General features: G+C 44.5%; 4 protein-coding genes across 7 annotated transcripts; 3 read left to right on the top strand and 1 right to left on the bottom strand.

Annotated features, from left to right (window-relative positions):
• Positions 1-7,539: 7,539 nt before the first annotated feature.
• ROMO1 (reactive oxygen species modulator 1) lies at positions 7,540-28,365 on the bottom strand. Its single transcript, XM_040434806.1, has 3 exons — positions 28,275-28,365; positions 26,340-26,473; positions 7,540-7,857 (listed from the first exon to the last, which is right to left on the bottom strand). The coding sequence occupies exons 2-3, from the start codon at positions 26,471-26,473 to the stop codon at positions 7,749-7,751; spliced, it is 243 nt and encodes an 80-aa protein (XP_040290740.1). The 5' UTR covers positions 28,275-28,365; the 3' UTR covers positions 7,540-7,748.
• On the top strand, positions 28,313-61,851 carry NFS1 (NFS1 cysteine desulfurase). Its single transcript, XM_040434803.1, has 13 exons — positions 28,313-28,527; positions 31,989-32,065; positions 34,723-34,839; positions 37,823-37,906; positions 39,651-39,803; positions 39,897-39,990; positions 45,890-46,024; positions 48,898-49,055; positions 49,243-49,348; positions 49,517-49,598; positions 52,202-52,285; positions 53,492-53,581; positions 59,103-61,851. Exons 1-13 carry the CDS (start codon positions 28,314-28,316, stop codon positions 59,164-59,166), a joined length of 1,458 nt encoding a protein of 485 aa, XP_040290737.1. The 5' UTR covers position 28,313; the 3' UTR covers positions 59,167-61,851.
• A 32,307-nt stretch (positions 61,852-94,158) lies between these two features.
• On the top strand, positions 94,159-232,371 carry CPNE1 (copine 1). 4 transcript variants are annotated; one of them, XM_040434799.1, is made up of 17 exons: positions 94,225-94,285; positions 109,292-109,363; positions 191,688-191,816; positions 195,937-196,116; positions 196,566-196,640; positions 198,576-198,647; positions 211,324-211,407; positions 211,953-212,042; positions 213,935-214,033; positions 215,017-215,103; positions 215,321-215,380; positions 222,654-222,787; positions 224,082-224,136; positions 227,862-227,913; positions 228,010-228,143; positions 228,439-228,675; positions 230,147-232,371. In XM_040434799.1, the coding sequence occupies exons 3-17, from the start codon at positions 191,688-191,690 to the stop codon at positions 230,261-230,263; spliced, it is 1,605 nt and encodes a 534-aa protein (XP_040290733.1). In that variant the 5' UTR covers positions 94,225-94,285; positions 109,292-109,363; the 3' UTR covers positions 230,264-232,371. The 4 variants fall into 4 exon arrangements, with proteins under 4 accessions (XP_040290734.1, XP_040290733.1, XP_040290735.1 ...); XM_040434800.1 differs by lacking the exon at positions 109,292-109,363 and having other exon boundaries at positions 94,159-94,285; XM_040434801.1 differs by lacking the exons at positions 94,225-94,285; positions 109,292-109,363; positions 213,935-214,033 and adding exons at positions 167,867-167,973; positions 213,794-213,889.
• On the top strand, positions 94,215-114,622 carry RBM12 (RNA binding motif protein 12). The gene is given in 4 exon segments (XM_040434797.1): positions 94,215-94,285; positions 109,292-109,363; positions 110,949-113,166; positions 113,168-114,622. Coding segments are annotated over 2 exon segments (2,634 nt in total). The 5' UTR covers positions 94,215-94,285; positions 109,292-109,363; positions 110,949-110,970; the 3' UTR covers positions 113,606-114,622.
• Positions 232,372-288,358: the final 55,987 nt, after the last annotated feature.

The following is a 288,358-nucleotide window of genomic DNA, read 5'->3' on the forward strand; positions in this document are numbered from 1 at the left end:
AGGAGGGATTGGCAATGAAGGGGATGTTTATTCTACTGATGACTTCTACTCTGGAGACTGCTATGACTGCACAGAATTGATTAAACGAGAGACTGAGCTTCTTCCAATAACTGAAACAATTTTGGGCAACCTTAATCTCACTCTGTTCAAAATATACACAGACTCTAATGGAACTCCTATAAAAAATGCTGAAGCTATGCAAACATTGATGGAAGCCTTCCACTCCCCATATCCGAGTCATGTCTCAAGGCTTATTTAAAGGGTTAAACATTGACTTATAGGATAGCTGCCTTACATCTGGTGGCATCAGAAGAGGAGCTTAATAGGAGCTCACACATTGCTGCTTGTGTATTTGGAAAATGGCGAAGGGCAAGGAGAAAGCGGAGAACAAGGCAAAATCCAGTCTCTAATTTTCCAACTAGTCAGTAAGGACATGACACAAAAATATGATTGTTGAAGCATTGATAGGTATGAAAACAAGGTTTTGGCAAATATTCCTGGTGTACCACTCAATAATTCTTCTGCTGAGTATTTTGTAGATGGCTCAAGATCATGGGACAAGGACCAAGGAATATTCATCACCGGGTGTGCCGTAGTCCAAAATGGTGAGTCAGTGATACAGAAACCACTCCCTTCTAGTTGTTTGACACAAGATGTGGAGCTGAAGGAAATCACTGCAATGTCTAATCTGCATGAGGGAAAAGAGGTGAACATCCATATAGACCCGAGGTACGCGTTTGGTATAGCACATAACTTTGGAGCCATTTGGTGGAGCTGCAGTTTCATGAGCTCTGTAGGTAAGCCTATATAGAATGCTGAGGCAGTAAGACAGATACAAAACTAGTTTGCCCCAGGGTTTCAGAATGTAGCTGAGAAAAAGTTGCACAGGGATGCCTTACATGTGCAAGGCATAACCCTGGTAAGCTACCCGAGTACCCAGGAAGAGCACCACGAGAACACATTACCCGTTTCAGAGATTGCAGGTGGACTACATACAGCTACCTAAGGTGGGTAATTACGTGTATGTCTTGGTCTGAGTAGACATGTTCTTTTGATGGCCTACCCCGTGAAGAATCAGACTGCAAGGACAACGGTGAAGAAATTGTTAAATGAAATTGTCTGTAGATTTGGGGTACCTGAAATTATAGAAAGTGATCAAGGACCTGTTTGTATAGCAGACATGGCCCAGGAAATATGGGCTGCACTAGGGACTCATCTTGCCTTCCATACCACATATAGATCGCAAAGCAGCGGAAAAGTGAAAAAAAATGAATGCCACACTGAAACAAAATTTTTTTGAAAATGGCACAAGAGACAGGAAGGCCATGGCCAGAGGCTTTTCCTATTGCTCTATTCAGTGTCAGACATACCCCTAGAGGGAAGGAGAAGCTCTGTGTGAACATCTAACTGACCTACATTTTCAAGTATTTTCTTCACTTCCAGGTCCCAGACAGATTTCTGGAAGTCATACCCTTCAACCAGGAGACTGGGTCCTAGTGAAGAGACACATCAGAAAAACTCTCGAACCCAGATTTGATGGCCCGTTCCAGGTCTTGCTGATAACACCCACTTCAGTGAAACTTGAGGGCAAGAAGACCTGGATACACGCTTCACATTGCAAAAAGATCCCGGCTCCCCTTGCAGAAACCTGCTAAGAAAATATCTTTTCTATTCCTTCTCATCATGGGAGGGAGTGTGGACCTTGTTAAAGCAAGCCCATATCCACACCCCTACTCTGCTTCTGGTATGCCAAATGCTCGGACTGGAGTCCAAACCCCAACAGGGGTGCACTAGTATTCTGGGTGAATGTTTCAGAACCCATACAAGTGTTTGTAATTGGCTTCTGTGATGTCGCTGATTGCAGATATGAAGCTGAGGACAAAGTTGGAAATTGTGTGGCATGGATAATGTGCTTTGGCCTTGGTGTTGATGCCGTTCCACATATTTAACACTCTTGACTGGAAAAAGACTATAGAAATTTTGAGAAACCCTGAATTAGAATATTCTAATCCCTCTCTGTCCCAGATGAGTTCAAAGCTAGAGATCAAGTGGCAGCAGGTTTTGAATCCCTCATCCCTATAATTACGGAAAAGAAAAAATGTGGATTGGATCAACTACATTTATTATAATCAACAGAGATTTGTAAACTATACCAGAGATGCCTTAAAAGGAATAGTAAAACAGCTAGGGCCCACTAGTGTTATGGCATTCCAGAATAGAATGGCCCTTGATATGCTACTTGCTGAGAAAGGAGGTGTATGTAAAATGACTGGGGTAACTTGTTGTACCATAATTCCTGACAATTTAGGACCAAATGGCCAAGTCCTGAATGCCCTTAAGGGACTTACCTCCCATTCAGAAGAGCTAAAAAGAAATTCTAGAATAGATAAATCTATGGGGAAAGTGGTTTGACAGCTGGTTTAAAAACTGGAAACAGACCCTATTACAAATTGGTATAATAATAATAATTATTGCATTGCTAATGTTTGCATTAATTGTCTGTTGTATCATCCCCTGCATTAGAAAACTTCTAGCTAAAGCTGTAGCTGATGCTACCCCGGAGATGCTTTTGGGAGAATTTTATGATGAAATTGAAGATTAAAACCAAGGTCCACCACACTCTGTCGGTCTCCCCCTTTATAACACCGTTTGGAAGGACAATCAAAGATAGGGACAGATCATCTGACTTCCCCATGCTCAAATCCAGTGTCATGGGAGTCTATTCATAAGGAATAGGTTGTCATGGAATCTGGTGAAGAGGAGTCGGAGCATTGGGACAGATGTTTAAGATTAGGGAAAGAATGATATCCAAGGGGGGACTGATAGAGATGTGCATATATGTACAGTTGCAAGAAAAAGTATGTGAACCCTTTGGAATGATATGGATTTCTGCACAAATTAGTCATAGATGAAGATCAGATCACATTTTAAGTCACAACAATAGACAATCACAGTCTGCTTAAACTAATAACACACAAAGAATTAAATGTTACCATGTTTTTATTGAACACACCATGTAAACATTCACAGTGCAGGTAGAAAAAGTATGTAAACCCTTGGATTTAATAACCGGTTGAACCTCCTTTGGCAGCACAAACGTTTCCTGTAGTTGCAGATAAGACGTGCACAATGGTCAGGAGTAATTCTTGACCATTCCGATTTACAGAACTGTTTCAGTTCAGCAATATTCTTGGGATGTCTGGTGTAAATAGCTTTCTTGAGGTCATGCCACAGCATCTCAATCGGGTTGAGGTCAGGACTCTGACTGGGCCACTCCAGAAGGTGTATTTTCTTCTGTTTAAGTCATTCTGTTGTTGATTTACTTCTATGCTTTGGGTCATTGTCCTGTTGCAACACCCATCTTCTGTTGAGCTTCAGCTGGTGGACAGATGGCCTTAAGTTCTCCTGCAAAATGTCTTGATAAACTTGGGAATTCATTTTTCTTTCGATGATAGCAATCCGTCCAGGCCCTGACGCAGCAAAGCAGCCCCAAACCATGATGCCCCCACCACCATACTTCACAGTTGGGATGAGGTTTTGATGTTGGTGTGCTGTGCCTCTTTTTCTCCACACAAGTGTTTTTTCCAAACAACTCAACTTTGGTTTTATCTGTACACTGAATATTTTGGTAGTACTGCTGTGGAACATCCAGGTGCTCTTGTGCAAACTGTAAACGTGCAGCAATGTTTTTTTTGGACAGCAGTGGCTTCCTCTGTGGTATACTCCCATGAAATCCATTCTTGTTTAGTGTTTTACACATCGTAGATTTGCTAACAGTGATGTTAGCATATGCCAGAGACTTTTGTAAGTCTTTAGCTGACACTCTAGGATTCTTCACCTCATTGAGCAGTCTGCGCTGTGCTCTTGCAGTCATCTTACAGGACGGCCACTCCTAGGGAGAGTAGCAGCAGTGCTGAACTTTCTCCATTTATAGACAATTTGTCTTACCGTGTACTGATGAACAGCATGGCTTTTGGAGATACTTTTATAACCCTTTCCAGCTTTATGCAAGTCAACAATTCTTAATCGTAGGTCTTCTGAAAGTTCTTTTGTGCGAGGCATCATTCACATCAGGCAATTCTTCTTGTGAAAAGCAAACCCAGAACTGGTGTGGGTTTTTTATAGGGCAGGGCAGCTGTAACAACACCTCCAATCTCATCTCATTGATTGGACTCCAGTTGGCTGACACCTCACTCCAATTAGCTCTTGGAGATGTCATTAGTCTAGGGGTTCACATACTTTTTCCACCTGCACGGTTGTGTTCAATAAAAACATGGTAACATTTAATTCTGTGTGTGTTATTAGTTTAAGCAGACTGTGATTGTCTATTGTTGTTACTTAGATGAAGATCAGATCACATTTTATGACCAATTTGTGCAGAAATCCATATCATTCCAAAGGGTTCACATACTTTTTCTTGCAACTGTATATCATTCTTGAGAAATCAAGATGGCTCCCGGATCCTGTTGCTTCAAACAAAGAACAGCACGAGAGTCTCAGCCCATCCTGGAAGACCCCCCCTTCTGGAGGGGTCATTTGTGATATATGTTGTACCACTACTGACCAATGAGGACATTACACAATGTACTCCTCCCCCCCCCCCTCACTATTTATAGGAATGTGCTGTGTGATAAAGCTGAGAACTGAATCAACCCTGCTGGCATCAAGTCTCTTCTTCGGTGCACATAAAATCCTAGAATTAAACTACTAATTTGGAGCAGCAGAAGCAAACATTTTAGCTCTGATTAAGAGCATCTTTAACAACGCTCTGCGCTGCGATTGGACAGCCGCTACAGCCAGGGGAAAAGGAGACGCCAACAGAGAAAGACCGTCTCCTCCCCATTGCTCCGATGCTCTGCATTAGCATACTGAGCGCAAAATTTGCAGGGAACCATAACGAGGCGCAGGAGCGCTATTTAAAAAAAAAAAAGAGGCAGGGTGGCAGCATCAGCGAGGGGTACCCTGCAGGTACAGATATTTATATCACTACAAACCAATGAAAAGGTCCTCTTTAAGCTAGTAGGAATTTTCCCTACCCCTTTATGTGTTTTAAACGAGTATCAATAAGATGGTTGTTTTTTCAGTATGTTTGACCAAGCTAAAAGGTCATCCAAGAGGAAACACAAGTCACATAGGAGAATGCCTTCCCCAAATGAGTAATCATCTTCAGACTCAGATTAATCTGAAACTAGTTCTTCCTCAGAGCATACTGGGCTAGGAGTTCTTGATGGCTATTATCTGTTCCACAAAGACAACACATCTAAGCTGATAAAAGCAGCGAAGGAGTATATAATGGAGTATATCATGATGCTCAAGCAATGGTTACCGATGGATTGGAAAACTATTTAAAAAAAAAGTGAACTTAGATTTATATATTGAACCTGTTTACAAGCTAGATGAGGATCTTATGTGTCTATAGGACCAACCCCCAAAAGTGGATTGGCTAAAAAAAAAAAATTAAATAAAAATTATCCTTATGCCTTATTCACGCATCAGTGTTTTGGTCAGTGATTTCTATCAGAGATTTTGAGCCAAAACCAGGATTGGAGCCTACACAAATAGAACTGTAAGGTAAAAGGGAAAGATCTGCACCTGTTCTGTGTTTAGAGCCACACCTCTGCCGCATCATAGTTTGTATGCAAAGCTCCTCTGGACATTCCTAGACTGCCTTCCAAAAGTCTCTTATTGTAGAATTCAGAAAGGAGGGCTCTATGGATTAAGCAATGGTATGGTAATGAGCCTTCCAGTAATAATTCTTATTGCTTGCTCAACAGTAGAAACCTCATTTGTCGCCAGACTCAGCATAGATCAAAGCTGGTCACTACACAAAGACCATCTCACCAGAGGGAGGTCTCCGATTAATCGTTAGGTGACCCTCACCACAGATGCCTCATGCTCAAGCTGGGGTGCCCATGTTCAGAGCTTGTTAATGCAGATAATTCAGTTGCCAGAAGAGAGGTTGGTCAACCAACCGAAAGGTAGGTTACCACTGAATGTTCGAAAGGAATCAGAAATAAATGAAGGCCTTATACTTCTTTCTGCAGGATCCACGTCTGGCTTTAGTTGAAAAATCTACAGGAATATTTGCCTTAAAATCTTCTAGTTAAGAGCAGTCAAGCCTACCCTTCATCACTTTCTGCATTCAAGGGAGGTTTTAGTGCAGTCAACCTGTAGTTGTCCTTTACTTGGACAAACAACGTGACCAAAGTTTGCCAACTGCAGAATGCAAAGAACTGGGTAAAGCTCAACCTTTAGCAGTACACATCAGGAGTCCTTAAATGTCAAGGCAGACTGTTAAAACTACAATCCCATCCTACTGGGCGATCTGTCACTTCTGGCAAGCCCTAATAAGTACAGTAGAGCGACTGATGACCCTGGATTTGTATGTCTATATGCATCCCCCATTGGCAAGACTCATGTGCACATAATGTAGAGGACGCCTCTCAAGAGAAGTCCTCTCTCTGCATTAGTCTGTGGTTTTTGGGCACAAGCAGGGCAATTCGGGTGAGTAACGACATACAAATGACTGACCTGGAATCAGAGGCAGGTTTTTTATACCTGAAATTATTGTTTTTAATAGGGCTTGCTGGAGAGGACAGACTTAAATCCTTTAAATTTTCTTGCAGATTCAGGAGAAGATGGGGTATCCTCAGATCTACGCATTTGCGATCTCAGAATGCCCAATTTTGTAGTTTGTTCCCTTAATCATCAGAATCATTTGGAAACCCCAGTCGGCCTATCAATTCCATGTATTAAAAAACAAAACAAAAAAAACACTATCTATGCGTTTTCTGTGATTCTTCTAATCCCAAGAGCCTTGGAGAAGTTAAGGGAAGAAAATGCGATTGCCATATTAATCTTTCACTTCTGAGGATTAGGCAAACTGAGCAATTTGTTTATTGCTCACTAATTGTCTCTTCTGTTTCTATCTTGGGGGATAGAAACTTTAAGGGAATCTGTCACCAGCAACCTCCATCCAACAGTTTGCACAGACACATAGCTGTGGTTCACATAATGAAAACAATGTCTTTCTTGATAATCCAAGGCTCCGTTCCAGAGTTATACTTTTTCTTAAAGGGGTTGCTTCCTTTGCTGGCTGGATTCCTTTTTTCATCACAATGTATGCGGCTTGTTTCCAGGGGTTACGACCACCCTACAATCCAGCCGCAGTGGCCGGGCTTGCACACTGTCAGCAATCAGCAATGTTTCCAGCAGCAGCTAAGTGGATGAGAACTTTCCACAGAGAAACTGGACCGGTCGTGTGAATTAGTAAATCAAGGTAAAATTCACAACAAAACTCAATTGCCCAGGTCATTGGTGTCGAGAGAGGCTAGTGGGGGAACCAAAGAATCGTTGCGACAGGGGCACCAGGAAGGGGATTTTTCTTTTCACAATCAGTTGTTTTCCAGATTCTTGTAGATTTGCTGAGGAACTTCTCCACATCAATTCTGCTATGTGAACATACCCTTAGCTTTCTCATGTATGTTAGTAGTTTAGAAAACTAGACAGTGTCCAGACACAAAGAACAAAAAATAATTATCAAATTAATCATTTATTAGTCTCAATAATTACAAGTCAAAAATAAAATAAAAAATAGTTTATTGAAAGCACCCAAACTAGTGAGCGAGACACATAGCTGATCTGGGTACTAAATTGACTTTTATAATATAATACAATAGACTTGGCGCAATAGTGACGTTCACAAAGACTCTGTGTAAACTCAAGTAGATTTATTAACTTGTGCCAGGTTAACATCGAATTCCCATCCCAATAGCCATAAATGTTCCAAATGTGCCACCGCTTTGCATCATGGTCTTTCCAATGCCACCCACAAGTTCACGTCCTCTCATTCCGAATCTGCATAAGACACGGATAAAAAAATTGAATTACTTTTTAAACTGACAACATCTGTCACCGTCTCACTTATCGAATGGCATAGCACAATATTCTTTCTAGTTTAGAAAAAATAAATTGGAACAAAGTGTATATACGTAGTTATAATAATAGATTCAAGAGTATTCTGCACATATATACACTGACCAACCACAACATTAAACCCCCCCCCTGCCTTAGGGCTCATGCACAAATCAGTATGTATTTTGCGGTCCGCAAAACACAGATGACGTCCCTGTGAGATCCGTATTGCATACTTTTTTTTGCGGATCCATTGTAACAATGCCTATCCTTGTCTACAAAACAGAGCATGTCCTATTCTTGTCTATCTTCTTTTGCTGAACGCCATGTTGAATACAGAAACGGAATGTACACAAATTATTTTTTTTTGCGCGGACCTATTGAAGTTAATGGTTCTGCATACGGGCCAGAAATTAAGGATTATTTACTGGTAATAGTTTTTTCCATGAGCCCATGACAGCACCCTTGAGAGACTGCCTCCATCCAGGACAGAAACTTTTGTGGAGAGCTCTTAAGAAAGACCAGCCCCTGAAATAACAGATACCGCCTGTCTGGAAGGATCCATGCATCTGACATGGACAGCTTCCGCTGCCAAGTAAACCAGGTTCTTCTCGGCCAGAAAGGCGCAATTAGAATGCGCCTCTTCTGTTCCTGCCTCAGCTTCTGCAACACCCTTGGAAGAAGCCTTAGAGGAGAAAAGGCATACAGAAGCTGATCTGGCCCTAACGGAGTGTCTTTTGGATTTAGGGAAAAGAAGAGAGACTGCATTTTTTGTTTGGTTGCAAAAAAGGTCTACCTGAGGACAACCCAAAAAGTTTAACTATCTGATTTTTGTTCCTTTTAAAATGTACTGCCTTGATAATAGTATAAATATTTACTAGAATGTCTACTACTTCTAGAAGACAAGAGGTTAGAAGATCTACAGATTCTGCCACTGCCAGAAGATCATCCAGGTAAGGAATAACCAAGAATGTATTTTTCTCCTATGTGGGCTATAACCTCTGCCATTAACTTTGTAAAGCCTCGGGGCCTGGGATATTCCAATCTGTATTGTAAATGATGAACCTGTCCTTCCACAGGCACAGCCACAGCCACTCTGAGGTATTTTTGGAAGTCGACATGAATTGGGATGGGATAATAGGCATTCTTTATATCTATGGTAGCCATGACAGTCTTTGAAAAGATGTTTTATTGCAGACTGTACAGACTCCGTTCTGAACTTCTTGTATTTAAGGTATTGATTTAAGTCTCTGGTATATAATCATTATGAAAGATCCGTCTGGCTTGGGTACGAGAAACAGGGATGAATAAAACCCCCTCCCTTTTTCCGAGTCTGGAACGCGAACTAGGACCTTTTTCTTTAAAAGAGAAAACTTCTTTTAGTGCTAAGTCTTTTACCGAATTTTGAGATAGATTTGTAATTTTTAGCCTTTCAGGTGGGGGAAGAGAAACTCTAGAAGAAAACAGTCTTTTATGATACCATTTATCCAGGGGCTCGAGATTTTTTTCCCCCAAGCCCGAGAAAAAAAAAAAATAATAAATATAATGAGAGACAGTCTTCCCCCCACAGGACAGTAACAGTCATTGCTGACCAGACTTGGGGCCTGAAGCAGACTGAGTATTAGAGGAACCCCTTATCCCTTTTACCCGTTTTCTCTCCAATTATTTAGCTTTTTGTCTGTTTTGTTGAGGACTCTCCTGTTTCTGCGAAAAAACTGCTGCCTCCTAGGTGGTTTGGAAACGGGAAACACTTTCATTGATTATTGTCAGAGGCCTTCTCTAAAAAGGTCATCCAAAACTGACCCAAAAGGAAGTCTCCCTGGCACGGGATAGAGTAAAGCTTATTTTTTGAACCTCCCATACTTTAAAAAGGTACAGCTCTGCCAGTCTAGCCATCGGGTCCTTTAAAGTGCAGAGGTCTTCAAAAGGCAAAGAGGATCTCTTTGAAATTTTTGCAATAGGGGCATTCAACTTAGGAGGCCTCTCCCAACATGATGACCCTCCCTCCAAGGGATATTTTCTTTTAACGTTTCTAGGGATAAAAAAAAAAAAAAAAAGTCATGTTTTTTCCACTCTGAATTAAAATACTTTATATTTTCGTTTAACGGAAAAACTCTAGATTTTTTGTGACCCAAATCGCCAAACATATCTTGAATGGATTTTTGTTCCCTGGATTCATCCACCTTCATAGTGGCTCTAATAGCCTTGAGTAGGGAATCCGTATCCTCAAGAGAAGAAAAAACAAAACAAAAAAAAAACCCTGTCGATTCTTCATCTGAGGAAGAGCTTGACTTATCGAGGATTTCTCCTTGCTTATTCTCATCGGAAGATTCGGTATCTGAAATGCCATTAGAGTGACCCTGCTTGCCCGCAGCTGAGGAAGGGAGGCATTTAAGCATTTTGATTGAATCGGAAAATGATGATTACTCACCGGTAATTGGATTTTCCAGAGCCCACGACAGAAACACGAGAGAGGGGATCCGCCCCCATAGACCGGAAACCTGCAGAATAAAAAGGGCGAACACTCTCCTCCCAATTAAGTGTGATATCAAAGCACCGGAGGAAGTCCGCCCACAATGTTTAGATAACCGACAATTTTCAACTTAATAAATATTAGATTTTTTATATATATGCTACACCCACGTGAGAATAGAACCAGAAAAAAAAACAGAAGGGAGGGAAAAAAAAGGGTGCTGTCGTGGGCTCTGGAAAATCCAATTACCGGTGAGTAATCATCATTTTTCCCTTCACCCACGACAGCACCACGAGTGATTTACCAGAGGAAATTTTAGGGTGAGAGCCAAAAGAAGCACCTTTTCCTCAAGGGAAAAGACAGAAGATGAGCTCAAATCAAACAGTGCTTAAAAAAAGGTTGAAGGAGAAAACCAGGTAGCCGCCCTGCAAATATCCTCTATGGGGACCGAGTATCTTCCTGCCCAGGAGGGTAGCAACTACCCTGGTATACTGTGATTTAAGACCCACTGGAGAAGATAAACCAGATGAAGAGTAGACCAAAGCAGTGGCAGAAACAATCCATCTAGCAATTGAACCTTTGGTGTCCGCCTTTCTCAGATTTACTCCTTGGAAGAGGACAAAGAGTGAATAAGATTTTTGCCAACTTTCAGTGCGAGACAGATAAATAATCAAAGCTCTTCTTACAGCCAACCTGGGGTTCTAAAAAAAAAAAAAAAAAAAAAAAAAAAAAAAAAAATTAACCCTACGAGCTGAAGTTAATGCTATTAGAAGACAATTTCAAGGCAAGACATTTAATGGAGTTGGTATTCAATGGCTCAAATGGTGGCCGAGTCCAGGCCTTTAAAACTACGTTTAGGTCCCATGGAGAGGGTCCATGGGAGGTTATCGGGGTGGCTACTGCTCTAAAGAATCTTGAGACCCACAGGCATTCTGCAATATCTTGATCAAACAAGGCAGAAAGAGCCGAGACCTGAACTTTAAAAAAAAAAAAGGAGGTACTACCTGCCAGACCTAGTTCTAATCCCTTTTAAAGAAATTATATACCTAGATGAATGGGAGCAGAAGAGGGAATTTCTGTAAACTGGATACCTGAAAATTCCAAAAATTCCTGCCAAATACTAGCATAAATGGCCACAGTCACCTCTTTCTGACTCTTAAGAAGAGTAGAGAACAAGGCATCAGAAAATCCCTTCCTACCTAGTAAGTACCTTTCAAGTTCCAGGCAGTCAGATGTAGATTTTTTATATCGGGGTGGAAAACTGGACCCTGGTTCAATAGGTTCCAGATCTCTGGAAGTACCCAAGGATCTGAGACTGACATGATCCAAAGCCACGTGAACCACGATCTCCTTGGCCAAAACGGGGCTATTAGGATAACCCTTGCGCCATCTTCCCTGATTTTTCTTAGGACTCTTGGAATCAATGGTAGAGGAGGAAAGGCGTAGGCTAGCAGAAAACTCCAATTCTGGAGAAAGGCATCTATACTACAAGGGGTTCCCGCTGGGTCTAGGGAAAATAAATTTTGAATCTTCCCGTTTTGGAAAGTAGCAAAAAGGTCTATTACTGGATGACTCCAGAGAACCGGTATTTTATCGAAAATTGACTGGTTCAGACTTCATTCGCGCCGAGATAGTCGATGGCGACTCAGAAAGTCTGCCTGTCCATTTTCCACCCCCTGATATGTACCGCTGAGATTGAGGCACACTTTCTGCTAATAAGAGAATTTTCTGGGCTTCCTGCATCAGAATTTTGCATCTTGTACCCCCTTGTCTGTTCAGATAAGAGACCACAGTTTTGTTGTCAGTCATAATCCTGAGATTTCTCCCTCTAATTCTTGGAAGGGCTGAACTCATTGCTAGACTACTGCCGTCAGTTCTTTTAGGTTGGAGGATCCCCTTTTTGAATGTCCCCCCCAAAGACCCTGAAGGGAGATTTCTTGAATATGAGCCCACCACCCGCAGGGGCTTGCATCCGTGGTTATACATACCAGGTCTTCTAACCTCCATGGAACTCCCTGAATCAAAAAATGTTCTCTTTAAAATCACCATGCTAAGCTCAGGAGAGTTTGGTCTGAGATTCTCATCTTTGAATCTAGAGAGTTGTTCTTTTCCCAGAAAGGAAGGATTTACCACTGGAGAACCCTTGAGTGAAGTTGTGCCCAGCTTAACACCGGGATACATGACGTGAGGGACCCCAAGAGAGACATTCCCTTCATCAGAAACTACTGGGTTTCTGGTTAGATCAGATTCTCTCCTGAATATGACTGACCTTTTCTTCTGGCAACATACATTTCTGGGAAGATGAGTCTAGGATCAATCCCCAAAAAGTCTGAATTCTAGTAAGAAGAGGCTATGACTTTTCTAGGTTTAAGACCCAGCCTAGCCGGTCCAGAATTTGTGATACCGCTGAGACTGCTCTTCCACAGGCTTCCTCTATTTTTCCTACTATTAAAAAAATCTTCCAGGTGTGGTAGAAAAATAATATCTTTTTCTCTTATATGAGCCGACATCTCGGCTATTATTTTTGTGAAGACCCTTGGAAAGGCCAAACGGGAGAGCCTGGAACTGAAGATGTTTTAGCTGCCCTCCTATTTTTACTGCGACTCCTAATTTTTGATGTCCGAGGAAGATTGGAACGTGATAGTATGCATCCCTGAGATCGAGCACTGCCATAAAACAGTGAGGAGGAAGGTTTAATCACTGATCTTAGTTTCCATTTTGAATTTTTTATCTGTAGGAACCGGTTTAACTTCTTTATTATTGTTCTGAAAGAACCATCCGTTTATTTAATTTTTTACTACAAATAGGGGAGAGTAAAATCTCTCGTCTTCTTCTCCCTTTGGTACAGGAACTAAAACAGATTTTTTGACCAATTTTAGTACTTCTTCCATAGCAAAAATTCCTTGAGCCGAAGTCTGAATTTTTGTTATTGAGAATCTTACTGGAGGGACCATACGAAATTCTAGTTTTGGTCCGGTGAGAATAATGTCCAGAATCCACGAGTTGCAAGAAATCTGGGACCTTGGGGGGGGTGGGGAACCAAAAAAAAACAAAAAACCTTAATCTGCCCCCTACCTGACTTCTGGCATTGCTGATCCTGTTTTTTTGTCTCCAAAAGGGCTGGTTGAAAAAATAAATTTCTTCCCTTTCTTTGGTTTCTAAATCTATACTCCCTTGATTTTTTTTATTTTTATCTCCTTCTCGGCTATTCCTAAAGGGACGAAAAGGACGGCTACATTTATTCCTCGAGGAAAAGGAACCCCGAAACCCTGGAAATCTTTTCTTTTTATCCGCAGCTTTGTCTAATAGATCATCCAGCGCCGGCCCAAAAAGGTATTCCCCTTCACATGGACCACCACATAGCTTGTTTTTTGATGGGAAGTCATCAACCCGGTTTTTTAGCCAGAGCACTCTACGGGCAGATTTCGATAAAGCCAAACCTACTTGGTCCTGGGCTCTGTTCTGTAGGTGTTATTGCTTCAGAGGATTCCGCTCCACAGCTTCCACTCAGCCCTGGAGACAGCATGAGTTCGGCTGCTTTTGTGTTACACTGCTCTAGGGCGGAGCGCAACACTCTCAGGTGACCTCGCTGACCAACTCTGGCTCTCTTGCATATATTTAAGTGTCCCCTTCCAAGATGCCTCAGTGTCAAGGTCCTTATGTTGTTGGTTCCCGATACTCTCGTGTGCTCCTGATCTATACTTAGTTCATGGACTCTGCTTATCGTCTGATCCCTGCCTGCTTGCTTTGACTCTCCTGTTGCCGAACCGGATTGCCATACCTGTGCTGCCTGCCCTGACCTATTTCCTGTCTGACCTAGTCTCTGCCTCATCCTTCGGTTCTGCACCGTTGCCCCTGGTAATGTCTCTGCCCGCCTGACTATGCTTGTACTTCTGGTACCTACTCAGGTATCTCCTGGTCTGCCCGCACCAGCTGCCACTGACTCGGGGATTAGTCCCTGGCAACTACTCTAACGACTCAAGTCTATGCTCACCATCAGGGGCTCTAGTGAAAACCAGGTAGTTGCTTAGACACACCCCTCCAGAGTATAGCCAGTCAGTGGCACAGTGGGTTCACACCCGCTAACCCCTGACAGATCTTTCACCGGTTGCTTTCTTAGACAAGAGAGAGGAATTAACTTCTGATCTGACCGACGCATGAAGGCACTTAGAACAGTGGCTGAGGAATCACCGTCATTTTATATCAATACAACTCTAACACATCCTCTTCTCCCACTCAGGCGGTAAAACAGATTTACAAAGACCACACTCTTTATTCTTTTTTGAAACGACCTTCCTAGGCTTTGCTAGACTCTTCAGTGTATTTCTCCTCCTCCATGATTTCCACCAGACCGCCAAGCCAGAAACTCTTATTAGGACGCCGTCCTCCTGCTTACAGATCGCTCTTCTCATAGGTGCTCTGTGATGACGTCACTGCGCTGCACGCCGATCCGCATGCTTTACCCGGCCTATCTCCTTGCCAGAAGCTCCTCCTCCCTATGTGGCTAGGTAGTCCGTGCCTCTAGCCCATCAGCGATGCCACCAGGCACACAACGCTCCAGCACCCAAGATGCTCCCTCTGGAGACTTGCTGTGCCTCTGCCCGTCCCCACCAGCGCACCAACCGATGTCGCTTCTTATCTCTGGGGACTGCAGGTATGCCCCAGGCTCTATTCCAGCCTAAAAAGTGGGGTCAGCATAGGAGCACCACCAGGGAGAAGGATCTGAAAGAAAACTGCAGGCTTCCCCAGAGACAGGAAACCACACTGAATTGGGAGGAGTTGTCCGCCCTTTTATTCTGCAGGTTTCCAGTCTATGGGGGCGGATCCTCTCTCTCTCTCATGGTGCTGTCTTGGGAGAAGGGAAAACTTCAGATTTGACAATGTCTTTGATATTCTGAAGTAGTGATGGGGATTCCTCCTCTACTACTTTGTTAACGCAATGCTGACATAACAGACCAGGAAGGAGTGAGTTTTTTCTTGCACACAGCACACTCTTCCTTTAATTTTATCCGTGGCTTTCCTAGGGCCCTCTTTGGTATGCTAAAATAAAATAAGACAATAAGACCCATTAAATACTGAAGGGATTGTGTCAAGAAGCTGTATCAATGAAAAATCGTATGCAATATGTATGGACAGGTATACCATTATGCAACAAAAATGGGAAGCATGGCTAAAGTACTTCCCTAAGTAAGGAGGGAGTCGGATGTGTGAAAGGAGCCGGTCAACCGAAAAGTCAACATAAGAGAAAACATAAATATAATAAAGATTGTAATACATAAAACCAATTTAGTATTGCCAGAAAAGATTAGTGATACATGTAATTAAAGATATGTTCTCAATGTATATGTAATAAAGATTCATTTTTCTTTATTCATTTAATGTTAAAGTTAACAAAGATTTAGGAAGGCACTTGTGTACATGTTTATTTTACTGCAATTTATTCTGATACATGCATAATCAATTATATTTGAAACGTAGATTATGTGTTCCCACCTCATGTGATATGAAGTAATATTACATGTGAAAAATTAAATTTTCTGTATGTTATATTGAAATTTCATTGAAAATTCTAATAAAAAATTATTTTGTTCTAAATACTGAAGGGAGGAATAAAAGATGGGGATTGACCCCCTTACCTCACCAGGAATACCGGTCTGCCATCATGACCCTCCTGGACATCAGGCGCTGACTTCTCTCTTCCTCCATACTTCCAGATAAGGATAGAGCGTTATCCATAGGCACATCCACGGATGCCTGCAGGCTGACTGGGATCCTTCTGACCGCACACTGATAAGGGTTAAATACCCTAGGTCGGGTCCCTTCCGGCATCCCCATGCAGCCCTTTATGGAAGAGGTGGCTCCTATCCTCATTTCTGGTACACTGGCCAATTGGAACCACATGCGTTCCAAATACCAGAAGTTGCGTCCTGCAACATTTAGAAAATGCTCAGCCCTCCCCCGCCTCTGTAAGCTTGCTGGAGGCCAGAGGGAAGAAGACACCAGGCCCCGAACCTCCTAAAACGCCAGGATGGTCCAGCGTGCCGGCAGTACCACCGGGACCGCCCAGGAACGCTGGCTCGACACAATCCGAGACCCAGAAGGATGGCCCCAGACTTGGCAGGCAGAACCTAGTGCAGTCTTACGCGGCACCAGGTAATGTCACGGTCCCGCCTGTGACAGGGACTAGAAGATCAAGGAGACTGGCTGCACGCAATTGACAGCCTCTTTGGTTTCACCTTTCTGTGTTGTTGATGTTGATGGGAATGACCACACCTTGTCTCAGGTGTAGCTTAAGTGGTCATTCCTTCTCTATTTAGTCCAGCCTCACCCATCAGGCTATGCGGTTGATAGCTCCTTGTTTGTGGAAGTCCTGGTGTTGGTTCTCTCCGAGTTCCTGCTCGTTCGCATACTTCTGGAAGTTAAGTTTATCTTCTTTGTTGTTTTCCCCTACCTGCTGATATTAGGCCTGAGGGGGTCTCTTATTCCTTCATCTGGGAAGGAATAGGCCATCCGTGTCCTGACACTATCTGCAGGGCCCAGTTAGAGTTAGATTGGGCTTAGGTTCCTGCATATGAACATTCCTACCATTAAGGTCTGTTCATACTGATAGCAGTCAGGGCTCGGCCTAGGAACTCACTAGGTGTGACCATTTCCGTTTCCCTAGGTTCCAGGCCTAATACCTTTTCCCTTCCCTTCTGTGTTCATTGTGCAGTGTATTTACCACACTGAGCCATGACAGGTAACCCCAATCTCTAAACCACACGCGGGGCTCCTGCAGCCTAATCCTTTAGCTCTCCACAGTAGGTCCTATCCCTAGGACAGGAAACAAACTGCTGCTATAGGCACAGAGCCCCTCCTTAAGAGCTCTCGACGAAAGTTCCCGTTTCCTGTCCTGGATGGAGGCGGTCTCTCAAGGGTGCAGTCATCGACGTAGGGGAAAAAAACTAAAATATGGAACGGATAAAGAAAGAAAATACGTTTGTGTGCATGAGCCCTTATATTGTGTACTATGTGACTATAATGTAGTAGTAACTGAAAAAACAAAAAGGCAGTGCTCACCTGCATCAAGCAGAGATGAAGCACGGACACAGCCTGGACTCTGCTGTAACAAATCGCAAAAAGGAGGATGTAGTCCAGCTTCTAAGATGAAACTTTATTCCGAGCTGTAAAATTTCCATACACAAGACACGGTACACAATCTACGCATTTTGGACCCGATAATTGCGGTCCTTAGTCATGACAAATGCACCATAAAATCCTTACCCATATATATCACTGTTCTACCTATCCACAAGGGTAAAGCTTACATGTGATCTATGTGGGAGGAAACTACATCAGACTACAGACCATATGTGCCACAAAAAAAAAAAAAAAAAAAAAGAATATACATATACAGAAGTGTACTCACTTAAAACCGGACATGATAAACATACCAATATAGTAGCAAGTCCATCCGAAATATTGCAAAATTAGATCATATTTCTTATTGAGACCCGTTGGGAAACATATTCCCAATTCAAACATCCAGAAAGCTTCTCGACTAAGAAGCTTTTTTTTCTATGGTCTCCACCACTCACAGGTGATGTAACCCTTTCTATTCCTTGAACTATTAGACTGGACGTATTACCCTGATGGACTCTGGCAAAAAGAAGACTCAGTGCAGAAACCTTGCGTGTTTTGTAGTGTGGAGTGTCAGATATGTTTGCGCACTCTGTTTTGATAGAATTGGTTGCACAGCCCACATACTTAAGATTACAAGAAGTGCACGTGATCAGGTAAATCGCAAAATCCATATTACAGTTTAAATATGTTTTTATGTTGTACTTGTTAGCGGTAGAGTTAAAGGTGCCACCAATCAACATGTGGTCACAACGAATACACTTACCGTGACCACATTTGTAACAATTACGCCTTGCTCTAATGAGCTCTCCCTTGGGTATATTACGTATGACGTGTGGAGGGTGACAAGAAGTGGCCAATACAATTGTATTGCCTGATGTTTCTTTCCTATACGTCGAAGTGTGCACCCTAGAGTTCAAAGTGTCCCCGACCAATTTTAGATCCAGGAAAGAAATAAAATCGGTATCATGATGTAAACTAAATGAAAGAACTCCGACAGCTGTTCAAATATAAATGGAAGTCCGGTATGTGGGTAGAATCACCTGACCAGACGAACGAGTCGTCTATATATCTCCCGTACCATTTGAGGTCATGTAAATGTGGGTTAAAATCAGCAAACCAGTAGTGCTTCTCCCACCAGGCCATAAAATGTTTGGCGATTGACATCCAAAATACAAAACACGCATTGTTTCTGCAATGAGTCTACATTTTGCTACAGTCCATCAGGGTAATACGTCTAGTCTAATAGTTCAAGGAATAGAAAGGGTTACCTCACCTGTGAGGGGTAGAGACAATAGAAAAAAAGCTTTGTCTACTTTCACACTGGTGTTTTGGCTTTCCATTGGTCAGATCCGTTCAGGGCTCTCACAAGCGGTCCAAAAACGGATCAGATTGCATTCTAATGCATTCTGAATGGAAAAGGATCCGCTCAGAATGCATCAGTATGCCTCCGTTCAGTCTCCATTCCGTTCGAGGCTGCTTGCAGTGTTTTGGTCTGATGAAACTGAGCCAAACAGATCCGTCCTGGCACACAATGTAAGTCAATGGGGACGGATCTGTTTTCACTGACACAATAGAAAACGGATCCGTCTCCTATTGACTTTCTATGGTGTTCAAGGCTATGTTAAAGATAATACAAACGGATCCTTTCAAAACAGATGCAGACGGCTGTATTATCTGAACGGATCAGTCCATGACGGATCCGCACAAAACGCGAGTGTGAAAGTAGCCTTAGTCGAGAAGCTTTCTGGATGTTTGAATTGGGAACAATGTTTCCCAACGGGTCTCAATAAGAAATATGATCAAATTTTGCAATATTTCTGATGGACTTGCTACTATATTGCTAGGTTTATTTTTTTTTGAAGAATTTTATTGTTTCAAGTACAAACACAATACATACTGTCCAAAAACACAGTATAAAGTACATCAACATACATAGGAAACTAGCTATCCTGCCAATAAAGCAGTAATGCAGCCTACCACGAGTCAGTACATAAGTGTCTGGGACACCTATATACCCGCCATAACTGTTAATACGGGGAGCATCCATGCTTACAAGTGACCACCTTTTTTATATGATGGAGGCTCCAGGTATAAGTCAGGTCACCCTCTATCTAATCTACCAAGCGTACCCTTTCATCTTCCTGTTAGATACCATTTGGTGAGCTTGAAAGGGGTCAAGTTATCAATTTCTGAAGCCGAAAAGTTCCGTAACACAAAGCCCCTCCACTTTTTAAAAAAAATCTACCCACTGAATTTTCTTTACGTTTCCTTTTTTTCTAGAGTCAGTAAGCCCTTCATAGCATGCAGAATCATTTCTCTAGATGGGACCATGGTATCTAGCCAATTTCGCAATATCAGTCTCTTTGTAACCCTGCTTAACCACCTCAGCCCCCAGTGCTTAAACACCCTGAAAGACCAGGCCACTTTTTACACTTCTGACCTACACTACTTTCACGGTTTATTGCTCGGTCATGCAACTTACCACCCAAATGAATTTTACCTCCTTTTCTTCTCACTAATAGAGCTTTCATTTGGTGGTATTTCATTGCTGCTGACATTTTTACATTTTTTGTTATTAATCGAAATTTAACAATTTTTTTGCAAAAAAATGACATTTTTCACTTTCAGTTGTAAAATTTTGCAAAAAAAACGACATCCATATATAAATTTTGCTCTAAATGTATTGTTCTACATGTCTTTGATAAAAAAAAAAATGTTTGGGTAAAAAAAAAATTGGTTTGGGTAAAAGTTATAGCGTTTACAAACTATGGTACAAAAATGTGAATTTCCGCTATTTGAAGCAGCTCTGACTTTCTGAGCACCTGTCATGTTTCCTGAGGTTCTACAATGCCCAGACAGTACAAACACCCCACAAATGACCCAATTTCGGAAAGTAGACACCCTAAGGTATTCGCTGATGGGCATAGTGAGTTCATAGAACTTTTTATTTTTTGTCACAAGTTAGCGGAAAATAATGATTATTTATTTTTTGTTTTTTCTTACAAAGTCTCATATTCCACTAACTTGTGACAAAAAATAAAAAGTTCTATGAACTCACTATGCCCATCACGAAATACCTTGGGGTCTCTTCTTTCCAAAATGGGGTCACTTGTGGGGTAGTTATACTGCCCTGGCATTCTAGGTGCCCAAATGTGTGGTAAGGAGTTTGAAATCAAATTCTGTAAAAAATGACCAGTGAAATCCGAAAGGTGCTCTTTGGAATATGGGCCCCTTTGCCCACCTAGGCTGCAAAAAAGTGTCACACATGTGGTATCTCTGTATTCAGGAGAAGTTGAGGAATGTCTTTTTACATATACCCATGCTAGGTGAGATAAATATCTTGGTCAAATGCCAACTTTGTATAAAAAAATGGGAAAAGTTGTCTTTTGCCAAGATATTTCTCTCACCCAGCATGGGTATATGTAAAATGACACCCCAAAACACATTCCCCAACTTCTCCTGAATACGGAGATACCAGATGTGTGACACTTTTTTGCAGCCTAGGTGGGCAAAGGGGCCCACATTCCAAAGAGCACCTTTCGGATTTCACTGGTCATTTTTTACAGAATTTGATTTCAAACTCCTTACCACACATTTGGGCCCCTAGAATGCCAGGGCAGTATAACTACCCCACAAGTGACCCCATTTTGGAAAGAAGACACCCCAAGGTATTCGCTGATGGGCATAGTGAGTTCATGGAAGTTTTTATTTTTTGTCACAAGTTAGTGTAATATGAGACTTTGTAAGGAAAAAAAAAAAAAAATCATCATTTTCCACTAACTTGTGACAAAAAATAAAAAATTCTAGGAACTCGCGATGCCCCTCACGGAATACCTTGGGGTGTCTTCTTTCCAAAATGGGGTCACTTGTGGGGTAGTTATACTGCCCTGGCATTTTCCAGGGGCCCTAATGTGTGGTAAGTAGGTAAATGACCTGTGAAATCCGAAAGGTGCTCTTTGGAATGTGGGCCCCTTTGCCCACCTAGGCTGCAAAAAAGTGCCACACATGTGGTATCGCCGTACTCGGGAGAAGTTGGGGAATGTGTTTTGGGGTGTCATTTTACATATACCCATGCTGGGTGAGATAAATATCTTGGTCAAATGCCAACTTTGTATAAAAAAAAAAATGGGAAAAGTTGTCTTTTGCCAAGATTTCTCTCACCCAGCATGGGTATATGTAAAATGACACCCCAAAACACATTCCCCAACTTCTCCTGAGTACGGCGATACCACATGTGACACTTTTTTGCAGCCTAAATGCGCAAAGGGGCCCACATTCCTTTTATGAGGGCATTTTTAGACATTTGGATCCCAGACTTCTTCTCACGCTTTAGGGCCCCTAGAATGCCAGGGCAGTATAAATACCCCACATGTGACCCCATTTTGGAAAGAAGACACCCCAAGGTATTCAATGAGGGGCATGGCGAGTTCATCGAAATTTTTTTTTTTTTGCCACAAGTTAGCGGAAATTGATTTTATTTATTTTTTTCTCACAAAGTCTCCCTTTCCGCTAACTTGGGACAAAAATTTCAATCTTTCATGGACTCAATATGCCCCTCACGGAATACCTGGGGGTGTCTTCTTTCCAAAATGGGGTCACATGTGGGGTATTTATACTGCCCTGGCATTCTAGGGGCCCTAAAGCGTGAGAAGAAGTCTGGAATATAAATGTCTAAAAAATTTTACGCATTTGGATTCCGTGAGGGGTATGGTGAGTTCATGTGAGATTTTATTTTTTGACACAAGTTAGTGGAATATGAGACTTTGTAAGAAAAAAAAAAAAATTTCCGCTAACTTGGGCCAAAAAAATGTCTGAATGGAGCCTTACAGAGGGGTGATCAATGACAGGGGGGTGATCAATGACAGGGGGGTGATCAGGGAGTCTATATGGGGTGATCACCACAGTCATTGATCATGCCCCTGTAAGGCTCCATTCAGACGTCCGTGTGCGTTTTGCGGATCCGATCCATCTATCAGTGGATCCGTAAAAATCATGCGGACGTCTGAATGGAGCTTTACAGGGGGTTGATCAATGACAGGGGGGTAATCAATGACAGGGGGGTAATCAATGACAGGGGGGTAATCAATGACAGGGGGGTAATCAGGGAGTCTATATGGGGTGATCAGGGGTTAATAAGTGACGGGGGGGGGGGTGTAACATATTACTGAGCTACCTGTGTCCTCTGGTGGTCGATCCAAACAAAGGGGACCACCAGAGGACCAGGTAGCAGGTATATTAGACGCTGTTATCAAAACAGCGTCTAATATACCTGTTAGGGGTTAAAAATAATCACATCTCCAGCCTGCCAGCGAACGATCGCCGCTGGCAGGCTGGAGATCCACTTTCTTACCTTCCGTTCCTGTGAGCGCGCGCGCCTGTGTGCGCGCGTTCACAGGAAATCTCGCGTCTCGCGAGAGGACGCGCCGGCGCGTCCAGGAGGAATGAATCAACCACCTCCAGGACGCGTCTGTGCGTACAGCGGTCCGGAGGTGGTTAAGACATGAAAAATAATTGGTAGTCTCTTCTCTGTTGAACCTGCTGTTCCCATCTCCTCCCAATAATGGAATAAATACGTGAGGGTTTTCAGGGGAATATCAAGATTACATATATCCCCAGCTATGTTTGCTACATGGCCCCATAGAGAAACGACCTGCGGGCAAGACCACAGACCATGAAACAAATCCGTTTGCGGCATCTGACATTTTGGACAGCTGGTCATTCTATTGGGCCTACTGGGGGGGTAAAATAAAAGCATATATGGCATTGTGCATTATATGAAAATGGGTATCCCTCCACGACTCATTCAACACTGATTTTCTCATCGCCCACCATCCATGCAATATCTTATCGCCCACCTCCTGGTCCTCCAATATGCACCCCCATGGTCTAAAAGCCAGAGAGTGCAAACCATCTCCCTGGAAATACAGGGATGAGATGGATTTGGGGGAGGCCTGTTCCTCTATTTAAGATCTTGTCTAAATCATTCTGTTTAGCTTCGCTTGAAGGGTCCGACAACCTGTCATTAAGGAATTTGTGTATCTGAGCAAACTGTATGTTTTGGAGCGGACGTAGACCATATTTCTCTTTGATTTCCTGACAAGTCATCCATCTATTGTTTGTCTCTTTAATCAAGTGTTGAGCCGTAAGAATCCCCTTCCTTTTTCATTCCCTAAAGAAGCTGTTGCATCTGCCTTAGGCCGAATGCACATGGCCGTGTTCTGCGGTACGCCGGGCTGGATTCCTGTTCAGAGCAGGAGCGCACGGCGTCATTGGTTGCTATGACGCCGTGCGATTCATGTCGCCGCTGCACTACACTATATGAGTGTATTACTGTCATAGCAACCAATGACGCGGTGCGCTCCTGCTCTGAACAGGAATACAGCCCGGCATACCACGGACCGCTCTCGGCCGCGGAACACGGCCGTGTGCTTTCGCCCTTGCTCAAATTCTGGGCGGTTCCATAACTAAGTACTTAGATACTCTACACTACAGCATAATCTAAACTGCTTTCTTATAGCCTTACAGGCTGCCCAGGTGTGCCTAAAGAAAGCAGAATTACATAAGTTCATGAGGACATCACCGAGTCTCACATGCAGCAGGGTGCCCGGATCCCATGGGGAACAAAAGTTTCCCTCCAGTACATAATCTGAGTGGAAACTTGTGCCCCTAATCCAGTCAATGATATGTCTCAAAAGACATGACAAGTCATACACCCTGATATCTGGGAGATTCATTCTACCCTTCCACTTCAGAGCCATGAGCTTTTAAAGCCCTATTTTAGGACGCTTGCCTTCCCACAAGAAGAGTGACATTTCGCTGTATAACCTGGTAATGTCCGGGTGCTTAATCAGAAGGGGCAGAGTTTGGAGGGGGTAAAGGAGTCTCGAAAAACTCATCAACTTAATTAGATGTACTCTTCCTAGCAGAGACACAGGCAAAGTGTGCCATCTGCGTAGCTCTAATATTATTTTGGACAACAAAGGTGTGTAGTTCAACCTGTATAGGGAATCCGCTTTGTGACCCATCTTAATGCCCAGATAGGTGATATGCGTACTAGCTATTGGTATGCCACAGCATGTGGGATCTTAAAGAGCCCCCCCCCAGCATCTCTCCGCAATTTTAAGAGCGAGCATTTAGAGATATTAAGTTTAAAACCTGATAGTTTACCAAAATCCTTAATGGCATTTAACACTACTGGTAGATCCCTATGGGGCTTGTCGAAAAATAAAATGATATAGTCTGCGAAGAACGCAACTTTCAATTCCGTCTTACCTATACGAATACCCTCATATTTCACCCTAGAGCTTAAATGGCGAACCAAAGGTTCCACTGCCAGGTTGAACAATAGCGGAGACAAGGGCTCTGAAAGGAAAGCCTTTGATGGTATACACTGGGGGTGGCTGGGGCGGGTGTGAGGTTCTTTCAGGGTGTACTTGGAGAAACTATACTCAGGCCCGCAAGAGTGGGTATCCAGGGCTTCTCGGCATCTAGGGTGACCAGGGCAGGCGCCGACAAGTCACTCCCTCCCTCCACCGCGTCTAAGGCCGCTATTATTCTACGAACATTCGTGACCGCAGACCTCCCCTTTACAAAACCAACCTGTTCCTGACTAATTAGGTCTGGGAGTATCTGTCCCAACCTATTTGCCATCAGTTTGGAGAAGATTTTTAGGTCTTGGTTTATTAGGGAGATCGGGCGGTAAGAGGCCAGATCCTCCAGAGATTTACCCTCTTTTGGGATCATTCGAATATGTGCCATAATTCCTTTGGATTGTGGGATTCTCTCCTTTTAAGATCTCGTTACCGACACAGGACAGCAAACGGTGAGATCTGTACCTTCAACATTTTATAAAAGTCCCCTGAATATCCGTCGGGTCCCGGAGCTTTGTCGCTCGGTAAAAACTGGTGATTGTGGACTGTATTTCTTCTGCAGTGAAGGGTTTGTTTATCATGTCTGGTTTTAAATGAGTACACTTCTGTATATGTACGTTTCTTCTTTTTTTTCTTGTGGCACATATGGTCTTAAGTCTGATGTTGTTTCCTCCCACATATATCACAGGTAACCTTTCCCCTTGTGGATAGGTAGAACAGTGATATATATGGGTAAGGATTTTAGGGTGCATTTGCCATGAGTAAGGACTGCAATTATCAGGTCCGAAATGCGTAGATCGTGTACCGTGTCTTGTGTATGGAAATTTTACAGCTTGGAATAAAGTGTTTTATCTTAGAAGCTGGACTACATCCTCCTTTTTGCGATATGCGACTATAATACACCACGTCTTAATATTCTATTACAATCAGCATTAAAGGGGTTGCGCGGTGGAGTAATATTGATAGTCTATCCTCAGGATAGCTCATCAATATCAGATCAGTTGGGGTCCGACTCCTGCAACCCCGCAATCAGCTGTTTGAAGCCAGAAAATTTCCGTAAATGAAGATAACTTTGTCGGGGCAGCCGGCCACACATCCTTTCTGCCCTTCCAACGCCCCCTAAGGAAAGTAGCGAGGGGGGTTGTAAATGCCTAGAGATGCAACAATTTTTTACAAAGTCATAGTTTGCGAATTTTTAAAACCATTTTTCAGGCACAAAGGAGATGATAAATTTTCACTTGCTACCCAATATATCCCACCCCTTGATAAATGCCGCTATGACCTGGGTAATCAAGGTTATTAATTTCCCCTGGTTTTACCGTTATGGCTGATCAGTATAAAATATTGATTTATCGTTCAGAGGTCTCCACCATTTGTACTCAGGTGACTCCGGCTGATATTTATTTTACTGTGTACTTTGATCAGGAGAGATAACAGCTGAACATTACTTGCTCGCTTACCTTAAACACGAGAACGTGCCAAACAATGCCCCGGCTGCCACTCCTACCGAAAAGCCCATCATGAAGCCCATCTTCACCTTGTCAAAACAACCGGGCTGTGATTGCCCATAGGGCCCACCAACGGCAACTGGCATCTATAACAGAAAGCACATAGCATTTTTTAGCATCACTTCATAGCCCATGGTCCTGTCTGATGTTCCAGCTCAACTTTTTGTTCCTCTAATCAACTGCCCCCATCTGTGGACAGTGGTCCGAACGTAAAGTGGGGCCTGGGCAAAGGCTTGTATTAGACCAGCAGATATAGAAGATTTTGCAACTGGTTAGAAACCAAAAATGGTTGCATGTCTAAAGACTAGTTTTTGTCTGGAAAAACTGCTTTGTCATTCCCATTGGCTATTATTGTAGTTCGAATGCAAGTATATGACAGCACAAACCGATACAAAGTTACAATTTTTATCTGAGTTTCTTTACTCCACCCCTCCCCGCTAGAAACTGTCTATATGGAGAACAGTCAGAGCCCCTAGTTGTCTGCAAATAGGGATCAGTGCTTAGTAGAGAGTCTGCATAAGTGACCAGAAGAAGACGCCGATACTCTGCCACAGACGCTGGATCACCAGCCCTTTGACCAGGGTACCAGCTGTCAGAGAGAGGGACAGCTAGCTCAGGCCTTTCCTCAGCACCAAACCTTTCTTCTGCCAGGAAGGAGAGTGGAGAAGCCAGTTGCTCCTCTCTTGATTGTGAAGGACCTGCGCTCAAGCGTGGTGACGTCACCACGTGATTATGTGGGGTGTGCGTGGTGATATCATAACGCAGGGTCTTCGGCAGGTCCTTTACATTCGAGAGGAGTGATTGTCTCTGTGCGTACAAGTGGGTGTTTTTTTTCCTGCAAAAAAAAACTAAAAAACACCCTGTTACAGCTGAGGACCACCATGGGAGACATGATCACTGCTGGAGTCCACTAAGGGAGACATTATGTATACTGAAAGGCACTGCAGGGGTTGGGATTAGGGATGAGTGAATTGACTTCAGATAAAACATCCAAAGTAGATTGGCATAAAACTTTGTTCTAATACTGTACAGAGCGAGCGCGCCATACAGTATTAGAATGTGTTGGCTCCTATGAGCCGAAGTTATTATTTTACCAAGTCTCGTGAGACTTTGCATAATAACTTCATGAATCTATTTCTAATGTAACAAAACATTTCCCGAACTCTGGTTCGGTCCCAAGGTACCACTTGGAACCAAACCCTAGTTCAGAAAATTGTTTTTACTGTATTAATTTATGAAGTTATTATGTCTTTCGAGACTTTGCGAAGTAATGACTTCGGCTCATCGGAGCCAATACATTCTAAGGCCTCATGCACACGAACGTTGTTTTGGTCCGCATCAGAGACGCTTGGATGCGGACCCATTCACTTCAACAAGGCCGCAAAATATGCGGACAGGTAATACTGTATGGAGCAGTCACTCCGTACTGTATATTAGAACAAAGTTTTACGCAAATTGACTTCACATGTTTAATCCAGAGTCAATTCGCTTGTCCCTTGTTGAGATTTTATTTAAAAAAAAACAAAAAAGCCAATGAAATTAATCCGTTTTTAACAGCCACGAAAAAGGATGAAAACGGGCAGACGGCCAAAAATGGCCACGAAAAACTGACAGTCTTTGGGGGACCCAGTATGGCGATGGGGCCACCTGAAACCCAGCCACATGTCCCCGATACAAACAGGGCAGCAGAGGGTGACCCTGTACAGTACAGAGTACGCCCCACTTACCTGCCACTGACCCCAACCAACAGTAAAGCCCTGAACTGGCAGACATGTGATTCTAGAGGTCTTAGGGTCCAGGTTTGCCCCATGTCACACAGGGGGTGAGATCAGTAACAGGCAGCAGATAGAATAACGGACGGCACCCCCAGGCCCCGGCAGCGCTCACCTCTGTGGTGTCGGCAGTGCTCCAGGCCGCAGCTCACTGATGACGCCGGAGACTCTCCGCCTCCCCGGAAGCCGCCAGTGCCGCCGCCCTCCTCCTCCTCTAGTACCCGGTGACGCCGCCCCCAGACTCCGTTACACAACACTCCAGCCTGGACCCGTCAACATGCTGTGCAGAGCCGCGCTGAGGAGCCTGCTGTCTGCCGGCCACTGCAGGAAAGTCCCCGGGATCAGGGCCAGTCATGTGGAGCAGACAGGTACCAGCAGTAGGCCCCGACACCAGACTGATGGAGGCCGTGACATGGCATCAGGATAATGGGTGGGTGGGTGGGGGGGGTACAGGGCATGGTGTATGTGACACTGGTATAATAATGAGGGATGATACAAGGTATAATATATGTGATACAGGTGTAATAATAAGGGATGGTACAAGGCATGGTATATGTGATACTGGTGTAATAATGAGGGGTGATACAAGGTATGGTATATGTGATCTGGTAAGGAATGTAAGGAGGCCTCTCCCTCTGACTGGTGTTGCCCCCTGTTCACCAAGTAAAGTAGATAGAGGAGAAGTGAATGGGCACTCTTCTAGATGGAATCACATGGACTGGATATAGGATATTAAAATCAATGTGGTTTTTAATCAATAAAATACTTTACAGTAATATATATATATATATATATGAAAAATATGTAAAAAACGGAGCCGTAAATGCTCAATAAATTGCTCCAAAAAGATAGAGTTGATATACTTGATTGATGCAATGATATTCAAATGTCAAGTCAGCTGATAAATTGTAGAAAAACCTGTAATGAGGTAAGTATTGTATAACACCTCTAATGGTGTATAGGGAGATCAGCGCAGCAGATTGCTGTGATATTACAAACGGCTTTCCTGGAGTCCTTGGTGGGTGAACTGAATGATACACAAGTCAGGGGGGTCTTCTTAAACGGTGATAGATGGAATTGGTATATTCCCAAACAGGTGCAAAAAAGGTAAATGGTAGAAAAAGAGAAATATTGGGGGAGATGGGAGATATATACTTGTGTATCATTCAGTTCACCCACCAAGGACTCCAGGAAAGCTGGTTGTAATATCACAGCAATCTGCTGCGCTGATCTCCCTATACACCGTTAGAGGTGTTATACAATACTTACCTCATTACAGGTTTTTCTACAATTTATCAGCTGACATTTGAATATCATTGCATCGATCAAGTGTATCAACTCTATCTTTTTGGAGCAATTTATTGAGCATTTACGGCTCAGTTTTTTACATATTTTTCATATATATCTTTTTTTATATCTATTTTTCTATATTACTGTAAAGTATTTTATTGATTAAAAACCACATTGATTTTAATATCCTATATCCAGTCCATGTGATTCCATCTAGAAGAGTGCCCATTCACTTCTCCTCTATAGTATATGTGATACTGGTGTAATAATGAGGGGTGGTACAAGGCATGGTACATACTGTAATATAATGGTCTGAGACATGGCGGTTGCTGCCATGCCAAGGCCAATTACATTTTGTTTTCATACAGAATCTTGGCCTACTGAAAAGTCTGTACAGTGTATGCCCTCAATACTTGGTCGGGATCCTTTTGCATGAATGACTGCATCAATGTGGCGTGGCATGGAGGCCATCAGACCAGGTTACTTTGATAGCGGCCTTCAATATCAGGAGGCTTAAAAACCCCTTTCATTAATGACGGGGAATGCACCTAGTCATAAATGAGGTTCATCATCCGGCTGTGCAGTGGATGTCAACACTGGCATAGCAAAGCCTGGTCTTGATATATCGACTCCTCACCCCCCCCCCCCCCCCCCCTATGTGTTATAAGTAGATGTTAGAAATCACTAAGATTTTATGTATCTAATGGGCAGCATTAGAATAATATTTCCTGTCACTTCAATTAAATTAATGTTAAAGAATCATTGGTGACAAAACAAGGAGCGCAGTGAACTTTTTCCATGTGGGAGCAACTTCTCCCTCCAGGAGTGAGCACCATATGCACCTAATGAATGAACTCTCTGGCCAAACCAGGGTGCCATGTGGCTCCACCACTTTCACACTTTTACAAACAGTCCAACTATTCTACCTTGCACTTAATGGTCTGTGTATAGCAAGATATTTTAGTGGTTCCTTCCCCTTTAATTCCTTGTAATGTAGTTAGTGGTGCCTGATACCTGGCCGTGTTTCTGAAGTATTTATTTTCCGCATTTATTTATTGCTGACCTATTCCGCAGCGCTTTACAGAGATTATCACAGTTTGCTGTCCCCAGTGGGGCTCACAATCTAAGATCTTATCAATGTGTCTTTGGAGTGTGGGAGGAAACCGTAGTACCCGGAGGAAACCCGTGGAGAGCATACAATCTCCATGCAGATGTTGTCCTTGGTCGAAATAACTGTACATGCACACTGAAGACTTTAGGTGGGGCTAGCAGAAAACGTCTAGCTAAGGGCTTGTTCACATGACCGTGCCGTGATTTGCGGTCCGCAAATTGTGGATCCGCAAAACACGGATGCCGCCTGTGTGCATTCCGCAATTTACGAAACAGACGGCCCTTTATAGAAATGCCTATTCTTGTCCGTTTTGTGACTTATAATTTTTGCGGGGCCATGGAACGGAGCAACGGATGCGGACAGCACACGGAGTGCTATCCGCATCTTTTGCGGCCCCATTGAAGTGAATGGGTCCGCACCTGAGTTGCAAAAAATGTGGCTCGGATACGGAACCAAACCATGGTCGTGTGAATGAGCCCTAAGATGTCTTGCTACCATCACCTCTTTGTATCATAAGGGTGTCAGCCGAGTGCCATGTTGGGCTCTGGTCGATGGGGAGCTCGCTCATTTGTTTACACCTTTGGTGACTGGTACTTACTTTGTGTGATATCTTTTGTGTATATATATATATATATATATATATATATATAATCATTTATCATAGTCTGGTAAACCTTTATAAATGACCTAAGTCATGTTAAGTAAATTTTTTCCCCGAGTCCCCAAATTCACGATATTACAGAGAACATTATTTCCTGACGCAAAGCCTCACAGCGTCCACCACGCCGCCCTCGCCATGCAGGATGCATATGAGGAAGGGGGGCTGTACGTGGTGGATCATGTGAGGGTAGGCTTCAGCAAATGAGGGAGATTTATCACAATTGGTGCAAAGCAAAACTGGCTCAGTTGTCCATATCAACCTTTCATTTTTCAGAGCTCTTTTGGAAAATTAAAGGATTAATCTGATGGGTTGATAGGAGTAGCTAAGCCAGTTTTGATAAATCTTCCCCCATTGTTCTCAGACTGGAGGTGCAAGTTAGAGTTGTTGGACACTACTGGCCGGTCAGTCCTATCTGTCTGTCTCTTAGGCTCCATTCACATGTCCGCAATTTCGTTCCGCATTTTGCGGAACGGAATTGCGGACCCATTCATTCTTATGGGACAGCATGATGTGCTGCCCGGACACAGAATTGCGGATCTGCACTTCCGGGTCCACAATTCCGTTCCGAAAAAAATAGAACATGTCCTATTCTTGTCCGCAATTTCGGACAAGAACAGGCTTATTCTATTAGTGCTTATTCTATTATCCCATTCCACGTTGCGGACGTGTGAATAGAGCCAGAGACCAGACACAGCAGTCTGCTGTAAGAAAGTCATATACAATCTCATTTATTGTATTTAATCGGCATAATATGTATTTCCTTACAGACTGGAATGATGCAAAGCGGTCAGAGAAGCCGGAGCTTAGACCATTGTATATGGATGTCCAAGCCACCAGTCCACTGGTGAGTTGCATTATACTGCCAGCAGATAGTACATGGCTGGTGTTATGGGAGTGTTACACTACTCCTCTAATATCGGTAAATAAAGGTGGATTTCCACTGCTAGAATATCGGGCAGATTATTGGGAACAAACGATCCTGCTACCGCTCGTTCCCAACAATCTGCCCCCGTAAATGTGCCGCCAATGAACGAGCAAAACGCTCGTTCATCGGGTGATCCTGTAGTTCGTGCAGGCACGTCAATCATCGTTTCTGCTGTCCAGAAGCAATGAATCCTGTATGGGGACGAGCGATCACAATAGCGACCCCTCGTCCTCATACAGTAAAGGAGATTGCGGCACGTAAATGTAGTGGTCTCATCACTGAACAAGCAGCTGACAGGAACGCTTCCTTCCTGACAATCCGCTGTATATTGCACCGTGTAAACCCGCCTTAACTGTACGCAACATAATATAAAAGTTCTGCAGCATGATTTCTAAGAACTGTGTTGTTCCATTCCCCTGTTATTCCTACTAGAAATTTATGAATCAATTCCCAGTTGAGGGTTATTAGGTGGGAGTGTTTCACTGCCAGTGTTCCCTTTAAGCTACATGGCAGCGTAGTGTGCAACTTGGGAACTCTCCTCGCCCAGTTAGGATGCAGTCCTAGACTGGGCGATGAGTGAGGGAGTGCTGTGCAGACCCAGGCATTAGCATTAGGACGGATACTGGACTGGTCTATACAAGTGCTGATGGCAATGTCCGTCTAGCTGCATGAGGTCCTTCCCCCAGCTACCCGTTGTTGTTTTGCGGTCCTTTTTTAACAGATCCGTTGTTCTGTATCTGAGTTTTTTTTTTTTCTCCTCTGCTTTAAGTCCTCTTCTGTTCCGTTATTCCACAAAACATATCCATATGGTTTCCGTATGCGATCCGTTTTTTGTGGATCGGAAATGGAAACAGTAACTTATTAATCACCAAACACATGAGCAATATGGGCTGGGCATAGCATTTCTACAGTATGGATCCGCAGAGTACGATGACATACGGATGTGTTCCGTATGCGTTGCGTATTTTTTGCGGACCCATTGACTTGAATGGGGCCTCTAACCGTGATTTGCGGACAATAATAGGACATGCACTACTTTTTTGCGGAAAGGAAATGGAAGGTACTCCGTGTGCATTCCGTTGTTTTTGCGGACACATTGAAGTGAATGGTTCCGCATACAGTCCTCAAAAAACCCAGAACGGAAGCAGAAAGAAAATAGGTTTGTGTGCATGAGCCCTAATAGAGATTCCTGCTCTCCTCCTGTCCTCGCCGCTCTTATCACCACCACATTTTACCTACTATTAAAGAGGGTGAACGGCAATGATAATGTGTGGTATGCAAATACATACACATATAAAAAAAGTAAATGACAGGTCCATCTTTAACCCTTTCAGGACAAGGCCTATTTTTATTTTTTCATTTTAGTTTTTTCCTTCCCCGCCTTCCAAGAGCCATAATTTTTTTAGTTTTGCGTTCACATAGCCGGATGAGGGCTTGTTTTTTGTGGGACAAGTTGTATTTGTTACCATTGCTTGTATTGGAAAATGGGAAAACATTCTTTGTGGGGTGAAATCTGAAAATAAATGTCAATTCCGCCATGTTTTTTTTTGGATTTTGTTTTTAATTCGTTCACTTTGCTCTAAAAACCACATGATAACCTTATTCTATGGGTCAGCCTTTGGCGATACCAAATTTATATAGTTTTTATTATGACTTACTACTACTTTTTCTTTGCATCGCCATATTATGACTGCCGTAAGTTCTTGCATTTCTGTGCGAGGGCTTTATTTTTATTTTTTTTGCAGGGTAAGGTGTAGTTTTTATGTTTTTGGGGTAAGTATGACTTTTTGATCACTTATTATAAAAACATTTTTTGGGGGGGAAGCGCGAGATGATCAAAAAAACCGCAAATCGGCCATTTTTTTCCATTACTGCATTCACCACGCAGGAAAATATCTTATTTTTTAATAGTTCATAATAGTTTTTTTTTTTATTGCTTACTTTTATATGTAAAATTGGGAAGAGGGGTAATTTTAAGTTTAAAATTTATTTTTTTTCCAGCTTTTTTTAAATTTTTTTTACTTATTGCAATTTTTCGTCCCTTTAGGGACTTGCATGTGATCTAACAGGTCACCTGCTGAGCTGTGTCTTGGGTACGGCTCTGCAGGCAGCTCATTATGACAGCCTTGGGGGCCAAGGCCCAAGGCTGTCATGGCAACAATTGGAGCCCCGCGACAGGGGGAGCCCATATCCTCTGTCTAACCCCTCAGATGCTGCAGTCGCTATTTATCGTGACATCTGAGGGAGTTTAATGACCGGGATCGGTGTTGCCTCCAATCCTAGTCATTCTGTATTACACTACTGGCACCTGGAGTGAGCTCTGCGTGCGAATTAGATAAACACGACTGCTTTATTCCAGAAACAGTGTCACACTTGTCTATAGGTTGTGTATGGTATTGCAGCTTGGCTCCATTAAAGTGGATAGGGATAGGCTACAATATCGTACACCATGTGTATGTTTTAGGAAGAAAGAAGCCATGTTTTTCTCGTTGAGTTGCTGTCATTATACTGTGTATTACACCATGAATTTAGTGGGAAGATGCAACAGCCCTGTATGATTTATAATTCTCTTCTAGGATCCCAGAGTATTAGACTGTATGTTGCCTTACCTGGTGAATCATTATGGAAACCCTCATTCAAGAACTCATGCCTATGGCTGGGAGAGCGAGAAGGGGATGGAAAAAGCAAGAGAGGTAATTGCTACTGCCAGTATGTAATCTCTCTGTAAGAAGTAGTCATGTCTGCAGAGGAACAGTAGGATGTGTAGAAATTAAAGGGGTTTGCAGAGCTACAGATATTGAGGATCTATCCTCCAGATAGGTTATCGGTATAAGATCGCTGGGGGTCTGACCCCCAGCGATCTTCCGTTTCAGGCTGCTGCTATGCCGGTAACAGTGTGTGGTGTGGAAGCAGAAGGCTCTGTACGTTGTGTAGTTGCTGTGCTGGGGTATTGCAGCTCATCTCCCATTTCAGTGAATGGGAGCTGGGTTCCAGTGCACAGCTGATCAGTAAGGGTCTCACAACCTGCACCGATCTGATATTGATGAACTATCCTTAGGATAGGTCATAACTGTGTTCCTGAGATCCCCTTTAATGGCCAAGCTGATGTTACTTACCAGTCAAACCAGCTTGCCATCTTGACCTTTAATTCCACACTTGGTCTCAAAAAATTCCATGCAGTCAGATTTGAGTTTGGGGCAATTGGTGATGAATGCTGGACCAGTGGGAATTCTGGACCATAGGGTTACCTCATCAAATAAATCTTGCTGTATCTGACATGCTTTTTTAGTGCTCTATTTATAAAAAACAAGAAAAATATAAGATAAGCCCAGAACCCAGTCACTGTACAGGTAGTATCGGTAACCTCAACCTTACATCACATCCTAACATAGCCACGAGTATGATGGCTGGATCTTCCAGACAAGAAGACCAGATCTTATCATCCAGCTTGCATTCTTAGGATCTCTTCACATGACAGTTTTTTTTTTTATGTTTAGGCCTCCATCTGGCCAGTACATGTCAGTATACCTCTCAAAAAGGTATGGAATAGTGTAGCGTAGTGTAGTATACTGCACTGTTCCATCCTGCCAAGTCCATTAAAATGTGGGACCTAGTGGATGATGGATGGCACTGTGCAGCATCCATCACAGGCATCTGGTAAATGTACATGCCTTGAGCTTTCCATGACAGATCTGTTAAATCGGATGCCATCATAGCTTATGGATGTGTTAATCAGATGCCTAGCAGAGCATAGGTTAGAACTACATGCATTTAATTGGTGAATCATGAGAACCTATTGAAAGTTCATGATGTATCCCTTATCCCGATGCCATCACAGGCTATGTGGGGTCACCGCCTCCTCTTAATATATACTTTGTGAGGATTTCTCTATGTGAACAGGGCCTTCCGCTGACCATACACATTAAATGTCATGTGATGCCACCAATTTTGGCAAGACCGGTTGACTATCTAATGTTTATGGGAGCTTTTGAAACCCCCCCCCCCATCACCAATGTAGATGTCAGGGAAGATAAGTATTGGCCAGTGTGATGTCATCTGTCCAATCCTTTAGATCTTGATGAAATAAGTTTTTGCTGGAGGAGTCTGGCAGCTGCTTCCTCTCCATTCAAAACACATGCCAGCACGCCGAGCATGTATATGGGCTGGTCGGAAGAGCTTGTCAGCCAAAAGAGCGACAGCTGTATAATGTTCGCTTAAGGGATTATTCACGCGACCGTATGAATGAGTCTGCGTCCATTCCGCAATTTTGCGGAACGGGTGCGGAACAGTGTTGAGCGAGCACCAAAGTGCTCAGGTGCTCGAGTAGAACACACAATGCAAGTCAATGGGAAAACCCCAGGCACTCCCTGCTCTGAAGAGGGGAGGGTGTCGGGACTCTAGTTTGGCTTAGGAGTCCCTGCTCTGACTCCATATATAGCTATGTCCATATATCGAGTCAGTGCTTGGGGACACCCAGTGTATTTAAATCTAATTTAGCCTATATTTCAGAAAAGATTCGAACTCACGACCTTGTGTATTAGGGGCAAGGCACTTAACCACTCAGCTATAATAGCTGCATCGTCAGTTACTTAAAAAAATAAAAAATAAAAATAAATGAGACTTCTACTGTACTATACTTCTACTGAGACCTATACAGTAGAAGTCTCATATATTTTTTATTTTATTTTTAGTGACTGGCTATGCAGCTATATAGTGTAGTGGTTAAATTTCTGGGCAGTGATGCAAAAGCTGTGAGTTCAAATCCTGTCCTATTCTTGTCTGCTATTGCGGATATTCTATGAGAGTGGCGGCCAAGTGCCGTCTGCAAATAGCAGAACGCACATGGGCTGGTATCCGCAATTTGCGGACCGCAAAAGGCATACAGCCGTCTGAATGAGCCCTAAGGCTGATTTCACACTGCCGGCACAGCTTTCCAGTAGGCTGTTCTGGCATAGAATGCCAATAATCGGCCAGACACAGACTGTTGCACGCAGCAGTATTTGTTCGGCCGATTTTTTTCATATTTGCCGGGTTTCGGTCGGATCTCCGCTGGACCCCCCTATAGTTAAGTGGGGTTGTGTCACTTTGGCATTTATCATGTAGAGAAATACAAGGCACTTACTAATGTATTGTGATTGTCCATTTTGCTGCCTTTGCTGGCTGGATTCATTATTCAATCACATTATACCCTGCTCCTTTCCAATGGTTACCACCCTGCAATCCATGAGTGGTGGTCGTGCTTGCACACTATACAAAAATTTTAAGGCCTCTCTGGTGGCCGGGACTGTGGGACCGCACAGACTAGTGCTTTTTCCTATAATGTGCATGCACAGCCATGGCTGATGAATTGCAGGGTGGTCGTAACCATGGAAACGAGCAGTTTATAATATGATGGAAAAATGAATCCAGCTAGCAAAGGAAGCAATATGGACAATCACAATACATTAGTAAGTGCCTTGTGTTAACTTTCTCTGCATAATAACTGCTATTTGCTGAAGTGACACATTCCTGCAGTGACTGATCCGGTTGGAAACAGCTTGCCGGAACAGCCTGCCGGATCTGTAAACGCTAGTATGAAACTAGCTGTAGCTTAACAAGAGATTTTATTTCAATTTTATCTACATGTTTTAATCATTAGTAGTATATGGCGGAAACAAATTATTCTTTCTTTTGCAGCAAGTGGCCTCCTTGATCGGAGCAGATCCCAAAGAGATTATTTTCACAAGTGGCGCAACTGAATCTAACAATATTGCTCTCAAGGTAATTCTTATTTTTCTTTTATTTTAATTTTTTTACTGTATTTATTAAACATTTTTTGCATATAAAGTTACAAATTAAAACCAAAAGTGTCTGAGTGTAACACTAAGTAAAGCTGGATCTACACAGGCCGACTGAGTGGCGATTGTTGGGAAGCGTTCCTTCCATACAGTCGGCTGCTCATTCAGTGAAGAATTGCTATTGCGACCCCTCATCTTCATACAGAATCATGGTTCCTGAGCAGCAGATGTCTGTTTAGATAGCACGATCTGCTGCCCAGAAGCCATGATCGGTGGTGCCTGCATGTAAGACAGGACCACCCAATAAACAAGCTTTTCACAGAAACGGTCGTTCCTGATAATTTGCCCGATTATCTTCCTGTGTAAATGCACCTCAAGGCCCCAGCTCTGACCGGGTCGCATAGCATTATATTGATTTATGATGCTATGTAAGGGCTCATGCACACAACCGTATGTATTTTGCGGTCTGCAAAAAAAATCTGGCCCCTAATATAACAGTACTATCCTTGTCCGTAATGCAGACAATAATAGGAAATGTTCTATTGTTTTGCGGCAGAACGTACAGAAATGGAATGCACACAGAGTAACTTTATTTATTTTTTTCCGGACACATTGAAATGGTTCGCACGGTCCACAAAAAACTAAAAACTAAACGGACATTGAAAGAAAGTACGTTTGTGTGCATGAGCCCTAACTCTTACAGCTCTGGAATGTATTGGATAACACTGATAGCATTATGTCAGTGTTATCCAATACATTCCAGAACTGTAAAGGTTACATAGCATCATAAATCAATATAATGCTATGCGACCCAGTCAGTGCTAGCAGTTCAGGACGGGTGCTGAGCTGCGAGTGCGCAGCTTCACATTCTCTTGTCTGAAAGTGGCCTAAGACAGGAATAGTGTCATCAAATTAATTTAGCCGGTAAGAAACATAATTTATGGCTACCCCTCCCGAACCAGCGATAGTCCCTGGTTCTTGAGTGCCCTTACACTAAAACCGTGGAGGGGGATTTTAAATTGCCATTTCTCCAGTACAATTCTGCTTCTTTTGGGATTATAGAGGAGTGTGTTCTTCATAAAGGAGGGCAGCAGGTGAAGCATGCTATATAGTAGCATGCTTATGGGCAGATTAGGGGGTAAACCATGTTGCAGAAGGCTGTGATGTCAACAAGTGACAGGTACAAAAATTAGGACAATTTCAACATAATAAAGGTGGTAGATTTGAGTGAGGGGCTGTAAAACACCAGGAGGAAAAATTGCAGGTCAGATGCACATGTGGGACTAGCATTTTGTTAGCAGATTAAATCGAAGTGAGACACCTATTGAAAAGAAACAGTTTGGGAGGGGAAATAGATGAAAGGTGGGTAAGGATATAGTTGGTTGCTGTCTGCATGTCTCAGATCTTAGGTACACAAATAGGTCAAAGAATAGGTTGGTCACCGCGGAGTTCCCGCTCTAAGTACCATGTGGATAGTGGATACATCTTGAAACTGTGTTCCTTGCAAATCAAGTAATTTTAATTTGGAAAGATCAGCTCCATCTGCAATCTGAAAACTATTCGTATTTGATTTTATGCTTGTAGTCACAAGGGGAGGGGACCGTGCATTTAAAAATAGATCCTGCATGAATAATCTGTTATATAAGAGAACGTCAGATTGGATCTTGTGATTTAAGACTTTTTTTTTTTTTTTTTTTTACTTTATTCTTTCCGTCCACGGCCTGAAGGGTGTTGCCAGATTCTACAAGTCTCGCAAAAAACACATAATCACCACTCAGACTGAACATAAGTGTGTCTTGGATTCGTGCCGCTCATTAGAAGCCGAAGGATTCCAAGTCTCTTACCTTCCTGTCCAGAAGAATGGACTGTTGGATTTAAAGGTGATTTACACATGACTACTTTTTTTTCTTGCATTTTACACATTATAACTACAACTGTATTATCCCTGTAGTAAACTTCATCATTTCTATTAGGTTCTGGAAGAAGCCATACGGCCGGATACAGGCCTGGTGTCTGTCATGACTGTGAACAATGAAATAGGAGTGAAGCAACCTGTTGCTGACATAGGTATATTTCATCCTCCTTCTTTATTGATGAACCAATAAGTTGTAGCAATGAATAATGTATTTATTTTCTTACCTATCACTATGAGCCCCTTGTCAGCATTAAGGCCAGGCACCACAGTGTTTTTTGCGTAAGTACAGCAGATTTGTACCTATGATACTGGCTGACCTGTTACATGTGCACTTGGCAGCTGAAGGCATCTGTGTTGGTCGCATGTTCATAAGTGTTCTGTGAGGAATATGGATTATTGTTCAATGTCAGCCATGTTCCCACACCATCCATCTGCTGTCAGATAGCAAAGGTAGTGAACTCCACAGGGGGCCCTGCTTCAAAGCCCAGCCAAATGGCAGAGAACATTATCAGACATCTTGGAATCGGCGATTCATAAGGAATTCGGAATCGCCCGGCCATCACAAGCATAAACCGAATACCTATTTGTGTCCCTGTGGCTACAATGAACAGGCCCGTGGTCATAGTTTGGTGGTGGGATGCCCAAGAGGGGAGATTATACATATCTCACCACAGAAACCAAATGACGGTACCATCCTTGGACTCTACGGGCAGCCTGAACCCAGGCGGACCCATTGGTCCCAGAACCACTTTCTTGCGACATTCTGGTCTGAAGCCATGAGCCCTAATTGGTTTTGTGGCTCATTTGCTGCCAGCCCCAGCAGAGGGGGTGTGGACCCCTCCCAGAGTCGGGAGGGGCTGGCTACAGGTTAAAAGGCTTGTGCCAGCAAGCTGGGGGGTCTTTTCTCTGAAGGGAGGTCACATCATGCTATGTGTTTTTAATGGGACCTGCAACTGGCTGACAACACTGCTTCCCATGTGAATACAGCTAAGAACTCATCACAACCCAGAGGACTCATATACCTGGTAAACTGACCTTTTTGATCTGCTTAGCCCTGTTTGTACCACGCCAACTGTATTTACCACTCAGACCATTGTATATATTTTCTGTGTATATTGTGTTATGTCCAGTGAGCCCTTAAGGCAATTAAATATATAATTTAATCTTGTGCTGTTCTGGTATCTCGATCGCGAATCCCCACGTCCGTGTTTCGGCCTAGTTATACGCTACTGCGGCTTGGTTTCTCACCCTATATAATCCCGTTAGCGGGCTTATATCAAACGAGAAGTTGGTGGCAGTATACCCTGGCTCTGGCTGAGAAAGCGCTGTTTTACTGGGGCAGTGAAAAGGCTCTCTCAGCTTGTTGCCTCTCTGTGCCCGCGTGGACAGGTGTCTGTGTAGACTGTATCAAGCTGACCTTACCTGCTCCTCCAGGAGGGCGTAACGTCACGCCTTGGCAACCAGTGACCATACCGTATCTCGCTGGCTCTACGATTTGACATCAGTCGGGGTACGGTATTCGTCACATATAGGTGGTAGCAAGGTGGGATTGAGATACTAGTCTGTGTGAGTGTGGGACCCATACTCCCAGACACTAAAGATTACCAGCAGTAACTCTTGCCGCTGGAGTCTTAAGATCAGCTCAACACTAGACAGTCTGAGAGCAAATACAATAAGGTGTGTGTGCATCAGGTTGCAGTCTGTGTCAGTGATCATCCGTGGCAATGATGGCCAGAATCACAAGAAGCAAGGCTAAGGAGATGGCTGATGCTACGGAACGGTGGACGCAGTCCAGATAGGGGGCCAAGAGGAGGTGGAAGGCGACTTTCTTCAAGGCGAGGGGGAGCACAGCCAAAGCTCCCCAGTTGCCATCGGTGAGGCCCGCGGTGGGCCGCACTCCACCTGCCCATCCCCCCCAGGCAGGCTCGGCTGCTCTCCTAAAGGCTGCCCTAGACCGTCTCCAGGCCAGAGACCAGGCTTCCTACGAGATCCTCATGGCAGCCGTAGAGCGTCGCGAGCAAGCCGAAGATGCAGAACGTCGCGAGCAGGCCGAGCGTGAGCATCAGCTGCGAGTTCTCCAGCAGCCCTCCCCAGCCCGATGTGAGTCTTCAGAGATCTGTATTCCAAAACTAAGGGCGGAAGACTTCCCCCTACTGGACAAAGATGGGGACTTGGACACTTGTTGGCCTTTGAGACGGCCTGCCATCAGTACCAGCTGCCGGAGGACCAGTGGGTCCGATTCCTAACGCCACGTCTCGGGGGTGGGGGGGGGAGCCCTTGAGATATTCGGGTACCTGCCCAGCGAGACCATCCTGAGCTATGAGGACATCAAGCAGGCTCTGGTCCGGCAGTACAACTTGACCCCAGAGGATGGATCATCAGTTTAAACAAAGTGCAGAACCCCTTTAAAGACACCGGTGCTGAGATGACTCTGGTACGGCCTGAACTGGTGGCACCCCACGATTTATTGCCCGGGAGATCCCTTACTATCTCCGGAATTAGAGGAGTAGAACCGGCGCTGCCCATCGCCAAGGTCTATTTGGACTAGGGTGCCAGTCGAGGAGTAAGGGAGGTGGGGGTATCCTCAAATATCCCTGCCAGTGTTTTGCTGGGGACGGACCTGGGGCGGCTAGTGTTTAAGTACGTGGCCGCTGACCCCCCGAGGTCCGATCCCCCAGAATGTGATGCCATGTCCACCCCTGTTGATAATGTTAATGTTCATAGCATGTCTGTTGATATGGTGGAGGATGTAATGTGTGCCTTTCCCCCTCAGTGGGAAGGGGGTCATTTTACGCCAGCTGTGCTGAGGCCCCTGGGTGTGGCCAGCAAGCATGCTGGAACCTGTTCTCCTCAGGTGTGGTGACTGAGGGGACAAGCAGGGGGCAGACAGCTGCGGAGGAGGAGGATGCAAATGAGGTCAGGGTTGTCCCAGGAGAAGTAGGGCTCCCAGGTAAAGCCTCAGTGCAGGGTTCCTCCACAACTGGGATGTCAGAGGGCTAGGTTAGTCCGTCTGGACTGGTGACTTGGTTGGAAGCCAAGAGCAACCAGGCACTACAAGCGTGAACGCTCTCAAGGAGCAGGCGTCACAGCCTCCCACGGACTCGGACCTTGAGCAGGTTGTCTGGGACCAAGGATGGCTGTACCGGGTCGCGGTCCAGCAGGGCTCACCGGAGGAGTGGCCTAGGGACAGGCAGGTAGTAGAACTGACAGGAGACATGGCAGTCTCGTCTATTCTGGCCACGTCCCACCAGTGGTTTCAGGTGGCATTGGGGGCTAGCGCCAGCTTGAAAGCTCTCTCGCAGCAGGTGGCACGGCCTCCCTTGGACTCGGCCCTTCAGAGGGCGGTCTGGGACCAAGGACAAGTTGTGCCGGGGAGCGGTCCAGCAGGGCTCACCGGAGGCGTGGCCTAGGGACCGACAATTCGTGGTACCTTTATCCGTTCAGGACGGAGTCCACCGAGATGCCGTTGGGCATGGAGTATGCCCCTGCTACTTCTAAGCGGATGGTCAAGCTGCTTAAGGGACTCAAATACTGTACCTCGACTAACGTCGGACGTCAAATACATAGAGCCAGCGAGATACGGTATGGTCACTGGTTACCAAGGCGTGACGTTACGCCTTCCTAGAGGAGCAGGTAAGGTCAGCTTGATATAGTCTACACAGACGCCTCCTGTCCACGCAGGCACAGAGGTATATTGCCATCAGCTTCTCGTTTGATATAAGCCCGGTCCGATAACTGGATTATATAGGGTGAAAAACCAACCCGCAGTAGCGTATAACTAGGCCGAAACACGGACGTGGGGATTTATGATCGAGATACCAGAAATAATATATTTAATTGCCTTAAAGACTCACTGGACATAACACAATATACACAGAAAATATATACAGTGGTCTGAGTGGTAAATACAGTTGGCGTGGTACAAACAGGGCTAAGCAGATCAAAAAGGTCAGTTTACCAGGTATAGGAGTCCTCTGGGTTGTGATGAGTTCTTAGCTGTATTCACATGGGAAGCTGTGATGTCCACCAGTTGCAGGTCCTATTAAAAACACATGGCACAATGTGACCTCCCTTCAGAGAAAAGACCCGCCCGCTTGCTGGCACAAGTCTTTTAACCTGTAGCCGGTCCCTCCCCTCCTGGCCTCTGGGAGGGGTCCACACCCCCTCTCCTGGGGCTGGCAGCAAATAAGCCACAAAACCGATTAGGGCTCATGGCTCCAGACCAGAATGTCGCAGGGAGGTGGTTCTGGGACCAATGGGTCCGCCTGGGTTTCGGCTACCTGTTGAGTCCAAGGATGGTACCGTTATTTGGTTTCTGTGTATGATATGTGATATGTATATCTCCCCTCCCGGTTCCATGATGTTTGATAATGTTCATTGAACTGGGGAATGGCCTAGACCTGTTCCATTAGCTGGGTTCCTGGCTGGCTGAATGGAGGTGAGAAATTGTAAACAAAGGTGGCCTGCAAGAAGTTCTCTGCCATTTGGCTGGGCTTTGAAGCATGCCCCCCCCCCCTGTGGAGTTCACTACCTCTGCTATCTGACAGCAGATGGCTGGTCTGGGTACATGGCTGACATTGAACAATAATCCATATTCCTCACATGTTCATATAGTTTTAATATACAGTACAGACCAAAAGTTTGGACACACCTTCTCATTCAAAGAGTTTTCTTTATTTTCTTGACTATGAAGGCATCAAAACTATGAATTAACACATGTGGAATTATATACATAACAAACAAGTGTGAAACAACTGAAAATATGTCATATTCTAGGTTCTTCAAAGTAGCCACCTTTTGCTTTGATTACTGCTTTGCACACTCTTGGCATTCTCTTGATGAGCTTCAAGAGGTAGTCCCCTGAAATGGTCTTCCAACAGTCTTGAAGGAGTTCCCAGGGATGCTTAGCACTTGTTGGCCCTTTTGCCTTCACTCTGCGGTCCAGCTCACCCCAAACCATCTCAATTGGGTTCAGGTCCGGTGCCTGGAGGCCAGGTCATCTGGCGCAGCACCCCATCACTCTTCTTCATGGTCAAATAGCCCTTACTTTCAAAGTTTTCTGGTCTATGATGTCGTCATTCTTGGATTGTTCCAAGTGGTAGTAGCAGTCCCATGCTGTAAATTAAATAAGACTACTTTCACACTGGCGTTTCTGGGTCAACTTGTGAGATCCGTTTCAGGGCTCTCACAAGCGGCCCAAAACGGATCAGTTGAGTCCCAATGCATTCTGAATGGATCCGTTCAGAATGCATCAATTTGGCTGCGTTTGGTCTCCGTTACGTTTGTTAGACGGTCACTAAAACGCAGCTTGCAGCGTTTTGGTGACCGTCTGACGATAGGAGCCTAACGGATCCGTCTAGACTTACAATGTAAGTCAATTGGGACGGATCCGTTTTTCACTGACACAATATGGTGCAATTGAAAACTGATCCGTCCCCCATTGACTTTCATTGTAAGTGAAGACTGAACCGTTTTGACTTAGACTTTTTTTTTTTTTATGAATAATGCAAACTGATCCATTATTAACAGATCAGTCTGTGCACAAAACGCGAATGTGAAAGTAGCCTAAAAGTTGAGGGGAGGGGGAACACGTGTAAGGGCCTCTGATAAATGACCCCCAATGTTGTCAGTGGGTGGCAGGCAGACAAGCAATGCCCAGCTTGATGTGAGTTGTAAGTAGGCTATAGATGGTGGTTTTCTATCGCCTAATCAAATTAAGGGCCCACTCAGACGACCATATCCATATTTGCTGTCTGTACATTGCGGATCCGCAAAACAGATACCGTCTGTGTGCATTCCATATTTTGTGGATCAGAACGGCCAGCCCAATGACAGGGCAGGAATAGGACATTTTCTATCTTTTTTGCAGGACCAGAGAATGGAAGAACAGATCCGGACAGCACACAGTGCTGTCCGCATCTTTTGAAATGAATGGGTTAGGACCCATTCCGCAAAATTGCGGATTGGATGTGGACACAAACATACGGTCGTCTGAATGAATGCTAACTGATTTGAAACTACAATCACAGTCTTGTCCATTTCTCTCTTCAGGTTATATTTGTAGCTCCAGAAAAGTATTTTTTCACACAGACGCTGCACAGGCAGTAGGCAAGATACCAATGAATGTGAATCAAATGAAGATTGACCTAATGAGCATAAGTGGACATAAGATCTATGGTCCTAAAGGTATGACGCATCTCTAGTACTTGTGCTATGAAAATCACACTGATGACGTCGTTCATGACAAGTGACTAACTTTCCCGCTTCTGCAACCCACAACACCCATTATGTGCAGCTGTCTTATGTGATTACAGTCTACAGTTTGTTCTCCTGTGTAGACAGGAGGTCACTCTCCTCTGTGTAACTGATATCCTGTGAACTACAGGATTGAATCGGCATCAATAAATGTCCTCCTTCTTCCGCATACTTTGTTCCACTTTGTGCCCCTCCATGCGTAGAGTACTGCTGAATATATATTTCTGCCTTGTCTAACTGGACATGAATGTGAAGATACAGTAAGTCCTTACAATGAAGCTGCAAAGTTATAAAAGTCTCCTGAATCACACTATCTGTACTATGTTTGTGTGCTGTGTGCAGAATCTTCAGTGTATTCTATGAGATGCAGCTTTAAACTAGTCTCCCCTGCCTCTTCCTTGTAAGAGCTGACAGTGGGAAAGCTATTAAAAGCAGGAGGCAGGGGAGACCGGCTGAATCTGTATCACATAGGATGCACTTAGACACTGTAATGGTGAGTTAGTGGACAGTCGTTCTGTGTTGCTCATGAATCTCTTGCTGTCCTTAGCTAGGACTAGAACAAGATGGGGCAAAGGAAGTGCATTATGAGGAAACTCTGCCCCTCTGTGTGTGCAAAGCCAGAGGCATAATGGGAATTGTAGGGGAATAAAGGGAACTACAATGAGGAACAGAAGTATTTGAACACCCTGCGATTTTGCAAGTTCTCCACTTAGAAAACATTGGAGTGGTCTGAAATTCACATTGTAGGTACATTCCCACTTTTTTGAAAAAAAATCTGGAAATCACATTGTATGATTTTAAAAGAATGTGTTTGTCTTGCACTGCTGAACATAAGTATTTGAACACCTGAGAAACAGCAATTATTATGGCTCTCAAAGACCTGTTACTGTGCCTTTTTAAAAAGTCCACCTCTACTCCACTCATTAATCTAACTTAGTAGCACCTGTCTGAGCTCTTTGAAGACACCTGTCCACCCCACAGTCAGTCAGATGCCAACTACTACCATGGGCAAGACCAAAGAGCTGTCAAAAGACACCAGAGAAAAAATTGTGGACCTCCACAAGGCTGGAAAGGGCTACGGGGCAATTGCCAAGCACCTTGGTGAAATTAGATCAACTGTTGGAGCAATTGTTAGAAAATGGAAGAGGCTAAAGACGACTGTCAGTCTCCCTCGGACTGAGGCTCCATGCAAGATCTCACCTCGTGGGGTATCACTGATGATAAGAAAGGTGAGGAATCAGCCCAGAACTACAAGGGAGGAGCTGGTCAATGACATGAAGAGAGCTGGGACCACAGTTTCAAAGGTCACTGTCGGTAGAACACTACGCCGTCATGGTTTCAAATCATGCATTGCACGGAAGGTTCCCCTGCTCAAGTCATCACATGTCCAGGCCCGTCTGAAGTTTGCCAATGACCATCTGGATGATCCAGAGGAGGCATAGGAGAAAGTCACTTGGTCGGATGAGACCAAAGTAGAACTTTTTGGTCTAAACTTCACTCGTCGTGTTTGGAGGAAAAAGAAGGTTGAGTTGCATCCCAAAAACACCATCCCTACTGTGAAGCATGGGGGTGGTAACATCATGCTTTGGGGGTGCCTTTCTGCAAAGGGGACAGGGCGACTGCACTGTATTAAGGAGAGGATGAATGGGGCCATTTATTGTGAGATTTTGAGCATTGAAAATGGGTCGCGGCTGGGTCTTCCAACATGGCAATGACCCGAAGCACACAGCCAGGATAACCAAGGAGTGGCTCTGTAAGAAGCATATCAAGGTTCTGGAGTGGCCTAGCCAGTCTCCAGACCTAAATCCAATAGAACATCTTTGGAGGGAGCTGAAACTCCTTGTTGCTCAGTGACAGCCCCGAAACCTGACAGATCTAGAGGAGATCTGTGTGGAGAAGTGGGCCAAAATCCCTGTTGCAGTGTGCAAACCTGGTCAAGAACTACAGGAAACGTTTGACTTCTGCAATTAAACAAAGGCTTCTGTACCAAATATTAACACTGATTTTCTCAGGTGTTCAAATACTTATGTTCAGCAGTGCAAGGCAAATAAATTCTTTAAAAATCATTTCCTGAATTTTTTTAAAATTATTATTATTTTTTTTTATTTTGTCTCTCAGTGGGAATGCACTTACAATGTGAATTTCAGACCCCTCCATGATTTCTAAGTGGGAGAACTTGCAAAATTGCAGTGTGTTGAAATACTTCTGTTCCTCACTGTATATCCGAAGAGGGCAAAGAGCCAAGATGGCAGACAACCAAAAAATCCCACATCAACTAAAACAGGTTTATATACATAAGACTATACATAAGAGCCTCTACATAATTCTTTCATCATAACCTATGCTGCGCTAGGTAGGGAAAAATGCTGGATTGCTTCTTTGAAGGGAACCTGTCACCATGAAATTGCAGTGCAATCTGCAGACAGCATGTTAAAGAGCAGGAGGAGCTGAAAAGATTGAGATATAGCTTTTTGGGAAAAGATACAGTATAACTTGTAATTTATACACTTAAGCCTCTGCTCTTTTTATGCACAGGAGTCATGTGGGCGGAGCTACTCAGTGACTGACAGCTAACTCTGCATACAGGGAAGGCTGTCAATCACCGGTTAGGACCACTCGCATGACTCCGATGCATGAAAAAGAGCAGAGATTTAATTTAATAAACAGCAGGTTTTACTGAAACTTTATGAAAGTATATATCAGTCTGCTCAGTTCCTCCAGACTGCAATGTACTTTGTGGTGACAGGTTCCTTGTGCTCTTTGTTTAGTTTATTTAAGAATAATCTATTTTACTTACACTTCAGGAGTTGGAGCCATTTATGTCCGCCGGAGACCAAGAGTAAGACTGGAGCCCCTGATCAGTGGTGGAGGGCAGGAGAGGGGTCTGAGATCTGGGACAGTGCCAGCACCTCTCACTGTTGGGTTTGGTGCAGCCTGTGAAGTAGCTGAGCAGGAACTGGAGGTAAGATTTCATAACCAGAAAAAACAAGGATGTAATATACAAGAATGAACAACAGATGTGCAAGGATGCAACACCTTATACTATTCGGTGACCTATGGAGAATAAGTATGTTGCATATCTTTGCAGTTTGTTGCTGGCATTTTTGCCATGGTAGTTTTGTCATTGTAATATGTGTATATTCCCACAGTACGACCACGAGAGAATCAGCTATTTGGCTCAGAAGCTGATTACAAACATAATGAACAATATCCCAGAGGTTGTGTTGAATGGAGATCCTGAGCAACGGTACCCAGGTATGTGGTGCCACGTAAATCTGTGTACTGTGTGTGAGCATGTTCCCTGATCTAATAGTTCTTGTTGGAACATCTTTCCGTGTCCCAGCAGATTAGTTTTCATATATGACTATAATTGGTGGTCATGTTTGCACAAGTCTTGAGCTCATACAGATCTTTTTTCTTCAGGTTGTGTAAACCTATCTTTTGCCTATGTGGAGGGTGAGAGTTTGCTGATGGCTTTGAAAGATGTTGCTCTTTCATCCGGAAGGTACAACAAAACTTTTTTCTTTTTTTTTCTTTTTCTTAAATTTTGCTATATGATTATACAGTATGTTTCCATGCTAAGTTCATTTTAAAGTGTTTGCCCCAACTGGACTAATGGGCCGATTGTGGAAATGCCTGGAAACCAGGGAAAGCTGCTGGTGTCACACATTTTCCCTGCAGTGGCTGTGAAATGTTGTATTATGCAGCACGGTGGCTCAAGGACAACATCTGCATAGAGTTTGTATGTTCTCCCCCTGTTAGTGTGGGTTTCCTCCGGGTGCTCCAGAGAACTTATTGTGAGCTCCACTGGGGACAGTGGAAGTGTCACCTACTATTAGGTCGGCGCAAAAAATGCAGGATTTCATGGATTACAGATAATGAAGTGGAAAAATTTTAAAATAACATCAAAAATCTTTAAAAAATATGTTTAATCCCTTCGCTATGGCGCTGGAGTGGTGGGAAAACATGGCGCTCGCACGTGCAGCAGGCGTTATGGCCGTCAGGTCTCCGCTGTTTCAAACAGGAGAGACCCGCGGCTAATTACTGCGACCGACAGTCATGCCAATCGTGGTAATTAAAGCCTTTAGATGCCGCGCTTCCGAGCTTCTTACCAGTATCCTCTGCGGCCAATGAGGATGCCGGTAATTGATTGAAATGTGCTAGGTCTCGCTGATCAGACCTAGGGCATTTAAGCTGCAATTCTTATTTTGGCTAGCAGGTGGCAGGCCAACATCAGAAGTGAGATATATAAAAAAAAAACATGAGTGTTCAGTAAAACAAAAAATTGGATTTTGAAAGGTTCAAATATGAGCTTCAAAATCATAACAAAAAAGTGAAAAAAAACGTTTACATTTTTTTATAGATTTTTAAACTTTAAATCGCCCCCCCCTTCCGTATAATAAAAAATTAAATACATAAATAACAAAAAATATAAACATCATGGGTATCACGGCGACCAATAACGCCTGTAATATTCAAATATTTTTCTAATACAGAGAATGGTGTTAGGGAAAAAAGGGTCAAAATGACCAATTTGCCATTTTTTTTTATTGCTTCTCTTACCCCAAAAAATTTAATAAAATGTGATCAAAAAGTCACACACACTTTAAAATGCTATTAAGCGCTCATGCAGCACACGACCGTATGTATATTGCGGTCCGCCAAAAATACGGATGACATCCGTGTGCGTTCCGTATTTTGCGGAACGGAACAGCTGGCCCTTCATGGTGATGGATCATGTGACGGACCATGTGATGAACGTAGTGACGTCATCAAAGGTCCTATTCTTCACAAAAGAAGACAGAAGAGATGCCGGCTGCGCGAACAAGTGGATTAAGGTGAGTTAAATAATTTTTTATTTATTTTTTTTTAAACCCTCCAGCCCTATTGTACTATGCATTCTGTATTAAGAATGCTAATATTTTCCCCGTATAACCATGTTATAAGGGAAAATAATAATGATCGGGTCCCCATCCCGATCGTCACCTAGCAACCGTGCGTGAAAATCGCACTGCATCCGCACTTGCTTTCACTCAACCCCATTCATTTCTATGGGGCCTGCGTTACGTGAAAAACGCACAAAGAGGAACATGCATGCTGCATGCTTTCACGCAACACACAAGTGATGCGTGAAAATCACTGCTCATGTGCACAGCCCCATAGAAATGAATGGGTCCGGATTCAGTGCGGATGCAATGCATTCACCTCACGCATTGCACCCGCGTGGAAATCTCGCCCGTGTGAAGGGGGCCTAAGGGTTAAAGTGTAACTGTCATTCTTTTTTATTTTTGTAATGTGTAGGGGCAGTGATACTGAACATTTTTGTAATATTCTTTAATCACTGAAATTGCACATTTCTATTAGCAATGTCCCGTCTTCTGTTTATATAACTGTGGAGACCTGCTCAACACTGACTGTGTTATGTAGACAGTAGACAGAGGAGCGTTGCTAAGGCTCAAAATTGGCCACTTTACAGCTATTTTTGTAATAGAAATGTATGATTTCAGTAATTAAAGTATATTACAAAAATGGTCAGTATCACTGCCCCTACACATTAGGGGTTATCCAAACCCTATAATACCCCCTCTAATGCCCTGGCTCCTCACACAGATTGTACTTACCTTGCTCCTGGGCACCGGCTTCTGATGCCTGCACGGCCGCCGCTGCATCTCTCCTTTGTGCGGATCAAAACATACGGGGGGCAGGCCACGACTGGGACGAGTCACCAGCGATGCTTGGGAGGATTGATGTTTTAATCCGCGCGACAGGGAGATTCAGAGTAGGATGTGCGGGCATCAGAAGCGATGCGGGTGCCCGGGAGAAAAGCAAGTACAACCTGTATGAAGGGCCCGTCGGACATTATAGGGTTTGGATAAACCCTTTAATCAGATTTCTGTGGTCTCACAAGGTTTGTACATACTTTAGTTCTGGCTGTGACCATGTGGTGACGTTTGGTTAAATTTGACCTTCAGGTATGTTGATGCTCATGCTAAGGACCACTGCAGCATAATGTATTAAACCACTTTTTAGAATGTCATGTATAGATTTAGGAGCTATACCAATCCTGCACATGATGCATTGTATGTAACCTCTTGTATTGATCGCCAGTGCTTGTACATCGGCATCGCTGGAACCTTCATATGTACTGAGAGCCATCGGAGCAGATGAAGATTTGGCTCACTCTTCTATCAGGTTGGTTGTCATATTTTTGGGGCTCTTGCAGTTTGTTTGCGCTATAATCTTGGGTTTTATTGCCATGTACAGTACAACAAATAGAGAAATCTATCTTCATAGATGTCCTCTACATTAGTCCAGTCCTGTTTAAAGCATCAGGTAGCCTAATCATACCTATTTTTACAGGTAGGTTCAGATCCAGGCTTTTGTGGCAGCTTTTCTGGCAGTATTTTTGAGCAAAAGCAAGAAGTAGGTCAGAAATTAATGAAAACTATGAAGGAAAGACGTAAACTTCTCCATCCTGCTAGATCCACTTCTGGCTTTGGCATTAAAAAACTGCCACAAAAACCTGTGTGTGAACCCACCTTAAAGGAGCTTTCCAAGGAGAATAAAAAAAAAAGTTCAGAACATGTTAGAAAAAAAAAAAAAAAGTTTTAACTCTACCGGTCCCCAGTTGCTGCCGTTCAGACACTGCTCCAGTCTCCTCTGCCCTGCACTTCTTGTCTCGGCTCGACGCACCTGAAAAACCAGCACATTCAGCCAATCACTGGCTGAGGCAGATTTTTTTTTTTTTAAACTCTCCTTGGAAAACCCCTTTAGTGACCATAAATATTTAGAGTAACTAAACTTTTAATCAAGTTTTTATTTATTTTTTTAAATGACCCAAATGCCCTAAAAATAATTTTTCTAATATACTTTATTTATTAATTTTGACTTTTTACTAAAGATATCAAACCCCCCCCCTAAAGCCCTGATTTCCAGCGCGCTTTAAATTCTCTATTCTCCACATCACTCGCTTGTCAGCAGGGGGCGCACAGGCAGGAGCAGCAATGTGCGCTCCTGCCAGTACACCATTCTCTGTGGCCCCATTGATACAGTCCAGAATCCATTCTCCGCATACAATTTGGAGAATAGTAAATTTAAAGCGCTCTGGAAATCGGGACTTTAGGGGGAATATCTTTTGTAAAAATTCTAAATCAATAAATTTAAGTTTATTCTAAAAATTAGTTTTTATGGCATTTGGGACATTTAAAAATAAAAAATAACTTGATTAAAAGTTTATTTACTCTTAGGAGTATGAAACAGGATTGCTCATTGGTAACAGATTTTTATTAACAATTTCATTTCAATATTGTTTGTCCTCTCACAAGTCAATACATTTTAGTAATAAGCATAACAGATTAATTTGCCATTCTGATTACTATCTGATTGCTTTTTTAAAAGATTTGGTATTGGCCGCTTTACAACAGAAGAAGAGATTGATTATACTGTGAAGAAATGCATCCAAGAGGTGAAAAGGCTCAGAGAAATGAGGTACAAGCGTGGTGATCAGCTTTTATTTTCTCCATGCTTTCTCTTTCTGCCATACTGGTGTTCACAGGGAAAGTTTACTTCTTCTTGCTGAAAAGATATCTTTGCCCGAATCTGAAAGTCTACTTACGTCACCGTAATAAATGCAGTTAAGGGCATGTTCACTGTGGATTTTCCATATGAATCCTGTGTAGAATTGGCTTCAAATCCACCTCTCATTGCTTTCCACATCATAGGACAAATAAAATACTGGTGGTTAAGGCTACTTTCACACTAGCGTTCAGAGCGGATCCGTCTGATGTTTCATCAGACGGATCCGCTCCTATAATGCAGACGTTCGCATCTGTTCAGAACGGATCCGTCTGCATTATAACTTAGAAAATTTTCTAAGTCTGAAAGTAGCCTGAACGGATCCGTTCAGACTTTACATTGAAAGTCAATGGGGGACGGATCCGCTTGAAGATTGAGCCATATGGTGTCATCTTCAAGCGGATCCGTCCCCATTGACTTACATTGTAAGTCTGGACGGATCCGCTCGCCTCCGCACGGCCAGGCGGACACCCGAACGCTGCAAGCAGCGTTCAGGTGTCCGCTCACTGAGCGGAGGCTGAGCGCTGGCAGGCGGATGCATTCTCAGTGGATCCGCCTCCATTGAGAATGCATTAGGGCTGGACGGCTGCGTTCAGGACCGCTCGTGAGCCCCTTCAAACGGAGCTCACGAGCGGACACCTGAACGCAGGTGTGAAAGTAGCCTCACATGTAGATTTGTCTCACTGGATGGGGCTAAATCCACTGTGGATCGTCAGCAGGGGCGTAGCTATAGGGGGTGCAGAGGTAGCAGTCGCTACCGGGCCCAGGAGCCTGAGGGGGCCCAAAGACCCTTGTGCCGCATGTGAATACAATGGCATTATAGAAAGTGCATGCTATTCAATTTACACCTCTGGCTAGAGGTAAGGGGTTAGGTCAAGAATTTGCCATGGGGAGGAATGTTGTTTTAATTTTTGCCTCAGGCAGCACAAAGGCTATGTGCTTCCCTGCCCCTGGCCACAAAGCACGGAGAGAAGGGGGGCCCAAGCTGAACTCTTGCACCAGGGCCCATGAGACTTTAGCTACGCCCCTGATTGTCAGCTGTACAACTGCATATCTGTGGCAGGAATCAGATGGAAAAGTCTGCTGTATGAACTCTGGATAGGTCATTAGCATCTGATCGTGGGGGTCCAACACCCAGGAACCCCACCCATCAGCTGTTTGAGAAGGCACCAGGGCTCCTTTGAGTGCTGCTGCTTTCTCGCAGCTTATCAAGAACAGCGCTGTACATTGTATAGTTGCGGTGCTTGGTATCACAGCTCAGCCCATTTACTTCTATTTGGCTGAGCTGCTTCTAGGCCACGTGACCAATGAACATGACGTCATTGGCCTAGGAAAAGCAGAGAGAAGGCCCACAGCTGACCGGCGGGGGTCCCAGGTGTCAGACACCCACTGATCAGATACTGATGATCTATCAAGACACATTGGAAGCTTCTGATTTTATGGCAGATTAAAAGTTGAACTTTGATTATTTGGATCATTGTAGATATTACAATTCATTTCATTTCAAGAGGCTTCAATGATTGTGTTATGTTTGTCAGGGATCAGGGGGCATTGTAAAAAAATGTACTCCCCTTTTAACCACCTCCGGACCGCCGAACGCAGCGACGCGTCCTGGAGGTGGTTGATTCATTCCTCCTGGACGCGCCGGCGCGTCCTCTCGCGAGACGCGAGATTTCCTGTGAACGCGCGCACACAGGCGCGCGCGTTCACAGGATCGGAAGGTAAGCGAGTGGATCTCCAGCCTGCCAGCGGCGATCGTTCGCTGGCAGGCTGGAGATGTGATTTTTTTTAACCCCTAACAGGTATATTAGACGCTGTTATGATAACTGCATCTAATATACCTGCTACCTGGTCCTCTGGTGGTCCCTTTTGTTTGGATCGACCACAAGAGGACACAGGTAGCTCTGTAAAGTAGCACCAAACACCACTACACTACACTACACCCCCCCCTGTCACTTATTAACCCCTTATGAACCACTGATCTCCCCATATAGACCCCCTGATCACCCCCTTGTCATTGATCACCCCCCTGTCATTGATCACCCCCCTGTAAGGCTCCATTCAGAGGTCCGTATGAATTTTACGGATCCACTGATGGATGGATCGGATCCGCAAAACACATACGGACGTCTGAATGGAGCCTTACAGGGGAGTGATCAATAACGGAGGTGATCACCCCATATAGACTCCCTGATCACCCCCCTGTCATTGATCACCCCCCTGTAAGGCTGCATTCAGATGTCCATATGATTTTTACGGATCCACTGATACATGGATCGGATCCGCAATAAACACATACGGACATCTGAATGGAGCCTTATAGGGGGGTGATCAATGACAGGGGGGTGATCACCCCATATAGACTCCCTGATCACCCCCCTGTCATTGATCACCCCCCTGTAAGGCTCCATTCAGACATTTTTTTGGCCCAAGTTAGCGAAAATTTTTATTTATTTTTTCTTACAAAGTCTCATATTCCACTAACTTGTGTCAAAAAATAAAATCTCACATGAAGTCACCATACCCCTCACGGAATCCAAATGCGTAAAAAATTTTAGACATTTATATTCCAGACTTCTTCTCACGCTTTAGGGCCCCTAGAATGCCAGGGCAGTATAAATACCCACATGTGATCCCATTTCGGAAAGAAGACACCCCAAGGTATTCCGTGAGGGGCATATTGAGTCCATGAAAGATTGAAATTTTTGTCCCAAGTTAGCGGAAAGGGAGACTTTGTGAGAAAAAAAAAAATATATCAATTTCCGCTAACTTGTGCCAAAAAAAAAAAAAAATTCTATGAACTCGCCATGCCCCTCATTGAATACCTTGGGGTGTCTTCTTTCCAAAATGGGGTCACATGTGGGGTATTTATACTGCCCTGGCATTCTAGGGGCCCTAAAGCGTGAGAAGAAGTCTGGGATCCAAATGTCTAAAAATGCCCTCATAAAATGAATGTGGGCCCCTTTGCGCATCTAGGCTGCAAAAAAGTGTCACACATGTGGTATCGCCGTACTCAGGAGAAGTTGGGCAATGTGTTTTGGGGTGTCATTTTACATATACCCATGCTGGGTGAGATAAATATCTTGGTCAAATGCCAACTTTGTATAAAAAATGGGAAAAGTTGTCTTTTGCCGAGATATTTCTCTCACCCAGCATGGGTATATGTAAAATGACACCCCAAAACACATTGCCCAACTTCTCCTGAATACGGTGATACCACATGTGTGACACTTTTTTGCAGCCTAGGTGGGCAAAGGGGCGCACATTCCAAAGAGCACCTTTAGGATTTCACAGGTCATTTACCTACTTACTACACATTAGGGCCCCTGGAAAATGCCAGGGCAGTATAACTACCCCACAAGTGACCCCATTTTGGAAAGAAGACACCCCAAGGTATTCCGTGAGGGGCATGGCGAGTTCCTAGAATTTTATATTTTTTGTCACAAGTTAGCGGAAAATGATTTTTTTTATTTTTTTTTCCTTACAAAGTCTCATATTCCACTAACTTGTGACAAAAAATAAAAACTTCCATGAACTCACTATGCCCATCACGAAATACCTTGGGGTGTCTTCTTTCCAAAATGGGGTCACTTGTGGGGTAGTTATACTGCCCTGGCATTTTAGGGGCCGAATGCGTGAGAAGTGGTTTGAAATCAAAATCTGTAAAAAATGGCCGGTGAAATCCGAAAGGTGCTCTTTGGAATGTGGGCCCCTTTGCCCACCTAGGCTGCAAAAAAGTGTCACACATGTGGTATCGCCGTACTCAGGAGAAGTTGGGCAATGTGTTTTGGGGTGTCATTTTACATATACCCATGCTGGGTGAGAGAAATATCTTGGCAAAAGACAACTTTTCCCATTTTTTTTTTCTACAAAGTTGGCATTTGACCAAGATATTTCTCTCACCCAGCATGGGTATATGTAAAATGACACCCCAAAACACATTCCCCAACTTCTCCTGAGTACAGCGATACCACATGTGTGACACTTTTTTGCAGCCTAGGTGGGCAAAGGGGCCCACATTCCAAAGAGCACCTTTCGGATTTCACCGGCCATTTTTTACAGATTTTGAATTCAAACTCCTTCCCACACATTTGGGCCCCTAGAATGCCAGGGCAGTATAACTACCCCACAAGTGACCCCATTTTGGAAAGAAGACTCCCCAAGGTATTCGCTGATGGGCATAGTGAGTTGATAGAACTTTTTATTTTTTGTCACAAGTTAGTGGAATATGAGACTTTGTAAGAAAAAAAAAAATTAAAATCATCATTTTACGCTAACTTGTGACAAAAAATAAAAAGTTCTATGAACTCACTATGCCCATCAGCGAATACCTAGGGTGTCTACTTTCCGAAATGGGGTCATTTGTGGGGTGTTTGTACTGTCTGGCCATTGTAGAACCTCAGGGAACATGACAGGTGCTCAGAAAGTCAGAGCTGCTTCAAAAAAGCGGAAATTCACATTTTTGTACCATAGTTTGTAAACGCTATAACTTTTACCCAAACCATTTTTTTTTTTTTTTACCCAAACATTTTTTTTTTATCAAAGACATGTAGAACAATAAATTTAGAGAAAAATTTCTATATGGATGTCGTTTTTTTTTTGCAAAATTTTACAACTGAAAGTGAAAAATGTCATTTTTTTGCAAAAAAATCGTTAAATTTCGATTAATAACAAAAAAAGTAAAATGTCAGCAGCAATGAATACCACCAAATGAAAGCTCTATTAGTGAGAAGAAAAGGAGGTAAAATTCATTTGGGTGGTAAGTTGCATGACCGAGCAATAAACGGTGAAAGTAGTGTAGGTCAGAAGTGTAAAAAGTGGCCTGGTCATTAAGGGTGTTTAAGCTAAGGGGGCTGAGGTGGTTAAAGTGTCCCACCAGTCCCACGTCGGCACTCTAGTCCTTGCTGGGCCTGCAGTGCTAACGTGCTGTTCACTGTCCCTATGACCGTGGCAGCCAATCACTGGCCTCAGCGGGGATGTGCCATTCATACAACTGCTGTGGCCCGTAGCTGTAGTGGCCATGGGACAAATGAACTTGATGTCACCACTACAGAACCGATGGGGATTAGAGCCGTGGGAACCAGAGTGGCACAAAGGTAAGGATTTTTTTTTTATGCTGTCGACTGTCAAATATTCCAAAATCTTGGGTATACCCATTTAATGATTTAATACGTTTGGCGGTTGTGGAAATTATTTGTACACTGGTTAGCCATATATAAGATGTAGCTGGTTGTGGGTGTTTTTAAGCATGGGTTTTGTATCCTGAAATCCATGCCTGAAAACTCCTCTGTTCTACCTCCCAGTGATTTTAGTGGGATTCTATGCCATAGTTCAGAAGATATTTATTTTTTTAATGATCGTACCATTTTCTACATGATTGCATCCTATCCGCTGCTGAATCACCTTGGTGAAGAAATATTTTTGTATTTTACAGCCCACTGTGGGAAATGGTGCAAGATGGGATCGATCTGAAGAACATACAGTGGACACAGCACTGATTACCAAGGACTCCTGACAAAGAACATGTTGGATGGCTTCTGTTACAATGGGATACTCCTACGGCTGCCAGCACTTCCGCGTCTGTCAGTCTGACGCCTGTGTGATCTCATCCCCATGTCTTGTTTTATGTTCGATATTTAACAGTTACAGGGAAATCCTCTTGAGTTTCGTCTGCCACAGAATGAATACAGGCTCCATTCACTTTCAGCAGATTTAGAAGAGCAACCAATATTTGTGAGCTTTAATAAAGACTGTAATGTTCTTTGGTGCGGTGTGGGCCCTGTTGGTACACTTCCAGATTTCTCTATATATATTTCTATGGTCCCTTGGGCATAATTTAGCAAATATACTGGATCGGAGAATCAGAAGGTTTAGACGTTTTCACTGTTTTCCTAGACACCAAATGTTGCTGTGGACCACCATACCATTGTAGCCTGATCGCATAAACCCATTCATATACATTAGGCCTCATAAACACTACTATATTTTGAATCTGTGTCCAATCAGGTCTGTGCGCACTTTTTGCGGATTGCACACAGACCTATTCATTTCCAGGGGTCGGCAAAAAAAAAAAAATGGACTGCACACAGATGTCACCCGTGTGTCTGTTCTTAAAAACGATAGAAAATGTCCTATTCTTGGCCACAAAATGCAGACCACGGACCCAGTGAAGTCAATTTGTCAATAATAGAATCAAAAACTGACATCCATGTTTTGTGGAGCGCAAAAACAGATGGTCGTATTCATGAGGCCTTAGATTGATATTGTCTGTTGCCAGGATTGGTGGCTGGTTTTCCTAATAACCTGTAGGGCAACAGCCAAACCATCTGAAGTATGGAGTCCTGGCAGAGAGTGAAGTTAAAGGAGTTGTACAGAATTATAAAACCATGGCCGTTTTCTTCCAGGAGCAATGCCATACCTATCCACAGGTGGTGTGCGGTATTGTTCAGCACCGTTTAATTCAGTGAGACTGAGCTGCAGTACCAGCCACAACCCGTGGATAAGTGTGGCGCTGTTTCATGAATAAAGCTGGTTTTGTATTCCTGGACAACTCCTTTAATGAACCCTGTTAGATTTAACCAGCAGCTTTTGATGCATTTGAGCAAAACATATTGGAGTCTGATTATAAGCAAGGCATTTCTGGTTGATGACGCTTACAATGTATTCTGGGATCTAGCGTCTAGTTGCTTGTGCTAGCTGCAGCTTGGTATCTTCTCTGTATTTGCCCTTGCCAAGATTTTCAAGTATTTTCTAAGTGTTTTTGCATTTCTCAACTAGAGAGCAGCTGTCTGACTAGAACAAACTATAATAATAATATAATAGTAAATCTAAGTATTTTCATTCTATACCATGCTGTTATTAAAGGAGTTTTCGCAGAATCGACACTTACCCCCTAAACTCAGGATAAGGGGATAAGTGCCTTATTGCTGGGACCCCTGCGATCACAAAAAGGGAGTCCCATGTCCCCCCATTTGAATGGAGTGGTTAAGTACATGAGACCTCCATTCATTCTTGTGGAAGGTGGGCCCCCCAGCCATCGGACACTTATCCTGTGGATAGGGAAAAAGTGTTGATCCTGGATAACCACTTTAAAGGCTATGGACAACCCTTGGGGCAATTTTTAAATGATTGCATGTTACTCATTTTTGGCTAAAAATCTTTTAATTTTTTTCATTTAGACTTTATTAAAAGTTTTCAACAGTTTTTGTTCCACGTGGTTAGGTTTTAGTCTAGCTGCAGAGTATCTTACTTTCAGTCTTGGACAGAATGGTCAGGTTGCTGCTATGACTGCTGATTTATAGCCCTTTTCTCTGAATTCCTAACAGCTCATAAAACGCTAGTTATAGCTAAATTCTTATCAATCTGATAACATGACTTAAGAGTATTTATAAGCTGTCAGGAATTCAGAGATAAGGCTATACATAAAGCCTTCAGAGCAGCAACCGTTCAGTGCCAAAGCAAGATACTCTGCAGACAGACTGAGACTTTACCATGAAGAACAAAAGCTGTTAAAAATTTATAGTACAGGCCAATTGAAAAAAAGATTTTTGTTCCAAAATGAGTAAAATTCAATCATAAAAACTGTCCCTAAAGCCTTTGTTTAGCTCCCTTTTTAAGATTATCTCGTTATTATTCTACACTTATATATTTTTTTAGATTATTATTACTACGTTTATTCTTCTGTTTGTGAAATGGGGCTCACACAGTGCAATTGCTTTTGCCAGAAAATAGAGAAGTGTAAAGCATTCCCTTATACTTCTCTTTTTGGGACCTTCTCCCATGCAGTGGCCATGTTGGTGAATGCGGCCTTGTAGCTGTTTTCTGCAGCAGACGGAACGTAAGGTTGGTGTCCACACACAGAATATTACATTCACTTGAACGCACAAGGACACACAACAGTGTGCTCCAATCTTATTGTGTAATGTAGTAACGTGTGTGTGGGCATGAGGTCTTCTAGGTTATAGGCCCTTTCTTCCTGTCATGTTCTAAGCTTGTAAATTCTGTCAGGTTATTTCTAGAAAACCTGCAATCTCTGCAAGAGAACTCACTATTACACAATATTTATCCGCCATATTTTTGCCTTATTTTTGCTCAGGTTTGTATAAATGTAAGGCTAATGTACAGTGTCATTTAATATTTTGCATCTGGAAGATTGCAAATCAATAAAAAGTTCTGAGATTGTGTTTGTGTTATGCTCGCGTGTAGATTGATGAAGGTATAAGCTAATAAAGTATGTACGTTTTTACTGGGACTGATCATGTGGTGCCATCTGTTTAAAGGGGTTTTCTGGACAAAACTGCCTACTACTGCTATAGTAAATCATATAAGGCTATGTCCCGAATAGATCTAGCTTTAGCTAGCATAGATTTTTTATTTTTTTTTAGACCTGATCAAAAAGATGACCTATGAAGCCCACGGGATTTCTGATCATTCACCAGTATTGCTTTCAATCGAAACGCCTGGTCTTAGGAAAATTCCTAGAGTGTTTAGACTCAATCCTCATTGGATTTAAGTAATAGGTGATCAGGAGAGTCTATAGGGAGAAAAATCTCAGACTTTTGGGAGCAGAATATTGGCTCAGCCCATATTCACTTTGTCTGGGATGCTTTTAAAGCATTTTTGCGAGGGCTATACTGGGCAAAAATTAAGGAAAAGAAAGCGTCCTTTTGCAAAACTGAGAAATCTCTGGAGGGAAACCTAAAGAGATTAGAGGCAGAAATTCATAAAAATAATAGCGTGGATAGGCAACAACGGCTAACTGAAGCCTGGGAAAAATTTACAACACTATCTATTTCAGAAAGCCCAACATAAAATCTTCTCTGGGCAAAAAGTATTTTGTGAAACAGGGAAGCCTGGTAGATTACTTTCTCGCCCATATTCCTTGGGGGACACAGGAAACCATGGGTATAGCTCTGCTCCCTAGGAGGCGTGACACTAAGTGAAAGCTGTAAGCCCCTCCTCCATCAGCTATACCCTTCAGCCTGGAGAGAGAGACTGCCAGTCTTTTGCTTAGTGTCCAAGGAGGCAAGACACTCCCTGCTTAGGCAGGGTCGCTTTCCTATATTTTTTATTTTTTTTGCGTTATTTGTTGTTTTTAATTCGTTTTTTTTTTTTCTACTTGCAGGGACAACAGAGGCGCACTAGACCCCTCTGTTTCTCCCGGGGTTGAGTTGCGCCAGTGCCGGTAATGCCGCACTGCCGCCTCCCCCACAGAAGACAAGGTGGACCAGGGCAGCCTCGCTCCCCTGCGTCCCGCCAGCTCAAGGGTCGCCCGCACGCCAAGTCCCTCCCCCGGCTTCCTGCCACTGCGGTGCCAGTAGCTGAAGGGGCGACCCTGCTGGATGGATTGAGGGTGAAGACAGCGGATGGTGAGTGGCTGCTCCAGCCCCCCCCCCCTTTCCCTCCCTCCCACCGCTGCTACGTCTACGCTTGAAGACTCAAGCGTTTTCCATCATCGACACCCCCCCCCCCCCCCACATGGGCATAACTGGGCCGGCAACTTTTACCGGGCATCATTTGGGGGGACTCCGGTCTTCTCCAGCGGCAGGGCATCAGGGGGACGGCTGTGGGCAGGAGGCCGTCTGCCACATCCAGGCGCGGCGGGGGCCGCTTACTTGGCGCGAACGGCGCCATATTAGCTTGGCCGGCACTTCATCTTTCTCGGGGGTTAAATCATTTTGCCGCGCGCGCGGCTCTGCCTTCTCCTTCAGCGCGGCGGGGGGGGGGGGGGGCGGAGCTTCCCTACATGCGCTCCGCTGCTTTCTGTTTCGTCGGGCAGCACATCTCTAGTGCTGCGTGGAACCCTCTCTGCCGTCCGATCCTGAAGCTCTTCATCTCCGTGCCTGCTGCCACTCCTCCACAGCCTCCTTCAGCCTGCTGCCCTTACTACTGCCGCTTGCGCTGTCCGCGGGTCTGGTAGGACTGTTAACTCCTCCGTGCCACCAGTGCTGCTGCCTGGGTGTAATCCCCGTTCCGTTTTTTCTCTGGGGTCTCCCCCTTTAAGTGCAACATTTTTTTTTCCACCATGTCAGACCCTTCTGCAGCCGCCAAGCCTTGGAACCATGCCTGTACCGCTTGTAGGGAACCCTTTCCCCGGGGGCAGTCTGATCCGCACTGTCCCTGCATGCCGGGCCTCCACCGCAGCCTCAGTCGCCCGCTGTGTCGCTCCCCTGCTTCCTCTGACCCGCCTGACTGGGCTAGATCCCTGTCCCAGGCCGTGGAAAGCCTCACCCATGTCGTGGGCCGCCTAATAGACAGGCCGCCTACCCCGCAGGATGCCACTCTTACTGTCGCACCCTCCGGGTCCACCGCTTCTGCCGCTGCGGCGGGTTCACCCTCTCTTAGTGACCCTTCCCGAGCTAGGCACTCTCAGAAGCGTTTTAGAGTAGAGCGAGCCTCCTCCTCGGATGCCTCTCTCTCCGCCACGCGTGCGCACTCAGACGGGCCTCTCCTCTCCAAAGGATTCGCCCTCTGAAGGTGAATTGGCGGCTTCGGATTTGGAAATGGACTCGGCCCTGCCGTCCAAGCTAGCCTCAGCGATGGGTCAACTCATCTCTGATATTCGTGACACCTTTAAGGTGCAGGATGACCCCCCTAGCTCTGACGCAGCTAGCGTCTCCTTTATCAGACCCAAGCAGGCCTCCAAAGTCTTTCCAATCCACTCTGATTTCTCCTCCGTGGTGTCTAAGGCTTGGGCTCGCCCGGACGCCCGTTTTGTCAGTCCCAAGAAGCTGGATATTTGCTATCCTTTTCCAGCCGATGTTGTGGCCACCTGGTCGTCCCCACCCAAGGTGGACCCCCCTGTGGCCCGTCTGTAAAAGAACACGGCCATTCCGGTTCCCGACGGGTCCTCTCTTCAGTCAGCGGAGGACCGTCGCATGGAGACCCTTTCCAAGGGCATTTTTGCTGCCTCCGGTTCTGCCCTCAGACCGGTTTTTGCCTCTGCCTGGGCAGGTAAAGCAATCTCTGCTTGGGGTGTGCAGCTGGAGCAGGAGTTGGACTCGGACGTCCCCATCCAGGACCTACGTTCCTTGGCCCAGCTTATTGTTCGGGCTGAGAATTTTGTTTGTGAGGCCTCCCTTGATGCGGGAGCCCTTATAGCACGCTCCTCCGCCCTGGCCGTTTCCGTCAGGAGGGAACTCTGGCTGAAGGTTTGGAAAGCGGACGCTGCCTCCAAACGTTCCTTGGCGGGGCTACCTTTTGCGGGTTCCCGCCTTTTCGGGGTCCGCCTAGACGAGCTTATTTCGGAGGCCACGGGTGGTAAAAGCACCCATCTTCCTCAACCCCAGGCCAGGGGTGCCCCCCGCGGACGCCCTGGTGCGTCTCGTTTTCGGTCCTCCCGCAGGACCTCTGGGGCTCCCCCCGCAGCTGCCGCTTCGGCCCCCTCCCCAGGATAAGCGTAGGAAGCCGTTTTTTCGGGCGCAGCCCTCCTGGCGCAGGCTGCCCGCACACCCGCCAGCAAAGCAGTCCTCTGCCTGAAGGTGCGCCCCCACCCACCCGGGTGGGGGGCCGGCTCCTCCTTTTCAGGGACGTATGGATGGCTCACGTCTCCGACGCCTGGGCTCTCGAAATGTGTCTTCCGGATACAAAATCGAATTCGCGTCCTTCCCTCCAGATCGGTTCTTTCGCTCCCCGCCCGCCGCGGGACCCGAAAAGCGCGGGCCGCGTTCTCCGCGGCTGTTCAAGCCTTACTGGACAGGGGGGTGATTACCCCCGTTCCTCTAGAGGAAAGGTTCCAAGGGTTCTATTCGAACCTCTTGTAGTTCCCAAGAAGGGAGGTTCGGTGCGGCCCATTTTGGACCTCAAAAGGCTCAACCGTTTTCTCCTCCTTCGACGGTTTTGGATGGAGTCCCTCCGTTCCGCGTGGCTTCCCTGGAGCGGGGAGATTTCATGTCTTCCATCGATATACAGGATGCCTACCTCCATGTTCCAGTAGCCCGGTGTCACCATCGCTTCCTCCGATTCGCCGTGGGGGACCTTCACTTCCAATTTGTCGCCCTTCCCTTTGGGCTGGCAACAGCCCCCCGGGTGTTCACCAAGGTCCTGGCCCCGTTTTGGCCTTACTCCGCTCCAGGGGTGTTTTTCTGCTACCGTACTTGGACGATATCCTCATCAAGGCTCCGTCCCTTTCTCAAGCGGTTGCCAGCGTGGATCTCACTCTAGAGACCCTGGCGAGGTTCGGTTGGGTCATCAACTTCCCCAAGTCCTCCCCCCCTCCAGACAACTGGTCTTCCTGGAATGCTTTTAGACACGGGAGCGGCGGAGGTACGTCTTCCCTCGGAAAAAAACGACTGACCCTCCGTTGGGCGATTCGGGTCTCCTTCTCCACCGTCGACCGTTCCTTCTCCGCTTCTGCAATGCGGGTCTTGGGGCAGATGGTTGCTGCTTCGAGGCTATCCCATTTGCGCAGTTTTCACTCCCGCCCTCTCCAACGGGCGATCCTCTCCTCCTGGGACAAATCGCCGGAGTCTCTGGACCATCCCTTCTGTCTATCGCCTCCGGTGCGGTCATCTCTCCGCTGTGGTTACAGGCCCCTCTTCTGGGCAGGTCCTTTCTGCCGCTCAACTGGTTGGTGGTTACAACCGATGCCAGTCTCTTGGGCTGGGGAGGCGTGTTTCTCCCCGATCCGTCCAGGGCATTTGGTCTCCATCGGAGTCCAAACTCTCGATCAATGTCCCGGAGCTGAGAGCGGCCCTTCTGTCCTCTGCGACACTGGACTCATCTGCTGAGGGTCATCCAGTTCGTGTGCAATCGGACAACGCCACGGCCGTGGCGTACATAAACCACCAGGGGGGCACTCGCAGCGATGCGGGAGGTCACCAGCATTCTCCGTTGGGCGGAAGCCCACGTCCCGGCTCTATCTGCAATTTTTATTCCAGGGGTGGACAATTTGGGCGGCGGACTTTCTCAGTCGCACCACCGTCGACCCCGGCGAGTGGTCTCTTCACCCGGAGGTGTTCGAGGCCATTTGCCTTCGTTGGGGCATGCCGGACGTGGACCTCATGGCCTCCAAGTTCAATCACAAGGTCCCCGCCTATCTGTCCAGGGCCAGGGATCCGGGAGCTTGCGGAGCCGACGCCCTCGTTCTTCCTTGGCGAGGCTTCGCACATCCATACATATTCCCTCCCATCCCACTCCTGCCCAAGGTCCTTCGGAAGATCGCGGCGGAAGGCGTCTCGGTGATTCTGGTCGCTCCGGACTGGCCCCGCCAGTCTTGGTACGCCGACCTCATGCTGCTCCTGGCAGACGCGCCCTGGCCGCTGCCCGCCAGGGAAGATCTTCTCTCTCAGGGACCGATTTTCCACCCGCGTTTAAGGTCCCTACGTTTGACGGCGTGGTTGTTGAGACCACCGTCCTGACACGTAGGGGTTTTTTCTGCGGACGTCGTCCGCACCATGATCCGCGCCCGTAAGCCGTCCTCTTCTAGGATCTATTATAGGACCTGGAGGACCTATTTGGGGTTCTGTGCCGATCTGGGGATTCCTCCGCTCCGCTTTTCTCTCCCCACCGTTTTGTCTTTCCTTCAGAGTGGCCTTGCCCAAGGTCTGGGTCTTAGTTCTTTGAAGGGTCAGGTGTCTGCGCTGTCCATTTTGTTTCAGTGCCCACTGGCCCCCCTTGGTCCTGTCAAGACTTTCCTTCAGGGCGTGGCTCACGCGGTTCCTACGTACCGCCCTCCGGTAACCGCCCTGGAGACCTGAACCTGGTTCTCTCAGCGCTCCAGGCTTCTCCTTTCGAGCCCTGCGGACTGTTTCCTTGCGGCTTCTGTCCTGCAAGGTTATTTTCCTTGTAGCCGTCACCTCTCTCGGAGGGTGTCCGAATTGGCTGCCACTCTCCTGTCTGGAACCTTTCCTAGTGTTCCACCAGGACAAGGTGGTTCTTCGTCCGGTCCCTTCCTTCCTTCCTAAGGTGGTCTCCGCCTTTCATCTGAACGAGGACATCGTTCTCCCCTCCTTGTGTCCTTCCCCTTCCCACCCCCGGGAGAGGAAGCTTCATCGCCTGACGTTGTCAGGGCGCTCAAGGTTTACCTGGATGGTAACCAGCTCTTTCAGGGCGTACTGACTCGCTCTTAGTGGTTCGGTGGGGTCGCGCAGAGGGATGGCGGCGTCCAAAAGTTGCTATCGCCCGTTTTGTCAAGATGGCTGTTACTGAGGCTTATCTCGCCAAGGGCAAGGTTCCGCCCCTTGGTGTTACCGCTCACTCCACTAGAGCGGTCGGGGCTTCCTGGGCTCAGAGGAATCGGGCTTCTACGGAGCAGATTTGCAAGGCAGCCACTTGGTCCTCCTTGCACACCTTCACCAAGTTCTACAGGGTGCATACTCATGCGTCGGCTGACTCTGCTTTAGGCCGTCTGGTGTTGCAGGCGGCAGTTGATTGATGCCTCTGGGTGTTGGTCTAGTTGTTCTGGTCCCTCCCTTCTGGGACTGCTCTGGAACGTCCCATGGTTTCCTGTGTCCCCCAAGGAATATGGGCGAGAAAAGGAGACTTTTGTATAACTTACCAGTAAAGTCTCTTTCTCGCTCTTCCTTGGGGGACACAGCACCCGCCCTTCATTTGGGTTTACAGTTGTGGTTCCGGCTTGGTTGCCCCCGTTGGGGCTTGACAGTTCCTTTTTTTCCGGTTGGTGGTTATCTTTCACTACTTGGACACGCAACTGGCAGTCTCTCTCTCCAGGCTGAAGGGTATAGCTGATGGAGGAGGGGCTTACAGCTTTCACTTAGTGTCACGCCTCCTAGGGAGCAGAGCTATACCCATGGTTTCCTGTGTCCCCCAAGGAAGAGCGAGAAAGAGACTTTACTGGTAAGTTATACAAAAGTCTCCTTATCCATCTATGATGCCAAACCAAAGAGGGCACAATAAAATCAGATGCCTTAGATTAAGAAATGGGAATATAACCTATAATCAAGATATCATTAATCTTGAATTCTCCAAACATTTCTCAGCTTTGTACCAGTCAGAATTGGATGAGAAGGAGTATAGAATAGGACCCTATTTGGAAGATATTGTGTGCCCCGAGCTTTCCGAACGGGATAGGACTGTAAAGTCCTGATCAAAAGTTTAAGACCACTTGAAAAATGGTAAAACATCATATTTAGTATGGCTGGATCTTAACAAGGTTCCAAGTAGAGCTTCAACATGCAACAAAAAGAAATGGGAGTGAGACAAAATTTACAGATGATTCGGGGATAAGATTTTACCAGTCTTTCTATGGGTACTAAATGCCTCTTGGAATTCAGGTAGCCTCCCCTCGTCGTTTATTTAAAAAAAAGATGAGGACGGTATGGAGGTTGGCTGCTACTGCTGTCACTGCCTTTGCTGTGTGTGCTGTGACACTGGTGCCATGCTTGCTGCTGCCGGTGGCAACGTGTTGCTGTTATGGCATGTGGTGGCAGTGTCTCGGCTTTGGCTGTGTGTGCCGTGACATGGTTGCCACGCATGCTGTTGCCGGGGGCAGCGTTGTGGCTGGTGTGTGCACTTCCCCTTTAAGTTGTAGCCTTCCCCTGTCTGGTGCAGTAAGGGTTAACTACCTTGCTCGGTGTGGTCACTAGGTGCTTCTTATACCTGTGGCTTAAGGTCAGGAATGTGTTGTACTCCAGCCTTGGTGTGTGCTGGAGTTATGCTCCTTGTCTGGTTTTTCCATCTTCCAGTGTGAGAGCCACCTAGTGGGACATCGATGTCTCCAGCGATGTCTTCCCATTCTATCCTCCATGTTCCCCTACCTTACTTGTGTGGGTTTATGTTCAGGGTTTGGTGTCTCGTCTTGTTGTTGTTACATGTCTGGTAAGTTGGCGTTTTATGTCCAGCATGTATGCAAGTCGTACCCTGTTAGTTGTGTCTCCGGAAGGGGGCTCCATGGTTTCCCGGTGGGGTGAACCAGAAGCCAAGTCTGGGTGCTGTTGCTGGAATGCTGGTTCCTGTGTGTCAGTACGTACTGCATCTGCTTGGTGTTTGGATTGCAGTACGTTTGTATGGGTTCCAGTTTACCTTGGTCTGGTGTTTATCTGTCATTCCACTTGGCTTCCTTTCCCTGCTGCTAGGCCATTTGAGACTCCTGTTCATCCGTGTCTGGGAAGAACAGATCGCCTCTCCCCTACTCCTATGTGAGGGATTATCAGGGCGACTCGGGGCCAAAGGTATCCTGGGTATGAGCCATCCTACCATCCAGGTCCGCTCATACGGTGAGGAGTTAGGGTGAGGATTAGGGACGCTGTAGGAGGTGACCTGCTCCCTGATCCTGGCATAGCTGCTTCCCTATTATACCTTACATCGTACGGTGGGGGGTTTTCCCCACTCCCCACCGTGACAACCACCCAATTTCATTATTAAAGGGAGTCTGTCACCAACCTGACCGGATTTAAACCGATCACATAGTTCAGTGGGACACAAAGACCTGACACAGATGTTACCTTTGTTTCGTTTTTCAGATCATCCAAATCGCCCAAAAAGTTGTTTATGATATGCTAATGAGCCGTCGCAAGTGCCCAGGGGCGAAGAGTTTGCTGAAAGTGCCCAAGTTCCACTGCCTCATTCGCTCCTAACTCCGCCCCTCAGTAAACTCCAGCCAGCCCTGTGGCTCTGTGACATCATATCCCTATAGCCTGTTTGCGCATCGCTGCCGGGCCCGGGCATGCGCAGTGTTCTGCCCACAGTGGGAAGAGGCACAGAGATATGCAGTGCGCATGCGCCAGTTACTGGCGTAAAATCGGCGCATGTGCACTGCATATCTCTGTGCCTCTGCGATGCACGAACGGCCTATAGGGAAATATAATGTAACAGAGCCACAGGGCTGGCCTGAGCTTACTGAGAGGCGGAGTTAGGCGCGAGTGAGGCGGGGGAACTTGGGCACTTTCAGAAAACTCTTCGCCCCTGGGCACTTGCGACGGCTCATTAGCATATTATAAACAACTTTTTGGGCGATTTGGATGATCTGAAAAATGAAACAAAGGTACCATCTGTGTCATGTCTTTGTGTCCCACTGAACTATGTGATTGTCACTAACCTGACCGGTTTTAAACCAGACTCCTTTTAACAGAATTAAAGACAGGATAAGGACATGGCAGAAATTGCTGCTATCACAGGCAGACAGAAAAATGTTTTTGTTCCCTATAGCGCTCTATGTTTTGACTAACTGCCCAGTATGGATCGAAGAGTCTTTTTTTCAAACTATTGGAGAAATTATTAAACGATCTAATATAGGGCAGGAAACGCGTAAGAATAAAGCAACAATACTTGTGGTTGGCAGAGGGTTATGGTGGTCTCTCACTACCCTACTTACAGGGATATTATATTGCAGCTCAAATCCAGTGGTGCATGAGCAGGGGGCAGACTAACCTCTCCAGCTGCTTACGCGAGGATATAAAGGCACTCCAAGAGACATCTTTAGCATATTGGGGTCTGGGTGTAATGGGGAAATATTGCCCCATTAGTAATATGCTACAAAAATGTTGGTATAAAATAATATTGGGAATAACTCACGGTCTACACTTCACTCCAATTTGGCACAATACACACCTAGGTGAATTTGCAGCAATACCTGGGCAAAACTATTGGATATTGAAAGGAGTTTTCACATTATCACACTTGGTTACACAAGGAAAGCTAAACCCTATAGAGAAGCTACTTCTGGGAATAGAACCTTCACTATTGGATAAGTTTAGATATATTCAAATCCAACACGCATTCGCTTGCACTAAGGAAAAAAACAATATTTTTTTTGTCCAAGAACAGAACTTTCGGGAGTTCTGCTTCAAAAATAACGGGACCTCCTTCACTATTGCACAAATATATCACAGGATACAGGTAGAACTGGTTACAGTGACAACATTTAATAGTGTGTTTAGATGGGAAAATGATTTGGGTAACATTGCACTTAATTGGGGAATAATATATAAAATAATCCTCAGTTTCTAGTAAATACCGTTTAACACAATTCAAGATCATACATCGACTGTACTACACCCCTTTATCCTTATCCAAGATGTTTAGAGATAAAAATGATAGATGTCTGAAATGCCATGGAGAAGCAGCAAGCTATTGCCATCTACTCTGGAACTGTCCATATATTCAGAATTTCTGGCAACAGACATATGCTGAATTAGGAAGCAATACGCCGCAAAGATTGACACCATGCATAGAACAATCAATTTGGCTTACTCCCCAACAGTATTAAATCTAAACAAGATAAATGTAGATGGCTAGTGGGGCTCCAATTAGCAAGAGTCCTGGTAGTAAACAAGTGGGGCTCTAAAAGAAACCCCGAAATTATGGAATGGAGAACTCTGATGAATAGGTTAATGATATATGAACGCATAGCCCATCCGGACTAGCTATCTGGGCGAGGAGTTCCACCGACGATGACCCAGGGGTTGTTTTGGGAGGGATATATAAATGAAAATTTTTGATAAATATCATAGATATCAATTATTCTACATATTAATATTCTCAATTAGAATTGTTAAAGGAAACCTGTCACCAGGATTTAGTGCATAGAGCTGGGGACATGGGCTGCTAGATGGCCACTACCACATCTGCAATACCCAGTCCCCACAGCTCTCTGCGCTTTTATTGTGTTAAAAAACCGTTTTGATCCATATGCAAATGACCTGATATGAGTCCTGTGTCCGGAGATGAGTCAAGCGGAAAGGAGCCCAGCACCGCCCCGCGTCCTCCCAATCTCCTCCTTGCTGGCTGACGTCACAGAGCTGGAGCGCCGAAATCTTGCGATGCGCGAGCTAGCGCATGCGCAGTGTTGGCACCATGTTCATTCCCTGTACTGGCATCAGCACAGGGAACGAACTATGCATGCGCTAGCTCGCGCATCGCGAGATTTCGGCACTCCAGCTAGCCGCAATCTAGCAGCCCATGTCCACAGCTCTATGCACTAAATCTTGGTGACAGATGTCCTTTAAGGTATGTATTTTTTATATCTGATTTAATATAAAAAAGGGGTTTTCTGGGCTCATTAGGATAGGTCCTCAATATCAGATCGGTGGGGGTCCTAAAGCCGGGACCCCCGCCGATCAGCTGGAATATACTAGAGACTTATCACTGACTCTTTGGGATAGAGTTAAATGTTTTCCATGGGATATCCCCTTTATAACCTCACCAAAGGATAGGTGGAAAATTTTTATGATCACTTGAAATCCCATGGATTACCGGTACTAGAATGGGGATCCTGGATCCCCCTAGACCCCTGGTTTGGAGGAGTTTGAGTGAAGTGATGGTCACGCATATGTACTAGGACTGGCATATAAGGCGAAAACTGTACTTGGCTATCTCCAGTCAGTCCTATAGACTCTGATTGGAGTGACAGGGCACACGTGTGACCACCGCCCCATTTAAACTCCCCCAAAATGGGTCAGGCCCCCATGATCATACGTTTATCCCCTATACTATAGATAGGTGATAAATGATTTCTGTAAGCCTTTTAAAAGAAAGATCCCATTACATGGGCCGACACAGAAGGTCATTATTTGGACCCAACTGTTCTCTCCAGATAGTTGCATAGTCAGAAGAGGTGAGAGCTGTGTTTATACACTGTAATCATCTCTGTATGGGGATTATTGATTGCTTGTCCCCATACACATTCATTATTTCTGGGCAGCAAATCACTGTTAAAGAGGACCTTTCACCTGTATAAACTATGTGAACCGAGTATGCTGCCATATAGAGCGGCGCCCGGGGATCTCACTGCACTTACTATTATCCCCGGGCGCCGCTCCGTTCTCCTGCTATGCCCTCCGGTACCTTTGCTTTTTAAGTTATAGTAGGCGGGTCTTCCCTTGTCCTGTGGGCGTCTCCTTCTCCTAGGCTGCAGCGCTGGCCAATCGCAGCGCACAGCTCACAGCCTGGGAGAAAAAAACCTCCCAGGCTGTGAGCTGTGCGCTGCGATTGGCCAGCGCTGCAGCCTAGGAGAAGGAGACGCCCACAGGACAAGGGAAGACCCGCCTACTATAACTTACGGATCAAAGGTACCGGAGCCTATAACGGGAGAACGGAGCGGCGCCCGGGGATAATAGTAAGTGCAGTGAGATCCCCGGGCGCCGCTCTATATGGCAGCATACTCGGTTCACATAGTTTATACAGGTGAAAGGTCCTCTTTAAGACCGCTTGATCTGCTGCCCAAAAACAATGACTGAGGTGTCTGCACCAGCAATGCCTTCACCCAATGAATGGGTGATCACTGGCACCTTTACACAATAATCTAATTATTATCCTACCTTTTATAGTGCGGCCCCCACTGATGTCTTGGCACTTTTTTTTTTTCTAAAGAACCCCCCGTTCGTCCGCTGTGGTCCCCGTATCTTTTGGCGCCTCATATGCTAATGGGGCAAATCGGTTATACTAGGCGTGGACTTGTATTTCTCATGGGCGCGGTTATCTTCTTCCTGGCTGCGAGCGCATCCAATCAGAGCGTCCTGCTCTTAGCCAGGGAGAAGGAGCTCAAGTTCTCGCGAGAATAGCAGCTCCTTCTCCCGCGAGAACTTGAGCTCCTTCTTCTCTAAGAGCGGGGCGCTCTGATTGGATGCGCTCGAAGCCAGGGAGAAGATAACCGCGCCCCTGAGAAATACAAGTCCACGCCTAGTATAACCGAGTCGCCTTATTAGCATATGAGGTGCCAAAAGATACGGGGACCACAGCGGACGAACGGGGGGTTCTTTAGAAGAAAAAAAAAAAAAAGTGCCAAGACATCAGTGGGGGCCGCACTATAAGGTAGGATAATTAGATTAAGGATATCCAGGTGAAAGGTCCTCTTTAAAGGAGCCTTACTAGGAATGTTTATTTGTCTGTGTACAGGGCACATTACATATTCACAGTCAGTACTATTTTATGATTGGCTGCCATGTAAAAAAATATATATATAAAATGATGAGCCAGATTTCAACTAGTTCCAATTGCGGAGACTTTTGTTGGGAATTGCTAAGGATGTATTTTCCACACAGGAAAACCCTTTAAAGACGTCACATGGCCTGAAGTGAATGGGGCAGAGATGCGATACCAAGCACGGCCGCTATTCAATGAACAGCGCTGTGCTTGGTAAGCAGAGAGAAGGCTGCAGTGCTACTGCGAGCTCCGTGCCTTCTCAAACAGCTGATCGGCAGGGATTGCGGGTGTCAGACCGCCACCAATCAGATCCTGAGGACCTATACAGAGGATAGGTCACCAGTTATAAAATCCCAGGAAACACCTTTAACTAATTCAAGTTTTCATTCACAAAATCAAATACATACTTTTGCATAAGACATAGTTTTACATATAAAATTGGAGGCATGTGTTTTAGCTCGAGAGATCGTGGCCCTCTGTCAGCCCGATCACCGATTCTTAAAGACCAACAGTGTGTATGAGCCCCAAACCTACATGAGCAGGGGATGTACACCACATGGATGTTCCATGACGGACATCAGACTGGACTATTTTCATCTTGCAGAAGGAATACTTTGGGGGCAAAAAATGCTCCTTTTACAGTTCATATTTTGTGACTTATCGCAGCATTGACTGACAGACAGGGGCCTCAGCGGCCATCAGTAGTACGGCACGTGACTGCTGAGGCCAGTGATTGGCTGTGTTGGATTAACTGGGGATTGGAGAGGTAAAGTAGTTGTACTTTTTATGTTATAATATTTGGGTCTATTTTGTTATATACCCTCTTTAGATCCCTATGATGCTGTGAGTTTGGGTCTGTAAACCTGTGGTTGGGCTGGGACATCTGAAATATGCTTGTATGGAACTGGCTTTAAAGGGCATCTGTCAGCAGATTTGTACCTATGAAACTGGCTGACCAGTTGTATGTCCGCTTGGCAGCTAAAGGCATCTGTGTTGGTCCCATGTTCATATGTGTCCTCATTGCAGAGAAAAATGAAGTTTTAACCACCTCCGGACCGCTGTACGCACAGACGCGTCCTGGAGGTGGTTGATTCATTCCTCCTGGACGCGCCGGCGCGTCCTCTCGCGAGACGCGAGATTTCCTGTGAACGCGCGCACACAGGCGCGCGTGCTCACAGGAACGGAAGGTAAGAGAGTTGATCTCCAGCCTGCCAGCGGCGATCGTTCGCTGGCAGGCTGGAGATGTGTTTTTTTTAACCCCTAACAGGTATATTAGACGCTGTTTTGATAACAGCGTCTAATATACCTGCTACCTGGTCCTCTGGTGGTCCCCTTTGTTTGGATCGACCACCAGAGGACACAGGTAGCTCAGTAAAGTAGCACCAAGCACCACTACACTACACTACACCCCCCCCCCCCCCGTCACTTATTAACCCCTTATTAGCCCCTGATCACCCCTGATCACCCCATATAGACTCCCTGATCACCCCCCTGTCATTGATTACCCCCCTGTCATTGATCAACCCCCTGTAAAGCTCCATTCAGACGTCCGCATGATTTTTACGGATCCACTGATAGATGGATCGGATCCGCAAAACGCATCCGGACGTCTGAATGAAGCCTTACAGGGGCGTGATCAATGACTGTGGTGATCACCCCATATAGACTCCCTGATCACCCCCCTGTCATTGATTACCCCCCTGTCATTGATTACCCCCCTGTAAAGCTCCATTCAGACGTCCGCATGATTTTTACGGATCCACTGATAGATGGATCGGATCCGCAAAACGCATCCGGACGTCTGAATGAAGCCTTACAGGGGCATGATCAATGACTGTGGTGATCACCCCATATAGACTCCCTGATCACCCCCCTGTAAAGCTCCATTCAGATGTCCGCATGATTTTTACGGATCCACTGATAGATGGATCGGATCCGCAAAACGCATCCGGACGTCTGAATGAAGCCTTACAGGGGCATGATCAATGACTGTGGTGATCACCCCATATAGACTCCCTGATCACCCCCCTGTAAAGCTCCATTCAGATGTCCGCATGATTTTTACGGATGCACTGATAGATGGATCGGATCCGCAAAACGCATACGGACGTCTGAATGAAGCCTTACACGGGCGTGATCAATGACTGTGGTTATCACCCCATATAGACTCCCTGATCACCCCCCTGTCATTGATCACCCCCCTGTCATTGATCACCCCCCTGTCATTGATCACCCCTCTGTAAGGCTCCATTCAGACATCTTTTTGGCCCAAGTTAGCGGAATTATTTTATTTTTTTCTTACAAAGTCTCATATTCCACTAACTTGTGTCAAAAAATAAAATCTCACATGAACTCACCATACCCCTCACGGAATCCAAATGCGTAAAATTTTTTAGACATTTATATTCCAGACTTCTTCTCACGCTTTAGGGCCCCTAGAATGCCAGGGCAGTATAAATACCCCACATGTGACCCCATTTTGGAAAGAAGACACCCCCAGGTATTCCGTGAGGGGCATATTGAGTCCATGAAAGATTGAAATTTTTGTCCCAAGTTAGCGGAACGGGAGACTTTGTGAGAAAAAAATTAAAAATATCAATTTCCGCTAACTTGTGCCAAAAAAAAAAAAATTCTATGAACTCGCCATGCCCCTCATTGAATACCTTGGGGTGTCTTCTTTCCAAAATGGGGTCACATGTGGGGTATTTATACTGCCCTGGCATTCTAGGGGCCCCAAAGCGTGAGAAGAAGTCTGGTATCCAAATGTCTAAAAATGCCCTCCTAAAAGGAATTTGGGCACCTTTGCGCATCTAGGCTGCAAAAAAGTGTCACACATCTGGTATCGCCGTACTCAGGAGAAGTTGGGGAATGTGTTTTGGGGTGTCATTTTACATATACCCATGCTGGGTGAGAGAAATATCTTGGTCAAATGCCAACTTTGTATAAAAAAAATGGGAAAAGTTGTCTTTTGTCAAGATATTTCTCTCACCCAGCAAGGGTATATGTAAAATGACACCCCAAAACACATTCCCCAACTTCTCCTGAATACGGCGATACCACATGTGTGACACTTTTTTGCAGCCTAGGTGGGCAAAGGGGCCCATATTCCAAAGGTGCTCGGAAATTCACATTTTTGTACCATAGTTTGTAAACGCTATAACTTTTACCCAAACATTTTTTTTTTATCAAAGACATGTAGAACAATAAATTTAGAGCAAAATTTATATATGGATGTCGTTTTTTTTGCAAAATTTTACAACTGAAAGTGAAAAATGTCATTTTTTTGCAAAAAAATCGTTAAATTTCGATTAATAACAAAAAAAGTAAAAATGTCAGCAGCAATGAAATACCACCAAATGAAAGCTCTATTAGTGAGAAGAAAAGGAGGTAAAATTCATTTGGGTGGTAAGTTGCATGACCGAGCAATAAACGGTGAAAGTAGTGTAGGTCAGAAGTGTAAAAAGTGGCCTGGTCTTTCAGGGTGTTTAAGCACTGGGGGCTGAGGTGGTTAATATATGCAAATGAGTCTCTAGAGCAATGGGGGAGTATCCATTACAACTAGAGGCTCTGTTTTACTGCCTGGCCCCTGTCAATCAAAGAGCGTAGGGCACGGCATTTGTAGAGCGAGCAGAGCTTCTAGGTTGAATAGCAACGCCCCCGTTGCTCTTACAGGCTCATTTGCATATACAGTGAGGAACAGAAGTATTTGAAGACACATTGTAGGTGCATTCCCACTCTGAGACAGAATTTATTTATTTTTTAAATTCAGGAAATCACATTGTATGATTTTTAAAGAATTTGTCTTGCACTGCTGAACATAAGTATTTGAACACCTGAGGCTACTTTCACACTAGCGTTTAGGTGCGAATCCGTCTGGTATCTGCACAGACGGATCTGCACTTATAATGCAAACGCTTGTATCCGTTCAGAACGGATCAGTTTGCATTACCATGAACAAAAAAATTTTTTTTTTATTATTTTTGTTCATGATAATGCAAACTGATCCGCTTTGACTTACATTGAAAGTCAATGGGAGGCGGATCCGTTTTCAATTGCATCATATTGTGTAAGTAAAAACGGATCCGTCCCCATTGACTTACATTGTAAATCAGGACGGATCCGTTTGGCTCAGTTTCGTCAGACTGACATCAAAACGCTGCAAGCAGCGTTTTAGTGTCCGCCTCCAGAGCGGAATGGTGACTGAACGGAGGCAAACTGATGCATTAAGAACGGATCCTTATCCATTCAGAATGCATTGGGGCTTAACTGATCCATTTTGGGCCGCTTGTGAGAGCCTTGAAACGGATCTCACAAGCGGACCCAGAAACTGCAGTAGAAACAGCAAGAATTCTGGCTCTCAAAGACCTGTTATTGTGCCTTTAAAAAGTCCACCTCTACTTCACTCATTAATTTAACTTAGTAGCACCTGTCTGAGCTCTTTAAAGACACCTGTCCACCCCACAGTCAGTCAGATGCCAACTACTACCAAAGAGATGTCAAAAGACACCAGAGAAAAAATTGTGGACATGAGAGCTGTCACTGTCGGTAGAACACTACGCCGTCATGGTTTCAAATCATGCATTGCATGGAAGGTTCCTCTGCTCAAGTCATCACATGTCCAGGCCCGACTGAAGTTTGCCAATAACCATCTGGATGATCCAGAGGAGGCATTGGAGAAAGTCATGTGGTCAGATGAGACCAAAGTAGAACTTTTTGGTCTAAACTTCACTCATCGTGTTTGTAGGAAAAAGAAGGATGAGTTGCATCCCAAGAACTCCATCCCTACTGTGAAGCATGGGGGTGGCAACATCATGCTTTGGGGGTGCTTTTCTGTGAAGGTGACAGGACGACTGCACTGTATTAAGGAGTGGATGAATGGGGCCATTTATTGTGAGATTTTGAGCAACAACCTTCTTCCCTCAGTCAGAGCATTGAAGATGGGTCGTGGCTGGGTCTTCCAACATGACAACGACCCGAAGCACACAGCCAGGATAACCAAGGAGTGGCTCAATAAGAAGCATATCAAGGTTCTGGAGTGGCCTAGCCAGTGTCCAGACCTAAATCCAATAGAACATCTTTGGAGGGAGCTGAAACTCTGTGTTGCTCAGCGACAGCCCCGAAACCTGACAGATCTAGAGGAGATCTGTGTGGAGGAGTGGGCCAACATCCTTGTTGCAGTGTGTGCAAACCTGGTCAAGAACTACAGAAAACGTTTGACCTCTGTAATTGCAAACAAAGGTTTCTGTACCAAATATTAACCCTGATTTTCTCAGGTGTTCAAATACTTATGTTCAGCAGTGCAAGGCAAATACATTCTTTAAAAATCATACAATGTGATTTCCTGATTTTATTAGATTTTTTTTATTCTGTCTCTCAGAGTGGGATTACACCTGCAATGTGAATTTCAGACCCCTCCATGATTTCTAAGTGGGAGAACTTGCAAAATCGCAGGGTGTTCAAACACTTCTGTTCCTCACTGTATCCCTCTGTTAGCACTTTTGACTGCGGCATGAAAAGTGTTAAACCGCTCAGATCCGCACTCCTGACGGTCCAGGCTGTTAGAGCAGGGCTGCTGCTCTCATGTGAGAGCTGGGCCCTCACTGCACAGGGGACCCATACAGCGCTTAGACTGGGCCACAGTAAAAAAAAGATCCTTTAGTGACCGACGTAAAAACATGTATGGGTGGTCACTAAGGGCTTAAATTAGGCTTGAGCGAATCGAGCTTTGGATCATAGATTTGTTCAAACACTTCGTTTTAGAATCATGTACGGAGACCTATCTCCGTACAGCATTAAAATGTATTGCCCCCTGACTTGAGCATGAACTGCTCCGATGCTCAAGTCAGGGGGGCTGCTGGGGTGAAAATGAAGGTATGTCCGGGTTCAGCTCTGAACCCGGATAACCCCTTTAACTATCTCTTCATGATAAATGCCACGTACTGAAGTGAGAAAACCCCTTTAAGGTCTAAATTGTATCATATAATGAAAAAAATAAGTTAAGGCCTAATATACAGGTAGGAACCAGACAGATAGTTTAGGCTACTTTCACATCTGTGCTTTCCCTTTCCGCTATTGAGATCCATCATAGGATTCATTGTCAATGGGGACTAAACTGAACGAAACAGAATGCTCCAAAATGCATTCTGTTCCGTTTGGTTGCGTCCCCATCTTGGACACAATAACACTGAAAGCAGCGTTTTTCTGTCCGCGATGTGGTGCGGAGCAAGACAGAACCATCATGACACACAATGTAAGTCAATGGTGGCAGATCCGTTTTCTCAGACACAAAAGAAAACTGATCCGTCCCTCATTGACTTACAATGGTTTTAAAGACGGATCCGTCTTGGCTATTTTAGAGATAATACAACCGGATCTGTTCAGAACGTATGCAGGCAGTTGTATTATTATGACGGAAGCGTTTTTGCTGATGCATGACGGATCCAGCAAAAACGCTGGTGTGAAAGTAGCCATACTAAGGAGTAACTTAGTAAGTTTATTAATGGACATTTATTTCCCAGATCAAAAAGAGGGACTTTGGTCTGAAAGAGGGACACTTGGGGGGCATGCCATAGAGGTGAGTGGAGAGGTGGCAGTGCATGCGCTGTGCCCTCTCCTCGGGTTTGAGGGGCCAGTTGGGGAGCAGCTTCTGTCTGACATTGGTGTCTTATCGGAAGGATATGCCATCAATGTATGGGATGAGTATAAAATTCACATTTTATTGTTACACAAATGTGCAAATCACATAGATTTTATAACTGTGTGTACATAAAAGAGCTTAACAAAAAATCAGAAGAAAGAGATCAGTGCATAAAGAGCCTCATGATGGCTTTCCACACAGCTGTCAGGTAGTGATGGGTCGTTCGTGACTGATCCGGTACAAAGAGCCGGAAGCACAGACAGGGCAGAGGGCAGGCACAGTGGCAGTCTGCAGAGAATAAATGAGCAGGAAAGGCAGGGTTTCTGCGAGACATCAGTGGCCCAGCCCTGCTACTCTCCTGATGATTAAGCAACAAGCATTAGATCACATTATACAAGAACTGGAGCATACCTCCCAATTTTTGAAAAACAGATATGTGCGCTACATCTAGCTTGCCACAGCAGTTTTTATCATACTAGATCACACCTCTGACTCAACCCAAAACATAACTATACACACCGTCCCCTTAATGCCCCCACATTAGGGTGGCCAGACGTCCGGTTTTAGGCCGGACAGTCCGGTTTTCAGGCTCCCTGTCCTCTGTCTGTCGCAGTGCCTGGACAGACACAGGGATGTCCTCCTTTTCAGTAGCTCATGCTCAGACAGCAGCATTGTGCTGTCTGAGTGTGAGCTGCAGCAACTGACTGAGGCTTCTCTCACCCCCCAGTCAGTCACTAAAGCCGCAGATATGGCTCCCTGTGGCTGACTGAGGGGGAGAGAAGCCCCCCGGCTGCCCCCGCTCACCTTCCATTCACAAAGTTCTTCCGTCTCCTCCCCCGTGTTATTCCCCCTTTGTACCAGCACACAGTAGTATTGCCCACATTGTGCCCCTCACAGTAGTAATGACCGCACTGTGTCCCTCACAGTCATTATGTACACATTGTGCCCTTTGCAGTAGTTATGGCCAGATATGTGCCCCTCACAGTAGTTATGGCCAGATATGTGCCCCCTCACAGTAGTTATGGCCAGACATGTGCCCCCTAACAGTAGCTATGGCCAGATACGTGCCCCCTCACAGTAGTTATGGCCCCCTTCAGAGGAAGTAAAAAAATAAAATAAAAACAGTAAATACTCACCTGGTTCCTCCGATGATCACAGCTCAGATGCAGGCACTCCCCAGCAGCAGGGAGGATGCATATCGCGCTTGATGTGTAGGAGGAGCAGAGGCTGATTCCCAGCCGGCACTCTCCTCCTACACAGTGCATATTGTGCTGCTGCTCCAGTGTGCCAACAGCTGAATGGTGGAGCGGGAAGCGGATGGCTACCTGCTTCACCATTACAATCAGCTGCCTCTGCGCCCCATGGATGCAGAGACAGCTGGAAGTGGGACAAGCCTCAGCCATTCCGGCGCGGTTGGGAGGTATGCACTATGATGTCATTATCGAGCCCTTCTCCTCCTCCTCTGTCCTTCAGAGAGAATCTTCAGCAAAACAGGGCAAATAATTACAGACAGAAGAACCAGATCAGCCCCTGTAAACTGAGGCATTTATGGGGTCATTTACTAAGACAGGCATTTTAGACACTGGTCTTAAAGGGGTTGCCTCATTTCAGTAAGTGGCATTTATCATGTAGAGAAAGTTAATACAAGTCACTTACTAATGTATTGTGATTGCCCATATTGCTTAATGGATACATTTTTCCATTACATTATACACTGCTCGTTTCCATGGTTACAGACCACCCTGCAATCCATCAGTGGTGGTCGTGCTTGCACAATATAGGAAAAAGCACCAGCCTAATGTGCGCTCCCATGGTCCCGGCCATCAGAGAGGCTGACGCTGTTTCCTATAGTGTGCAAGCACGACCACCACTGATGGATTGCAGGGTGGTCTGTAACCATGGAAATTAGAAATGTATAATGTGATGGAAAAATGAATCCAGCCAGCAAAGGAGGCCATATGGACAATCACAATACATTAGTAAGTGACTTGTATTAACTCTCTCTACATGATAAATGTAATTTGCTGAATTGAGACAACCCTTTTAATCTCCCTGCGCTTGAGGCGCCTAAAAGTCATTACTTAGGTGCATTCCCCACTGCCATACAACGGCTTCCCTGCCCACGCCGCAACCCATTTTTAGAACTGGAATACATGGCGTGGAAGGGGAAGAATCGTTAATTTCTAACGATAATTTGTTTTCCCTTAGTCCTAACAGCAGCACAGATGGGGTTAACCACCCCCCATGGACTGGTAGGATCAGCGGAATTTTTAATGAGCCCAAGTAATAAAACAATCAAATACTTAAGTCTCCCCTATAAGGGAGGGAATCACCCCCAGCCCACTGTGTTATAGCAAGAAGAAAACTAGCCTTACTAGGGTGGGATATTTGTGTGCTGCTGTTAGGACTAAGGAAAAACAAATTATTTTTAGAAATTAACGATTCCCCTACGTCCTACCAACAGCACAGATGGGGAGATAGCAAGAAGAAACCCTAGGGAGGGCCATCATGATTGGCAGAACCAAGTATGGTCTGCCCAAAGGCCAAGTATTCTAATCTGGCATACAATCTATAATGGGAGATGAATGTTGATTCAGAGCTCCAGGAGGCAGACTTGCAAATCATGTCGAGAGGAAGAAGACTCCTTTCGGCAAAAGAAGTAGCTATGGCCCTGGTAGAATGGGCCTTCACAAACCCCGGAGGGTCCAGAGATTGGGAAACAAAGGATTCCCTAATAGCCTCCTTAATCCATCAACTGATGGAAGGTTTAGATGCCTTTTAAACTTACCGGCAAACAGGATTAGAAGATTTTCATCTTTCCTGAACTCTTTTGATCTATCCAAATCGATCCGGAGGCATCTCCAGACGTCCAGAGGATGTCTAACATGTTCCACGGAGGAGGTAGAAGGTGTAGGAAGAACCGGGAGGGATATCACCTGGTTGATATTCTGGAATGAAGGAACTTTAGGCCTAAAGTACAGGAGAAATCTTAGAAGGACTCGGTCTTGCAAAAAGATGGTATAGGGCTCGTGTGCTGAGAGAGCTTGAAGCTTAGAGACCCTCTTGGCCGAAGTCACTGCAAGAAGAAAAACAAGTTTCCATGTGACGAACTTGAAATCCACCTCCTCCAAAGGCTCAAAGGGGAAAGATGCTAACCCCTTGAGAACTACTGATAAATCCCATTGAGGAATGGGTCTCAGTACTGTAGGCTTTAACCAGATCTGAGCAGAGGTGAGTGTCCCACGACACCAGGGTCTGCTGAGGGGGAAGACTCCAATACTGCCCTCGGCTCATCTAGGTGAGCTGGGTAAACCAGGATCTCTTCGGCCAAAACAGTATGATGGCTATCACCGAAGCCTGATCCTGACGGATTTTCATCAATACCCTCGGAATCCTGGAAAACGGAGGGAAGATGTAAGCCAGCCTGAACCTCCAGGATATTGACAGAGTATCTATCACCAGGGGGTTGTCTTTCCTGTAAAGGGAGCAAAACCTCTCTACCTTGGCGTTGAACCTTGTTGCCATAAGATCCACCTCTGGCACCCCACACTTGAGGACTATCTGCTTGAATATCTCCGGATGTAAAGACCACTCCACTGTTGGAAGACCGCTATCATATTGAGGGAGCCTCGAATGTGGATAGCAGATAAGTGGGAAAGGTTTGACTCTGCCCAATCCAGAATCACCCCGATCTCTGATAAGAGGGGAAGTGATCTTGTGCCTCCCTGCTTGTTGATGTAAAGCACCGCAGTCATACTGTCTGACTGGACTTTCACCGCTTTGCCCCGGATCTGAGGGGCGAAGTGAAGGAGGGCTAGCCTGATAGCTCGAATCTCACGGAGATTGGATGAGAGAAACTGCTCCTGAGGAGACCAGGTTCCGCGGACTGGAGAGTCGTTTAGGTGAGTGCCCCAGCCTACTTGGGACGCATCCGTTGTCAATATGATCCAGGTTGGCTGAGTCATAGACTTCCCGTCTGAAAGATGGGACCACCACCTGAGGGAATACCGAGTTCGCCAAGATAGGGGGCACAGGGAGTTTAGCCTGGCGGGGCTGCTATTCCATTTGAAGAGGACCTCCGACTGTAGAGGGCGTAGGTGCCAAAGAGCCCAAGGGACTGCTTCCGCAGACGCTGACATGAGTCCCAACATCTACATGAGGGTCCGAATTGGGACTCGTCGAGGAATGGATAGGAACTCTGCCGTGTTCTGTATTCGGGATCTTCTTTCTGGAGTCAACTGGAGAGACATCCCGATGGAGTCGATTATGAAACCTAGATACCTTACTGAAGTCGACGGGCTCATGTTCGACTTCTGCCAGTTGATGATCCAACCTAGGTGGAACAGAAAGGAGATTGCTACATGAAGATGGTGGGTTAGGACCGCTAGAGAAGATGCTTTTAAAAGCCAATCGTCCAGATAAGGAATGATGGTCAGTCCTTAAAGTCTTAAAGCCACCAGCACAGAAACCACCACCTTGGTGAAAGTGTGAGGGGCAGAAGAAATGCCAAGAAGGAAGGGCAACAAACTGAAGGTGTCTGATTACCCCCGAAACCTGGACCGCGATTCTGAGATATCTCCTGGAAGCAGGATTGAGAACGTGAACCACTGACCTGATGGTTTCCATACCAAACTTCACCTTCCTTATGTATCAATTGAAAAATCTCAGATCGATAATCATCCGGAGATCCCCTGACGTATTGTAAAAACTGGTGAGTAGATCCCCAAGCCCTGTTCCCCTGCCGGAACCTCCTCCAGAGCCCCCTTGTGGGTGTAATCCTGAATGTAAGCCTCCAGAACTGACTGCTTGGCAGCCTGTAAAAGCTTGGTCTTGATGAACCTGTCCGGCGGAAGAGAGATAAGATTGATGAAATACCCCTCGGAGATGACGTTCAGGACCCAGGGATCCGAAATCTCTCGGATCCAAATGTCCTTGAAGTGGGAGAGGCGACCCTCGACGGGAAGATGAGGCAGAGGAGTGGGGAAATTTTCTGGCTTGAAAGCAGCCAGAATGTCGTCACGAGACACCTTTTAATCCACGTCTGTCTGAATTTGGTTCATGCGAGTCCAGAGGAACGTAGAGACCTCAGTAGCAGCAATGGCTGTAGAAGCGGAAGCTGCGGCTGCCGTATAACCTCTCCTCAGAGTGCACTCTGCTCTCCTGTCAAGAGGATCCTGCAGACTAGACCCATCGTCTGCTGGGACCAGAGTGCGTTTGGACAACTTGGAAATAGCCACCTTAGGAATGGAACCCCACAATTCCACCAAGGATTTAGCCATCGGGAACATGGTTCTAAATTTCTAAGAAACTAAAGAGACCACAGAAGGTCTCTCCACAGGAGCAGAGTACTCCATAGGGGTCTGAGCAGGAAGCCTTTCATCAAGCAGGCTTACGACTCCCTTGATAGATGCATCCACATAGGTCTTCACCCATTGATTCATATCCTGCATCGTGGGTTCACTAGAAGGTTGGACCCTCGGACTGCAGCTGTCACACCTGGAGTAGGGACAGCTTTCCTCCAAAAGAGCGCTACAATCGTAGCAGGATAAATGTTTCCTCTTGGAAATCGCCTTTCTGCCTTCCGAATTCCGCGGAAAAGACATCACTGCGGGAAAAAAAGACAAATAAAAGATTTGTAAACTACCCTTAAAATGTTAAGAAAAAAAAGGTAAAAGGCAGACCGGCGGAAGCTGAAACTGAGGACCAGAAGAATAAAGCACCAATAAGTGGAGAAACACCAATTTATAGGGACTCTGGGAGCTAGCTTGAGAAGCATGTGCAGCCAGAGACCGAACTGGTGCACAATGCTTCCTTAAATAGGGGAGGGCCCAGAAACAAAGCCTCGCCCCTAGAGGGAAACCCAGATTTTATGACAAGACACGGAGGCTCCTATTGCATCAACTCTCTTTACTGATCTACCATAGCAGCAAAGAAAAAAACTGGTATTACATACAGAAAAACCATGGTAACCAACTCCTCCCCTCTATCCCAGTATATATAGGCACAGCCCTCTGGGATCCTCCTCTTTCTTTGCTGCTACCATGGCAGATAAGTACCTTGTCCTTTGTCATGTTTTGATTGTACCTTTGTGCATTGTCACATTTTGTTTCCTCCCCCATCTTTGGAGAGATTGCTTTTACTGTGTCTGGGATTGCTCCTAGTGTCAGTTTAGGGCTGCTATTCCACCCCTTTGCTGTCCTTCTCATTCTCGTTCCGTTTTCTGTACCCTTATTTTTTCCTGGCTTGGAGGTATTCTGCTCTCCCCCCTTTAGCCTGGTTTCGCCCCTACCTTTTTCTAGAGGCTCTCCTGTCTTTGGAATCCTCACGCCATCCTTTTTTGTATTCCGCCCGAGATCTCGCGATAGGCGGGATTTCAGGCGCCATCTTAGTTTTTCCTCACCATTAGTTCGGGATTCTCGCCGCCATTTTATTCAGTCACGTCCGTTTACACTGACTGTCACCACACTCGGCTGCATTCTGGTTGCCGCTTGCCTATTCGCCTCATTTCTTCTTGCCGGTGAGTAATTTTTCCCATCTACATTGCCCTTCTGACGCATTTTGCCAGGGCTCCCTCTCCTTACCTTGTGTTTCTGTTTTTTCCTTCCTCAGACGTCAGCACTCTGCATTTTGGTGGTGTGGGGTGAAATACTCCTGCCATCCTCATCTCATCATGTCTGTCAGTAGCACTCCTGCGGTCCCTACTCAGGACAATCCTACACCAATCGTTAGTCTCCCTTCCCTTGACAGAGTAGAGGATATTCCACCTCCAGAGGCTCATGCCACTCTGCTGAGGCGGATCCACTGAGAATGCATCCGCCTGCCAGCGTTCAGCCTCCGCTCCGCTCAGTGAGCGGACACCTGAACGCTGCTTGCAGTGTTCGGGTGTCCGCCTGGCCGTGCGGAGGCGAGCGGATCCGTCCACACTTACAATGTAAGTCAAGGGGACGGATCCGCTTGAAGATGACACTATATGGCTCAATCTTTAAGCGGATCCGTTCCCCATTGACTTTCAATGTAAAGTCTGAACGGATCCGCTCAGACAACTTTCACACTTAGAAAATTTTCTAAGTTTTAATGCAGACGCATCCGTTCTGAACGGATGCGAACGTCTGCATTATCGGAGCGGATCCGTCTGATGAAACATCAGATGGATCCGCTCCGAACGCAAGTGTGAAAGTAGCCTTAGTCGTTAGACCCACGCCCACTCCTTCAGAGAGACAGCCAGATGACCTGTTGGTAGATATGTTGGGGGAGCCGCTCTTTAACCCGGACGAACTCCACCACCCTCGTTCCGCGGAATGGCTTCCCGCCACACTCGTGGCCCAATACTTAGAAGTAGGGGTGCACCGAAATTTCGGCAGCCGAAAATATCGGCCGAAAATGTACCTAATCCATTTCGGCCGATATTGTTACATATCGGCCGAAAATATGGGGTGTGGGATTTGTCACCCACCATCTGCGGGCGGGCGGTTTACTGCATCTTTATTTCACCTTGACGCTCCAGTAAGAACTCTGCAGGCAGAGCGGAGGGCGGCGTAACGTCACTTACTCACGTGACACGCCTGCTCCGCCTCCTTCATTCATAAAGTGGGCGGAGCAGGTGCGTCACGTGAGTAAGTGACGTTACGCCACCCTCCGCTCTGCCTGCAGAGTTCTTACTGGAGCGTGACGATTGTAAGGTAAAATAAAGATGCAGTGAGTGATGCTGTGAGCAGCAGGGCCGGGGCTGTTATGGGTAGGGGGATCGGTCTATGGCACTGCTATGGGGAGGGGGGATCTGTGCACTGTTATGGGGAAAGGGATCTGTGCACTGTTATGGGGAAAGGGATCTGTGCACTGTTATGCCCATAACAGTGCACATATCCCCCCCCTCCATAACAGCGCCACCCACAGATCCCCCTCTCCATAACAGCGCCACCCACAGATCCCTCTCCATAACAGCGCCACCCACAGATCCCCCTCTCCATAACAGCGCCACCCACAGATCCCCCTCTCCATAACAGCGCCACCCACAGATCCCCCTCTACATAACAGCGCCACCCACAGATCCCCCTCTCCATAACAGCGCCACCCACAGATCCCCCTCTCCATAACAGCGCCACCCACAGATCCCCCTCTCCATAACAGCGCCACCCACAGATCCCCCTCTCCATAACAGCGCCACCCACAGATCCCCCTCTCCATAACAGAGCCACCCACAGATCCCCCTCTCCATAACAGCGCCAATCATTAAAAAAAAAGTATTTTAAAAGTATTTGGGCAAAAAGGCAGTTTCGGTTTCGGTTTTCGGTCAAGGGCATCCTGAATTTTCGGTTTCGGTTTCGGACCAGAATTTTCATTTCGGTGCACCCCTACTTAGAAGCCAAAATACGCGCTCCCCTCTCCAAAGAGTCGCGCAACAAATTATGCGCTGAATGTCCACGCCCCATTATACCCCATAAGATTTGTGATAAGCCCTCAGTCGATCCAAAAATGGTTCAATTTCTAGCCAAAACAGGTTTCAATCCTAAGAAAGGACTAGATTCGGCTCTTAAGGCGGTACAAGACAAACTGTTGGACATCACTGGCCCATTGGCAAAAATATTCGATTTGGCAGAGGCCGCCAAAGCAGAGGGCAAGCAGGTTGACCCTGTAGAACTGGGTGGATGGATCCAAAGAGCCATCTGCATTACGGGAAATGTTAACACCTCCCTAGCCATAGAAAGGCGCAAGGCGATTCTAATGAAGGTGGAGCCAAAATTGTCCAACCTGGCACTGTCTGAGGCGGGCAAAGAGGCCCAGGGCCTGCTGTTCGGTGAACCTTTCATCAAGGAGCTAGGCAGATATGTGGGCGCCTTTACAGCGCTAGACAAAGCGCAGTTATCAATGAAGAGGGTTTTCAATAACCGTTTCTCTAATAGGGCCGGCAGTTCCAGGGGCCGACTGTCCGGCCATTCCTACTCCCATTCCCGGGGTCCGGGAAGAGGCTCCTACACATACAGATCGTCCCTGCAGGATCAAAGACACCAGCCCTCCTCCTTTCCTTCACGAGGCGCTCCCGGACGATCCAGAGGCTTTAGGGGTGCTCCCAGCTCCAGACGACCATTCGGTAAGTCCAGCACGGTTTTTTCCTCCTCCTTTTTCGGTAGAGTGTGTCGGGGGCAGACTCCAGTATTTTTCCCATGTCTGGTCAGGGATCTCCTCCGACCCATGGATTCTAAATACCGTCAAGGGTTTTGTAATAGATTTAGTCGCCCACCCGGGGCTACTCCCTACCCCACCTCCTCCACATCCAACCTCTTCCCAACATCAGCTTCACTCAGAACTACTGGAGCTGTTCCAGAAAGGTGCTATAGAACGCGTTCCGGCGCATTCCGAAGGCGTCATCAGCACTATGTTTTTGGTACAAAAGAAGGGTGGCCAGATGCGCCCAGTTATCAACTTGAGACGCCCTCCATTCCCTAGTACCAACTATCGTCATTTCACAGATGGAGGGCCATCCACCTTCTGAATGATATGCTCATCCCTGAGGACTGGATGGTCAAGCTAGATCTCAGGACGCTTACCTGACAGTCCCCGTAGCCTTAGCTTCCAGAGACCTTCCTCCGCTTCCATTGGAACCTGCCAGATTTGCGTTTCACCTGCCTTCCATTTCGGTCTCTCCTCCGCCCCCTTGGTGCTTCACCAAGTAAATGAAGCCAGTGGTTGCATGGCTACGCAGCAGGGGGGTCCGCATGATAATATACTTGGACGATATTCTCATTATGGCACAAACCCCCCCATCTCCTGTTACATCACCTACGTATGTCCATCAACCTTATCTCAGCCTGGGTTTCATTATCAACCAGGAAAAGTCTGCCTCAGCCCCTCCACTTCGATAGAATTTCCAGGATTCAGAGTGGACTCTCGTCTCCCAGACCCTCTACCTTCCCTTGGCCAAGATTCATGCTATCCGCAAAGAACTGCGGCATGCCTTAGTATGTCCTCACCTCTCCCTTCGCCATCTGGCCCGGATTATCGGACTCCTAGCTGCGTCCATTCAAGCAATCTTCCCGGCCCCTCTCCACTATCGGGCTTTACAACGCCTGAAGATTGCCCACCTCCCGGGCGGGGGCCTCCTATGCCGACACCATTGTTCTAGACAAAGAGACACGAGACGAACTACTATGGTGGATCCAGAACCTCACGGTATGGAATGGCAAGGCGATCTTTTGTCCACAGCCAGACCTTATCATCGAGTCAGACGCCAGTTTACATGGCTGGGGTGCACACTGCAACGGGGGTCCCCGGGGGACCTTGGTCCCCGGAAACACGCCTCCCTATCAATGGCCCTAGAATTGCTGGCAGGGTCATTTGCGATTCGCAGTTTCGCCAATGGCACTATCAAGTCTTGTATCAGATTGCGGATGGACAACGTGACCGCGGTCCGATACATCAACGGCATGGGGGGAACACGCTCTTTCGGACCTACTTACCTAGCGAAGGATTTTGGGGAGTTTTGCCTAGCCTGAGGCATTATGGTAGTGGCGGAACATCTACCTGGCCTGCACAATACCATGGCGGACTGGAACTCACGTTATATTTCAGATTCCAGCGACTGGAGGCTAGACGAGCAGGTTTTCCTTGCATTATCATCTCACTGGGGTTCCCCTCCATAGATTTGTTTGCGACCCGCCTGAACACCCAGCTGCCCAGGTTCTTCAGCTGGCGGCCAGACCCTTTGGCGGAAAGCGGTAGACGCATTTCTCCAGGATTGGGGGATGCTCTGATGTACGCTTTCCCGCCTTTCTCCCTCATCCCACGGGTCCTTTTGCAGATTCAGTGTCAGATGTGGATTTGATCCTGATAATTCCCTTATGGAAGTCCCAGCCCTGGTTCCCGCAGTTACTGGATCTGCTGGTCGATTATCCCTTCCTTCTTCTGGATCACCTGTCACTCCTCCAGGGAGTCTCACCCCCTTCTTCAGACAGGTTCGTTACGTCTCCTCGCTTGCAGGATCTCGGAAGTTCCTGGAACGTCTCAGGAGTTTCGGACACACTACGTTCTTACTGGAGAGCGCATGGGCTCCAGGTACAAGACGGGCTTATAGATCCGCCTGGACTCTTGGTCTGGCTGGTGCGGCTCAAGCGGTTTGGATCCCTTTCAGGCGCCTGTGAGTTCGATATTATCCTTTTGTCTTCCTTGTATGACGAAGGTAAGGCTTATTGCACCATAAATGTGTATAGGTCAGCGATCTCGTCCAGACATAAGGGTTTCGAAGGCTGTCCTGCGGGACAACATCCCTTGTCCGGCACTTGCTTAGGGGGTCTCGTCTTTCCCGACCTCCCAGACCACGTTTTTCGTCCACTTGGGACATTTCTGTGGTTTTGAGACTCTTCTCGGACTGGCCGTTGAACTCACTGCTATGCCTAACGCCAATTGTCTGCTAAGCTAGTCACTCTGTTTTGTTTGATTTCCTGTAAGAGGGTCTCAGACGTGCGCGCCCTGGATTACGATGCCAGGTCGTTTACTCCGGAGGAGTCCAGTTTAATATCTCCAGACGGGACCATGACCAATATCCGTTCCGTGGTGTATCCTTCTTTCCCTTGTTCCCCACAGCTTTGCCCTGTGCCTGCCTTCAAGAATACGAATCCAGCACCTCCGCCTTTCGTTCTGTGGAGTCCCCTCATCTGTTTATCTCCTTTCGCAGACCGTTCGCTCCAGTCACCAGTGTGACTCTCTCGCGCTGGGTGAAGTGGATCCTTTCCCTGGCAGGCATTGATACGGGTATCTTCACAGCACACTCAGTCCGCAGTGCGGCAGCTACCTCTATGACCGTCTCTGGCGCTCGCCTGGAGGATGTCATGAAATTAGCTGACTGGTCTAGGGTGTCTACCTTTCGTGAGTACTATTTTAGGCCACCGTCTCATGCTTTTGCGTCTGTGGTCTCTCAGCTTTAAACTTGCAATAGGAGCCTCCGTGTCTTGTCATAAAATTTCATGATTTTCCTATTTTATGACGTAAAGTCATGATTTTATTAAAGACACGGACCCTTTATTAAAGACCCTTTTTTTTTTTTCCCCCCTGTATTCCCTCCCACTGCATCACCGAAATCACCGAAATAGAAGACGTCATCGGCGCAGGCGCCACTGAGGGAGTGCTGAGGAGACGAGCCTCCTCATCTCAGAGCGCCTGCGCCGAATGAAAACAGGCACACGATTTTTGAAATGCCGACAGGGCTGGCCGGAGGAGGAGAATCCCGGCTGGCCCTGTCAATCAACACGACGATGGGGCGGTTTTCTGCAGCTGCTACCAGCAAGTAGCCGCCCTACTTGCTGGTAGAGAACCTAATTACATATTATAAAACTTCGTTTTTGGAAGAAACTGCTGAATCAAAGTAAGTAAGACCATTATATTTTCATATATCGCAATATAACTAATTAACTAGCCCAAAAAAAAAAAATCACTTTAGTGGGGTGACAGAGCCCTTTAAGTGTTTGATTGTTTATTACTTGGTAGGACATAAGGGAAGTCACAGATTTTGCCGCAAATCATCTTTGCGAGAAAATCAGAGCCAAATAAATGCCAAAAAGTGGTGTACATTTGGTCTTAAATGACCCCCCCCCCCCAAGTATTTCTTAATGCCAATATGCCCTAAATATACGTTTCACTGTTGAAATGGTTTTATGCTTCTGTTTCCACATTATTCTTTCTTTTGTGTTTGTTATATGGCAGAATATACAGCATGCCAATAATAAAAAATACTGCTAAATAATAAAAACCGTAAGTTTTACTAAAAGATGAGCCAGTTCTTTTTGGTGAGCTGAGCCCAATGATCAGGCCCACAAACAAGAATGGAAATGCCCATCACTACTGTCAGGTTCTGAGGAGAACGCGTGTACTGCAGACTGAGGTAAACAGCATGACAAGACGCCATTACTCCCTCCCACCACCTCGAGCGGGCGGGATCTACTGGCTCCGCCCCCGGGAGCTGAAATGGAAGCTGCGCATCCTGTGACGTCACACATCTATGCAGCCGCCATTTTGTGCGGCTGCTACTACTGAAGAAAGAAAGCGCGATAATAAAATATACTGAACGACACGAGCGGAGGAGGCCGCCGGGGGAGAGGGCGCGACTTCTCGCCTTCCCTTATGCGTTTTCGCTCTTTTTTTTTCTTTCCTAAAAAAAAAAGATTGCAGCGGTAAGAGACGTCAGGACGCACTGAGGGGGAGTGTGTGAGGGAAGGATGGCCGGGGAAGAGGCCTCGTCAGGGTTCGCGGTGCTTTTGAATGTATTGTCCATAAATGTGTAGTCCTCCGTGTGCAGCACTAGCGTTCCCTCGCTCACACGTGTGTACGGTCACCTACGCGGTGGCACGGTTTTCCTAGCGCCATTGCTTGTTGTGGTAGAACAAAGGGGGTTTCCCTCCTAGCCTATAGAGACTGCTGTGCTGTGAGGGAAAGGGGGCATCATCACATACTGCAACATGGCTGCTTTCTCCTCACATATGGTGTGCTCTTATCATTGCTTTAGTAAATAGCGGTTTATCAAATGATTCCCTTTTTTTCCCCTTTTCACCTGAGGTGACTATTGTGCAGGTGTTACTTGTGGTTTTCCATAGAGTCAAATACAGGAATATCTTTTTTTTTTAAATGATTTGATAGATGTTATTGGTATTTATGTGAGTATTTGGAGTCCCTGCTGGTGAATCTCCCCTGGATGTTTGATTGACGGGGCCTGACATTGTCGTGCCGTGTCCATGTGCCGCTACCTGATTTTTGTGGTAGCATCGCCACCAAATTCATGCGACCATTGGTGAATAATGTGGGAGGGCGTCCATCTGCATGTGGGTACAGAAATGGGTGGAGGCATTTTTGTTTTTATTATTACATTTTACTTTATTTTGTGCATAAAATCAAATTTCCAATTTGGTCTTTAAAAATATTTTCTGTACATCTTTCACATTTTTAAAAAAAAATACAAGGCTCACCCACTTCGGCAAATGGCATTGATCATGTAGGGAAAGTTAATACAAGTCACTTACTAATGTATTGTGATTGCCCATATTGCATCCTTTGCAGGCTCGATTCATTTTTCCATCACATTATACACTGCTCGTTTCCATGGTTACGACCACCCTACTACAACACGTAGTATGGCTACTCTCCTCAAACCTCCTTGAGACATGTTGTTGTTGTTGTTGTTATTATTATTAATTTTTTACTAAGTGTAGGAATTTAGTAATAAAAGCCAAGTGTATAACCTCCCACCTTACCCGACGCTCATTCTGAACTCCATATTTCTCAATGCATTTACACAAGATGTTAAGCATAAATACAGTGATAACTCTCCCCATACAGCGCTGCCTGCTGCTTCCCTCACACACTGCATACATTATTAAACTGACTGCCTACAGGCACCACAAGGGGGAGCTCTGTGTATAGAAAAGTTACCTTTTTAATGCAATGGGAGCTGTGAGATTCCCCTAGTGGCAGCTGTATGGAAATGCAGTGCTTTCATGTTGGGAACAAGTCACACTTGGCCACCTTTCTGTACACGGCAACCAAGATATGCCATAAAAGTCCAAGACGGGAATATCCCTTTAACTTACTAGGTACTTAGCCCAGTATATTCTTCTGCAGTGCTTTACAATTCAGTGGAAACGCGCAGATGTGGTTACAGAGGACCCAGTCTTAGGCTAGGTCTACACGACGACATTTGTTGTGCGACAGACGGGGCACAACCGCACTGCGCCTTTTTTGTCGCACTAATGTTGCGTGACAATTTTTATAATGGTAGTCTATGGTGTTGCGAGGCGACAGTCGCAGAAAATCCATCTTGAATGGATTTTTTTGCGACACCATAGACTACCGTCATAAATAGTCGCGCGACAAATGTCGTCGTGTAGGCCTAGCCTTACAAGCTAGGAGTGTATGTGGGCCTGTGCAGTATGACAGCTCCTTGTGGGAGACCTGGTGAGGGCTTATATACAACTGGGTAGTGAAAATAATGCCAAGAAGAGCTGTGGTTAACTGGAGTCATCAGACTTGTGACTGTTGCATTTGTTTTTGTGCATTTTATATTCTAAGGAGGGAATTTACTATTTGCGGTGGTTTTGGTGTCGGTGTTAAGTCTCTCTGCTTTTGGGAGCTTGCACTAAAGTTATGAAATGGCACACAGTCAAATATATTTGGCGCAAGTGCAAAGTGGTGTACGCCTGTGTCTGTAAATGTTCTCCTGGGGGTTGTCTGGTGCGGAGATGCCACTTTTCTTTACGACTTTTTAAAACGTCGCACATCATAAATGGGACTTGGCTCTTTCACACGAGCGGATGCCGTGCAGGTAATCTGCGTGAAAGAGTGCCAAGGCGCCCTCCGGACAGCAGAGACTCCGTGATTGATGATGATGATGATGATGATGTGCCGATCTGTGATCTTTTTACTACAAAGTCAGTGAGATAAAGTTGTGTCACCGTGATTTTATAGTAAAAAGGTCACAGAGAGGTACGGAGCATTATCAATCATGTTAATGTTCCGTGTCTCTGCTGTCCGGTGCGGTGCTTGGCTCTCTTTTACGCAGCAGATTACCCGCACGGCATCAGCTCGTGTGAAAGAGCCCTTAAAGGTGTTCTAATCAAAAATCCTGAGCTACTTTTTCACTTCTAGAAGGGGCTAGTGTCGCCAAATTCCACAAAATATTCATGGTATGACTGACAACATTTTTACGTCACAAAACTGACGTAAGACTTGATAAATGCCCCCTAAGTGTCTAAACAGGACGGAGATCATGGATAGTTTCTTGGTTTTATTACTAAAAGTAGGGCCACGATTTGGCAGTTTGTGGCCCCCCTCCTTTACACTGCTGCAGTAAGTAAAAGAATTGCTGAACACATTCAGATCATGATTATTTCTATGTCTGATTCATCCATGATTACTGTAACCTCTAATATTCGTTAGGCCTGAACTCTGTAAACTAAAATTTGGAAGTGTTTGGTGGCACAGGTTGTCATCGTGAACCGTGTCCTTTTTGTACTGATGTGCTTGGAAACTGGTCACAATTATGGTTGTGTTTTATTCCTTACTAAGAGTTTGCGGTTTGTTGAGAATAGTTGTAAAATCTACTATGAGCAGTTATGTGCTTTGTACTTAGGATTCTCCTTTTACATAAATTCTTTTAGCTGGATGTAACACTTGTACAATTACCCTCCTGATCCTTTGTAAACTGCTGCCTGATGGCTAGTTCAGGAGGCTACCTTTTCAAATATGGACTCTTTATTGGTTTGTCATCAGTTTCTCTTATATTGCGCTTCCTGAAAGCGTATCGGAGGGAGAGGTCTTATTGCGCCTCCAATTGTTATATCAGTTTTCATGCATTTTAAGATATGCTTTTACAGGTAGGTGCCATGTTAATTGGTTTTATGCTTTTCTTTCATGGTTGCCTAACATGAAGTCTATAATGTCAAAATGTCCTTTCTTGTCGTTATCTCAATTTTGTGTAGAGACTACAACTTCCCTGCCCTTGCCAAAAATGTTTAGTGTTTGTGACAGTGACTTTAAAAAAACAAAAACAAAAAAACCCTTCAGATCTCCAGCATGGTTTATATGTTGGATCATGTTTGTCTCTTTTTTAAGTGTGGATCGCTGCTTATAAATTATACTTTGAAATATTTTTGGAAGCTGGTGTCTTATTTGAAGACTTCTTGTTATATCCTGTACAATGTGTTTTTGTTGCTGATGATTACTACTACTACATTGTATTATTTGGGCAAACATATTCTAAAATTATGTTGGCGTCCTCCACTCTTTGCATAGAGCATTGGTTTTTGGAACAGATAGTGGGTTGTATTTTTATGTGGATGCTGAGGTTGCTCTTGATCTGATTACTTTTACACACCTATTCTGTTGTAGGCAACCATATATGTATTTTACTATACCTTTTAAGTTTGTCCTGATACTGTTGTGCGCTCTTAGGGCTCTTTCACACAAGCAGATGCCCTGCGTGTCATCCGCAGCGTGAAAGACAGCCAAGCCCCGTTCTGGACAGCATAGACACGGAGCATTAACATGATTTGATAATTCTCTGTGCTTCTCTGATCTTTTTACTACAAAATCACGGTGACAACTTTATCTCACTGACTTTGTAGTAAAAAGGTCACAGAGAGGCACGGGGCATTATCAATCATGTTAATGCTCCGTGTCTCTGCTGTCTGGAACAGGGCTTGGCTGTCTTTTAGGCCCCATTCACACGTCTGCAATTTCATTCCGCATTTTGTGGAATGGAATTGCGGACACATTCATTTCTATGGGGCTGCACGATGTGCGGCCCGGCTCCGGAAATGCGGACCTGCACGTCCGGGTCCGCATTTCTGTTCCCGGGAAAAATAGAACATGTCCTATTCTTGTCCGCAATTGCGGACAAGAACGGGCATATTCTATTAGTGCCGGCGATGTGCGGTCCGCAAAATGCCGAACGCACATTGCCGTGTCCGTGTTTCGTGGATCCGCAAAACATGTTACGGATGTGTGAATGGAGCCTTACGCTGCGGATGACACGCACGGGATCCGCTCGTGATAAAGAGCCCTTATTTCTTTATAATGGATACCGCTGTTTGTAATAATTAGGGATTAGCAAATCGACTTCGGATGAAACATCCAAAGTCAATTCGCATAAAACTTCGTTTGAATACTGTACGGAGATAGCGCTCCGTACAGTATTAGAATGTATTGGCTCCGATGAGCTTAAGTGTAAAAGTTAGTCAGACGGGTCCGTCCAGACTTTGCATTGAAAGTCAATGGGGGACGAATCCGTTTTGAAATGGCACCATATTGTGTCAACTTCAAATGGATCCGTCCCCATTGACTTAGATTGTAAGTCTGGACGGATCCGTTTGGCTCCGCACGGCCAGGCGGACACCCGAACGCTGCAAGCTGCGTTCGGGTGTCCGCCTGCTGAGCGGAACGGAGGCCAAACGATGCCAGACTAAGGCATTCTGAGCCGATCCGCATCCACTCAGAATGCATTGGGGCTGTACAGATCCGTTCGGGGCCGCTTGTGAGAGCCTTCAAACGGAACTCACAAGCGGAATCCCGAACGCAAGTGTGAAAGTAGCCTTAGGCCTCTTTAACACAACCGTATGGCTTTTTCAGTGTTTTGTGGTCCGTTTTTCATGGATCCGTTCTGTTTTTTGTTTCTGTTCCGTTTTTCCGTATGGTATATACAGCATACAGTAATTGCATAGAAAAAATTGGGCTGTACATAAAATTTTCAATAGATGGTTCCGCAAAAACAGATTAGATACGGAAGACATACGGATGCAATTCCGTATGTGTTACGTGTTTTTTTTATTTTTTGCGGAACCATTGAAATGAATGGTTCCATATACAGAACGTAAAGGGGGGAAAAAAAACTTAGTGTGAAAGAGGCCTTACGGAAATGGTTTTTTACAGTATAAATCGATTTCTGAAGTTAATTTGCAGAGTCTCGCGAGACTTCACGAAGTAATAACTTTGGCTCATTGGAGCCAATACATTCTAATACTGTATGGAGCTCCGTACAGTATTGAAACAAAGTTTTATGCAAATCGTCTTCAGATGTTTCATCTGAAGTCGATTCGCTCATCCCTAGTAATACTCTACTTGTGGAACACCAGTGTATATAGAATGTGAGGGTGAGAGATTTTTCTACTTGGGCCTTCATTTTTCTTGTTTATTGTAATAGGCCATCAAAATCTGATTGGTGGAGGTTGGACATGGCAGCAGTGAGCAGTATAATTACAGCTGCTCCCTTCACTTCAGTGGGAAGGAGCAGACGGAGTGTCGCTGCTTCTACCCATTGAAGTGGATGGGTGAGCTGTAATTACCCTGCTCCACCAGTGGGATGATGGCTGGCAGATAAACAGAGTGCAGTGCTCACATGAGCGTGGCATTCACTTGATCATTGGGGTTGCCGGGAGTCAGACCCAGGTCATCAGTATCAGATCGTCCGATCCTGGGGCTAGGTTAAAAAGATAGGAAACCAGCCAAACCCTTTAAATTCAGTAGCAGTGTCTTACTGTAGTGGTTTATGGCAGCTATAGTTGGCTGTTAGGCTCAAGGTTGTCATAATATGGTTACACAGGCGGTGTACAGCCATATGGGTTTTTAAAGCCCGCTGGTAGTGTACATCACAGGTACTGGAGAGGCATTTTTTTTTTCCTTATAGAGGAGCTTTCTTGCGTACTGTTGGGGGTACCTAACTTATCTTGCATAGCAATATGTTTATCAGCCTATGTTTATTAGTGTAATGCTGTAATTAAAGGGATTGTCCTGACTATTTGGAATCTTTGCCCAATAAAAAAAAAAAAACCTCACCTGTCTGCAGTAACCTAGCCCAGTTCCAGTCATGGCTATGACCCAGCGACATCCAGTCAGGCAGGGAAGGGATGCGGCCAGAAACAGGGCATCAGTGCGCGACTGATTGGATCATTTTGGGAATGCCATTTTATTTTTTGGGGAGGTTACTAGAGTTGTTGCGATACCAAATTTTTTGATTCGGTTTCGATACAATAAAAAAGGTATTGCGATACTCGATACTACGCAAAAAAATAAACCAAAAAAGCCACGTGCATTCCGCATTTAAAAAAATGGCGAATCGGGCAGTTTTTATTTATTTTTTCTGTTTCAGCGTTCACCACAGATTTTTTAAAATATTTTAATAGTTTGAACTTTTCTGACGTGGCAATATGTAATATGTTTATTGTTTATACATTTTATTTGGGAATGGGGGTGATTCATACTTGATATTTATTTTTTTCTTCCCCCTTCCCCCCCCCCCCTCATTGGTGGTGCAGTGGCAGCTTCTGATCTGAGCCCCAGTAGTGTAATCCTGGGGCTCCGATCGGTTACCATGGCAGACAGGACGCTACTGAAGCCCTGGCTGCCATTTAATAACTATTTCCCCACTTAGGGGCCAGAACCTGGGATTTTTTTTCATCACTTGTCCTATTCACCCTGATAGAGCTCTGTCAGGGTGAATAGGACCTCACACTCTCCCTGCTGCTCTGTGCACACAGCATCAGGGATGTTACCATGGCAGCCAGGGCTTCAGTAGCGTCCTGGCTGCCATGGTAAACCGATCGGAGCCCAGGATTACACTACTGGGGCTCCGATCAGAAGCTGCCACTGCACCACCATGAGGGGGGGGGGGGGGAGGACCCTGTGGGCCACTGCCACCAATGATTTTAATACTGGGGGGGTTGAGGGGGGGAGCACTGCGCCACCAATGATTACCCCTAATACAGGAGGCGGGTACTGGCAGCAGATCAGCGGCAGTTAACCCCTCAGGTGCCGCATCTGAGGGGTTATCTGCCGCTGATCGCAGCTCCTTGTCAGGGGCCCTAGTGCCGGCAATGCGATTCTGCTGCCGACACCTGCCTCCTGTATTATGTGTTAAAGACGTGGGTCCAGACTTTAAAGGGAACCTGTCACCTCTACTATGCTACCCTCACTGAGCGTTTCTAAATGTTCCTTGTGTTACCCTTAACATATAAATTACACTTTTAATTTCATTTGCAGACTAATTCAATAAATATTATGCATTTTTGTACTTCCTGCCTTTTATGCAAATTAACATAAGAGTCATATCTTACTTGTGTGACCAGAGAAGAGTCATATTTTCAAGCTCTGACTCATCTCAGGTTAATTTGCATATGTAACAAATCGTTTTGTTTTTTTTTACACAATAAAAAGCACACAGAGCTATGGGGACTGGGTATTGCAGATGTGCTAGCGGCCATCTAGCAACCCATGTCCTCAGCTCTATACCCAAATCCAGGTGACAGGTTCCCTTTAAGATTAGGCTACACAGAGCAGCGCCCAGAGATGTCCCAGCACTTACTATATTCCTGGGCGCCGCTCCGTTCGCACCGCTGTGCCCCATTAATGTCTCCTCTCCTACTCCATTGCTAATTACTATCGGAGCAATGAGGAGGAGACATCAGCTTCTCTAGTGGGCGTTTCTTCTCCCCGGAGCCTCTGGTAGCGCGTCCAATCGCAGCGCAGGGAGAAGGAACGCCCACTAAAGAGCGGATGTCTCCTCCCCATTGCTCCGATAGTAATTAGCATATGGAGCAGCAGAGGAGCGGTAAGGGGTCACTGCGGGCGAACGGAGCGGCGCCCAGGAATAATAGAAGTGCTGGGACCTCTGGGCTTGCTCTGTGTAGAAAAAGTCCTATCATTGGTGGCGCAGTGCGCCCGCCCCTCTCTCCTCATTGGTGGCAGCGGCACAGGGGGAGGGAGAGACTGCTTCCTTGTTCCTTCTCCCCTGTGCTGCTGAGGGAACATGAGCGCGCCGACAGCAGCGCGCTCATGTTCAGAGATAGGACTGCGCAGCCCAGTATCGACAAAAATGGAAATCCCAGTATCGTATTGATACCGGGACAAAAGTATCGATTGGGTATCAAAATTTCGATACCCGCAACAACCCTAGATGTTACAAGGTTTAGAAGCAAATCTTGAAATTTTCCAAAACCCACTTTTTAAGGACCAGTTCAGGTCTGAAGTCACTTTGTGAGGCTTGCATAACAGAAACCACCCAAAAATTACCCCATTTTGGAAACTACACCCCTCAAGGTATACAGAAACGTTCCATATGTGGTCGTAAACTACTGTACGGGCACACGGCAGGGCGCAGAAGGAAGGAACACCATATGGTTTTTGGAAGGCAGATTTTGCTGGGACTGTTTTTTTTTTTTTACACCATGTCCCATTTGAAGCCCCTTGGTGGCACCCCTAGAGTAGAAACTCCAGAAAAGTTACCTAGAGGTGCATCAGGGGGGGCTTCAAATGGGACATGGTGTCAAAAAAAACAGTCCAGCAAAAACTGCCCTCCAAAAACCATATGGCGTTCCTTTCCTTCTGCTCCCTGCCGTGTGGCCGATACAGTAGTTACGACCCATATGGGGTGTTTCTGTAAACTACAGAATCAGGGCCATAAATATTGAATTTTGTTTGGCTGTTAACCCTTGCTTTGTTACGGGAAAAAAATGGAGTTAAAATGGAAAAATTTGACAAAAATAGCTGTTTTGGCACAGTTTTTATTTTTTATTATTTACAATGTTTGTCTGACAGGTTAGATCATGTGCAATTTTAACTAGCAGGTTCTTACGGCGAGGCTATACTAATATGTATGCTTTTTTATTTATTTAGGTTTTACACAATAATATTGTATTTTTTTTTTATTTTACGGTGTCACCTCAGGGTTTAGGTCATGTGGTATTTTTATAGAGTAGGTTCTTACGGACACGGCGATACTAATATCTCTACTTTTTATTTATTTTTTGGGCCATTGTAGGGGCTCGTTTTTTTGCGGAATGAGGTGACTGGTACTATTTTAGCGTACATACAACTTTTTTGATCACTTTTATTACCTTTTTTGGGAAGTAAGGTGGGCAAAATTTCAAATTCATCAGTTTTTATTTTAATGTTTTTATGGCATTCACGTGCCGAGAAAGTAACATGACCGTTTTATAGATCAGGTCATTAAGGACGCAGTACTATCAAACGTGTAGGAATTTTTTTTCTTTTTTAATCCGGTGAAAAATGTTTTTTTTTTTCCTTCACTTTTTTTTTCATTATTTTTTTGACCAGAACCACTTGGTTCTTCGAAGATCCAGTGGGTCTGATGTCTGTATAATACAATACAGTACACTATATAGTGTACTGTATTTTCACTTTACTTAGACCTTCTGCCCTTTAGCCGTTAACCCCTACGGACCGCGCAGGGAAGGGGTTAAACGGCTGACATCTGTGTGATGATGTCAGCCGTTCAAGCAGTGTCAGCATTGTGCTGACACTGCTTGCTAACTGCTTGGCTATCCTGAAAATGAGAGGGAGGTGGGCGGATGATCACGCTGCCGCCCGCACCCGCCCCCTCCCCCCTGCTTCGCCCGCCGGCACATCACAAAGAGGGCATTAAAAAAAAGCATTTGAAGTTTCTGATCCCCCGTGGTTCACGAAATCGCAGGATTAGAAACTTCTGAAAACCGCAGGTCGAATGACCTGCGGTTTGCAGCGATCAATTCAGGTACGCCCTGTGTCTGTAACAGGTAATCTTGGACGTGTAGTAGTATTAGGCCAGTAAATTAGAATTTACAATGACATTAAATTAATGCGTTTGAAATGTAAGCTCCCTTCCTAGTGGCCAGGTAGTCGGTTGCACCTAATTAATTGCTCTCTATTAGCCCTCAGGCACACGACCGTTGTTTTATTCCGTGTCGTTCCGTTTTTCGTGATTTTCTGCGGACCCATTGACTTTCAATGGGTCCGTTGAAAACTCGGCTAATGCACCGTTTGTCATCCGCGTCCGTGGTTCAGTCTGTCAAAAAAATAAACCTTCCTATTTTTTTTTCACGGAAAATGGGACAGTCAATGGGACCGTGAAAAACGCGGAGGCACACAAGATTGTCACCCGCGTCCGTTTTTTTCCTATCATTTGCATGGCAAACCTGTCTTAGAATTTTTTTTTTTTTTACTTTTAAATCTGGTGATCTCCAAAAAATAAAGTAAGACACACGGAAACAAAAACGGAAATGGATCACGGGAACAACAGAACCCCATTTTGCGGAACGGAACACAACAACGGTCGTGTGCATGAGGCCTTAGGCTTCATTCACACATCCGTGGAACATGGTCCGCGAGATACCGGACTGGCATTCTGCTTAGTGCTGAAGCACATGGCGTCATTGGTTGCTGTGACTCCGTGCGCTTCGTGCCGTGGCTGCTGTATTACTGTACTGCGGCGAAGGCACAAAGCACACGGCATCATAGCAACCAATGATGCAGGATGCTAGTCCGGTATCTCACGGATGTGTGAATTCAGCCTAAGGCCTCATGCACACGACCCTTGTTTTGGTCCGCATCCAAGCCGCAGTTTTTGCGTCTTGGATGCGGACCCATTCACTTCAAAGGGGCCGCAAAAGATGCGGACAGCACACCGTGTGCTGTCCACATCAGTTGCTCCGTTTCGGGGTCTACAAAAAAATATAACCTGTCCTATTCTTGTCTGTTTTGTGGACAAGAATTGTCAGTTTATATCATGGCTGTCCGTGCCGTTCCGCAAATTGTGGAAAACACACGGACTCAATCCGTGTTTTTCGGATCCGCAATTTGCAGACCGCAAAACACACTGGTCATGTGCATGAGGCCTAAAGGTCAGTTTATATTGCTGATTACCTCTACAAAAAATGGTTCCTGCAGTGGTGCAGCTGGCCCTTAGGTTGTCAGTATTAAGTGCAGAGCAAATAGTCCTGGAACTCTTTATTATACACAGACCTAATGTCTACATCCGCAGCTATACATGGATGAGCCCGTCTGTGTGCACTGTGGATCTACTTGCCGTATCTCGGTGGTTACTCCACTCTGTTTAACCTCTTAAGGACAAGGGCGTACCTGTACGCCCTTGTGCCCTGGTACTTAAGGACACAGGGCGTACATGTACGCCCTGTGTATTTTCGATCACTGCCGTGCGGCTGGCAGTGATCGGAACCCGGTGCCTGCTCAAATCATTGAGCAGGCACCTAGGCTAAATGCGCGGGGGGGTCCCGTGACCCCCCCATGTCGGCGATCGCGGCAAACCGCAGGTCAATTCAGACCTGCGGTTTGCTGCGATTTCTGAAGTTTCTGGTCCCCGCAGTCCCTGACCGCAGGGATCAGAAACTTTATATGCCAAAAAAAAAAGTTTTATTTACCCCCCCCTGCACCCCCGAATGATTTTTATGGTGGCGGGAGGTGCAGGGGGAGGGTTGCGGGCGGTGTGGGCGGTGCGGGGGCGGGCGGTGCGGCAGGCGGGATCGCGATCCCCCGCCCGCCTCCCCTTGTATAATCGTTGGTGTCTAGTGGGGATACCAGGGTGCCAGCACATTGCTGGCACCCTGGTATAAACGGCTGACATCTGCGATGCGATGTCAGCCGTTTAACCCTTTCCATACAGCGGTCCGTACGGACCGCTGTATGGAAAAGGTTAACAGCGCAGGGAGCTCCCTCCCTCTCCCATCGGGGGGCTGCTGTGCCTTTGCAGCCCCCCGATGGGGAGGGAGAGAGCCCCGAGAGATCCCCTCCTTACCCTTCCCCGTCTGCGAAGTTCTGAACAGTACTGAGCAGACGGGGAAGGTTCCCATGGCAACAGGACGCCTCTCAGGCGTCCTGCTGTCCATGGTGCTGAACAGATCTGTGCTGAAAGCATAGATCTGTTCAGTGTAAGTAAAATACAGTACAGAACAATATATATTGTACTGTACTGTATTATTCAGACATCAGACCCACTGGATCTTCAAGAACCAAGTGGGTCTGGGTCAAAAAAAAAGTGAATAAAAGTGAAAAAAAAGTAAAAATCAAAAAACACATTTATCACTGATAAAAAATGAAAAAAATAAAATTCCCTACACATGTTTTGGTATCGCCGCGTCCGTAACGACCTGATCTATAAAACGGTCATGTTACTTTACCCGAACGGTGAACACCATAAAAATAAAAAATAAAAAACTATGATGAAATTGAAATTTTGCCCACCTTACTTCCCAAAAAAGGTAATAAAAGTGATCAAAAAAGTCGCATGTACGCCAAAATTGTAACAATCAAACCGTCATCTCATCCCGCAAAAATCATACCCTACCCAAGATAATCGCCCAAAAAACTGAAAAAACTATGGCTCTTAGACTATGGAAACACTAAAACATGATTTTTTTTGTTTCAAAAATGAAATCATTGTGTAAAACTTACATAAATAAAAAAAAAGTATACATATTAGGTATCGCCGCGTCCGTATCGCCCGGCTCTATAAAAATATCACATGATCTAACCCCTCAGATGACCACCGTAAAAAAATAAAAATATAAACGGTGTAAAAAAAGCCATTTTTTGTCATCTTACGTCACAAAAAGTGTAATAGCAAGCAATCAAAAAGTCATATGCACCCCAAAATAGATGCCAATCAAACCGTCATCTCATCCCGCAAAAAATGAGACCCTACTTAAGATAATCGCCCAAAAACTGAAAAAACTATGGCTCTTAGACTATGGAGACACTAAAACATTTTTTTGGTTTTAAAAATGAAATCATTGTGTAAAACTTACATAAATAAAAAAAATTGTATACATATTAGGTATCTCCGCGTCCGTGACAACCTGCTCTATAAAATTACCACATGATCTAACCTGTCAGATGAATGTTGTAAATAACAAAAAAAAAAAACGGTGCCAAAAAAGCTATTTCTTGTTACCTTGCCGCACAAAAAGTGTAATATAGAGCAACCAAAAATCATATGTACCCTAAACTAGTACCAACAAAACTGCCACCCTATCCCGTAGTTTCTAAAATGGGGTCACTTTTTTGGAGTTTCTACTCTAGGGTACATAAGGGGGGCTTCAAATGGGACATGTGTCAAAAAAAAAACCAGTCCAGCAAAATATGCCTTCCAAAAAAACCATATGGTGTTCCTTTCCTTCTGCGCCCTGCCATGTGCCCGTACAGCTGTTTACGACCACATATGGGGTGTTTCTGTAAACTACAGAATTAGGGCCATAAATAATGAGTTTTGTTTGGCTGTTAACCCTTGCTTTGTAACTGGAAAAAAAATATTAAAATGGAAAATCTGCCAAAAAGTGAAAATTTTGAAATTGTATCTCTATTTTCCATTAAATCTTGTGCAACACCTAAAGGGTTAACAAAGTTTGTAAAATCAGTTTTGCAATACCTTGAGGGGTGTAGTTTCTTAGATGGGGTCACTTTTATGGAGTTTATAATCTAGGGGTGCATCAGGGGGGCTTCAAATGGGACATGGTGCCAAAAAAAACAGTCCAGCAAAATCAGCCCTCCAAAAACCAACGGCGCACCTTTCACTCTACGCCTTGCTGTGTGCCCGTACAGTAGTTTACGGCCACATATGGGGTGTTTCTGTAAACAGCAGAGTCAGGGCAATAAAGATACAGTCTTGTTTGGCTGTTAACCCTTGCTTTGTTAGTGGAAAAAATGGGTTAAAATGGAAAATTAGGCAAAAAAATGAAATTCTCAAATTTCATCGCCATTTGCCAATAACTCTTGTGCAACACCTAAAGGGTTAACGACGTATGTAAAATCAGTTTTGAATACCTTGAGGGGTGTAGTTTCTTAGATGGGGTCACTTTTAGGGAGTTTCTCCTCTAGGGGTGCATCAGGGGCTTCAAATGGGACATGGTGTAAATAAACCAGTCCATAAAAATCAGCCTTCAAAAACCAAACGGCGCACCTTTCACTCTACGCCCCGCTGTGTGGCCGTACAGTAGTTTACGGCCACATATTGGGTGTTTCTGTAAATGGCAGAGTCAGGGCAATAAAGATACAGTCTTGTTTGGCTGTTAACCCTTGGTTTGTTAGTGGAAAAAATGGGTTAAAATGAAAAATTAGACAAAAAAATGAAATTCTCAAATTTCCTCCCTATTTGCCAATAACTCTTGTGCAACACTAAAGGGTTAACAACGTATGCCAAAATCAGTTTTGAATACCTTGAGGGTTGTAGTTTCTTAGATGGGGGTCATTTTTGGGTGGTTTCTATAATGTAAGCCTCGCAAGTGACTTGAGACCTGAACTGGTCCCTAGAAATTGAGTTTTTGTAAATTTCGGAAAATTTCAAGATTTGCTTCTAAACTTCTAAGCCTTATAACATCCCCAAAAAATAAAATATCATTCCCAAAACAATTCAAACATGAAGTAGACATATGGGGAATGTAAAGTCATCACAATTTTTGGGGGTATTACTATGTATTACAGAAGTAGAGAAACTGAAACTTTGAAATTTGCTAATTTTTTTCAAATTTTTGTTAAATTAGGTATTTTTTGGTGCAAAAAAAATTTTTTTTTTTACTCCATTTTACCAGTGCCATGAAGTACAATATGTGACGAAAAAACAATCTCAGAACGGCCTGGATAAGTCAAACCGTTTTAAAGTTATCAGCACTTAAAGGGACTCTGGTCAGATTTTCAAAAAATGGCCTGGTCCTAAGGTGTAAAAAGGCTGTGTCCTTAAGGGGTTAAAAATGAAAAAGGTTATCATCCTCCATCCTTTACCTGTAAGCACCTCTTCCTTGTGCATGTTGCCAGAAAGACAAAATATGTACGGGTTTACCTAATGAGTTTTCTGCCAGATGGTGTTTTATTGTGTGATTTTCATGTATGCCTTAATTTCATTTTTTTTTCAGTCATTTTATTGATTGCCTACAGGATTCACTGGATTCTCCCTAATAAAGAGGGAAAAATCAAATTCTCTGCAGGTAAGCTATTAGTTGTACAGTACTTTGCTTTTTCAGTACTGCATCTTCTGTGGTTGTTTTTATCTTTTTAACCACTTTTGTCCCATTTATAAGAACTACTGTTCTCAGACCTAAATCAGTTTCTAATATGAACTGGCCCTAAAGAATGTTAAGACATGATTGGATTATAGGTATTGTATGTCTTGTTGAGATTAGGATACTGAATATCCATTAGATTTGTACATTGAAACAGAAATGGCAAGTGGAAAGTAGCTGTCTACATGTTACAGCAGAGTTCAGCAGTCCATGGTATTCCTATTAGTCCTGTAAGCTGTTTTTCTAAATGAAGTCTGCATTTCTATGTGTCTCTTGTTCTGTATTGCTGGTGGTGGACTTTCAACAAGCACCAGAAACATAACAATGGAGGGAGTAGTAAGCCTGAATGCTTGTTTTAACCGTGTAGTCTGTGCCAGTGTGAATGGGAGCTGAGCTTCAGTATACCGGCACAGCCTTCTGTGTCTGGCTCCGCCCCCTGTTATGTTTCTGGAATTGGTCGCTTGGACCCCCTACCAATCTGATATTGATGACCAGTCTGCAGGATCAATTCGTCCAATCCTTCTCACCTCCCCGAACTGATCAGAAATTGTGAATTTGGCCAAGATACTGTGTAGTGGGGCATTTAAACCTCCTCCAGTGTCTGAGAGATCAATACTAATGGGAAAGGAAATGCTGATAATTTGCCCATAGCAATTAGACTTTAGTTGTCTTTGCAAACGATCTGTGGAAAGTGATTGCAGCGACAGATTTTGTTTCACCATTCACAGCTTCAAGCCCTGAGAGGTTTTATATAAGTTTTGGACTGCAAAATGTAGGGGGAAATGATGGAAACCCCATATTTAAAACAGATCTGAAGCTGACAATCAGATGAATTAGAGCTTGTCTGATGGGAGAGGATGGTTACTAGGCTGAAGGATTCTTTTCATATTTGATATTTTGCTCTCCTTGTAGATGAGCACCACTAGAGATTTGATACAGCTCTTATCCCACTCTCCCTATTGCAATAAACTTGGGTGCTTGACCAATCCACTTGTGTGGAAAATAGGCGTCTGGTGTGTGATCTGCTTGGATGGCACCCATACACGGTGTGGCGCAGCCGTAGCATCCACATTTGGATTACCGCTACTTGCTGGGCTGCACCTGTACTTTTATTTCTAGTAGCTGTAATCCACATGTAGTTCCCACAGCCCCGCCAGGCCGTGTATGGTCAAGTAAAGTATTAGTGGAGGAGAAAAAAATCTTTCACATAGATACTTTGTGATTTAATAATTAATCCCACCAGAAGGTAAAGTTTACTGGAGAAGAATCTTAATTTTCCCTGGTTATTAAATGTACATGTAAGGCATTACTGCATTTATGTATTCCTTTTAATAGCCTTTACTAATTAACATGTTCTTGCTGTGGTATTATATGGTATTGCTTTGTGCTCTGTCGCCAATTGTACATCTTTGTACAGTTGGAAAAACAATGCTACAAGGAAATAAAACCTAACTGATGGAAGCCTGTTAAATCTTGAGTCTGATGTAGACGTTGCTTTTTTCATCTGCAGGTGTTTGTTGTATCAGAGCAGCATGGCTGTGGTCATCCGCTTGCAAGGTCTGCCTATAGTGGCTGGGACCATGGATATTCGGCACTTCTTCTCTGGATTAACCATTCCTGACGGTGGCGTACATATTGTAGGGGGTGAGCAGGGTGAAGCTTTCATCGTTTTTGCCACCGATGAAGATGCTCGACTTGGTATGATGCGCACAGGTGGTACAATCAAAGGGTCAAAAGTGTCACTGTTGTTGAGCAGTAAGACTGAAATGCAGAACATGATTGAACTTAGCCGCAGGCGCTTTGAGACTGCCAGTGTTGATATCCCACCTGCAAATTCTAGCCGCCCTGGGCCTCCACCAAATCCAACAATGAGCACTACTCCTGTAATGAGCAGAGTTAGTATGCCAACAACTGTGCCCAACTATAGCAGTCCTCCCGCTAGCACAGTCTCTACAGTTACCTCTGCTGTTGATAGCAGTAAGAGTGTCGCCACTTTCTCTACAGCCAATGTTGGAAATGCTCCACAGAGTCTTGGTGGAGCTTTCTGCAATCCAACTTTTACTTCTCCGATGCCCAGTGTTGCTCCTCAGTTGCCATCTGTACCACCACCTCCAATGCCTCCAATGCCATCAGTACCAACCCTACCACCAATGCCATCCATGCCTCCTATGCCTGTTCCTCCTCCTGTGTCTTCCTTGCCTCCAGTCCCTCCTATTCCCCCAATACCGCCAGTTCCACCAGTACCACCTATGTCTTCTCTTCCTCCATTGACTGGAATACCACAATTAAATCCACCACCTGTTGGTCCCTTGCCTGCAGGGATGAATGGCTCTGGGTCCCAGATGAATAGTAACATTAACCCGTTGTTTCTTGGTCCTGTAAATCCAATTCCATTAAGTCCTCAAAATTCAATGAAACCACCTCCACCTCCTCTTAACCATGATGACCCATATGTAGCGCTTCATGGTTTGCCTATTCCTGTGTTAGAGAATGATATAAAAGAGTTTCTTCGTGGTTTGCGTATAGACGGGCTGGTCCTTTTAAAGGATCATATGGGTCGCCCCACAGGCGGGGCATTGGTGAAGCTTCTTACTCCACATGACACATATGAAGCTTTAAAACGGAATAGAATGCTAATGGGACACCATTTTATCGAAGTTAACCCAGCAAGTGAGAGACAGTGGGTAATGTCTGGTGGACACATGGGGAAACACAGTGCAGGACACCATGGACCACTGCATATGATGCAACCACCAATGGGCAGGTCCAAATCGCCTAACCGTCGGCGTCGTTCCAGGTCTAGGTCTCCACATGAGCATGGTTTCTGCATTTATTTGAAAGGCCTTCCCTATGAGGCGGAAAACAAACATGTGGTTGATTTCTTTAAGAAACTGGACATTATTGAGGACAGCATATATATAGCTTATGGACCCGGTGGTAAGGCTACTGGAGAAGGTTTTCTGGAATTTAGAAATGAAAATGATTTTAAAACTGCACTAAATCGGCATAAACAATATATGGGCAATCGATTTATCCAAGTTCACCCTGTTACAAAAAGTCAAATGATAGAAAAGATAGACAGTATCAGGAAAAAAATGCAGAGTTTCAATTATGTTGATCATAAAGATTTGTCACTTGAAATGGAGCATCGCCCTAGACTGTGGGGACACCTTTCAAATTTGCCATATAACATATCTAGGAAAGATGTATTTCATTTCTTTAATTTAGAAGGAGTTGCTGTGGAAGAGAACAGTGTGCATGTCTTGATAGATAACAATGGCCAAGGCTTAGGACAGGCGCTTGTTAAGTTTAGGAGTGAAGACGATGCTCGTAAATCTGAGCGCCTAAATCGTAAGAAGTTAAATGGTAGAGACGCTTTTTTGCGTGTGGTGAGTAACGAAGAACGGAAAGACATTGAAGTCAATCCTCCCATAATAGGTAGGAAGGGATTTAAAATGCAAAACTATAGTAACCCACCTGAGGCACTGCGGTCCAGTGGAGATGAATTTTCCTTTATTAACAGTAACATAAATGACAACGATGGTCAGAACTTTCTTATGCCCAGTAAATTCAGTGGACCAAGTAGTACCTTTGCTCCTCCTCTTCCCCCACCTGCAATGGGAATTGGATTTGTAGATCCAAGACCACCACCACCTGGAGCATCAAATGTGAAAAACTCTCCCATTGATCCCCCAGAATTTGTGGGCGGGCCAAGTCATTTTAATGCCCCCCCCCACTGGATTTGCAGCTGGTCCTCCACCGTTTGGTAGCGGACCTGCCAATGCAAGTGCCCCACCAAACTTCAACACAGCACCTCCAAATATACCAGGTAGTCCTGGCGGTATGAATCCCCCTCCTGGTTTTGGTCCAGGAGGAAATCTGCCAGTTAGTGGACCGCCAGGCTTTGGAAATGGGTCTGCGCAACCAGGGCCAACAGTAATCCGGATCCAAAACATGCCCTTCACAGTTACTGTAGATGAAATACTAGATTTCTTTTATGGTTACCAGTTGATACCTGGTTCTGTGTGCTTAAAGTACAGTGAGAAGGGTATGCCTACAGGAGAAGCCATGGTTGCTTTTGAATCCCGCGACGAGGCAATGGCAGCTGTGGTTGATTTAAATGACCGGCCAATGGGCTCAAGAAAAGTGAAACTGGTTTTAGGTTAATACATTCCTACATTTCTATATGACTACACTATGTTTTCTACTGTGACTGACAGACATTTACAGGGCAAGGCATCTACATTTTGTTGATTTAGGTGAATTGTGTAATGCGTTTGCAGAACAAATCACTGTTTAGGGCATGCTTTGGTTACTTCAGAACTTGGTAAGGCAACTGATTTAGTTGTTTCTTTTCCTTGTCTTTTTGGCAGTGTTAATTCTGATTAAGTATATATTTTTACATTGAAATGTATTGTTTGATGAACACTTTGTGAAAGTGAAACAAGTCAATTTTTGTAAATGTGCAAATTGTACAACATAGCACCTTCAGATCAACAACATTCAATAATGCTCTTTACCAAAATTCTGCCTGAAAAATTTGCAAACCAGGTCTTTGTACAGTGGAAATAACTTATATATTTTTTTTCTTGTATGGTATATGGAATACAAATTTTGCCACAAGCTACTAAGAATACACAGGCGTTGTAATTTCTGCATTTTTTCTATGTGTTAACTATCAAGGTGTTCTGATCCTGTATCTCATGAGTTATTGCAGCGCTGTGAAAAAAAAATCTATTTTGCTGACAGTCTTGCCTTTTTAGGTGGTGTAGAGGCAATTAATTTTAAAAGGGTCAGCTGACTCTTCCTCCCCCCCCCCCCCCCCCCCTTTTCCCCACGGGCTCAAATTGGTTTAAAACAGGGATGCTCAACCTGCGGCCTTTCAGCTGTTGCAAAACTACAACTCCCAACATGTCCTAATAGCTGTATGCTGTCCAGGCATATTGGGAGTTGTAGTTTTGCAACAGCTAGAGGGCTGCAGGTTTCGCATCCCTGGTTTAAAAAAAAAAAATTTGATTCCCCCTGCTACCTCCATTTCAACACTTCCTGAGGCCTTCCTGGTCTCTCTTTTGTGTTACCGCTAGCTGTGGCCAGTGATTGGCTGAGCAAGAAGGACCAGGAAGTGTGGGAACACGTGAGACAAGAATCGTACTGTAAAGAAAAATATTTTTCACCAGTCGAACATGTTAAATCAACGTGCGTGACCTGCAAAAACAACTTAGGGCTCTTTCACACTTGCGTTATTGTCTTCCGGCATAGAGTTCCGTCGTCGGGGCTCTATGCCGGAAGAATCCTGATCAGGATTATCCTAATGCATTCTGAATGGAGAGAAATCCGTTCAGGATGCATCAGGATGTCTTCAGTTCCGGAACGGAACGTTTGTTGGCCGGAGAAAATACCGCAGCATGCTGCGCTTTTTGCTCCGGCCAAAAATCCGGAACACTTGCCGCAAGGCCGGATCCGGAATTAATGCCCATTGGAAGGCATTGATCCGGATCCGGCCTTACGCTAAACGTCATTTCGGCGCATTGCCGGAGCCGACATTTAGCTTTTTCGGAATGGTTACCATGGCTGCCGGGACGCTAAAGTCCTGACAGCCATGGTAAAGGGGAGCGGGGGAGCAGCATACTTACCGTCCGTGCGGCTCCCCGGGCGCTCCAGAGTGACGTCAGGGCGCCCCAAGCGCATGGATCACGTGTTCGCATGGATCACGTCATCCATGCGCATGGGGCGCTCTGACGTCATTCTGGAGCGCCCCGGGAGCCGCACGGACTGTAAGTATACCGCTCCCCCGCTCCTACTATGGCAACCAGGACTTTAAAAGCGTCCTGAGTGCCATAGTAACACTGAAAGCATTTGGAAGACGGTTCCGTCTTCAAATGCTTTCAGTACACTTGCGTTTTTCCGGATCCGGCGGGCACCTCCGGCAACAGAAGTGCATGCCGGATCCCAACAACGCAAGTGTGAAAGAGGCCTTAGTTACCACATCACAAAATAAAGCCTCAAGCACACAAACGTATTTAGTTTCTGTGTCCGTTCCGTGTTGTATACGGATGCCAAACGGACGTCATCCTCATCTTTTGCGGATCTGTGTTTTGCGGACCACAGAACACATACGGTCGTATGAATGTAGCCTAATGCAGCAGTTGCTTTAAAAGAAAATGCAGGTAAATTTTTTTGTTGCGTTTTTTTTTTTTTACTGCAATAACCCGTACACTATCCTGAGCAATTATTATTTTTATTTTTTATATCTGTTTATATTATCCAGACAACACCTTTTTTTTATCTTGCCTTTTTATTTGGTATTTTTTTGTGTTCTGCATAAAGTGAGCTAGTGGCAAAGGTTTTTATTCCAACGGTTTGCAGATTCAGCTGCTTAAGATTTGTTTCCTTTGAGGAAGGTGAGAGTACAAGGTGGACCCTGCTTTTATTTTCTCTTGAGAAGATTGTACAGATTGAAGGAAGAGAGGCTTATTCATTTTCCTTTATGCACCTTGTGTGATGCTTTTCAATGTATCAAGTGGATTTGCCACCCAAGGGTTGACATTAGAGATGAGCGATTTTCCGCTTTTGAAATTCGTTCACACTTCGTTTGGTGGTAAAAGGTGAATTGCGTTATGGATTCCGTTACCACGGACCATAACGCAATTCTATGAAGGAATTTATAACAGAATGCCTTTAGAGGCATTCCGTCATATTAGAAGTCTATGCACTGCATAACTGATCTGTCTTGCAGCCCATAGACTTCTTTTATGACGGAATGCCTCTAAAAGCATTCCATTATGCATTCTGTCATAGAATTGCGTTATGGTCCGTGGTAACGGAATCCATAACGCAATTCGCCTTTTGCCACCAAACGAAGCGTGAACGAATTTCAACATATCATCTCTAGTTTACGTCTGTCTGAGAACAATACACTATATGTACAAAACTGTTTTCAGTTTATTAAATTGTATATCCATGTGAAAATGTGCAGCTTGGTTCTTCAGGCTGTGATCTGTGGACCGCTTCTGTACTGTGCAATTTGATCAGGTTGTAACATTTTGAATGAGTTGCAACGTGAATTGTGGTAGATGCTAAAAATGCTTCAGACCATAATCTCCATGATTCCAGTTACTTCATTGCTTGAAAGTGACATTTTATGGCTTGCAGAAGTGGTTAGAAAATGTGCTAGTTTCCAAACGTCTGCTGGTCATTTTAAAGATAAAAATGCATAACCTTTCAATTTTCTTGCTGTTCCCCAGCTCATTGTGTAATATATCTGTATCTAAAGAGTAGCACGTGTGGAATTTCACTACTAGAAATGTTACATGTGCTTTGAAGATTAACAATTTATGCATCACGTTTAGTTTATCCTACACTTCTATTTAGAAAATATCTGCTTTATCCTTTATCACTGGTTTAATCTTGGATCTCAAGGAAATATTGTGGATGCTGTAAATATGAAATGTGAAATAAAGTGATATTTCTTTGGCTCCAGAGGAGAGAGCATGGTTCAGCGTGATATGCAGATGGATATAAATGGTTGATTTGTTCGGTGTTAATCATCTGCTTGAAACGTTATAATAAAGTAACGTGTTTTTACCCCTTTTTTGTGACTACATAAAAAGAAAAAAAACTTGCAAAAATATGCTTTTCAACTGTTCTTATTTCTTGTTGGATGAATTCCAAATGGCATGGTTTTGAATTTTTTTTGCTTCATATGTACAAAAATGAGACTCGCAAACCTGAAATGTACAACCTCCGGAGGATGGCCATAAGAGAAGATGGATTTAGTTGTGTTATGTTTTGTTTCTCTTCCCTGATTGCCCAGATGACTATTGTAGTGTTTGTTTGTTTTTTTTTCTCTTCTCTAAATGGATTTCATCAGATGAAATGTTCTAGTCTTCATCCGCTCTGAATATTTACTGTAATGTACTAGGAGAAAGCTGTTAGTGGTTGCTGTAAACTTTTAGATTGCAAATTAACATTGCCACTGCACTCCTGGCTTATGGAGATAGAAGTGCTGTTGTGTGTGTGTGTGTGTGTGTGTGTGTTTTTTTTTTTTTTGGCTGCTTCCTCTTTCCCCATTCAATTTATTATCCAAACTCCTTAAAGGGGTGCACAACCCTGTAAGCACCCCCCTAAATGCCTGGGTCCCTCATACAGAACATACTTGGGCTACTTTCACACTTGCGTTTTTTTTTTTGTTTTTTTTTTAGATCCGTTCAGGGCTCTCAAAAGCAGTCCAAAACAGATCAGTTTTGCCCTAATGCATTCTGAATGGACAAGGATCTGCTCACAATGCATCAGTTTGTCTCAGTTCGGACACCAAAACTCTTCCTGTAGCGTTTTGCTGTCCGCCTGACGAAGCGGAGCCAAATGCATCCGTCCTGGCACACAATGTAAGTCAATGGGGACGGTTCTGTTTTCTTAGACACAATCTGGCACAATAAAATAACGGATCTGTCCCCCATTGACTTTTAATGGTGTTCAAGACGGATCCGTCATGGCTATAGAAGACATAATACAACCGGATCTGTTCATGACGGATCGGATGCATGCAGTTGTATTATTGTAACGGAAGCGTTTTTGCAGATCAGTCAACGCTAGTATGAAAGTAGCCTTACCTGTCCCCAACACTTGCGGATCCCTGCATGGCGGCTGATGCATCTCCCCATCGTGCAGATGACAACATCCGGGGGCTGGGGGGCGGGGGCTGTGCGCAGCCTGTAGCAGATCGTGACAGTGACCTGTACCCTTGCATCACTTGTGACTTAACCCATGATGCGCAGGGCGTGGCCTACTATTGGTTTCACCCTGTTGCTGGATGTTGTGATCTGCATGACGGGAAGATGCAGGGATCCAGAAGGATGCAGACGTCGGAAACCAGGTAAGTATGTTCTGTATGAGGGACCTGGACATTTTGGCGGTGTTTACAGGATCAGATAACCCTTTAAAGCTAGTTTCACACTGGCGGCAAGGAACTCCAGCAGGCTGTTCTTTTTATTACGGCCGCCTCTCTGCATGTTTACTGTGCTAACTCCGGTGTGTACTAGCGGCAGCAAGTAGCCGACAGGCTGTTCACCCGCCGGAACAGCCTGCTGGAGTTCCTTGCTGCTAGTGTGAAACTAGCCTAAGCTTGGCATCTTTAAATATGAGATCTCTAGATGTATTCTAGAAATGGTAAATGCATGCAAATTGCACAAAAACATACAAAGAGTGCTGTGAAATACATTTGGCTTACACACTAGAAGAGTAAAGAAACTAAATGCTACCACCACCAAGGTGTTGAACAACAAGTAATATTGATGACCTATCCTTAAGATAGTTCTTTCATATGTGATTAGTGGAGGTCTAACTTTTAGCACCCCCTTAGATCAGTTGTTTGATGAGGAGGTGGTGCTCGTGCAAGCTCTTCAAGATTCCACTGCGCGTCATCTTGCTTAGGCTAGTTTCACACTAGTGTTAGACATCTCCGCCACCTCCTCTTCAAACAACTGATCGGTGGTGGTGCCAAGATTTGGACCCCCACCAATTACTTATTGATGACAACCATTCATAGGTCCTCAATATTACTGTCTGCACAACTCCTTTAAGACCTTGTGTCTCTGTATATGAGACTTAAAGGGAACCTGTTGTCTGAGACTCACTGAGGGCTGCATAGTGTAGTGTCAGATCTGTCTTTAGAACTAGGCATTCCCCATCCGGCCTAGCGAGGTAGAAGCTTTCCACAGCATCCAGGTTGGCGTGTATGTGCTCTATTCACTTCTATCACGGATCTGCTGTTCGTCACTCCAGTTGAGAAAGCTACACACATTTGCGGCTGTTTTAATCACTCGTTGCCATCCATGTCTAAGATGGTAAAACCACTTTGAGCATTGGCATCTTTTTTGGAGGCCCATTGATTTGGGAGCATTGTAGATAGACATAAACCTTCAGACATAAAATACCAGAGACTCGTGTTTAAAAGGGGCCACCCAATGTCTATATTAATCAACAGAACAGGGTTAGGCCCCATTCAAACAACCGTATTTTTGGTCCTCATTCAATCCACATTCTTTGTGGATTGGATGTGGACCCATTCATTTCAATGGGTCCGCAAAAAAAATTGTACAGCATACTGTGTGCTATCTACATCCATATGAATGTTTCTCATTCCGGACCACAAAATACATATGGTCATGTGAAGTGGGAATTTCAGTTACTGGTACAAAATGTAAGGCTGTGCTCACATCACTTTTTTTTATCCAACATTTAACATGGACACATGATGTATACGCTAAACCAGGCATGCTCAATCTGCGGCCCTCCAGCTGTTGTAAAACTACAACTCTCACAATGCTCTGCTGTAGGCTGATAGCAGTAGGTTGTTCGGGCATGCTGGGAGTTGTAGTTTTGCAACAGCTGGAGGGCCGCAGGTTGAGCATGCCTGCTCTAAACTGGTGCCTCCGAGAGGGTTCCATTGTAAGGGATTTTGTCCTATCAAACTGTCTGCATAGACACGTAGCTGTTTTTCAACTGATTAAAATGTTTTTCCAGGACGTCCCTCAATGACAGCACCACTGGAGGATGTCCTATTGATCTCTGTAGGGACAGGAAGCGAGAGATTAAAAGGCCCCTCCCCGCCCCCACTCTCAAGTGTTCTTCCTGTCCCTAAAGGGATAGGGAAGCAAAGGAGGAGACCCTGCTGAGGGATGAAGAGAAGTACCTTATTTAGAAAAAGCTGTGTTGGGGGGGTTTATGCCTCTCCTCAGTCTCCGGTAGCCTAAGCTAGCATCCTTGTGGGACGGGGTCCCATTGCTCTTAACTGATACCAGTAGGGAGCTTGATGAAGGGTCCGATCCAAAACTCCTGCATCATCTCTATGGAGGAAGCCGCGGTATTGGGGAAGCTGATGTCGCTTCCCCTGAGGGAGCTCTGGGCTCGGCTGCGTCTCTGCGCGCTATTGCCGATCAGGTCACGTGGCCGGAAGTGCTGGTGCGTGTGGCGGAAGATGGCAGCGCCCATCGTTGCATGCTGGAGGCCTTGATTTAAAGAGGACCTTTCATTACGATAAAAAAATCTAAACTAAGTATGCTGACATGGAGAGCGGCGCCCAGGGTTCTCCCTGCACTTCAGATTTTGGGCTCAACTGGTAGGAGCCTGCTCTTGTTCTCCTGGGCATCTCCTTCTCCCAGGCTGTAGCTCTCAGCTCATAGCCTGAGTTTTTTTTCTCTCTCCCAGGCTATGAGCTGAGCGCTGTGATTGGCCAGCACTCCAGCCTGGGAGAAGGAGACGCCCAGGAGAACAAGAGCAGGCTCCTCCCAGTTGAGCCAAAAATCTGAAGATGCCGGGAGAATGGAGCGACGCGGCGCCCAGGGATAATAAGTGCAGGGAGATCCCTGGGTGCCGCTCTCCATGTCAGCATACTTGGTTTAGATTTTTTATTGTAATGAAAGGTCCTCTTTAATGAGGCCTTGCATGGGGGTCAACTCCTCCTCTCTGACTCATTCCATAGAAGAGGAGCAGGGTTATGTAAGTTACTTTCCCTGTCCTGTTTGTCCAGCATAATGTGTATTTTCACTCTCTCTCTCTCTCTCTCTGTCTGTCTGTCTGTCTGTCTCTCTGTCTGTCCCTTGTAGAAAGTGTGCCACCTGCTCTAAAAGACTTCTGGAGCCTTAGAAGAAACAATTATGCCCTAACTGCCTTACAAAAATTCTTAGAGGAGCAGCCTTTTTTTTTTTTTTTTTTTTGTCAGACTTGAGAGTTATAATAGGAGAGGAAGTTCAGGCATCTGTGTCTATCCTGGTTCCATCCCCAGTCCCCTCTTCGCCACTGTCTAAGAGACCCAGGGTTCAAAAGGGTTCCGACTCTAAAGATGACTGCTTATATTAAGAGGGAGAATTGGAGGAAGATGATCAGCGTTTCCCTTATTTTTGGGAGGATTGAGGAGGTACCTCATTTCCTGCGAGGATCTAGATCCTCTTCTAACCGCAGTAAGACAAACTATGATGGTCGAAGATGAGGAACATGCCCGAACTATTCAGGATGAGATGTTCGGGGACCTGAGAGTGAAAAAGAAGCAACTCTTTCCAGTAAACTCAAATTTGAAAGAATAAAGGAGGAGTGGGAAGATGTAGAAAATTAACTATTTACTGCGTGAATTTAAATGTGGACTTCTATTCAATCCGGAAGAGACAAAATTATGGGAGGAAATCCCTAAAGCCGACATTCAAGTGGCAAAGAAAACTACAATTCCCTTTTGAAGACTCATCTCAGATGAAGGATCCGATGGATCGTAAGATAGATGGATTATTAAAGCGTGGGAATCTTCGGCTGTCTATCAACACAAATATTGCTGCCATGTCAATAGCCAGAGCAATGAATCTTTGACTAGATCAGCTTGAAAACCATCTCAAATTTAAAACCTCTAGAGAGGAGATATTGGAGTCTACCACTGTTGAAGATTGCTACAGGTTTCATGGCAGATGCTTCAGCTGAGTTTATCCGTTTTTCGGCTCGGAATGAGACATAAACAAATAAGTCTTGGTCAGGGGACATAGCTTCCCAGGGGTCCCTGGAATATGTCTTCAGCGGCGGTAATCGCCATGGACTCAAGTCAGAAAGGTTGAGGCGCCCATTGGAAAGACTTCTTTCAGGGAAAATGGTCCATCCAGGACAGTCAAAGATCATCAAATTTCAGAACTGAAACAGTTCTGGAAACTTTGAAGGCGGCAGGGCATTTATTTCAGGACCAACACCTCAAGATACTCTCTGACAACATAACTGTATCTCAAACGTCAGGAAGGAACAAGAAGCCCTCTTCAAGGTCTAGCAGACCAGATATTTAGTTTCTATGTCAGGATGGGCAAATTCGGCCCTCCAGCTGTTGTAAAACTACAAATCCCATCATTCCCAGTCTGCCTACAGCAGGGCATGATGGGATTTGTAGTTTTAAAACAGCTGGCGGGCCGAGTTTTCCCATCCCTGGGATGAGACCTACTTTCAGACAGACTGTTCCAGCGCGGGATTTAAATGTAGTCCTAAATGCCCTTTGTAATACACAGTTTGAACCAGTAGAACATATATCTGATAAGCTTTTGTCCGTCAAAGCCTCGTTCCTGGTAGCCATAACTACGGCTCGTAGAATAGGAGAGATTCAGGCATTGTTAATTGCTGAGCCATACTTGAAGATCTTAGACTACCGTATAATACTAAGGCTGGATCCGTCTTACCAAAGGTGGTCTCTTCTTTTCATAGAGAACATGAAATAATTCCCCCAAAAAGGTGCAGGATGAATGTTTTTATTGTCTAGACGTCATGAGAATAATCCTGGCATATCTTCAGAGAACAGAATCCTGCAGAAAATCGGCTAATCTTTTCATTCAGTTCGGTGACTGGAACAGAGGCAGCAAGGCCTCAAAAAAGACCTTGGCTAGATGGATAAAAGAGACAATCATGGAATCCTACAGACTTCAGGTTGTATCCTCCCCTTTGACTGTGAGAGCCCATTTGACCAGGGCCATGGCCGCCTTGTGGGCAGGGAAAGTTGAAGCCTCTGACCAAATTTGCAAGGCAGCTACTTGGTCTAGTTTTATTACATTCGCTATACATTATAGGCTAAACGTACTAGACAACTAAGGCCTGGCATTTGGACGGAAAGTTCTCCAGGCAGTAATATCGGGTGCTGTTATGTCTGACTCCTGGAAAACCATTTACCTTGAAGACTAAAAAAAAATCTTAGTTTCCAGGACGTGGATATTCGCTAATGAGCGTTCACATGAACATTTATTAGCGATCATCTTGCAGTGTAATACTGCTGTAGTTTTGCCTGATAAATGAGCAAATGCTCAATCAGGCAATTCACATCTTTTGACCATGTTAAAAAAAAATTGTCTGCGGACAATCTGTTTAACAATCTGCCACCGGCAAGCCACTATACAGCATGGGGGACAAGCGATGGCATAGCTATTGTTCCTTCACATGCTGCGGAGGAGATCACTGCATGTAATAGCATCAGTCTCCTCCACCAATGAGCAGGCAATTGCCACAGCCAAAAATGAACGCTTCCCTCCCAAAAATTGTCTGCTACATTGGGGTATATTATACAGCCTAAAAGCTTATATTACACTGTAAGTTTGTCTGCCAGATCATCGCTAATGAGTGTTCGTAGTAATGCTCATTATCGATGATCTGGCAGTGTAATACTGCCACCGATTTACATGCTTAAAAATCACTGTTTGCCGGAGATAGATCGTGCTGTGTAAATAACGATCTGCTGTCAGCAAACAACTAGTCGGTATGGAGATGAGTGATGGCATTAGCGATTGCACTTCCCCAAGCTGTGTAGGAGATTGCTGCATGTAATAGCAGTGGTCTCCTTGCTGACGAGCAGGCGATTGTCAAGAAGGAACACTTCCCTCCCAACAACCGTCTGCTGTATCTGCTAGTTTAATAGTACCTTAAAGGGACTCTGTCACCACTTTCTAACCCCCCCTTTTAAAAGTATTGTTCTCTCCATGGCGCCCTTGTGATTACAAAGGTGTTGTTATAACATAAATTCGCCGTCTCGTTTTGATAAAAATACCTTTTATCTAACCTGTCAATCTTGTGGATAAGGTGCCCAGGGCGTTTCTGAAGGTCTGAAGCTGCCGCCCGCCGTTGGTGCCCAGCTCCTCCCCTGATCCTTTCAGCGCCGCCTGAATGTAAAGAAATCCGCCTCCGGCTCTCGCTCAGTGCCCCCTCCTCCTTTTCAAAGATCCCGCGCGTGCGCACAGGCCTGTGCCTGATGCGCCCGTGCGGACATTTAGAATCAGCCTCATTGAGCGAAGTGCGCATGCGCGCACTTCGCTCAACCTCCTCATAAGACGAGCACTGCAGCCAGCCACTCAGAGCCTGCCAAGCGCTGTATGGAGCCGCAGGCTCTGAGTGGCTGGCTGCAGTGCTCGTCTTATGAGGAGGTTGAGCGAAGTGCGCGCATGCGCACTTCGCTCAATGAGGCTGATTCTAAATGTCCGCACGGGCGCATCAGGCACAGGCCTGTGCGCACGCGCGGGATCTTTGAAAAGATGGAGGGGGCACTGAGCGAGAGCCGGAGGCGGATTTCTTTACATTCAGGCGGCGCTGAAAGGATCAGGGGAGGAGCTGGGCACCAACGGCGGCGGGCGGCAGCTTCAGACCTTCAGAAACGCCCTGGGCACCTTATCCACAAGATTGACAGGTTAGATAAAAGGTATTTTTATCAAAACGAGACGGCGAATTTATGTTATAACAACACCTTTGTAATCACAAGGGCGCCATGGAGAGAACAATACTTTTAAAAGGGGGGGGTTAGAAAGTGGTGACAGTCCCTTTTAAGGGTTACACAGCATTATAAATCGGCATCATTCTGTGCGATCCTGTCAGAGGAGAAGGTCAGAACAGGACCCCACACGGACACGCTGCGATACTGCATTCAACACTCTCGTGTGTGTGTGTGTCTGTCCTTAGGGTAGTTATACACCTCTGTTTAATGCGGCTGGCTGTTCCAACACAGAACAACCTGCTGGAGTTTACCAGATCCGGCCTAGCCAGATACTGCAGTTCACCACCGAACCTCATTGACCTTATTAAGATCTGTCCTCTTTCCAGCATGAGTAGTGGTGCATGCAGCGGTTTCAGGGCCGGTGCAAGGATTTTTGGCAACACAAGCGAAGCTACATTTTGGCGCCCCCCCCCCCCCCCCCCTCGCAGCTTACCTGGCCCTGGTCCCGTCTGCAGCAGCTGGCTTCTCCTCTGTGTGGTCCTGGTATCTTCTCTATGCTTTAGACCAGGCATCCTCAAACTGCGGCCCTCCAGCTGTTGCAAAACTACAACTCCCAGCATGCCCGAACAGCCTACAGGTATCAGCCTACAGCAGGGCTTTGTGGGAGTTGTAGTTTTACAACAGCTGGAGGGCCGGAGTTTGAGGATGCCTGCTTTAGACAATTGCTGGTTTGAGGACCGTATTCTTTGCCCTCTAAGACGCATGTAGGTTTTAGAGGAGGATAATAAGAAAAAAATATTTTCCATTACACCTCGGGTCAGACCAGCATTCAGACCCCCATGTCAGCCATTAGCCCCCCTCCTTTTTACATATTTAGGCCGTGCACTCTGGCGCTAGTGCGCTCATCAGTGATCACCTACCCACCTTTCCTGCTGCTACGGCAATCTGGTTGTGTGTGAGTCAGACTCGGACACAGTCAGCTCCAGTCCCTGCTACCAACACTGCGCCAGTCACACACCCCTGGCCTGACCCCATGACTGTGTTGCCGTGCTTCCGGGCCCGTGCTGCTCTGTGGGTGAGGGCTGTCGGCGCAGGCAAGCTGGGGCCGGCGGCGCTGCGTCGCAACTCACAAGTAAGTGTTTAAAAAAAAAAAAATTTCATTTTTCTGCCCTCCCCCAGGGTGCGGCTGCCTTTTCTGCCCTCCCCCAGGGTGCGCCCTAAGGCAGCCGCTTGGTCTGCCTTATGCTAGCACCGGCCCTGAGCGGTTTTTGTCCAGCTGAAACCTAGCAATCATATCAGAAAGAGGCCTGATCCCACTATAGTCAATGGGATCCAGTGATGAATGGTGGTATCCGGCCAGGCTGGTAAACTCCAGCAAGCTGTTCTCTGCCGGATCATTGAAATGGAGGTGTGAACCTACCATTAAACGACAACCAGCAGAAATTTTCAGTGCAGCTTTTAAAGGTGCCTCCTTTGATAACTGTCAGCTGAATAGAATAGCTGTTGTCCCCACACCCTCGTACACATGCATGTTCTGTACAGCCGTACATGAATGTATTTACGGTGGGAAGAAATTTGATGCCAAACACCCCTGAGACTACTTATCTCCTGCCAGAACCAAAAGATCAAGCACTGAATTTCAACTTGTCCAGTCCTTCTTTCCTCTGACTTTTGCCACTGAGATCTCTCCGAAATCATGGACAAAAGACCTTACCCCACAGTAATCTAAGTATTTGTTCCATCCGGCAGTATTTCAGCACCTGATGTATGTTTCCCATACATAGTAAATCCATAGAGATGGTTTCAGGTAAGTTCCTGTGTATTAGGTATTTCTTGGACTGAAATCAACATTTTATTTTAAAAATAAGGTTTGAAGAGGACCTGTCATGATCTCCAATACCGGTGGCTGCCTTTACCTGGCCGTAGCTGCTGCACCACAGATTGCAATACGTTGGTTTTTTTTTTTGTTGGTTTGGTATTTTTTTCTCCTCCCTAGGCAAACCCCTCCCGTTTCCAAGCAGTCCTTGCCCTTCAGTTTTTAATGCGCTATTGAGGCACCCTCAAAAGGTGGCATAATTCACAATTTAGAGTTCAGATGCATTCCAGTACCATGGTTACATAGTTTCACATGAGCGTTACGGATTCTCTCTAAATGCGTTCAGTGAAACGCACACAATTTTGCAAGCAAGTTCAGTTAGTTTTTTTTTGTGTGACTGAGTTCAGTGTTTCTGTTTTTTTCAGCAGGGGCACAATCCGTTTTGATGCATTTTTCACGCCCGTGGGAAAAAAAGCTGAAAATTTACTAACATGTCCTAGGAACGATCAGTGAAAAACGTATTGCTTCCAGAAGCAATGAGTTTTTCACTGAAGCCCCATTCACTTCTATGGGGCCAGGGCTGCTTGAAAAACGCTGAATATAGAACAGGCTGAGATTCTCACACAATGCAGAAATGATGCGTGGAAAACAACGCTCATGTACACAGACCCATTGAAATGAATGGGTCAGGATTCAGTGTGGGTGCAATGCGCTCTGCAGTCTGATCTCAAACACACATATCCGTGCCGGTTTCATAGAAAGCCTAATAGTGTGTTTATTAGGAGGAAATATTGTGCGAACACATGGAGAACATACAAACTCTTTGCAGAAGTCTTTGGTTGGATTCCAACACAGGAACCCAGTGGTGACTTCTGAGCCACCATTAATTTATTGACCACTGCAGACCACTGGGAACATTAACAAGCGTACCATAATTAACCATTGACCCCTTTTTAAGTACATGTAATCAATGCTGGTAGAAGACATTTTGCCATCTCCACCAAGGGCTGCACTGATTTGGAATTGCTGGCGTTTTGTTCATGCCATTTGTGAATTGCTATTTTATGTGAGTCTATATATTAATCTAATCATCTTAAGAAATGTCTCTCTGCTTTGTATGTGCCAATCCGTGTTATGCTCGTGTCTTTTTACCCATTTTTCTTAGACAATTTCCCCAGCATATATTGTGTAAATGTTTTAAACACCTTTCAGGTGAATTTTTTTTTTTTTTTTTTTTTTTTAGGACTACATTTTACTAATTTTGGGCTAAAATAATGTTTTTCAATAGGTCTTTATTAAAAAAAATGATCAGGTTTGTAGTATAGGGTTAAAAAAGTTTCAGTGTACCTGCAGACCGTCAGTTTCGGATTACCGTGAGTCTGTCATCTAGAAGATCTGATGGGTCAGTCTGTAGCCATTATCTCTTGAAGAGCCTCTGTCAGCATGATCAATCCTATTAAATGAGCATGTTGGAGCACCAGGGGGTGGGCTCCTTTAGAGCTCTGCTTTTGTAACACCCCAGTGCGCTACACACTCGAATGAAAACGCAGATATCTCTGAAGCTGTTTAACATACAGACAAAATAAAGTTATCCTTTTAATCAGCATGATCAACCCTACCAGGCAGTATGCCTGGTTTAATAGGGTCGATCATGCTGACAGAGTATCTTTTAAAGGCGTTTTGCCATCACAGATAATGGGAGCATATCACTAGGATATGCCCCCATTGAGGACCACACCCACATGGAGAAAGTAGTGGGGGCCGTGCATGTGCGGTGCTCTCCCATTCACTTGTATGGGAGCAGCGGATGGGTGTGGCCACCTGGGGTCCTCCAGCCACAACTCCTCCCGCTCCGTTCTCGTTGTAGGTGTGGGACCCGCACCTATGTCCCCATTGTCTGTGATGGGAATACCCCTTTAACTCCTGACAGCTTATAAACACTTGTAGCTAAATTCTTATAAAACTGACTATAGCCTATATTAGATGGGGCGAATATCGTATTGAAAGTCATAAATGCAAATTAAATTGAATGAGAGATGTAATAAGTATAAGTGATTTAAACGACGAGCGAGAAATCTTGCCAGTCGTGAGCTTTCATCCTGCTAAAAAATTACTGTTCTTCACTCACAGGTCTGTTCATATAATATGGAGTCTTCTTACAGATCACATAGGGACGTGTTAACATGTGGTGACTCTGTAGCAAGCTATTAATGAGCAAAAGTACAAACAAACATCTTTATGTAATGAGAACATTTTTAGTCGCTAACGAGTCGCAAAATCTATAATCGTTATCTGCAAGATATCTGCTGATCTATACAAGCCTATGGCTTAAAGGGAACCTGTCACCTAGAAAATGCATATTAAACCGCCAGCAGTACCTTATTGCAGCCTGTAACATGATGATAAAAGGTGTCTGTCTTTTCTGTACAATGCGCTAAAAGTCTGTTGAATAAAAGTCTTTTTTCAGACTTTTGGCGCATTGTACAGAAAAGACAGATACCTTTATAATCATCATGCATCTGTCTTTTCTGTACAATGCGCCAAAAGTCTGAAAAAAGACTTTTATTCAACTGGCCACGCTATGTAAATGATGGTCTTGAAGTCAAGGGGGCAGCGGCTTTCTCGCCTAAAGTCAAGCATGCCCCGCCCCCTAGTATTTGATAGTGCACTTGTCTTGTGCAGACTCATGTGGGAGTGCCTGATCATTGAGCCTATCTCACAGAGGAGTGGAACAGTGCGCAGGCGCCGGCACTGCAGGGACACAGCGCACGCGCAAGACTACGTTTGAGCGTCGTTTGGAATTCCTATCAATCAAACGCTAAGGGGCCGGGGGCATGCTTGACTTTAGGCGAGAAAGCCGCTGCCCCCTTGACTTCAAGACGATCGTTTACATAGCGCACCCAGTTGAATAAAAGTCTTTTTTCAGACTTTTAGCGCATTGTACAGAAAAGACAGACACCTTTTATCATCATGTTACAGGCTGCAATAAGGTACTGCTGGCGGTTTAATATGCATTTTCTAGGTGACAGGTTCCCTTTAAGTGTTTATAAGCAGTTAGGAATTCAGCCAGATCTGCTAGATGACAGACTCGGGATAATGCCTCATGCACACGACCCTATGTATTTTGCGGTCCGCAAAAAAATATGCATGACGTCCGTGTGCATTTCCGTATTTTGCAGAACAGAACAGCTGGCCCCTAATGGAACAGTCCTATCCTTGTCCGTAATGCGGATAATAATAGAACATGTTCTATTTTTTGCAAAACGGAAATACTGAAACGGAATGCACACAGAGTAACTTCCGTTTTTTGGGGCTTTTTTTTTTTTTTGCGGATCATTCAAATGAATAGCTCCGCATACAGTCTGCAAAAAACCTGGAATGGACACGGAAAGAAAATAAGTTCGTGTGCATGAGCTCTAAGTCTACTTTAACACTTGCATTGTTAATTCTGGTTTTGAGATCCTGCAGAGGATCTCAAAACCGGAATTGAACAGATCCGTTTTGATTTTGCACATCAGGATGCATCCGTTCCATTAGGATGCGATTGTGTGAAATCCAAATAGGAAAAAAACTGATCTGTCACTAAATACATTGAAAAGTCAATGGGTGACAGATCAGTTTTTTGAATCCTAAAAACCGGATCTGTCACCATTGACTTAGGCCTCATGCACACGACCGGGCTGTGTTTTGCAGTCCGCAAATTGCAGATCTGCTAAACACTGATGCCGCTCGTGATCGTTCCGCAATTTACAGAACAGGCGCCCATAATAGAAATGCCTATTGTCCGCAAAACGGACTAAACTGAAGAATTTTTCCAGTTTTGACATCCTCTGCCGGATCTCAATACCGGAAAACCAATAACTCAAGTGTGAAACGGGCCTAACCAGAAACTGATGGTCTGCAGACACACTGAAACTTAACCCTGTCCCACAAGCCTGCCAACCTCTTTTAATAGAGACTGTTAAAATGATTTTTAGCCCAAAATGAGTAAAATGCAGTCCTAAAAGAATGGCCCCTGAAGATGTTTATGATGTATGTATGCAGCTTGATCTGGTGCCTTTAATTCTGGAAAGAGTAGTCAGTTTACAATAATCTGGCGCGCCCAAGACGTGACGCAGTAGACATTTTAGGAGGTCACCTAAGATGATGGCAGTGATCAGTCAGCACGCTTATCCAACAGCAACCATTGGAAGCGTGAATACCGCTCCTAGGCTAGAATACATGGCCTAGACCAGGGACAGCACAAGGTGATCTGCCATGTTTTATTCAGATAGGTATTGGAATCAGACAGGCGGGTGTGCTTACGCTGTAATATGGGATACGCAGATAACCGTCTGTGATCCAGCTGACATTAGGGAAGACTTGGAATAATAAGTCAGTCTTAGGCTACTTTCACACTAGCGTTCGGGGTTCCGCTTGTGAGTTCTGTTTGAAGGCTCTCACAAGCGGCCCCGAACGGATCCGTATGGCCCCAATGCATTCTGAGTGGATGCGGATCCGCTCAGAATGCCTCAGTCTGCCACCGTTTGACCTCCGTTCCGCTCAGCAGGCTGACACCCGAATGCAGCTTGCAGCGTTCGGGTGTCCGCCTGGCCTTGCGGAGCCAAATGGATCCGTCCAGACTTACAATGTAAGTCAATAGGGACGGATCCGTTTGACGTTGACACAATATGGTGCAATTTCAAACGGATCCGTCCCCCATTGACTTTCAATGCAAAGTCTGGACGGATCCGTCTGACTAACTTTCAGACTTAGAATTTTTTCTGAAAGATAATGCAGACTGATCCGTTCTGAACGAATCCCATCGTTTGCATTATAGGAGCGGATCCGTCTGTGCAGACACCAGACGGACCCGCTCTGAACGCAAGTGTGAAAGTAGCCTAAAATGGAAGGGCTTCAGCTGCTTTGTTCAGTGATGCAACGTTTTCTTAGAAACTCCGTTTTTTACCCCATTGATGGCCTATATTCTTTGGGATGAAGAATACCAGTTATCTTGCTGTGCAGTGCTTACCATTTATCATTGGGGATAAAATATGCATCGTCTGATCTGTACAGAACTATCAAAGTGGGCTATAGAGCTCCAAGTTCAGATACGTTTTCATCAGATTCCTGGGTATAGTTTGCCCCCTGAACTAGCCCTAACTTTCTGTACATAATGTGTAACGATATTTTTCAAGTAATTACTATGGTGGATTTATTAGACATGATTTCTCACCTTGTAATTCCCTCAGTATTGAATGGTGGTTGTACTGCTGATGGATTGTGTGAATCAGGGTCAGGGACTTTCTACATCTTCACAAGTCTTTGTGCTGCATTGTGTGTGTCCTGTGTATTCACATGTAGCAACAGGAGTTAAATATTGTTAATCACATGGAACGAATGGATCTTCTAATTATGGTATAAAAATGAACGTTCTATCAGGCAGAGGTGGCAGCCGTGGTGTAACGGATCTGGCTATGCATCATAGTTTCCACTAGAAACATATGTCGAATTTTTTGTATTAACACCTTCTCTAGTGAAAACTCAAAACTGAAAAGTCAGTTTTTAGCTTCTCCATACTACAACGTCAAATATTTGTAATGTGCTTTTCTCACACAATGTAAGTTCTTGTTTCGAGAGGAGTAATGGAGCTGGGAAGTCAGTGTCTGCCCTCTAGGTGCTCATCCCCCAACACTACTTAAAGGGAACCTGTCACCTGGATTTTGTGTATAGAGCTGAGGTCATGGGTTGCTAGATGGCCGCTAGCACATCCGCAATACCCAGTCCCCATAGCTCTGTGTGCTTTTATTGTGTAAAAAAACCCGATTTGATACATATGCAAATTAACCTGAGATGAGTCCTGTATGTGGGATGAGTCAGGGACAGGACTCCTCTCAAGTTAATTTGCATATTTATCAAATCGTTTTTTTTACACAATAAAAGCACACAGAGCTATGGGGACTGGGTATTGCGGATGTGCTAGCGGCCATCTAGCAACCTATGTCATCAGCTCTATACACAAAATGCCGGTGACAGGTTCCCTTTAATATCAAATTTATAGGAATCCATTTAACCTCTCAGGATATTTTTGGAGTGTGAGAGGGAACTGGAAAAAAGCTGCACAAACATGTGAACGTAAAAACTCTGTGCAGACGTGGTCTTTGGTCAGATTTGAGATGCCCTCACTACTACCGCTTGCTTAAATTGGGACAGCCCTAAACAAGTATATGACTTACTTCCAGCATTTTCTGCAGTTATACTGTTGAGTGTCAGACGTGCTTTCCATTCACTACTTGTCCTGATTTTCTCCATACAGGGCCCAGGTTAGACTGAATGAGGATGAAGGCAGTCTGCCTCACTGTTCTCGACATGACCTATCAGAAGCCTGACAAAAGCCATTATAAGGGGGCATACACACGACATTATCCGTTTAGCATTCTGCAAAGCACGGATACCGGCCATGTGTGTTCCGCACTTCACAGATCAGCACATCCCACCCTTTGTTAGAAATGCCTATTTTTGTCTACAAAACAGACAAGAAATGAACATGTTTTATTTTTGCAGGACATGGTGTGATGTCTGCATCTTTTGTTGGCCCCACTGAAATTAATGGGTCCAAAAAATGCGGATTTTATGCTGACCAAAAATACGGTTGTGTGAATGGACCTAAGCTATTTCACACAAGGGTGTGCAGCGCAGGAATCTCGCTCGGTGTGTGAGCGTGATTCTCAGATCTGGGCGCTGCTCGTTTTGCAGGAGTGCATGTCATTAGGGCTGCAGTAAACTATTATTTTAGAAATAGAGTATTCTATCAATTTAATTTTTTACGATTAATCGAGTATTCTAATAAGAAAAAATTAATAGACTTTTCCTTTATAAAAACTCATCAGACCCCCTGCCCTCAGTCCCCAACACCCTTCATTCCCCCCCCAGTGCCTTCAGCTCTCCCCCCCCCCCCCCCACCTTGTGACATCAGCTCTCCCCCCACCTTGTAAAATCATCTCTTCCCCCCCCTGGCTCCCCCTGACACCCGGAGTGCGTCATTGGTTGCTATGATGCTGTGCGCCCCGGTCTTAGTCGAACCAACTTACCTTTTCAGCAGGGGCACCGCCAACACTCCATCGTTCCACGCTGCTCTGCGTCTGATGTCACACAGCGCGTCAGGTCATGGCGTGTGTGCGTCAGGAGGTCAGTGAAGCCGCGGGACCATGGATGTGCTGTGGAGTGTCCGGAGGCCCCCTGCTGGAAAGGTGAGTATTGCGGGTCAGCAATCGCTTCACTCCTGCTCCGTGGTCATGGGACACTAACAAATCTTTTGCATCAAGGATTTTTTATTTTTTTTGGTCGCATTACTCGATTCAATCAAGTAATCGTTTCAGCACTACACATCATTATACTGATTTATAATGCTGTGTGTCTCTGCATGACTTTACTGATGAAGAATCATACTGACAGCTTTATGTATGATCCTGTAGAAGTAAGTAAGTCAGTATAACGTCGTACGCTCCTGCAATACGAGCAGTGTCCCGAACGGAGAATCAAGCTCCCACACTGAGCTCGTGTGAAACAGCCCTTAGTCTGTGGGATCCCCCAGAAACTGCCGGGATTCATTTGGAAACTGAGTTGTCATGGCCATCAGTGGTCTGTTTATGACAGGAAGCCATGAGTAGAGTGAGTAGAGCCTTACATGGGGAAAACGGGCAGAAATAGAAACGGTTTTTACTGTAGTAAGGTAGTTGGGTCAATCTAATATAATTGTCCCTTGCATAGTGCTGCAAATGTTTTCACTGAGTGATGATGCTAAGAGAACAAAGACCCCCGATTTTAGATCATATATACTCTTCCAGTAGTGGGCTGGTGTTTGTAAACTGCATGTGACATGCATTCTGCTGCATGCTGTGCAGCCTCACTTGTATTTTCCTGTGTATCTGTGATCATGCTGCTTTTTGCTTATAGCTTGGAATGATCTTGCCTTCTCTGGACAAATAATGCAACGCTAGGCATTCAGGATGGCCCGAAAACCAGTCACGTGTGAAGTAAACTGAGATATTAATACTAATACCCAAGACCATTTGGCTGATGCCTGGCAGTACAAGAGCCTTGCAGTAAGGGGCTTAAAATATTGTTTGAAAATACAGGGTCTTGCCTGAGAAATAATACAGACCCTAAATGGCTGAAAGCCTCGTTCCTCTGGGTCGGCCACCACCTGCAGAATGATCTGCCTCCTCCCCCTCTTGGCGGCTGCTGCTGCTGCAAATAAAAGCCGCTAACAGTTCAGGAGATGAGCAGCCTTGCCATGTCCTCTGGCTTTTATGTGGGGACATATGACTATTCAGTTCCAGTCTGTTCATGTGATTCGGTTGGTGGAAGGAGTATTCAGAGGACCGCTTTTATGCCATCCGACCAGGGTTCACAGGACCGCTGTGGACTTGTTTTGTACAATCCAGAAAACTGATATAATTTTTATAATTTACTATGGCTTTGATCAAATGTCTGTATGAAGCCCAGAAATTTCTGATGGTGGATGATGTGTGTACCAGTTTATATACATAACGTGTCTTAATGTGTGTAGTAATGTCCACGTCCACCTACTGAGGTGGTTGCACATGCTCTGTGCGATCCTTCAACTGCTGCCAGCCATATCTACTGTTTTGAAGCGTATTTTTTTTACATCAATCATGGCATAATGCTTTTACGCACACTATTTATAAGGTATGATGTTACTAAATGTTTTGTGGGTGTCATTCTAAAATGGTCACTTGAAAAAAAGAGAATTGAGAACCGCGTTCTTGGGCAGGGCCGCCTAGACTGGTGTGCGTTATCTGAGTAAGAGGTTCTCACCTGAAGGGGTTGCGTGTAGATAATGTAATGCTGAATCCCTCAGGCACTGACTGCATGCGAGATGCAGAGTGTGAGAAGAAGGTGTACTGTTTCTTGGTTTGATGAAGGGGCCGGTCCTGATATGTGCCACCTGTAAAAGAAACTGCCTTTGCTAAAGATACCTTTTTAAAGGATTAAGCTGTTTGGATCTTACCTGGTTGCGCCACGGCTCATCCCGCGTCACCTACTCTCAAAATGGTCACTTGGGTGTTTATTTGCAGTGATGTTTTATAACTGGTCTATATTGGAGGATTAGAAGTGCGTTCATGACGTAATACACATTTGGACCTGCTGAATTTGTTGCATTATTTGGTCCTTTAGGTTTTTCTGCACTCTTCTCTGATTTTACATTGTAAAAGACTGATGTCCTGTTTCATCTCCGTCTTGTGGTTAATCGGTTGTGATAACTTAATCTTTTACAGCCTTGTGTTTTTAATGTGTGGTATGCTTTATTTAGAAGATGCAAATTATATAATTGTTCTATGCACTTCTTGTAGCTGACATTACAAATGAACTTTGCGTAAATATAAAGTTATTGATGAGGTTACATGAAGGCACTGATGGGGTCATTTATCAAAGTGGTGTAAAGTAGATCTTGTTTAGTTGCCTTTAGCAACCAATCAGATTCAATCTTTCATTTTCCAACGCAGCTGTAAAAATGAAAGGTGGAATCTGATTGGTTGCTATGAGCATCTAAGCCAGTTCTACTTTACACCACTATGATAAATTACCCCATTAGTGTTTTGGCTTATGGGTTTTTCAAGTAGCTTTTACAACTTGTTTGGTTAGAAATATACATTTATGGACAATACATGGGGTATTCCGGCTATGGCAGATCTATAGCAGCCGCACACATGTGGCTCTCTCTATTCGCTTCTGTGGGATTTCCTAAAACAGCCAAGCAAGGTACATTTTGCAGATAGGTGCAGGTTCCAGGAGTGTTCCTGTGTATATGCAAACATGTCTAAAATAGGAATGTTTAACAGGGTATTTATTTACCGACTGCTTGAAATACTGTATTTATGATATATTAATTATTTTCAGTAGATAAACGGGTTATCCGCCTAAAAAATATCACCTGTGTACTGGATAGGTGATAAACATATAATTGCTGGGGGCCTCATTGATCACTAAAACTGGTGTCCAAGCACCCTATCCTGGTAGAGTTTGAAAGCTTACCTGCTATTCTTGACAAAGCTGGAGTAAAAGGGGTTCTTCGGGAATTAAGAAAATAAAAATACATAAATATTACTTTATTATAAATATATTCCCAAATACATTTCATTAGCTATAATGGTTCATTTTGTCTAGGGAGCAATCATTAGGTTTAATAAAATGGCCACTATCCTATTAGCACACACACAACCTGTCCTATTCACACAGCAGGACAAGTTACTTTACAACACTGCGGTAAAGAGCTGCCTCATCCTCCTCTCTGCTCTGCTTGTCAGGGATTATGATCCTGAATACAGATGATAAGATCTTCAGCTGAATCTCTGAAGGAATGGAGGTCATAAGGTACAGAGAGGACGGACAGGACAGACTCTAGTAATGTGGGGCTGTGGTAATGGAGACTGCATGCAAGTGCTGCTGCTCGTTATCTACATCCCCACTATCCTCTCTGTACTTCCTGTCTCCTAATGAACTTCATTCCTATAGAGATTTATCTGAAGATCATATTAAACTGTTTTCAGGATCATAATCCCTGACGAGGAAGATGGCGCAGCTCTTTATCTTGTCCTCCTGTGTAATTAGGACAGGTTTTATGTGGACTAGTAGGATGGCGGCCAGTTTATTTTTCCTATTGATTTCTTCCCCAGACAAAATGAGCCATTATAACTAATGAAAGGTATTTGGTAATATATTTATAATGAAGTAACATTCAAGTATTCTCATTTTCTTAATTCCCGGAGAACCCTTTTAAGGGGTTGTGTCATCAAGGCAGCCCTCTGCCCGTATACTTTAAGGCAAATCCTAGAACCTAGTAGGAGGTATTTCTCTGCCCAGCTATGCTCTTAGCTTCCTCACAGTGGTAACAGCTGATATGTTGAAGTATGAGGAGCTGGATTTGTATTAGTCAGCTATTTGCTAGGCTGATTCCTTTTAAAGAAGGGCTTGCCAATCTTTAAATAATAAAGTTCTGATTGCCTGTTTCCAGAACTAAGGGGCGTTTCAGAGCTTAAAGAACACAGGTGGAAATGTTGGTCTTAAGAGCTTTCACCTAGTAGCAGCTGGAACTTAAAGCGTACCTGAGTTTTCAAAGAAAGTTTGTACAATGGCTGTGCTCCCCTTCTTTTTTTTTTTTTTTTTTTTTGTACAATCATAACTGGGAAGAAATTGGTGTTTTTGTCTTTCAGCCTTACTATTCCCCTCTTCAGCTGCACAGTTGGATGCATTTCTCTCAGAAGCGGGGTGTGTCTCCCTTCTGTGGAATCTGCCGGCACTGTATTGCTGCAACATCCTTTTCTTTAGGCCTTATGCACACGGCCGTTGCCTGGCCGTATTGTGGCCCCCCTTTACTTGAATGGGTCCGCAATCCGGAGCTGCGGTGCGGAACGGAGGCACGGAACCCCACGTTAGCACTACAGAGTGCTTCCGTGGTGTTTCTGTCCGTGCCTCCTCACCGCAAAAAATGTTCTATTTTTTTTGCGGTGTGTAAGGATCACTGACCCATTCAAGTTACTAGGTCTCGATCTGTCCTGATCGCCGCATGGACGTTGCCCGTGCATTGGGGACTGCAAATTGCGGTCCCCAATGCACAGAAGGGCCGCACATCGGCCGTGTGCATGAGGCCTTACTTTGTTTTCAGCTCTGGAGCTCACAGACCAGATAAGCAGGGAGAGATCACACTTGGGCCTTATGCACACGGCCGTTGTGCAGCTGTTCCATGCATTGGGGACCGCAATTTGCCAGTCTCTTGTATTGGAGCAGGGAGGAGTGATAAAATTTCTTGTTAAACTTGGTAAGAGTGGAAGAGAAATCGGGGAGATGTTATTGCCCCGTTATATGGATAAGGCTATAAAGAAAACAGAGGTTTACAAGTAGATTAAATGTTTTTCTAAGGGCAGAGAAAACGTCTGACTACAAGAGATCCGGACAGTCAACAACAACAACTGACAAAAACATTGCAGACTTTAGTCAAATTGTGCATGAAAATCATCAGCTGACTGTCAGGAGCATAGCAGAGCACGTGAGCATCAACAGGGAACTGGTAAGGAAAATCTTGGCATGAGGAAGGTGTGTGCAAAAATGGTCCCCACGATGCTTCCCAAGGAACACCAAGAAAGGAGACATCAGAGGTGATGAAACATGGGTAAAAAAAATAAGTGTTCACCAGATCTAGCCCCCAGTGACTTATCCAAGGGTTACAACCACCCAGCAATCCAACAGCGGTGGCCGTGCTTGCACGCTATAGGAAAATAAGTCTTTTACTATAGGGTGCAAACACGGCCACCGCTGCTGGATTGCACCCCTGGATACCAGCAGTGTATAATGTGATGAAAAAATGAATCAAACCAGCAAAAGCTATATGGACAATTGCAATACATTAGTAACAGGGGCGTAGCTATAGGGGAAGTGGCCCCTCTACAGTATTAAAATGAGATTGTTTACAGAGACACTGTAGGAAATGGATGGAGCAGTTGACGGGCCTCTTCTGAGAGCAATCTTGACTAGCCACAGGAGTGGTGGTTGCACGGGAGTCGGGGGGTTGCTTAAAATTTGCTGGGTTAGGGGTGGGGGGGGGCCCAGTAATTTCTAGTTGCGTTATGATTAGTAAGTGTAAACTTTTGTCACTTAAGCAAATGTCATTTATCATGTAGGCAAACGCCTTTAAAGAGGACCTTTCACCATAATAAAACCTCGAAACTAACTATACAGACGCGTAGAGCGGCGCTCAGGGATCCCCCTGCACTTACTGTTCTCCCCGGGCGCCGCTCCGTTCTCCGGTTATAGCCTCCGGTATCTTCATAGTTACCGGAGGCTATAACCTGCCGGCGTCTCATTCTTCCATGCTGTAGCGCTGGCCAATCGCAGCGTTCAGCTCATAGCCTGAGAAAAAAAAAAAAACTCAGGCTATGAGCTGAGCGCTGCGATTGGCCAGCGCTACAGCATAGGAGAAAGAGACTGCGTCAGGTTCCCCTGGGTGGAGCCTAACTATGAAGATACCGGAGGTTATAACCGGAGAACGGAACGGCGCCCGGGGATAACAGTAAGTGCAGGGAGATCCCTGGGCGCCGCTCTCCATGTCTGTATAGTTAGTTTAGAGGTTTTATTATGGTGAAAGGTCCTCTTTAAAGGAAATATTGAAAAAAAGGCATTTAGATGACAAGTCCAAGCAACAGAGGAGAAATCACTGTTCGAAATAGTCGGGGATAATCGTGGGTAAAACCTGTTTTTATTTTCACTTTAAGCTGCATTCACAGCATCCTAATTTCTATCAGTGATATCTTCCCCTGTACTGAACGTATTGCTGTCATTCTGGTATTGTCTAAAAGCTTGGAATGTCATCCAATATCTCTAGTTGGTACCAAATCAGAGATATAGGCAGATAAAGCAGACCCGTCCCCCGTCAGTGTGGAGGAGAATAAGGGGGCGGCTGCAGGAGAGAAAAAAAAAACTGTAAAAATATATAGAAATGTGACAATATCATCATTGTAGTGACCCAGATAATACAATTATTTTTACCACACAGTGAATGCCGTAAAAAAAAAAATCCACAAAATGTAAAAATTGCATTTTTTTTTTATCTTTCCCCCTAAAAATAAAATAAGTTATTTAATACACTATATATACCCCAAAATGGTTCCTTAAAAACCTACAACTAATCCCACAAAATATATATTTTTTAAATTATTACTGCTAAAACATAAAGTGGGAAAATATTATTGGTTTTTAAGGCTAAAATTGATGTCACTAAGGGGTTAAAAGTGCAATAGTGTCCCCTGAGCTGTGCGCCAACAAGATTTACTGCAGACACACAATAAAAAAAAAAGTGAAATTTTAGTTTTTTCTAATTTTAACGTGACTGTTAAAGTGCACTCATGCAATAAACACTGTGGTGCCTACATTATTCATTGCTACAACTCATTGGTTGTATATATATGTCCCAAGCACATGGACCTCTAAAGGCATTCCGTCATAGTTCGTGGTAACCGAATCCATAACGCATTTTACCTTTTTACCAGTAAACGAATCGCAAACTAATTTCAAAATAGGAAATTCACTCATCTCTAGTCAACAGACCTAATGGTCAGTTCGAAAACTGCATGAATTTATTTTTATTTTTTTAAATATAGTAACATGAAAAGTTTAAAACAGCAAACACCAAATTCTACTTCACCAAAAATTCAACATAGAAACATAATTTGAACAATGGATCATGTTCTGATGACACACTCCCTTTTAACTTTTTCCTGATGCAGCATTTTGCCTTCTCGGAGCTATAACTTCAATTTTTCTGTTCACCTAGCCGTATAAGTGCTTATTTGTGGGGCAAGTTTTAATTTCTAATTTTGCATAAACTGCAAATAGGGCATTTTCGATTTTTTAATTTTTTTTTTTCCCTCTCGAACTGTGTTCAAAACTGTACTGTTTAATAGTTTCAACATTTTGGGACGCAACAATACTTTATTTTTTATTCAATTTTATAACTTTTTTTTTTTTACTTTTTTTATTTCAAGGTTATAACAATACAATAAACATAATCTCCTGGTGAATTGTGTAATATGCACGTTCACTACATCCATGGGAGATATACAGATACATTGCATAAAGAAAACATTAGTGATCCAATATATATAATAAACAGAAAAGGAGGGGAGGGGGGTTATCACATCCAGAAGAATCGCAAGAAGAGTCTCAGTCCTTCCCACATAGGGAACATGAATATGCAATTATCAGATTGCCCTTTCCTCACACCAATGAGATTTAATACATTAGTGTGGAAAATTCACCATATTCCAATGCAGTGCTGCCATCTGCAGGCCTGCTTTGGAATACACTTGTGATAGGCCTGGCAGCCTTGTACAGGCTCAGGCCTATCAGCACTAAGGAGTGCCTTCCGCAATCTCAGCAAGGGTAAGGTGTTCTGACCCCCAGCCCTCGGGTGCCATGGTCATGTTTGACCATGGCATCTGAGTGGTTAAATGTCTGCGACTGGCGTTAACGCTGATGTCAGACATTAGCCCCCAGGTGTCTGCTGTGTGAAATAGTCGGCACCCGCCAGCTATGGCACTTTCTCTCTGGAGTGTGGGTAATCTTTAAAGATCTGACATCCGCTGTACAGGAAGGGGTAAATGTACTCCATACAATATCAGGCAGTGTATACAGAATAATCATTTGAAGGTGCTGATCATCAAAAATAAAGGGTTTGTAAACCTCAAAGAAATACAAAAAATGCTGTGTTGGTATTCAGCTTATGTTCATGTAGGTGACGTTTGTGTCTCTTCCTAGTTTGTGGAATTAAAGGGGTTGTCCAGCCTTGGCCTCTTGTGTCCCCCTGAACATAAAACACTAACCTGCACTGTTTCTGGCTGCTTCTGGTCCCAATAATCAGCCTGGTCCCTGCTTGAAGGGTACATCACTGTGGTCACAGGATCAAGCGGCTTCGTGATCTATTGACCAGAATAATCCGGGAACGAAGCAGGAGCACAGACAGAGTTTTTTTTTTTTTTTTGTTTTTTTTATATTTCTTTGAAGGAACAGAGGACCCCAGGGGTTGTCTGCTCTACAAGGCTGGACATCCCTCTTAATTTTATTCGAAAGAGCCCATTTAAAAATGAAGGTACCCTATATAGGTTTCAAGGGGTGGTAATGTATCTCCATGCGGAGAGCACCAGAACTGGGACTCTTATAGACCAGGCAATGCTCGCTGGGAAAAAGGATTCCTTCTATGTGTATATATCTTAAATTATGTTGTGATTAGATAGATATTTATTTTTTTATATTAATAAATGTTTTAAGCTTGTTTTTTACTATTATGTACTGAATTTATTTTTTTATGTTTATAAACTTCCTAATAAAGATTTTAAAATGTTTTTTTTTTGAGTCATGAGTGGTGTTTTATGATTATATGAGTAAAGATTATCACTCTCCTATAACTGGCTTCTGCAGAATGGCCAAATCGTCACTTTTATAGTGTATAGAGTTGGAAAGAAAAAGGACATCCATAAATCCAATCCACTTTTGTATACATATTTTGGCCCCTAGTGAAAGGAGTTGTGCTGTGTCAGGATAGGACATCAATATCCGATCGATGGGGGTCCTACTCCTGTCACCCCCGCTGATCAGCTGGTTAAAGAGGTCACTGGATTAATACGAGCCCTGCGACCTCTTCAAAGTTTACTTGTATGCCGTCTGAATTGTAGCTTGAATGGGAGAGGAAGGTGTAACTACACTGTGCCGCTGCCACAAGGGAGATGGTGTGCAGGTAAACTTAGAGGAGGGCGCAGCACCCTCAACCAGCTGATCAGCAGGGGTGTGGGGAGTCAGACCCCTCCTATCTGATTATCTATTTTGACACTGCACAACCCTTTTAACATTGCAAGGTATTATTTGAATATATCCATAGAGAATATGAGAACTATATGGTATAAACACAGCAAAAGTAATAATGGTCACTTACCAAAATCCTGCCACTCCTGTGCCAGTGCTTCCAATATCTGTTTGATATGGTAAGTTTTACTCCTATTGCTATCTTAGGCCTCTTTCACACGAGCGAGTATTCCGCGCGGGTGCAATGCGTGACGTGAATGCATTGCACCCGCACTGAATCCGGACCCATTTATTTCTATGGGGCTGTGCACACGAGCGGTGATTTTCACGCATCACTTGTGCGTTGCGTGAAAATCGCAGCATGTTCTATATTCTGCGTTTTTCACGCAACGCAGGCCCCATAGAAGTGAATGGGGCTGCGTGAAAATCGCAAGCATCCGCAAGCAAGTGCGGATGCGGTGCGATTTTCACGCACTGTTGCTAGGAGACGATCAGGATGGGGACCCAATCGCAATTATTTCCCCTTATAACATGGTTATAAGGGAAAATAATAGCATTCTGAATACAGAATGCATAGTACAATAGGGCTGGAGGGGTTAAAAAAAATAAATAAAAAAAATTTAACTCACCTTAATCCTCTTCGCGCAGCCAGCATCTCTTCTGTCTTCTTCTTCGAGGAATAGGACCTTTGATGACATCACTACGCTCATCACATGGTCCCGTCACATGATCCATCACCATGACTATGGATCATGTGACGGACCATCTGATGAGCGTAGTGACGTCATCAAAGGTCCTATTCCTCAAAGAAGAAGACATGCCAGCTGCACAAACAAGTGGATTAAGGTGAGTTATATTATTATTTTTTATTTTATTTTTTTTAACCCCTCCAGCCCTATTGTACTATGCATTCTGTATTCAGAATGCTATTATTTTCCCTTATAACCATGTTATAAGGGGAAATAATACAATCTACACAACCTTGAACTCAAACCTGAACTTCTGTAAAGAAGTTCGGGTCTGGGTACCACATTCAGTTTTTTATCACGCGCGTGCAAAACGCATTGCACCCGCGCGATAAAAACTGAACGCAATCGCAGTTAAAACTGACTGCAATTGGGGACCTACTCGCGCAGGTTTGCCGCAACGCATCCGGACACGCTCGTGTGAAAGAAGCCTTATAGCGTTGTTAGATGCTGGTGAAAAATTTCATGGGGCTGGGCAGACCCTTTGACATCTACAATTGACCGCTTTGCAATAGTGCACCCTGCTTCTCTTTTGGGTGGTTTTTCAGAACTGAGCTGTACTGCAGACTGTTGGGCCTCATGCACATGAGTGTAATATGGCCCTTTATTTAGGACCTGTAATTTCTCCTGACGTGTCTAGCTTTGTAACTACTTGCAATCCCCATGTAATATCAATTTTGAAACAACTTTTCATATAACTATTGTGCCATCCCTCTAGGATTTCTTCTATGAATGAACCAGCCAGCAGTCTGCAATAAAGGTCCAACTGGATGTTACCAGTTGGGTGTTGTCCCTGCACAGTCTGACACTATCCAATCAGTGCTGCTAGTGTAATGACTTATTCACACGTCAGTGTTCGGTCAGTGATTTCGAGCCAAAACCAGGAGCGGGTCTAAACACAGAACAGGAGCAGATCTTTCCCTTATACCTTATGTCTGTGGAGGGCTCCAATCCTGGTTTTGGCTCACAACCACTGATGGAAATTACTGACCAAAGCACTGATTTATGAATAAGACATAAACATTTGTGGAATGACCCCCCCCCCCCCCCCCAAACTGGTAACACCCATCTGGACCATCACTGCAAACTGCTAGTAATTCATTCATAACTACTTCAGGAAATAATAAAGGAATGGCACACTACAGAGTCATAAGAATAGATGCTCCAGAATTGTATATTACATAGGGAATTTAATTAGTTATTAAAACAGTCAGGAGAGGTGACAGGTCCTGTTTAAAGCTTAAAGCTCTTTTAGATTTAACAGTGGACTGAAATTTTCATTGAAATCCTTGGTGCCCACTCAGTTCCTCAGTTAGGGAGCCATATGTACGGTGTTCTGCTGTATTTCTGAAATCTTCGGTCCTGGAAGAAGAAAATACCTCCATACTGAGGTCATGCATATTTTGATTGCTTCCTTTCTGCCCAGCAAAGGTGAAAAAACACATTAGGGCGAAATTTATCAAACTGGTGTAAAGTAGAACTGGCTTAGTTGCCCATAGCAACCAATTAGATTCCACCTTTCATTTTCAAAGGAGCTGTGAAGAAAGAAAAAAAAAACAATGGCAGGCTCTTAACTGGTATATCTTTTTACAGGTTCGCAAAACACGGATATGGTTGTGTTCAGGAGACCTCAGGGAGCAGGTTTTCCTGTTTCTCCATGTGAAGTACTTGGGCACTCGCAGACATTATTCCAGCCATTCTCCATCCATCAGCTCAGAAAAAAAATTACCAACTGATTGCAGAGGGGAAAAACTGTTAAAAATGGCAGATACAAGTCATATAATGGTCTTCACAGAGAGGCAGCTTCTGGGGTGGTATATTGTGCTGCACTGTGGTATTTGGTTCTGCTCAGGCAGTACATTGTGTTGCTCTTTGATATTTGGTTCTGCAGCAGAACCAAATACCAGAGTGTAGCACAATATACTACCCCCAGCAGAATCTCTTCTTGCCTGTGTCCTGGGTTGTGATGTCATCATTGCGCTGCTTCCCGCCACAAGCAGGTTCGAATGTTATAGCGACACCTGGTCGTCGCAGTGACATCTTTACTCTGTGACTGCCTGCGCTGATTTAGGCCTTTCTTAAAATCAGCCTCTCAGACCTAGTAGGGTGAGCAGCGGGGCAAAGAACCATCTGTTCCCGTGACCGTATGTCTCTGAGCGGGCCATATGTCCCGAAGCGGCATTGATAGTGTGCAGGGGAGCACACAGCATCATAGGTTACTGTGATACTGTGCATGTCAGGTCACCAGTGGAACTATTGTCCCGCACTCATATGATCTTGTGAGTGTAGGACAATAGTCCCGTGAGTGGCCCGATGTGCACAGCATCATTGTAATCTATGATGCTGTGTGCTCCCCTGCACACTATCAATGCCACTTCGGGGCCTATGGCCTGCTCACAGACCGTATGTCTCGGAGGTCATAAGGTCGTGTGCAAGGGCCCTTAAACTGCATCAGCATGGTGAGGTCAGTGGTCTCTAAATTTGCTCCCCATTTTTCTTTTTTTTTTTTTTTTTTTTGATCTTAGGCCAGAGAGACCGCAACCCCAAAACCGTCTGGTGGAGATCTGGCCCGAATTTTTTTTTTGCCATTTGTCGTAAAGCACTTTAAAAAAAAACACCTGTGCCCCAAATGCACAGGAAAAATTGTCTCAGAGTAATCTCCTTCCCTTCTCGAGTCTATGAGGTCAATAATGAAAGAAGAAGTTAATGCGGCAGTAGACCTAAGAATGCTGTCATCCCCAAGACCATCCACCTTTCAAAGATCTCTAGCCCCTGACACTGGGTTTGAATTGAATGAAGGGGAAGTGTTTTCCGGGTCAGACTCCTCCTCTTCTGATGACTGCTCGGGGAAACCTCTTTCAGCTGGAAGAAACGGATGGGCTCTTAAAAATCATCAGAGCGACTATGAATATTGAGGAGGTGAAGGAGGCTCATTCTGTACAAGACCAAATCTACCAAGGGTTAGGTGAAAGGAATAAAAGAACCTTCCCCATTCACAATAATGTCAAGTCTCTTATTGCGAGAGAATGGAACGATCCAGAAAAAAAGGTTGCTATATCAGGCGCCTTTAAGCGCAAATACCCCTTTGATGACTCTGACTCGAACCTGTGGGAAAAGACCCCAAAGGTGGATGCACCAGTAGCTCGGATCTCTAAAAGAACCTCGCTACCTTTTGAGGATACTGGCCTCCTCAGGGACCCCATGGACAAAAAGTGCGAAAGAAGAAATCCTGGCTTCCCTACCAGCTCTCAAGAAAGAGTCAAATTTTCTTGCAGATGCATCAGCGGACTTAGGCTCCATTCACACGTCCGCAATTTTGTTCCGCATTTTCCGGAATTGCAAAAAAATAGAACATGTCCTATTCTTGTCCGCAATTGCGGACAAGAACAGGCATATTCTATTAGTGCCGGCAATGTGCGGTCCCCAAAATGCGGAACGCACATTGCCGCTGTCCGTGTTTTGCGGATCCGTGGATCCGCAAAACACGTTGCGGACGTGGGAATGGAGCCTTAGTGAAACTCTCTGCCAGATCGGCAGCCTTGTCAAATGCCACAAGAAGAGCTGTCTGGCTCTACACCTGATCAGGGGACGTGAGCTCAAAGAACCGCCTTTGTTCCATCCCGTGTGAAGGCGATAGATTATTTGATACCACCGTAGACGATATTCTAGACAAAGCTGCGGACAAAAAACAGGGGTTCCCCATGGAGAACCGCTATTTTCATCAGAGGCGTGCCTTTCAAAATCAAAGAAAGCCCAAAGGGGATCCTAAGAAGAAAGTGATGGCAGCCCTCCAGAGGTAGGGGGTAGAGGGTTTCTCTTCAACCCCGAAAATGCCTCATCCTCAAAACAATGACGCCAGAGGTCAAGTGGGGGGCAGACTAATCCGCTTTGCCTCCGTCTGGGAAAATATGGGAGCATCTCCCTGGGTGGTAGATACCTTAAGTCAAGGCCTAAGGTTAGAGTTTCTTTCAATTCCGACAGAACGTTTCATGATCAACAAAATACTGCCTCAACGAGAGAAACAATTTTGCCTAGAGTCAGAAATGATGTCTCTGATTCAGAAAGGCGTAATTTGTCAGGTTCCTGCGGAAGAACAGGGCAGGGGGTTCTACTCCCCTGTCTTCTTGATCCAGAAACCCAACGGAACCTATCGACTGATTGTAAACTTAAAAGGCTTAAACAAGTTTATCATTTACAAGCGCTTCAAGATGGAGTCAGTGAAATCCGCCATAAATGTCCTGCCTCAAGACTGCTTCATGGCAACCATGGACCTTCAGGACGCCTATTACCACGTCCCAATTGTTATGACCCATCAGAAGTACTTAAGAATTGCTGTCTTTATAAAAAACCGGCTCTGTCACTTCCAATTCACAGCCTTCCCCTTCGGACTCTCCTCAGCTCCAAGGGTATTCTCAAAAATCATGGCAGACGTCGTCAAAACCCTTCACCTAAGAGGCATTCAAATTATACCTTACCTGGACGATTTTCTGGTAGTCGCTCCCTTTGCAGAGACCCTTCTGTCCCACCTAGCAGATGCTCAGGAATGTTTTACCACTCTAGGGTGGATCATAAATTTCAAAAAGTCAGACTTAAATCCGGCACAAATGAAGACCTTTTTGGGGGTAACATTAGATTCCCACCGATTAATGTCCTTTCTTCCACTGAACAAACAGATCGAGCTCCAGGAAAAGCCAAAAATTCACAACGGTAAGAAACCTCATGACCATCCTAGGTCTCCTTACGTCAACAATCCAGTCAGTAAGGTGGGCCCAATACCACACAAGACCGCTTCAGGCGTTCCTCCTATCCTCCTGGGATGGCACCTCCTCGGCCCTGGAAAAACGAGTGATGATCCCGAAGTCGGTAAAAATATCTCTTATGTGGTGGAGAATCAGAAAACACCTTCAGACGGGAGTTTCCTGGAGACAAGGAGATCAAATGTTCATAACCACAGATGCCAGCAGTACAGGCTGGGGAGGTCACTCAGACGGAAGAGTGATCCAAGGCACTTGGGGAACGGATCTGCTACAAGCCTCCTCCAACTTAAGGGAACTCTCAGCAGTATACAGTATACAACGTCATGGTCGCTCGCTCTCTTTACGCCTACCTCACCAAAAAGTATAAAAGTCTTCTCAGACAACACTACTACAGTCGCCTATTTAAACAAACAGGGAGGAACCAGGAGTCGCTCCCTAGCAGCTGTAAGCGAAAAAATCTTCTCCTGGGCAGAGAGCAACCTTGATTCCCTTACAGCCTTACATGTCAGAGGAGAAGAACATTCTTTGGCCGACTTCCTCAGCCGTCAGACTCTGAAAGAAGGAGAGTGGTCCCTAAATCCTCAAATATTTCATCAATTGTGTCTCAAGTGGAGGACTCCGAAAGTAGATCTGTTTGCGACAAAGATCAACAAACAGACCAAACAGTTCTGTTCCCTCTCCCAAAGGGACCAGCCACTATGGATAGATGCCCTGTCCCGACCATGGCCAAACTGTCTTCTTTACGCCTTTGCTCCCTTCAGCCTAATATCGAAGACTCTGATAAAAGGTGCAGGAAGAAAAGGCCAGAATAATCTTTATAGCCCCTCACTGGCCGAGAAGATCTTGGTTCCCCCTGCTACTTCATCTTTCGGCAGGAGAATCCTGGACTCTCCCATCCGTACCGGATCTCCTTCATCAAGGCCCAGTAAATCACCCAAAACACTTGAACTTGACGGCCTGGAGACTGAACGCAGTACCTTAAAAAAAGAAGGGACTCTCTGATTCAGTTATCTCCACTCTTATGCTCAGCCGAAAACCCATAACATCCAGAATTTATCTACGAACCTGGAAAGCCTTTCAGAAATTCACGGGTGACGTAATTTTTCCAGATTTTCCTCAAATTCTGCACTTCCTTCAAGCTGGACTTGACATAGGTCTCAGACCAGCAACCCTTAGAGTGCAGGTTTCAGCCCTAAGTGCGTTTTTGGACATTAAGTTGTCAGAGTCCTCTCTAGTAAAGCGTTTTCTTAAAGGTGCTGTGAGAAAGACCCCTGTAGCCCGTCCTATGGTTGCTCCCTGGGACCTTAACTTAGTGCTGTCTGTCTTAATGTTTCTTTTCATTTGAGCCAATTGAAGAAATATCCTTGAGACTTCTCACGCCGAAGACAGTGTTCCTTACGGCCATTACAACTGCCAGAAGAGTTGGGGAGATCCAAGCCTTCTCATATAAACCTCCTTATCTAACGATCCACGATGACCGCATAACCCTGAAACATTGCCCAGCCTTCCTACCCAAGGTAGTGTCTAGGTTTCACTGCGAACAAGAAGTATCGCTGCCCTCGTTCTGTCCTTCACCAACTTCGGAAAAGGAGAAGAAATATCACAACTTGGATGTAAGAAGGGTTGTAATCTGCTACCTCAACAGAACCGCATCCTTCAGGCACTCTGACCAACTGTTTCTAGAGTACCAAGGGCCCAACAAAGGTCGCGGGGCTAGCAAACCTACGATATCCAGATGGATAAAAAATATGATTAAGTTAGCTTATCTGCAGAAAGACCTCCAGCCCCCTGTTGGCCTAAGGGCTCATTCCACCAGAGCAGTATCATCCTCATGGGCCGAGGCAGCATCAGTGTCACTAGAACAGATATGTAGGGCCGCAACTTGGGCCAATCCTATGACATTCTTCAATCACTATAGACTGGACATCCTTAAAAACCAGGACTTGTCATTTGGGCGCAGGGTACTTTCTGCTGCTGTCCCTCCCTGATCTTATTACTCTGTTAATCCTCCTATGAGTGCCGTTGTGGAGGCGTTAGGGAAAATAAATTATTACTCTTACCGGTAATTAGTTTTTCCAATAGCCTCCACAATGGCACTGGGATTCCCTCCCTGATATATTTTGATACATGGATCTAAGTTCTGCTAAGATTAATTTTTTTCTAATGATGTAATTGTCCTTGGTTCTTAATACATACATTTTTTTTGTGGCATCACTTCCGTGTCCTCTCTCATTTACTGACTAGGTAAGGGGGAGGAGGCTCTTAAATCTTCTCCTTCTACGTCGTTGTTTCCTGTCCGGGGCGGGGGCATCCTCCTATGAGTGCTGTTGTGGAGGCTATTGGAAAAACCAATTACCGGTAAGAGTAATTATTTATTTTCTATGCCTGTTTTAGGGCTCATGCACACAAAGGTATTGTCTTTCCGTGTGTCCGGTCCGTTTTTGTTTTTTTGCGGATCGTATGCGAAACAATTTATCTCAATGGGTCCGCCAAAAAATCGGAAGTTACTCCGTTTGCATTTGGTTTCCGTAAGTCCATATTTCTGCTGTTCTATTAGGGGCCAGCTGTTCCGTTCCACAAAATACCTAATGCACACGGATGTCATCCATATTTTTTGTTGATCCGTTTTTTGCGGACAGCAAAATATATACGGTTGTGTGCATGAGCCCTTAGGCATAAAAAATGGTCTAAATATAAGCCAGCAAGAAAGCTGGCTTACATGTAGACTGGTGCTGGATACGCCGAAGTTATTTAGAGGCCGGCGCCTCTACGTAACTTTTGTCGGATCCAGCGCAGGGGCTTATTAAGACTGGTGTCTAAAACACCATTCTTAATAAATGACCCCCAAAGTCTTTCTTTTATGGGTTGCCACTTCTGATATAAGGCGTCCATTAAATTCAGAACCACCCATTAAGACTTAAAGGAAACCTGTCACCAGGATTTTGTGTCTAGAGCTGAGGACATGGGCTGCTAGATGGCTGCTAGCACCTCCGCAATACCCAGTCCCCATAGCGCTGTGTGCTTTTATTGTGTAAAAAAACCGATTTGATACATATGCAAATTAACCTGAGATGAGTCCTGTACGTGACTCATCTCAGGGACAGGACTCATCTCAGGTAATTTACATATGTATCAAATCGTTTTTTTTACACAATAAAAGCACACCGAGCTATGGGGACTGGGTATTGCGGATGTGCTAGCGGCCATCTAGCAACCCATGTCCCAAGTTCTATACACAAAATCCCGGTGACAGGTTCCCTTTAAGGTTAGGATGGATGAATCTAATTGTACCCCTTCTTCTAAGGCAGGGTTTCTCAACTCCGGTCAGGATTTGAGAATATCCCACTGAATGAATACCTGTGGTAAGTCCTGATGCATGGATTTACCACAGGTAAGGACACTAAGGTCGTTTGCATGGACACTAAGGAAATCGGGAAATCCTGAAAACATGACTGGTAGGTGGGTCCCGAGGACCGGAGTTGAGAAGCCCTGTTCTAAGGAGTCTTAAATCCATTGACTTGGTGTTATCCTGGACCATGCAGGAAAAAAAGTACTGCAGTCCCCTCCACTTGGGTTCTGTTGATTGTCCCTCTAGCCATAGGTGGAGGATTGATTACCAATTAGGAGTCCTTTATTTTTTCCTTTTTAGAATCACCATTTACCCTCTTTTCTCTTAGGATTTTTTCTCTGTTATATCTTTTGGAGTACCAAAAGGGTCTTTAGCTCTTAGAAAAACATTTAACTTGTCAGCAGCGTTAGCCAGAACTAAATAGTGCCATCAACAGATCCCCCCCTCCCCTAAATAGTGCCATCCACAGATCCCCCCTCCCCTAAATAGTGCCATCCACAGATCCCCCTCCCCTAAGTAGTGCCATCCACAGATCCCCCTCCCCTAAATAGTGCCATCAACAGATCCCCCTCCCCTAAATAGTGCCATCAACAGATCCCCCCTCCCCTAAATAGTGCCATCCACAGATCCCCCCTCCCCTAAATAGTGCCATCCACAGATCCCTCTCCCCTAAATAGTGCCATCCACAGATCCCCCCTCCCCTAAATAGTGCCATCCACAGATCCCCCCTCCCCTAAATAGTGCTATCCACAGATCCCCCTCCCCTAAATAGTGCCATCCACAGATCCCTCTCCCCTAAATAGTGCCATCCACAGATCCCCCCTCCCCTAAATAGTGCCATCCACAGATCCCCCCTCCCCTAAATAGTGCCATCCACAGATCCCTCTCCCCTAAATAGTGCCATCCACAGATCCCCCTCCCCTAAATAGTGCCAACCACAGATCCCCCTCCCCTAAATAGTGCCATCCACAGATCCCCCTCCACTAAATAGTGCCATCCACAGATCCCCCCTCCCCTAAATAGTGCCATCCACAGATCCCCCCTCCCCTAAATAGTGCCATCCACAGATCCCCCCTCCCCTAAATAGTGCCATCCACAGATCCCCCCTCCCCTAAATAGTGCCATCCACAGTATCAGGTGCCTCTCCCCCCCCCCCCCCATGTGCCAGTATCAGGTCAGGTGCCAACCCCCCTCCCCCCATGTGCCAGTGTCAAGTGCCCCCCCGCGGCAGTAACAGTCGGGTATTAAAAAAATAAAAATAAACACTTCTACTTACCTCCATGTCAGCGATGCAGCCGCTTCCTGTGTCTCTCCCTGTATGTCCATATATGGAGTCACTGCTTGTATTTCAGAAAAGGTTTCTGCTGGGATTCGAACCCACGACCTTCTGTATCAGAGGCAGAGCATCTAACCACTAGACCATAAGAGATGCCTTGCTGCTGATTGAAAAATTATGAGACTTCTACTGTTATAGCTGGCTAAGTGTACATCTATACACATGACAGCTGCTCATATATAGAGATATAGCAGAGCTGAGTGTGCTGGGATAGCTGTCATATAGAGATATAGCAGTGCTGGGTGTGTTGGGGCAGCTGTCATGTGTATAGATGTACACTTAGCCAGCTATAACAGTAGAAGTGTCAAATTTTTTCAATCAGTTACAATGCCTGCTTTATGGCTGTGAGGGTTAATGCTTTGCCTCTGATACAGTGATACAATGGAGGTTGTGAGTTCGAATCCTAGACACATCAGGAGACTTTAGAATACAGTAAGATTAGAGCACATTAGCGAGGGGGCCTGAACATTAAGACCGCTGCTGTGAAGGGGGCCCTGAACAGTAAGACATCGATATTTAACTAACTTGAAAATAAACTGTCGGGCCCCGAAGCAGCTGCTTCCCCGGTAGTTACGCCACCTCCTGGCTGTCTGTGTGTGTTAATAAAAAAAATAAAAAAAAATATGAATGCTGTCGGACGGGCACTGCTATGGTTGCTATGGCGATCACTGCGCAGTAGTGATAAAGCTCCCCAAAGTGCCCCCAGTTGGAATAAGGGTGCCATATATTGCCCTCAGCAGTTATTAATGCCTCCTTTTAGCGGTACCAGTAGTTAGTACTGCCAGTAGGTATAATGCCCCATGTAGTGGCCCAGTAGTTAAAATGCCCCCCCCATGTTGGCCCCTGTACTTATACTGCCCCTTGTGCCCCCAATACTGTCCGCTTGTAGTGTTGCCAGCATTGTCTACTTCCAAAGTCATGAAGAAAAGAAAAAAAACACCAATAGTGATTCCCTCACTCTCCACTGCCATGTACGTTGCAGGTCACAGGCCTCTTCCAGCCACCTGCACCGTTCTACTGTCTCATAGGACTCAGGCCTATGGCAGTGAACGGTGGGGCAGGAAGCTATCGGCTCCTGTGTCCTGCGGAGTAGTTCAACTGAATCCCCGTCCAGAGGATGGCAATATAGTTCTGCGGCCACTACGTTTGTGGTGCTGGACAAAACATCCAGGGTCACAAAAAAAAGTCCCAAACTAAAGCCTCATTCACACATCATTGTTTTGGTCAGTGATTTCCATCAGTGGTTGTGAGTCAAAACCAGGATGGAGCCTCCACAGAGATAAGGTATAAGGGAAAGATCCGCACCCGTTCTGTGTTTAGACCCGCACCTGGTTTTGGCTCAAAATCACTGATGGAAATCACTAAGGCTCCATTCACACGTCCGCAAAATGGGTCCGCATCCTTTCCGCAATTTTGCGGAAAGTGTGCGGACCCATTCATTCTCTATGGGGACGGAATGGATGCGGACAGCACACAGTGTGCTGTCTGCAGCCGCAATTGCGGAGCGCGCCCCCGATTTTGGGTACGCAGCTCCGCAAAAAGATAGAGCATGTCCTATTCTTGTCCGCAGCTTGCGGACAAGAATAGGCATTTCAATGGGGGTGACGGGCTGGTGTGTTGCGGACCCGCAATTTGCGGGTCCGCAACACATCACGGACGTGTGAATAGAGCCTAACCGAACACTGACGTGTGAATGAGGCATACCTCTGGTAGTGGGGTGGTGCAGAAAACTGGGGTAGCATCTCTAGACAAAAAGTATTAAGTTAAAGGGAAAAGGGAACCTGCTCAGTGAAAATGCTAAATATTCAGCAGAAGGAGCTGAGCAGATTTGATATATAGTTTTATGGGAAAAGATCCAGTATAACTTGTATTCCAGTCATGTAAATTCCTGCTCATTCTGGGCTTTGAGATCAAGGTGTCGGTCCTATCAGTGACTGACAGCTATCTGTGTATACACAGCCATAGGGAGAAGGCTGTCAATCACTGATAGGACCGTCTCCTGGACTTCACAGCCCAAAATGAGCAGGAATTAACATGACTGAATACAAGTTAGGTCTCATGCACACGGCCGTTGTTTTGGTCCACATCCGAGCCGCAGTTTCGGCGGCTCGGATGCGGACCCATTCACTTCAATGGGGCCACAAAAGATGCGGACAGCACTCCGTGTGCTGTCCGCATCCGTTGCTCCGTTCCGTGGCCCCGTAAAAAAAATATAACATGTCCTATTCTTGTCCGTGCTTTGCGGACAAGAATAGGCAGTTATAATAAAGGCTGTCCGTGCCGTTACGCAAATTGCGGAACGCACACGGACGCCATCCGTGTTTTGCGGATCTGCGATTTGCGGAACGCAAAACACACAACGGTGGTGTGCATGTAGCCTTATACTGAATACTTTCCCATAAAACGATACATCAATCTGCTCAGCTTCTACTGCTCTATAATATGCCGTCTGCAGCTCAGATACCATGTTCAACGTGACTGTTTCCCTTTACAGATGAGCCAAATGTAACAATTTGTGTGCTGTTTGATTCATTTGGAGTGCAGTATTCCAATGCTGACTTCAAATATTACCCCTATGATAAATTCCCCCCATATCTGCAGTTCTGCTCATGTAGTACTGCAGATATTAGTCCAAGCTCCTGGTTAAAGATTCCCTTTAGGGCTGATTCATCTCCCAGGCTTCCATGACCCAAACTGACTGTATCATGGCGATTTATGATACAGTCAGTTTAAATGTGATCGCAGAAATATTGTATTTTACTCATACCATCATGTGAGTACAGGGATTTTTGTTTTGTTTTCCATATTTACCAATATCTGTTGGTTTTTTCATCTAGCGGTATACCTATTATGTATTCAGCATTATTCAGTAGGTTGATATTATCTTGTGCCTCAGTGTTAAAATAGAGCTCTACAGGGATATACAGACAAGGAACGAGGACAGGGAACCCCTACCATTAAGGGGTGTCCCTGTGCTGAGATCTAGGGAGGGATGCATAGGGAAAAATAGGTATTTATTATTTGTTTTACTTGTTCCCCATGCTTCGCCTTTCTGAAGTGTTTATCAGTAAACATCCTCACTACATCCATCTCTACAGAGAGTCCCCTGCAATTTATGGGCCTTATTCATCAAACCATGAGTAATCCCAGAATTAATAATCTGTTGTTCTGAGATAATAAGTATTCCATTTGTATTTGGTATCTTGATCCGTGGGGTCTGAGCTTTATGTGAGCGTATGTTTTTAACCCCTTGAGGACTTAGGACGTACCGGTACGTCCTGTGTAGTTTTGATCACTGTCGCACGGCTGGCAGTGATCGGAACGGGGTGCCTGTTGAAATCATTCAGCAGGCACCCTGTGACAATGCCTAGGGGGGTCCTGTGACCCCCCCCCCCCCCCCCGCATTGCCGATCGCTACAAACCGCAGGTCAATTCAGACCTGCGGTTTGTAGTGCTTATGCAAGTTTCTGATCCCTGTAGTCCGCAGCGGGGGGGGGGGGGGGGGGAGGACTGCGGCAGTGTGGCGGGCGGGTGCGCGATCTTCCGCCCGCCCCTTTTTTTCTCAGGATGACCGAGCGGTTGAATCAGAGTGTCAGCTCATTGCTGACACTCTGATTCAAATGGCTGACATCTGTGCAGATGTCAGCCGTTTTAACCCCTTCCATGCCGCGGTCCGTAGGGACTGCTGTATGGAAAAGGTGAAGAGGGAGGGAGTTCCCTCCCTCTCCTTTCGGGGGGCTGCTGTGCCTTTGCAGCCCCCGGACAGGATGGGGTCACAGAGGGAGGGAGCCCCCCCCTCCCTCCCCTCCCTCGTCTGCTCAGTTGTGGCAGACGGGGAAGGTTCCCATGGCAACAGGACGCCTTCTCAGGCATCCTGCTGTCCATGGTGCTGAACAGATCTGTGCTAAAGGCAGAGATCTGTGCAGACAAAGTATGAGTGAAATACAGTGCAGTACACTATATAGTGTACTGTACTGTATTATACAGACATCAGACCCACTGGATCTTCAAAAAGCAAGTGGGTCTGGGTAAAAAAAAAAAAGTGAAAAAAAGTAAAAAAAACTAAAACAAAAGAAGAAAACATTTATCCCGGATTAAAAATTAAAAAAATTAAATTCCCTACACATGTTATATATCTCCGCGTCCGTAACGACCCGATCTATAAAACGGTCATGTTATATTCTCCGCACGGTGAACGCCATCAAATTTTTTTTTTTTAACTATGATGAAATTGAAATTTTGCCCACCTTACTTCCCAAAAAAGGTAATAAAAAAGTGATCAAAAAAGTCGTATATACGCCAAAATAGTACCATTCAAACCGTCGTCTCATCCCGCAAAAAATGAGCCCCTACATGAGACAATGGCCCAAAAAATAAACTATGGCTCTCAGACTATGGAGACACAAAAAAAAGTTTTTGGGGTTTCAAAAATGATATTATTGTATAAAACTTAAATAAATTTTAAAAAGTAAACATATTAGGTATCCCTACGTCCGTAAAAACCTGCTCTATAAAAACAGCACATGGTCTAATCTGTCGGATGAACGTTGTAAATAATAAAAAAGGTGCCAAAACAGGTATTTTTTGGCAAATTTTCCATTTTAATCAATTTTTGAGGGTTAACAGCCAAACAAAACTCAATATTTATTGCCCTGATTCTTTAGTTTACAGAAACACCCCATATGTGGTCGTAAACCTCTGTACGGGCACATCACAGGGCGCAGAAGGAAAGGAATGCCATGTGGATTTTGGAAGGCAGTCTTTGCTGGACTTGTTTTTTGACACCATGTCCCATTTGAAGCCCCCCCCTGATGCACCCCTAGAGTAGAAACTCCAAAAAGTGACCCCATTTAAGAAACTACACCCCTCAAGGTATTCAAAACTGATTTTACAAACTTTGTTAACCCTTTAAGTGTTCCACAAGAGTCAATGGCAAATGGATTTCTATTTTTTGTTACTTTGCCTTACAAAAAGTGTAATATAGAGCAACCAAAAATCATATGTACCCTAAAATAGAACCAAAAAACTGCCACCTTATCCCGTAGTTTCCAAAATGGGGTCACGTTTTTGGAGTTTCTACTCTAGGGGTGCATCAGGGGGCTTCAAATGGGACATGGTGCAAATAAACCAGTCCAGCGAAATCTGCCTTCCAAAAACCACACAGCGTTCCTTTCCCTCTACGCCCTGACGTGGGGCCGTACAGTGGTGTATGACCACATATCGGGAGTTTCTGTAAACTGCAGAGTCAGGGCAATAAATATAGAGTTTTGTTTGGCTGTTAACCCTTGCTTTGTTAGTGGAAAAAATGAATTAAAATTGAAAATTTGGCAAAAAATTTTAATTCTGAAATTTCATCTCCATTTGCCATCAACTCTTGGGGAACACCTAAAGGGTTAATAATGTTTGTAAAATCAGTTTTGAATACCTTGAGGGGTGTAGTTTCTAAAATGGGGTCACTTTTGGGTGGTTTCTATTATGCAAGCCTCACAAAGTGACTTCAGACCTGAACTGGTCCCTAAAAAGTGGGTTTTTGAAAATTTCTGAAAATTTTCAAGATTTGCATCTAAACTTCTAAGCCTTGTAACGTCCCCAAAAAATAAAATGGCATTCCCAAAATGATCCAAACATGAAGTAGACATATGGGGAATGTAAACTAATAGCTATTTTTGGAAGTATTACTATGTATTATAGAAGTAGAGAAATTGAAACGTGGAAATTTGCAAATTTTTCGCAAATTTTGGTAAATTTTGTATTTTTTTTTATAAATAAAAATGAATATTTTTTATTCCATTTTACCAGTATTATGAAGTACAATATGTGACGAAAAAACAATCTCAGAATGGCCTGGATAAGTAAAAGCGTTTTAAAGTTATCACCACAAAGTGACACTGGTCAGATTTGCAAAAAATGGCCAAGTCCTTAAAGGGATTCTGTCACCAAGTTTTAGGTTATAGAGCTGCGAACATGCACGGCTAGATCGCCGCTAGCATGTCCGCAACATACCAGTCCTATAGGGCTGTGTGCTTTTATTTTCTTTAAAAAAGGATTTTAGAGATATCTAAATTAGTCTTGTAAGGTGACCAAGGGGCTGTACGAACCTTCCAGGTGCCCAGCCACGCCCGCCTGTGAAGGAGCCCAGCACCGTCTATGTCCTCCGAATCTCCTCCTTTCGTCATCGATAGATAGCCGTAATCTCGCGATGCGCGAGCTCGCGCATGCGCAGTTCCTTCCCTGAGGCTGATGCCAGCACAGGGAAGGAACACTAGAAAATAAAAGCACACAGCCCTATAGGACCGGTATATCGCGGACATGCTAGCGGCGATCTAGCTGTGCATGTCCGCAGCTCTATAACCTAAAACTTTGTGACAGAATCCCTTTAAGGTGAAATAGGGCCGAGTCCTTAAGGGGTTAAGATATCATTAAAAGTTACATTTTATTATATGGGAAGGTGTTCTAGCTTTACGTATAATTTATACTTCCACATTTGTCTATAGACTGCCGAGGCGGTCTTTGTTCTGACCATCATGGGAGTACAGTACAATAAATGCGTGATAAGACTGCTTCATAAAATTAGCAATGGATAAGACAAGTGAAATCCTCTAGGCATATATTGTTTGTAAAATATTAGATTTATTAATGCATGCAGATTTTGGTGTAGGTTTTTTATATGCAGATTAGGATGCAGATCTTTGTGAAGTTTGATGTGGATCTCCGTGCAGATTACATCCCACATTGAAATGAATGGAGACATTTTTACGTCCTTGCGACAATACCTACACAGGAGTGCAGATTTCCAAACAAAATCCACACAAAAAACATATGTTTTACTTGTGACTTTTGGTGCGGATCTGAGGTGGTTTTACAGTGGATTGCATTGAAAAGAGTGAAATCAGCACATAAAAGAAATTGCACAATGGCCTGTTTCATACGGTCAGTATTTTGCATCAGTATTTGTTCAGTATTTGTAAGGGCTCAAGCAGACCAACATAAGGGCTCCGTGCCTGTGCTGCAGACCGCAAATAGCGCTCCACAGTGCATGGGCACCAGCCTTGTGCACTCCATGGTGCAGATGTGGACTTGAATGGGTCCACAAAATACGGCAAAAGATAGGACATGTGTTATCTTTTGCGGACCTGAAAGCCCACCGAAGCACTTCCGCAACTGAAAATCAGTTCCATTCATTTCAATGGGGGCAGCAAGCACATGGATTTCTGCGAGCCCCATTCAGGTGAATGGATCTGATTTTCAGTCGCAGAAAATTCTGCAACAAAATCTGCAGAGTGTGAAGGCACCCTAAGGCTGGGTTCACACGGGCGTGACTGATTTGTTCAGGATGCGTCCCGGGTGTATTGCGGCAAACCCGCGCGAGTAGGTACCCAATTGCAGTCAGTTTTGACTGCGATTGCGTTCCGTTTTTATCGCGCGGGTGCAATGTGTTTTGCACGCGCGTGATAAAAAACTGAATGTGGTACCCAGACCCGAACTTCTTCACAGAAGTTCGGGTTCGGGTTTGGGTTAGGTGTTGTGTAGATTGTATTATTTCCCCTTATAACCATGTTATAAGGGAAAATAATAAAGATCGGGTCCCCATCCCGATCGTTTCTTAGCAACCGTGCGTGAAAAATCGCACCGCCAGTGGCGTCTCTAGCTTTCAAATTTTGGGGGGGCACACTAGGGGCCAGGACAAAAGTTGGAGGGGGGCAGCTATAACAACGATACATTTACACAAGTATGCTTAGAAATGCTGCGATACTTTACCCAATACCTAAAATCACAACAAGAAAGAAAAGTCCTGCTGTCTGTGGTTTTTAAAAAAAATAAAAATCACTCAGATTTCAACATGTCCTAGTTGCCTGTGGATGACACTTTTATAGGGAGGGGGATCTGTGGAGGACACTGCTATGGGGGGGGATCTGTGGATGACACATACCGTATATAGCATCTTGTGCTATATGTGTCATCCACAGATCCCCCTCCCTTTAACAGTATCATCCACAGATCCCCCTCCCTATAACAGTGTCATCCACAGATCCCCCTCCCTATAACAGTGTCATCCACAGATCCCCCTCCTTATAACAGTGTCATCCACAGATCCCCCTCCTTATAACGGTGTCATCCACAGATCCCCCTCCTTATAACAGTGTCATCCACAGATCTCCCTCCCCGCCTCTCACAGGAGTGTACATTTGACATTTCTAAACTGTAATCCATATCCTGCAGTAACTTTAAATCAGGATTCAGCGGCCGCTCATCTCTACTAGTACCTTAACCTTACACCACTCGGCTAGCTTCGGTAACAGGGCCAGGCTACAGCCTACAGGCACTGCCTGTTAGTTGTTACCGAGCGAGCGCTGATTTCTGCAGGTCAGAGGATACGGATTACAGTTTAGAAGAAATGTACACTCCTGTGAGAGGTCCAGTGGCAGATCCAGACCCTGGTCTCGGGAGGGGCACTTCCAGATTATTTTCTGTCCGCCGCCACAGAACAAGGGTGCTTAAAGAACAGACTACACAGTGTAGAGGTATACTGTATATTGTGTGGCACAGTGTAGAGGTATACAGTATATTGTGGGGCACAGTGTAGAGGTATACTGTATATTGTGTGGCACAGTGTAGAGGTATACTGTATATTGTGTGGCACAGTGTATGCTATATGTGTATAACAAACATATTTCACATGAAAACTTACAATTACTTGGCTTGACCCTTGGGCATCTCGGACACCACTTCAACACTTGGCTGGGGGGCTCGGTGGAAGCTGATGTTGTGTTTTATCCTAATGAGAAATATTTCATAATAAGGATTTGGAGAAGGGGCAGAGGGATAGCAGAGCAGGGAGAGGCTGGTGCTGCTACTAGGGGGTCATACCATGGGGGAGTAATAAAGCCCACCATAATGCCCCCCCCCCCCAGTAGAAATAATTCTCCTTATAATGTGACAATGCAAAAAATACCCCCTTGTAATGCCTCCAGTTGAGCTAATGTCCCAGTATAAAATACCCCTTCTTAGTGCCCCCCGTAGATTACTCCATAGTACTCCTCTCCCCCCCTTCCCCATAGTACCCACCATAATGTGTCCCAGTATAAAATGCTACTGTACAGAGCCCCCCATATAAAATACCCCTTCTTTGTGGCCTCAGTAGATGCCCCTATAGTGCCCACCAATAATGTGCCAGTAATAAGTGCCCCATCATGTGCCAGTAATAAGTGCCCCATCATGTGCCAATAATAAGTGCCCCCATCATGTGCCAGTAATAAGTGCCCCCATCATGTGCCAGTAATAAGTGCCCCCATCATGTGCCAGTAATAAGTGCCCCCATCATGTGCCAGTAATAAGTGCCCCCATCATGTGGCAGTAATAAGTGCCCCCATCATGTGCCAGTAATAAGTGCCCCCATCATGTGCCAGTAATAAGTGCCCCCATCATGTGCCAGTAATAAGTGCCCCCATCATGTGCCAGTAATAAGTGCCCCCATCATGTGCCAGTAATAAGCCCCCCCAATGTGCCTGTAAAACGATTGTAAAAAAAAAAAAAAACACTTACATGTCAGCGATGCGATGCAGGCCTCTTCCGGCCTGTGTCCCGCGCTGTATGGCGCAGGCGGCACGATAACGTCATCGCGCCGGCCTTTGATAGGCTGCAGGCACTAGGCCGACAGCCTATCAGAGGAAGGGGAAGGGACACGCCTCTCCCTTCCCTGCCCCGCCGCAGCACAGGCAGATTACTATGGAGATGAGCGCAATGGAAGCGCTCATCTCCCTGTGCCCGGCTGCAGCCGCTGAGTTGGGGGGCATTTTAGTTGGGGGGGCACATGGGGGGGGGCACAGCGTGATGTAGGGGGGGCCGTGGCCCCCTTTGGCCCCCCCTGGTGACGCCACTGCGCACCGCATCCGCACTTGCTTGCGGATGTTTGCGATTTTCACGCAGTCCCATTCACTTCTATGGGGCCTGCGTTGCGTGAAAAACGCACAAAATAGAACATGCTGCGATATTCACGTAACGCACAAGTGATGCGTGAAAATCACCGCTCATGTGAACAGCCCCATAGAAATGAATGGGTCCGGATTCAGTGCGGATGCAATGCGTTCACCTCACGCATTACACCCGCACGGAAATCTCGCCCATGTGAACTCAGCCTAAGGCCCCTTTCAGACAAGCGAGTGCGATTCGTGACGTGAACGCATAGCACCCGCACTGAAACCTGACCCATTCATTTCAATGGGTCTATGTACATGAGCTTTTGGCCTCATGCACACGACCGTTGTGTGCATCCGCGTCCGTTCCGTCATTTTTCACAGTATAGCGGAGGTCCAATTAATTTCTATGGAGCTGTGAAAAAAAACTGATAGTCCTCCGTTTATTCTCTGCGTCCGTGATCCGTGATTCCAGTCCGTCAAAAAAAATATAACCAGTCCTATTCTTGTCAGTGGAAAACGGAGAACGGACCCATTCAGGTCAATGGGTCCGTCAAAAAAAACGGATGCACAACTGGTATGTCATCCGTGTCCGCTTTTTTCTACAAGACCTTGGTGCATTAAAATTACACTTTTCATTAACCTTCCTTTTTTTTCCCCTGTCAGACCAAAAAAAAAGGGAGACACAAGGAAACACAACGGAAGCAAAATCGAACACGGACCACTGAAGCCAAATCACTGACAGTGAAAAAATACTGTCGTGTGCATGAGGCCTTTTTTTTTCACGCATCAGTTCTGCATTGCGTAAAAAACGCAGCATGTTCTATAGGCCTCATGCACACGACAGTGTTTTTTCACTGTCAGTGATTTGGCTTCAGTGGTCCGTGTACGATTTTGCTTCAGTTGTGTTTCCTTGTGTCTTCCTTCCTTTTTTTTCCCGTCAGACAAAAAAAAAAAAAGGAAGGTTAATGAAAAGTGTAATTTTATTGCACCAAGGTCTTGTAGGAAAAAACGGACGCGGACACGGATGACATAGCAGTTGTGCATCCGTTTTTTTTGACTGACCCATTGACTTGAATGGGTCCGTCCTCCGTTTTCCACTGACAAGAATAGGACAGGTTATATTTTTTTGACGGACTGGAATCACGGATCACGGACGCGGATAAAAAACTGAGGACTATCAGTTTTTTTTTCACAGCTCCGTAGAAATGAATGGGACCTCCGCTAAACTGTGAAAAATGATGGAACGGGCGCGGATGCACACAACGGTCGTGTGCATGAGGCCATATTCTGCGTTTTTCAAGCAGCCCTGACCCCATAGAAGTGAATGGGGCTTCAGTGAAAAACGCATTGCATCCGCAAGCAAGTGCGGGTGCGATGCGTTTTTCACTGATGGTTGCTAGGAGATGTTGTTTGTAAACCTTTCATTTTTTATCACGCGCGTGAAAAACGCATCAAAACGCATTGCACCCGCGCGGAAAAAACTGAACGCAATAGCAGACAAAACTGACTGAAGTTGCTTGCAAAATGGTGCGAGTTTCACTGAACGCATCCGGACCTAATCCGTCACGCTCATGTGAAAGAGGCCTAAGTGAATATGAACCTGTCTAAGGCTACCTTCACATATGCGGTAGCCTGTTCTGGCCATGGTGGCCAGACGTCCGGTTTTCGGACTTCCTGTCCTCGCACAGGCGCAGGGATGTCCTCATTTTCAGTAGCTCACACTCAGACAGCAGCTTTGTGTTGTCTGAGCCTGAGCTGCAGGCACAAACTGACCCTTTCCCCTCAAGCTCACCCAACGTTCTTCCAGTCATTTTTTTAAAATCTTTGTCTGCAGTGGGGCGTAGCCATAGTGTCTGGCTTTTGGGGGTGAATCGCGTGGCCACCCTACTTCCAGCAAGCAAGCAGAGGATCGTTTGGACACAAACCGCAGCATGCAGCGGTTTGTGTCCGACGGGTTTTCCGTATGTCGGAATTGGGCCGGTGGACATTCCTTTTGCATCCTGGAGTGCTGTATTCAGTTGATTTCGGCTGGCTGTACAAAATACGCACCGTGTACACTGAATCTGATGCACTTTGCTAGTACTGTATTAGGCCTCATGCACACAAATGTATTTTGTTTCCGTGTCCGTTCCGTTTTTTTGACGGATAGGATGCAGACCCATTGATTTCAATGAGTCCGCAAAAAATGGGGACAGCACACAGTATGCGATCCGCATCAGTATGTCCGTTCCGTAGCCCCGCAAAAAAAATAGAACATGTCCTATTCTTGTCCGTTTTAGGCATTGTTACAATGGATCCACCCAAAAAAAAAAAAAAACGGATGGCATACAGATGTCACCCGTTTTTTTTTTTGCGGATCCACAATTTGCGGACCGCAAAACACATACGGTCCTGTGCATGTAGCCTTATGCTGCAGATTTTCTGCACAGACAAAACGAACATGATCCACATTGTGTGCATTTACCTGAAGGGTGTCTGTACATGGTGCGTCCCAGCCATGGGACCCACATGTGTATTGCCCCTAATTGCTATGCTGCACCTGTACACGTCTTTTGAAAATATGCCAAGTACAAGTGAGACCCGACAAATAGCAGTAATCCACGTACATATCTCACAGCCGGGCCGCACAAGAACCCCAAAGCTTTACAAAACTCCACTCGTGGTGGAGGAAAAAAAATCAGCACAGATTCTACAGCATGCTGCGGGTTATCACCCGTCATGTGAGACCAAAACCCCTGCTACGTAGAAACCTAGCCTAAACCACTGACAGGTGAAGTGAATAACATTGGGGGTCCTTTACAATGATTGCCGTTTTACACTGGTCTTTGTGTCCACCATGCGCTAGTGGAGAAAGGGCCTAAGTTATGACAAGGCACAGGCATCATCATAAATTAGGCACATCGTCAGCAGCCCCTGACTGGAGTCATTTTTACTCCTCTTTATGCTCTGGCCTTGCCCCTGCCACTCCCAAATGGTGAAGATGTCATAAAAACGCCCGTTTGACAAAATAATGTTGCATGGGCGTTACAAAAACGGGGTCTTGCGACACCTAAGGTTGGTGTGGCGCACCTTGTAAATGACCAAATTTTTTATATTGTGACATTAGCTCCCGTTTAGTAATATAAGCATTGGTTTTCACAAGGACCAAAATAGCAGGGTATGCAGTGGTTTGTACCTACCAAATATGGTCCAAGGAAGGACAACCGATGACAGGGTCATGGAAACCCTAGTGGCAAGTGACTAGCTCCAAATGATTTTTTTTTATCCTGTGCTTTTAAGGCCCACTATAGTATTAGGTTATAGGATATGTGACCGCGGCACTCGATTTTGATAATCAGATATATTTATTTATAAGATACTCCATCCAAATATAGACATAAGTTAAGGCCAACGTTTCGGTCTCATCCCGAGACCTTGATCACGGCCTGAATATATGATGTCTCTGGTGTGGTGGATGGTCAGTCACGACTGACCATCCACCACACCAGAGACATCATATATTCAGGCCGTGATCAAGGTCTCGGGATGAGACCGAAACGTTGGCCTTAACTTATGTCTATATTTGGATGGAGTATCTTATAAATAAATATATCTGATTATCAAAATCGAGTGCCGCGGTCACATATCCTATAACTTGATTGCTATTACCGCTGAGCACCAGAACTCAACCACGGAGTGCCGTCCAAACAACCTCAAAATTGCACTATAGTATTAGAGCTCGGGTCCACCAGAGGATCCAATGGTACTCACAGCTTGCTGCAGATTAGTCAATGGTCATCTTCCTGACCCCTGTTCACAGCTGAAAGCATCTACAATGGGCATGGACTAGGAAGCGATGGAAGAAAGTAGATCAAACACATCTTCTTATATATCATGTGGATGGCTTTGAGTGCTTGAGGATCTAGAATCTAGATGGCATCAGGAGGCACTATATAATGACGGAGGCAGAGCAATGCTCTTGAAACTATTCTGCTGGGAAACCTTGGTTCCTGGCATTCATGTGGATATTACGTACATACTATATCACCTACCTAAACAGTGCGTCCCTTGCAACCGTATTCCCTAATGGCAGTGGCCCAGGATAATGCGACATGTAACCTGGCCCATACTGTTCAGGAATAGTTGGAGAAGCATAATAACAAAGTGTTAAAGGTGTTGGCTTGGCCTCCAGGTTCCCCAGATGTCAATCCCATTGATTATCTGTGGGATGTGCTGGAAAAACAAGTCTGACCCTCAGAAGCTTCCAGTGGCAACTTGCAGGACCTGCTGCCAATGTCTTTGTGCCAGACAGACACCTTCAGAGGTCTTAGGCTACGTCTACATTTGTCGCGACAGATAGGGCACAACTACACTGCAACATTTGTAGCACTAATGTCGCATGACAATTTTTATAATGGCAGTCTATGGTGTCGCACTGCAACATGCTGCGACTGCGACGCAACAGTCGCAGAAAGATCCATCTCGAATGGATTTTCTGCGACTGTTGCGTCACAGTCGCAGCATGTTGCATGTTGCAGTGCAACACCATAGACTGCCATTATAAAAATTGTCGCACGACAAATGTCGTCGTGTAGACCTAGCCTTATAGAGTCCATGTCTTGATGGGTCAGAGCTCTTTTGATTACACAATATTAGTTTTAATATTATGGCTGGTTGGTGTATGTCTTGTATTCGATGTTGAACTTTATTGCAGATTTCATCCTCTGTGACTGTTTCTTTCACCTGAGGTTTGTAAAAAGTCCTGCAAAGCTACAAAAACCTCAGCAATTGACTCCATACAAATCTTTGTGCCGTGAGGTATTGTCTGGTTTAGCAACATTAGGGGTTAAGATGCTTTGCGTTGTTGTGTGTGGTCATGATTGGTCCTAGGGTTAGACCTGACGTGTGTCTATGGGATGCCGGTTGCCAGTGCGGGAGGGTGTGCCCTGGGTGTGACTGACAGTGGACTCGCCCACTCCTTTCTGTGCCTAAGCACCCGCCTCTTCCAGAGAGGAAGGTGCCTCGCCCCTTGCAGAAGCAGCAGTGTGGACGAGTTCTGTAATTCCTGGTTTCTAAGGTAAGAAAGCACGTTGTAATAAACGGGACAGAATCGGATTCCTGGTGTTCTCAGGATACGGCCACATGGTTAGGTTTCTGCAGTGAAAGCCAAAATCAGGAGTGAATTCAAAAGTCGTATCTGCCCTGTATACTCCTTTTATGATCCACTCCTGATTTTGGCTTCCAAAACTGCTTGCAGATACCTGACTGTGTGGCCGTACCCTTGAGACCCCTGTGCGGGGTTACAGGGAGTGGTGCAGCCCCTCCTTTTTGGGTGTACTTTACATGTGTTCTGCATCGTGTACCTAAAGTGGAGCTTTGTATTCACATCTTGTTTTAGTACATTATCTTCTGCTGGTTGTGATCAGGTCTACTCCTCAGTGGCCCTCTTCTAAAAACCTTTATTTCTGCGTCCGTGAAGGCTCTTAGAAAGGGCATATTCACATGTGCAGGTTTTAAAGCTGTTTTTGAATCCAAAGCCAGAACTGGATTCAAAACAGAGGAGAGATGTAGCATCTGGTCTTAGTTAGTTAGCGCCTTCTCCATCTAGGATCCACACCTGATTTTGACTTCAGAAACAGCACATGTGAATGTACCCTAAAGCTCTTTCACACGAGCGGATGCCGTGCGTAGAATCCGCTGCATGAAAGACAGCCAAGACCCACTCCGGACAGCAGAGACACGGAGCATTAACATGATTGATAATGCTCTGTACCTCTCTGTGATCTTTTTACTACAAAATCACAGGGAGATAAGTGTCGCTTGCTACTTGCAACCAAAAATCCAACGGTATCTAATTCTTCAGTTTTTTTTTTTGTCTATTTAAGGGTACTTTCACACTAGCGTTTTTCTTTTCCGGCACTGAGTTCCGTTTTAGGGGCTCTATACCGGAAAAGAACTGATCAGTTCCATCCCCATGCATTCTGAATGGAGAGAAATCCGTTCAGTATGTCTTCAGTTCAGTCACTGAGCGGCGTTTTGGACGGAGGAAATGCCGCAGCATGTATTCTGTCAAAAATTCCTGTTCAAATGCCGGATATGGCATTAATTTACATTGAAATGTATTAATGCCGGATTCGGCATTAAAAATACTGCAATGCCGGATCCGTCCTGCGCAGACTGGTAAAAATGTGAAAAAAATATATAACGGATCAGTTTCTCCGGATGACATCCGGAGAGACAGATCCGTTCTTGCAATGCATTTGTAAGCCAGATCTGCATCCGGATCCGTCTACAAAAGCTGTCCGTTTGCATGCAGATTGACGGATCCGGCAGGCAGTTCCGGCGACGGAACTGCCTGCCGGATCTCTCTGCTGCAAGTGTGAAAGTAGTCTAAACGGGTTGTCTCACTTCGGCAAATGGCATTTATCATGTAGAGAAAGTTGATACAAGGTACTTACTAATGTATTGTGATTGTCCATATTGCCTCCTTTGCTGGCTGGATTAATTTCTCCATCACATTATAGACTGCTTGTATCCAGAGGTTACGACCACCGCTGCAATCCATCAGCCGTGGCCATTCTTGCACACCATAGGAAGCAGCGCTAGCCTCTCTGGTGGCCGGAACCCTGGAAGTGCACATAGGCTGGTACCTTTTCCTATGGTGTGCATGCATGACCACCGCTGCTGGATTGTGGGGTGGTCATAACCCCTGGATGCAAGCAGTGTCCAATGTGATGGAAAAGTGATTCAAGCCAGCAAAGGAAGCAATATGGACAATCACAGTACATTAGTATTTGATGTGACGTCTGCACCAAAATACTCATAAAATCTGCTAACATTCAGCCTCACAGAATTTTGCCTGCGAGAAGGATGAGCACGTTTATTCTTCTTGTAGATTCATGCGCTGATTCAGGACGCGACCACACATAGCATAAAGGCAAAATTGTGTGCAGAAAATATGCAGCATTTTACCATAGAGGTAAAGTGAATGAGATTTAGGGTGCATTCACACGACCGTGTTTTGCGTTCCGCATTTTGCGGACCGCACATGGCTGGCGCTATATAGAGAATGCCTATTCTTGTCCGCAACCGCGGACAAAAATAAGACATGCTCCATATTTTTTGCGGGGCCGCGGAACGAAACAACGGATGTGGACAGCACACAGTGTGCCGCCCACATCTTTTGCGGCCCCATTAAAATGAATGGGTCCGCACCCTTTCCGCAAAATTGCGGAACGGATGTGGATCCATTTATACGGTTGTGTGAACGCACCCTTAATCAAATGTGCAGTGACATGCTGAGTGTATTTACTGTGGTTTCCAACCTTTGCTATCCATAGGGTGAAATTCTGTGGTCAAATTTAGAGCAGAAATTTTGCTCATGTGGCCGTGCCCCAAGACTACCCGCACACCTAGCAGATTATGAGCAGTTTTTCCATGCAGATTCTTGCTCGGAAAAACTACAGTGAAATACAGTACCAGCAAACTGTATGAGATGTCACAGATCTTATGTTCAATTAGCTTTTTTGTTCTGTGCAGCATTGAACCTGCTGTGTGGATTTTAAAACCTCTAGCATGTCAGTTCATTGTGCAGATTTTACCGTTTTCAATGCAAAGATGAGATCTGCAGCAAATCCACACCAAAACCCGCCAATAGCACATGTGGTTTTTGGTGCAGAGACCCACAGAGATCTGTGTGTATTTTCTGTAAACCTGCAACCGCGTGCAGGTCCACACTGATTTGTTTAAGTCTAGTGGTGGTTTTTGGCACTGATTTGATGAGGATTTGCCGCAGATCTCATCCTTCCGTTGAAAAGGGGATAATCCGCAGCTTAAACGGCAAAGCATCTGCAATGCAATCTGCAAAGTGTACATGAGATTTGTGTAATGGCACTGGCACTGTACTACTCTCCGTTTTTTCTGCGTGGGGAAACCGCACGTATTCTACAACCTGTGCAGGTGGTCTAATGGTGGTTTCACATGGTGCAGCTTTGTGTGCAAGAAATCTGCACCGAAAACGCACATAAATCCACAGAACTTATTGTGGTTTTGGTGCGTTTTTTTTAATGCGGTTTGTGGTGCAGATTTGATGCAGTTTTTCTGGCAGATCTCTACACAAAAAACAAAAACAATTGACAAGCTGTAGATTTTAAAAGCCACACAGCAGGCCAATTCTGCCCCCCCCCCCCAAAAAGGCAAATCTTGTGTAATCTCATACACTTTGCTGATACTGTAATATGTTGCATTTTTTCCACATGGAAAAACGGAACATAATTCGCACCACATTAGGGCACATTTACGACTACCAGATTTTTTCCGGTCTTATTTTCGCCCCCTCTGTGCTGCCACTAGATACGTCGAATTTATGAAGAGGCGTGCGCCTGGAGTAAAAACTACGCCAGCCACTGGGTGGTGTAATTTTTAGCTTACATTTGCGCCTATTTCCAGGTGTAAATGGAAGTAAATTTTCCAGGGCTGGACTCTTAGCATGGCCCCCGACACGGCCCTGTCACACCCAACTGGCGTACAAGGTGCAAAACTGACTGTGCGCCAAAATTGTGTTACACCGCCAGGCAGAAAAGGGAACTTGCGACACTTTTTACATCTAAATGTAAATGTGCCCCATTAACTGGAGAAAGCATCAGACTTGCATTTCTGCCATAGATACAAGCCGAACGTTGATGTGTGAATGGACCCTTAGGCCTCTTTTACACAAGTGAGTTTTCTGCGCCGCTGCGATGCGTGAACTGGACGCATAGCACCCCCACTGAATCCTGAGCCATACATTCCAATGGGTCTGTTTACATGAGCGTTTTTTTTTTACGCATCAGTTCTTTGTTGAGTAAGAATTGCAGCCTGTTCTATATTCTGCGTTTTTCACGCAGCCCTGGCCCCATAGAAGTGAATGGGGCTTCAGTGAAAAATGCATTGCATCAAAACTGATTGCACCCGTGCAGACAAAACTGAAACGCAATCGCAGACAAAACTGACTGAACCTGCTTGCAAAATTATGCGCGTTTCACTAAACGCATCCTGAGCCAATCCGTCTCATTCGTGTGAAAGAGATCTTAGGCCACCTGCATATGTTGCGGAATACGTTTTGTTTTCCGTGTGTATTTCTTTGCGGAAGAACCGCTGTGTAGTACAGTACCAGCAACGTGTATGCGATTACACAAATCTCAGGTACACTTGCAGATTTCCAAATCGCAGCATATCAATTATGTTTGCGGTTTCAGCTGCGGATTTCACCCTTTTCCAATGGAGGGTGAGATCTGCGGCAAAAAAGCATCTAATCGGCACCAAAATCTGCAGAAATGCAGATAAATCTGCACGGAGATTGGATTGGTGTGGGTCTTATGCGTGTTTACCGGCCTTAGGGTACCTGCGCATGATGAGGATTTTCATGCAGAAAACCTGCAGTGTTAATACAGTGCCAGCAAAGTGAAAGAAGTTAAACACATCTCAGGCACACTTAGCTTTTTTTTTTTCTTCTGTGCCGAAATTGACCTGTTGTGAGGATTTTAAAATCTGCATCTCCCACCTAGACTACTGCAACACTCTCCTCTGCGGCCTTCCATCTAGCACTCTCGCACCCCTCCAATCTATCCTCAACTCTGCTGCCCGACTAAGGCTGAGTTCACACGAGCGTGTCCGGATGCGTTGCGGCAAACCCGCGCGAGTAGGTACCCAATTGCAGTCAGTTTTGACTGCGATTGCGTTCCGTTGTTCAGTTTTTATCGCGCGGGTGCAATGCGTTTTGCACGCGCGTGATAAAAACTGACTGTGGTATCCAGACCCGAACTACTTCACAGAAGCTCAGGTTTGGGTTCGGTGTTGTGTAGATGTTATTATTTTCCCTTATAACATGGTTATAAGGGAAAATAATAGTATTCTTTTAATACAGAATGCTTAGTAGGTGGTCAATTGAGGGTTAAAAAATAAAAAATAATTAACTCACCTTCTCCTCTTGATCGCGTAGCTGCCGGTCTCTTCTTACTACTTTAATCATGAGCTAACAGCTAAAGGACCTGTGGTGACGTCAGATCACATGGTCCAATCACATGGTCCATCACCACGGTGCGGATGCTATGCGATTTTCACAGATGGTTGCTAAGGAGATGGTGATATTAAATAGGGAGGAGGTCCATTCACTTTATTATTTTCTATTATAACATAGTTCTAATGGAAAATCATAGCATTCTTTAATACAGAATGCTAAGTATAATGTCCCTTAAAGTTGAAAAAAAAGAAATAAAAAATGACTCACCTCAGCCGTTATCTTCTTCTTTCTTCCTGCGGGACCTGCAAAAGGACCTGTGCAGACGTCATTGCGCTCACCACGTGGTGAGCGCAATGACGTCAGCGCAAGTCCTGCTGAATAAAGATAGAAGATCTTTATATCTTCATTCAGCAGGACCCGCACTGACATCAACGCGCTCACCGCGTGGTGAGCGCAATGACGTCTGCACAGGTCCTTTTGCAGGTCCCGCAGGAAGAAAGAAGACGATAACGGCTGAGGTGAGTCACTTTTTTAAATTATTTTTCAACTTCAAGGGACATTATACTTAGCATTCTGTATTAAAGAATGCTATGATTTTCCATTAGAACTATGTTATAATGGAAAATAATAAACTCTACATAACACCTAACCCAAACCCGAACTTCAGTGAAGAAGTGCACTCGCGCAGAGAAACTGAACAACACAATCGCAGACAAAACTGACTGAAATTGCGTGCGCACATTACGGGAAACCCGCGCAACGCATCCGGACCAAATCCGTGACGCCTGTGTACAAGGGGCCTTACAGTTCTGGAGTGTATTGGATAACACTGGCAGCATTATGTCAGTGTTATACAATACATTCCAGACCTCTAAGGGTTACATAGCATCATAAATCAATACAATGCTATGCGACCAGTCAGTGGTGGGAGATCAGGCCGGGAGCTGCGGACTCGCTGCATGGCACGCTCGTCTGAAGGGGCATTAGCTTTTAAACATCCAATGGCTGCATTGTTTTGAAGCTTCTCCAGTTCATTGTAATGCTTCACTTTTAATAGAACGTGTGGATCCTCTTCCATTTCAAGTATTTTAAGGCCCCTTTCACACAAGCGAGTTTTCCGCACAGGTGCAATGCATGACGTGAACGCATAGCACCCGCACTGAATCCTGACCTATTAATTTCAATGGGTCTGTGTCCATGAGCATTTTTTATTTTTTTTCATGCATCAGTTCTGCGTTGCGTGAAAAACGCAGCATGTTCTACATTCTGCGTTTTTCACGCAGCCCTGGCCCCATAGACGTGAATGGGGCTTCAGTGAAAAACGCATTGCATCCAATGGTTTCACGTGCGTGAAAAACGCATCAAAACGCATTGCACTCGCACGGAAAAAACTGAACGCAATTGCAGACAAAACTGACCTTGCTTGCAAAATGGTGTGAGTTTCACTGAACGCATCCAGACATAATCCGTCACGCTCGTGTGAAAGGGCCCTAAAGGGTAAAACTTGTTTTTAGAGACATTTCAGGAATGTATTAGCAGCTTATTCAGGAGACCAATGCCTCCTGCCCCGCATACAAAAAAATCATAGCAAAGCTTTCACAGTATCAGGCCTCATGCACACGACCGTATGTATTTTGCAGTCTGCAAAAAAACGGATCCCCAAAAATTACGGATGACGTCTGTGTGGAACAGCTGGCCCTTAATAGAACAGTCCTTTCCTTGTCCGTAATATTTTTTTGCGGAACGGAAATACGGACATGCGGAAACGGAATGCACACGGAGTAACTTTTTTTTATTTATTTTTTGCAGACCCATTGAAGTGAATAGTTTCGCATACGGTCCGTAAAAAAAACCTGAACGGACACGGAAAGAAAATACGTTCGTGTGCATGAGCCCTTAGGCTGAGGCCATAGGTTTTTGTATTGCCGTGGTTTAACCAAACATTATGGAAAAAGCATCTGATCAGAGTATATTGTATGGGCTCTCCCTTAGGCCTCATGCACACGAACATTGTTTTGGTCCGCATCCGAGCGGCAGTTTTTGCGGCTTGGATGCGGACCGATTCGCTTAAATGGTGCCGCAAAAGATGCGGACAGCCTCCGTGTGCTGTCCGCATCTGTTGCTCTGTTCCGTGGTCCGCAAAAACAATATAACCTGTCCTATTCTTGTCCGTTTTGCAGACAAGAATAGGCAGTTATATTAATTGCTGTCCGTGCCGTTCCGCAAATTGCGGAACGCACACGGACGCCATCTGTGTTTTGTGGATCCGCAATTTGCAGACCACAAAACCATAACGGTCGTGTGCATGAGGCCTTAAAGAGTTTTTTCAGAGCTTGGATACTTATGGCCTATCCTTTAGGCCTATCTGATGTCCTGCAGCCCCACCAATGAGCTGATTAAAGTAGCTTTGGAGCCCTGGTGAGAGTGGCGTCCCCTTCGTTGTTTAGTGCCATTCCTTTTGTAATGGCTGTGCCTGGTACTGCATCTCTCTGGAGCTCGGTCCTGTTTTGACTCTTTAGGATCTTCTGGTTAAGGCCTCATGCACACGACCGTATTTTTTTGCGGTCCGCAAAACGGGGTTCCGTTTTCCCGTGATCCGTGACCGTTTTTTCGTCCGTGGGTCTTCCTTGATTTTTGGAGGATCCACGGACATGAAAAAAGAGTCGTTTTGGTGTCCGCCTGGCCGTGCGGAGCCAAACGGATCCGTCCTGAATTACAATGCAAGTCAATGGGGACGGATCCGTTTGACGTTGACACAATATGGTGCCATTTCAAACGGATCCGTCCCCATTGACTTTCAATGTAAAGTCTGGAGTCCCTTTTATACCATCGGATCGGAGTTTTCTCCAATCCGATGGTATATTTTAACTTGAAGCGTCCCCATCACCATGGGAACGCCTCTATGTTAGAATATACTGTCGGATATGAGTTAGATCGTGAAACCTCATTTCCGACAGTATATTCTAACACAGAGGCGTTCCCATGGTGATGGGGACGCTTCTAGTTAGAATATACTACAAACTGTGTACATGACTGCCCCCTGCTGCCTAGCAGCATCCGATCACTTACAGGGGGCCGTGATCAGCACAATTAACCCCTCAGGTGCCGCACCTGAAGGGGTTAATTGTACTATCATATCCCCCTGTAAGAGATCAGGGCTGCCAGGCAGCAGGGGGCAGACCCCCCCCCCCCTCCCCAGTTTGAATATCATTGGTGGCCAGTGCGGCCCCCCCCCCCCTTCCTCCCTCTATTGTAATAATTTGTTGGTGGCACAGTGTGCCCCAACGCCCCCCCCCTTCCTCCCTCTATTGTAATAATTCGTTGGTGGCACAGTGTGCCCCAACGCCCCCCCCCTTCCTCCCTCTATTGTAATAATTCGTTGGTGGCACAGTGTGCCCCCCCCCCCCTTCCTCCCTCTATTGTAATAAATCGTTGGTGGCACAGTGTGCGCCCCCCCCCTTTCCTTCCTCTATTGTAATAAATCGTTGGTGGCACAGTGTGCGCCCCCCATTGGCCCCCCCTCCCTCTATAGCATTAACAACATTGGTGGCCAGTGTGCGGCCTCCCATCTACCCCCCCGATCATTGGTGGCAGCGGGTTACTAGCAATAGTACAATAGTAAAAGATTCATACTTACCTGGGAGCTGCAATGTCTGTGTCCGGCCGGGAGCTCCTCCTACTGGTAAGTGACAGTTCATTTAGCAATGCGCCGCACAGACCTGTCACTTACCAGTAGGTGGAGCTCCCGGCCGGACACGAACATCGCAGCAGCCGGTAAGTATGAATCTTCTACTATTGTACTATTGCTAAGTAACCATGGCAACCAGGACTGTAGTAGCGTCCTGGTTGCCATGGTTACCGATCGGAGCCCCAGCGATTAAACTGGGACTCCGATCGGAACTCCGCTGCCACCAATGATGGGGGGGGGGGGGAGATGGGAGGCCGCACACTGGCCACCAATGTTGTTAATGCTATAGAGGGATGGGGGGCGCACACTGTGCCACCAACAAATTATTACAATAGAGGGAGGGAGGGGGGGGGGGGCGCACACTGTGCCACCAACGAATTATTACAATAGAGGGAGGGGGGGGGGGCGCACACTGTGCCACCAACAAATTATTACAATAGAGGGAGGGGGGGGGGGGCCGCACTGGCCACCAACCTATTATTACAATGGGGGGGGGGGGGCCGCACTGGCCACCAATGATATTCAAACTAGGGAGGGGGGGGGGGGTCTGCCCCCTGCTGCCTGGCAGCCCTGATCTCTTACAGGGGGCCGTGATCAGCACAATTAACCCCTTCAGGTGCCGCACCTGAAGGGGTTAATTGTGCTGATCACGGCCCCCTGTAAGAGATCGGGTGCTGCCAGGCAGCAGGGGGCAGTCTTGTACACAGTTTGTAGTGTATTCTAACTAGAAGCGTCCCCATCACCATGGGAACGCTTCTGTGTTAGAATATACTGTCGGTTCTGAGTTTTCACGAAGTGAAAACTCAGCTTTGAAAAAGCTTTTATGCAGACGGATCTTCGGATCCGTCTGTATAAAAATTAACCTACGGCCACGGATCACGGACACGGATGCCAATCTTGTGTGCATCCGTGTTCTTTCACGGACCCATTGACTTGAATGGGTCCGTGAACCGTTGGCCGTGAATAAAATAGGCCAGGAAACACGGATCACGGATGCGGCTGCAAAACGGTGCATTTTCCGATTTTACCACGGACCCATTAAAAGTCAATGGGTCCGCGAAAAAAAAACGGAAAACGGCACAACGGCCACGGGTGCACACAACGGTCGTGTGCATGAGGCCTAACGTTTTAGATTTAGATTAATACATTTTATCCGGATTGCTTAAACTTCTGAATCAGACTTCGCAATGTTTTTGCCAACATCAGGTAATAATTTTATTTTAGAATTGGAGTTGTAGAAAGAATTATTACAAACCATTGTGACAATACTAATTACTTCCCATGGTGTCACAGAGAAGGACCTGAGGGCATGGTTTAGGCGGTTTATGAACACATTCCTGACTGAATACTATTAAGGCCCCTTTCACATGAGCGAGTATTCCGCGCGGGTGCAATGCATGATGTGAACGCATTGCGCCCGCATGGAATCCTGACCCATTCACTTCAATGGTGCTGTGTACATGAGCGTTGGTTTTCACGCATCACTTGTGCGTTGTGGGAAAATCGCAGCGTGTTCTATATTCTGAGTTTTTCACGCAACACTGGCTCCATAGAAGTGAAAATCGCATTGCACCTGCAAGCAAGTGCGGATGCGATGCATTTTTCACGGATCGTTGCTAAGAGATGTTGTTTTTATACCTTCAGTTTTTTATCACGTGCGTGCAAAACGCATTAAATCGCATTGCACCCACGCGATAAAAACTGAACGCGATCTCATACAAAACTGACTGACCTTGCTTGCAAAATTGCGCATTTTTCACTGAACTCATCCGGACCTAATCCGCTCACCCTTGTTTGCAAGGGGCCTAATGTTTTCAGTTCTCGTCCGGTCATGTTTAAGTTGCCTACTGACTGACCCTGGGGTAAGCTTTGATTTCCCCTCCCTGCAGCCACTAGTCTTTTTTAGAAACTCTACAGTGTAAGGCCTCATGCACACGACAGTGGTTTTTCTCCGTTTTTTTTGCGGATAGGATGGGGACCCATTCATTTTAATGGGTCAGCAAAAAAATGCTGATTGTTCATCCGTTTGTGTTCCGCGTCCGTTGTCCGTGTTTCCCTTCAGCAAAAAAAATTGTGCATGTCCTACTTTTTTCTCATTTGCGGACAAGGATAGGCATTTATTACAAGGGATCTGCGGAATAAAACGGATCCTCCAAAAAAAACTGATGCCGCATCCTTTTTTTTGCGGATGCACAATTTGCGGACGCAAAAAACAACTGTCGTGTGCATGAGGCCTAAGGCCCCTTTCACACGGGCGAGTATTCCGCGCGGGTGCAATGCGTGATGTGAATCCTGACCGATTCATTTCTATGGGGCTGTACACACGAGCGGTGATTTTCACGCATCACTTGTGCGTTGCGTGAAAATCTCAGCATGCTCTATATTGTGCGTTTTCCACGCAACGCAGGCCCCATAGAAGTGAATGGGACTGTGTGAAAATCGCAAGCATCCGCAAGGCGCAAGCAAGTGCGGATGCGGTGCGATTTTCACGCACGGTTGCTAGAAGACGATCGAGATGGAGACCCGATCATTATAGGGAAAATAATAGCATTCTGAATACAGAATGCATAGTACAATAGCGCTGGAGGGGTTAAAAAAAATAAAATAAAATAAAAAATTTAACTCGCCTTAATCTACTTGACCGCGGAGCCCGGCTTCTCTTCTGTCTTCTTCTTTGCTGTGTGCAGGAAAAGGACCTGTGGTGATGTCACTCCGGTCATCACATGATCTTTTACCATGGTGATGGATCATGTGATGACCGGAGTGACGTCATCACAGGTCCTTTTCCTGCACACCGCAAAGAAGAAGACAGAAGAGATGCCGGGCTGCGCGATCAAGTGGATTAAGGTGAGTTAAATAATTTTTTATTTTTTTTAACCCCTCCAGAACCCCTATTCAGAATGCTATTATTTTCCCTTATAACCATGTTATAAGGGAAAATAATAGCAATCTACAGAACACTGATCCCAAGCCCGAACTTCTGTGAAGAAGTTCGGGTTTGGGTACCAAACATGCCGATTTTTCTCACGCGCTTGCAAAACGCATTACAATGTTTTGCACTCGCGCGGAAAAATCGCGCATGTTCCCGCAAAGCACCCGCACCTTTTCTCGCAACGCCCGTGTGAAAGAGGCCTAAGGGCTCATTCACATGGCCGTTCCGTGCACTGGGGGGGCGCAATTTGCGGTCCCCAATGCATAAGCCCCATCTGTGTGGCTGCCGCGATTGATCTAGACCCATTCAACTTAATTGGATCCGTGATCCGTCCACACCACAAAAAAATAGAACATGTTCTACTTTTTTGTGGTGCGGAGGCACGGACAGAAACCTCAAGGAGGCACTTCATAGTGCTTCCGTGGGGTACCGTGCCTCCGTTTTGCAACGCACCTTCCAGATTGCAGACCCATTCAAGTGAGTGGGTCATTTTTAGCGGGCCGCAATACGGGCGCAGCCGAACAATGGCCATGTGCATGAGCCCTAAGAGCCCATTCACACAAACATTTTGGATCACATCCAATGAGCATATTTTGCGGATGAGATGCTGGCCTATTCATTTCAATGGGGCTGCAAAAGGTGCGGACAGTCTTGGTGTGTTGTCTGCATCTGTATGTCCTAACCGCAGCGCCACAGAAAAGAGAGATTTTGTGGACAAGAATAGGGATTTCTAACATATGTAGGAATGTGCGGAAGCGCAAAATAAGGGTCCATTTACACGTCCGTAAGTGTTCTGCGGATCCGCAAAACACAGACACTGGCAATGTGCATTCCGCAATTTGCGGCACTATAATAGAAAATGCCTAATCTTGTGCGGATAAGAATAGGGACATGTTCTATATTTTTGGCGGAAACGAAAGCACGGATGCGGAAGTGCGGATCCGGACAGTACATTCCGTGCCCATTGAAAATAAATGGGTCTGCACCCGTTCCGCAAAATTGCGGAACAGATGCGGACCCATTTTGTGGACGTGTGAATGGACCCAACACACTTGGCCAGTATCTGTGGTTTGCAGCCCCGTAATTTGCGGAGCACAAAACGGACACAGTCATGTGAATGGGCCCTAACACAGTACACGCTAGGTAGACAAGATTTTCCTATCTACAAAGTGTGGAAACTGTGCAGAGCAGGTCAATTTAGATTTCGGATCTATAGCAGTTTTCATGCAGAAAATCCCCTTTTAGTTATCTTCTGCCTGAAATCCACAGGAATAATGGCTGATGCAGTTTTTGAGTGGGGTTGCTACATATCTCTGTCCAAAATAAAAGAATGTTCCCTGGCTCCCTCTTTTGCCCCCATGCCAGTCTTTGTATACACTAATTTGGCTTCCTGTGATGCTGGCTCATCCCATGTGACCACTGCAGCCAATCAAACCCTGCAGTGGTCACGTGGAACGTCATCACGGTAAGGCCTCTTTCACACTACCGTATTTTTTATTTTATTTTTTTTCAGTTTTGCGGGCCTTTTTTTGCGTTCCGTATACGGAACCATTCATTTCAATGGGTCCGCAAAAAAACGGAATGTACTCCGTATGCATTCGGTTTTCGTGTTTCCGTATCTCCGTTCCATGCAAAGATAGAACATGTCCTATATTTGGCCACAAATCACGTTCCGTGGCTCCATTTAAGTCAATGGGTCCGCAAAACAACAGAAATGCATACGGAAAGGCATCCGTATGTCTTCCGTATCAGTTCAGTTTTTTGCGGAACCATCTATTGAAAATGTTATGCCCAGCCCAATTTGTTCTATGTAATTACTGTATACTTTATATGCCATATGGAAAAACGGAACCGAAACACAACGGTAACAAAAAAACGGAACAACGGATCCGTGAAAAACGGACCGCAAAACATTGAAATAGCCATATGGTAGTGTGAAAGAGGCCTAAGCCGGATTATACGGGGACTGGCACAGGAACAAGGAAAACGCCATATAATTCTTTATTTATTTTTTTGGTATTTTCTTCTTCGCGGATGCGGTCCGTGTGCATCCTACACTTTTTGCAGGACCCCCTGTAAAAATAAAAATGGACAAGAATGCGGTGTGGACCGTGCACAGATCCGTGTGCTGCCTGTTTTGTTTGCAGACCCATAGAAATGAATGTTAAGAAATGAGCGAAATGATTCTACAGATGCCATTTTCTTTTTCACTTCAATAGAAATTTCCTATCCTTGTCTGCAAAACGGACATGAATAGGACCTTATTTTTTTTGCGGGGCAGAACAGACGTGCGGGTGTGGGCAGCACATGGTGTGCTGTCTGCATCTTTTGCAGCTCCATTGAAATGAATCCGCAAAAAATTCAGAACGGAGGTGAAGGAAAAATATATTCGTATGCATTCGACGGCAGAAATTAGCATTTACATTTCTTATTTTCTAGAACCAAAAATATTTAAAAAGGTGTTACTACTAACATGAAATCACATAAAATATACAGTTTAAGGCCTCCTGCACACGACCGTTCCCCCCCCCTCCCGTTTACTACTCCATTCAAGTCAATGGGTCCGCAAAAAAAGTTTCCGTTCTGTTTTTTGCGGAACCATCTACTGAAAATGTTATGCCCAGCCCAATTTTATCTATGTAATTACTGTGCCATACGGAAAAACGGAACAGAAATGGAAACAAAAAACGGAACAACGGATCCGTGAAAAACGGACCGCAAAACACTAAAAAAGCCATAAGGTCGTGTGCAGGAGGCCTAAAGGGCTTGTCCAGCCTTTTCCAGGTCATCACTAGCTGATTGTGGGGGTCAGACATACTACACCCCCGCTGATGAGCTATTCATGTATAGTGTCAGTGCTGGAATCCAAGTGGAAAGGGCGTGGAAGTTGCAGAGAGAGCAGAGCCTCTAGGAGTAAAGGCAACGCCCCCGTTGCTCCTAGAGGCTCATTTGCATATATTAACACTTCATTTTTCTCAGCAATGCAGGCACATATGAACATGGGACCAACACAGATGTCTTCAGCTGCCAAGCGCACATGTAACAGCTCAGCCAGTGTCATAGGTACAAAACTGCTGACAGATGCCCTTTAACCACCTCCGGACCGCCTAACGCAGGATCGCGTTCCGGAGGTGGCAGCGCTGCGCACAGTCACGCATATACGCGTCATCTCGCGAGACGCGAGACTTCCTGTGAACGCGCGCACACAGGCGCGCGCGCTCACAGGAACGGAAGGTAAGAGAGTTGATCTCCAGCCTGCCAGCGGCGATCGTTCGCTGGCAGGCTGGAGATGTGTTTTTTTTAACCCCTAACATTTATATTAGACGCTGTTTTGATAACAGCGTCTAATATACCTGCTACCTGGTCCTCTGGTGGTCCCCTTTGTTTGGATCGACCACCAGAGGACACAGGTAGCTCAGTAAAGTAGCACCAAGCACCACTACACTACACTACACCCCCCCCCCCCGTCACTTATTAACCCCTTATTAGCCCCTGATCACCCCTAATCACCCCTGATCACCCCATATAGACTCCCTGAGCACCCCCCTGTCATTGATTACCCCCCTGTCATTGATCAACCCCCTGTAAAGCTCCATTCAGACGTCCGCATGATTTTTACGGATCCACTGATAGATGGATCGGATCCGCAAAACGCATCCGGACGTCTGAATGAAGCCTTACAGGGGCGTGATCAATGACTGTGGTGATCACCCCATATAGACTCCCTGATCACCCCCCTGTCATTGATTACCCCCCTGTCATTGATTACCCCCCTGTAAAGCTCCATTCAGACGTCCGCATGATTTTTACGGATCCACTGATAGATGGATCGGATCCGCAAAACGCATCCGGACGTCTGAATGAAGCCTTACAGGGGCATGATCAATGACTGTGGTGATCACCCCATATAGACTCCCTGATCACCCCCCTGTAAAGCTCCATTCAGATGTCCGCATGATTTTTACGGATGCACTGATACATGGATCGGATCCGCAAAACGCATCCGGTCGTCTGAATGAAGCCTTACAGGGGCATGATCAATGACTGTGGTGATCACCCCCCTGTCATTGATTACCCCCCTGTAAAGCTCCATTCAGATGTCCGCATGATTTTTACGGATGCACTGATAGATGGATCGGATCCGCAAAACGCATCCGGACGTCTGAATGAAGCCTTACAGGGGCATGATCAATGACTGTGGTGATCACCCCATATAGACTCCCTGATCACCCCCCTGTCATTGATTACCCCCCTGTCATTGATTACCCCCCTGTAAAGCTCCATTCAGACGTCCGCATGATTTTTACGGATCCACTGATAGATGGATCGGATCCGCAAAACGCATCCGGACGTCTGAATGAAGCCTTACAGGGGCATGATCAATGACTGTGGTGATCACCCCATATAGACTCCCTGATCACCCCCCTGTAAAGCTCCATTCAGATGTCCGCATGATTTTTACGGATGCACTGATACATGGATCGGATCCGCAAAACGCATCCGGTCGTCTGAATGAAGCCTTACAGGGGCATGATCAATGACTGTGGTGATCACCCCCCTGTCATTGATTACCCCCCTGTAAAGCTCCATTCAGATGTCCGCATGATTTTTACGGATGCACTGATAGATGGATCGGATCCGCAAAACGCATCCGGACGTCTGAATGAAGCCTTACAGGGGCATGATCAATGACTGTGGTGATCACCCCATATAGACTCCCTGATCACCCCCCTGTCATTGATTACCCCCCTGTCATTGATTACCCCCCTGTAAAGCTCCATTCAGACGTCCGCATGATTTTTACGGATCCACTGATAGATGGATCGGATCCGCAAAACGCATCCGGACGTCTGAATGAAGCCTTACAGGGGCATGATCAATGACTGTGGTGATCACCCCATATAGACTCCCTGATCACCCCCCTGTCATTGATTACCCCCCTGTAAAGCTCCATTCAGATGTCCGCATGATTTTTACGGATGCACTGATAGATGGATCGGATCCGCAAAACGCATCCGGACGTCTGAATGAAGCCTTACACGGGCGTGATCAATGACTGTGGTTATCACCCCATATAGACTCCCTGATCACCCCCCTGTCATTGATCACCCCCCTGTCATTGATCACCCCCCTGTCATTGATCACCCCCCCTGTCATTGATCACCCCCCCTGTCATTGATCACCCCCCTGTCATTGATCACCCCCCTGTCATTGATCACCCCTCTGTAAGGCTCCATTCAGATATTTTTTGGGCCCAAGTTAGCGGAATTTTTTTTTTTTTTTCTTACAAAGTCTCATATTCCACTAACTTGTGTCAAAAAATAAAATCTCACATGAACTCACCATACCCCTCACGGAATCCAAATGCGTAAAATTTTTTAGACATTTATATTCCAGACTTCTTCTCACGCTTTAGGGCCCCTAGAATGCCAGGGCAGTATAAATACCCCACATGTGACCCCATTTCGGAAAGAAGACACCCCCAGGTATTCCGTGAGGGGCATATTGAGTCCATGAAAGATTGAAATTTTTGTCCCAAGTTAGCGGAACGGGAGACTTTGTGAGAAAAAAATAAAAAATATCAATTTCCGCTAACTTGTGCCAAAAAAAAAAAATTTCTATGAACTCGCCATGCCCCTCATTGAATACCTTGGGGTGTCTTCTTTCCAAAATGGGGTCACATGTGGGGTATTTATACTGCCCTGGCATTCTAGGGGCCCCAAAGCGTGAGAAGAAGTCTGGTATCCAAATGTCTAAAAATGCCCTCCTAAAAGGAATTTGGGCACCTTTGCGCATCTAGGCTGCAAAAAAGTGTCACACATCTGGTATCGCCGTACTCAGGAGAAGTTGGGGAATGTGTTTTGGGGTGTCATTTTACATATACCCATGCTGGGTGAGAGAAATATCTTGGTCAAATGCCAACTTTGTATAAAAAAATGGGAAAAGTTGTCTTTTGCCAAGATATTTCTCTCACCCAGCATGGGTATATGTAAAATGACACCCCAAAACACATTCCCCAACGTCTCCTGAATACGGCGATACCACATGTGTGACACTTTTTTGCAGCCTAGGTGGGCAAAGGGGCCCATATTCCAAAGAGCACCTTTAGGATTTCACAGGTCATTTACCTACTTACCACACATTAGGGCCCCTGGAAAATGCCAGGGCAGTATAACTACCCCACAAGTGACCCCATTTTGGAAAGAAGACACCCCAAGGTATTCCGTGAGGGGCATGGCGAGTTCCTAGAATTTTTTATTTTTTGTCACAAGTTAGTGGAAAATGCTTATTTTTTTTTTTTTTTTTTTTCATACAAAGTCTCATATTCCACTAACTTGTGACAAAAAATAAAAAGTTCCATGAACTCACTATGCCCATCAGCGAATACCTTGGGGTCTCTTCTTTCCAAAATGGGGTCACTTGTGGGGTAGTTATACTGCCCTGGCATTCTAGGGGCCCAAATGTGTGGTAAGGAGTTTGAAATCAAATTCTGTAAAAAATGACCTGTGAAATCCGAAAGGTGCTCTTTGGAATATGGGCCCCTTTGCCCACCTAGGCTGCAAAAAAGTGTCACACATCTGGTATCTCCGTAATCGGGAGAAGTTGGGGAATGTGTTTTGGGGTGTCATTTTACATATACCCATGCTGGGTGAGAGAAATATCTTGGCAAAAGACAACTTTTCCCATTTTTTTATACAAAGTTGGCATTCGACCAAGATATTTATCTCACCCAGCATGGGTATATGTAAAAAGACACCCCAAAACACATTCCTCAACTTCTCCTGAGTACGGAGATACCAGATGTGTGACACTTTTTTGCAGCCTAGGTGGGCAAAGGGGCCCACATTCCAAAGAGCACCTTTCGGATTTCACAGGTCATTTACCTACTTACCACACATTTGGGCCCCTAGAATGCCAGGGCAGTATAACTACCCCACAAGTGACCCCATTTTGGAAAGAAGAGACCCCAAGGTATTCGCTGATGGGCATAGTGAGTTCATAGAACTTTTTATTTTTTGTCACAAGTTTGTGGAATATGAGACTTTGTATGAAAAAAATAAAAAAATAAAAAAATCATCATTTTCCACTAACTTGTGACAAAAAATAAAAAATTCTAGGAACTCGCCATGCCCCTCACGGAATACCTTGGGGTGTCTTCTTTCCAAAATGGGGTCACTTGTGGGGTAGTTATACTGCCCTGGTATTCTAGGGGCCCAAATGTGTGGTAAGGAGTTTGAAATCAAATTCAGGAAAAAATGAGGAGTGAAATCCGAAAGGTGCTCTTTGGAATATGGCCCCTTTGCCCACCTAGGCTGCAAAAAAGTGTCACACATCTGGTATCCCCGTACTCAGGAGAAGTTGAGGAATGTGTTTTGGGGTGTCTTTTTACATATACCCATGCTGGGTGAGATAAATATCTTGGTCAAATGACAACTTTGTATAAAAAAATGGGAAAAGTTGTCTTTTGCCAAGATATTTCTCTCACCCAGCATGGGTATATATAAAATGACACCCCAAAACACATTCCCCACCTTCTCCTGAGTACGGAGATACCAGATGTGTGACACTTTTTTGCAGCCTAGGTGGGCAAAGGGGCCCATATTCCAAAGAGCACCTTTCGGATTTCACAGGTCATTTTTTACTGAATTTGATTTCAAACTCCTTACCACACATTTGGGCCCCTAGAATGCCAGGGCAGTATAACTACCCCACAAGTGACCCCATTTTGGAAAGAAGAGACCCCAAGGTATTCGCTGATGGGCATAGTGAGTTCATAGAACTTTTTATTTTTTGTCACAAGTTAGTGGAATATGAGACTTTGTAAGAAAAAAAAAAAAAAAAAAAAAATCATAATTTTCCGCTAACTTGTGACAAAAAATAAAAAGTTCTATGAACTCACTATGCCCATCAGCGAATACCTTAGGGTGTGTACTTTCAGAAATGGGGTCATTTGTGGGGTGTTTGTACTGTCTGGGCATTGTAGAACCTCAGGAAACATGACAGGTGCTCAGAAAGTCAGAGCGGCTTCAAAAAGCGGAAATTCACATTTTTGTACCATAGTTTGTAAACGCTATAACTTTTACCCAAACCATTTTTTTTTTACCCAAACATTTTTTTTTTATCAAAGACATGTAGAACTATAAATTTAGAGCAAAATTTCTATATGGATCTCGTTTTTTTTGCAAAATTTTACAACTGAAAGTGAAAAATGTCATTTTTTTGCAAAAAAATCGTTAAATTTCGATTAATAACAAAAAAAGTAAAAATGTCAGCAGCAATGAAATACCACCAAATGAAAGCTCTATTAGTGAGAAGAAAAGGAGGTAAAATTCATTTGGGTGGTAAGTTGCATGACCGAGCAATAAACGGTGAAAGTAGTGTAGGTCAGAAGTGTAAAAAGTGGCCTGGTCTTTCAGGGTGTTTAAGCACTGGGGGCTGAGGTGGTTAAAGGCCACTCCCCCTCATGTTAATCAGGCCATGAGGGGGAGCTGGCGACGAGAGCGATGAGGCAGCAAAGCTTTGCATTGAGGGGCTAGGCATGCCTCAATCCTCCGAGCACCTCATTTTTCATAGGAATCCTGCACCACTTTGCGGCAATACCGGGCATTTAATTCACCCTGATCCTGGTTTAATGGAGTTGATCCTGGTGACAGATGCTTTTTAATTTTATTTATTTTTTTATGAACACAAAGCAAACTATTAGTAATTTCCAGTTTGGCAGCCCCCGTCCTAATAATATTTGTTTCATTTTGCGATTTTGTCATGTAATGATCCTGTGCAGAATTTTCTGGCATTTCTTCTCTTGGACGTCTCTATTGTAATGACAGAAAGGTTAAATGAATGCTGACTCGTCGGACCGGTTTTCCACAGCTTCTCTTTGCCGAGGAAGGGCCGGAATATCTGGTGAATGTGTCTACGACTCCTTCTAATAGTAGCTAATGTAATAATTGGACTGCCGGCAGGCACTTGTAGAGCCACTAGTCAACATTTCTGCTGGTTTTCCTGTACGTTGTCAGTCTCTCAGTGGCATAATCCTCACTTCTTTTATGGAAGGACTCGTTCACACAAACGTATTTTGCGTTACGTTTACGGGGCCGTTTTCTGGGTTCCGCATACGGTCCGTATACGGAACCATTCATTTCAATGGGTCCGCAAAAGATGCGGACAGCACCCTGTGTGCTCCGTTCCATGGCCCCGCAAAAATTATAGATCATGTCCTATTCTTGTCCATTTTGCGGACAAGAATAGGCATTTCTATAATGGGCCTCCTGTTCCGTTCCGCAAATTGCAGAGCGCAAAAAACGTCACGGTCGTGTGAACGAGCCCTAAATCTGCTTTCTCTGAAACCACCTTTCAGTTCCGAACAGTTTTTTTTATGTGATACAAGAGTCTTTACCACTGCTTCTGGTACCAAATATAAAATCTCATACATTGTACATGACATCTTAGCACACTGAGCATGGGAAAATCATTCCACTTTCCAATCCACCATTTTTTTAAAGGGAGTGTCACCAGTAAATAAACTAGGCACAATGCCTTGTAGGTGAAGCTCAGCAGAATGTAATGATACCTTTCACTTGGAGATCCGTGTACTTTTAATCCATATGCAAATAAGCAGTTAAGTGCACAGAAGGAGGGCCCAAGCCACTCTGTGCACTCTTGTTTCTTCTGTCAGCTCATCCCTCTCCTTTTTTGATTGGCAGGACCAGGTTCCTGCATGCTCATCTCATCTGGCCCAGTCAATAAGGAAGAGGGAGGCGCTGACAGAGAAAGCAGGAGGACACCATGTTCTAGAGCAGGGATGCCCAGTCTGCGGCCCTCCAGCTGTTGCAAAACTACAACTCCCAGCATTCCTAGACAGCCTACTGCTATCAGCCTGCAGCAGGGCATCGTGGGAGTTGTAGTTTTACAACACCTGGTTGAGCACCCCAGTTCTAGAGGACTTAAAGCTCACCTGTGCTTACCATGTGGGATGTTCACAATATTGAATCTTGAGACCCATGCATGCAAATTACCGTACAACTTGTAGTGGCCGTTCTCGGGTACACTTTAATAGGAGCATCAGCTGTAGAACCTGTGTACGGAGCTGTCGTGGTACTTTACTGCTGCTCACAGCTGATCTGTTGGGGTGCTGGTTGTCTGACCCCCACCAGTCTGATATTGATGGTCTATTCCAGGCATCCTCAAACTGCGGCCCTCCAGCTGTTGCAAAACTACAACTCCCAGCATGCCCGAACAGCCTACAGGTATCAGCCTACAGCAGGGCATTGTGGGAGTTGTAGTTTTAACAGTTTAGTTAAACATCCAGTTTAACATCTGGAGGGCCGCAGTTTGAGGATGCCTGGTCTATTCTATGCAGGGGCAGGCTTTACCTCCATGCAAACCATGAAAATGGTTGAGGGCACCAGAGATCAAGGTTTCCCCTGTTGGCCACGAGCAGTTGACTGTAAAAACCAAACTGGGGTAGACATGCTGCCTGCGCAGCTGGTTTAGCTTCACCATGGGGTGGGTAGAGCAGTAGCAGAAGTGCCCAACCTGTACAGTTAGGCTATGAGTAGGGCTTAACAGACTGATGTAGGTTGAGCTTAGGGTTGTGACAGGGGCAGAGCTTAGAGGTGCCACAGAGGGAGCCCAGGAATGCCAAATCTTCCCCTGATACTATGGATAGGTCTTAGAAAACATGTTTAATCAGTAATGTTTACGCCTCTGGGGTCATGCGCCAGTATATGGTACAGTTATGTCGGCCACTCCCATCACAATGAGACTGATTTTCACTGTCCCCTCATTGTTATCATGCCTCACCTTGCATTCATAAATAGTTTCCGTAAACCTCTGCAAATAGTCATTTTCTGCTCCCACCGTCCAAATACAAAAGCCGCGTTAGACTCGCTTTGTGGACATGAGTCATAGTAGGGGAATGTGCTGGGGAAGATAACCGAGCTGTTATCTTGTCATGTTGGAATGAGCAGCGTCAGGGGGCTGGTAAGGCTTTCTTCACACAGCAACATGAAGGAGTACTGTGGTGTATTCGTAAGCTTCTTTAGGATCAAGATGGCCAAAGATATGGCGAGAAGGAAATATTTTTCAGGTAAAACATAGAAACATAGCACAGTGTCCTGAGTCCTCTATGAGCCTACAGGGTTCTCCCCCCCCCCCCCCCAGCCCCCGCCCAACCCCACAGGACCTCTGGGGCGGCTGGGCGGCCGGCTTGGCTGTGGCACACTACACTTTGAGTCAGTTGATCTCTCATGCCAGAAATCTTGATGATTGCTGCATCCACGTGATGTGGAGGTGTTTCCATCAGATGATCATCAAGACCAAATGCATTTATACAGAGGGTGGGGCGGGCAGAGGTGTCTTGACAGTTAATAAGGTTGTCATGTTCCAAAACTACAACCTTTTGAGATTCACTCCTATTAACCTGGGCAAAAAACTGGAATAAAAGAACTTGTGGAAGTGATAATAGATCATATATTTGCTTGACTGAGTTATAATGGGGATTTTGTGGTCACATGATTGATGGACTCTTAGGGACTACATTTGTACTCGAATCGTATTATTATGTGGCTTATGTAAATCCTTACTGATACAGATACTTCTGCATTTGTGCATGTTTCCCAAAAAACCTGTGCCAGAAATATACAAAGTTCCTCTTCTGAAATGTAATTTAGTCTTATAATTGGATTCTGGGATAAGGGAACTTTCTTCTTTGTGCCTTGCTTCCTGTTCGAAACAGTATTTCTGCATTTTAAGGTGTCCGTTTACTGAACCAATTTGGTTTTCTATTAGCCTCCTATAGGAATTTGAGAGGATTCCAACATTTTCAGTTTCTTATATGTCATTCTTCTCTACATCTTCTGTGTTCCCATTTATAGGGAGGGTGACTGACTGTATTAAGGCTTATTCCCATCATAAAATGATATGGCATAACATTCTGATCGGTCTGGGTCTGTAGGAAAAAAGGGGCCTGCACGGTAGCAATCCCATCTATCCAAATAGAGCTGTGTGGTAGTGTGCTTCGTCGGTGTGTAGAAGCTGTGGCCCCACAGCTTTTCCAGCATCGTGGGGACTATAAATGATGAAATATGCTCCAATTCTGAAAACCCAAGGACTTTTTACAAATATATATTTGTGACTGCTTTATTTATCATGGTCTTCCTTCTTTTACAGATGGCTCAGTGTGTCACCAAGATCCAGCTGTCCATTTCTTGCTCAGATCTGTTGGATAAGGATATAGGATCCAAATCAGATCCACTATGTGTAGTCCTACAAAGCATTGGTGATGGAAAATGGTCAGAGGTACAATAAATGTTACATTTTTCATTAAAATATCTTCTGTTGAACATTCACCTGGTCCAGGACAGACTTAAAGTGTAACTCATGTTTTCATTAAAAAAAAATCAATTTTAGCATATGTTACTGCTGCAGCAGCATTATACATAAAGCAATCTTTTGTTTCTTCACATACCACTGTTTTCCTTGAGTTTTTCCCTTAGTTACGGCTGTTTAAATATTTACAATATGAGGATCTTCTCAAGATGGCTCCTCTGCCAGTTCTCTGAGGCCAAAACTGCTTTCCCTCACTTCCCATACACACTTGCTGTAGCCAGCAGCTCCCTGCCAGCCAATCAGATTGGATTACTAAAAGACACGCCTCCTCACTCTGAAGCCTAATGCAGGCATGCAGTGTGAAGGTCCGCCCTTCTGTCTTCCTAGCCGGAGACAGATGACCCATAGCAACGGTCTTTTACTGGAGCAGTGGAACGGGACAGAGGACATTAATGAAAGCTGTTATTATAAGGTAATTACAGATCTTTTGCTAATCATTGACAGACTGACTCGGGTATACATGCCTAGCTCTAATAAACTAGCAAATAAAATAAAAATATGACAGTTACACTTTAAAGATGTCTGTGAGATACTCTAAACTAGCGGGTATAATTGCACCCACTAAACTGACCCCTGAAGTCCTGTGGAGACTGAAAGCTAAAATATACTAGAGGGATCTCAACCAAATATGGCCATGGCATACATCATGTCAACAAAATGTGACTCCTGCAGCCAATTACTGGCCTTAGTGCTGCACCAAAGAGGCCAGAGATCGGCTGCAATGGTCACGTATTGACATAATTATGTTCCCAAGACAGATTTTAAAATGAGAGCATCTATGAGGTGGCTTAATAGCATAACCTTATTGTACCATTTAACCACATCTACTCGCTTATAACATTGGGAGGTGGGTTGCATTGGGGTTTGTGAACACATCAACACCCGCTATAGTAATAAGGGATTCCCAACTAGAATAACTTGTCATCATTTGTAGCTTTTACTACTGTACAGTCACTACTCCTTACTATGTATAGTTAGTGCTGCTCCCCTTAAAGGGATCTGCGATGAACAGCGCATTTAAAATGAAGTATTATTGCAATATACAGTACAGACCAAAAGTTTGGACACACCTTCTCATTCAAAGAGTTTTCTTTATTTTCATGACTATGAAGGCATCAAAACTATGAATTAACACATGTGGAATTATATACATAACAAACAAGTGTGAAACAACAGAAAATATGTCATATTCTAGGTTCTTCAAAGTAGCCACCTTTTGCTTTGATTACTGCTTTGCACTCTCTTGGCATTCTCTTGATGAGCTTCAAGAGGTAGTCCCCTGAAATGGTCTTCCAACAGTCTTGAAGGAGTTCCCAGAGATGCTTAGCACTTGTTGGCTTTTTTGCCTTCACTCTGCGGTCCAGCTCACCCCAAACCATCTCGATTGGGTTCAGGTCCGGTGACTGTGGAGGCCAGGTCATCTGGCGCAGCACCCCATCACTCTCCTTCATGGTCAAATAGCCCTTACTTTCAAAGTTTTTTTCCAATTTTTCGGCTGACTGACTGACCTTCATTTCTTAAAGTACTGATGGCCACTTGTTTTTCTTTACTTAGCTGCTTTTTTCTTGCCATAATACAAATTCTAAGGTCCCTTTCACACGAGCGAGTATTCCGCGCGGATGCGATGCGGGAGGTGAACGCATTGCACCCGCACTGAATACTGACCCATTCATTTCTATGGGGCTGTTCACATGAGCGGTGATTTTCACGCATCACTTGTGCGTTGCGTGAAAATCGCAGCATGCTCCTCTTTGTGCGTTTTTCACGCAACGCAGGCCCCATAGAAGTGAATGGGGTTGCGTGAAAATCGCAAGCATCCGCAAGCAAGTGCGGATGCGGTGCGATTTTCACGCACGGTTGCTAGGAGACGATCGGGATGGAGACCCGATCATTATTATTTTCCCTTATAACATGGTTATAAGGGAAAATAATATCATTCTGAATACAGAATGCATAGTAAAACAGCGCTGGAGGGGTTAAAAAATAAATAATAATTTAACTCACCTTAATCCACTTGATCACGGAGCCCGGCATCTGCTTCTGTCTCCTTTGATGACGTCACTCCAGTCATCACATGGTACGTCACATGATCTTTTACCATGGTGATGGATCATGTGATGACCGGAGTGACGTCATCAAAGGTCCTGGAATGAATGCTCAGCACAGAAGGAGACAGACGAGATGCCGGCAGCGCCAGCAAGTGGATTAAGGTGAGTTAATTTATTCAGAATGCTATTATTTTCCCTTATAACCATGTTATAAGGGAAAATAATTCAATCTACAGAACACCGATCCCAAGCCCGAACTTCTGTGAAGAAGTTCGGGTTTGGGTACCAAACACGCGCGATTTTTCTCACTCAAGTGCAAAACGCATTACAATGTTTTGCACTCGTGCGGAAAAATCGCGGGTGTTCCCGCAACGCACCCGCACATTTTCCCGCAACGCCCGTGTGAAAGAGGCCTAACAGTCTATTCAGTAGGACTATCAGCTGTGTATCCACCTGACTTCTCCTCAACGCAACTGATGGTCCCAACCCCATTTATAAGGCAAGAAATCCCACTTATTAAACCTGACAGGGCACACCTGTGAAGTGAAAACCATTTCAGGGGACTACCTCTTGAAGCTCATCAAGAGAATGCCAAGAGTGTGCAAAGCAGTAATCAAAGCAAAAGGTGGCTACTTTGAAGAACCTAGAATATGACATATTTTCAGTTGTTTCACACTTGTTTGTTATGTATATAATTCCACATGTGTTAATTCATAGTTTTGATGCCTTCAGTGTGAATCTACAATTTTTATAGTCATGAAAATAAAGAAAACTCTTTGAATGAGAAGGTGTGTCCAAACTTTTGGACTGTTCTGTACATGTAATACACTTTATGTGCATTACATTAACCTCTCTGGTAGCGCCCCCTGCTGTTTATCATTCTCATTTACCATTCCCTGCATTCAAAGGTGGACTTACATGCTCGGTAGCTTCCCTTCCCCTCTTCTCAGTGCTGGTGATCTCATAGAGAAGGAGGTGAAGTGAGCCAGACACCTTTCATTGATTCGTCCTTGCTTTCATAGAAGTACTGTATATAGTGAAAGATCTGTTGGCGCCTAATGTGTTAAATTTATTAAGAGGTACAGGTGTGGTATCTTTCTGCAGCCTGTGCCAGAAATTCAAATCCACATCATGTTATGTCTATGGGAGTGTCAAAGCGGCAATAGTGGCACATATAGGGAATGTCTGTGTAACTAGCTGATGGGAGGATCTGTAAACTAGCTGGGTGGTGTTAGGGGCAGTGCTGGAGCTGTGGAAGAGAAAGAACTGCATCATGGGTTTGGTTGGGTAGAGCAACAGGAAGTGCTGAATACAAGATGGAAACAAACCAGAGGGATTGGTTTACATGGTAAAAAAAAAGGATGGGGAGGATGTATATGAGCATTCCTGTTAAATACCACATTAATCCTGGAAAATCTATTTCTAACAAAGCTAGGACCAGCCCTGTACCTCACATGGATCCAGAGATCTCCCCATTCATTGCTCTGCTAGATTTATATCAAGCTGACGGCTGAAGGGGAGTGTCTTTTCTGCTGCAGCTAAGGGGGCGTGTCTCAGCTCTGCCTATCACAGCTAAGGGTGCGTGTCTCAGCTCTGCCTATCACAGCTCAGGAGGCAGTTGAAGGATGAAACGGAGCATGTGCGGGTCAAAGAAATTAGAAACAAAACAATCAGCAGGTGGCGCTGTACAGATGCATTATATTGAATAACTCAGTGGTTATGCTAAATTTTTAAATGCCTGAAATTTCAAAATAATTCAGATCCAGGTGCTGGTTTGAAAACTGTTGAATATTTTTCGTGGGACAACCCCTTGAAAGATGCCATTTACATTTCGCATACACTGTAAAATGACGTCTTTTAAGTTTTGGATAAAATAAACTAAAGCTGATGCATTACAGGAATCTTGCACCAGGTTACAATCTGAGTCCATCCTCTTGTCTGGGTTAAAATGAATATAATGTTCTTTATTCTTCTCGCTCTAGTTGGCTCGAACAGAGAGGGTCAAGAACTGTCAGAGCCCAGAGTTCTCCACAAAGCCAGTCATTGATTACTACTTTGAGAAAGTGCAGAACATAAAGTTTGGCGTTTACGACATTGACAACAAGTCTGTGGATCTGAATGATGATGACTATCTTGGAGGGTACGAGTGTACTGTTGGTCAGGTATGCAGTGCTGGGTTAACCTGCAATCTTAAGACATAGTCTGTAGATCGCTTAATTTTTTTGTTTGGTTTTAGGGAAATGATACATAATATATAGCTATTGGGGAACTGCAGACTTTTCCTTATATAATAATATACATAATGTACCCCTTTAATTGAGGGGATCAGGTTTGAGGTACATGCATGCTATAGCTCTATACCTTAAGATGTATGTGTTTTGTTCACACACCTGTCTGTGTAAATTTATGTTGACTTTTATATGTGGACACGGTGCATGTAAGAAATGGATTTGCTACAGAAGATATATTACAATATACGTACCTTCAGTACTCTTTTCAGTCACATCTATTCATGTCATATATCTTCGTCTAAATGTGAAGAATAATAATGGTGGTTAGAGTGAGTGAATATTGGGCATACAAGAAACCTGTTTTTGTGATATGCTTTTAGATTGTGTCCAATCGGAAATTGAAGGGATCGCTGGCGCTGAAGAAGGGAAAGCCTGCGGGGAAGGGAACAATAACGGTAAGTTTAGACTTTTCTACTGAAAATGTGTATTAGTCTATGCCGACACAGATAATGGATGGTGAGCTGAGTATTTAGTGTGCTTTGATGGCAGCTCTCATATACTTTTTCTGGCTGATATCCCAGTGTTTTTCATCATGTAGGGGTCATCAAACTGTTATCTTAGCTCTCGTGTATGTCTTCTGGCAACTTGATAGGAGCACTGAAGTTAAACAGTAAAAAAAAATATAGCTATCAGTAGCAATAGTCAAAAATATAAATAGCTGTAAAAGAAGTTTTTTTTTCTCCCCATCATCCTTTAACCCCTTCTTAACATCTGCCACCAAGAGCTTACCACATTCACCTTCACTGCATTGGGGACAAACGATTGCTACAGCCATTTCTTCCCTATACAGATTCATTGGGGGGGGGGGGGGGGATTTATAATGAGGGGAAAACTTGAAGTCAGTTTTTCTTGAGTCTGCGTTGGGGTACTATATGCCACAATTTATCAAATGTCTCTTTACTTGATAAATTTGTCTTATCCTTAAACCTAACACCTTTTGTCTAGAGAAGCTACTCCAGATTTCCTACTCCACTCCACCCAAATCTGGAGTGAAACTCATTAATAGGGATAAGCATAAAACTTTGCTTCAATACTGTACGGAGCGAACGCTCCGTACAGTATTAGAATGTATTGGCTCCGATGAGCCAAAGGTTTTACTTCGTGAAGTCTTGCGAGACTTTGCATAATAACTTCAGAAATTGATTTACACTGTAAAAAAACATTTCCTGAACTCTGGTTCAGTTCCAAGTGGTACACTACTTGCCTGCAGGCCGCCCCTGTAATGTGCCACAGCAAAGCCGGCCGCCCACAGTACGAGCACAGCACAGTATTAAAAAAGTTCATATATGGGTATTCATATATTGGCTGCACCTTCCCCCCCCCCGGGCATAAGTATTCAGTATATCTGTATACAGTTATAGCCTTATAGGGGTTAGATAACCCCTTTGACCCTTAAGATACCGGAGGTTTTTTCTTTTTTTTCATTTTTCTTCCCCATCTTCCTTGAGCCATAACTTTTTTATTTTTCAGTTCACATAGCTGTATGAGGGCTTATTTTTTGCAGGACACGTTGTACTTTAATATGGCATACAATGTAGTGGGAAGCGGGCAAAAAATTCCAAATGGGGTGGAATTGGCAAATGGTGGTGTGGCAGGGGAGGAGCTAGGGCAGGAGGTGGGATGGGCCTGGGGTGGGTAGTGGGCAGAATTAGGGGGCCCAATTCAGATTCTTGCTATGGGGCCTAATGATTTCTATGTACATCCCTGATCAAAGGTCTAATGTTGGATAAATTTGGCTTGTCCTTAAACCTAACACTTCTGTCTACAGAAGCTACTCCAGTTTTCCTACTCCACCCACCTCCTGGAGTGAGATTGCGACTTTTTAAGTTTTTAAGTCGCAATGATAAATCTGGAGTGAAACTCATTAACCTATCCAAACACACCCACTTTTCCACCCATATTACAAAACTAGAGTGAGTGGTGTAAAAATGCAAAAAGTTGCAAAAATTTAGCGCAAGCAACTTTTGGGTGCCAGAATTTGGGAGTGAAGGTATGATAAATCAGGGCCAATGACTCTGGTGGTCAGTATCAACAATGCTTACACCTGATGAATGAACATTTTACTTGTTAATTGGGTAATCGGCGGCACCATTACACAGGGAAATTATCTAATAATGTGTCTGCTAAATTTGTAAAGAAGTTTGAGAAGATAGAGTAGTTCTGCTTGAAAATTCCATCCCAGCAAAAAGTATTTTTAATTATGTTTATTGTACCAAGAGGTTTGAAACTTGACTTGAGTTCTTGATAGTTTAGTTAATATAAAAAATACATGCTGTTATGGAAATATCACCCAGGTTTTTTATGATTTATATTTTCCCCTTTTCTACTAGATCGTTGCTGAAGAAATCAAGGACACTCGAGTTGTAAATCTTGAAGTGGAAGCAAGGAATCTAGATAAAAAGGTAACTGCCTATTGTTCAGCCAAGATGAATAAGAAGTTGGGTTGCAGCAGATATTCCTACTGACTCCAATGTACAGTCGTGGCCAAAAGTTTTGAGAAAGACACAAATATTAGTTTCCACAAAGTTTGCTGCTAAACTGCTTTTAGATCTTTGTTTCAGTTGTTTCTGTGATGTAGTGAAATATAATTACACGCACTTCATACGTTTCAAAGGCTTTTATCGACAATTACATGACATTTATGTAAAGAGTCAGTATTTGCAGTGTTGGCCCTTCTTTTTCAGGACCTCTGCAATTCGACTGGGCATGCTCTCAATCAACTTCTGGGCCAATTCCTGACTGATAGCAACCCATTCTTTCATAATCACTTCTTGGAGTTTGTCAGAATTAGTGGGTTTTTGTTTGTCCACCCGCCTCTTGAGGATTGACCACAAGTTCTCAATGGGATTAAGATCTGGGGAGTTTCCAGGCCATGCACCCAAAATGTCAACGTTTTGGTCCCCGAGCCACTTAGTTATCACTTTTGCCTTATGGCACGGTGCTCCATCGTGCTGGAAAATGCATTGTTCTTCCCCAAACTGTTGTTGGATTGTTGGAAGAAGTTGCTGTTGGAGGGTGTTTTGGTACCATTCTTTATTCATGGCTGTGTTTTTGGGCAAAATTGTGAGTGAGCCCACTCCCTTGGATGAGAAGCAACCCCACACATGAATGGTCTCAGGATGCTTTACTGTTGGCATGACACAGGACTGATGGTAGTGCTCACCTTTTCTTCTCCGGACAAGCCTTTTCCAGATGCCCCAAACAATCGGAAAGAGGCTTCATCGGAGAATATGACTTTGCCCCAGTCCTCAGCAGTCCATTCACCAAACTTTCTGCAGAAGATCAATCTGTCCCTGATGTTTTTTTGGAGAGAAGTGGCTTCTTTGCTGCCCTTCTTGACACCAGGCCATCTTCCAAAAGTCTTCGCCTCACTGTGCGTGCAGATGCGCTCACACCTGCCTGCTGCCATTCCTGAGCAAGCTCTGCACTGGTGGCACTCCGATCCCGCAGCTGAATCCTCTTTAGGAGACGATCCTGGCGCTTGCTAGACTATCTTGGACGCCCTAAAGCCTTCTTAACAAGAATTGAACCTCTTTCCTTGAAGTTCTTGATGATCCTATAAATTGTTGATTGAGGTGCAATCTTAGTAGCCACAATATCCTTGCCTGTGAAGCCATTTTTATGCAACGCAATGATGGCTGCACGCGTTTCTTTGCAGGTCACCATGGTTAACAATGGAAGAACAATGATTTCAAGCATCATCCTCCTTTTAACATGTCAAGTCTGCCATTTTAACCCAATCAGCCTGACATAATGATCTCCAGCCTTGTGCTCGTCAACATTCTCACCTGAGTTAACAAGACGATTACTGAAATGTTCTCAGCAGGTCCTTTAATGACAGCAATGAAATGCAGTGGAAAGTTTTTTTTGTGATTAAGTTAATTTTCATGGCAAAGAAGGACTATGCAATTTATCTGATCACTCTTCATAACATTCTAGAGTATATGCAAATTGCTATTATAAAAACTTAAGCAGCAACTTTTCCAATTTCCAATATTTATGTAATTCTCAAAACTTTTGGCCACGACTGTAGTATAAGGTGACTACTGTAAGTGGCACAATCACTAGCAGTAAGATAGGAGCTTAAGACCTCATGCACACAAACATATTTTGTTTACATGTCAATTTTTTTGCGGATAAAATGTGGACCCATTCATTTTAGTGGGTACGCAAAAATTGCGGACAGCACACCATGTGCTGTCTGCATACGTATGTCTGTTCTGTAGCCCCACAAAAAAGATAGAACATGTCCTATTTGTCTCCGTTTGGCGGACAAGGATAGGCATTGTTACAATGGATCTGCAAAAAAAAACCTGATGAAATATGGATGCCAAACCGACGCCATCCGTATTTTTTGCGGATCCTAAGTCATTGTGTCTTCTAAATCATGTTTTTTTTTAGTTATATGCTTTTTAAAAATGTATTTCTTTTAGTTTTCATAGGTGTATTTTAATGGATTATTAATTGGTAAATTGATATGCAATTTACTGTGAGCCTGCCATTATTGTTTATTAGGGTCATGTGAATGTAGCCTAACATACAGAGATGCTTGCACGTTGTCACTTATTGTTTAAATAAATTTCCTACAAATACTCAGTTCTTCCTCAGCTAAACTATATATTATTCAATACTACAAGCAAATATGGGAAACTTCGTAATATATCTTATTACAGGCAAATGCCTATTTTTCCACTTATCAGACTCCTCTCCTGCCTGCTTCCTACTTTGCTCACTCACAATTCACTAATACAATTTGTATGCAGGAGTCTGTATACTTAGAGATTAACTCACAGCTGCTGCCCATAGAAGTCTATGCAGAGGGGGGAACGAGTGAGTAGGGAGCAGCTACAGATGCTGTTGCTGCTTCTACTTCAACTTACCCCAGGCCTGGATTCAAATCTATACTACTTGGTACTGCTGTATCATGTCCTCCACGTTGCTGTTTCTTATGAGGGTATGGTACAGAGAGATAAGGGAGCAGGATCTCCTTCCCTCTGTGGGCTGTGTATGGGAGGCATCGTAGAAGCTAGTCTCCACCCATTATCTCAGGGAAAACTGATAATTGGATATAGAGCAGAGGGGTAAACTGCTTGAATGCAAGATATAAGTCATATAATGGCCAAAAAGAGTTTTGCTCCTCTTGTACACACACAATGGCTTTAAGTCCTGTTTGCACAGAAAGATTTCTCAAATGTCGATCTATTAAGTATTTGATAGACATTTGCTGAATATGCTTTTATTGGGCGAAGCTTCACCATTATCACAATTATTTCCCAGTGACAGCTTTCCTAGAGTTGGATAATTGTCCAGTGTGCCTTACAGATATGCATAGCTTAATTTCCTAGTGGTCATAAGTAGTGTTGATCGAGCACCAAAGTGCTCTGGTGCTCGAGTAGAACACTTTGGGATGCTCTTGTGCTCTACAGAGCACAATGGAAGTCGATGAGAGAACCAGAGCATTAAACCTGGCACCCCCTGCTCTGTAGAGGGGAGGGTGTCTGGTTCACAGGAAAAGGTCAGAAATTGATGGAAACACCACTGAAATAGTTCGGGAACAGCATGGGGAGGATGTCTGGATGCATCTTGGACTCCCAGGTCGCTGATAGGGAATGATGTTCTCCGAGTAGTACGCCACTTTTACAGTCTGACAATAATGCGCACAAAACCGAAGATAAAAACGATTTTAGAGGAAAAATTGTTAAAAAACATTCTCTCTGTATATTTACTTTTATATAAAGTGCAAGTGCTGCCAAAAATTACAAGGAAGAGGCACTCCGATACAACCTGTATATCACATAAAGGAGGGCCTCCTTCACATTGTGGTACAATTGTTCAGGTAGTGGGACTCCTACACTCATAAAGCCTATGCACTAAGTGAAAGGGCTGCCAAAAATTACAAGGAATCGGCACTCCAATACACCCTTTATTACACATAAAGGAGGGCATCATACACACCCTTGGAAAATTATGATTGATGGCCTGCTGGTGACCCTCAAAAATATTAGGAGCAAGGGCCTGCTGCTCATCTGACCCTCTAAAACATTAGGGGAGAGGGCCTGCTGCTGATCTGACCCTCTAAAACATTAGGAGCAAGGGCAGCCTAATAAGCATGTTGATAATGATGGAGGAGGACGAGAAAAAGAAGATTGAACCATATACCCTTTTTTGTGGTGGAAGGAGTGCATCGGAATACAGTGTATTCAATACACCATAAAAGCCACATTTAGAATGCCTTTATGTTCAGCCGCTTTCCTCTGGTGGAGTAGAGAAGTCAGGGGCAATCCAGGCCTTGTTCATTTTGATAAGAGTCAACCTGTCAGCATTTTCAGTTTCGACAGATGGATGCGCTTATCAGTTATCATGCCCCCAGCAGCACTAAATGCCCGCTTTGACAAAACGCTGGCGGCAGGGCAGGCCAGCACCTCCAAGGCGTAGAGTGCCAGTTTGTGCCACGTGTCCAGCTTGGACACCCAATAGTTGTAAGGCACAGAGGGATCACTGAGGATGCTGACACGGTTTGCTACATACTCCTTCACCAGCTTCCAAAACTTTTCCCTCCTTGTGACACTAGGCCGCACATCGGGGTGAGGGTTCTGGCGGGGTGTCATGAAACTGTCCCAGGCCTTGGAGAGTGATGCCCTGCCTCTGTTGGAACTGCTATGTGTTCCCCTCGTCTCCCCTCCTCAGTTGCCCAAGGAACTACGTACTCTGCCGCCAGCGTTGTCAGCTGGAAATTTCTGGAGCAATTTATCCCCAAGGACCTTCTGGGATTGCACCATTTTGCTAGTCCTCTCCGCCACAGGAATGAGAGATGAGATGTTCTCTCGGTAGCGGGGGTTGAGAAGGGTAAACAACCAGTAATCGGTTTTGGCCAAAATGCGTATAAAGCGAGGGTCACGGGAAAGGCAGCATAACATAAAGTCAGCCATGTGTGCCAGAGTCCCAACAGACAAGACTTCGCTGTCCTCATCAGGAGGATGACTCTCAATCTCCTCATCCTCTTCCTCCTCTTCTACCTATCCACGCTGAACAGGTGGAATAAACCTGCTATGGGTACTACCCTCTGTAGCGGAGGCAACCGTCTCCTGCTCCTCCTCCTTATCATCATCCAATTCGTGCTGAGAAGACGAACTGAGGGTTGTCTGGCTATCACCCGGTTTACTGTATTCCCCCATTTCCACCTCTTCCACATGCAAAGCGTCCGCCTTCATTGTGAGCAGCGAGCGTTTCAGTAGACACACAAGTGGGATGGTTACGCTGATAATAGTGGCATTGCCGCTCACCATGTGTTGATTCCTCAAAGTTGCGTAAAACCTCACTCGTCGCTTGTGAAGAGCGGAAGCTGACTGGAAAGGTGACAACCATGTTGCAGCTGGTATTCCACTACTGCCCTCACAAAGCCTGGCCAACATGTGGAACTTGGAGTTCCAGCGCGTGCTCACGTCACACAACAGTCGGTGTGCTGGCAATTGCAAGCACTGCTGCAGCATTGCCAGACCAGCAGCAGCTGTAGATGACTTTCGGAAATGGGCACACACGCGGCGCCCCTTTACCAGTAGCTCCGGCAAATTGGCGTCGATTTTGAGAAACCGCTGAACCACTAAGTTGAACACGTGGGCTAGGCATGGTATGTGTGTGAGCTTGCCGAGCTCCAAAGCTTCCACCAAGTTACGGCCATTATCAGACATAACCATGCCTGGTTGTAGGTTGAGTGGCGAGAGCCACAGCTCAGTCTGGTCCCTTATACCCTGCCACAGCTCTGCGGCGGTGTGCTGTTTGTCACCTAAGCAAATTAGTTTCAGTACAGCCTGTTGCTGTGGAAGGGGGGGTTTGCAGCCACTAATGTAGGTGGTGGCGGAAATCCTGATGGAAGTATGACCCGCTATCCTTGGTGTCGGTAGCACCTGTGCCCATCCCAGGGTATGACTCGCTCCCGGCCTCCACAACGTTCAGCCAGAGTGCTGTCAGGGAAATGTAGAGTCCCTGGCCAAAAGCACTTGTCCATGTGTCAGTTGTTAAGTGGACCTTCCCAATAACTACATTGGTCAGGGCACGGGTGATGTAACAGGGCACATGCTGGTGTAAGGCGGGGACGGCACACCGGGAAAAAGTGGGGACTGAGTAATGAGGAACGGCTGCAGCCATCAGGCTGCGGAAAGCCTCAGTGTCCACAAGCCTAAATGGCAACATTTTCAGGGCCAGCAATTTGGAATGGTGCACATTTAGTGCTAGGGCCTGTGGGTGGGTGGTCGGGTATTTGCGCTTTCGTTTAAAGGCCTGGGGTATGGACATCTGTACGCTGCGCTGGGACACAGAAGTTGATGTGCTAGCTGATGGTGCTTGTGAAGGTCCAGGTGCAGGGCGGGAGGCATCCAGTCCTGCTTCTTGGGCAGGGGATTGGCCAGCACATAACACGGGGGAAGAGGAGGCAGTGGTGTGACCCGCAGACACCCAGGCGTTCGGCCCACCTATTAGGGTGCTTTCATGCCATGTGGCGGATCATGCTGTTGGTGGTGAGGTTGCTAGTGTTCACACCCCTGCTTATTTTGGTACAGCACAGGTTGTAAATGACAATTCTTTTATCGTCCGCACTTTCCTCGCCAGACTGTGGAACACCTACCACTTGGCAAATGAGATTGCCGCAAGGGGGTGCTCCGGGGAACAGTTGTGGGCCTGTTTGGTGTTGCCCGCCTTCTCCCTTTTGCCACCCCACTGTCTCTTCCAGCCTGTTGCGGTGCTGCGGATAGCTCCCCCTCTGTACTGCTGTCCTCACTCGGCTTGCCACCTTCCCAGGTTGGGTCAGTGATTTCATCATCCACCACCTCCTCATTGACCAGACTCTTGGCTACTGAGACTGGACTTTATGGAAGACAGGGTGATGCTTAACCGACTAGAAGCATTATCTGCTGCAATCCAACCGACCACCTGGTCGCGCTGGTGTGACTTCGAGAGTGGTGTCCTGCGCCGCCCTACAAACTAGTACATGAAGCTAGGTATCGTGGATGAGTGTGCTTCTTGTACTCTGGCAGCAGGCACAGTTTCACCGCGCCCAGGGCCACGGCCGCTGCGTACACCTTTAGCAGCACGGCCACTTCCCCGTCTCTTACTGCTTGCCTTGAGCATATTAAATGGTATATATGCTTGCAAGTATGTCACACGTACAGTAGCGCAGGTTTTGTAAGTGTATGCGCAAATAAATTACACTAAATGTCACAGATATTTAGGATGCGCAAATTTAACACAACAGATGTAGCAGAGGTTGTGTCACTGTCAACAGCGGCCAAACAATTGCTCGCAATTTAACGCAGGTTGCGCTAATCATATATATTGCAGCCAGATAAAACAATAGTCCTTAAAAGGACTTTTGGGTCTCTTACACCTTTCAACAGTAAACCCTGCCTTCTGGGATGCCATGAAAGCGTTCTTGAGGGGAGTACTGATAAAAGAAATTAGTAAGCATAAATCTAAGTCCAGAGAGGCTGATGTTAAAGCTCATGTACAAGTGGCTGAGGCCGAACGGGTGTTTGGTAGATCCCCCCTACTCTGGCTAATAGTGAGGTGCTGGCGGTAGCTCAGGAACAGTTGAGGTGTCATTTATTGCAGGCCGCAGAGAGGAAATATAGTTTTTACCGCCAAAGATCTTTTGAGGAGGAGGGGAAGGTAGGTCATCTGCTGTCAGTCGTTTCTCAGGCACAGAGGGGTTCCTCCTGTATACAGGAACTGAGGGATGGAACTGGGAATAGTAGCCAGGACACGAAAGGGATATTAGAAATTCTAAAAAGTTTTTATGTGTCTCTATACGCTTCCACTGTCTCTAGCTCTGAGGAGGCTTTGTCCGCCTTCTTGGCAGAGGCACAGTTATCAGTGTTGTCAGACGAAGATAGGGAGAGATTAGAAGAGCCGATCTCACTTGAGGAGCTCGAGGCCGCTCTTGGGGAGATGGCGAATGGTAAGGCTCCGGGGGCAGATTGCCTACGAGTGGAGGTATATAAAAAGTTACAGGGGGTACTCCTCCCCGAGTTGCTCAAGGTCTTGGAACAGTCACTGGAGGCGGATTCACTACCACATTCTATGCAGGAAGCTATCATTGTAGTTATTCCTAAGTCTGGGAAGGATCCCAAATTTACAGATTCTTATAGACCAATTTCGCTTTTAACAGCGGATGTGAAGCTCCTAGCGAAGGTGTTGGCGAACAGGTTGTCCAGAGTGATTCTGACTATTGTGCACCCGGATCAAACAGGCTTTATGCCTGGGAAATCGACTACTATAAATATCCGCAGATTATATGCTAGCCTGAATATTCCGGCCGATAATTGTGGGGACAGGGCCTTACTCTCGCTTGACGCCGCCAAGGCGTTCGATAGTGTTGAGTGGAACTACCTGTGGGGGATCTTGAGAGTCATGGGCTTCGGTGAGCGGTTCATTCGGTGGGTGAGGGTGCTGTACTCGAGCCCCAGGGCGAGAATTAGAGCTAATGGGGGGCTGTCGGAGAGATCTTATCTGGAAGTACGGCCAAGCTAGGATTAAGCTGGAGACGCTGCAATACCCTAAGACTGAAGGAGGTTTGGCTGTTCCCAATGCCTGGATCTATTTCTTAGCCTCCCAGTGTCAGCACTTTAAGGGCTGGATTGACTTCCAGGTGCCGGATGTGACTGGAAGGATACTGCAGCACTGGTTGGGCAGTCGGGACCTTATGTGTATACTGGAGGGGTCGGGAATGCATGTGGGGAGAGAGAAGGTATCGCTCATTGAACTCATGAAGAAAGTCTGGGCGAAGGTGAAGCAGATTAGAGGTGTGGGTGGAGTAGGTGAACTTTCCCCAGTCTGGAACAATAACTTGTTGCCAGAATTCTTATCTCTGTCAGGACTCCGGAACTGGGAATCTCATGAGGTAAAGAGGATAGGTCAACTGACTGAGGGTAATGTATTTAAATCTTTTCAGGGTTTGAAGCAGGAATTTAATTTCCCCAGGGTTTGGTTTTATCTGTATCTGCAATTGAGGCACGCCTATGAGGTCACGGTGAGGAAAGGTTGTATTATAGCTAAAATGGATGTGGTTCACAAATTGGTTCTCCCAGTTGGGGGGAAGAGAGGATTGATATCGCAGGTATATACTCTTTTACTAGACAAATTTTTAAAAGGGTTCCCACTTACAAGGATGAGGAAATGGGAGGATGATCTGGGGGACATTTCTAAAGATCAGTGGGAAGATATACTGGAGGTAGTTCCCAGAGTGTCTTTAAGCGAACATGGCAAGTTTTCACAATTATTCATCATCCACATATATAGTATATAAAACTCCGGTATTTTTACGGAACGTTGGTGTTAGAACTGATGACAAATGTCCAAAGTGTATGGCGGAAGGAGCAGATCTGCTTCATATGCTTTGGTCTTGTCCAGTGATAAGTAGTTTCCGGGACGGAGTGTTGACTTTGATTAATCGCAACCTGGAGCTGAGGTTGCAAAAGGACCCTACGGTATGTGTGCTGGGTTATGTGACTGATATTGGAGGGAGCGAGCTGGTAAAGGTAGCAGTGGGGAGGCTGCTGTATGTGGCTAGGAAGTTGGTGGAGCAGAGGTGGATCCAGGGGAGTCCGCCAACATCGGAGGAGTTTGTGAGAAAGGTGCATATGTTGACGTTGGAAAGGGGGGTGTTTGCTAGGAGAGGATGTCCTCAGAAGTTTGAGAAGTTGTGGAATGAATGGTTGTCTCATACTCATGTTGTAATATAGGATATTTTGGAGATATTTGCGCTCTGATCTATGGGGGGGGGCAGCATGGGAGGGGGGTGGGAGGGGTTGGAAGTAAGTTATGCTTTTTATTGTATGCTTACATTGTATACAGCTATATGGTGATTTTCCCATGATATTGTCATATGCTACTGCTTTATTCTGATTCTGCATTTGTGAATGGAAAGACGAGGACATGTAATGTCATACAATAAGTTAACTTTATTTGATCAATAAAAACAATTTGATTAGTAAACCCTGCCTGAAAAAAAATATATATTCCTGTCCCTACACTATCTGTCCCTTGTGCTGCAGCTCTCCCTGACTGAGCCGAACCACGTGTCATTGGGTGCTATATAGCACCCGATGACGCGTTCCGGCCAGCCAATCACTGTAATGCCAGTAACCAACATGGCTACGGCATTACAGTGCGTGCCAGTACATTCTCGCACGGTTATTGGCTAAACGTGCGAGGAGGAGACTCGAGTCAAAATGGTGTTCGGCAGAGCATGTTCGCCCAACACTAGTCATAAGATCACTATGTGTGCATTCTCTGTACTGTCTTCAGTATATGTTGGCAGTATATAAATACCAGAATAGCTTATACATAATACATACAAAAAAAAATCGAATATGCGATTGATGCTGACGGCCCTTTACTCACTGCACAAACACAGATAAGTGACTTTTTTACCACCTCTTCCCCACTAAATAAATGTAGGGGAATGTCGGTCCTCTCAAAGAACCTTTCTCAAGCACTTGACTTGAGAAAGGTTCTGTGAGAGGACCGAAACGTTGTCTGTTTTGACATGTGTGAATAAATTGCACACATTTTTTTTACTTGAAGGAGTGCTGCGGATTTTCTTTGCTATTGATTCCGTCCTGCATCGAGGGACTACTGCGGGCACCCATACAACTACAGCTGCATTTGAAGGAGTGCTGCCTGACCTTCTCCATGTATATATGTGTGTGTATATGTGTATATATATATATATATATATATATATATATATATATATATATATATATATATATATATATATATAATCACTATCTAAAAACAAAAAAGTCTAGTGGCAGCTAGATGCGGGTGCAACTGGCCCAGTATGGATATAAGCCAACCCAGATAGATAAAAATTGAAAAAAAGGGCAGCACTCCAGAAAATAAAAAGTGAAAGAATAATTCTTTATTCACCCATATGGGACATGCGACGTTTCTGCTCTATGCAGGAGCCTTTCTCAAGCCGAAACGTCGCATGTCCCATATGGGTGAATAAAGAATTATTTTTTCACTTTTTACTTTCTGGAGTGCTGCCCTTTTTTGCTATATACAGGTTCTTCTCAAAAAATTTGCATATTGTGATAAAGTTTATTATTTTCTGTAATGTACTGATAAACATTAGACTTTCATATATTTTAGATTCATTACACACAACTGAAGTAGTTCAAGCCTTTTCTTGTTTTAATATTGATGATTTTGGCATACAGCTCATGAAAATCCAAAATTCCTATCTCAAAATTAGCATATTTCATCCGACCAATAAAAGAAAAGTGTTTTTAATACAAAAAAAGTCAACCTTCAAATAATTAAGTTCAGTTATGCACTCAATACTTGGTCGGGAATCCTTTTGCAGAAATGACTGCTTCAATGCGGCGTGGCATGGAGGCAATCAGCCTGTGGCACTGCTGAGGTGTTATGGAGGCCCAGGATGCTTCGATAGCGGCCTTAAGCTCATCCAGAGTGTTGGGTCTTGCATCTCTCAACTTTCTCTTCCCAATATCCCACAGATTCTCTATGGGGTTCAGGTCAGGAGAGTTGGCAGGCCAATTGAGCACAGTAATACCATGGTCCGTAAACCATTTACCAGTGGTTTTGGCATTGTGAGCAGGTGCCAGGTCGTGCTGAAAAATGAAATCTTCATCTCCATAAAGCTTTTCAGCAGATGGAAGCATGAAGTGCTCCAAAATCTCCTGATAGCTAGCTGCATTGACCCTGCCCTTGATAAAACACAGTGGACCAACACCAGCAGCTGACATGGCACCCCAGACCATCACTGACTGTGGGTACTTGACACTGGACTTCAGGCATTTTGGCATTTCCCTCTCCCCAGTCTTCCTCCAGACTCTGGCACCTTGATTTTCGAATGACATGCAAAATTTGCTTTCATCCGAAAAAAGTACTTTGGACAACTGAGCAACAGTCCAGTGCTGCTTCTCTGTAGCCCAGGTCAGGCGCTTCTGCCGCTGCTTCTGGTTCAAAAGTGGCTTGACCTGGGGAATGCGGCACCTGTAGCCCATTTCCTGCACACGCCTCTACACGGTGGCTCTGGATGTTTCTACTCCAGACTCAGTCCACTGCTTCCGCAGGTCCCCCCAAGATCTGGAATCGGTCCTTCTCCACAATCTTCCTCAGGGTCTGGTCACCTCTTCTCGTTGTGCGTTTTCTGCCACACTTTTTCCTTCCCACAGACTTCCCACTGAGGTGCCTTGATACAGCACTCTGGGAACAGGCTATTCGTTCAGAAATTTTTTGTGTTTTACCCTCTTGCTTGAGGGTGTCAATGATGGCCTTCTGGACAGCAGTCAGGTCGGCAGTCTTACCCATGATTGCGGTTTTGAGTAATGAACCAGGCTGGGAGTTTTTAAAAGCCTCAGGAATCTTTTTGCAGGTGTTTAGAGTTAATTAGTTGATTCAGATGATTAGGTTAATAGCTCGTTTAGAGAACCTTTTCATGATATGCTAATTTTGAGATAGGAATTTTGGGTTTTCATGAGCTGTATGCCAAAATCATCAATATTAAAACAAGAAAAGGCTTGAACTACTTCAGTTGTGTGTAATGAATCTAAAATATATGAAAGTCTAATGTTTATCAGTACATTACAGAAAATAATGAACTTTATCACAATATGCTAATTTTTTGAGAAGAACCTGTGTGTGTGTATGTATGTATGTATGTATGTATGTATGTATGTATGTATATATATATATATATATATAATATAATAAATAAATATAATGATCCAATCTTAAAGGCATCTTGTAGGGCATCATAGTTCAGAACCCGCCTTTGCTGCTGACGTCTAATGGATAGGGAACCAGAGGCAACTAAACTAGTGTACATGTAGTCTGAGTACTAAATATCTACCTCTGGTACTGTTTTTAAGCACATTTTAAAGTTGAAATTACATTCGCTTGACCACTTATCAAGCTACTTTTACTACGATGTTGGCCTCCTAAGTTATTTTATACACTACCAAATGTGGAAGTTGGCATACTACCATGTTGGTGTGCTTTAATTCTTATGTAGTAGATTCTTCTTTTAACTTTTAATTTGTCATCCCGCTATAGGATTTTCTTGGTAAGTCTGATCCATTCCTGGAACTGTATAGGCAAGGAGATGATGGATCTTGGCAGTTGGCTTACAGATCGGAGGTACAGTAACATGTCTACTTATTTTTATTTTATTTTTATTATATGATTCTGTCACTATTTGCATAGACTTTAAATGTCTGGGTTGTCTGCAGTGAAAGTTAGGGTTTCATGAAGACAACTGCTATCCATGTGTCCTTTTTGGGCATATGGATGTCATAGAGAGGGGTCTCCCATTCAGGATCTCCTACTATAAGCTGAACATGGCCAAACTCAAGGCTGTCATTTCAATGGCCGTAATGCAAAACTAAACTTCCCCTGCAGTGACCGCTACAGGGGAAAGTCCTTGCCTTCCATGGTAAATCGGATGTTGCATGGGTGGGCCACTAGGCCCAACTCATTTGTCATTTTCAACGCCTGTTTTAGGCTACTTTCACACTTGCGTTGTTGTTTTCCGATATTGAGATCCGGCAAAGGATCTCAATACTGTAAAAAATAAACTTTTAATCCTGATGCATTCTGAGATGAAAGAGATCCATTCAGGATGCATCAGGATGTCTTCTGTTTCGTCAGCATTCTGTTTTGTAATCCTCTTACATTTGCTACAGGTTATCAAGAACAATCTCAATCCCTGCTGGAAGAAGTTCAGTGTTCCCCTGCAGAGCTTATGTGGAGGGGACTTGAACAAACCCATCAAGGTAATTACCAGAAATACTATGCTCTGTCTGGGCATTTCACCAAGATTAATTACTGTAGCTATTTGTCAAGAGTGAACATTCTTAGGGGTAGGAGCCGCATAAGGGCTAATTATCCTTAAATGTGACCCATAGCTTTCAGGCAATTAAGCAGAATTGTGAAAGTACGCTAGACCTTAAATTAGTGATGAGCAAATTGATTTGTCTCATCAACCACGGTTCTTCAGCTTCTCAACTTCTCGCATGGTCCTGACAATCTCGCTCCTGTGGCGGTTTTTAGAGAAGGGCCGAAAGTGCCGAATCTCTGCTTCCGCTTCCAGAGCAGCGACTGTTCATGCACCAGTACCCAGAAGTGTAGCGGTGCATGCACAGTCACTGCTCTTGTAGCTGAAGTAGACCACATCTAATATTGTACCGTAATGTGCTCTGCTCTTGCTCCGCTTTTCTTAGCAGCTGTGCAGGAGCGAGATTGTCAGGGCCAGCACCCAGGGCAAGCCAATTATGGCCCCCTCTGTATTATTATTATGGTCCCCTCCCCCTCTGTATTATAATGGTCCCTCTGTATTATTAATAATTTTTTATTATTATTATTATTATGGCCCCCTGTGTATTAATAATGATAATATCTGGGCCCCCTCTGTATTATTATTCTAATGGATCCCTCTGTATTAATTTAATGGCCCCCTGTGTATTAATAATAATAATAATAATAATAATAATACTACACAGGGGGCCATTAAATTAATACAGAGGGATCCATTAGAATAATAATACAGGGGGGGCCCAGATATTATCATTATTAATACACAGGGGGCCATAATAATAATATTATTATTAGGGCACCCTCTGTATGGTTATTCTTGTGGCCCCCTTGTTATTGTATAATGGTTCCCATTCTTTCCATGTATAATTGCCTCCTTTGTATCCTTTCTCTTCTGCCCCCACCTCCATACTGCCCCCCAGTATGGACTGACTTAGGGTACTTACTTTAAAAAAATAAATGCTCGCCTCTCTTCCTCACTCCATCACAGTTTGTGGCGTCCCCGCACAGGCGGTCACGAACACATCACTGTGCACTCCTGCGCTGCGTCATGACATCATGTCGTGAGACCCGACACAGGAGGTCACGGTGAGGTAATCGCAATCTCCTGCGCCGTTCTAATGCCTCATAGGCTTAGGGCCTGAAGCCTATGAGGCAGAACGGAGCGGACGGAAGCCATGGGCTCCCGTGGCCCTCATTGTAATGCCTGGTGCCCCCTGCAATTTGGCTCCCGGGGCAACCGTACTCCTGGCCCCCCCCCCCCCCCCCCCCCTCCCCCTCCACCACGCTACGCCACTGGGTGGGAGAATCCAAGAGCAACTCGCCCAGAATGCAGATGGGGAAGAAAGCACAAACTGGGCAGTCTGCAGGGAGGCAACAGCAGCGTTCTGGACATACAGGTACAGCTGCTCAAAGAAGAAACTTCCATTGGTCCATCCTAGTTAAGACTCGTGCAGCTTTAGTATGGAGCTGTACCCTACTTATGCACAAATGAAGTGTGATAACAATCAGCAGCAGAAGAGGGCTCATGCATCTCTATGGAGCCTATGCTTGACCTACAAGTATGACCTTGTGCATGAGCCCTACATAAAGTGTGACATGATGGTGTAATTGGTGTACTGAATACTGTGATTTTCAATCTAACCATTTCCACAGGTTAAAATAAAAAATAAAAGTTTGTGTGCCTAGGCTCACCAGTGTGTTTTAATGTCAGGTCTCAGTTAGCGATCATGATGACAGCTCCAGCTCTGATCTCATAGGAGAATTCGAGTGCATCACATCCAAGCTGCTGGGAGCTCAGGAGCAAGCGGTGAGCCCAATAACCTTTTCTCACTGCCTACCTCTCTTCCTCTAGGTGCACTGTACTGATTATGATAGCGATGGCTCTCATGACTTAATAGGGATATTTGAAACTAACTTGTCTCAGCTGCAGAAAGCAGGAGGAGGTTTTCCGGTGAGATCTGTTTCATGTTTTTACTCATTAATTTTTTTCTTTGCCACGGGGCAACTGAGAAGTCTGATCACTTCTTTTTATAATAAAACTGCAATCGTGCAAATATCTAGTGCTGTCTCATTTTATGGTGCAGGTTGTGTATCTGGATAAACTCAATCACCAATCCCCACCCCACTTCCTCATCCCTGTTTCGGTCTCATGGATGCCTGTTCCAGAATCGCACAGCTCTCACTGAGGTCACCCCTCCCATCACAACCACAAGACCCATATGTCAGGCTATATTACCATGGTCCTATACATTACCCATTTGTCCCAAATTTTGGTAAACTTGTCCTAACATTGCCCTTTTGGTGTGTGTGTGTGTGTATATGTATATATGTGTGTGTATGTATATGTATATGTATATATATATATATATATATATATATATATAATTATAATATAATGTCCAACAAAGAAAGGCAGCAGCACTATATAGTGAATCCTGGTGCAAATTCCTCAGACCACGGGCAAGGCAATCATCAATAATAAGCAGAGGGGAATAAAGCGGGTCTGGGGTCTAAGCCAGTATTTAGCAGACGCTGCACTCCCAGACGAGAACTCCAGTTTTTAATGTCCAATATTCCCAACACACATGTCCTCTGACCAATATGATATTCGTCCTTTAATACAAGTGAGCACGCCTGTCCAAAAAGTCCTAAGCTCCGTACACTCCCAGAACATGTGTAGCAGGGACGCCGGACTCCCCCCACATCTAGGGCAGGAGGCATCGTTCCTAACCCCGATCTTGAACAGAAAGGATGGAGTCTGAACAAGAAACAGTTGGGACATTCGTTGGCCCTCACACAATGATAACTGAGGCGTCAGTGCCAATTCTGTTTTACATTGTTCCTCTGAGATGGAGCCAACCTCCCCCTCCCCATTAACACTTCTATCTAATGAGTATGGCCACCTGTAGTCATTGGAATCCCTCTTTTGTCTAGGTGGAGATTGAATGTATTAACCCCCAGAAGAAGCAGAAGAAGAAGGGCTATAAGAACTCTGGTGTGATTCGGGTCAAGTCTTGCAAAGTGAGTTACTTTTCTATGTCTGTTGATCTGAAGATATGTGTGGTGTGGGATAAATTATGCTCAAGGGTAGATCAGTAGGGGGTAACAGTTATTTTATAGACTGAAGCTAATTCATTCCATCATGAGTGGCAAGTGTGAAGATACCAGCTGCAATATTGCATGGCGCACCTCTTTTTATTGTAGAATTCTGCTTTTACCTCCTTATTTTCTCTTTTAGATAGACGTAGAGTATTCCTTCCTGGATTATGTGATGGGTGGTTGCCAGATCAACTTCACAGTAAGTCATTGCATAAATATAATTAGCTTAGTGACCTCATAACTTTAAACTGGTGTAGGATGGTGCCGATCTTCACATCTTTATCATTAGGTGGGCAGATTTTCTATGATTTCCTATGAACGCTCCTTTAGTGATCATCTGGCAGTCTAATACTGCCTCCGATTGCCGTTCATTGGGCTATGCTGAAAGATCTGGATTCGCCAGCGGCAGATCATGCTATGTAATCACGATCTGCCGCTGGCACACTGCTGTCCTAAATGGGAACAAGAGATGGCATAGCAATCGCTCCGCTCCATGCTGTGGAGGACATCTCTGCATGTAATAGCAGGGTCTCCTCTGCTAGCTATCTGGCGACTGCCAGGAGAGAAAACTTCCCTCCTCCCGACAATTGCTTGCAGCATCAGAGTGTCTAATACACCCTTTTTAGTTGGCGCTTCAAATGTTTTTTGATTGGAAAAATAGCACTGGAAGAGGCTAATATTCATCGTGAGATGGATCTGGGACTGCATCAAGGTTTTTATTTATAATGGAAACTATGATGCGGATGTGATTTGGCGTCTTAAGTTGGCTGTACACATTAGAGCTATGTTGGCCGAACCTGAATTTTTTTAAAAATTTTTTTGAGGGTTAGACTAACCATCTAATGTGCATACGGCTTCCTAAATCTTCTCCATTGATGATGTCTGGGGAGATGAGGATTGGGCTTGTTGAATTTATCAGATTGTTTTGTTCTGGGGGAGATAAGCCGCTACCAGAGGCATCTGGAAGTGGCTTTCTCTATTCTTCTCATTGACTACACATGCAAGTCAAGTTGAGCATGCATATATATGGGAAGATCAGGAGAGATAGTCAGTCATTGATTTTTATTTTTATACATTTTGTATTTATTTATTTATTTTGCATTATTATAGAGATGTCCATAGACAAAAACTGCATCCCAAAAATGGCAAAAATCCAAAATGCTATATATGAAGATTTTATAAAGTCTGTAGTCCTTGATTCTCTGCAGTATGTGCTCCACAATCCCTCCCCTCTGCTCTGAGCGAATGCCCTAATGTCCATCCAAGAAGCCCATTACAGCAGTTAGTCAAGAGGGGTGGCACTCTGAAGTGCTTACTAGAGAGAGCCTAGGGCACGCCCAGGGGGAACTTGCTGTAGTGGAGCATGCTGGATTAAAACTTCTCAGTGATGCACATAAATGGTATGTTTAACCCCATAAGCACCTCCGCCGTACATGTACAATGCTGGTGGACGTGACTTAAGGACCAGCGCCATACATGTAGCCGATCAGTGGCAGGGGTTCGGCAGTCACTGATAGCCAGACCCCTGCTGTTTGCGCCGGTATCGGTAAAAACACAGATGCCGGCGCATTAACCCTTGATGTGCCGTGGTCAGCGCTGACCGCGGCACACGCGATGTCTGTAAAGGGAGGGAGCGGGAGGCCGCACTGGTCACAATACTGGGAATCCGCACTGGCCGGCCACCAATGAATATAAAGGGAGGGGGGCCGCACTGGTCATATTTAATACTGGGAATCCGCACTGGCCACCAATGAATATAGAGGGAGGGGAGCCGCACTGGTTACATGTAATACTGGGGAGGGAGGGAGGGGGGGCCGCACTGGCCACCAATGAATATAGAAGGAGGGGGCCGCACTGGTCACATTTAATACTAGGGAGGGAGGGGGTCTGCCCCCTCCTGCCTGGTAGCACCTGATCTCTTACAGGGGGCTATGATTCGCACAATAATTGTGCGGATCACAGCCCCCTGTAAGAGATCGGGTGCTGCCAGGCAGCAGGGGGCAGTCATGTACACAGTTCTTTTAGTATATTCTAACTTGAAGCGTCCCCATCACCATGGGAACGCTTCTGTGTTTAGAATATACTGTCGGATCTGAGTTTTCCCGAAGTGAAAAATCAGATCTGAAATAAACAGTTATGCAGACGGATCCGTTCTGAACGGATGCAAGCGTTTGCATTATAGGAGCGGATCCGTCTGTACAGACACCAGACGGATCCGCTCCTAACGCAAGTGTGAAAGTAGCCTTACATCACTAAAAGTGTAACACCAAGCGATCAAATGCCCCCCAAAATAGTACCAACCTGCTCTATAAAAATACCACATGATCTAACCCCTCAGGTGAACACCGTAAAAAAGATAAAATAAAAAGTGTGTCAAAAAAGCTATTTTTTGCCAACTTACATCACAAAAAGTGTAATACCAAGTGATCAAAAAGTCATATGCACCCCAAAATATTATCAATCAGTCATCTCATACCGAAAAAAATTAGCCCCTACATAAGACAGTCGCCCAAATAATTTAATAAAAGTATGGTTTTCAGAATATGGAGACACTAAAAAATTATATCATATATATTTTTTTTTCAAATGATTTAGTCATATTTGGTATTGTCGCGTCTGTAACAACCTGCTCTATAAAAATACCACATGATCTAACTTGTCAGATGAACATTGTAAATAACAAAAAATGAAAAACGGTGCAAAAGCAGCTATTTTTTGTTACCTTGCCTCACAAAAAGTGTAATCTAGAGCAACCAAAAATCATATGTACCCTAAAATAGTACCAACAAAACTGCCACCTTATCCCGTAGTTTCCAAAATGGGGTCACTTTTTTGGGAGTTTCTACTCTAGGGGTGCATCAGGGGGTCTTCAAATGTGACATGGCAACTTAAAATTATCCCAGTGAAATCTGCCTTCCAAAAACCATATGGTGTTCCTTTCTTTCTGCGCCCTGCCGTGTGCCCATACAGCAGTTTACGACCACATATGGGGTGTTTCTGTAAACTACAGAATCAGGGTAATAAATATTGAGTTTTGTTTGGCTGTTAACCCTTGCTTTGTTAGCGGAAAAACATGGATTCAAATGGAAAATCTGTCAAAAAAGTGAAATTCTGAAAATTCATCTACATTTTCCTTTAATTCTTGTGAAACACCTCAGGCTACTTTCACACCTGCGTTAGGTGCGGATCCGGCTGGTATCTGCACAGACGGATCCGCACCTATAAATGCAAACGCTGGTATCCGTTCAGAACGGATCCGTCTGCATTTTTCTCTCCAAAAAAAATCTAAGTCTAAGTGTAAGTCAAACGGATCCGTCCTGACTTACATTGAAAGTCAATGGGGGGCGGATCCGTTTACAATTGCACCATATTTGTGTCAATGTAAACTGAACCGTCCCCATTGACTTACATAATAAGTCAGGACGGATCCGTTTGGCTCCGCATCGCCAGGCGGACACCAAAACGCTGCCAGCAGCGTTTTGGTGTCCGCCTCCAGAGCGGAATGGAGGCGGAACGGAGCCAAACTGATGCATTCTGAACTAATCTTATCCATTCAGAATGCATTTGATCCGTTTGGCGCCGCTTGTGAGAGCCTTGAAACGGATCTCACAGGCGGACCCAGAAACGGCAGTGTGAAAGTAGCCTAAAGGGTTAAGAAAGTTTGTAAAATCAGTTTTGAATACCTTGAGGGGTGTAGTTTCTAAAATGGCCATTTATGGGTGGTTTCTATTATGTAAGCCTCACAAAGTGACTTCAGACCTGAACTGGTCCTTTAAAAAGTGGGTTTTAGAAAATTTCAAGATTTGCTTCTAAACTAAGCCTTCTAATGTCCCAAAAAAGAAAATGTCATTTACAAAATGATCCAAACATGAAGTAGACATATGGGGAATGTAAAGTAATAACTATTTTAGGAGGTATCACTATCTGTTTTAAAAGCAGAGAAATTGAAATATTGAAAATTGCTAATTGTTCTAAATTTTTGGTAAATTCGGTAGTTGCTGCAAATGACTTGAGGACCAGGTTTAGTCATAGGGGCTACCCAGCAGAACCACTCAGACAAACATATCATCATGCAACAGAGAGAACCTTCTACATCCTAAAACCATCAATACGGATGATTCCAAAGCAAGAATTAGGCCTCATGCACACGGCCGTTGGGCGGCCGCCGGTCGTGTGCACCACTTGAATGGGTCAGCAATTCCGGAGATGCGGAACCGTAGTGTTTCCGGTGTTCCGTTCCATGACTGAGTGCTTCCGTGGTGTTTCTTTCCGTTGTTCCGCACCGCAAATAAATATGACATGTCATATTTTTTTGCGGTGCGGACAGACCACAGACCCATTTAAGTTGAATGGGTCCGGCCCTCTGCACGGATGTTGCCCGTGCATTGGGGACCGCAATTGCTGTCCCCAATGCACGGAACGGCCGCACAACGGCCGTGTGCATAAGGCCTTATTGGTACGTTTGATGTAGCACATAGGGAAATACGGAAGGTTTTAAATGATGTCTGGGGTCTTTTGCAGTCAGATCCGATTGTGGGACACCTAGTGGGAGATCATCCATACATCACGTTCCGTAGAGGTGGTAATCTGAGGGATAAACTGCTACACAGTGCATTTTCCACTCCAGCACGTGATACTTGGTTACCCAACAGACCACCAGGCACTTTCAATAGTAGTGGATGTGTGGCTTGTAAAGTTATAAAGAAGGGGAAGACGGTTGTAACCACTACGAAGAAGAAGAGCTATGCGATTTGGTCCTTTATCAATTCTAGAACAGTGGAAGTGGTCTATGTGGCAACATGCTTATGCAAATTACAGTATGTTGGCAAAACAAAACGTGAGTTTCGACGTCCGATCGGTGAACATCTGCGGGATATTTCCAATGAAGCCGATACACCAATTGCTCAGCATGTTTTGAAATATCACCCTGATACGACCGACTGTTTCAGGTTTCAAGGAATTGAGCATATCAGAACATCTGCGCGAGGGGGCGATGTGGATAATCTCCTCCTCCGCAAAGAGGCTCAATGGACCTTTACCTTACAGACCGTAAAGCCCCATGGTTTAAATGAATTTATTTTGTATACCAGCTATATTCAGTGAGATGTACCTGGACTAGACCTCTGAGTTTTGTGACTACGTGAAATCTGACAGTATGGTCCCCAGATGTTGTTGACCAGGGTTTTAATATCTCTGTGATGATTCGATTGTGGTTGTCACCTCCGTAAGGTCATCTGGAATCAGTGCTATTTTGTTGACATAATTTACATGGGTCTATTTATTGATTCTACAGGTGTGACATTCATAGACGCTCTTTTATGTGTCCAGTTCCACCATATGTGTGTGGTTATGTTATATTAGGATACACACACTGAGGATTTATTGATCCATTCTGTGTATTGTGTACACACATACTGTGGAATGATTGACACATCTAGTGTACACTTGGGCATATGCATTATATTATAGGTTACTCCTGACTGTCACCCGCTTGGCACCCATCTTGTGGGCTTTGGTATGCCCTGGATGCGATGGTGCCGCCTTTGATCACTCCTTGATACTTTACTTACTCCTTATGCCTCCTTCAGCGATGTGAATAGGCGGGGCAGGGGTGCGCCGTTCACCTGCAGTGCTCCTGATTCATTGGCTCCCACGCTGCTAATGCCGGCCTAGGGGGCGTGTCTTTTTCTTCTTTAGCAGCTGCGCTGGGCGGGCACGCTATGGCGATCCCAGTGCCGCAGGCTACGTGTCTTCACGCTATGTACCAGAGCGTGCAGCACTTGCTGTGTGTTTGTCTAACTGTAATAGCTCCTGATGACTTGGCTGTATAATCAATAACGCGTTGAGCCAGGCTGTCTATCCTGAAGAGATAGGAGACAGCTTCAATGTAAATAGCGACACATATAGGTAGCCTAGTGAAAAATTACAGTCAAAGGGCAGCAGACCCATATTAATACTTTGCAGTGTAGTAACTGGTTATATATTAGGGGAATACTAGGTGGGAGTGCGCTCATTGCTAGGTTCCCACCCCCCTGATTTCCAGCTACCAGTCTGCTCCCTTTGTATGTACACAGTCCTGGGTTGTGATCTGAGGGGTTAACAATGCACCCGTACTTAGGGAGCACCTTACCTTGGACTGTGTATGTGGTTTTACTTATACGTTAAGTTGAGAATACCCACTCTTGTCTTTCTATTTTTAACTATCAGAATAAAAGTTATATTTTAGCGACATTTCAATAGTTAAACGTTATTCTTGTGGTCGCCTACTCCCTACGATATTATCTAGTGAACTATAAATTCTGTATTTTTTTTATAAATAAAAATTTAATATTTTGACTCAAATTTACCACTGTCATGAAGTACAATATTTGATGAGAAAACAATCTCAGAATGGCTTGGATAAGTAAAAGCGTTTTAAAGTTATCCCCACATAAAGTGACACATGTCAGATTTGCAAAAAATGGCCTGGTCCTTAAAGGGATTCTGTGATCAGATTTAACCCCTCTAAACTAAACATATGCTCATGTCCAGACTAATAAGAAGAATCCTAAGCTGGCCTTATTAAACCTCACTGGGCTCTATTTGCCCAAAAAACAGGTTTTTATAACCTGTCAATCACTTACTTAAGGTGCCCAAGGGGAGGTCCGTTAATACAGTGCCCGGCCGCACCCCTCGCCGTCCGGTGCCCAGTGCCGCCTTCCCTGTCTTCAGCGCTGCCTTCTACAGCTCAGCGCTGCCTCCGCAATCCTCCCCGTCCCTCGGTCAGATCCCGGGCTGTGAGAGGTTGGCGCCAATCTGCAGGTCATATCAGGGTTGAGCGAAGGGCGCATCAGGCCGGCGCATGCACACTTCGCTCAATGAAGCCGCTGCCTGGAGTCCGCACGGGCGCATCAGGCTGAGCTTAGTGCGCAGGCGCGGGATCTGGCAGAGGGACGGAGAGGATTGCGGAGGCGGCGCTGAGCTGTAGAAGGCGGCGCTGAAGACAGGGAAGGCGGCGCTGGCAAGGGGTGCGGCCGGGCACCCTGTATTAACGGACCTCCCCTTGGGCACCTTAAGTAAGTGATTGACAGGTTATAAAAAACATTTTTTTGGGCAAATAGAGGCACAGTGAGTTTTAATAAGGCCAGCTTAGGATTCTTATTATTAGTCTGGACATGAGCATATGTTTAGGTTAGAGGGGTTAAATCTGATGACAGAATCCCTTTAAGGTGAAAAATGGCAGGGTCCTTAAGGGGTTAAACATTTCTCCTACCTAGCGCTGTCACTAGTTTTTCCAGGCCAAAACTACTGACAGACCTTAAAACAGCTTGTCCAAGGTTAGAAAAATGCTTTTGATTCCCGACTCCCCAGAAAAAACACACACTTTTGTCTATTGGCTTTAGAGCATGGTATTGGTATACAGTTTAACATAAACCAACCCAACATCCTTTATCCATTTTTCTTATTGTTCTTTCTTCGTTTCATATTTTTAGGTTGGAATTGATTTCACTGGTTCCAATGGAGATCCCAAATCACCTGACTCATTACACTTCATCAGCCCAAATGGTGTTAACGAATATCTTACCGCAATATGGTGTGTGGGTAACGTTGTCCAGGACTATGACACGTAAGATTCTCCACTGTTGCTTATGATCCATATATGTTTTCCTTGTGTCCATATGTCCTTCCAAAACTTATCCTGCAAAAAACAAGCTCCATGACCCAGCAACAAAGGGGGGTCTTCCCTGAAACCTGGTAATAGGTAGGACATTGGGCTTTGTCATTCCAATGTGACCTACCTGTTAGGGTTTACATTGTCTGTCTGCATTTGTCAACAAGCTTGGAAACCTCTTCCTTCACTCTAACCTCGAAGTCTGAATTCATATGTCCGTGGAAACCGGTCCGTGAGACACCGGACTGGCATCCTGCTTAGTGCAGGAGCGCACGGCGTCATTAGTTGCTATGACGCCATGCACTTCGTGCTGCCGCTGCTGTATAGTAATACACTCGTATAGATCATAAGAGTGTATTACTGTACTGCGGCGGCATAAAGCGCACGGCGTCATAGCAACCAGTGACGCCGTGTGTTACTGCACTAAGCAGGATGCCAGTCCGGCGTCTCACAGACCTTGTTCCACGGACGTGTGAATTCAATCTTAGATGGCGATCTCGTCAGTGAGAGGGGAGTAAAAGCTGTATAATATAGCAGGCACCTGCGTGTGATGGTTTAGGCACCGAAAAATCTTGTACAGCGCCAAAACGCTACAAGCCCCTTCAAAGTGTTATTCATCTTAGGGAAATTTGGACATTCTACGTTTTTTTTTTTTTTTTTTTTTTTTTAAGTGAATTAACCCCGTTCTGCCACAGTCAAGGCAGGAAGAGGTTAATTCCCAGCCTGCAGGTTGACATTTTAATTTTAAAGCCAGCAGGTGCTGTTACATAACAAAAAGTGCTCCCTGCCGGCTTTCAACTTCTTCAATGCAATACAACCTTGTAGCAGAGTGCTACAAGCATGTATTACTGCCTGATCGCTCCAGCTGGCCACGGCACACCTCCCTGTGACCGCAGCTGACTAATGACAGCGCTGTCACAGAGATATGTGGCGGTACGGGCCGCCGGCAGATCGCGATGTAACCCGACCCTTTTATACGTCAGGTTAGAGATAAGAGCCTACCGCCGCCATGTAGATGAAGAAGGTTTAAAAAAAAAAATACATATAAAGAATTTTTTTCTTTTATTCGCTGGATCCTATGTCTGTTAGTGAAATTTTCCCCCCTACAGGTTGTGTCTTTCATGTTATTTATATTCATTTTATACGTGTGACATAGAGCACAATGGGATTATATTTGTACTTTTTATGTTTTTGTGGCAGAACTAGTTTGCCGATTATTAAGCTCTGCTATAATATTTCTTGCTTACAGAGACAAACAGTTCCCGGCTTTTGGATTTGGAGCCCAGGTCCCACCAAACTGGCAGGTAAGATGATTTAATAATTTAAGATGCACAGGTTTATTTCCCTGGTTTAGCGCCAGCAATGGCGTATCGAACTGCCATATTGGTAAGTCTACCCAAGGTGTCACCAAAACCATACAACTTTTCCTGGCGTGCACTGTGTCAGTGGAGTATATGGCCTACACCAAGTTCATCATGTCATCTCAAAACTGTCATGGAAGGCCAAAAACATTTCCTAAGTGTTTTGGCAGGATCAGCCAAGATAAGTTGTGAAATGCATCAAATCATTATATTTACTTGCAGTTAATAACCTAGTTTATAAGGCTGAAAAAAGACATCTGTCTATCTGTGTAAAGTACACGGGGGGGTCCCCAGTGAGCCAGTCCGAGTCGGTTTGGAATCCATTTATTTCCAATAGTTTGCAAACAACTTCAGTTAGTATGTTCACATAGCTGGTTACCCTCACCACGCTCTCCAATATCTTAAAATAATCTTTTTCATGTTGATATTTCACCTTCGACACAGAGTCCAGTATTTTCAGCTTGCTGTAATATATTCATGCAATCGCTAATCACTATTAGTAACTGAGGACACCTCAGTCTAAGGCCTCATGCACAGGACCATATGTAAGTTGCGATCCGCAAAAAATACAGATGACGTCCGTGTACATTCCGTATTTTGCGGAATGGAACAGTACTATCCTTGTCTGTAATGCGGACAATAATAGGACATGTTCTATTTTTTTGCGGAACGGACATCCGAAAACGGAATGTACGCAAAGTAACTTTCCTTTTTTTGCGAACCCATTAAAAAGAATGGTTACGCATACGGTCCGCAAAAAAAAGAACGGGCATGGAAAGAAAATAAGTTTTGTGTGCATGAGTCCTAAAAGTCTGTGATTCCAGAAATCAAATTACAAATCACTTCTTATAATACACTGGCGCTCGTTCCCCACCACTATTCAATCCCTATACTTTGCTGCGGTATCGCATCAGTACTACAACAACTGCTGCAAAAAGGACGTTTATATAAATGGTATAAAGGATACTGCACATATACCGCACCCACTATATCTCTGGTATCGCCACTTAAGATCGCCGCAGATTTGAAAACATTATACCCAAGGAGTTATTTACCTTGCTATTGCTTCTTGAGACCAGATGCGTTACTTTCTCTTTATGTGCAGTGAAATAATCCAGGGTATATTAGATCAGTATCTATTTAGGAGCGTGCCCCGGCCAGTGGCTCAGCTCCGTTCGCACTCCTCTGGGGCCACAAGTGCCGTCACGGTTTGAGCTACGGAGGGGTGTATGTGTCGGCCAGCCAACGCATTTTGGATAGATCGCTATCCTTCGTCAGGATTATGTTTGAAAATCAGCAGCGATCTTATGCCAGATATATAGTGGGTGCGGTGTATGCACGGTATCCTTTATACCATTTATATAATTCCAGAAATCTCCTCAAATTACATATTTTCGAATGACCGTACACTTGTGCAATATCACAATCTGTTCATATAGTGTGCACTCGGTCCAAATACTAGCATCCAATTAACCTTGCTCAAGCCCACAACACTTGCAATGTCCAAACAATTAGGCCCCTTTCACACGAGCGAGTATTCCGCGCGGATGCGATGCGGGAGGTGAACGCATTGCACCCGCACTGAATACTGACCCATTCATTTCTATGGGGCTGTGCACACGAGCGGTGATTTTCACGTATCACTTTTGCGTTGCGTGAAAATCGCAGCATGCTCCTCTTTGTGCGTTTTTCACGTAACGCAGGCCCCATAGAAATGAATGGGGTTGCGTGAAAATCGCAAGCATCCGCAAGCAAGTGCGGATGCGGTGCGATTTTCACGCACGGTTGCTAGGAGACGATCGGGATGGAGACCCGAACCTTATTATTTTCCCTTATAACATGGTTATAAGGGAAAATAATAGCATTCTGAATACAGAATGCTAAGTAAAACAGGGCTGGAGGGGTTAAAAAAAAATAAAGTGTCATTTAACTCACCTTTATCCACTTGCTCGCGTAGCCGGCATCTCCGTCTGACTCTTTTACTGTCTAGGACCTGTGGAGAGCATTAACTATAGTTTAAGGACTTGGGATGACGTCACTCCGGTCATCACATGGTACGTCACATGATCTTTTACCATGGTGATTCACCATGGTAAAAGATCATGTGACGTACCATGTGATGACCAAAGTGACGTCATCCCAGGTCCTTAAACTATAGTTAATGCTCTCCACAGGTCCTATACAGTAAAAGAGTCAGACGGAGATGACGGGCATCGCGAGCAAGTGGATTAAGGTGAGTTAAATGATTTTTTATTTTTTTTAACCCCTCCAGCCCTGTTTTACTTAGCATTCTGTATTCAGAATGCTATTATTTTCCCTTATAACCATGTTATAAGGGAAAATAATACTATTTACAGAACACCGATCCCAAGCCCGAACTTCTGTGAAGAAGTTCGGGTTTGGGTACCAAACACGCGCGATTTTTCTCACGCGAGTGCAAAACGCATTACAATGTTTTGCACTCGCGCGGAAAAATCGCGGGTGTTCCCGCAACGCACCCGCACATTTTTCCGCAACGCCCGTGTGAAAGAGGCCTTACAGGTTAAATCTCAGACTTATAGTTTTGGATACAGCTACCCGCGATACGTGAAGGGGATTATTTTACAAGAATGGAGATGGTGGTGGAGTTGACCAGCTATGACCGACTGACGTTATTTGCTAACTATTGGAAATAAATGGATTAATTTTAAAAAAAGTGCTACAGGTATCATGAGTCTATGATTTAACCTGCTGTTGTAATTATTGTTTGGACATTGCGAGTGTTGTGGGCTTGAACAGTTTTAATCAAATAATAGTATTTGGGCTAAGTACACACTACATAAAGCAATAACAATTTGTGCCATCCCTTAAAACGTATGTAATTTTTGACAATATGGATACATTTCATATTTTTCACAATATGGATACATTTCAAAATTCAGTTTTTTAGGTTTGCTTTTTTTTGTATCCTACAATGTAGTCCTTTTGTGTTCTGCGGTATGCAGACTAGCCCTAGCCTCTAGCGCCACCTGTTGGAAGGCATCTATCGTAGGAACTCAGTGTCTGGCCTTTGAAATGGTGCTTGCAACATAATCTAGGACATGAGCTAAACCAGACGCTGATCTGCAGACAATTGTTTCGGGGTGCGTGCCCTTCATCAGTTCTTGTTTGGCTGGGTAAGAGGCCTTTGTCAGGGATCTAGGGAATACTGTTTCTACTTCGTGGATCTTGCCTAATAGGTAGAAGTGGTCTTCCAGGCCTTGCAATTCTCCTATGGTGTGCAAATTAGCCTTCTTTCCAAAGATAGCCTTGCCTCTAGCACCTCCTGTTGGAGAGCAGCTATCCTATAGGTCTGGCCTTTCAAACAGGCTTTGAAACATAATGGGAGTAAGCCAAGCCAGATACTCCAGATACTCAGTTTAAAGGGAACCTTTCATCTTGAACATGGTGTCTGAGCTGCAGGCCGCATGTTATAGAGCAGGAGGAGCTGAGCAGATTGATGTATAGTTTTGTGGGAAAAGATTCAGTAAAACTTGTGTTTTATTCATATTTTCCCATAAAACTACATATCAATCTGCTCAGCTCATCCTGCTCTATCACATGCTGCGTGCAGCCAAACCCCTTATTCAACATGACCGATTCCTTTTAATCTCTAAATACATTGACTGATAATGTATTTTAATTTTCAGGTATCTCATGAGTTTGCCTTAAACTTCAACACCAGCAATCCTTATTGTGCAGGTAAGATGCACATTTGAATAGAGCACAGACATCCTCCCAAAACATTCCAAATTTGAGGAATTTGACATTTAATTTTTAATGCATTATCATCATCAGGTGTACAAGGCATTGTGGATGCCTACCGTCAAGCTTTGCCTCAAGTTCGTCTGTATGGACCAACAAACTTCTCTCCCATTATCAACCACGTGACCAGGTTTGCGGCTGCCGTGGCACAGCAGAAAACTGCGGCTGTGAGTTTATTTACTCAAATCACATTTGTAGTATAGTTGGGTTGTCCTTTTTTTTTTTAAAAGGGTTATCTGAGAAAACAGGTCCATTTCTTCCATAGCTGTACCACTTCATGGGTTGTCTACTATTGCATCTCAGTCCTGTTCTCGTGAATGGGGATGATCTGCAATACCAGTCACAACTCATAGACAAGAGTGGTGGTGTTTCTGGGTAAAAACTGACCTTTTCTATGTAATTTGTTATTACATGCTCTGTGATTAGTGCTAATTTGCTAACATTTGTTTCTAATGTTTCCAGCAATACTTTGTACTTTTAATCATCACTGATGGGGAGATCACCGACCTTAATGACACCAGAAATGCCATTGTCCAAGCCTCTAAGCTTCCCATGTCTATCATCATCATCGGGGTGGGGAGTGCAGATTTCAAAGCCATGGAATTTCTTGATGGAGACAATGGAGTCCTGAAGTCTTCCAGCGGGGAGTCTGCTGCCAGAGACATTGTCCAGTTTGTGCCATTCCGACAATTCCAAAATGTAAGTTGAGATTTTTCTATGGTGATTAATCATAAGTATGTGGAGTGAGATTGAAAATCAGAATAGGCTCAGGCGCCCTACCATACTACCACTCTGTACAACCTATCCTGAGCTTTCTTCAGATTCCACATTGTGATACGTTCCATTGGGTGCAGTATTATAGAGCATTGCTTCACACACACACACACACACACACACACACACACACACACACACACACACGGGTTTTAAAGGGGTTATCCCATGAATAATGTAAAAAAATGAAAATCATATAAAATCTAGTACATGACAACCTCTTTCTAACAAAGCTAGAACCAACCCTGTACCTCACATGGCTCCAGAGATCTTCACCGGCATTGCTCTGCTAGATTTATTTTTTTTTCAACCGATCCGTTTTAGAGGGCATGTCCTTTCTCAAGAATGTGTCCTGAGCATGTGCTTTGAATAACTCAGTGGCTATAATACATTTTTAATTACAGGCAACAACAAAAGATATTCAGATCCAGGTGCTGGTTTGCCAACTGTAGAATATTTTTGGTGGGACAGCCCCTTGAAGCACAAAAAAAAAAAACAACAACATGCATTTCAAGTGTATTTCAGCATTTGGTGACACTATTTAGTAACATTTAAAACATGCTTTTCTGGTGGTTTTTCGAATCCTGTAGAGAAACCGATGGGAAAACTCCAGAAAAAAAATGCCATACTTAGAGCATGCTTCATAAAAAAAAAAAAAGTCACAAATGCAAAAATACAAAATGCTGTGTGGAGACTTGTCAATAATTTCATATTGGCTTTAAAATGAAATCTGGCACAAACCAATGTAAATGCCTTGAAAAATCCGCTGTGTGTAAATCCAGTTTTAATATGGCACCATACAGTATGCCTACACATCTGTAGTAGGGAGTCCGGGTGTCTCCAGGCATATTGCTTAAAAGGGTTGTGCAGCAATATAGATGCCCTGTTCTCAGGATAGGTCATTAATATCTGATTGACTAGGGTCCACTAATCAACTGTTTGAAGAGGAGCTGGCGCTCCATGCGAGCAGTGCTTTCTCTTCACTACGCTACACGTCGTCTCCTGTGGAGTAGTGTCATTACAAGTGCTCCCTCCATTCAAGTGATTGGATCAAGTACGTGCAATTACACTGCACTTCCGAGATGACGGGCAGTGTAATGAAGAGGAAGCGGCACTCGCATGGAGCTTCCGCTTCAAACAGCTGATCAGCGAGGATGACAGATGTCGGACCCCAGCCGATCAGATATTGATATTGATCAATGTATTGTATATTGCTGCACAACCCCTTTTAAATCTCTTGTTCAGTGACCCTCCCCCAGCAATAAAATACCTGGAACTTTTAAAAATCTCTGTAGGTAACGAATATAAATTAGCAGACTGTATAGATCACTGGGTTATGTATTACTATGAGCAGTCATGTTCCTATAAACCTGTCACTATTTCCACTGCTTTTCAGGCCCCACGTGAAGCACTAACTCAAGCCGTTCTTGCTGAGATCCCTAAACAGCTGGTTTCATATTTCAAGTTTTTGGGAATGCCACCTGTGAATCCTCCACAACAGAAAACTACATAGGAGTTGGAATATCCCATGTGTTAGGTGCTGCTACAACCTGAAGGTTACCATCCAGAATTCTTCACCTTCATCATATAGAAGACTTTTTCAGGGTGTTATCTGTTATTCCTTCTTTTTTGCTTAGATGTGGCAGGCCAATCTTCAATGGACTTTCCTGGTGACAATGGCGCTGAAGCGGCGGAGGTCCTGCCTTTTTGCTTTTCGTATGGTTTGGGTATTAGCTTCTTTTGGTTTATTTCTATGCAAACAAGTTGGACCCTATGAAGGCTTATTCGGGGTTTATATCAGATTATGGCTACAATGAATGAAATCCGTTTACCACAGATGTGGCAAACAGTTTTATCGGCTAGCATGGTGCTGCGGCAGGTATTATATATGTAATAAAGGTCAGACATGTCATCATTCCACAACTGCAGAAGACCAAAGAACCTCTTCTATGCAGGTTTATCATCCAATCTGATTCCAGGCAGTGTTACTTGTGAAGGGAGAGGACTACTAGAAGCTCAACTTAAGAGTTTTCCATGAATGAAAAGTAGGAGCATTCCTATAATTGATGACACCTACCTTGTTGACCACAAATCAATATAAAATGTATGTATTAAAATATATAAGCCAGTTGGAGGTTGGTTTTGGCATTATGTACATGACCACAGAGTTTATGGAGAGAAACTATGTAATCCACCCAATATGAACTGTAATAACCCTTCCGAGGTATCATGGTTGACTCACATGGTGTGATCATGTTGAGGTTTCTTGTAACCTTGTGGAAAAAATTGACATGTTTAGGGAATGTGTCCCATATTGAGGTAGAGAGGGAAGACAGGCACTCACTTTGCCTGCTATATTGAATTACTTTATTGGAAGCGTCAAAACTGTGACACGTTTCATCTCTAACAAAAAGCCTTATCGGAGCTTGTGTTAGAGCCGAAACACATCACAGTTTTGATGCTTACAATCAAGTGATTTAATCGGCTAGCGAAGTGAGCACTGGTCTTCCTTCTTTAGCGGTTTAAGGGTAGATCTAAAAACATTTCTATTATGAATCTCGACTTAAGAACCAATTTACACGGAGTGATCTTCATTAAAATGTAAGTGAGAAGCAATCAAAATTATCATTCCTTTGCAAAGGCATTTGCTTAAAACTTTGCTTTGTCATCTCACATTGCTACAACTCCTTGATATGTATAATTAGAAGAAAATCCCACGAGCTGTACATTGGGATTCTGTCTAGAGACACAGTGCACACCTAACCCTCTACATGTAACACTTTCATATGGAGACACTGAGAATTCAGAAAATGTGATGATATTGCCAAATCTGAATTTATCACTCTAAGCTAATTATATGTTAAATTAGCCAATTTATTTGTGCCTGAGTATCACAATAGTGCTGAATGGTGCCTTGTTATAGTAAGCATTTGCCCTCTAATAGGGTCAGATCGGTCCTTCCCTAACCTAGATAAATTACCCAAATTGGGTGATGACATGAGGCCATTATTACCCGGTCACAACAGGGACATTTGTATAGCCATAGAGATTGTCACGTACTAAAATATATAAAATCTCTCTGAGTATTCCTATGAAGATAAGGTAACCTCTTCACTAAACATAGATTTTCGGTGCCGTTAGTATTTGACCTACATTGGGTAAAAAGGGGTTTTAGGTAATGAAGGAAAGCTTTTGAGAAGCACTGGCTTAGAGGATACTTTATTAGATGCTTTACTTTGCTATGCATTGGCTTGGAGTAATATGTGCCTTTTTACTGACCTCCAAGTTATTAACTGATGCCATATTTTTTGCATTTTTCACTTTGACTATGCTTTGTGCCGTTTTGCTGTTACATGAACCTTTAGAAGATTTATAATCATTCTTACTATTCCTTGTAGTCACTGAAGTATATCCATATTGGCATTTTCTTTGCTTTATATATCAGTCACTGTAATATGCAACAGTACTTAGGAACTGTTTTATGCAAGTTCATGTTGTACTCTGATCTGGCACTAGACTTATCAAGTAGACTGCTAGAATAATCAAGGATTTTATCTCATCTTGCAGTTTGTATATATATTTTTCTTCATAGAAATGTCCAATAAAATATATAAAAAGTGTTGTATTTGTGTTTTGACTATCAGTATTGTTCTTGCAAACACATATATCTAAAATGGATCTGTGCGTCCACTTCTACCATTTTATGCAAACATCTCATTTGATGATAAAATGTGTTTGGTTATGTTGCTTGCGCAGATAGACATGGGACAGCCCCCATTCAGACTACATCTATACAGATAAGTATAATTTACATGTAGGTTCCTTGCTAAATTGCAGTGTCAAAATCCGAAGTTGAACTCTGATTTGTGCCTCATTAACCACCTCAGCTTCCCTAGCTTAAACCCCCTTAATGACCAGACCACTTTTTACAATTCTGCACTACACTACTTTCACCGTTTATTGCTCGGTCATACAACTTACCACCCAAATGAATTTTACCTCCTTTTCTTCTCACTAATAGAGCTTTCATTTGGTGGTATTTCATTGCTGCTGACATTTTTACTTTTTTTTGTTATTAATCGAAATTGACCGACATTTTTGCAAAAAAATGAAATTTTTCACTTTCTGTTGTAACATTTTTCAAACAAAACTACATTTCTATATAAATTTTTCTCTAAATTTATTGTTCTACATGTCTTTGATAAAAAAAAATGCAATAAGTGTATATTTATTGGTTTGTGCAAAAGTTATAGCGTTTACAAACTATGGTGCAAAAATGTGAATTTCCGCATTTTGAAGCAGCTATGACTTTCTGAGCACCTGTCATGTTTCCTGAGGTTCTACAATGCCCAGACAGTAGAAACACCCCACAAATGACCCCATTTCGGAAAGTAGACACCCTAAGGTATTCGCTGATGGGCATAGTGAGTTCATGGAAGTTTTTATTTTTTGTCACAAGTTAGCGGAAAATGATTTATTTATTTTTTTCTTACAAAGTCTCATATTCCACTAACTTGTGACAAAAAATAAAATTTTACATGAACTCACCATACCCCTCACGGAATATCTTGGGGTGTCTTCTTTCCAAAATGGGGTCACTTGTGGGGTATTTATACTGCCCTGGCATTTTAGGGGATCTAAAGCGTGAGAAGTAGTTTGGAATCCAAATTCGTAAAAAATGCCCTGTGAAATCGTAAAGATACTCTTTGGAATTTGGGCCCCTTTGCGCACCTAGGCTGCAAAAAAGTGTCACACATGTGGTATCACCGTACTCGGGAGAAGTAGGGCAATGTGTTTTGGGGTGTCTTTTTACATATACCCATGCTGGGTGAGATAAATATCTCTGTAAAAGACAATTTTTCCCATTATTTTTTTTTTTATACAAAGTTGTCATTTTACAGAGATATTTCTCTCACCCAGCATGGTTATATGTAAAAAGACACCCCCAAATACATTGCCCTACTTCTCCTGAGTACGGCGATACCACATGTGTGACACTTTTTTGCAGCCTAGGTGTGCAAAGGGGCCCAAATTCCAACGAGTACCTTTTTAGGAGGGTATTTTTAGGCATTTGGATTCCAGACTTCTTCTCACGCTTTAGGGCCCCTAAAATGCCAGGGCAGTATAAATACCCCACAAGTGACCCCATTTTGGAAAGAAGACACCCCAAGGTATTCCGTGAGGGGCATGGCGAGTTCATAGAATTTTTTTTTTTTTTTTTTTGGCACAAGTTAGCGGAAAGGGAGACTGAGGAAAAAAAATAAATTTTATATATATATATATATATAATTTTTTTTTTTTCCTCAGTCTCCCTTTCCGCTAACTTGTGCCAAAAAGTTCAATCTTTCATGGACTCAATATGCCCCTCAACGAATACCTTGGGGTGTCTACTTTCCGAAATGGGGTCATTTGTGGGTGTGTTTACTGTTCTGGCATTTTGGGCGGGGCTAAATTGTGAGCAACCCTGTAAAGCCTAAAGGTACTCGTTCCCATTTTGGAAAGAAGACACCCCAAGGTATTCCGTGAGGGGCATGGCGAGTTCCTAGAATATATTTTTTTTGCCACAAGTTAGCGGAAAATGATTTTTTTTAATTTTTTTTTTCTCTTACATAGTCCACTAATTCCACTAATTTGTGACAAAAAATAAAATTTTACATGAATTCGCCATGCCCCTCACGAAATACCTTGGGGTGTCTTCTTTCCAAAATGGGGTCACATGTGGGGTATTTATACTGCCCTGGCATTTTAGGGGCCCTAAAGCGTGAGAAGTCTGTAATATAAATGTCTAATGTTTATGCATTTGGATTCTGTGAGGGGTATGGTGAGTTCATGTGAGATTTTTTTTTTTTGTCACAAGTTAGTGGAATATGAGACTTAGTAAGAAAAAACAAAAAACAATTTCCGCTAACTTGTGCCAAAAAAATTAAATCTTCTATGAACTCGCCATGCCCCTCAAAAGTGATCTTTTTATAGCGCCGCAGCGATTTTACGGTGTTTTTGCAGTGATCAGAAAAAAAAATATTTCTGTCACTGCGGTGGGGCGGACTGAACGCAAGTGTGCGCACAAGATCAGGCCTGATCGGGCGAACACTGCGTTTTTTGTAGAGCCTATAGAACATGTCCTATTCTTGTCCGCAATTGTGGACAAGAAAAGGCATTTTCTATATAGTTCTGGCAATGTGCGGATCCGCAAAACACATACAGACGTCTGAATGGAGCCTTACAGAGGGGTGATCAGGGATTCTAATATGGGGTGATCAGGGGTTAATAAGGGGTTAATAAGTGACAGGGGGTGTAGTGTAGTGGTGTTTGGTGCTACTTACAGAGCTGCCTGTGTCCTCTGGTGGTCGATCCAAGCAAAAGGGACCACCAGAGCACCAGGTAGCAGGTATATTAGACGCTGTTAACAAAACAGCGTCTAATATACCTTTTTGGGGTTAAAAAAAATCGCATCTACAGCCTGCCAGCGAATGATCGCCGCTGGCAGGCTGTAGATGTACTCGTTTACCTCCCGTTCCTGTGAACGCGCGCTCCTGTGTGTGCGCGTTCATAGGAAATCTCGTGTCTCGCGAGAGGACTTGCCGATGCGTCCAGGAGGAACAGATCGATCGACCGCCCACAGGACGCAATCCTGCGTTAGGCGGTCCTGAGGCGGTTGATGAAGCAGAGTTCAGCTTCGGATTTTGACACTGTAATTTATGCACATAACCGTGTCACGTCATAGACGCGAGTCAAAGTAATTCTCGAGATATTTGCATCAAGATCGCAAAGACCTCCATGGAGCCCATACATTTTACGGCAGTACAGAGGCTGTATTGTTAATGAAGTTTTCGAACTAACCGAGTTTGGATACAGCAGTCCGTACACGATTCGCTCAACACTAATGACATACATAGTTAAGTCACATTATTATGACTTCTGCCCAGCAGGGTTAGAAAATAATTCTAGTTCGTTCTGCCAGAGCCTTGATATTTCTGAAGTGTTTAGTGTGGTTATAGCACCATCTAGCGGTCTTAAATTGTATTACACTTTGTTTTTCCTGTTACAAAGACTACTGCATTGTGAGTGGTGCACTGCATTGTGGGAGTGCAAAGCATCCTGGGAAATGGAAGTCTCCAGGACACATCAGCAGAGCTGTCCTTTCGCATATCTCCTTCTCAAACTCCACCATCCTTGTAAAATCATATCTGGTGAAAGATCTACCTTTTTGTTTCAGGGATATTGTTATGTAGAGCTGTTCAGCTAGTTGTAATTGTTACTCAGGGACTTGTTATTACTGTTAGATAGACATGTAATCTTATGTACAAGCAGCCATTTTACCATGTGCTTCATTGTTAATGCAAATGTTATAGTACATGCTATCTATACTTATACATGTTATTTGTACATGTACAATCTCTCACTCATGCACATCGCGCAGAGAGTGCAACCTGTTGACCAAAAAACAAGTTAGACTACAAAGAACAATCCTCTTATTTGGATGACAAGAATGGTTTATGCTGAATGTCAGAATACACACTGTGTGAACGTGTATGAAGACAGAACACTGACCACTTACTACTTTTGATTTAAGGAGCGTAAATCTGGAGGAAGTCTTGCTGGGTATATAAGGTGTGGGATAGACTGTTTACACACACATCCCTCAGTGCTGTCATGGACGATTTATCAGAGTTGCAAAAAGGAATGATTATTTCGGGTAAAGGGTGGCAGCAATATTTCTGAAACTGCGGTTTGTGAACTATTCTTGTGCTGCTGTGGAGAGAATGCATTCTGAGTCGACAAATGGCACCATTGCAAACAAGCGACATGGAAACTGCGATGCACCACGTGCCAATGATGTGATAAGTGAATGTAGCCTACAAAGGTGCACGAGTGCAGACTGGCTTGCTACAGTGAATCAGCTCACTGCCACACTGAACCGGAGGCTACCAGACGTGTCTTAAACAACAGCTCAGTGAACCCTACTAGGTAAGAGGCTCCAAAGCAGATGGATGGTCATTGCACCTCTGCTAACAAACTTGCATCTGCAGAAAAGGCTTCAATTTTGATGCCTTCTCCGATGAGTCACATTTTTTGCTTCATCAAACAGATAGACATTGGTGTGTCAGGTAAGAAACATTAATGAGCAGACATCCTGCAACCATTGCTGGAAGAACACAAGCTGGTGGTGGCCGTGTTATGGTCTGGGGAATGTTTTCATGGGGCCCAATAACCCATATGGAAGGCACGCTCAACTGCTTTGGGTAGGTATCTGTTTATGCAGATCACATACACACATACAGTTATGTGCAAAATAATAGCAGTCTATCATCGCTAATGTGTTTAACCCATTAATGACCGGGCCATTTTGCAACTTCGTGACCAGGCTTATTTTTGAAAATCTGACATGTATCACTTTATGTGGTAATATATTTGGACCCTTTTACTTATCCAAGCCATTCTGAGATTGTTTTTTCATGACACATTGTACTTCATGACAGTCATAAATTTAAGTAAAAAAAATTTACCTTTTTATTTATGAAAAAATCTAAAATTTACCAAAAATTTCGAAAAATTAGCAATTTTTCAAAATTTCCATTTCACTGCTCTTAAAACAGAAAGAGATACCTCATAAAATATTTATCACTTAATATTCCCCATATGTCCATTTTTTATGTTGGCATCATTTTATAAATGTAATTTTATTTTATGAGATGTTAAAAGGCTTAGAATTTTAGAAGTAATTAACATAGTACATAAGGCTGAAAAAATACATATTTGTCCATCCAGTTCGGCCTGTCATCCTGCAAGTTGATCCAGAGGAAGACAAAAAAAAAACCCTGTGAGGTAGAAGCCAATTTGACCCACTTTGGGGGAATAAAAAATTTCTTCCCGACTCCAATCAGGCAATCAGAATAACTCCCTGGATCAACGACCCCTCTCTAGTATCTATAGCCTGTAATATTATTACACTCCATAAATACATCCAGGCCCCTCTTGAATTCCTTTATTGTACTAACCATCACCACCTCCTCAGGCAGAGAATTCCATAGTCTCACTGCTCTTACCGTAAAGAATCCTTTTCTATGTTTGTGTACAAACCTTCTTTCCTCCAGATGCAGAGGATGTCCCCTCGTCATAGACCTGGGGATAAATAGATGATGGGATAGATCTCTGTACTGACCCCTGATATATTTATACATAGTAATTAGATCTCCCCTCAGTCGTCTTTTTTCTGAAGTGAATAACCCTAATTTTGATAATCTTTCAGGGTACTGTTTTTTCCCCCTTCCAGTTATTACTTTAGTTGCCCTCCTCTGGACCCTCTCCAGCTCTGCTATGTCTGCCTTGTTCACAGGAGCCCAGAACTGTACACAGTACTCCATGTGTGGTCTGACTAGCGATTTGTGTGGTAGGACTATGTTCTTATCACGGGCATCTATGCCCCTTTTGATGCAACCCATTATCTTATTTGCTTTGGCAGCAGCTCATCTGCCACTTATCTGCCCAAGCCTCCAATCTATCCAGATCCCTCTGTATACTGTCCTCTTCAGTGTTAATTACTTTACACAGTTTAGTGTCATCTGCGAAAATGTATATTTTACTATGCAAGCCTTCTACAAGATCATTAATAAATATATTGAAGAGAATAGGGCCCAATACTGACCCCTGAGGTACCCCACTAGTGACAGTGACCCAATCTGAGTGTGTACCGTTAATAACCACCCTCTGTTTTCTATCATTGAGCCAGTTACTTACCCACATACTGACATATTCTCCCAGTCCGAGCATTCTCATTTTATATACTAACCTTTTATGTGGTACAGTGTCAAATGCTTTGGAGAAGTTCAGATATATACGACATCCATTGATTCGCCGCTGTCAAGTCTAGAACTTACCTCCTCATAGAAACTGATTAAATTAGTTTGGCATGACCGATCCCTCATGAAGCCATGTCCTAGAAAACCTTCAAACAGTTTACCCACAACAGATGTTAGGCTACTTTCACACCTGCGTTCAGGTGTCCGCTCGTGAGCTCCGTTTGAAGGGGCTCACAAGCGGCCCTGAACGCAGCCGTCCGGCCCTAATGCATTCTCAGTGGAGGCGGATCCACTGAGAATGCATCCGTCTGCCAGCGCTCAGCCTCCGCTCAGTGAGCGGACACCTGAACGCTGCTTGCAGCGTTCGGGTGTCCGCCTGGCTGTGCGGAGGCGAGCGGATCCGTCCAGACTTATAATGGAAGTCAATGGGGACGGATCCGCTTGAAGATGACACTATATGGCTCAATCTTCAAGCGGATCCGTCCCCCATTGACTTTCAATGTAAAGTCTGAACGGATCCGCTCAGGCTACTTTCACACTTAGAAATTTTTCTAAGTTATAATGCAGACGGACCCGTTCTGAACGGATGCAAACGTCTGCATTATAGGAGCGGATCCGTCTGATGAAACATCAGACGGACCCGCTCCGAACGCTAGTGTGAAAGTAGCTTTAAACTTACCGGCCTATAGTTTCCAGCCTCTGTTTTTGGACCCTTTTTGAATATTGGCACCACATTTGCTATGTGCCAATCCTGTGGGACATTCCCTGTCAGTATAGAGTCTGCAAATATCAGAAATAAGGGTCTTGCTATGACATTACTTAATTCCCTTAGGATGCGGGGGTGTATGCCATCCGGTCCTGGCGATTCGTCTATTTTAATCTTTTTAAGTCGCTGTTGTACTTCTTCCTGGGTCAGACAGGACACTTTTAATGGGGAATTTATTTTTACATTCAGCATTTCATCTGACAGTTTATTTTCCTCAGTTAATACATTGGAGAAAAAAATAATTTAAGAAAATTTCCAAAGCCCACTTTTTAGGGACCAGTTCAGGTCTGAAGTCACTTTGTGGGGCTCACATAGTAGAAACCACCCATAAATGATCCAATTTTGGAAACTACACCCTCAAGTTACTCAAAACAGATTTTAAAAACTTTGTTAACCCTTTAGGTATTCCATGAGAATTAAAGGAAAATGGAGATGAAATTTCAAAATGTCACTTTATTGGCAGATTTTCCATTTTAATCCATTTTTTTTCTTTAACACATCGAGGGTTAACAGCCAAACAAAACTTAATATTTATTACCCTGATTCTGCGGTTTACAGAAACACCCCACATGTGGTGGTAAACTGCTGTATGGGCACACGGCAGGGCGCAGAAGAAAAGGAGCGCCATATGGTTTTTGGAAGGCAGATTTTGCTAGACTGTTTTTTATATGCCATGTCCCATTTGAAGCCCCCCAGATGCACCCTACAGTAGAAACAATCAGAAAGTTACCCCATTTTGGAAACTATGGGATAAGGTGAATTTTAATCGCTCTATATTGTGTTTTTTGTGTGGCAAGGTAACCAAAGAATGGATGTTTTGGCACCGGTTTTATTTTTTGTTTTTTACAACGTTAATCTGACAGGTTAGATCATGTGCTATTTTTATAGAGCAGGTTGTTACGGATGCAATGATATCAAATACAGTCAGGTCCATAAATATTGGGTCATTAACACAATTCTAACAATTTTGGCTATATACACCACCACAATGGATTTGAAATGAAACGAACAATATGTGCTTTAACTTCAGACTGTCAGCTTTAATTTGAGGGTATTTACATCCAAATCAGGTGAACGGTGTAGGAATTACAACAGTTTGCATATGTGCCTCCCACTTGTTAAGGGACCAGAAGTAATGGGACACTTGGCTTCTCAGCTGTTCCATGGCCAGGTGTGTGTTATTCCCTCATTATCCCAATTACAATGAGCAGATAAAAGGTCCAGAGTTAATTTCAAGTGTGCTATTTGTATTTGGAATCTGTTGCTGTCAACTCTCAAGATGAGATCCAAAAAGCTGTCACTATCAGTGAAGCAAGCCATCATTAGGCTGAAAAAACAAAACAAACCCATCAGAGAGATAGCAAAAACATTAGGCGTGGCCAAAACAACTGTTTGGAACATTCTTAAAAAGAAGGAATGCATCGGTGAGCTCAGCAACATCAAAAGCCCCAAAGACCATTGAAAACAACTGTGGTGGATGACCGAAGAATTCTTTCCCTGGTGAAGAAAACACCCTTCACAACAGTTGGCCAGATCAAGAACGGTCTCCAGGAGATAGGTGTATGTGTGTCAAAGTCAACAATCAAGAGAAGACTTTACCAGAGTGAATACAGAGGGTTCACCACAAGATGTAAACCATTGGTGAGCCTCAAAAACAGGAAGGCCAGATTAGAGTTTGCCAAACAACATCTAAAAAAGCCTTCACAGTTCTGGAACAACATCCTATGGACAGATGAGACCAAGATCAACTTGTACCAGAGTGATGGGAAGAGAAGAGTATGGAGAAGGAAAGGAACTGCTCATGATCCTAAGCATACCACCTCATCAGTGAAGCATGGTGGTGGTAGTGTTATGGCGTGGGCATGTATGGCTGCCAATGGAACTGTTCCTCTTGTATTTATTGATGATGTGACTGCTGACAAAAGCAGCAGGATGAATTCTGAAGTGTTTCGGGCAATATTATCTGCTCATATTCATCCAAATGCTTCAGAACTCATTGGACGGCGCTTCACAGTGCAGATGGACAATGACCCAAAGCATACTGCAAAAGCAACCAAAGAGTTTTTTAAGGGAAAGAAGTGGAATGTTATGCAATGGCCAAGTCAATCACCTGACCTGAATCCGATTGAGCATGCATTTCACTTGCTGAAGACAAAGCTGAAGGGAAAATGCCCAAGAACAAGCAGGAACTGAAGACCGTAGAGGCCTGGTAGAGCATCACCAGGGATGAAACCCAGCTTCTAGTGATGTCTATGCGTTCCAGACCTCAGGCTGTAATTGACTGCAAAGGATTTGCAACCAAGTATTAAAAAGTGAAAGTTTGATTTAGGATTATTATTCTGTCCCATTACTTTTGGTCCCTTAACCACCTCCGGACCGCCTAACGCAGGATCGCGTTCCGGAGGTGGCAGCGCTGCGCACAGTCACGCATATACGCGTCATCTCGCGAGACGCGAGACTTCCTGTGAACGCGCGCACACAGGCGCGCGCGCTCACAGGAACGGAAGGTAAGAGAGTTGATCTCCAGCCTGCCAGCGGCGATCGTTCGCTGGCAGGCTGGAGATGTGTTTTTTTTAACCCCTAACAGGTATATTAGACGCTGTTTTGATAACAGCGTCTAATATACCTGCTACCTGGTCCTCTGGTGGTCCCCTTTGTTTAGATCGACCACCAGAGGACACAGGTAGCTCAGTAAAGTAGCACCAAGCACCACTACACTACACTACACCCCCCCCCCCCGTCACTTATTAACCCCTTATTAGCCCCTGATCACCCCTGATCACCCCATATAGACTCCCTGATCACCCCCCTGTCATTGATTACCCCCCTGTCATTGATCAACCCCATGTAAAGCTCCATTCAGACGTCCGCATGATTTTTACGGATCCACTGATAGATGGATCGGATCCGCAAAACGCATCCGGACGTCTGAATGAAGCCTTACAGGGGCATGATCAATGACTGTGGTGATCACCCCATATAGACTCCCTGATCACCCCCCTGTCATTGATTACACCCCTGTCATTGATTACCCCCCTGTAAAGCTCCATTCAGATGTCCGCATGATTTTTACGGATGCACTGATACATGGATCGGATCCGCAAAACGCATCCGGTCGTCTGAATGAAGCCTTACAGGGGCATGATCAATGACTGTGGTGATCACCCCCCTGTCATTGATTACCCCCCTGTAAAGCTCCATTCAGATGTCCGCATGATTTTTACGGATGCACTGATAGATGGATCCGATCCGCAAAACGCATCCGGACGTCTGAATGATGCCTTACAGGGGCATGATCAATGACTGTGGTGATCACCCCATATAGACTCCCTGATCACCCCCCTGTCATTGATTACACCCCTGTCATTGATCAACCCCCTGTAAAGCTCCATTCAGATGTCCGCATGATTTTTACGGATGCACTGATAGATGGATCGGATCCGCAAAACGCATCCGGACGTCTGAATGAAGCCTTACAGGGGCATGATCAATGACTGTGGTGATCACCCCATATAGACTCCCTGATCACCCCCTGTAAAGCTCCATTCAGATGTCCGCATGATTTTTACGGATGCACTGATAGATGGATCGGATCCGCAAAACGCATCCGGACGTCTGAATGAAGCCTTACAGGGGCATGATCAATGACTGTGGTGATCACCCCATATAGACTCCCTGATTACCCCCCTGTCATTGATTACCCCCCTGTAAAGCTCCATTCAGATGTCCGCATGATTTTTACGGATGCACTGATAGATGGATCGGATCCGCAAAACGCATCCGGACGTCTGAATGAAGCCTTACACGGGCGTGATCAATGACTGTGGTTATCACCCCATATAGACTCCCTGATCACCCCCCTGTCATTGATCACCCCCCTGTCATTGATCACCCCCCTGTCATTGATCACCCCCCCTGTCATTGATCACCCCTCTGTAAGGCTCCATTCAGATATTTTTTTGGCCCAAGTTAGCGGAATTTATTTTTTTTTTCCTTACAAAGTCTCATATTCCACTAACTTGTGTCAAAAAATAAAATCTCACATGAACTCACCCTACCCCTCACGGAATCCAAATGCGTAAAAATTTTTAGACATTTATATTCCAGACTTCTTCTCACGCTTTAGGGCCCCTAGAATGCCAGGGCAGTATAAATACCCCACATGTGACCCCATTTCGGAAAGAAGACACCCCCAGGTATTCCGTGAGGGGCATATTGAGTCCATGAAAGATTGAAATTTTTGTCCCAAGTTAGCGGAACGGGAGACTTTGTGAGAAAAAAATTAAAAATATCAATTTCCGCTAACTTGTGCCAAAAAAAAAAAATTTCTATGAACTCGCCATGCCCCTCATTGAATACCTTGGGGTGTCTTCTTTCCAAAATGGGGTCACATGTGGGGTATTTATACTGCCCTGGCATTCTAGGGGCCCCAAAGCGTGAGAAGAAGTCTGGTATCCAAATGTCTAAAAATGCCCTCCTAAAAGGAATTTGGGCACCTTTGCGCATCTAGGCTGCAAAAAAGTGTCACACATCTGGTATCGCCGTACTCAGGAGAAGTTGGGGAATGTGTTTTGGGGTGTCATTTTACATATACCCATGCTGGGTGAGAGAAATATCTTGGTCAAATGCCAACTTTGTATAAAAAAATGGGAAAAGTTGTCTTTTGCCAAGATATTTCTCTCACCCAGCATGGGTATATGTAAAATGACACCCCAAAACACATTCCCCAACTTCTCCTGAATACGGCGATACCACATGTGTGACACTTTTTTGCAGCCTAGGTGGGCAAAGGGGCCCATATTCCAAAGAGCACCTTTAGGATTTCACAGGTCATTTACCTACTTACCACACATTAGGGCCCCTGGAAAATGCCAGGGCAGTATAACTACCCCACAAGTGACCCCATTTTGGAAAGAAGACACCCCAAGGTATTCCGTGAGGGGCATGGCGAGTTCCTAGAATTTTTTATTTTTTGTCACAAGTTAGTGGAAAATGCTTATTTTTTTTTTTTATTTTTTTTTCATACAAAGTCTCATATTCCACTAACTTGTGACAAAAAATAAAAACTTCCATGAACTCACTATGCCCATCAGCGAATACCTTGGGGTCTCTTCTTTCCAAAATGGGGTCACTTGTGGGGTAGTTATACTGCCCTGGCATTCTAGGGGCCCAAATGTGTGGTAAGGAGTTTGAAATCAAATTCTGTAAAAAATGACCTGTGAAATCCGAAAGGTGCTCTTTTGAATATGGGCCCCTTTGCCCACCTCGGCTGCAAAAAAGTGTCACACATCTGGTATCTCCGTAATCGGGAGAAGTTGGGGAATGTGTTTTGGGGTGTCATTTACATATACCCATGCTGGGTGAGAGAAATATCTTGGCAAAAGACAACTTTTCCCATTTTTTTATACAAAGTTGGCATTTGACCAAGATATTTATCTCACCCAGCATGGGTATATGTAAAAAGACACCCCAAAACACATTCCTCAACTTCTCCTGAATACAGAGATACCAGATGTGTGACACTTTTTTGCAGCCTAGGTGGGCAAAGGGGCCCACATTCCAAAGAGCACCTTTCGGATTTCACAGGTCATTTACCTACTTACCACACATTTGGGCCCCTAGAATGCCAGGGCAGTATAACTACCCCACAAGTGACCCCATTTTGGAAAGAAGAGACCCCAAGGTATTCGCTGATGGGCATAGTGAGTTCATGGAAGTTTTTATTTTTTGTCACAAGTTTGTGGAATATGAGACTTTGTATGAAAAAAAAAAAAAAAAAAAAAATCATCATTTTCCACTAACTTGTGACAAAAAATAAAAATTCTAGGAACTCGCCATGCCCCTCACGGAATACCTTGGGGTGTCTTCTTTCCAAAATGGGGTCACTTGTGGGGTAGTTATACTGCCCTGGTATTCTAGGGGCCCAAATGTGTGGTAAGGAGTTTGAAATCAAATTCAGGAAAAAATGAGGAGTGAAATCCGAAAGGTGCTCTTTGGAATATGGGCCCCTTTGCCCACCTAGGCTGCAAAAAAGTGTCACACATCTGGTATCCCCGTACTCAGGAGAAGTTGAGGAATGTGTTTTGGGGTGTCTTTTTACATATACCCATGCTGGGTGAGATAAATATCTTGGTCAAATGACAACTTTGTATAAAAAAATGGGAAAAGTTGTCTTTTGCCAAGATATTTCTCTCACCCAGCATGGGTATATATAAAATGACACCCCAAAACACATTCCCCACCTTCTCCTGAGTACGGAGATACCAGATGTGTGACACTTTTTTGCAGCCTAGGTGGGCAAAGGGGCCCATATTCCAAAGAGCACCTTTCGGATTTCACAGGTCATTTTTTACAGAATTTGATTTCAAACTCCTTACCACACATTTGGGCCCCTAGAATGCCAGGGCAGTAGAACTACCCCACAAGTGACCCCATTTTGGAAAGAAGAGACCCCAAGGTATTCGCTGATGGGCATAGTGAGTTCATAGAACTTTTTATTTTTGTCACAAGTTAGTGGAATATGAGACTTTGTAAGAAAAAAAAAATAAAAAAAAAAAAATCATCTTTTTCCGCTAACTTGTGACAAAAAATAAAAAGTTCTATGAACTCACTATGCCCATCAGCGAATACCTTAGGGTGTGTACTTTCAGAAATGGGGTCATTTGTGGGGTGTTTGTACTGTCTGGCCATTGTAGAACCTCAGGAAACATGACAGGCGCTCAGAAAGTCAGAGCTGCTTCAAAAAGCGGAAATTCACATTTTTGTACCATAGTTTGTAAACGCTATAACTTTTACCCAAACCATTTTTTTTTTACCCAAACATTTTTTTTTTATCAAAGACATGTAGAACTATAAATTTAGAGCAAAATTTCTATATGGATGTCGTTTTTTTTGCAAAATTTTACAACTGAAAGTGAAAAATGTCATTTTTTTGCAAAAAAATCGTTATAAATTTCGATTAATAACAAAAAAAGTAAAAATGTCAGCAGCAATGAAATACCACCAATGAAAGCTCTATTAGTGAGAAGAAAGGAGGTAAAATTCATTTGGGTGGTAAGTTGCATGACCGAGCAATAAACGGTGAAAGTAGTGTAGGTCAGAAGTGTAAAAAGTGGCCTGGTCTTTCAGGGTGTTTAAGCACTGGGCGCTGAGGTGGTTAACAAGTGGGAGGCACATATGCAAACTGTTGTAATTCCTACACCGTTCACCTGATTTGGATGTAAATACCCTCAAATTAAAGCTGACAGACTGCAGTTAAAGCACAGCTTGTTCGTTTCATTTCAAATCCATTGTGGTGGTGTATAGAGCCAAAAATGGTAGAATTGTGTGGACGTCCCAATATTTATGGACCCGACTGTATGTCTACTTTCTTTGTTTCAGTTTTACATTATAAAGCATTTTTGGAGAAAAAAAAAAATGTTTTTGTGTCTCCATTTTCTGAACACCATATTTTTTTTTATTTTTCTGCCAATCGTCTTGTGCACAGGCTTGTTTTTTTGCAGGAAGAGTTGACATTTTTATTGGTACCATTTTTGGGTACATATGATTTTCTGATCATTCATTACACTTTTTGGGGCAAGGTTACCAAAAAATTGGTAATTTTAGCACAGTTTTTATTTATTAATTTTTACGGCGTTCACCTGAAGGGTTAGATCTTGTGATATTTTTATAGAGCAGGTGACTGTTTGATTGGTATTATTTTGGGGGGCCTTTTTGGTCGCTTGGTGGGTGTTGTACTTTTTATGATGGTTGATGACAAAAAAGTCTTTTTGACATATTTTATTTTTTATACAGTGTTTACCTGAGGGGTTAGGTCATGTGATATTTTTATAGAGCTGGTTGTTACGGACATGGCGATACCAAACATGTTTAGGGTATTTTATTTTCTTCATTTTTATCCAATTATAAATGAGCATATATGGGAAAATGTTAGATTTTTTTAAACCTTTTTTTTTGCACTTTTTTGAAGATCCAGTGGGTCTGATGGCTCTACAATACACTGTATAGTGTACTGCAGTGTATTTTCATTCACAGTAAGCCTGATCAGGCTCCTTCCTCTGGCAGGACCCTGCCAGGCTTACATACCATGGCAAGCCTGGATGCCTGTGTAAGGCCTCCAGTTGCCATGGTAACCATCGGGACGCTGCCTTTGTTATGATCAATATGGAGACGCTGCCACGCTGCCATGGGGAAGGGAGCTTCTTCCCTGTTAACCCCTTCCATACAGTGGTCCCTATGGACTGTGGCATGGAAGGGGTTAAACGGCCAACATCAGTGCCAGTACCGATGTCGGCCATTACAGTAGATTGTCAGCTGTATGTTACAGCTGACAATCTACTACCGCTCAGCCATCCTGGAAAATTGTGGGGGCAGGGAGGGGTGGGGATTCGGCCCCTTCATTGTTACCTGGTCCCGCTCGGCCATCTCACGAGGAGATGGGAGCTGCGCCGCTGAACGCTGCAATTGGTCAGTCAAATCTGACTGACCAATCGAAGCGATCCAAAGGCAGGGACCGCTGTGATTGGTTTCTTGCCGGGTGCCCGGACAGCTCAGCTGTCCGTAGCACCCGTTTGGATGCCGGTGTCACCGCAAGTGTATTTGCGGTGACACTTTGATGACGTACTGTGCACGTCATGATGCGGTAACTAACACCACATCATGATGTACACAGTACGTCATTATTCACTAAGGGGTTAATTACTGTTTTTGGCAGAAAAGATTATACAGCATGGGATAAATTCATGACTAGGTGTAGCTAAGTAATGGGCAACTAACAGAATCAACAGGCATGACATGCATGCCACTAATTGGGTGTAATTGACTAATTTAAAGAGGACCTTTCGTCAGTTTTGAAATAGGCTAATTATGGTATTACCTTGTGGGACAGCCCCCACTGATGCCATGGGTGTATTTTTTGTTTGTTTGTTTGTTTTTAAAGCCCCCCCACCCCCGTTCGCCTGCTGTGGCCCCCCCCGATGATTTGGCGTGCTGTATTATAATAAGCAGTATACTCGCAATGGGGAGGAGACGCAGTATTCTGCTGTGGGCATCTCCTTCTCACTGGCTGTGAGCGCGATCCAATCAGAGCATACCGCTCACAGCCAGGGAGATGGAATCTCGCGAGAACTTGAGCTCCTTCTCCCTGGCTGTGTGCGGTCCGCTCTGATTGGATCGCGCTCACAGCCAGGGAGAAGGAGACGCCCACAGCAGAACACTGCGTCTCCTCCCCATTGCGAGTATACTGCGCATTATAATACAGTGCGCCAAATCATCGGGGGAGGGGGGGGTATTTTGGAAAAAAAAAATTAAAACACCCATGGCCTCAGTGGGGGCCATCCTACAAGGGAATACTATAATTAGCCTATGTCAAAACTGATGAAAGGTCCTCTTTAATGAAAAGAGGGTGTTCAAATAAATTACAGTGTGGAGTTGAATTAGTGTGGTCATTTATTCTGTGAAGAAACAGGTGTCAATTATGGTCCTTATTTAAAGAAGGAGGGCAGAAAATGTATCTGCTGGTTTTAGCCCTTGCTCAGTGAGTAAAATGGGTAGTTTCAGACAATGTACTGAAAAAGTAAGAACTTTCCTTTTAATAATCTTTGATTGAATTCATATTTCATACATACAGATACCAATATTCAGGCAATAATTTTTCCCCTTTTCCTTTCCTTATATTTTCCCCGGTATCGCTGCTGCATATTACCATATCCCTCCAACCCACCCTGATGCTTAGTCCACTCCTGGGAGAGATGACAACATAAAAAAAAAAACTAAAAAAAAAAAAAACTGTTGCGCTCCCGCTTCCCCCCAACCAGCCCGCTATTCCAGCCACTTCTTAACAAATTTATCTTTTTTCTTGATTGACACCAAATGAAATTCCTCTCTGACAAGCGACAATCTAGTGAGATTCTCCCACTCCCTAATTGTAGGTACCACCCTATCTCCCCAGTGTACCACAATACATTTCCTTGCATACAATAGTAATTTAGATGCTATTTCTTGGTTTTTAACAGTATCAATTTTCTCCATCACCCCCAAGATACATACCTCGAGGCAGGGAGGGATTTTAAATAGATGATATTTCTCTCTTTTTTCATTTACCTTCCCTCAAAATTTCTGGATCTTTGTACATGTCAATAATATATGGACATTGTCTAACCCTTCCTCCCCACATTTTTTACAGCTAAATTGTTTGGTTTTGCAATATTTCATTAAAGTCTTAGGGGAGTAATATAAATGGTATAATATATAAAATTGAGTAATTCTATGGGAGAAATTTTTTGATACCCTGTTTTTTGACTGTATGGCCTTTTCCCCAAATTCTTCCCGTTGCGGATTTAGGGCCTCTTGCCATCTATGGTTTAAGGTATTAACAGCTCTATTATTTGTCTTCTGATTTAACAGACTTCCATATATTTTGGAAATCAGTTTCCTCCCGGGTACTAAATTAGCGATATTAACTAGAGATCGTGGAAGGGGAGCAATTTGAGTTCCTTTTATTATCTCTGCACGCAGAGCTTATTTTAGTTGTAAATAAAAGAAACCCAGATCTCTATTCCCCATTGCATATTCATTTTTTTAGATCTTGATAGGTTATTATATCTCCCTCTTTCCATATCTGACCCAGTATGAAGATTCCATATTTCAGCCAGATTTTTTGTTCAATTGATTTTAATTCTCTTAGTTGAGTATTATCCCATAGCAAGGTATCCGAATGTATTCCCTTAAGAGAGCAGAGTTCTTTTACCATTTTCCAAGATTTGGTCCACAGCTCAAATAGGGGTATTTTATTGGCTTGTTGTTGTGACAGAATATCCGTTTCTACTAGTTGGAAGATACTACAATTTTTGAAACTTTTATTAATCCCTGTTATCATGGTTTTATAGCTATATGACTTGCTCCACATTATCATTTTTTTAATCTGTCTAGCCGACAGTCTATGAACTCGCTTTATAAAGTTTTTATGATCTGAAATATCCTGACCCAGTTGTTCCCTGAGCCAGGTTTGTATAAAACCGCAAGGGTCTCGTCCCTCCACCCCCTCTGGAAATCCCAAACCTCTCAAGTTGGACCTCCTAGACCTATTTTCCAAATCCAGTAGTTTCTTTTTAAGTTCTCTATTTTCCTCCTTCAGAATGCTTTTTTCTTTAACAATTATCTGCAGCAGGTCCTCAGAGTCAGATGTTCTCTTTTCAACTTCTACCAACCTATCTTTATATTTTTGTAATTCTGCCCTAAGGAATCCCACCGCCTCCTTGACATTTCCAGTCTGGAGAGAGAGATCCTGTATCGCCAAGTTAAATTTTTTAATTTCTTGAAATATATCTTGCAGGCTTGGCACCTGCTCCTCCTGAATAGGAGTAGTTTTATCCAGAGATTTTTACTGTTTATGGCCACTCTCCCCAAACTGGAGCTCGTCAACAGGCAACCGCATATTAGCATTCTCTATCAAACAGGGAGGTTCCACCTCCTGGATTTGGGATATGTCATCCTTCTTCCTCCTAGGAGGACTAATCTGTCCACCTGTATTAGTCAATAATTGTTGTTTCGATCTTTCTACTCTCTTAAACATTGGAGAGATCGAAATATTTAATTCTGGTTGGGCTCTCTCCTTTTTCTCCACTCCCTGTCTAGACATTTATTTTTTATTTTTTTTTCCCTTCCTCCTTCTCCCTTTTTTCCCCTTTTCCTTCCCTTCTCTCTCCCTTTTTTTCTTCCCCCCCTTTCTTTTCCTATTTTTTTCTCTTTTCCCCCTCCCCTCTAGTCCTCTTCCACCCCTTATCTCTCCATCCCAACTTATTGCATTACATAAACTTATATAACAAATAAATAATTAATCTGCTATCTACAGTCCGCACATTAAATGGTCGATAAAACAGTTCAATGTTCATAATTTAATTAATAATTCATGCAATACTTCATATAGTAACATTAACAGTTCCTCAGAAGTAATTCAGCCTTGGCCAGTCACCGGGCTGTAAATCTGCAGTATAATTGTCACGGATGATGTTGCAGATAGCTGGAACTTATGAATAAACGTCCGACTGGCTTGATCCCAAACTAAGGAGCATATAGGTGAGCCCTATAAAACCCTAAGAGCTCTCCCTGACTGCTATGCCCATGCAAGGGTCTCAATGGTAGACGATTGCATACCCCACGTACCTAAGACTGTGTGACACCTGAAAACCCTATAATAGTGAGGGGACACGACCACCGGCTCCCTGCACTTAATACGGACGGAGTCAGGGTCACCTAGAATCAAGCCAGCAAGGAAACACAATACATGAAAAGACTTATCTGAGTAAACAGCAGCAGCAGCCTCCAGCAGTGAACACTTCATCCAGGAAGTAGTATAAACTGCAAAGTGAGGCAGTATGGGAGGGAATATAAAGGGAGACGATTAGTCTAAATAGGTGACACCTTGGAGAAGGAAAGGAGATGACAAAGTGAAACCAAAACAAAGAACATCATGCAAGAGGTAGAGAAGGACGTCTGCCAGACCTTCTCACAGAACTGGCGGTGACAATAATCAGCTCAATCAATAACTGAAGGGATTCAAGTTGATCCACCGTTAATTGATAGTTCATGCAATAGTCATTCAATAACCTAGTTACTCCGAAACAGCTCAGCCTGGCTAGTCACCAGACTGTAGACCTGTAGCTCCAACAACTCAAGCAGTAAGGTAGAGGGAATTCAAATTGGTCCACAATAAAGTTAATAGGGGGACTGAGTCACAGGGACGGACATATGAAAGGGAGTGGAGCATAGAAGGAGATCAAAACTCTTCCGATCTTCCAGTTTTCTTAAAGTTCCAAAATGGCGAACAGAGTCACCCTTAGTGGGGGAGAGAGAAGTACCTCCAAAAATTCTTATCTTCAGCTTATACAAAATAAAGGGGCATCATGCACTAAAGGCGAACCAAGAGTTAATAGCATCGTTATTCACTCCACAGACCCGGGTTTCAGCAAACATCCCCGCAGTAGTATTGCCTAATTAACATCACCTCTGGTCTAGGAGTAAAAAAGTTGGTATAGGCATACCCTCAACCAAAGGACAGTTTCAAATGATTCTGCCAGATCTCCACTTGCTCTACTGCCCTCCTTGTTCCTCATCATTTAAGATCAGCCCCTGCCTCAAACTCGAGGTACAAAACACAGCCTCCAGAATATATTCCAGGGCAAAGGTAAGGCCGCCGGCGGTTTCCCAGCTAGAACCTTGGATCCTATTCGTCGGCCACCTCGATTCCCCTCGGTTATTCTCCTTGTGACAAAAAATAAAAACTTCCATGAACTCACTATGCCCATCACGAAATACCTGGGGGTGACTTCTTTCCAATATTGGGTCACTTGTGGGGTAGTTATACTGCCCTGGCATTTTAGGGGCCGAATGCGTGAGAAGTAGTTTGAAATCAAAATCTGTAAAAAATGGCCGGTGAAATCCGAAAGGTGCTCTTTGGAATGTGGGCCCCCTTTGCCCACCCTAGGCTGCAAAAAAGTGTCACACATCTGGTATTGCCGTACTCAGGAGAGTTGGGCAATGTGTTTTGGGGTGTCATTTTACATATACACATGCTGGGTGAGATAAATATCTCGGTCAAATCCCCAAACTTTGTATAAAAAAAATGGGGAAAAGTTGTCTTTTGCAAGATATTTCTCTCCACCCAGCATGGGTATATGTAAAATGACACCCCATAACACATTTCCCAACTTCTCCTGAGTACGGTGATACCAGATGTGTGACACTTTTTTGCAGCCTAGTGCGCAAAGGGGCCACATTCCTTTTATGAGGCATTTTTTGACATTTGGATCCCAGACTTCTTCTCACGCTTTAGGGCCCCCTAAAATGCCAGGGCAGTATAAATACCCCACATGTGACCACATTTTGGAAAGAAGACACCCCAAGGTATTCAATGAGGGGCATAGCGAGTTCATAGAAATTTTTATTTTTTGGCACAAGTTAGCGGAAATTGTTTTTTTTTTTTCTCACAAAGTCTCCCTTTCGCTAACTTGGGACAAAAATTTCAATCTTTCATGGACTCAATATGCCCCTCACGGAATACCTTGGGGTGTCTTCTTTCGAAATGGGGTCACATGTGGGGTATTTATACTGCCCTGGCATTCTAGGGGCCCTAAAGCGTGAGAGAAGTCTGAATATAAATGTCTAAAAAAATTTTACGCATTTGGATTCCGTGAGGGGTATGGTGAGTTCATGTGAGATTTTTATTTTTTGACACAGTTAGTGGAATATGAGACTTTGTAGAAAAAAAAATAATTTACCCTAGACGGGGTGTGAACCCGTGCGGCGAGCAGGATTGCCGAAACCCTCAGTCACCCTAACAAGACTGGACTGGGGAAAGGCCGATGGAGGTAAGTCACCATCACTCACGTCTAGGAAAACAACAGGGAAGACAGCAACAAACAAACAACAGCAGAGATAGACTTATCCAGTGACGAGCAGAGAAGGCGATCCCAAACACGGACAGTCCACGCCGGACAAGGAGCTCCACAGCACACCATCAAACGATCTCCTTCCAAGGTCAGTGTAGCACTGGAAGTAAGGACTATATCTGGCAATGACTGCCAGTGAAAGTGAAAATAATATAGTAGCTGGGTAGTGCAGACAGGACTCACCTGAGAAGGATGCCTACAACTCCCAGTCAGGACATAAAGGTTCACAAGGCAAAAACCCAGATGACATACCCTGAACCACGGAGCAAACTCACAAGCTATCGCGAGTAGCAAGTCGCTGCGACCTTCTCCTCCCAGACCTGTCTGGATCAGTTCACAGTCGTGGACAGTACCCCCCTTTCTACGAGGGGCCCCTGGGACCCTCAAGACCAGGCCTCTCAGGATGGGAGCTATGAAAAGCCCGAATGAGTCTGTCAGATTTTATCTCTGATGCTGGAAACCCACATTCTCTCTTCGGAACCATACCTTTTCCAGTGCACCAGGTACTGAAGAGAGCGGCGAACATATAGTGAATCAACAATCTTTTCTACCTGAAACTCAAGACTGCCATCAACAACACCGGTGGAGGCGGTAGTGGCAATGGTTCAGGAGGTTCTACATTCTCTCTTAAGCAGAGATCTGTGGAAGACTTTATGGATCCTTAGAGTCTGAGGTAGCTCCAGACGAAAAAGCCACGGGTTAATGATCTTAATTACCCATATAAGGACCAATAAATCTCGGACCTAATTACCACGAGGGAACCTTCAACTTGATATTTCTGGTAGACAACCACACCAAGTCATTCACCCAAGGTCCGGACCTTCAGAGCGCTTCCTTTCAGCCGCACGTTTGTATCTACCACCAATTCTCTTCAAACTTTCTTGCACACTCTGCCACACTGAAGAAAGTGAAGACGCAAATCGTTCCTCCTCGGGAATCCCAGTCGGCCCCCCCCCCCTCACTAAACGTACAAAAACTGAGGATGGAACCATACGCACCAAAAATGGTGACTTATCAGCTGGATTCCTGACGACGATTATTAATGGCAAACTCGGCTAACGGTAAATAAGATGACCATTCCTCTGATTTTCGGAAACAAAGCATCTCAAATATGTCTCTAGGTTTTGATTGGTTACGTTCAGTCTGACCGTTGGACTGTGGATGGAAAGATGAAGAAAACGACAGATGAACCCCTAAACGAGAACAAAAAGCTTTCAAAATTTAGAAACGAATTGGGTACCACGATCCGAAACAATATCGGAAGGGACCCCGTAAAGCTTCATGATGTGGTCAATAAAACCTGAGCCTGTGTGTTAGCATTAGGCAATGCGGCAAGAGCAATAAAGTGCACCATTTTACTGAATCTGTCAACAACTACAAGAATAACAGTCTTCCCCGCCGGATACTGGTAGATCCGTAATGAAATCCATTGACAGGTGCGTCCAAGGCTGTTGGAGGATGGGCCAGAGGTAAAAGACGCCCTGCCGGACGAGTTTGATCTACCTTAGAACGAGCACAGGTAGCACATGCAGACACAAAATTCAACACCTCCTGGCGCCATTTAGGCCACAGAACCGACGAGACACTAACTCAGAGGTTGCCCTACTCCTGGGTGTCCCTGCCAGTGTGGAGTTATGGTGTTCTGTTAGTATCTCTAGTCGTAAATTTTATGGCACAAACAGTTTACCCGAGGGGCAGGAGGCCGGGGCGTCCACCTGAGCTTCCAACACCCTCCCCTCCAAACCTGAGTGTAATGCAGAGGACACCACCCCCTTTTGCAAAATGGGCTCTAGGTACCTCAACATCACCCCCTCCAGGTAAAACTTTGAGACAATGCATCCGCCTTAGTATGTTTTGCCCCCGGGTGATAGGTTATTACAAAATTAAACCCTAGTAAAAAATAACGACCACCGAGCCTGTCTAGGGGTGAGACGTTTAGAAGTCCCAGATATAATAAGTTTTTGTGATCAGTAATCACCATGATGGGATGAACCGCCCCCTCCAAAAAATGACGCCACTCCTCAAAAGCCAACTTAATAGCCAAAAGTTCCCTGTTGCCAATATCATAGTTCCTTTCTGCAGTAGACAATTTCTTCGAAAAGAAAGCACACGGACGCCATTCACCAGGGGACGGGCCCTGAGATAGTACCGCTCCCACCCCCACCTCTGATGCGTCAACCTCTACAATAAAAGGAAGCGAGACATCTGCTGTACGAGAATAGGGGCCGAGGTGAATCTCTCCTTCAGAGATGCAAAGGCAGTTTTGGCTGCATGTGACCATTTGGAAAAATCGGATCCCTTTCGGGTCATGTCCGTCAGTGGTTTGACCACCAAGGAATAGTTCTTTATAAACTTTCTATAAAAATTGGCAAACCCCAGGAAGCGTTGCAATGCCTTCAGGTTCTCAGGCAGATCCCAGTCTATAATCGCCCGGACTTTCTCTGGATCCATGCGGAAACCTGAATCTGACAACACATACCCCAGAAATGGCAGTTCTTTTACGGCGAACACACATTTTTCTAACTTAGCAAACAATTTGTTGGCCCTTAATATCTGCAGCACTTGTCTCACATGGATCTTATGTGTATCCAGATCAGGGGAATAGACCAGGATGTCATCATGATATATCACAACAAATCTCCCGATAAGGTGACTAAAAATATCGTTGACAAATGTTGGGTATACCGCAGCGCATTAGTAAGACCAAATGGATGACCAGATTTCTAATGCCTTCCGGAGTATTAAAAAGCGTCTTCCATCATCCCCCTCTTCGATGCGAACCAGGTTATAGGCTCTCTGAGATCAATTTTGGAGAACCATTTAGCACCAGCACCTGATTAAAGAGGTCGGGAATGAGAGGAAGAGGATAGGGATTCGGATAGTTATCGGTTTAATTCCCGGAAATCCAGGAAGGATGTAGGCCCCATCTTTCTTTTTAACGAAAAATCACCTGCAGCCACAGGTGAAGACGAGGGTCTGATGTGTCCTTAGCAACTCTCCGAAATATAATCTTTATAGCTTCCTCTCCGGGCCGGAAAGATTGTATAACCGGGTTTTAGGTAGTTTTGCCCCAGGTAATAGATTAATCGGGCAATCATATGGAATTTAATAGTCTCTCCCTGAGTCGTCTGTCGATTCTTATGAACAGAGACATAGCAGCCTCAAGAGACCCAGGGACCTCGTATACCGCCAGCGCGTCTTTTAATTTTTCAGACAACCCCTGGCAGAAGGGCCGAGTCGTTCCATAACGTATCAGTAGCCCACCTACGGAATTCGGAACAATATAGTTCAGCAGACCGGTTCTCTTGCCGAAGTCTACGTAGCTTAGACTCAGCCAGTGAGACCCTGTCCGGGTCATCATATACGAGGCCCAGGGCTTCAAAAAACTCCTCCACTGATCGTAAGGCCGGAGAGTCTGATGGTAGGGAGAAAGCCCAAGCCTGCGGATCTCCTTGCAGGAGAGAAATTACAATGCCCACCCGTTGTTCCTCACCGCCGGAGGATCTAGGGCGTAACCTGAAAAACAATTTGCAAGCTTCTCTGAAGGTTACAAATTGGTCTCTCCCTCCAGAGAACCAGGTAAAGCCACTTTTGGCTCAGGAGTACCTTGGTTTTCCGTAGCAACGGTGGAACCCAAGGATTGCTGCTGCAGCACTGTTGCTTTTAATCCTGCCACTTCAAGGGATAACCCCTGTAATTGTTTCGCCAAAACCGAAACCGGATCCATAGTGGAACATACAAAATACAAAGCAAAAAAAAAAAAAAAAAAAATTTAATTTTTTTTACATTTTTTTTAAAAAAAGGCCAGATATACTGTCACGACCGCTAACCCAGCAGCAGTCGTGTCGCACCGGACGGAGGGGAAGGGGGACCCTTATCTACGGATGGGAAATAGAATGGCCACCCCTGACTAACCCTAAGCTGGCACCTGTCTGCCCTGATACCCTAGACGGGGTGTGAACCCGTGCGGCGAGCAGGATGCCTAAACCCTCAGTCGCCCTAACAAGACTGGACTGGGGAAAGGCCGATGGGAGCGCTAGTCACCATCACTCACGTCTAGGAAAACAACAGGGGAAGACAGCAACAAACAAACAACAGCAGAGATAGACTTATCCAGTCACGAGCAGAGAAGGCGATCCCAAACACGACAGTCCACGCCGGACAAGAGCTCCACAGCAACACCATCAAACGATCTCCTTCCAAGGTCAGAGTAGCACTGGACTATATCTGGCAATGACTGCAAGTGAAAGTGAAACTAATATAGTAGCTGGGAGTGGCAGACAGGACTCACCTGAGAAGGATGCCAACAAACTCCCAGTCAGGACAAAAAGGTTCACAAGGCAAAACCCAGATGATATACCCTGAACCACGGAGCAAACTCACAAGCTATCGCGAGTAGCAAGTCGCTGCGACCTTCTCCTCCCAGACCTGTCTGGATCAGTCACAGTCGTGACAATGTATCCGTGGATCCGTAAAAAAACATACGGACATCTGAATGCAGCCTTACAGGGGGGTGATCAATGACAGGGGGGTGATCAATGACAGGGGAGTGATCAGGGAGTCTATATGGGGTGATCACCCCCCTGTCATTGATCACCCCCTATAAGGCTCCATTCAGATGTCCGTATGTGTTTTGCGGATCCGATCCATGTATCCGTGGATCCGTAAAAAATATTCGGACATCTGAATGCAGCCTTACAGGGGGGTGATCAATGACAGGGGGGTGATCAGGGAGTCTATATGGGGTGATCACCCCCCTGTCATTGATCACCCCCCTATAAGGCTCCATTCAGATGTCCGTATGTGTTTTGCGGATCCGATCCATGTATCCGTGGATCCGTAAAAAACATACGGACATCTGAATGCAGCCTTACAGGGGGGTGATCAATGACAGGGGGGGTGATCAGGGAGTCTATATGGGGTGATCAGGGGTTATTAAGGGGTTAATAAGTGACAGGGGGGGGTGTAGTGTAGTGGTGTTTGGTGCTACTTATTACTTAGCTGCCTGTGTCCTCTGGTGGTCGATCCAAACAAAAGGGACCACCAGAGGACCAGGTAGCATGTATATTAGACGCTGTTATCAAAACAGCGTCTAATATACCTGTTAGGGGTTAAAAACATTGCATCTCCAGCCTGCCAGCGAACGATCGCCGCTGGCAGGCTGGAGATCCACTCGCTTACCTTCCGATCCTGTGAACGCGCGCGCCTGTGTGCGCGCGTTCACAGGAAATCTCGCGTCTCGCGAGATGACGCATATATGCGTGACTGTGCGCAGGGCTGCCGCCTCCGGAACGCGATCCTGCGTTAGGCGGTCCGGAGGCGGTTAAGCAGGACCTGCGACCTCTCCCGACATGTCTGTTGTAGTAACTACTTGCATTCCCTTGGAATAACAATTCTGTAGCATCTATTCTTTTGACTCTATGTAGTGCCATTCCTTTATTATTCCCGCTAGAAGTTATAAATTCATTACTAGCCATTTGGAATGAAGGTCCAGATGGGTGTTACCAGTTGGGAGTGTGTCCCTGTACAGACTGACAATAGCAGCACTGATTGGATAGTGTCAAACTGTGCAGGGACACACCCCCAACTGCTAGGAATTCATTTATTCATTACTTCTGGCAGGAATAATAGAGGAATAGCACATCACAGAGTCATAGGACTACATGCTCCAGAATTGTTGTTTCATGGGAAATGCAACTATTCTTCAAAAAGACACCCATTATTTGACCCGTTTTCTTAAATTTGCCGCTTATGATCATGTTGAGCTCACATAGGGCAGTGTGATTGTGTAAACAGCATGGACTTCCTTCACATAAAATAATTCACAACATTATATAGAGTTTATCCTGTAGTCAGATTATTTACACTGACACTGTGCGTAACATTGATAATGCCTATCCATTAATAATCTTCTCACTGATGAATCCCGGCATGGTGTAAAGGATGAGGACCAAGAAAATGGTGAGAATGGCTATGATCACTAGAGCAATGATGTACTTCTTATATTTCCTCCAGATGAAGAAGACAAACGTTTTCAGTGGGTTCACAAACCAGTTGAATGAGGTTTTTGGACGGCTGTAAAATGAAAATATGCAAGCAGCGTTTTGGTGTCAGCCTCCAGAGCGGAATGGAGGCTGGACGGAGGCAAACTGATGCATTGTGAACGGATCCTTATCCATTCAGAATGCATTGGGGCTGAACTGATCCGTTTTGGGCCGCCTGTGAGAGCCCTGAAACGGATCTCACAGGCAGACCCAGAAACGGCAGTGTGAAAGTAGCCTTATAGAGCAGGGATCAGCAACCTCCGGCAATCCAGCTGTTCTGAAACTAAGACTCCCAGAATGCTCCATTCATTTCTATAGGAGTTATAAGAACAGCCCAGCATGTTGCATGCTGGGAGTTATAGTTTCCCAGCAGCTGGAGTGCCTAAGGTTGCTGATCCCTGTAATAGAGGTAGAGTCAGGGCACTGGCTTATCTGTATTTTCAGGGTTTAGGAAACCTTTGCAGGTGTTTTGTGCTGATTAGAGTGTGACACTTGAGTCTACAGTGTTCTAATTTTCTGAGATATTGACTTTTGGGTTCATTAGGCTTCGTTCACATCACTTTTCAGCCTTTTCGTTCTCCTGCTTGTTTAGGAGCAGGAGAACGGAAAGGACGGATTCGGCACATAACTGAGCTGAACGGAGCCTACGGACCCCATAGACTATAATGGGGTCCGTTAGGTTTCAGCTGAGAAGATGATTTTGGAGCAGAGACAAAAGTCGTGCATGCAGGAAATTTGTCTCCGCTTCAAAAATCTTCCTCTGAGCGGAAACCTAACGGACGCCATTATAGTCTATGGAGTCCTTAGGTTCCGTTCGGCTCAGTTATGTGCCGAATCCGTCCTTTCTGTTCTCCTGCTCCTAAACGGAGCAGGAGGACGGAAAGGCTGAACGGTGAATTGAATTACTGAAATTAATAAGCTTTTCGATGATATTCTAATTTATTGAGATGCACATATTTTCATTTAGGATCTTTAAAGGGGTATTCCCATCTTCCCTTTTCATACTTACCTTCCTTGAGCGCGACGTTCACTTCCTGGATTCTTCTCCCGGCCGGGCCGCGCTTGCGCAGGAGACTGAAGATTTTCTTCCGCCGGGCCGCGCAATGTCCTGAATGCGCACGCTGCCGTGCATGCGCCATGGTGACTTATTCCTGGCCTGTATAGTACAGAGCCAGCGTGCGCATTCGCGGCTCTGTACTATACTGGCCAGGAAGAAGTCATTATGGCGCATGCGCGGCGGCGTGCGCGTTCAGGACATTGTGCGGCCCTGCTGGGAGAAAATCTTCAGTCTTCTGCGCAAGCGCGGCCCGGCGGGGTTCGACCGGAGAGGTGGCCATAACCAGGGGAGACGAAAGACAACGGTAAGAGGGGACTTATTTTCTCAAAAAGGGTGGGAATTGATCACTGTCAAATCATTAACAGATTTAACAGTGATCATTGGGATGGGAATATTCCTTTAAGTCAATTTATAAATGTAAACAAAATGTGGAAATGATGCTTGTCTTTAAATAATTTTTTTAAATTGTAATATTTTACAACTTGATAGCTTTATTCATTACATAATTCTTAAAATACCCACAATCTTCTGAAGCTATTAGGTATATCTGATGTACAGGCCTCCATAAAATGGCAGGCTTATGATTTGTGTTCCATGGAGCACCACCACAAGGAACATGATCATAGAGGAGACATTGGCAAACAAACATTTGAAAAGGAAATTACTGAAATATATCTTACTTTGGCTTATCCAGAGGTTTTTGCTCCTTCCGCCCTAATCCCACTGGACTCTTTTCTGCTTCCTCCACTGTCAGAAGCTGAAATTCTGCTTCAACTTTCCCCTAAACCAAACAACCAGGAATTTATTAAATCGTTATTAGTATTGAGCGATGCTCGGATGTTCTACCGAGCACAATCGTCGTTAGGAGAACCTCAGGCACCCCCTGCTCTGAAGAGGGTAGGGTGTCGGTCCTCTAGTTCGGCTTAGGAGTCCCTGCTCTGACTCCATATATAGCTATGTCCATATATGGAGTCAGTGCTTGGGGACACCCAGTGTATTTATATATAATTTCTGAAACATTTCAGAAATAGAGATTAAATTTATATATTTTTTTAGTAATTGTAAAAAATGTATGGTACAAAATAAATGTCTAATTACAAAAAAAAAAAAAAAAAATAAAAAATAAAAAATATATATATATATAAATAATCATACGTCTAATATATGTGAATGCATAATATGTGGGAAACTACTACTGATGTTTTTAGCCATAATATATTTACATATATTATATATTCTAAATATATAATAATATATGTAAATATATGCAACAAAGGAGAGAAAAGAAAAAAGAATGCGATACTCTTTGCAGCTTTATTCACATAAAAAGGTCAGCGTCATGCGGGCAAAACACACCTAGAAGGCAACAGCCGTTTCGCGCTCAAGCCATGAAAAAGCGCAACAAGCATCAAACAGCTGTTGCCTTCTAGCTGTGTTTTGCCCACATGACACTGACCTTTTTATGTAAATAAAGCTGCAAAGAGTATTTTTTGGTGACTGCCGCATTCTTTTTTCTTTTCTCTCCTTTGCTGCAAATACTACTTGTTTTTTATGCCGAGCACCACCACTACTCACATTCGATCAGTGCAGCACCAAATTAAATCCCACACCTACAGCAGTGCCGACCATATCCTCTGCATATTACTATGTGTAAATATATTATGGCTAAAAACTTATATATATATAAAAAAAATCTGAAATGTTTCTGCCAGGATTTGAACTCCCAAGCTTGTACATTAGAGGCGACACTATACACTATACACTACACTTTACACTATACAGCGAAATGTTAACCTGCACAGAAATATAAAATAAGTCTTCTGCTGAATAGGAATACTCACTAAATCAGAAACTACTATGAGGTTTTTCTGACACAGTTTAGCATTCAGCTTTATAGCTGTGTGAATAAGGTCCTTGCTTCTAATGTACAAGGGGTTGGAAATTCCAATTCCAGCCGAAACTTTTCAGATATAGATGCTAAATTACATTTAAATACACTGGCTCGAGCACACGAGGTGTTCGGCCGAACTCCGCGATGTACCAAGCATAGCGATGCTCGAGCTGAACTGGTGTTCGACCGAGCATGCTCGCTCAACACCAATCGTTATCCCAGGAAAAGTATTACTATGCAATGAATGAAGTATTATTGCAGTATACATACAATAAAACTATTGAGCATTTTTCATGTACATTACATTTTCATCTCTGTTAGCGCCCCCTGCTGTTTTTCAGGGCCCTAAAATTCTGGTCCACCTTGGATTCACTGGTGGACTAACATACTGTACTCAGTAGCTTCCCTGCTCTTCTCCTCCTGTCCTTGCTGGTGTAGTGATCTTACGGAGAAGCAGCCCAGACACCTTTCATTCATTCACTGAAGGAAACTGCATTGCATGTGTGAGGGGCTGATTTTTTGTGCAGGGGAAGAAGGGGTTTACAAGAGCTGATTGTAGTGCCCTCCAGGGGGTGCAGGTGCTTGATGAGCTGCTGCCAACCCACAGAAATGGAGGAAAGTCCTCCAGATGTTAGTAAAAGAAAAGCGTGAAAATTACACTGGAGAGCAGTGGTTTTTAGCAGTGATATAATTATATTGAAAATAGTGAGCATTACACCAGATATTAACCACTTTAAATTTTTTACATATTATATATTATGTTTTATCTTCGGAGCAACAGAATATCCTTAGAACATAATTATAATATAATATCCTTGTCATAGTGATATAATACTTGGAATCAGGATGTGTAAGGCCAGTGAATTTTTGCAGCTTTCTAAATAAAAAGATATCTGCCTCAATGTGAATGACTCTGTATAGCAAATTTCTGTGCATGCAATGGGTGACAAGACTACTGATAAATCTTATCTGCTTCCTGTCCCTCACAGTTGATGTATGGCTGTTGCCACTTATCATCTGTCTCCTTCCCTGCAGAGTAGCTCTTCCAACATCACGCTGGGGCCAGGCATAAAAAATGCTGCTTTATATTTCATTATGCAGCCAAAGAGTTTATGCTAGTTTCACATCTGCACTAAAGGTATCCGTCAGGCTGTTCTGACAGAGGAACTGCCTACCACAGTTCACCGTCGGGGCCCATTGACTATAATCACATGCGCTGTCTTGATATCCCATGCGCTGCTGGAGAATGTGCCTAATGCAGTCCGTGCGCCTAACCAGAAGTCTAAGGCTACATTCACACGTCCGCAATGTGTTTTGCGGAAACACGGAGTCACGGATCCGCAAAACACGGAAAGCGGCAATGTGCGTTCCGCATTTTGCGGACCGCACATTGCCGACATAATAGAATATGCCTGTTCTTGTCCGCAATTGCGGACAAGAATAGGACATGTTCTATTTTTTGCGGAAACGGAAGCACGGATGCGGAAGTGCGGATCCGCAAATGTGGATGCGGACAGCACATTCCGTCCCCATAGAGAATGAATAGGTCCGCACCGTTTCCGCAAAATTGCGGAAAGGATGCGGACACATTTTGCGGACGTGTGAATGGAGCCTAAGACAGGTCAGAGCTGCCGTAGATTTCTGGCTTCATTTACGCCACACCCCCTTCCCTGCCTTTGCCACACCCCTTTTAGAAAAGTGCAGAGGGCGTCGAAAAAGGGGAAATGTGACAATTTTTTAAAAAGGCATAAAGGGAATGATAAATCTCCCCCATAGTTCTTGATCCATAACATACCAAGGATAAACTTGAAGCCTAAACTATAAAAAATAAATGAAAAAAATAAAAAAATGATCTAAGATTAAGTAGTCATACACAGGTCAAATTATAAAAATATCCAATTTTTGTCGGCAGGGAAAAGTTATTCCATGTAATATCACCTCTTCTATTACATCTTTGTAGTATTTTATTTTACATCACTTTACTTACTGCCAGGATATAAATGTTTCCACTTGAATCAGTGTACTGCACATCCTCCAGTTTTACATTCTTTTTTTTATTTTTATTTTTACTCTTTTTATCCTTCGTCTCTCGTTCCTCTCTCTCTTCATCTTCTTCAGTTCTGAGTTTGACAAATGGCCACCAGCCTCTCATTCGCTTGTTTCTAAAGATAGAGAAGCGCGGTGTGGCTTTATCTTTGGCCATTTTGATGGTGCATTGGCCAGATGTTTTGGCTCCTCGTACCATATCACTTAATTTTAATTCAATTGAACCTGAAACAAAAAAAAAAAAAAATCAATTCTAGAACCTTAAAATTTTGGAGTGAGTTATGAACTCTCATTATATCTTTTGCTGCAGGGATAAAAAGTCTCCTAAAGCGGTTATGCCATGATTGATGTAATAAAATAAAAATGAGACATCATATAGTACACCTCATTGATCCAGATCTCCCCTGTTCATTGCTTCAGTTGCTCTGCTTGATTCTCTTCAGGCTGGCAGTGGAGGGGGCGTGTCCTTTCTCAGGGGGCGTGTCCTTTCTCAGGGATCGTGTCCTTTCTCAGGGGACATGTCCTTTCTCAGGGGACATGTCCTTTCTCAGGGGGCATATCCTTGCTGCTGAAGCTTTCTCACTATCACAGCTCAGGGCTGTGTCATTTCTAGCACAGCTGCCTCCCTAAAAGGGCTCATTCAGACGGGCGTAGTGTTTGGTGGGCCGCAATTTGTGGATCCGGCCGTGTGCGATAGGACATGCTCTGTCTTTTTTGCGGGCCGTGGAACAGAACAACTGTTGCTTCTTATGAGGCCCCATTGAAATAAATGAGTCCTCATCCGTTCCACAAAATTGTGGAACGGATGCAGACTCATTCATATGGTCGTCTGAATGAGCCCTTACTGACACAGCTTCTAAGAGTAAATATGGCTGATGGCAGTTGAAGGATGGATCTGAACATGTGCAGAGGCCTACAGGGGGAGAGCCAGGAGGAGGGGAGTGGTAGTAGCGACTGACAGGAGTAGTAGTGATGTACAGTGGCTGTCCTCACTCCGCGGCCTTCTCGCTGCTTTCCCTAGGCCAGTGACAACACATTCATTGGTCACTTGACCTACAGTAGGCGCAGGTGTCAGACCCCCACTGATCAGATACTGATGACCTTTGCTGAGGATAGGTCATAAATATTAAAATCTTGGAAACCCCTTTTAATTCGTTCTGCATTTCCTGGGCTGAGAGGTGCAGATCTTAGATGTGGGTGGCCAGTCCGTCTGAGAATGTGGTGGGCACTAAAGCTATATGGAAAATAGAAGTTTGTTCAATTTCATTGGGGGAGATTTATCAAACTGGTGTAAAGTAGAACTGGCTTGTTGCCCATAGCAACCAATCAGATTCGACCTTTCATTTTGAAATCTGAACGGTTGCTATGGGCAACAAGCCAGTTCTGCTTTACACCAGTTTGATAAATCTCCCCCATTGTATTTTATTCAGTCTTGAAACTTAAAGAAAAATGCGTTTCTGGTGGACATCTACCCTTAGGCCTCATGCACACGACCGTATGTATTTTGCGGTCCGCATAAAATGGATGCACAAAAAATACGGATGACGTCCGTGTGCATTCCGTATTTTGCGGAACAGAACAGCTGGCCCCTAATAGAACAGTACTATCCTTGTCCCTTAATGCGGACAATAATAGGACATGTTCTATTTTTTGGCGGAACGGAAATATGGACATACGGAAATGGAATGCAAACGGAGTAACTTTCTTTTTTTTTTTCCGGAGCCATTGAAATAACGGTTCCGTTTATGGTCCGCAAAAAAATCGAAGTGGACACGGAAAGAAAATAAGTTCGTGTGCATGAGGGTGTCCTCCAGAAACACGTAAGCGAAATAGATTTTACATTTTTTTTTATATGTTTCAAGACTAAACAAACTTCTCTTTTCCATATATCAACTGAGAGCCAGCCCTGTGTTCATGCACCAACATAATGGATGGAGGTGAGCTGCTTCATTTTCCGTCATTTGTGACTAAGCAATAAACCATTTCGACAGCAGAAAGCAAATTTTCTTTACACGAGTGGAACCTTACTGTTTTTATCCAGCTCAGCTCTGAAGTGGTTCTAAACCATCTGAATTGTCTGTTTCTCTTTCCCACTCTGGGCTAATTCTCTCAGATGAGTTGTCTCTGGCAGCTTTTCAGTCTCAGGAATACTGTTTGCCTGATAAGGCTTTGCTTTGGGCCTACTTGGTAGGAGCACACACATGCACGTCTTGCTCTAGCTCTGGTGACTAGATACTCTCTAACCAGGGGAGTGAGACCAGCCAGAACCCCCGGCAACTAACTACAAGACTGCCAGATTTAACTCTATTCTGTCCATAACCAACCATCAAGAGTAGGGATGAGCGAATCAAAGTTGCAGTGGAATTCGATCCGAATTTCAGGAAAAATTAGATTCGCACCGAAGCCAAATTTCCTCACGCTTCATGGTAATGAATCGCATTTTTCCGAAAAATGGGTGCTCACATGGTAGGACATGGAGCAAAGAAATCTGAGAACGAGGGTCACCTACATGCTGTGCATGCAGCCAATCGGCAGCAGCCAGCCCTGTGATGTCACAGCCCTATAAATAGCCTCAGCCATCTTGAATTCAGCCATTTTCCAGTGTACTTGGTGCAGGGAGAGACGTCAGCATGTCACTAGGGACAGTGGTAGAAAAGACTTCATATGGCTGAAAAATCGATTTAGAAGTTCAGGGAAAGATTTTTCAAGGTGTAGGGAAAGGATAGAGAGGCATCATCTACACTATAAAAGGAGAACAGGGTGAAATGGAGAGTGTACTGTATATTATGTCCTGGTAGACAAATAATTCTGAGCAAACGGTCAGGGTGACGTTGACCCATGATACAACCCAAAACAGAGAAAGCCTGCAACCATTTATTCATGGTCTTGGCCACCTTGGTTCCGTTCAAAAGGCTTGTCTGAAAAACGACTCTCCTTGTCTATTGTATGCTGTCAGCGATATCAATGACCATATATCAATGTATTGGTTGGACCAGATTTAGTCTTTAACAGCTTCTTCTACATGGTAGGCCAGAGGGCTGACACCACAAAAGAAGGAGTCCTTATGGACCCCCGCCAATACTGGAGACAGTTTCTGGGAAGGGAGAGGGGTTGGAAGATGAGGCGGGCCCTGCAACTTGTCTAACAACGTTCTCAACATTGATTCCATGCCTGCACTAACCCCACCCGTCCCCCATGCCCCGGTATATTGGTACTCACCAGGTGCAGAAGTTGTGGTCGCCGATGAAGGACCGGTTTCCGGGACCTCTACCTGGTGTGCCGCTGTTGGGACCAGGCTGGGAGTCCTGGATGCATGACTAGGCACCTGCCTCTTACGCTTTGACCGTGACGTCAGGCCAGACTCCTCAGATGCGCCTGTCGATCCATCCGAAGATGACGGAGAGCGCCATCTAGAGGACCTGGAGCGCCTACTTCTCCCGGAATCCATGGAATGGTGATGGGACCGGCGCCTGCGGGAAATGCGACGGTAGGCGGTACAGAAAGCTCCCTGTGCCTACGAGATCTGGGAGTGGCAGCAGGGGGAAGGGGGTGGCGGGGGAGCAGGGTGTCTACAATAGGGGGCTCCATCAGTAGACCAGCTGCCACCAACTGCTCATATGTGCACATTATGCTGCAGCCATGGGGCAATTGCAACACCCCATTGCACTCCCTGATGCAGCTGCAGGCTCTGTGGGCTGAGAAAGGAGGGAGGGTCGGGGGGAAATCATGGGCTGCAGAACTGCCATGTCTCCCATGTTATCTAGAATACTCGCCTGCCTCGTGCTGCCTGACCCTAAAGCGCCGGGAAATGCTGCGAGCAGAAGGGGCTGGGCTAACTCGCACTGCTGTGTGCCCGAACAAAACGGCCAGATGACGCGGCGCATGCGCTCCCTGGTGGACTGAGGTGAGTGCGGGCAGCCCGGCGATAAATGGCGCTCGCCGCCAGGGGACTATGGTGAGACGGGCGGGGATAGCTGGTTCGCCGAGCGAACTGCCGACCCCCTTCTGAAGTGATGGAACTGCCTGCTGACTGCGGCAGCTCTGTCCTGATCATATCAGCAGGAGGAGGAGAAGGAGGGCCGAGGGGAGCTGAGGCTGCTCAGGAACAGCAACCAGCCCTCGCCCTCCTCATTGTATCTCGCCAAGAGGGCATCCTTAAGGGAAGCGTCCCTTGCGGTCATCTTGGGGTGGATAGAGCCAGCTGGGTACGTACCGCACAACTTGGCTTCCATGGACAAGAGGAAGTCCAGAGGCCGGGGGAAGGTATATATCACCTCCTGAGAAGGAGGGATTACTGCTCCATCCCCACCCCTATTGGCATTATACAATTATAAGGAGGTAGACTTTGTGTTAACCCTTGCTGTCCCTCTTACTCACCCCCAACAACCCATTATCCATTATAGGGGCAACTCAACCCTCCCACATAACCAGGGGAAATGGGGAGGGGGAACACCAGTCCCTAAGCACCCTCCCTATTCTGTTGGGTGCTTGCCAAGGCCTCATGCACGCGGCCATTGCCTGGCCCTGGCCGTATTGCAGACCGCAAACAGCGGGTCCGCAATATGGGGCACCGGCCGTGTGCTCCCGCATCATGGATGCGGACCCATTCATTAGATTTTTGATTTTCACAGCCAAGCGTTTCCTAATTCTGTGAAATGCCTGATAAGTCTAAGTGCTCATTACACACCTTGAAATATTCCTTGAGGGGTGTAGTTTCCGGAATAGGGTCACTTTTTGGGGGTTTCCACTCTAGGGCCACCTCTGGGTGTCTTCATATACGACATAGTTCCCAATTTCCATTACAGCTAAGGCCTCTTTCACACTTGCGTTGTTGGGATCCGGCATGCACTTCCGTTGCCGGAGGTGCCTGCCGGATCCGTAACAACGCAAGTGTACTGAAAGCATTTGAAGACGGAACCGTCTTCCAAATGCTTTCAGTGTTACTATGGCACCCAGGACGCTATTAAAGTCCTGGTTGCCATAGTAGGAGCGGGGAGCGGGGGAGCGGGGGAGCGGTATACTTACAGTCCGTGCGGCTCCCCGGGCGCTCCAGAATGACGTCAGAGCGCCCCATGTGATCACGTGATCACGTGATCCATGCGCTTGGGGCGTCCTGACGTCACTCTGGAGCGCCCGGGGAGCCGCACGGACGGTAAGTACACTGCTCCCCCGCTCCCCGCTACACTTACCATGGCTGTCAGGACTTTAGCGTCCCGGCAGCCATGGTAACCACTCTGAAAAAGCTAAATGTCGGCTCCGGCAATGCGCCGAAACGACGTTTAGCTTAAGGCCGGATCCGGATCAATGCCTTTCAATGGGCATTGATCCCGGATCCGGCCTTGCGGCAAGTCTTCAGGATTTTTGGCCGGAGCAAAAAGCGCAGCATGCTGCGGTATTTTCTCCGGCCAAAAACGTTCCGTACCGGAACTGAAGACATCCTGATGCATCCTGAACGGATTTCTCTCCATTCAGAATGCATTAGGATAATCCTGATCAGTATTCTTCCGGCATAGAGTCCCGACAACGGAACTCTATGCCGGAAGACAATAACGCAGGTGTGAAAGGGCCCTAAATCCTCTCAACCGCCATATGGTGCTCCTTCCCCTCTGAAGCCTGCCATGTGGCTATACATCATTTTTTGAGCACATATAGGGTGTTGGCGTATTCAGGGGAAATGAGGAACAAAATGTGGGGTGCATTTTGTCCTGTTGCCCCTTGTGAAAGTGAAAAATGTGGGTGTAAAGCAACTTTTTCTGGGGAAAAAATGTCACATAGGGTGTTTCTGTAAACTCCAGATTCAGGGTAATAGATTTTGAGCTTTGTTTGGCTGTTAACCCTTGATGTGTTGCAGAAAAAAAATGATTAAAATGTAAAATCTGCTAAAAAAAGTGAAATTTTTAAATTTCATTCCCATTTTCATTTAATTCTCGTGGGGCACCTAAAGGGTTAACAAAGTTTGAAAATCAGCTTTCAATAGCTTGAGGGGTGTAGTTTCTAAAATGGGGTGATTTATGGGTGGTTTCTAATATGTAAGCCCCAGAAAGTGACTTCATAACTGAACTGTCCGGAAAAAAATTGGGGCTTGGAAATATTCTTAAAAATTTTAAGATTTTGCTTCTAAACTTCTAAGCCTTCTAACGTCCCAAAAAATAAAATGTAATTTTCAAAATGATCCAAACATGAAGTAGACATATGGGGAATGTAATGTAATAACTATTTTTGGAGGTATTACTATCTATATAAAAGTAGAGAAATAAAATTTGGTAATGTGCTTATTTTTCTATTTTTTTTGTAAATTTTTTATTTTTTTTATTAATAAAAATGAATTTTTTTTAACTCCATTTTACCACTGTCTTGAAGTACAATATGTGACGAGAAAACAATCTCAGAATGGCCTGGATATGTAAAAGCATTTTAAAGTTGTTAGCACATAAAATGACACATTTCAGATTTGCTAAAAATGGCCTGGTCCTTAAGGTGAAAAATGGCAGGGTCCTGAAGGGGTTAAAAGACAGGCAGTTTTTGACCAGATCCTGAGACATCTACCTGCGATTGTTTGCTTGGTGGAGACTCATGCTACTGAGGAGTCGGTTTTGCGGCTCGGTAGGGGATAGGCTGCGCAGACTTATCATTCTAGCTTTACCAGCTACTCCAGAGGGTGTTACAGTTTTGATTCATAGGGGAGATGATTTGTCTGCGAGACATCCTCTAACCGATAAACAAGGGAAGTTTGTTGTTCTCTATGGGAACTCTCTGGAAGATTGTGTATTTGGCTTTTGTTATATTCCACCCCCCTTTATACGTACTTAATTGCTTATTCATTTTTGTGGATCAGTGGGCCTGAATGCCCCTCACTAGTTATTGGAGACTTTAACTGTGTCATGAATCCAGAAATAGATAGGATCTCTTTAATGGGAGATACTTATACTCAGCCCAAGTGTCACCCGTGGCACATTTTTGTCTGAAAGCAGGTTATGTGGATGTATGGAGAGGGGTTGGAAAGGAGAAAAGAGCTTATTCTTGTATAAGTAAATCTGAAAATTGCTGTCCAGGATAGACCTATCCTGATAAATAAAAACCATCTTAGACTAATGAAATATGAGGCCAGGGTCGTTAATCACTTGAATTAACCATGGGGGTAATGATTACAAAGTAAGACCTCTATTTAGATTGAACCCCATTGGATTTCTATAATGGATAATGATATTCATGAATTGGTGAAACAGGTGATGGGGTACTTTTGGGATATTAATGATAACAACAGCTGGAGTCCAACAGGTATGGGACACATTTTAAGGCCTTTATAAGGGGAATTTTTTGTTAGTAGTATTTCAAATCTATAAAAAGAGATACGGTAAGAGGAGGGGGAGTTAAAAGAAGCAGTGTTAGTTGCTATGAATGAATTCTATAGCTGAATAGAACATCAAGGAAATAGGGAAATATGCAGAAATGCAAGCCTGGTGGCGTAATGCTGACTTTTTCTTGGAAAAGGCCCAGCAGAGACTCTTTTTTAAGGGATAAAAATATTTTTCTGAAGTAGGGAGACCAGGAAACTTAGCGATGGTCAGTATTCGGTTATCTAAGGGTATTATTATTGAAGAACAAGAGCGTATAAAGAGAACCTTTTTGAAGCATTTTTCTGAATTATATAAATCAAATAAGGTGTATATTAGATGAAGAGATGAATTCATATTTAGACTCTTTTTCTCTTCAGTTCTTACCGATATCTCAGAGGGAGTTTCTGGACTTGGAGTCTCTCTTTAGAGGAGCTAGAGCTGCACTGAAGGCATGTTCCAGAAATTCTTCCCCTGGGTCAAATGACTACCATATGAATTTATCGTAAATATGGGGAGATTACCCTCCCTCGTTTATTAAGTGTGTTTCTAGAATCAATTGAGAAGGCTACCCTTCCAGAATCAATGACAGAGGCTGTACTAACATTAATATGAAAAAGGGAAGGACCCCTTAGATAAGTACGTCATAAAAAAGAAAAACATAGAAAACAATAAAAAACAAGCAGTTAATGAGTCTGCCCAAACCATGGGTATAGTTTAATGAATCTAAAACAGTGTCCTGCATTATGGAATACAGTATGAAGGCCTCACGTGTCCCGTGATGTGGATGGCCACTCTTTAGGTTACAGATGTAGCAGGGTTAGCACTCCAGCTCTTAACTCAAATTTCTTAACTCATCTCGTTATCTTAAGACAAAAGCCATTGATAAGCAATTGAAGGTGTTTGCTTAGATTAGATAACACAACTCAGAAATCTCAGAAAACAGAGTGTTAACTCTACTCCATCCGTATTCTAGACGGTCTGTATGGGGATTTAGGCGAGACGGAATCTGGATGGTGTAGCCCCAACTTTGCAGTAAATGGAGTCCCTTTTCCAAGGAGGTGATGAGGTGCTGATCTACAATTTTGGTGATGATAAACTTCTTTGGGGAGCCCCACTACAGAATATCGTGGTGTACCAAGACTTTTGGTGAGGGGTAGTAGTTTTCTCCTTGCTGCCAAGGTGTGCTGCGAGAGGTCTGCAAAGAGTGTTACCTCTTGGAAGGTTCAGGTAGCTTGCCTTTCTTTCTCAACTCCTGCATGAGCTGCTCCTTTATGTGATAAAAGTGAATACATAGTAACATAGTAGCATAGTACATAAGGCCGAAAAAAGACATTTTGTCCATCCAGTTCGGCCTGTCATCCTGAAAGTGATGCAGAGGAAGGCAAAAAAAAAAAAAAAAGTGAGGTAGAAGCCAATTTCCCCCTCTTTAGGGGAATAAAAAATTCCTTCCCGACTCCAATCAGGCAATCAGAATAACACCCTGGATCAACGACCCTCTCTAGTAAGCTATAGCCTGTAATCTTATTACATTCCAGAAATACATCCAGATCCCCTCTTGAATTCCTTTATTGTACTCACCATCACCACCTCCTCAGGCAGAGAGCTTCCATAGTCTCACTGCTCTTACCGTAAAGAATCTGCTATGTTTGTGTACATACACTTCTTTCCTCCAGATACAGATGGATGTCCCCTTGTCACAGTGCCTGGGGATAAATAGATGAAGGGATAGATCTCTGTACTGACCCTGATAAATTTACACATAGTAATTAGATCTCCCTCATTCATCTTTTTTCTAAAGTTAATAACCCTAATTTTGATAATCTTTCAGGGTACTGTAGTTGCCCCATTCCAGTTATTACTTTAGTTGCCCTCCTCTGGACACTCTTCAGCTCTGCTATGTCTGCCAGAAACTGTACACAGTACTCCATGTGTGGTCTGACCTAGCGTATGTAAAGTGGTAGGACTACGTTCTTATCACGGGCATCTTTCCTCTTTTTGATGCAACCCATTATCTTATTGGCCTTGGCAGCAGCTGCCTGACACTGGTTTTTGCAGCTTAGTTTGCTGTTTATTAAAATTCCTAGATCCTTTTCCATGTCAGTGTTACCGAGTGGTTTTACCATTTAGTATGTATGGGTGACTTGCATTATTCCTTCCATGTGCTAACTTTACATTTGTCAGTGTTAAACCTCATCTGCCACTAATCTGCCAAGCCTCCAATCTATCCAGATCCTTCTGTAGTAGTATACTGCCCTCTTCAGTGTTAATTACTGTACACAGTTTAGTGTCATCTGCGAAAATTGATATTTTACTATGCAAGCCTTCTACAAGATCATTAATAAATATATTGAAGAGAATAGGGCCCAATACTGAACCCTGAGGTACCCCACTAGTGACAGTGACCAATCTGAGTGTGTGCCATTAATAACACCTCTGTTTTCTATCACTCAGCCAGTTTACTACCCACATACTGACATATTCTCCCAGTCAGAGCATTATCATTTTATATACTAACCTTTTATGTGGTACAAGTGTCAAATGCTTTGGAGAAGTCCCAGATATACGACATCCAATGATTCGCCGCTGTCAAGTCTAGAACTTACCTCCTCATAGAAACTGATTAAAATAGTTTGTTATGACCGATCACTCATGAAGCCATGCTGATATGGCGATATTTGCTTATTTCCGTTGAGATGCTCTAAGATAGCATCTCTTAGAAAACCTTCAAACTGTTTACCCACAACAGATGTTAAACTTACAGGTCTATAGTTTCCAGGCTCTGTTTTTGGACCCTTTTTGAATATTGGCACCACATTTGCTATGCGCCAATCCTGTGGGACATTCCCTGTCAGTATAGAGTCTGCAAATATCAGAAATAAGGGTCTGGCTATGACATTACTTAATTCCCTTAGGATACGGGGGTGTATGCCATCCGGTCCTGGCGATTTGTCTATTTTAATCTTTTTAAGTCGCTGTTGTACTTTTTCCTCAGTCAAACAGGAAACTTTTAATGGGGAATTTATTTTTACATTCAGCATTTCATCTGACAATTTATTTTCCTCAGTGAATATATTGGAGAAAAAAATATTTAACAGCTTTGCTTTATCCTCGTCGATCTCTGCGACTCCCCCCTCATTACTCTTTAAAGGGCCGACACCTTCAGATTTATACTTTTTAACATTTATATAATTGAAGAACATTTTAGGGTTAGTTTTACTCTCTTCTCCCAGTCTCTAGTTTGGCCGCTTTTATTTGTTTTTTACATGTTCTATTTTTTTCTTTTTGTTCCTTAACCTATTATTCCCATTCTGTATGTACCTCTCACGATGAGATTTTAGGATGCTTTTAAAGATATCCCATTTTGTGGCTGTATTTTTATTGTTGAGGACTTTGTCCCAGTTAGGCCTATGGCCTCTCTTAGTTGGCTAAATTTAGCTTTTTTAAAGTTTGGTATTTTTGTTCCTCCCTGTAGAAACGCTCTTTTAAATGATAATTGGAAGGTTATTACTTTATGGTCACTATTTCCCAGGTGTCCCCCAACCTGCACATCTGTTGTTCTGTCAGGCCTATTGGTTAATCCCTCTAGTCGGGTCCTGAACCAGTTGGGAGAGGTAATTGTCTTTGGTTATTGCCAAGAACCTGTTTCCTTTATGTGTTATACAAGTTTCCCAGTCTATATCTGGGTAGTTGAAGTCTCCATAATAACCACCTCATTATGATTTGACCGCCTTGTCTATCTCGTTTAGTAGTAGATTTTCTGTGGACTTTATTATGTTTTTAGCTCCATGTATCTCTACCCACAGTGACTCCCATTGTTCATGTCCCACAACTTATATATTTCACGGAGTGTGTGCTCTAGACAGGACTTTACATAAAAGCACCCCCCCCCCCTCTCCGGTTTTGACGATCCTTTTCTAAACAGACTGTAGCCTTGTACATTAACTGCCCAGTCATAGCTATCATCCAGCCATGTTTCCGTTATTCCACTATGTCATAGTCCTCCTCACACATCACTAATTCCAGTTCCCCAGTTTTATTAGTCAGGCTTTTGGCATTAGTATACATACAGATGTAGCAGGGTTAGCACTCCTGCTCTTAACTCATATTTTTTTAACTCAACGCGTTATCTTGAGACAAAGCCATTGAAAAGCAATTGAAGGTGTTTGCTTAGATTAGATAACACAACTCAGAAATCTCAGAAAACAGGACTGTTAACTCTACTCCATCCGTACATTTGAGAGGTTTATGTATATTTTTTACCCTACATCTTTCCTTCTGAACTGTTATAGTCCCTTATTCTATTCCTCCCCCAGTCCCACTGCACTATCTTCCCCTCCTATAATGTAATTTCCCTCCCCCCATTCCCTGGTTTAAACACTCCTCCAACCGGGGGGGCGGAGCTTGCGCCTGAACTGCATGGCAGCGTTCGGCTAGAGCTCCGGCTTACAACCTGCTGTGGGGACGGCAATCTTTAGCCTGAAGAGAGGAAAAATGGTTAAATACGGCGGCCAGAAGCAAGGGGATGCTTCCCTGCAAGCTAAATCGTCTCACGCTGTGTCAGACATGACGAAATACCTGAGAAAACAGCAAGCAACAGACCCAGCCAAAGAACCCAAGATGGCCGCGGCATCTGGCGGTGCCGCACGAGGACGCACCACTAGCCAATCTGAAGAAGAAGACGACATAGAAGACGTGGGTGAGTCGAAAAACCTCCCGATATCACGCCGCTTTATTAAACAAGCTTTGGAAGAAGCCATACACCCCATATATTCCAAATTGCAGGAGGTGGCACAAGATATCCAGCAAATAGGCCATAGGGTCGACTCTCTGGAGACAGTCCAGACAGCGGCGTTAGAACACAGCGCCGCAGTTACGCAGTCCCTGACAGCCTGCCAAGCCCATGTAAACCAGCTATACGCTTCCCTGGAAGACCAGGAAAACCGAAGCAGGCGTAACAACCTCCGGTTCAGGGGGATCCCTGAGACGGTGTTGGCCTCTGAAATCCCGAGCGCCATCATGAAAATAGTTGCCTCTCTGCTTGGTGACTTTGACCCGGCCATGCTCATAATTGAACGGGCTCACAGAGCCCTACGTCCGCGTCCTAAGGACAACGAACCCCCCAGGGACATCATAAGCAGATTCTTGAACTTTCAAGACAAAGAAGCGATTCTAAAAGCGGCTAGAATCGCTCCCACGATTCTCCTGGAGGAGGCTCCCATACAAATATTTCAAGACCTATCTCCGTCAACCCTACAAAAACGGAGACTTCTCAAACCTCTCACAGCACTCCTCAGAGAGAAAAAAATCCTATATAGATGGACTTTTCCATTTGGACTTTCCTTCATGCTGGCTGGAAATAGGATCACTATCTCCTCCTACTTGGATCTCTTGGAAGCCTGCAAAGCATTAGACTCTCCTCCATTAGACATTCCAGACTGGGATAAAGCTCAAGACATCTCATCTTTACCTCCTCTACCTGTCTTACAGCCTTGGGAAACTTCAGCTACTCCCAAGAAGCAAAGATCTAAGCAGTCCAAAGATCCAACAACACCTAAGAAGACCCTCTCCTTTCAAGATGGCTCCTGAAGACCTTGTATTTTCTCCATTATTTCAGAGTGAAATTGCCTCTTATATTGTTTTTACATTCATCTTTCCCATGCATCTGTTTACTACTCCCCTTCTTCTAACTATGAGGCCCAAATAAAGCCTCTTCTCTCTCTTGTTCTGTTCTAATGCTTTTATTTATCCCCCTCTTCTGTCTACAAACCTGCTTTTCCACTTGCAGTCCCCACCTTGATGCAGGTTACCAGTGAATCGAAATTCACTTCTCCCCTATCCGTTACAGGTCGTTATATGCACGACCATATTTTTTGTTACTTTTCCACTTAAAGTGGATCCAAGTTTTTGTTTTCTCCTTATTCTGTTATAACGTTGGGCTTGTCTTGATCGTCATGTTGTCTGCTCATAGTTACACTAACTGCCTTAAGACACCAATAATATGTCTGACTTAAATATAGTCTCATACAATGTGAAGGGTTTGAGGTCCCCCTCTAAGCGTAGCCAGATCTTCTCTCTTCTTTGGAGAGAGAGGGGCTCTGTGATATTTTTACAGGAGACCCACTTCAAGCACAACAAATATCCTGACTTATCCTTCTCTAGATTTCCGGTTTGGTTTCATTGTGGAGCTAATGGGGCGGCCTCTAGGGGGGTCAGCATCGGTTTTCGCAGAGGCATCCCTTTCTCCTACATCAGTCATATTCAAGACCCTGAGGGTCGCTTTATCATTTTAAAAGGTAAAATCGGCCAATCGCTTTACACCTTTGTAAATGCTTATGCCCCCAATGCTGACCAACCTAGATGGCTTGCCGAACTTCTCTCTTTAGTGGAACTGCACAGAGAGGGAATTCTCATTCTTGCAGGTGATCTCAATATGGCTTTTAATCCCCTGTTAGACACCTCCTCGAAAAAATCTGCCCTATCTGCAAAGGCTATCCGTGCTACTCTGGCTAGATTGTATAAACTAGGGCTTACTGATGTTTGGAGATGTCTCAATCCTAACACTATTGACTATTCCTTTTTCTCCTCAGCCAACAATTCTTACAGCAGAATCGACTACATTTTGATCTCAAAGGAATATTTACAACTCTGCTCCTCTGCAAACACTCCTCCAACCTTCTAGCCATCTTTTTCTTCAACACAGCTGACCCTTCCCCATTGAGGTGCATCCCGTCCCTACGATAGAGCCTGTAGCCGATAGAGAAGTCGGCTCAGTTCTCCAGGAACCCAAACACCTCCTTCGTACACCAGTTCTTGAGCCACTTGTTAATCTCCCTAATCTCCCGCTGCCTTTCTTGTGTGGGCCATGGTACAGGCAGTATTTAGGAAAATACTACCTTTGAGGTCCTTGCCCTAAGTTTTTGACCTAAATCCCTGACTTCATTTTTAAGGACTCTCGACCTACCTATAACTTTGTCATTGGTTCCGATATGGACCATGACGGCTGGATTTTCTCCAGCTCCTCCCAGTAATCTGTCAACCCGATCCGCGATGTGTGAACTCTAGCGCCAGGAAGACAGCACACTGTTCGGCGATCACCGATCTCTATAGTTCAGTACGCAGTTCAGGAAGGTAAAGAAACAGAGAGATAGAGTTTGGAAGTAGGCAGAGTAAGTAGTAATTGCCTATTTATTAAAATTATTAATATTAAATCCCAAATATTAATAATTAATATGTCCTATAACAGGGGGCACTGTAGGGGGCTATATTACTAATGAGGGCATTCTAGAAGGGAATTATTATTGGTGGGGCTTTGAGGAGCACAATTACTATGGGGGAACTATCTCTTTGAACTATTATTTCTTCTGGATAGTATTTGGGGGTATTGGAGAGCACAGAGAGCAGCAGGATAATACTTGTGGGACTGGAGATGGTGAGAATGATAGAAAAGTGAGGAAGCCTAAGATGTCCATGTGGTAATCTCTGCAGAGATGAGGCACGGCTGAAATAAGTTGTCTAGAGAAGATGAAAGAAAACATCTACATCAGAGTAGACGTCACCTGGGAGGCTCTGGATGTGAGAAATATGTGCTGCTGAATAGTCCTGTATGTTTGATAGTGTCTATGCAGCAAGTAAAGCAATTAAGGCTACTTTCACACTTACGGCAGCAGAGTCCAGCAGGCTGTTCCAGCGGGGGAACAGCCTGCCGGATCCGTGCTAACGCTAGCCCACCATGCTGCCGGAAGTCTGCTCTGGCCCCAATCACTGCAATACCTGCTGGACCCTGCTACCGCAAGTGTGAAAGTAGCCTAAAATGTTTTTAGTGCTAGTGCGAGCGGTGGGGTGTCGACTGGAGCCATATGCATTGGGACTTTGGCCCTGGATCTTTTGAAACCCCAGCAATGCCCCTGACTGGTGGTGTTTTATAATTTTTATAAATTTTTACATTTATTGTTTAATATTTCTTTTATTTGCTGATTTCTCTTGTAACAGAGACCAACATATTAGCCCCAGCTCAGGGTAACACTGCTTCTGCAGCTGCATGATGTCCTTGCAACTGCTAAGGCTAATTTCACATCTGCGATTTTGCTGCATCCACCATCCGTCACAATTGTGAGTCATGGATCCGTCATGCACTGCATCCCAGGACGCACTCAAAAGCGCTGCTTGCAGCGTTTTTGCGTGTGTCATTGGAACACAATGAAACGGAACTGAATGCATTTTGGTGCACTCTGTTCCCTTCAGTTCAGTTTTGTCCCCATTGACAATGAAAGTACAGTCTTGATCAAAAGTTTAAGACCACTTGAAAAATGGCAAAAAATCATATTTATCAGGCTGGATCTTAACAAGGTTCCAAGTAGAACTTCAACATGCAACAAAAATGTTAGTAACTTCAGATACAGTTAAAGGGTTATCCGAGTAATGAAAAAAAATAATATAGCACTGAATATCTGATATATAACTGAGCTAAGCAAGTTTTATGCAAAAAAAAAATATATATATTTCCTCATTTCCCTGGTTCTTTCTGGCCCTTTGTTTACATGCATTAAAACAATCTCTGCCCCTCCCCCTGCTCTGCTAAGGGAGTAAATACAAGAGCTGCCCTGAGTGACATGTCTGCCTGCTGGGAGACTCTGCAGCATGTTGTATGTGTAGGACTACAAGTCCCAGCTGTATAATGACACTTCTAAGGGCGTGGATACAAGAGCTGCCCTGAGTGCTGGGAGAAAACAGCAACTTGTAAGTGTAGAACTACAAGTTCCACTTATATAATGACACTGCTAATACACACAGGATCTTCCCCCTACCTGTAATGCTTTGCAGAACTTCTCTTTCAGCTCCTGTGCCCAGCATTTGTCTCCTCACTGCCTGCAGCTACACAGTAAACACTTCAGCCCTGAGTCTGTGCAGCTGAAGGGGTTAAGATTCCTAGGGTAGAGCACACAGCCGGCAGTGAAGGGGGCGTGGCCAGCACAGTGACGTTTCGTTTACAGGCTTGTAAACGACCTTTATCAGAGCAGGGAGAGAAGCTGACATCACAGGTCATGTGACCCTCAGTGAAATCTGAGAAACCAGCCACTGGAGATAAAGTGAGTGAATTGGAAAGCTGTTACATTTGCCCAGTTAGGAACAAAGAAAGAACAAAAAAATAACTCGGATAACCCCTTTAAATCAGAACTTCCAGTCGTCCCATATCTAATCCATTTCTCTAGTACATCTCTCTGCTTATAAAGAATCCGTTCATCAGCTTTTAACCTTAGTAACCTGATTTATTCAATTGTTTACCTCTGGAGTATGGGCGTGCAAACCAGCTCCGACTAATCAGACTCTGGCCAGTAATAGTATTCTACCTAACAAGATCTTTTGATATTTATGGCTACCTAGTGACGAAAAATCTTTCAGTAAAAACAATTGTGGCTCAAGAGAAATCCATATTTTTAATTTATGGATGAGGAGATTATTAATACCATTCCAGTAAACTCCAAGTTCTGGGCATGCCCAGATCATGTGCAGATAATCCGCACCTGCAGTATCACATCGGGGGCATTTGGAGGTATCTCTTAATCCACACTTGTTTAACCAAATGGGGGTAACATATAGTCTATGATAAATATTGAACTGTATTAAAACATGATTAAAGTTGTGAGATAACAAGTCAAAGTTAGTAAAAATGCTTCCCAACTTATCGATTGTATATTTGGGCAATCCATCTCCCAGGCGATTGTGTCCTCTCCAAAACGAGACTTAAGTAATAATTTATATATATTTGAAATCTTCATTCTTTGTGATATCTTCCCTAACCACCCATTTAGCGGAGAGGTATTATCTATTTCTAACAGTGATTTATCATTCAAACTAAAAAGTGCCGACCGAAGCTGAAAATACCTAAACCAAGAAAGGTTCGCTATGTTATGTGATAATTCCACAAACGACCTTATCTCTCTACTTAACAACTTGTGTGATATAAAAAATCCCATTCTTTTGCCAAATTGATCCGTTGCTATACCCTCTAGGGTCTGTAAGTGAATATTATGCCAAAGAGGCGTGAAGTTAAGTGATCCCTTTACCCCCAACCATCCTCTAGTGGTAGCCCACATTTTCTGTAGTGATTTTGTAGTCTCTATATGGCCCCGGTCTCTATTAATCAGTAGCCCGGATTCCAAAAGCGTAAATATGTTATTATGTGAGGTGCTTCTCACTACCCTAGTAAAAATGTACTATTTTGCCATTCATGGCATGTCCATAACCGAGCAGCAATAAAATAACCTTGAAGCAAGGAGGTTTAAACCCCCCTGCTCAGAGGTTTATATAGATATTCCAATTTGAGTCTCACACATTTCTTCCCCAAACAGGCCATTAATTATTCTTTCCATAAGTTTAAAATATTTATCCTCTATCCAGATAGGCATTTCGGCATGCTTGATCCAAGCGTTTCCATGAGGTGAGTGGGAACATTTCTCCAAGTGGTGAAGACGGCCGCACGAAGGCCATCTACTGTCTGGAACTGTTGTCCATTTTTGTAAACTTCCCTTGCCATCCATCCCCAAAGGTCTCAATTGGATTAGATTAGAGGAGGACACGCAGGATGGGCCAAAAGAGTGATGTTATTCTCCTGGAAGTAGTCCCTTGTCCTGCGGGCATTGTGTACTGTAGCGTTGTCCTGTTGAAAAACCCAGTCGTTACCACACAGACGAGGGCCCTCAGTCATGAGGAATGCTCTCTGCAATATCTGGACATAGCCAGCGGCCGTTTGACGCCCCTGCACTTCCTGAAGCTCCATTGTTCCACTGAAGGAAAAAGCACCCCAGACCATTATGGCGCCTCCTCCACTGTGGCGCGTAGAAAACATCTCAGGTGGATCTGCTTGTCATGCCAGTAACATTGGACACCATCAGGACCATCAAGGTTAAATTTTTTCTCATCAGAGAAAAAAATAATTCTTCCACCTTTGAATGTCCCATGTTTGGTGCTCTCTTGCAAAGTCCAAATGAGCAGTTCTGTGGCTTTCAAGGAGACGAAGTCTTTGATGATGTTTTTTGTTTTTTGAAGCCCTTCAGTCTCAGATGCCGTCTCATGGTTATAGGGCTGCAGTCAGCACCAGTAAGGGCCTTAATTTGGGTCGAGGATTGTCCAGTGTCTTGACGGACAGCCAATTGGATCCTTCGGCTCAGTGCTGATGAAATTTTTTGGGGTCTTCCACTTGACTTTTTTGTTCCATAACCCTCAGGATCATTTAAGAAATTCCAAATAACTGTCTTACTGCGTCCCACCTCAGCAGCAATGGCGCGCTGTGAGAGACCCTGCTTATGCAGTTCAACAACCCGACACGTTCAAAAAGGGAGAGTTTTTTTGCCTTTGCCATCACAACGTGTGACTACCTGACAGAAAATGACAATTAATCCACATCTTTGCACAGATTTGGCATTTTAAAGGCATGTAGTCCTAAAATTTGGATCAGCTGAAAAAACTGCCTGTTTCAGTTTAATCGTTATTTTCAATTAATTGAATGCTCGAAAAATGTTTTTTCTCACTCTCATTTCTTCTTATTGCATGTTGAAGCTCTACTTGGAACCTTGTTAAGATCCAACAATGTAAAATATGATTTTTTGCCATTTTTCAAGTGGTCTTAAACTTTGATCAGGACTGTATAATGGACAATGAAAGTATTAATGAAAAATACTTCATTTGGAATGCATTGGCTGTAAGAGTAATACAGTGTGTATTACTCATACAGCTTCCGGCCTGTGAGATCCAGGGGGCTGGATCTCACAGGCTCGTCACGGGAAGGCAGCGCCGATGCCTAAGGAAGGCATCGCGCTGCCTTCCATGCCATCGGGTCCCCCCTACAGCTGCACGGGGACCCGATGGCACCGCCGCCCGCCACAACCTACAGTAAAAGCCACAAACCGCAGGTCTGAATTGACCTGCGGTTTGCAGCGATGGCCAAAACGGGGGGGGTCATGGGACCCCCCCGCGCATTGACCCAAGGTGCCTGCTCAATGATTTGAGCAGGCACCTTGTTCCGATCACCGCCCGCCACGCGGCGGTGATCGGAAATACACGGGGCGTACAGGTATGCCCTGTGTCCTTAAGTACCAGGACATCAATGTGTACCTGTAGGCCCTATGTCCCAAACAGGTTAAGGGTCCCCGCAGGGGATTACAATAAAGTAATATTACAATATATTGTAAGATTACAATATAGTCACATACAGCATGCAAAGAGAATGTAGTATTGAACATGGTAAACAACCAATCAGAATGCGAGAAGTCATTTTCCAGAGATATGTATCCTTGTCTTCTGTCTTCTTGGAATGTGGGGGTGTTGATGGTAGGCTCGATGGGACGTCAAGATATGAGGTCTTCTTGTTATAAAAGTTTGTATGCATATATAAGTATAATTTTCTCAAGCACAACAGAATATATTATTAATATGAATAAAATTAGATTACAGGCAGGCAGGGTATCAGAAATAATTTATTTCTTTAACATTTTTCACCATTTTGATCATTACATTATTACACATATGCATTTCTCATTGATTTATTAGATAACTATCTAACCTACCTGTCTAGAAAACGGCCCCTTAGACTGCCTGTACTGCATGAAGTATACAGATAAGCTGCATAGATCATGGGATGTTAGACATCCATTCCTGGCCGCCTCATAGTAGCCATTTCATCTGAACATTCACACATCTTTATGGAGTTGTTGACAGCACACACACACATCATTATCTACCTAAAAGGATGACGACAGCCAGCCAGAGGTACATCCCAACACAAGGACCACCCCGGAGTAATCCCCGGTGAAATCACGCTTTTAGGGCATTGACTCTTCTTGTAGGAGTGGTGCTCAAACTGCTAGGGTGCATCTGTGGGACCCTCTTTCAGAGATGATGTCCTCCACCCAACTCTCAAAAAGCTGAGGGGTCTTCAGGAGAGGTGGGCAGTCGAGCTGGGCTATCAGACGGTCAACTCTGTAGCTGTGATGTCATCCTTCCTACAAAATGGACATGTCCACGCCCTTAACTATGAATATAACATATTAATCATTTTGAGGTAATTATTGAATGTTATATCAATAGAGGAGAAGCAGGAAAGTGGAAAGAAACCAGACATGAACCAAAACCATGATAATGATTGATACAAGAAATCAGAGTTACTTCTTTCCTTTCACAATTTCTCCTCTTTTGATCATTACATTATCACTCATAAATGCATTTCTCATTGATTTGTTAGCTAACTATCTGTCCTAGCTGTCTTGAAAAGGCCCCTTAAACTGCATGTACTGCACGAAGTATCTAGGTAAGCTATATACATAATAGGATGTTAGACATCCCTTCCTGACCACCTCATAGTAGCCATTTCATCTGAACATTCCCGCTTCTTTATGGGGTTATTGACAGCACACATTTCATTATCTACCTAAAAGGATGACGACAGCCAGCCAGAGGTGCATCCCAACACAAGGACCACCCCGGAGTAATCCCCGGTGAAATCACGCTTTTAGGGCATTGACTCTTCTTGTAGGAGTGGTGCTCAAACTGCTAGGGTGCATCTGTGGGACCCTCTTTCAGAGATGATGTCCTCCACCCAACTCTCAAAAAGCTGAGGGGTCTTCAGGAGAGGTGGGCAGTCGAGCTGGGCTATCAGACGGTCAACTCTGTAGCTGTGATGTCATCCTTCCTACAAAATGGACATGTCCACGCCCTTAACTATGAATATAACATATTAATCATTTCCAGGTAATTATTGAATGTTATATCAATAGAGGAGAAGCAGGAAAGTAGAAAGAAACCAGACATGAATCAAAACCCTGATAATGATTGATACAAGAAATCAGAGTTACTTCTTTCCTTTCACATTTTCTCTTCTTTTGATCATTACATGACAACTCATATATGCATTTCTAATTGATTTGTTAGCTATCTATCCTAGCTGTATAGAAAAGGCCCCTTAAACTGCATGTACTGCACAAAGTATCTAGGTAAGCTATATACATAATAGGATGTTAGACATCCCTTCCTGACCACCTCATAGTAGCCATTTCATCTGAACATTCCCGCTTCTTTATGGGGTTATTGACAGCACACATTTCATTATCTACCTAAAAGGATGACGACAGCCAGCCAGAGGTGCATCCCAACACAAGGACCACCCCGGAGTAATCCCCGGTGAAATCACGCTTTTAGGGCATTGACTCTTCTTGTAGGAGTGGTGCTCAAACTGCTAGGGTGCATCTGTGGGACCCTCTTTCAGAGATGATGTCCTCCACCCAACTCTCAAAAAGCTGAGGGGTCTTCAGGAGAGGTGGGCAGTCGAGCTGGGCTATCAGACGGTCAACTCTGTAGCTGTGATGTCATCCTTCCTACAAAATGGACATGTCCACGCCCTTAACTATGAATATAACATATTAATCATTTCCAGGTAATTATTGAATGTTATATCAAAAGAGGAGAAGCAGGAAAGTAGAAAGAAACCAGACATGAATCAAAACCCTGATAATGATTGATACAAGAAATCAGAGTTACTTCTTTCCTTTCACAATTTCTCCTCTTTTGATCATTACATTATAACTCATAAATGCATTTCTCATTGATTTGTTAGCTAACTATCTGTCCTAGTTGTCTTGAAAAGGCCCCTTAAACTGCATGTACTAGGTAAGCTGTATACATCATGGGATGTTAGATATCCCTTCCTGACCACCTCATAGTAGCCATTTCATCTGAACATTCCGCTTCTTTATGGGGTTATTGACAGCACACACTTTATTATCTACCTAAAAGGATGACGACAGCCAGCCAGAGGTGCATCCCAACACAAGGACCACCCCGGAGTAATCCCCGGTGAAATCACGCTTTTAGGGCATTGACTCTTCTTGTAGGAGTGGTGCTCAAACTGCTAGGGTGCATCTGTGGGACCCTCTTTCAGAGATGATGTCCTCCACCCAACTCTCAAAAAGCTGAGGGGTCTTCAGGAGAGGTGGGCAGTCGAGCTGGGCTATCAGACGGTCAACTCTGTAGCTGTGATGTCATCCTTCCTACAAAATGGACATATCCACGCCCTCAACTAAGAATATAACGTATTAATAGTTTCCATGCAATTATTGAATGTTATATCAATAGAGCAGAAGCAGGAAAGTAGAAAGAAACCAGACATGAACCAAAACTCTGATAATGATTGATACAAGAAATCAGAGTTAATTATTTCCTGCTACATTTTCTCCTCTTTTGATCATTACATTATCATTCATATATGCATTTCTCATTTGTTAGCTAACTATCTTTCCTACCTGTCCATAAATAGCCACTTAGACTTCCCGTACTGCATGAAGTATACAGATAAGCTGCATAGATCATGGGATGTTAGACATCCATTCCTGGTTGTCTTATAGTAGCCATTTAATCTAAACATTCACAAATCTTTATGGGGTTATTGACAGCACACACGTACATCATTATCTTATAGAATGATGATAGTCAGCCAGAGGTGCGTCCCAACACAAGTACCACCCCAGAGGAATTCCCCAGTGAAATCACTCAGGGCATTGACTCTTCTTGTAGGAGTGGTGCTCAAACTGCTGGGATGCATCTGTGGGATCCTCTTTAAGAGATGATGTCCTCCACTTGACTTAAAAAGCTGAGGGTCTTCAGGAGAGGTGGGAAGTTGGGCTAGGCTATCAGACGGTCAACTCTGTATCTGTGATGTCATCCTTCCTACAAAATGGACATGTGCACACCTGCAAGGAAGAATACAACATATAAATAATTTCCAGACAATTGTGGAGGCAATAGAGGAGAAATATAAAACTTGATGTAAACTAGAAATAAACCAAAACCCTGATAACGATTTATGCAAGAAATTTTTTCAACTTCTAGAACAATGGTCTCCAACCTCTGGCTCAGCAAGTGCTGCTGTAGAAATACAACTCCCATCATCCCATAATAGCCTGCAACTGTCCTAACATGTTTGGAGTTGTTTTACACTCACCAAACATCTCAGGGGAGATTTATCAAGAGCATGGGGGATGCATTTAATTTATCATGAAGTTCATGGATTAATAAATAGGGTAAGCGAGCACTCACACTATGGCATCAACTATATAAGGTTTATTAGTATAAACAATGTATCAATAGATTTAAAATATATAAAATGAATAAAATGATAGCAGCATATACAGGGTGGGCCATTTATATGGATACACCTTAATAAAATGGGAATG

Source organism: Bufo bufo, chromosome 6 (assembly GCF_905171765.1).
Source record: "Bufo bufo chromosome 6, aBufBuf1.1, whole genome shotgun sequence".
Classification (NCBI taxonomy): Eukaryota; Metazoa; Chordata; class Amphibia; order Anura; family Bufonidae; genus Bufo; species Bufo bufo.

Bases quoted from the DNA above. Each gene is read 5' to 3' on its own strand.
- ROMO1 (XM_040434806.1), bottom strand. From the start codon at position 26,473: ATGCCAGTTGCCGTTGGTGGGCCCTATGGGCAATCACAGCCCGGTTGT. The intron at 7,858-26,339 runs GTAAGCGAGCAA...TGTCTTATGCAG, and splicing joins GGCACGTTCTCGTGTTTAAG to ATTCGGAATGAGAGGACGTG.
- NFS1 (XM_040434803.1), top strand. From the start codon at position 28,314: ATGACGCCGGAGACTCTCCGCCTCCCCGGAAGCCGCCAGTGCCGCCGC. The intron at 32,066-34,722 runs GTGAGTTGCATT...ATTCTCTTCTAG, and splicing joins TCCAAGCCACCAGTCCACTG to GATCCCAGAGTATTAGACTG. The intron at 39,991-45,889 runs GTATATTTCATC...TTCTCTCTTCAG, and splicing joins GCAACCTGTTGCTGACATAG to GTTATATTTGTAGCTCCAGA.
- CPNE1 (XM_040434800.1), top strand. From the start codon at position 191,688: ATGGCTCAGTGTGTCACCAAGATCCAGCTGTCCATTTCTTGCTCAGAT. The intron at 212,043-213,934 runs GTAATTACCAGA...CTCTTCCTCTAG, and splicing joins ACTTGAACAAACCCATCAAG to GTGCACTGTACTGATTATGA. The intron at 228,676-230,146 runs GTAAGTTGAGAT...ACTGCTTTTCAG, and splicing joins CATTCCGACAATTCCAAAAT to GCCCCACGTGAAGCACTAAC.